This window comes from Melospiza georgiana, chromosome Z, assembly GCF_028018845.1.
Source record: "Melospiza georgiana isolate bMelGeo1 chromosome Z, bMelGeo1.pri, whole genome shotgun sequence".
NCBI lineage: Eukaryota > Metazoa > Chordata > Aves > Passeriformes > Passerellidae > Melospiza > Melospiza georgiana.
Window position 1 is genome coordinate 78,690,604 of NC_080465.1, and position 275,854 is coordinate 78,966,457.

Consider the following 275,854-nt stretch of genomic DNA (forward strand, 5'->3'; position numbering starts at 1 on the left):
GTTTGTTTGGGGTTTTTTAATTTTTTTTTTTTTTGTTATCAGTCTGCTGTACATCCAGCCAGGGAGTTAAAAAACAAAGGTAAAAATCTGCAAAATGTTAGAAACATGAATTTGGAAGATCTGCATGAAATAGCACAGCATTAGACATGCTGATTATTCCTGTTCCATGAGTGGGGGCGTTTAATCAAGTAAGAGGGTTTCACCAAGGTTTCACCCTAAGGAAAGCTGAAGTACCCCTCTGTTTCCCTCCTCTACAGGGCAGTTATCCCATGTAAAATAATTTTCAAGTCTACTCGTTAGAACTGGCAATTTTGGGAGAGCAAATCTGGCAACTGAGATGTGCAAAACTGTCTGATTTTAACCATAGGTTAAAATTTAAACAGCACTCAGAATACATTTCAAAAAATATGGTGAATGCCAGTGTCAATTTTTTTATGTGCCAGCTGCCTGCCAGATGTGATCATCTTTGTGTGTGTGAACACCAGAACAGGACAAGGGGTGCAGGAGGGGATGGCACTGATGGTTCCCTGTTTTCTTGTTGTGGGGTTTTTCTGGTCACTTTGCAGGTATTTTCCCCCAAAACAAAGGCTTTTGCTGCTCTATGTTGTGTTTTGATGGCATTTGTAGTCTTTGTTCTGTGCTGGCTGAAAGTGTCACACCGAAAGATTGATCAGTGTGTTGTGACAGAGATGTAACCTAATGAGGAAGAGTTTTGCTTTCATGATGAGAGTGTGATGCTCTTTATGTCCCCAGGGAGCACACAAGGCACTTCCTCAGCTTCATGGAGCTCTGAAGGAGACACTGCAGCCAGGAGGAATTCTGATGATTGATAGTTTTACTTTTCTAATGGGTCAGATGGTTATTTAACATTTATAACTTCTCCTATGAATGCACAAAGGTGTATGGAAGCATAAAGTTGTCGTGTGTCTTCATGAGAATTTAGTCCTGCATGTAACCTGGAGTTTGGACTTTTAGGTGATGATGTAGTTGCTACAAAATGGCAATATTAACTTAAGCACAGGAATGGTATTTATACTAATAAAACCCAGGCTTCTGTTTTCCCTGTCTCTGTCTGATAAGAGGAAATTACCTGAAGGTGTGTCAGGGGAGCTTTAATTATGATATTAGGGGGGAAAAAGATATTAATGGAGAAGATTGTCTAGCATTGGAACAGGCTGCCCTAAGTAATGGTGAAGTCACATCCCTGGAGGAATTTAAAGATATGGATGTGGCACCTAGGGATGGTGAACACAGTGATGCTGAGTTAATGGCTGGGCTTGATGAACTTAGAGAACTTTGGTCCTCTAGGACCAAAGGTTTGCCAGAGAAACCTGACCACTGATTGGTTTGGCTATAACTTCCCAAAAAATTCACTTCCTTGTCAACCTATGACACTAGCCTAAACAATTCTGTGATCCTTCTGTGCCTTCATCTTCACTTGTAGTGAGTAGTTGCTATCAGGCAGTTTCAGGAAAGTCTTTGTCACAGTCCCTCTTAGGATATAACTTATCTTCTATGCCTAGAATTTTCTCTGCAAAACTCTCTGGGAGCCCAACTTTCCTGTTACTTAAGTTCATGCCCTTATTTTTTAAGCACTTTACTGCTTAAATTCTTTTTGTTGGATTTGCATACACTAGCACTAGCACTAGTGTTCCCAGCTCTCCTTCTAGATGAGCCAAGGCCCAAAAATAATTAAATCTGGCCAAGGCTGTCAAGGATAACTCAAAAGGGTTTCTAAATACATCAAAAACAAAAACAAAACAAGGTGTAATGTGGGACCATTAGTAAATGGAGAGGGTACCCTGGTAAGAGAGGGGACAGAGAAAGCAGAGATTGGTCTTCACTGACAAGAGCAGGCCCCAGGGATCTCTGGCACAGGAGACCAGGGCAAAGGAATCTTGGGAGGAAGATCTTCCCTAGGTCAAGGAGGACAGGATCAGGGAGCACCCAGGCAAACACAACACCCACAAGTCCATTTTCCCTTATGAGATGCATCCAGGAGTGCTGAGGGAGCTGGGGCTGCTCAGCCTGGAGAGGATCCCCAGCTGAGAGGGAACCCATCCCTGGGTGTCCCTGTGTGCAGGGAGGGGCAGAGCAGGGCCCAGGCTCTGCTCTGGGGCCCAGCAATGGCTCCAGAGCCACGGGCAGGGCCTGAGCCCAGGAAATTCCCCCTGGACATGAGGGAGAACTTCTGTCCTGGGCAGTGACCGAGCACTGGGACAGTTTGTGCAGAGAGGGGATGGAGAATCCCTCACTGGGGATATTCCAGACCCCTCTGGACACAATCCTGTGCTCTGGGATGGTCCTGCTGGAGCAGGGAGGTGGGAACAAGTGAACCCAATGTGGTCCCTTCTAACAAACCTTAAATGATTCTTAAATTTCTTTTGTAAAAAACCTCAAACAAACAAACACGTGTGTCATAGACACCTTTTCATTAAAATCCTTCCGTTAGGATTTTTCCTGCTGAAGCTGAGAAGTTTCAGCAACAAAGTGTAAACAATGGTTATCTGCTGCTGTGGAATGCAACAGGTGGATGCATGATTGGTCTCCTGTGGATGTTTGGATTTACTGACCACTCATGGGAGAGCTGGGACTCGGTCTCTACCAAGAGACAGATCTTTGTTATTTATTCTTTTCTATTCTTAGCTTAGCTAGCCTTCTGAGAACTTTTCCTTCTATTTCTTTTTAGTATAGTTATAATGCAGTATATATATCATAAAATAATAAATCAAGCCTTCTGAACATGAGATCAACATTCTCGCCTCTCTCTTCACCTGCAACCCTTGTGACCACCGTCACACATGTGCAATGAGATTATCTAGGAAACTGATACAATTTCTTTATCAAAACTAATAATTGTTTCCCATATGCATCATAATTCTTCCTGGATTAGGAATGGAAATGTGTTACTTTTGTTTTGCTTGAGTAAAATTCAACATTTTTATTTTCATGTACTGACCATCTGCCAGGCTCCTTGTACTGCAGCCCTGAAGTTCTGGGCAATATAAGTAACACATGGGAGCATTGAGATAAGTTTTAAACTTTTTGTTCTGGCTTTACAGAGTGCTGGAAGTACAAGATATCTCCAATGGACCTAAATTTTTACATCTCTCTAAACAGATTGCTGTTAACAGTCACTCTTTGAAAATCTATTTGATCTGTTCAAGACAGCCCTGAGTTGATCATTGCTAGTGATTGGGATGCTAACAGATGGGATCAATTATTCCAGTCCTTCCCCTTGAGTTCTAATGCTGTCCCTGTTGGAACTGGTTTTGGTGTCTGCTGACAAGATAATACTATGAGTTTGGATACTATAAATCAATCCTTACACATCTGATTCCTTTTTTTTCAAGTCTGGGCCCTGTAAATCTTACCTCTCTCTTTACTCAGTTTCAAAGGTAATTTTGCCCTAATAAGACTGCTAAAACAAGGCTCTTATTTTGTGTATTCCCAAGGAGTATACTCCAGTCAGTCTGAAATAAGATATAAAATGTCATGTACTAACTCTGTCAGGCCTTCAGAGTTGACACAGCTGCTTTCATTTTGCTTTCAGGCTGATACTGCTGGATATTCATTTCTCTCTGTTCCTTAATTTATTTTTTTTTAATAAGGGACATTTTTATGCTGACTAATAACACTCCAAAAGGAATTCCTCTTCTGCAGTTACAGCATGAAAAAGAGGAGGGAAATATTGTTTTCATAGTTCCATGTGAATTCACATTGAATACCTTGAATCTTTTGTATGTTTAATGGCACATGAATATTTACTTTCAGCCAATTTGTCCTTTTCCCAGCACTTAAAATAGCAGAAAAAAATGTTCAACACTGAAATTGTAGTCAGGATGAAAATTAAACATTCATTTTTTTTCTCCTACTTGTTTTTTGTTCCCCTTCAAAACAATAATTCCAGCAGAAAAATGTTTAGACATCTGTGAATCAAACCTGAAGAAAAGGTTTGGCTAAAACTTTGTGGTTTTGAAGCCAGGGCAGTAAATGATAGAGTTTTATACTAAGAAAAACAAAGCAGGAATTATTGAGACATTACATGGTAAAGAATGGAGTTCTTACATCAAATGTTGTCAAACCTCTAAAATCAGACAGAGATCATGGACTGTTTGCTTTACATCTGTTTTTCTGCCAGCAAATGTTTGCATTTTCAAGACTATTTCAATCTTATCATTTAAACTATGGCTCTTAATCCTTTTTTCCCCAGTATGCTTGACAGGAAGACAATGATTTTTCTTTGCTACCTGACTATAAGATGAAGTGCCAGTGCTTAATATTAAAGCCTTCATTGCTAAGGCCAAATTACTGGTACCTCAGTGAGAACAAGACCTAACTGTGAGAAGAGAATCTGACTGCTCAGCACCTATTGCAGAATAATGCAATTAATCCCACTTTTTATTTTTCCCCCATGTTTTTCAAGCTCTTATCTTAGTTTTCTTGCTTATCATCATCTAAAGTCTTTATATTCTGTAAGTTTTGCATTTTCTCTGTTGTGAATGAAACAAAAGTGGCTTCTTTGTCCTACACTCAAAGCAGATTTCCTCAAAACTGTGATAATAAACTCAGTGCATTGTACTGAAATTGTCACATCATCGCTTATGTATTTACCTTCTTCTAACTGACAATGAAGCACATCAGAAACTAACAGGAAAAAGATAAGGAGGCTGAGGTTTATAGAGAAATTCCATTAAATCTCATATCTAAACCAGGACATTTTAATGAATGGACTTCTGCAGCAAAATGTGACATTTAATGAGTTTCATTGTGTATATAGTGCATCACCTCCTGCAGTACCTTGGGAAAATTTCTTTGGTAAAATTTTTTTGGTAGAATAAGGCATTTCCAACATGTCCCACAGTATTCATGCTGCAAATTTTAGAAACTTATAATTAACCATGAAAAGAATTAATTGCTCTTTCCTTTTCCTTGGATGAGACATGAGGACTGCAAAAGTGAAAACTGAATAAATGTTATTTATATTTCATATAAATAATATTTCCAATGAAAATGTTGGTCTATAAGCAAGTGTGAACAGCACAACTGTCTTGATACATCAAGCTAGATACATCAAGCTTGATACATCAAGCTGTCTTGATACCCAGCTAGATTTTCATGGTCCTTGTCAAATGCAAAATCATTATGAACATAATTCTCTCCTTATTGTGAGAAGGGACAAAAAGCATGAATCAACCACAGTGCACCTTGATGAACTGCAGACGTGGAGGTCTCATACTAATTAAAAATAGGAAAGGTAGTCTTATAACCAAGGCAGATAAATGTGTTTGTTTTTCAGCTACATCTCTTCCACTCCTTGTGTGGACTAATGATGCTGTCTGGAAGCAGCATTCATTGTATGCAATAGTTATTTAAGACTAATCCTGATTTTGCTCAGACATATTTTTCATCTTCCCTTGAGTTGGAGCTAAGCAAGCATTGTTCTCTGACCTTGGTACAATGGGCCACAGTTGTAATCAGCTTCAAAGGTGGCTGAAAACAGGGCAAGATTTGGGGGAAGAGTTCTCTCCTAAGGAATCCAGCAGTATTCCAGCTGGTCAATGAGAAACAACATCTCTGGAGAAGAGAAAAGTTAAGGAAATGGAACAAACCAAATCAGGATCCCAATGGGATTTCAAGATGACTTAAATACACAGCAGTCATCTTAGTTACATTGTAACTGAAATAGATAATTAGAGTGAAGTAACATGAATAATTAATCACCATAAATTCAGAACATGAGCTTTGAACTGAAGCAGACTTATATATAAGCACCTACATAGTAACTAAATATACACATACATCAATATAAGAATTTAAACCTGAAATAAGGTTTAAAATGGAAGACTCCATGCCTGACAACAGTCACAGGAAAGGAAACACTACCTACTTTTGGTCCCATGTTCGTGGATTGACATCTAAACACTATAGGTAAAACTAGGACAAAGGCAAAGGTTAGAATTTACTTACTAATGGTAATGTCAGGTATTTTGCCACAAGGCATTTCACGAAACATTCAACAATTTAATTTTTCTTTTCCTTTGTGTGGAAGAGAATTCATTGCTATTTTTGTTAGAGTCTGTCCTGTTTTTTTTTTATTTGAAATGTACTTTTTTTTTTTTTTCATGATCTACGATGAATTGTAGGGCTATTGAAAGCATATTTTTCAAAAGCTCCTGATGCAGCAGTAAAATTAAACCCACAGATAATGCCTTCCACTGGATCCCAGCTAGGCTATTCTAAAAGGTGGGATGCTGGTGACTGGGGATTTACTCTAAATACCCATGGCCAGCTACACGACTTATTTGATCAATGGCGTTACACTTTGTCTGTCCACATCCTGGAGATTCAAACTGTGTCTTTGTTCCTTAATCCTAAATGAGAGTTTGATTCTCCTGTCTTTCCTTCTATAAGTTTATTATTTGTAAAAGTTAAATCTGGCCGTGTTCCGTGTTCCTCTCTTTCTTTCCTCATAATCTATGAGCAACAATATCTGGTTTCCCAATGTATCTCTATCTCAGGCAACCTTATAGTTATTGTTACTGGAATTGCCTGTCGCAGAACTCAAATGTTTGGAGTAAGATTTATCCCAACAAGCTTTATGCACATAAAAGTCTGGTGTGTAGTCTAATTTCTAATTGGCAAAGAGATGAAAGTGCCTCCAAAAGCGATTTATCCCCTCTCGCCCGCCTTTCTCTGGGTGGGTTGAGGCATCCTCGGGAAATGACTATTCCTTTCAATTTCTTTTAACTACATGGCTGAGGTGGAATATTACAACGACAGCGCTTACTGGGAAGAAAAAGTCTTCCACAGGAAAATTACCTGCCAGCTGGTGATGGCACTGGGCTATAACAGATTGTCACACAGGGAAGGGGAGCGTTTCAGGACAGTGCAGAACTCTGCAAGCTCCAAGGGTTAACTGCTTACCATGAGCTGATCCTTGCAAACAAAGTCTGTGTTGACTTCTGGGCTGAGCACGGCTGGAGGAATTAAGTTTATTAAACAACCTTAAATTTTCCTGCTGTCAATTAAACCAGGATGTCTATTCACAGAAGAGCTTTTGGGAGTCACTTCTTTTGGGATTTTTCTGTGATTTTTGACCATATTTGTATTTTTTAAATACAATAATTTGTATTTTTTGAAGTTACCTTTTGAGTTTTTTTTCCGTGGAGAATGCACTAAATTGTACTTTTTAAGGTTACCTTTGAAGATTTTTTTCCATGGAGAATGCAAGCAGTGTCCTCAAAGTACTTAAGAGCAGACACCAGGAAATGAAGAAAAATGTTTACATTACAATGATCTAACACTAGAATTGTTGAGATAGAACTGGAAAAATGCAGATGCAGATAAAAGGACTACTGACTTCTGGAGTGAATTTCTGAAAATCTTGCATGGATAATGAGGATTCCACCATTTCATAAGGGATAAATTGGTAATTGAACGTGCAGAGAGAGCTTGAAATTATGAAACAATGCTAAAAATGTAGAAGATATCTCACAGACAAGAAAAAATATGGGCTATTTCCAGAAAGGGAACTCAGTGGTTTTACAGGAGCTCTGAGATTCCTGCTGACAGTAAGCTGAACATCTCACCACAGTGGCGCTGTGGAAAATGCACAGTATAGGATCCTGCAAAACTGCAGTATGGAAATCTGATTAGTAGTTCATTCTCTGTCTGATGCAAAAGTGAAATCACTTCTTGAATCCTGTGTTCAGTTTTGGGCCACTCACTTCACAAAAGGCATGGAGTTCCTGGAGCATGTCCAGAGAAGGGCATGGGACACAGGTCTGATGAGGAGCAGTTTAAGGAACTGGGATTGTTCATCCTGGAGAAAAAGAGGATCAGGGGGACCTTCTGGCTCTGCACAACTCCCTGACAGGAGGGTGCAGTCAGGTGGGGGTCAGGTTCGGATCCCAGGGAACAGGAACAGGACAAGAGGAAATGGCCTCAAGCTGCATCAGGATAGATTTGATTGCATACCTGTAAAATTTTTCTCACTGAAAAGTTTGTCAAGCGTTGGAGGAGGTTACCCAGGGCAGTTGTGGAATCACTATCCTTGGAGGTATTTAAAAGTCCTGTGGATGTGTAGGGTCCCCTAGTCAAGATATGGCAAAAACTACAGCCGGGGATAGCATTAACATTCCCAGTTTCCTCCATCCTCACAGACACAGAGATATATTGATGTGGGCCCTGGAAAAGATGGATGTAGCTCTTGGGAAATGGTTTAGTGGTGGCCTTGGCAGTGCTGGGTTAATGGTTGTACTCAATGATATTACAGAACTTTTCCAACCTTAATGAGTCCATGACTGCCTCAGGCAGTGTTGTCATTCTGTGACATGGAAGTGGGATAAGCAAGGATTACCCTTTTGAGGCCTAGCAGGGGAGTTGTTCTTCACAGTGGCTAATCTGGAGTTTGTGTAACTACAGGTCTGCCCTGAAGAAATATTTCTAAACTGTCTGCCATAAATTGTAATTAGCTGTTTCTTCAGTACAACTACACAAAGGACTAGGACCACATGGATTAGGGTGTGTGAAAAAAACGCAAAACAAACATGGTTTAAATGACTACTCTTTATGTGCTTGCCAGGAGTCCTTTTACTGTGCTGCTGGATTGTAGATTGGATATTCAACTTTCCATGAATTATGGGATTAGAAATCTCCAGGGAGAAAGAAGCTTTCTGTCAATACAGAATCCCAGAATCATTTAGGTAGGAAAAGAACTCTGAGACCATCGAGTCCGACCTGTGACTGCTCCCCACCTTGTCACTTTGCCCACAGCACTGAGTGCCACGTGCAGTCATTCCTTGGACACCTCCAAGGATGTGGAATCCAGCACCTGGGCAGCCTCCTGCAGTGTTCAACCACCCTTTCCATGAAGAAATTCCTCCTGATTTCCAGCCTGAATCTTCCCTGGTGCAGCTTGAGGCTGTTTCCCCTTGTTCTCTGCTTTGCTCCCAGGGAGCACAGCCTGATGGGGGCTGTCCCTTCCTGTCAGGAGCTGTGCAGAGCCACAAGGTCCCCCCTGAGCCTCCTTTGCTCCAGGCTGAGCCCCTTCCCAGCTCCCTCAGCTGCAGATCATAGGATTTACTCTCTAGGCCCTTCCCCACCTCCATGGCCTATGAAGCCCTGGTCTCTGACAGCACCTCTCTTCCTTCGCTTGAATGCGCCTAAAGTGCAAGTGCTCGTGTAGACACATGAGATGTCAATTAATCTCTAAACATCTCAGAGAAATAATGATTTTATAGAATATGTAGCTTGTAGGGGCATGCTCAGTTACCTTTAAATATTTTTTTTTAGACATTGAAATTGTGGGTTTCATATGCTGACATCTGGGGGGCCTACAGGGCAATTTAAAAGCTGACAGGGCTCCCCTAGTCAAGATATGGCAAAAAAACCAGCCAGGGATAGCATTAACATCCCCAGTTTCCTCTATCCTCCCAGACACAGAGATATATTGATGTGGGCCCTGAAAAAGAAATATGTTGCAGCCTATGGAAACAATCAACGACCATATATTTTGCAAGTATTTTATAACATATATTATACAACATTTGTCACAAGTCCCTTGCACTGTAGTCAGAACACACAGTAAAGGAAAAGGAAAATATATTAACTTTCAAGGAGTTATTTTCCTGTAATTGTCTAGTCTCAGACCAAGTCTCAATCAGATAAAACCAACCAAATGCTCCATTGATCAAAGTCTCTCCAAGAGGCAGTGCTATATTCAACATTGATCTCTCATTGATTTAGTGCTATTTAAACAAGGCTAAATTTAAGCTAGCATTTTCAGAGAGATAATCAAGAACAGAACCAAGTTTATTGGGACTCTTAATAAATTATGGTGAATTGAAAAACTCTGTTAACCAAAGCCAGCTTGTTAAAATAAGCCCAGAAATTGTGCCAGACTAGACACTGACCAGACTAGACAGACCAAACATATTTTAAACAATTTAACTTATATTCAGTGTTGAAAATTTGGTTATATTTCCATGAAGAAGTTTAGTTTTTTAGTTTTGGGGTTTTTTTTTCCCCCATTGGAAACATGAGAGAACAAAAATATATGTAGTGTATTATACACAGAAAAATGGTGGAGTTAGACATCTGTTCTGCTTTCCCTCCTCCATAAATATAAAACATCAGATAACAGAAACCAATTCATGTGATGTACTGTAAGTCAGGTGCTATTAGAGTCAAAGTTTACTATCTGCCCTAGTAAATAGTTGCAATAATCTACAGCCTGATACAAGGTAAACCATGGTAATAGATAAGAGAAAAGCCATGATTGCCTCTTACAAGTTGTCTCCACTATTTATTTGAATTTTCCTATGCCATCACAATCCAAGGAATGTTTTACACTTTGTACAACCTGTACAAATTCAGCAAAATTAATAACTATTAGAAAAATAGATGGAGAAGTAATGGTTTGGAGAAGCCAGAACTTCTCAGAAGTATTTCCCTAAAAACTCATCCTCTGTAATATTAATGAACCAAAAACAAGAGGGAAAGGAACAAAACAAGTTTGAAGAAAAACATATTTAGACTCAGTTTCTAAACCATAAAGACCAACAACAGCAGCTGCCAAATATTGGAATTGGGTCTTTATGGTTCAGTAGCCTTGAGGAGTCCGCTCCTGACCTGGCACTGGCACTTCAGGAATTCACCCTTCATTCCCAATAACACTCACAGGTGAACAAAGCACTAACAAGACAGTAAAGCTGCTGGTGCAGCACACTCCAACTGACTCTGAATTTTACAGACAAAGCTTTCCAATGTAGTCTGAACTGTTTCCATTTATTGGAAGATGGAGATCTATTTTTCTAGATCTTTGTACAAAACCCACAACAGTGCCAGATATAGAAAACATTTAATGATGTGTCTGATTGTATCAGATGCAAACTAGCAATACTAAAAAGTTTCAGATTTTCTAAAAAAAAAGCAGTCTTCAAGAAAAAAAATGCAGCTAACTAAAGTGCAACTCTCTCAATTTAATTTACACTTTGTTTTAACTACCCTTCTTTTTCCCCCACCTTCATTTCTTTTTGTTTGGTCTAAATTTACATATTTTCATTTCAGATCTTCTATGTGAAAACTGTGGAAACTTGTAGTAAGTGCTTTCCTGAAATTTAGGGAATTTTCTGCAACCTTTTCTTGCTTGTACCGATTTGAAGATTAATGTATTGAACAATTCTAGTACATTTCTCAGCTGTGGACTCAATTTTATCAGCCCACTTTGATTATCTTCAGATATTTCTGAATTGTTGGTCCTATTTTGTCTTACTGGTGATTGTTATATCTTTCATATAGCTGCAGTTAGGATCACAAGCCAGATATTTCCTCCGTTCTTCATCAGTCTCTTTGGAATATCCCTCACAGACATTCAACATGAGCAAAATAGGAAAAGGTTAATATATATAAAGTGTGGCGGAACTGATTTGGCAGCTACAGCAAGAAAAAGGCTATGTTTTTATTCAATTCAGTGAAAAGAAAGGATAAAACAACCAGGGGATTATTTTCTTCCCTTTGGTCTGTAAATCCAAATGACAGAAAACAGCATTCTCAATACAATTCTCTTCCATGAGACTTCACAGAATTATAAAGGCTCTGGGATGCAGAATTTTTCTTTCCTATGGCATATTTCATCCTAACTTTACCCAGGATAGGAAGCAGATTCTTCTGTAGTCTTGACATATTCACATCACTTTTCACAATTTAAAAAAATCACACTCTTAAATATCCATTTAATTAGGTCCTTTTCTTTTTTTTTCCCTCTACAAAAGGGGACATGTGGCTGACAAGAAAAGCCAGAATACAATAAAAAATTTCAGTCAAAACACTTCCTGTTATGAACTGGGGAAATACCATCAGTGTTTCTATGTGGGGTTCCAACTCAAATTTACAAATTAAAAAAAAAAAAAAATTAAAAAATCAGACAATTCAGCTGAAAATACAGACATATGTGAGGATTCTTCCTTGCTAATTGCTCATTGATTCTGTTGACCATTCACACATGGTTTTGGATTGTGATCTTAACTTCTTTTGATGGACAATCTCATGAAATCACATTTGGACTAGCTCTGCTGGGTACTGCAATAGAATTTCTCAGCAGGTGTGACTATATTTAATTCTCTAGAAGACATTTTTTCTTAAGTTAAACCAGTAAATGAAGAGAATACTTTAAGTGTGATAGTATGATTTTTATATCACAGTTTCAAAGGTTTTAAACTGATAGCTGTTTATTTTTGGTTACATTTCGTTTTGATAATAGTTGTTTAAATGGTGTTGCTGTTAAGCAAAGGGAAGAAGTTGTGTCTTTGTGTTACAAAAGCATCCCAAAACTTTGTGAAGTGCAATGAAGCATGGCCAGAACACCATGCTATAGAAAGGCTTGGCTCTGATCATGGTTCTGATTTTCCATTACTTCTAAAATAACACCAAAACACAAGAAAATAACCCCAAACAAACAACTCGCTCTGCTCTCCACTGTTCAGTAACCACAAACTACCTGGGGGCATTTATAACACCCACAACAAGATGCAGAACTAGTAACTCAAGATATTTAACCAAAATGACAAATTCAAATTATTTAATCTTCAAAAAACAGAGAGTGGGTTCCTATGCAATTTTTCTATTACCATATCATAAAAATTTGAAACCTTTGATATCACTTTTCCCTATCCAGCCTGGCCTATTTTCCCCCTTCATCTTTTTGGAATAGAGGGTGTTATATTTTTTTCTCTTTACTTTTTATTTTATTTGGTTTTAAGCTGAAATTCCTCCAACAGAGTCCCTGTAGAGAGACAGCACAGATTTTTTTATGGCAGCAGTGCTCTGGTCTGGTTGGCAGCCTGGAGATTGGTGAAAGGCGGGACTTGATAGGATGGTGAATCTCCCACAGAGGTCCTGCAAGGCAACTAATCTTGTCAAAAGCTTCTTTGCAATTATTATGTCTGCATTTGACTGCGAATTTTGCTGATGACATTCACCCTGCATTATTGAAACAGGGAGGCCAACATAAACACTGAGCCAAAATCTGCATATAATCCCCTAAATAACCACAATTTGAATCTCAGAATCTTTAAGGGGGATCAATTCATGGGTTTGAGGGGATTAAGTCTTTGTTGGGTTGTTCACTGTGGGCTGCTGTGTTTTGCTCTGGCTATTTCCACAACTTTTTGTGAGGATTCTTGGTGCCCACCTTTGCCTTGGTTGTTTGCACATGTTTAACAAATTCTGATTCACTTATGAATTCTTACTGAAGTTTATTAACTTTGTCAGGAAGATGAAAAGGCAAGGCAAATTAAGCACCAAGCTCATGCACATTTTTTTTTTAGAGAAAATGTCTGTTTCTTCTTTCCCTCTCCCACTTGTCAATACCCACAGATTTTAGTGAATTTTTGAGAAATAAAATAAAATATATAAAAATAAGTTAGGATAATTGGTTTATCTGTAGATAACTAGAAAACTGTCCATATTCCTTTTACTGCATAACCTGGAATACCTTTACCATGACAACAATTTCAAATTAAACAAAAATATAACCTTAGCAGGCAACAGAATATGCAAAAATGGAGATGGAGATTTCTAAGTATTTTTTATTTTTTTAATGCTGCTAGATTGATTTTATCTTTTTTGCTTAAGACTCCAACCATATTTTTTCATACGAAATGTGTATATTAAAAAGAATGAGTAGCTCTTCTGAAAAAAGTCTTAAAATAATTTGCTGTTGTTAGTGACCTCCTCAGTTTTCCTATTTCTAATTTTGATTTTAGAGGTGAAATGCAGAATTTTTAAATGTTTATTCTTGCCTTCATTATCATCTGCTGTGTGGCTATAGTGTTTCAGCTGCTTTTGAGGAAGGCTTGGCACACATGACCTTGCTTGCAAAACTTGTGAATTTGATAGCCAAAACAAACAGCTGATGTGGGAACACAAAGATAATATGGAAGTTAAAGGAGTTACAGATTGGTAGCTTCTCCCTATTTTTATTTTAAGGAGAGAAAAACAGGGCTTATCTTACAGTTTCTAGACCCTTTTTAGGTGAAATCAATGAATAAAGCAAAATAGGTGGCCATCTAGCTAGAATAGCCTGAGACTCCACAGAATAAAGTTTAAATTTATTGTCCCAGATGAGGTCATACCATATTCATAGAATTAACACAGGTGATCTTAGCAGGGTATTTATCTCACCACCCTGAATAATCTGCTTTCTTCCCAGTAGTATTATTGATCCTGTGTCTTGGAAAAAGCCTCAAAAGCTAAAAACCGGGGAAAAAAAGGAAAAAAAAAGCTGCTTTGGACTTGACATAGAGTAATTACTTTTAATAACCAATGTAAATCATCATAGATTCTTGATTCGATATAGCGACTTCTGATTTACTTTGTCTGATTGATGGGAGAATCAGACCAATTGCATTTGCACTTTAAAAGGCTAGTGGTTTCATTTTCATAAGTAAAATAGAGGGATTCTTATGAGGCAGCTGTATTTCTTTATTTGTGGGTGTTTGTGAGGAGACACCAGAAACTACACAGATGTTGCATTGCAAGCCAGTCTGATGGATGGGTGGCGTAGAGTGCCCTTAATGTGAGATATTCAGCTTTGCATCTTCCCCCCCGCATATGTTACCACTAACTTGGTTTTATGCTTCATTATTAATCTGTAAACTGTCTGAAGAACAACAGGAGATGAATGTCCAGGCTGAAATGGGCGGGGGCAGTCATTGATCAAACCACTCAAGACAGCTCCCATCGATTTCTTGGAGATATGCATCCCTACTTGTCTGCAGTAATATAGGAATGTGCTGTGCAACACAAAGAAAAAAGGAAAAAAAAAAAAAAAAAGGGAAGAGGAAATAAAATCCCATGTATTTAGATTTCGCTTAGGAGGTAAAAGATTTTATAACATTACACTTTTGTGTTGTGGTTTGTTTTATTGGTCGTGTTGACATCGCTAAGTTCTGGTGACTGGGCTGCTAAGAGCTTTTTAATTGTGGATAAAAAAGCACTGAACAGAATTGTGGCCATAGGTTCTGTAGGTGGGGAGTTTATAAGATTGGTTTTATGCCTCTGAGACAAGCTTCCAAAGGCCAGCCTGTTATTGTAATGGTGCAAGGCTGAGCTGAATTGGGCAAACAGGCTTTAAAGCTTTCCTTTTGCATTATCAGAGATGGAAAAATCTCAAAAATCACAAAAAACCCAGAAATTAACCCCAAACAAACAAAGAAAACAAAGAAACAGAAAAAAAAAATAGAGCCTGTGCAATTTGGCTGAAAACCTTTGTGGGGAAATAACTTCTTTCTGGTCCAGATGCGTTTCCTCTTCAGGAATTAGACTGAAATTTCTTGTAGGATATTGGCTGAAATATGGGAATAAAAATAAAACAAACAAACAAATAAATAAATAAATAACAGAAGGAATTGAAAACTTGTATACAATGAATTTAAAAGGTACTGGATTGGGCCTAAAAGCTGCACAGGTTGGCTTCAATAAAGAAGGATGTATGTGTACATATGCACACACACATACCGGTAGCCAAAATATGATGAATTGTTGAGAGGTAAAACTAGGGACTAATTTTGGTAATAAAGAGAATTGAATGAGATTAATTAATTTTGTGATACATTTCATTTCTGTCCCTTGATTAATTAATTTTGTGATACATTTAATTTCTGTCCCTTGACAATATCTAATTGGGATTTTATACAAAGCTGGGATAGGAAAAGTTAAATATTTCTCAACAAACATTTATGCCTTGCCTTGTTATATGCCACACCTTGAAATTCTGAAGAATGAGGAATGTTAAAAAGGTGGCAATGGTGATAACTGATGCCTCTGCAAAGCCCCCCCTGCACACTCCTGGTCAAACATGAACATATTATACTGTGTTTTAGGGGAATCCACATTTACACTTTTTCATAATTTCCAACATCTGAAAGAAAATTAATCTGGGTATATGAATACGGAGAGTTATGTAATAATTTCCTAGCCTGGGAGAAAATGTGCATCTTTTCTATACAATGACTAATTTTCATGAATCACATAAACAATAGAGAGGAATATTGTTGGTGTTATGATGTCACTTCCATATTCCATTTATTCCTCTTCAGTAGCTCTCTTGACTCAAAGATTTCAGCTTTGCCTTGCAGCATGGATCTGAAGCACAGCTGAACCAGTTATTAAAACACAGAGTGTTCCGAGCCAAGGAAATAATCAAAATTCCAATTAATGCTGCTGCAGCATAACACCATTGTCATAGTAACAGTGCCATGTAAGTTTACATCAAAAGCCTTGTTAGGAAGTGCCAGTCTAAAAGCAATCAAATCCCTGGGAAAGCATTCAGAAGTTCAAAAGAAACTAATGAAAGAGGCCTTGAGGATGTAATTTCATCAACAGTTATTCTTAGTTAATAGAGGCAACACGACCAGGATCTTCTGTTGCAGGGAGGTTCTGTGGTAAAAACAAATGTATTAGAGCGATTGTGCTGGGATTAACAGAAACAAAGGGGCTCTGTGCAGGAACCAAAGCACAGATTTGTGTTTGGAAAAGCTAAATCCAAACAACAGCAGCGGCATTAGGAAGGTTCTGGAAACGAAGCTGTATGGACTGGAAAAAAAAACGAGTAGGGAGCTTGGTTTGGAGTGCCTAGAAAAGAGGAGTTTCAGGGTTTTTCAGAATGAGCAAGTGCTTTAAATGCTGAGCTGAGTGGTCCTTGGGTGTGCCCTGTGGATAATATGCTGCCTAAAAGACTGACTGGTCTATCTAGGAGGCAGGGAGAGAGGAAAATAGCAGGAGAAAGTGAAATAAACTGGGAGAGCACATGCTGATGTTAGGCAGCATGAGAGATTTTATATTATTTCCATCATGAATTTAAGGAATATGCACCACATGCTTTTTCCTATTGTGTGTTTTATGTGGGTTTTTGATGGGGGAAGTGGGTTGTTGTTGATTACAGTTTGAAAGAAGCTGAAATCCCACAAGAAAAATCATTCTTTAACAGTGTTACAGGAAGAGATAGAGACATTGTCATAAAGATGGATATTCTCATGGGAGTTCTGCTGCTTGCACAAAGGGAAGAAAAAACCCACACAGGATCAAAAAGTCATTCCAATATCTCCTAGGCTCACGAGGCTGCCAGATTCAAACTGAGATAGAGGTCTTGAATTGCAATCTAACAGAAAACTTGGTCCTCGTTTTGAATGAAATTTAGACTTGCTGGTCAAATTTTGCAAGCTTGGATAGCTAAAATCAAGTGAACGTGTCACACTGAAATAATCACTGGTTCACATCCCCAATATGTTCAGTGCAGTCCTGTCAAACCAAAAGGAGACAAAAAAGAATAACAGATGTGAAATAGCATCTGAAATCAGAAGAGAGATGAGAAGTGTTGTCTTGGGAGGAAAGGGAGGATATAAGAGATTCATGCACATTCAGGTAATATTCTTTTGATCTGCTCTCACTCCTGTATTTCATGCTCATCATTAATGCCTGCACAGAGGGGAGGAAGGATGTAAAACTAGGTAATTAGTTACACATGTACTTTGATCAGTATTGCGTTTTTCTTTATCAAGTTGTTTGCCAACGTGCTAAGAGAAGAAAGAGAGGGTTTTATTTATAGCAATTGTTCAGCCCAGTACGTTCTCATGAGTGTTTCCATAATCTCTAAATTTAATCCTGTACTTCTTTAATGATAGATTAAAGTTGATTTGGACTTGATTTTATTTCCATTTCATCAAAGCTTTCTTCCTGCTAAATTTTCTTTATTTTCACGTCCTTGGTCTCAAGCTGCTGGCAACCAGCATGCTTTTGGAGATTACAAGCACTGGGAGAGATAAGTAAATGGCGAGTAACAGAAAAGTTAGGATTAGATTTAGAAATTTCCTGCGTAGTGCTTAGATGTTGACTGTTGGTGGCAGTACACTGTCCCCTGTGATGTAGTGCCTGTCACAAGGTAGGTTCCCTGTCCTCAGCTTATCATATCCTCCTTTTGCCATTCAAGATCAAAGAGAGCGAAAAAGGAAGTGAGAAAATTCTTCTGTGACAGAGACAGGGTCTTTTGTTCTGCCGGGTGAGCCGTTTTCAGGCTAGAATTGACATGGAAATGAGGATATAAAGAGGGGCACGTCTGCACCCACTCAGTTCCTGCCTAGAAGGGAAAGGGGAGCAATACACTGACACATCCCAGTAGCTCTGGGTTTGTCCTCCACTGCCACTGCAGGGAGCTGCTCAGCCTGTGAGATGCAGCACAGGTCATTCCCCTTCACATCTTGGCTGGGGGCAGCCTTCGGAGCAGGGATTGCGTGTTAACTGTGGCAATTATATATGGGAACTTTCATGGAACTTTAAAAATGTGCCCTGCAATAGCCTTGGACAGCAGTCAGCATGGGTCTGGCTTTGTGACCCCTCTCCTCTCCATCACAGAGTTCCAGGACACCTGTCCATAGAGCTCCCCACAGCCACCATAACTAATGAGGTTGTGGAGCAAAGCAGAACAGCATAGGTCACTCACTTCCAACAGTATGACATGTGTTGGTTCTGTATAAATTACCTTGTAGGCATGTTTTGCAGAATATTTCATTATTTTGTGTGGCAGCTTCGATAGCAGCAGTATGGGACACATCTCCCATTAGTAGTGTACAATATATTTTCTTGTCAGTTAATCTTGAAAGCTGGCTACCGTTCCTCAAAAAGCCTGAATCTTTCATTTCCTTCTAATAAATACTTCACACTAAATGCATTATTGCTAGAGAGAAGTCAGTAATCAAATGCTTATCATCACATTTTCCTGTGGCCTATGACAAAAGTATTTTCTGTAGTCGATGCTAAAGGAGGGCAAGGGAGTAAAATAAGGAAAGGACATCAAAACAAGTGTTAGATTAATAGACCTCTGAACAGTCTGATCTCCTGTAGACAGCAGAAAGACTGGAAGGCTCTGAGAACAGTAAGGAAATAGAGAGTATGATTCAGTAGGAAAAAACCCCAAACCACACAAGCCCAACCAAACAACAAGAAGAAAAGTCTGAAGAGCATAAATAGGTAAACTTTCAAAGTATCTATTTGAATATTTTGTATATTTTCTCTGTTCTATGTTCTTTACAGTGAGCAAAATGCAAATCTTTAATCCTGGCCCACTTATGCAATTTAAAAGACAGTCATTGGGGACTTCCCTCCACCAAAATTGTTGTTATCAATATTTTGGTACCATAAATGTGTAGGCCAGGGCAATCACCCACTATTTCTTTGACATCATTATCTTTTGTAGCTCCTTACAAAGGATTAGCTACTATAGGTGTCTCGTACATGTTCCAGTTTTATATGGCATGCAAGAAAACAGCACAGCAGCAGCTTGCATTATATTTATTCCAAACAATTATGGTGCAGCTGCCATGTGACTGTGAGAACACAGACTTGTCAAAGGTTGAAGTAAATGAAGAAAAATAGAAAGAAAACCACAAAGGACTCCTCTAAAAATGTCTGTGAGGAGGTGGTGAGTGGAGGCACGTGAAGGGACAGGCTTAGGATATTTGTTTGCTTTTAGCCTAAAGCATTTTGAAGAATAAAGTTTCATGTAGATTTCTAGAGAAATGAGTCTGCAGATCATTTACCCTTCAAAGCAAGGTTTCAGCTGATAACTTCTTATTGACTGAATCCCATCTTTCTGCTTGCCCTCCAGGAAGGAGTGGGTTTGCAACCTTGGCCTCAAACTCTCAAAGGTTCCAGAGATCCACCTCCCTCTCAGCATGGAAAAACAACAAAAATAATCAACTTAACTCTTTCACAAACCAAGATCTTCCAGATGTCTAGTGTGCCTGTCCCTGTCAGAGCATATCTCCTTCCCTTCCATGTCACAGAGGGAAGACATTGAGGTGTTTTGGTCTCAATGCTTCTACAGGTTGAGAAAATAATTTTCTGTGCCTCCCTTCCCCTATTGATAGAAATTAGATCTGTCATTACTCCCACACTTTTTGTTGCCCATATCATGTATATATATATATATACATATATATATATATATATATATATATATATATATATATATATATGCTCTTAAACTGTGCTTCTTATCAAGGGTAAAATGGTATTTTGTAAATTGGGCCAATTCCAGTGTCAGAGGTAGCTGGTGAACTGTAGTACATTTATTAATGAAGAGTGAGGTGGGAAAGCTGCCTAACTGGAGAGTTTTTTCCTATTTTTTGACTTCTTAAAGCCCACTAATATATTTAAGGAAAATAAGAGTGAAAAAATCAATGTGTTCTAATGTATCTGCCTGTTCATCTGTGTAGGTTTTTTTTACATTACCATCCTATCACAATATCTGAACAGTTTTCACACAAAAAAAAATCAATAACAGTGGTGTTATCTCTCCCTGCCCTTGCTGGCTTTTCTCCTTTTCACTTCTTCTCTCATGTAGGCTTCAAGTTCATCTCCTCCATGCTGTGAGCATTAGCACTGCCCCTAATTTGGCTTGGCTGAGGAAGGGAACCCATTTCACCTGGCAACAAGGTGCCCACAGAGTGAGATTTCCCCCTTTTACAGCAGCTACCGTGTACCCTGATGAGATGTTGTTATGTTAAGAGCATAGAAATTTGGGAAAAAATAAACCCCTTTGCTTTCCAGATGATTCTCAGAGATTAGAAGGCTTGGGTGTGGCTGGGTTTCATTTCTGATTAGAGCCAATTCTGTACTTTAAGTCTGGTTATGTGCAATAAATCCTAGATGCAGTAATAGCGTGGCTTACACTGTTATTCTGGTCACAGTCATGATCACAAATTCCCAATTAATACAGTTTTCCAATTTGACAGTCTAAGTCTGGCCAAGTTCAATAGGAACTTTTATGAACACAGATTCACAAATTCACAAATAGTGCAGCTTGTTGAAGCAGCAAGTTTTAGATCCTTGTTAGAATGTTGAGGGAAAAAATTTACTAGACTTGCAAAATGTAAGTGAATAGTGTTATGTACAAGTGTCCCTGGGTATGTTATGATACACACAATTCTTATACCAAAATGCCATCCCTGCTTTGGGAAGCAGAGAGGAGGAAGCCCTCCAACTAGACTGTAAGGTGATTGTGTTCTCAGCCTCTGCCATGAAGCATTTAAAATGTCAAATTCATGCTTATGGGAGAAGTGGAGGTGAGCCTGTAGTCAAATATCCTGTTACTGCTGCCATAAAACAGAGGTGGAGGGGCAGGCAGACACTTGGTGTGTAAATGGTTTGCATTGGATTGGAAAGGATCTTAAAGATCATCTAGTTCCAACCCTGCTGGGTTTATCTGCTCCACTGGACTTCAATCACCTGCTGAACTGAAACAGTCTGAAGTTTTCTTGTTATTTTCCTTTGTAGCTTTTGTATCTTTTTTCTTTTATTTTTTTTTTGCCCTTAGTTTGCCAAACTCTCCTGACTTTTGCATTCTCTCTGTGTGCGACGAGGGCGGCTGTGTGAGCTGCTCAGAGAATAATTATCCTTGCTGAGACCCGAGGAGGCAATTCATCATGTCAGACTAACAATGGATGCAGATAGCACAAGGAAGACTACATAACTAAGCATTGAAAATTAAGCACAGAGTGCACTGAATTTCCCTGGTGAATATAGAATTTGGGGTCGTTATCTCACATTTTTGCTGAATATCAGTGGACTTATTTTGAGGCTAACTGATGCATCACTTTAGCTTTATTTCCATCTGCCAGGAAAACAGAGGATTTATGGCTCTTCCAAAGAGCCCATCAAGCAATGCTATGAATAGTATCAAACAGTCTTTTTGCTAAATTCTGCTTGCCTTGGGGGTATGTGTAATTATCTCTTCTGATATATTGCATATTGAATAGTATTTATTTTTATTGTGCTGTGCAATAGTATGTTCCTGTTCCATTTATTGGCATCTTGCAGATAGATGGCAATTTAATATAAATTTGTTATTTATTCCAGTGGAAGATTTCTCTGAGTGCTTGGATCTGGGTAAATAAACTTCATTTACAGCTCCCATACTGATGGGCTCTTTCCTCCTTTCAGACCTGGCGTGCAGCAGAAACACCCACACCAGGTCTGTGCCTACTCCTGTGAATTCCCAGGCCCCAAATTCAGAATCTGCTTAATTCCATGGCAGGGAGAGATGCAGTTTATATAAAATAAGACAGTTTTTTTAGGGTTGCATGGAAGAGATCGTGTTAATCAGTTCAGTACATCTGATGTCAGTGTAAAGAAAGGAAACAAAACCTGGGATAGATATAATTTTTTAACGTTGTTAAAGCACTTTAGGTTTTTAAGGGGATGTCATAGATACATATGTGCATACATACATTCGTACATACATACCTATATACATGTGTATTTTTATATATGTATATGTATATGTATATGTATATGTATATGTTGATGTTGATGTTGATGTTGATGTATGTGTATGTATGTTTGTGACTACATTATATTTTTATCCTTCTTTTAAAGCTTTGATAACTTTGCAGATAAGGTGTTTTGAAGATATTTTCAGCTAGCTTTTCTTGAGTAAATTCTCCTCTATCATTAAGAAGGATGGGCGGGGGATTCAGCTTGGTAATATTAAAAGATAAACTGTTGTGACAGAAATTTTGCTTCTATGTAATATGAAGGGTATTTTGATATTAAAAAAATCCATGAATAAAAGTAATTTGTGGTTTTTGACTATTAATTTGAGATTGGATCTTTAAAATAGTGATCTTAGCTCACAAAACTCTTATTTCAGATGTCTTCATAAGCTAATGGTAGAAGTCAGGTCTCTTCTGTCTGTCTTTTTTTCAGGGCATTTTTTCTCTTATTTCACAGAAGATGGAGAAAAGCAAAATAATTTTTTCAGAACTTTAGGGTGAAAAAATCTAAGACCCAGATACTGAGCAAAACTATTTTCTCACTTTTTACAAATACAGCTAGAAATAAAGCCAGTTTCAAAAATGTGCCACAATGGGCTGGTGAAGTTCACTAGGGGAACGCCACAACACAAAGTGAGCTTGTGATTGAAAGAGCAATGCCTGTGCACTCAGGAGGGGTCTGCATGTGAATAATTCTGCCAGAGCAATACCCTCAGAAAAATGTAATGGCAGGAGAGAGAATTTCTGCAAGCAGCCTCCGTGTGTATCAGTACTCTCACCTGGGTGAATCATCCTTTAAGGGCTGAGCTGTTGCACAGATTTCCTGCCCCTGGAAAAGGGAAGAGATGTGTCACATCACTCTCACACTCCTCTGAGGGTGCGAGGGGAAAGGTGAGGCCTTGGCTCTGTCCTCCCTCCCTGCTGCCTCATGCAGGGCGCTGCCCAGGCTGTAAATCACTACAGCACAGAGAGAAAAGAGAACGATACCTAGAGAGGGACCTCAAGAGTGGAGCCTTGTGTTTGCACCTTGTTTTAAGCTGACAATAAGCCCCTTACCCCGGGGTTTCTCGCTGTTGTCACAAACAGAGTTTGTCAGGATGTCCTTGTGCCAGGGAGGAGGCAGTGAGACAGCCTCCCTTCAGCTTGGTGAAACCGGGAGCATCAAACCCCTGTAATGTCCCAGTGCTTCATCTGGAGATTCACACAGTTTAGCAGCTCTTTTGCTTTTCACTGAACTGAAGGTCTTCCGTGCCTGCTGGCAAGAAATCATTTATCTGGAATTCATGCAGGTTTTCATCTTTCGCGAGAGTTTTCTATTAAATTCCATGGTGAGTCTGTGAGACTGGACTGTGAGACTTCATGAAGTAAAATCAGACCCAGTCCACACTAGAATCCTTCGACTTTGGAAATTTGAAAGGCATGTGAAAAGTTAAATTAGGCTTAACACAACAAGTGATGCATTCCTCATGAAATTCAGCAACTGTGCTTAGCACAGGAATGTTGTGGTGATATTCCTTATTGAGGTGTTAAGAACTGTATGAGGCTGGATTAGTTTCAGGAATAATGCTCTGTGGAAAGCTGCAAGCCTTGTAGGCCTGTGTAACTTGCAGGGCAGCTCCTGATTTCCACACCTGCATGAGAGTTACTGATGGGCCAAGAAGACCTTCATAATTTTTGCTGAAATAATTTCTGATTGAGTAAGAGAGTCACCTTTTTACACAGAAGAGTGGATTCTGAACTGGAAAACCAGTGAATAGTCTCAGCTGTAGGCTAGGATATAGAGTTATGTGTATCACAATATCAGGGCCTGCTGTGAAGTAACAGTGTTTGCTCAGTGGAGCAGCAGCTCTGAAACACATGATTTGGGGTTTTGATTCCAGGAAAAGAGGGAGAAAAGAAGCTGCAAAATACATACAACTTGATGCTAACCTGGAATGAGATTCTAAGAAAATTACATTTTTGTAGTTTTGAAGTAAAATGAAGTGCATGGCTAAAATGCTTCAACATACAACTTCACTCTGTGACTTCTGTAATTGCCAGTGTGATGTAGAAGCAGTGATGGGTTTTGTGGTGTTTTATTCTTAGCTGTGATGCTGAAAATACAGCTTCAGTCCTGCTTTCCAGTTTTCACATTCCCAATTCAGAGAAGTTAAGGTCTTTTAAAATCAGTTATGGACTGGGATGAATCTGAGGCCCTGGAACAGCTTTCTCAGGGATGGCTGCCCCATCCCTAGAAGTGTCCAAGGCCAGGTAGGACAGGGCTTGGAACTTGGGATGCTGGAAGGTGTCCCTGCCCCTGGCAGGGGGTTGGAGCTGGCAGAGATTTAAGGTGCTGTCTAAATCATCCTGTGGGTTTTTGAATTACCACAGATTCAAAATTCCAAAGAATGGGCTACATTTTAAGTTTCCCCTTACAGATGGTAATTTTGGATAGCCAGGCTGATGACCAACTGGCCTATTAAAAACAGACTTGAAGCACTTATTTCCCAATTTATGCTTCAAAGTCCTGGTTATAGTCTAGTCTTTATCAATATTCTATATCGGAACAAAGGCTGGGTGTTTTTGATGCATAAAATAATTTTTTGTAGTTGAGGCTTTCTTAGCTTCAGCAGAAAACACTCCCTCCCTTCCCAGCCCACAGAATTACAGGAATCCCCCAACAGTCTTTGCAGTCATAATGAATTTTATAGCTCAGTGTATAGAGGATTTACTGCTAGACTGTTAAAACATTGTAGTTTACCAAGGTGCTTTGGAGTAGTTTATGATTTTGGGAATATTTCGTTAGCATTTCCACTTTGGTGAAGATTGTTCTAATTTTAGAGTAAAGAAATAAATCTGCCTCAGCAAAACAGCCTTCCATCCCATGTTGTCATCTACATCTAGGTTGGATATTAAGAGGGTAGTTGAGCATTGGAACAGGCTCTCCAGGGATGTGGTCACAGCAGCAGCCTGAAGTGCTTTAGCAACATCCTCAGGCAAACAGTTTGATTTCAGGGCTGTCCTGTGCAGGAGCTGGAGTGATCCTTGCGTGTCCATTCCAGCCCAGAATATTCTATCATCGTGTGATTCTGAGATCTCGGTAATGGCTCAACCAACTTTCAGGTTCCAGAAGCTGACTTGAAACACAAAGAACTCAAACAAAGTTTTGAGCTTTTCCCGGTGAGCACTTCACCCAGCACCTGGCAGCTAGCATAATCCAGGGCTGTATGCATCATCCAAGTGCAATTTTGTCCTGAAATCCTGAGTGCAGTTGCCTCTTGTTCGCATTTTATTCACTTTGAAGTCCTCCAAGCAGGGAACATTGCTCTACATTTCACGCTCTGTGCTTGTTTGTGTCCTGTCCCCACCACTTCTCCGATGTGTCATCGTTTCCTGCTTGTTCCAAACACTGAAAATTAATGCAGTAAGTGATGTGCACTCAGAATGTATTATATAAATGGACAGACAAAATGTGATTATTCCTGTTTAACAGCTGGGGAAATTGGGATGGAAAAAGTTCAGGAATTAATCTAAAGATGCAGAGGTAGTGGCAGAAAAAAAAGAAATGTCAGAATCGCAGTTTCAAGCTGTGCAGGCCTTCTTCAAGATTGTAGAGTCATATTTAATTGATGAGCTGATATAGGACGAAGCAGAGTTTGCCATCAATTACAGACCAACATTATTGTGTCTAACTTTGCTAGGACCCGGAATGAACCAAAGGTCTGTCAGGGCTGAAAGGGCCCCAGTCAATTCTGCTGGCTTTGTAATTCTCAAACAGAGAATTCTTCTAAACTGTATTTATGCTAAATTTCATGGCACCTGATGACCTCAATTAAAACCTCTCAGAGGAAATCAGAAGTGCCAGCCAGGTCCTGCAAGATGAATGCCTATGGCTTTCTCCTACTAACTGCTGATAGGAACTTGATGATTTTAAAGAAGATTTTATAGTGATGTGGCTGCTGTTTTTTATCGAAGGTGTCAGAATGCCAGTAGTGATAATGTCTCCCTGAATGAGCAGCTTGCTTTCTCTGGTCACTTTCCTAGAGCACATAATAGACATCATTAGCATCCAGATAAATCTCCCTTTATGGTGCATTTGGGCACGGAGGAGAATAAAGTTGTGTTTTCTTGAAGCTCCCAAGATTATTTCTGTTACGATCTTGGACAAAGGCACAAGATTTTGTAACTTTATTGGTGTTTATTCAACAAGCCAGTAATTTCCAGGAATGAAATAATTTCTTAAGAATGGATGTAGCTTGACAAAGAGGTATAAAACCTGCCTGCAATTGGCTTAAAAGTATATATATATATATATATATATATATGTGTGTGTGTGTGTGTGTGTGTGTGTGTGTGTGTGTGTGTGTGTGTGTATATATATATACACCATAACTTTTAGGATACAGAAAACTGTACAGTCAAAATCAAGTGCAAGAAAACGCATCAAACCCACATATAATTCTTATGTTACTGAATAAAGGTACATAGAAGAGCTAGAAAATAAAATTATTCTTTGCACTTTATGTTGCTCAATGTCATCTTCTTGAAAATATGAAGAAATTAGTCTGTTTTTCTTTTGGTGACTTGGCAATTCTAAGCTTGCGAAGGAGTCTAGATATTTCTTAAAAAGAAAAATAAAACAAAAACAAAACCACCAAACCTGATTAGTTAAAATGATGGTAGAAGAAGTTATTTCATTTGCTTAGAATTAAAGCCAAGAATTATTGAAGACTCCATAAATGTTTTCATTATTTTAATTGCAAAGAATGTTTGAACATGTCTTGATTTTGCTTGTGATAAGCAAAAGTCTAGTAGAAAAACCACTGTGACAGGAAGGATGTGTCTTCAGACAGACAGTCTGTCAGACAGACAGACAGTCACAGACCACTGTGACTTTTCAGCAAGGATGGAATTTAAAAAATATGATTCAGGGGGGAAAGTATTTTTAATTGCATGTCTGTTATGATGCTTAGGACTTGAAATTTTTTTGTCTAATTAGGATGAAGTTTAGGCATATTTTAACTCCATTGACCCACAACATAAACATTTTTTGGTTAAACACAGAGTTTGCTTGAAAAATCTCAAATCCCCACAATCATAAGTATGCAGCAACCACAGTCTTAAACTGTTCATTTAATGTTAATCAGAGCCACTGCAATGTGGAGTCAACCAGCTCTAAGGGACATGACCTTATCACAGTGGACAGATGGCAAAAAAATTTCAAGCCGTGTTAAACCTTTTTCTTCAACACTTTTTTGTTCTTAACATATTTATTGCTGACACCGTATATCAATGTTATAGCTTCTGTTCAGGTGAATACGATCAGTTGGCAGTAATGGGTTCAGCTCTGGGAACCTTCCAGCCATTGCTTTTTGAGCTGTTCCTGTAAATTCAGTGTCTGGAAAAAAACAAGGAGAAAAAGACAAGTTAGCGAGGGAGAGAGGCTGTTGGAAACCCTTCAGCTTGGCTTAATTCTCATGCAGAGATGAGAATAAATTAATGCAGATACCATGTTTCCCTGGCTTGGATGTCATATTTTCTTGTGATTGGGAAGATCAGCAGCGGCGAAGGATGTGTGGAAGAGAGAGGGGGAAAAGCAGAAAACAGGGAAAAAAAATACTTGAAAATGTCAAACTGGACTCTGGCAGTACCTGTTAAATGTCTTCTGCATTTGTAGCAGAGCAATGTTTCCCTGCATTAGCACGGAGCCTCCACTGCTCCTTTGATGTCTGTCCGTCCAGTTAAAGACTGTGGTATGAAGGCACAGTGGGAAACATGCCTTAATAAATGCAATTGCAACTGGGTGGTGGGAATTTATGGATGCTCTGTGTAACTGTGCTAGCTACAGATGTATTTCACGTGTGTCGAAATTTCCCTTCCATTTCTTTTTGCCACATTTTTCCTCTGTTCTTGAAGAGAGAATATGCTGGCATCCCTGTCATTGTATTTCTGGGATGAAGAATTGTCACTTCCTAACTCCAATTCAGCAAGTCCAGGAAAGAATTTTCAGGTGCAATAGCACTTTTCTCTTTCATAGGCAGATATCTTCATGATACATCAAAAGATTTTTTAAAGGGACTACATTTTCTCTGTGCCAAAAACAAGGTCAGCTGCAACTACTCTTACTTCCTACTTGGTAAATATCTTGGCTGATATTTTTCTAGTATAAATTTGGCATATGTTCTGCATGAGAATTGTGAATATCTGTAGGAAAAAAATAAGAGCATCCCACCCAGAAAATCATAACTGAGAGGTCCTAAGAGCAGATTTACTGGGAGAAGATGGAAGGAGGTGTGAGAATTGCCTGTCTCGGCAGACAGGAGCACTCGCCCCTGAGCAGCAGCATCCCTGCAAAGTTGTGTGGTTGCAGATGTATCAGACTTCAAGTGCACAGCATGTGTTCTGGTCTGAGAGGCTCACAGTAATTAAGCTGTTCATTCAATTAAACTTAATGCGCCAATAACTTTTTAAAATACAAAGGGCCCATACCTTCAAGAAGGAAAAAAAATACTCAGGCTCCCTTTACAGGCCAATAAACCTACAATAAATGCTCATGACTGGAGGCCCAGATCTTTATTTATGGCCACAAAGCAGCATTTCCATTAGTTTTAGCACAGTCATGCTGATTTCTGTTGGCTGAGGACTAGATCATGAAAACTCTGGATTGTACTCCTGTGCCACTTGGAGAAGGAGGCAGAGGACCGTTGCTCTTCGTCATGTTTTGGGAGTCAGAGATCTACTTTTAGTCTTAGTTTTAAATTTAAGGCCTTTCAAAGGAAGAAAAGAAAAAGTCTTAAGGCGTTTCAAAACAAGAAAATGTTAAACAAACAAACAAAAAAAGTCAAAATTGATCCAATATGCTCCATATTGAAAGAACCTTCATCCAGCTCTCTCACTAAGGACTCCTGAAGAATTAATCAGGCTGATTCTCTAAAACAGGTGAAGGTTTTCTCACTTAACTTTAGTCCTCTAAAAATCAAGAGAATTGACAGCATGGCTGACTACAGAGAAAAATCAAAGCACCTGCTTCAAACTAAGTTAATAATTAAGTAGGTGCGCCTACTGGATTCAGTATTTGCACAGAGAGGCTCACCTAAAGAACTTATATCAACTAAAGATATTTATATTTAACAGAGTTTAACCACCCTCAAATTGAAATAAAAAGTATTTTCGTCCTTCTGGAAAGCAATTCCACCTCCTCTCTTCCTTGCCTCAAACCTTGGGTTTGTAGAACCATAGAATGGTTTAGGTTGGAAGGATGTTTAAAGAACATCTGGATCCATCCCCAGTGTTGTGGGGGATTGTGAGCTTTGTCAGTTCTTCACAAAGTGACCCAACAACTGGTAATAGCTCTGGTGATATAGGAGTACAGAGATATTTTCATTATCTCTTGTTCATTGTTTTTTCATGCTGTATCCTGTCTGGGTTTTTTTTTTTTTTTTTTTTTTTCCTCTTTGTGTCTCTTGTGTAAGGTTTAGAAGGCAGATTGTAAGAAACTGGGCTGTCTTTATACTTTGCTAGCAAAGAATTCCAGGAAACCTGATCCTACCTTTGAATACAGACTCAAGTTCTGCTGTATTTATTACTGCTCCTGTTGGTTTTCCTCAGATTAATAATCCTTGGGTACGATAGGAAGGAATCATTCATCATCCCCAGTAAAACAGAGCGATTGAATGGAAATAACAGACAGACAGCGGGCCAAAGCAGGCCAAACCCAGAGCCTTTGCAGAGAGTTTTCCTTCCAGATGATAAATCAGTGACCTGGGACACGGAGGAGCACGGCAGGACTGAGGGGAGGAAGGAGCTGCTCCTCACTACAGGCTTTTGGGACATGGTGTGACAGTGATTACCCAGAAAACAGAGCTGAGTGCAAGGTGGACAGGGATGTGGGCAGGCTGGGGAGCCGTGGTGCTGCTGAACCAAACTGAAGGAAAAGGTGCTGGTGAGTGATCTGGAAAGATGAAATGTGTGTTTGGCTGGAATCTATAATAAAGCACTGTGTTGTGTTTGGCAGCAGAAATCAAGGGCTTGTAAAAAACAATGTATTCCCATGTAGTGGAAGGCAGGGCAGTCACAGCATGATTGTGAAGCAGGATATGTACAAATGTAAAAACCTTATTCATTGTACCTAAATCAGTAGGAGACAGATATCCCCCTGGATCCACAGGAAGAGACTGATAGAGTCATCCTGGCTTACACAGAGTAGTGCACATGGCAAATGGGAATTTCACAGGAAAGCTTTTTATCTTCCATTTTAAAGAGATTTTGACAGCTAAGTGCAAACTGTTTTGTAAAGTGTCAACTGTCCAAATAGTTTTCCTCTTCCTAAAAGAATAAAATTATTAAAGGACTACATAAATTAAAGAACAAAATTTTTACATTGTCTTTTAAATGAATAAATAATTTCAATACGTGGATTCTTCTTCAGGATTCCATGGGTAAAAACTTTTAGTGGAGGAAAAAGTTTCCTAGCCTCTTTTTAATTGGCGTGACCATCCATAATTGTTGCGGTGCGCTGTAATGTGCCTGTTTTAAACTTCCGGGTCCCTTCCCAGGTGTGCCTGTCCCTCTCTCCCTTCCCCCTCGCCCCCTTGCTGAGTGAGTCCTGTCAATCAGGCTGAACATTCCAGCAAGGTCGTCATGTGGTTGGTCACGTTCAAAGGATGCCCCTCAGGCCCAGGGGTCATTGGCCTGTCTGGGTGTCATCTTCCCCTGAGACCCTGCCCCTCTCACCTGGTTGGTGCTCACCTGTACCTCCCCTCCCCCGGGAGATTAAAAGGTGATCAGACCACGTGCTCTCGATTCTGTTGTAGCTGTTGCCTCCCTTCAGACCTCTGTAACCATGGAATAAAGCTCTGGATATAAACCCTCTGGCAAAATCCACCTCCTTTTCCTCTTCACCATCGCCTGAAGCCTTCTCTCCTGAGGTAACTGAGTTCCTAACAAGCCTGGACTTTTTTCAGTGCCCAGCTGCAATCTCCAGCAAGCTAAAGGTATCTCTGGGGTGATTACACAACAGTTGCTGCCTTTGGCCCAGCAGCAAGGGTCAGACTGGCCCAGGCACAATCTAACTGGTAATATTGGGATTCCTATTCCAATACATAATAATTTAAAGGTCCTGAATAAAAGCACAGTAACCACAACTTCTCTATCTGCATATGATCCATAGCTTCTATATTTTGTCTTAAACTATTGTTAAGGTTACAGAACAGTTACGCACTTTGATTTCATAGATGTAAATAAAACTACAAATAAAAAAAATCTTTTTTTCCTGGTGGAAACTCTTTCTTAAGAAGTGCAAAGCAACTTTAGATTTGGTAACAAAAAAAAAAAATTGTTTATAGCCATTAGTGTTGGAAAAAAGCAAAATATTCAAGGACCAGGGAGAACTTCGAGCCCCTTCCAGTGTCTAAAGAAATTCTCCCCTGGCACAGGGTGTTCAGAGAAGCTGTGGCTGCCCCATCCCTTGAAGTGTCCAAGTCCATGTGGGATGGGAGTTTGGATAAGCCTGGGATAGTGGAAGCTGTCCCTGTCCATGGATAGGCTGGAAGTGGATGATCTTTACAGTACCTTGCAACCCAAACAACCCAAATCTTTTCTATAATTTTATGTACAAGTGGCATAACCAAATAGGCACAATTTACTCACTCAGCCTCCCCACACTAGGAGTTCCTTACTATGTCCACTGACCCTCTAATACAGAGCAGCACTAATTACCAAGTAGTGATTGTCTGTGGTTTTATGACATGATTAATGAGCCTGATTTTCCACTGTATGATTATGGATTGGAATTGCATCCAGTAGTTTTGCATGGATTTACTACTCCAACTGCTCAAACTTTGCCTAAAATACATGTGAAATATGGAAAAACTGTGACACATTTTAGTCAATGTATCAGAGTTCAGCTAACATGCAAGAAATTTCAGGGCTGGTGTTGAGCACAGCAGAGAATTTGCTGCCATAGTGTAGCTGCAAGATCTGGTGACTGCTGAGCACTTCCAAAAGGAAAGAAAGATCCTTCAAATCCTTCAAGCCTGCTATGCAGTCACTGAAGATTTACAGGATATATTTTCCATCTTTTGAAAAACAAGGTTTTGCAATAGGAATAAAATTGGATTGGACCGGCAGCTGGTTCCATCAGGCATACAAGCTGAATTAAAAAACAAAAGGAAAAAGAAAAAATTGTTCTCTGTAAGCTAAGCCAGATGGTTGGCAATCCAGACTCATGTCAGAGTAGAAATATATATAGCTGATTTGTCCACGCATTTTTTGATTTATTAACTAAAATTGCCAGTGGAATAAAGACAAGTGAGAAATGGTGATGCAAACCCACAAATTATATAAATACACAGAAAAGGACCATATCAGAGCAGATAGTTCACTTGTACTGGTGCCACACACAGCCCAGAGGAAAAGATGCTGTAAATTGTCAAGAAAAATTTGTTAAAAATGGATATACAGCTGACTTTAAAAAAAAAATAAAGTCATAACAATGCCTCAAAAAGACAGAGAAGCCAAGCTAGTGAGATTTCTACAGGAAGAGAGAAGCAGAAAAAGAAGTGGCAAAGAGATTTAAAGTGCTGCAGATGTTGTAAACAGGGAACTGGGTAGAAAGAGACAAGAGAAGGCCATCACAGTATTGAATGCAGGTGTAGAGGAAAGAAACATTAGGAAAGCATTATGTTCTGTGTGTCATTAGAGGTTTGATCAGATCTCAGGAAACAGCTGCTTCAATGCAGCCCACACCACTGCTTGTATTATGGGTAAAAGAAGTGGGGAAAAAAGAGTTGTTCAATCAGTAAGAGCTCCATAAAAAAGTACTGGATTTGAGTAGATGGTAAGTGGGAAGAGGAGGTGTCTGAGCTGTTAGAAAGGAGGATTTTTACAGAAAGAACCTGCATTTTGCTAGTCAACAGGGACTGGTTCATAGCCCAAGGGAGGCATTTCAAACTGACAATGATTGAAACCATGTGATTTCCCAGCAAAAGAATAACACTGAGGAGTAGAAAAGACAAGTTATGCACGTTTTAACGTCTCTGTGAAGGATATGATACAATAAACAGCAGAAGCAACTGAGGACAGGAGACCAGAACATGACAATAATATTGAACTAATCATTGCAAAAAACATGTCCGTGTAGCACTGCCCTTCCATAATGATCCAGAATCCAGAGAAAAATGGCTTTTTTATGACAGTGACTATTTCTCATGTGGGGAATCCTAAGAAGAAAAAGAATGGTGTGAATGGTTTTCCAACAGTTGCGAAAAGTTTTGGAAAAGGAAAATTTAAATAAACCAAAAACCTAAAAGAAGAAGTTACCATTGCCAAATGCTCCTTAGGTTTCTCCAACTGATTTACTGATTTGATCTGGACTCTAGTGAAGAACACAGCAGCATTATTCTACTTCTGACACCTTCTCATTTTAAGTATGAAAGCAAAGAACACATCCTGGTAGGTAAAAGCAATGTTTTTCCAAGTCTGTAACCTAAAGCTCCACATCCACCTTGGTAAAACTATCCCCTACATTTAATATTGCACTAACTCAACCTCCCTACCAAGGATAATCATGTTTCATTTTATTTGTTTTTAATTATAACAGTAAAAATCCAATACAAAATATGTATTTGCAAATAAAATACTTCACCTCAAGAACTCTACTCAGCACAAGGAAAAATTCTTGACTCAATAAATAATGAAGATGGGTGGACCATAGGTACAGGAGTAAACTCTCTCATCCAGTGATCTTTTCTCACTTAAACAAATTAATTTTTAGCATACCATTATTTATATTGCTTGTTTACATCTAGGTGGGTGTTTACATTTTTCCACATATTTTTAACTTGGGCATTTTTCTCTTTTGCTTCAATATTTCTTCTTCCTGTCAGCCCTTCTTCCATCTTCAAGTTAAATTGCATACTTATGCCATGATTTGTCATGGTAGAAAAAGAGAAACTTGCAATAAGCCAGAAATGCTTATTATCAAACAGGTACGACAAAAATTAGAAGTTGATTTGTGAGTTAAGAATGTAATGAAAGTACCTAGTGTTTTTTATGTCATTCATCTCCTTGGCCACTTTTCTGGCAAAAACCCTGAGCCCTTTCCCTGTTTCCAGTGATTCCCAGTTTTCCATTTCCGTCAGTACTCCTAAGCTTATTCATAAACAAGTACTATACATAACTCTGCCTAATTGCTCCTCCCAATACCTAAACTCTTCCCTTCTTCTCTGGCCATAGATTTTTTTTGTCTTATACCTGGGAAAGATTTGCAAGCAATCAGCAAATATGCAGATTTTGATCTGCCATTAACACCCGAATTTAAGTGGATGAGGGCTGAGGGTTTTCTACCTTTTCTCAAATAGTAGCAATCCAATATTTTCTTCACCCAGATGTGTAGGAACTTGATGCCTTTCAGAATTCTGTCTTTCTCTCAAATTTCATTGAATCTGACAAGAGCATTAAAGGGTATTAGAGGAAGTTAAATTTACTGACAGTTGGACAGGCAGAATGAGACTATGACTGCAGGAAACCTTTCCCTTCAGGAAACCAGGCTAAAATCTGTCACTTCAGAAATGCAAGGTCTGGTTCTTCGGGGCAGCTGAAGAATTCTTCTAGAGATGAAATGCATGGGCACGATGGTGCAGTGCTGGCAGGAGTGGCTGACACATAAAATGATTGCATTTCCCTTTGGAGAGGCCTCGGAAACCTGGAAAAATTCACCTGTGGGAATCTTGTGATGTTCAGCAAAGGGAAATGCAAAGTCCTGAGACTGGGAATTACTTTTCTCTGTAGTGAAAGACTTCAGGGTTCTAGTGAGCAGCAAGTTGAATAAGAACCATCAGTTTCCTCTCTGTGAAGTTGCCATAGAAAACGAGCAATACAAAAGTCCTCCTCACTGAAAGTATCAGTTAAAGAGAGCTAGGGAATATGCTTTATGTTCACAGTTTTATGATAGTGTATTTCTAAAGAATTCTGATCCTAGAGAGGAAAATAATAAGGAAATAATTTCAGCTTTCAATAAAATTTTCCTTTCCATTATACATTTTTACTCTCAGATGTTTTAAATAAGCTACTTTGAGGTTGGACATTTTTCTCACGCTGCCTTGCACACACATAGGAAAATCTCAATATAATGAATATTTGCTGAGACACTTCATTAACCTCCTTGAAGCCATCTTAAAACCCCTGCTGATGCAGAGAACTGAGATTTCAGCAGCTGTAAGCTGAGCTGACGGAGGCAATTGTCTTGATCAGTCCCAGGTAACCCCTTCAAGTGGTGTCTTTTTGCTCAATATATGTCATTTAAAATTCTGGTGTCAACTACCCTCTCTTTTTCTGCAGTTTAGGCAAAGCTAATTATAATAATCATAATAGTAAGAAACATAGTAATAGATTTTCTGCAGTTCTGCACTGTATAATTTCAAGTATACTATTTGAAGCCACTCCCATTAATTTTTAAGAAGGTTACAGTCAAGAAATGCAAAATTTGTTATGAGTGAGCCCCTCTAATTGCTCTCCATAATTTTCTTCCCCAGACCTATTTTTCTGCTCACATTTGAGTTACTGGGCTCTTTCCTCTTCCTCAGTGCCTGGCAGTGACAGATTTGCTACTCAGTTTTCTTTCTGGCACTTGGTTTCTCCTCTATGAGCTTCTAGTGGTTTCTGCAATTGTCAGAGACACAATATAAGAGTTTTTTTCATGGAATCACGTAATGGTTTGAATTGGATGGGACCTTAATGATCATCTACTTCCAATCCCTCCCATGGGGCCACACCTACTGATCTGTCAGGTTGAAGCAACACCCTAAGGTCAAAAGTTTTAAAAGAATTTTTGGACTGTAACACGAGGGAAAAAAGGTCCTGTTTACCCTGATGTGTTTTGTTTAATAAGAGGTTCTTGGGAAACCCCAATGTGTGTCATTCCATATCTGGGGGCTAGAAAAGAAAGAGCTCCTTGGTCTTAACACAAAGGCTCTGACTCTTGATGTCTATATGGACCAAACCAGAGGAAAGGTTGGCAGTGACGTCTGTCCACACAGATCAGTCAGACTGACACAGTCTGAGAGCAAGACAACCCCAACTTTTACATTTTCATGTATTCAGATGAGGTCACAGTGAGGCTGTAAATGCCTTCATGACCTGAGGGTAGAATAGGGAAACTTGGAAATCCTGTAAGAGATTGTTAAAGCCCTGTGCCTCCAAAGCTGGGGAGGCAGAAGAGCTTGCTTGTCACAGACATCTTTTATGAAAAATCCTTTCCTTAGGATTTTTCCTCGTGAGAAGCTGAGAGGCCTCAGGAACAAAATGTAAACATTGATTATCTGCTGCTGTGGAATGCAACAGGTGCATCTGTGATTGGCCCATGTTGGATGTTTCTAATTAATGGCCAATCACAGCCCAGCTGGCTCAGACAGAGAGTCTGAGACAGAGCCCTTGTTATCATTCCTTCCTATTCTATTCTTAGCTAGCTTCTGATGAAATCCTTTCTTCTATTCTTTTACTATAGATTTATGTAATATATATGATAAAATAATAAATCTAGCCTTTGGAAACATGGAATCAGATCCTCATCTCTTCCCTCGACCTGAGACCCCTGTGAACACCGTCACACTTGCTGTTTTCATGTAAGGAATTTGTGCACTTTGTGTAAGCAGAAGAGCTTTTTGTCCCCTCTTTCATTAGAAGATGCAGGTATACTACCCTCTTTCCAAACATTATTCTCTCTTCCTTACTTTTTGTGAGGCTGAGTGGTCATAAGTCCTTGCTGGAAAGGGACAGAAGTAGAGGGATCAGAAGCAATGAGCACAATTTAGGCTTTTTCTGTTTCCCTGTGGAATTCTTCAGTTTGAGGGAGATGCAATGAAAGAATGCAGCAGTCCCTGCTCTTATAAATATTTAGGAACTTGTTCTCCTGATTGAAGAGCTTTGATACAGCCTTGCTGAGAGAAGTTGTGGCTCCTCTGTCACTTCAGGGAGCAAAATCATGAGACTGAACTCCTGAGAAACTGGCAGGGAGGGAAGAAACATTCCCTGAGGTCAATTGAGTGACATTATGAGTCCAGAAATCATAAATTTTAGCTCCTGCTGTTTTATGGCATGTGATGATTGTTTTTTTTTTTTGTTTCCATCACAACCCTCACTATAAGAAACTTTTCCTTGCTATCCCCTTTAGGAGGTAGATACCACCTATCAGCTTCATGGAGAGCCATTCCAGTGAGACCTGGGATGAGAACACAACTGGCTGATAAAACAGATTTGCTGCTCAGCAATTTCACCACTTGGGTTTTGGCTGGCTTGGTGCAAATTGGATGCTTCAGGCCACGTGGCAGAGGGATTCCTATAATTAGCTTCTTGTGCATATGCTTAGATTAAAAAGGTCTGAAATAACAAGTTCTTCTTCCACAAATAGTGTTTTGGATGTTGGGGGTGTGAGGGAGGTTTTGGCTTTATTTTTTCCTTTTGTTGTTTGTAGTTTTGAGTTTTGCTTGTTTTGTTGTTTGTTGTTTTGTTTTGGGGTTTGTTTAGTCAATTGGTTTTTGTGGGTTTTGTTTGTTTTGGGGTTTTGGGTTTTGGGGGGTTTTTTGGCCCGGAAATAATGCTTTATCCCAGCTTTCTTCTAAATTTAGGAAATACAGGAAAAGGGTGTGAAGGAAAAAAGAAGACAATCAATATTATCACACTGGTCTCCATTCAACAGGGGTCCGTTCAGAACAGTAGTCCTTTATATGGGCTTTGACCTTCCTGATGATGCAGGGCTAAGAATAATGACTGGAAATTGTGTTACCATGACATTTTAAATCTAAAGACCATGAAGTTTATCACCAAGTTCTTAAAAAAGAAAAAAACAACAAAATCAAAACTTCAATCAAAGAAACAAAAGAAAAAAATTCAAAAACAGACAAATAACTAAACTCCAACCCCAAAACCCAACCAGCTTTGAATATCCAAAGATATTCTGGATGTCTATCTTTAAATGTCCTCAAACAACATTGGATGTCTCTGTTGAATTCTGATGCAGCAAAACCTTAACAGTCACAGAAAAAACTAAAATGCCAGGTTTACAAGATATAGATACAGAAAATTACAGCCATCTGCACACCTCCATATTAACAAGGACTGCAGATTTTCAATTAGTTGACTCCTGTGTGAAACAGACTTTAATTTTTAGGGTGAAAATATAAAAACTATAACTGGATCAAATCTCCATTAAAATTGTTGGTGGTAGGGTCTGAAATACTAAATCAACGTGCAAATGAGCCTAGCAGTAAAAAAGGTCAATCTTTTGGATATATATCTAAGTTTAAGAAAGAAAAATGCAGTGCCCTACTAATGTACAGATGGCAGAGTATGCCTTGCCCAGAATACACAGCACAATATCTCAGAAAAAGGAAGAAGTTCCAATTTTTTGCAGTGGACCACAGGCCTGAGATCTTGCCCTCAGAGATTTAACAAATAAGGGTATAGAAGAAGCTTTGCCATAATAGTTAACATCAGATTTGAACCAAGCTGAACTAGTGGAGTACCTTTCTGTGAGAAGATAATTGATTTTGTCTGGGGAATATATTAGATCTCATTTGTTTAGACTTCAGTGAAACATTTGATATGGTATGCATGGGAAATAGTAGAGATATTTAGGAAGAAAGGGATGAATATTATAATTGCACGATGGATAAGATGCTGGCTACCTAGACACCCATTATCTTTCTCAAAGCTGAACTGTATGACTAGAGAAGATTTATTAATGGTTTTTCTCCAAGACTATTCCAAACAGGCATTGACGGTGCCTTCAATTTATTGGGTTTTTTTTTATTCTTTATAATAAAATTTGATATAAAGTCAAATTAACAGTATATGATGAAGACTCTGCACAGTGTCTTTCTAGTAGCCCGTAAGTGCAAAGTCTGGATTGGATCTCCTTTTAATTTTTTTCCTAATTAATAAGTTAATTAATAACAATTAATTCTTTAACAAAATATTTTTTTTTTTTAATTCCAAAATATGTCAATTACAGCCTTTACCACCTGTGGGTCCTGGGTCATAAAAATATACCTGTGAACAAATGAGGAAAGGCAATGAAAGGTTTAGGCAAAAATGAGAATGATAACTTGAATATAAATAATAATAAATGAACTTATCTAGACTGAAAATTACAATGTTTCTAGCAATAGAACAAGGGAGATTCAGGAAAGAGTTGTATGGTTAGGATATCAAGAAGATAAATATACCCCATTTAAAGAGGTGATTTGTTTGTGAAAGGGATTATATGAGATGGCTGTTGGAAAACCGGTTTTGAGGCAATCCTTGCTTCTTATTATTTTTAATGTCTCTGTGTCTTACAATTACAGAGTTCTAAAATGTGCCTAAAGAGGCTTGTTTTAGAAGACTTTTACTTACTGAATTACACCATGAGAAGTTTTACTGGTAATTAACATGCTCCCCACACTGCCGGAAATTAATTTCCACAGAGGCATCCTATGGCTGATGGGATCTCTGCTCATTTGCTGTGTCTGGTCAGCCTTTGGCAAGACATCAACTTTGGATACTTTCAGTGGAGGCAGGAAAAAAGGCACGTGTTTTTATTTTCTTTTGAGATTAATAAGGTTTAGAGATCATAGATGAGTTTCACTTTCAATCAAGGCAGATTTACCACCTCTGAAAAATGGTTAAATTATTCAGATTCTTGGCTTAAACAAATGCCAGCTTTAGGCTTGATGCTAATATACATTTTATTATCTGCTTATTTCCTTACTGCTTGTTTGCAGCTGTAAGTCAAATTAGTATAGTCAAAATTATTTCAATAACTCTAACAAATTATGGATGTAATTATTACGGCATGCATCTCAGAATGCAGCTTTATTTACAAAGGACACAGCGTTGATTAAAACAGCTTGAATTATGCTAACTGCAACGCTGAGCTCTCTTTGCAAAGCCATCTGAGGAGCACAGTAATTTGAGTTCAAGGGAGAGGCAGTATTACAAGAAGGCTAATGATAATCGTGTTTAAGGTCATTGGCAACTAAAGTACTTACTGTACAGGAGCCTTCTGTCAGAGACAATTATAGTGAAGGGCCTTTGAATGGGGTCGAAACACTCCAAGTGTGTTTCTGTGACAGCTTTGTTCTTACAATATTTATTCTGGTTTATCTGTAGAGCAGTATTAAATTTAGAGTGTCACGAGCCAAGGGGCTCATGCAAAGCTGAATTGACAGTATGCAACGACGTGGTGGTTACACCGCAGCCTTCCTAATAATGGCACTGCCTTGCTAGATCAAAAGCATCCCCCAGGACCCAGGAGGCAGCACCAGCAGTCCTGTTCACGTCGATTAGGAAGGCACTGTTGACTGCACAAAGCTGTCAAGAATAAAGAAAAATCTGCTAGGATCACCTTCTTTTCTATCTGGTCACCAGCCCACAACAGGTGCTTTTGAGTGGTGTCCCGTTTTCGCTTATTGTGCCTCTATTTTGTTTCATTTCACTTTTGTTTGTGGGGAAGCGTCACAGACATCTTTTGTGAAAAATCCTTTCTTTAGTATTTTTCCCCTTTCTGAGAAGATGTGGCCTCAGCAACAAATGTAAACAATGGTTATCTGCAGCTGTGGAATGCAACAGGTGCATCCATGATTGGTCTTGGGTGAATGTTTGGATTTACTGACCACTCACGGCAGAGCTGTTCTTGCTTTCTGCCTGGACACAGAACTTTGTTATTGACTCCTTTTCTATTCTTAGCATAGTAAGCTTCTGAGAACTTTTCTCTCTATTCCTATTAGCATAGTAATAATGTAATATATAGCATAAAATAATAAATCAAGCCTTCTGAACATGAGGTCAACATTCTCATCTATCTCTTCACACCTGAAAAACCCTTGCAAGCCCTGTAACAGGAAAGGAGGCAGTGGGTGGGCTACTTTATCTTCTTGTGTTCTGGTGTATCTAAATGCCTCACAGCCTTCAGTTAGTTTAATCTCACCACAAATTCTGTGAATATTTCAGATTCTTTCACAAGCTCTGAACTTTGGAGATTGTTGTTTATATCACCTGCTATCAAATAATGACAACAGTGCTTGTTGGAACCAAAGTACACTATCAATATACTATTATATTAATTTTTGTCTTTGAAAATAAGTATATTATTATATTATTGCTTGTTTGTTAAAATCAAACACAGAACCAAGAGAGGGTTTTCATGGGAACCTCATTTGAAGTGAGCTTGCCTATTCTGTAATTTTACAGCAGCCATTTTGCAAACTTCAGTCTGCAATTTTCATGAGAAAAATTAACTCACCTGGGTCCTGTCCTCTAGGAGGATTAGTCAGAATTGAAAGGAAAGATTAAAAACATAGTCTATCATTTTGAAAACAGCTTTTTAATTAATATCTGGGTGCACGGATTTAAAAGAACCTTAGTATTTTAATGAAAAAATGAGGAAACTCATAATAATGTTGATTCATCTTCAAACAGGTTTAGGATTAATTTTGAAAAATTGAGATAGCATTTGCAAATGTCTGACCAACTCCATTATTTGTTTAAAAGTCTTTTGTGCAACCTGATGTAATTTGAAGTCTTATGCTTATATCACAATTATGAACCAGACTGTCTTATCAAATAATTTCCATTATTTTACCCCTTTAGAGAAGTGAGGAAAATAAGGATAGATTAGACAATGTATTTCCTTGAGCATGCACTTCTCAACAGACAGTACACTCAGAAGACATGGAAGACAAGAAGCAAGAAAACTATTTCCATAATGCAATGCAATTTTTTTTTTAATACATTTGCCACCTTCAGTCTTCAGCCAGTTTACTGGGGCTTTATTTAAAACAAAACAGGCTGGGATAGCAAAATGAAACTTTGCATCATGGATATTTGAAATTGAAAAATAAAATTAATAAAAAAGTAATTTTCCATCCAAAAACCATAGTGACAAGCATTTGTATTTTCTTTTTTAAGAAATCTAGTATGAAGACATATTACTTTACAGAAAACTTTGACCCACTTAAGCATATGAATATTCTACTTATTTAATTTTAAGCAACAACCAAGAAAAGCAATATCTAAAGCACATATATACAGTGTGCATTAGCCACAGACATAAAAAAAATCAACCACTGCTACTTTAGCAAATTAATACAGAATACCAGGCAAAAAGATGTATTTTTTTCCTAGTGTGTATAGGAAAAAAATGTTAACTACACTTGCTGTTCCCTGGTGAATGAACATAATTTCCCTGTATTTAAGCCTGAATACTTTTTTATATTTTTTATGCATTAACACAGTCCCATTTACACGGTTTTGAACAGATGTCAGGCTCAAAAATAATACACACGGCCAGGGGTTTATTTTTTCATTAAGTGATCCATTTCCTTCTCCAGTGGGGGGAAAAACACCGGGAAAAGGAGAAAAGGGAAAATAAGGAAAACTCTATCCTTTACTGCTTGGTCATAAAGGCTGAGCTGGGAGGGAAGAGCCATTTGAGGAGGCCTTGCTGGAAGGTTTTGGGCAGCTCTGGGATGCACACACAGCGCCTGGCATTTGGTTCCATCCTTAATGGTGCCATCTCCTCAGCACTGACTGAGAGGCATTAAATATTCATGAGTTTCTTAAAGGCTTTTGGGAAGAAAGTGCTAGGAAGGAGCATTAACATGCTGATCTTTTTTTTTCACTAGCCTGTGTCAACGAAGGTGTAATAAATAATTAAGTCAATCTAAGCCATTTTTTTGCACAGAAGGAGGTTGAGATTAGCAGCCCCTGTGTGCTGGGAGATGCCACCTTTTCCACTGCCGGTGCTTTTGGGCTAAAGAAAACAAACACAGAATGAAGGGGACAGGTTGAGTCTCAAATAAACAAGGCATTAAAGCACCATTTGTTCCATTTTGTGAGCCCCTGTGTTAGATTAGGAGCGCCTTTTTATGGCTCCAGATGGAAATGTGACCTCGTAAAAATCTCTCCGCAGACAATACGTTCTCAGACCTCCACCTATGAAAAGGCTCATGCAAAAATTAATCACCCTGAAATGGCTTGGTTTGCTTGTGAAAATACTGATTCTCAAAGGGCTGTCCTCCTAACTCCTGCCTCCTGACACCTTGTGTGATATTTTCCTTTTCTGTGCTGAGCCTCAGAGAGTTGAAGGCAGATGGCTCTCAGATCCTGAACATCAGAGATGCTGAATCTCCTGGAGGGTGCTTCAAATGCCTTGGGGCATCTGAATCAACAGGACAAGGATAATTTTAACTGAGTCAAAAAGGGGCAAAGCGTGCGTATCTGTCATGCAAACACATTTTGGGGAGGTCTACTCCTACAGACACTGACACACACAGTGAAAAGGTCAGAACTACAGTCTCTAAACCATCAGGCACCCATAGGAATTATATTTTATGGTTTGAAATTTTATGTCCTCAATGGAATTGGGCTACAAAATGCAAAAAATTACCTTGGAATAATTTTTTAACCTTCTTTCATGTAGACATCTGGCTTAATTTCTGTCTTTAAACAGTATTTAACTGCTTGGACAAAATGGGAATATTTCGTGTAGGAGGGTTAGAAACCTCTTTGTGTTGTAGTTCATATTTAGAGGTTGATACCACACATCAGAAGGTTCAAGGCTTTGATCTGTAAAAAGGAGAAAAGAAATGTAAAATATCTCTCTGACATGGCAGGTGAATGGTTAGGCTATTAGCTGTTATGGATAGATTCAGGTCTCTAACCCTCATTCCTCATAGCAAATTTGGCAGCTTCTACAACAGTCCTGAGACAGATTGGAGGAGGGGAGAAATATTAAATGGGAATTGGTTTCCTCACAATTCTTCCAAATGGTTCTGTTGCAGAACAGAAAGCATTTGAAGTCTATCAACACATATTTTCCTCTCAAATATATTTTTAATACTTGCTTTATTTATATCCAACTTGTTAATTTCCACATATTTAACTGAGAACGCAACAGAAAAGCATGACTTAAAGGGACTGATTCTAACTGGATTTAAACCATATTGGATAGAGAAAACAAAACAAAAAATAATACTGTATTATTACTATATTAAATGCAAAATTAGGTGTGAAAACTAAAATCGCTGTTTTAAGGATGATCTAAGAAAACGAAAGTCAGGATTGTTATGTGGCTATCAAATCAACCATTTTGTAACCAGGCTGCTGGATGGAGAGCTTGCTTCTATGGGTGTTATTTTAACATTTTCTAAACATGGGATTATTTCTATACCAGCCACAGGAGCACAGGTGCATGTTAATAAAGAGTCCCTTTTACTCAGCTTGTGATTTCTATGCAGCATTGTTACCTTCAGCTTTCTTTTTCATTAATATTTAAGGAGCAAGTCACTTCACTATGATATTCACATTTCAGTGAGATCATTCCTGAAATATTTAAAGTGAATAATGCAAGTTTCCAGAAATAGTGATAAATATAGCCTCGGTCTCCTGACCCCATAATACCTGCAGGTGGGGAAATATACTGGAGGCATTTTAAGATCCACATGCCAGATTGACCCCATTTTTTATATCAAGAAAGAGAGACAAACAAGGACAAAGCCATCAGAAGGTTGTCTGATGTATTCTGGCCACAGTGAAGGTCTTTGCAATCGTTTTCTGAGAGAGGATTTGCAAAGAAAGAAATCTTCACTGTGACATTGGGCTAGAATTATAATCTCTCTGTGCTTTAGTTTTGCATCAGAAGTTGGTGATAATAACTACATCATGTTGGGAAATGTGGATTTAGTATTTTTCATAGGATGAGAAGAAAATAATGAACTTTTTTGAGAGATGATCTGTTCTGGTTGATCTTCAAATACACCTTGAAATACAGCTTTTCTTTATTGGAAAACTTCATTTTCCTGTTTCTTCCCCTAGAGAGAGAGAAAATAAAATAAAAATATATTTTATGTGCCAGAGGTTTTTTTTTTGTACTCCCTTCCCTACCTTTGTCTCATGGGCTTTTTACTGCAGTGTTTGCAGTTTGCTACATATCTTTTACCTGATTGTGGTTAAATTCCAGGCATTAAGGTAAGAAGTAAAAGTTTAAGAGATGGGTCATCATCTGTCCAAGAGGGTCTAAACTTATGGTGCAGAGCTCAATTTGTCTGGAGTTGAAATGAAAACTGAAAATGACATCCTGAAATCTGAATTTCCCAAACTGACCTAACAGGGAATGTGAATCTTCTCCTCACATTCCTTCTGTTCTGTGAGAGAAAAATCCATAGAAGCTGACCGGGAAAACTGCACAGAGGGCACAGAGCTGGGTGGGGAAGTCACACGCTGGAGGGCAGGGATGCCATCCAGAGGGATCTGGGCAGGCTGGAGAGGTGGGACCATGTGAAACTCCTCAAGTTCAACAGAGCAAAGTACCAGGTCCCAAACCTGGGGTGAAGCAATCCCAGGCACACCCCCGGGATGGGTGGAAAGTGATTGGGAGCAGGAGCTGTGAGTGGAAAACCCAGTGTGAGTTGGCAGTGTGCACTGGCTGCCCGGAAAGCCAGGTGAGTCCCGAGCTCCATCCTGAGGTGCCTGGCCAGCAGGTTAAGGAGAGGGATTCTCCTCCTCTTCTCCAGTGATGCCTCCAGCTCTGGGGCTCCCAACATGGGGACATGGAACTGTTGGGCAAGTCCAGAGGAGGCCACAAAGATGAAAAAGGGACTGACCTACCTCCTGTGTGAAAGACAGGCTGGGAAATTTGGGGCTGTTGAGCCTGGAGAAAGGAAGGCTCCAGGGGAGCACTGCAGCAATATTTCAGTATCTGAAGGGGGTTACAGGAAAGCTGGAGAGGGACCCTTCACAAGGAGCTGCATTGACTGGACAAGGAGGAATATATTCAAAGCAGTGAGGGGAAATTAAGGTTATACATACACAAGAAATTCTTGGCTGTGAGGGCGTTGGGGTCGTGGCAGAGGTTGCCCAGAGAAGCTGTGGCTGCCTCATCCCTGGCACAGGCTGGACAGGGCTTGGAGCAACCTGGGATAGTGGAAGGTGTCCCTGCCCATGGCAGGGGGTTGGAACCTGATGGTCTTTGGGGTCCCTTCCAACCCAAACCATTCTAAGATTCTATTCTAAACAACTTGCTTTAAAATTACCTTTATGATCAAAATAGCAAATAACATATTTTAAGATTTTTTGGTTTCCTGGTGGCTAACCAAAAAGTGTTTGACTGAAACTTTAGTGCTTAAGTATGCTCAGGGAATCAAGCGGTTAAAGACAAGAAATTCTTGTCCTTACTGCAGTTCTGATCCTGGATTTTTCTGGTTTCTGGGCTCTGACTCAGTTTTAGCAGCTGCAGGTGTGAGACAGTGTGAAGCCTTTAAGGAACATGTCTTTTGGTCATGGCTGTATGAAGCATTTTGCACTCAGCAACATCTCATTTGGCTGAATAAATAAAAAATTCTAAACAAACATCCTTTGAAAAGGCAAAAAGCTGTGTATTTTTGTTTGTGTTTTGGACTCAGCACTTACTAAATGCATAAATATGCATCAGCATAGCTTGTGGTATATGTGATTAGATGCTACATGGGGAGTTTGGTTGTTTTATAGTTACTGCAGCAGCAGCAGTGGAGCACAGAGTACATGAAATTTGGATAATTGTGGATAGGATACAAGTAGTATTAGTTACAGATACTGCCTTATCCATAAGTTAATCTAGTTTTTTGTTGTACTGTTTGCAACAAGGACTTTAAGAAGAGCATGGCTGGAACCCAGTGATATTTTCTGCCTCTCCTCCTGTTTGAACATGCAAGTATGACCCATTGATACAAAAATATGGGTAGTTGTTTCATGTAATATGAAGCTGACAAACGACCAGATACTTACATAAATCCTTTAAATGACTCAGGGAAGCTTATTTAATGCTCTCAACTGACATCCTCATTACTGCTACTCAACAGCACTAGGCTTTTCATGTAATCTGGCCCACATGCCATTGTTTGGAAACCATAAAAACCACAGACAGCCACACGCTGAGATACAATAATTGTCAAGTCTATAGCGCATATTTTCTAGAATTGTTTAATGCTGGCACAGTGTGTGTGCCAAAAAATGCATAATCGAACAGGCAGCTATTTTCATTGTGGCCATTCCATTGGGGTTTGAAAATTGCCCAAATTTGACCCAGCAGCAGAAAATGACAAAGGGGAGACACATTAGGACTTTGGATAGAAGCTACCTAGGAGAAATGACAAGTGTACCATTATGTCAGAAGGTTTTTGATCCATCAGTGCAAAATTTCACTGTCATGTGTGGACAAAATCAACTGCTAGTAAGCAAGGGTGAAGAAAAGTCTTTCAAATTTTGAGTTTAAAGGAACAGATGGAGGTCAGCCAAAAATATCAATTATTGTCACAAGTCCCCCGAGGTGCCTTGGCCCAGATTTTGTGGATCATTTCAATGATTAATACCCACCAGCAGCTGGTATTACTGGATGATATGAGCAGATCTATTTGGGCTTTGCAGACAGTTTGGCACCTCTTGTTCATTTGTCCAGGATGTATTAATGATTAGTCCCAGGACATCTCAGCTCATCCACATCTGGGATAAAGGACAGAGTGACATTCATTGCACTTCTCTTCTTTTTAGAACTGTCCTTTTTTGTGACATATTACAGCAAAAACTGAAAAATAAGGCAGTTCACGGTATCTGTGCTAAATATAAGCCAGAAGATAAAGACACACAGGAGCACACTGCCCTGAACAGCAATATTGACCAATGAGCTCCAGAAGGGTTTTAGGCTATCTTGAAGATGAGGAACAAAAAAGTCAGCAAAGATGTGAATTTTCCAGCAGCCCATTTTTATGTTTGGTCTTTTTTTTTTTTTCTTCCTCTACCTGAAAAAGCTGACTGGCATAAATAGAGATTCTATTGTTCGACTGGATGCTTTTTCTCTGTGAGAAAAAATTTATTCAATGCGGCTGCCAGATATGTAGGAATCTGGGACATATGCCCAACATGTGTGGAAAAGAGCTCTACACGTTCACAGCTAGCCTGACACATCTGGGAGATGTCAGACTTGCAGAATGAATGATCTGTGAGTCATGGATGTCTCGGGTTGGCTGAGCACAAACAGAGGAGGCTGGAAGCAAATGTCCTGCAGCTGTACACCACTGGGCTCACTGAGCATCCCAAGAATGAGCACACATTTGGTTTTGGGGCTAAAAGTGGTGCATGTGGGTCAGGAGATATTTGGAGACACCATGTGCAGTCCCTTGACAGGACATACCTGACCAAGACCCTGACAAAGCACAAATACAGCTCCTTTCTGATCTTCCTGGCTTTCATTCAGGCAGATTTGAGTGTCAGAAGCTTCCACTGAAATTTCTGTTGGCATTCAGCCTCCAAGGTTTTGCTGTTTTGAACCCTTTATCTATTACCATAGCACAGTGACCTCAAAGATTTTGTCCCAGGCTCGCTGTGACAGTGATATCACATATGCATAGGACTGAAAATGGAGAAGTTAAGGTTAATATAAACCAGCAGACAATGAACAAAGGATAGGCTCCTTTCAGTAGATTTATTTTTGTAGTGAAAAAAACCAAAACCCTAACTTGCCCCCTCAAAAATGTTCAGAAAATTGAAATAATAAGAATTAAATTTACTTTTTCTGGGTTACTTATGCAGATGGAAGTAGGTTAGAAACTAGAATGTCTTCACCACTATTTCTCAGACTTTTAAAGCTAAAAGCTTTAGATTTCTCAAGAATTAAAAAACTCAACAAATCTCTCTGGTAACAATACCAAACTGTTTTTTCCAGTGGAGCAGAAGTGTTGTGGTAATCTTTTTCTTGAAATTATGTTATTTTCTTTCATTTTCTCCCGCATGTTTTACTTCATCCCTTCCTTAAAAAAAAATATAAAGGCTATTACAAGTATTCTACAGAGCATTTTCTTTTTTACAAAGTTAGTCCACAGGGAGAGACAGACAACCACAGCTGTGGTAAAATTCTATCAGAGAATCAGAGACACGTAACTGAATGCCTTGAAAAAGCAGAATTTGCATGCAAAACTTTGAAAAACAGTAAACCAATTTCTAAACTGCAGACATGATGGAAAGGGAGGAGGAGTGGGGGTGTACTGAAAAAAAAAAAACCAATATGCAACAAAAACCAATAAAAAAAGAAAGCACCAAAAAAATACCAATACCAAACCAAAAGGAGTGAGAGCACTCTTGTAGCGGTTTGAAGCCTTCCAGATAATTCAGAATATACTGGAACACAAGCATGATTTGCCACAGAGGAGAGAAATTAAAGTGAAGTGCCTCTTTACCCGTGTGTAAACCTTAGGTTAATAATTCATACTCCGCAGAATTGTTCAAGCAAGATGTGATTAATTAATGTTTATAAAATACTTTATAAAAATCCTTGAGTTTCTATTCTTGCTATATATAAATCCATGTGATGGTGGAGATTACTCATGAATTTATTTCTGCTGCTCTTTATATCTGATCTCATGAAACTTCTGAAATTTTATGTTCAAGTTGAAATGTTAGCTGTCATTTGATTTTGGCGTCTTCCCCTATGGTTTCACCAGCTAGGAGGGCACCAGAAAAGCAGATGTAATTTCAAAAAGCTGAAATGACTCTTGTTAACACTGCTGTCCCAGATCAAGACAAATCTTTTAAAAGATAGGATGTGAACAGTGAACAGTGTGTTAGAATATTGAAGTTATTTATATACTATAATATATTCTACATCTCTAAGCTTCAGAGAATCTATCCAGAATAGAAGGTGAAGGTGTTTGTGAGATTTATTTATGGACCTCCATAGAAAAATATGTAACAGGATAAGGTTTTTTGACTACTTTTTGATTTTTTTAATTTTAATTTTTTTTCCATATGAACCATAAGATAAAAAATGCCATTTCAATTGACTGGTAATAGGTTATTTATTTTTTTTTAACAGCTAATGAAATCTCTGGTGTTATTGTCCTGGAATAAAAGACTCTGAATAAGTTAGATAATAAAACCTGTAAGAGGATTTGTCATTTGCTAGATTTTCTAATTAAAACATTTTTTGTGTGGCCCAGCTCTGCACGACTGCATGTGTCTATGTCTTTGTTGATTTACCTGCATCTTTAATAACTTATAAATCAATTTGCCAAATTGCAGCCATATTTGACAAAAGAATGGGTACCTTTGATACAGAAATTTTAACAAGGTTCATCAAATTAAGTTGGCAGGGAGAAGAGAGAAAGCCTGCCAGTATGCTAGCTGAGGTTTAGCTACACTTTAAGCTCTGCTTTTCATTGACACCTGACACTGCACACAAGGAACAGCCCAAAAATATTATCTGTATGCAATGAAATTTTTCATTCATTCATTTTTGCCCTAGAAGAAGAAATTAAGAGATTAATTACCAACGCCAAAAAGTGGCAGAAAGTAAACTGACAAGGCAGCAAGTCTCCTTGCTTCAGAGACTGACATGTTGTTTTGCTTTGTAAGTGGATGTGAAGAACTAAAATCAAGGAGGATCCAGAATAAGAGAATTTCAGGTCAATCCAATACCACGTATTGAGTGTGCCTGAGAATACTCTAGGACGTGGAGGTCAACACGAACCAAATACCCCATCCCTATGCCAGGAAATTCATCAGACTTTGAAAGCTGGGAGGCAGCATGTTAATTGTTTACAGAGAAAGGACTCCTCAACTCTTCTAATTACCAAATGATGTCTGAGAGTTACTCAGGGAAGGTGTTTGGAATAAAGCAAGTTGGTAAGTATTTTGTCAGATCAGTAGCATAGAAAGCCACATTTCAGTGCCCATGAATATTTCCCATCTCATCTCAGTTTCTATTATAGACACAGACAATGCATATTAAAATATTTTAACTTAATCTAACATTTACTTATCTTGATGGCATTTTGCTTGCTTATGATGGGTTTTGTTAGCTGTAATGAAAAGGGGTAAAATAGGATGATAGGGAGAAAAAAACCCGCCCAAAACAGGTGTTAAGAAAACAAGAAAGATTTGACATTCCTGCCACCACCATGACAATCCTTCATGGACAAGGAGATTGCATTTCCTTCCCCTCCTTTGAAGCCTGTGTGTGCTGATGGGAAAAAAATAACTGTAATGGATTGTGACCAGACATACTCAGAATATAAACTCTGTGTCAATGGAACTAAACAGCTGCCCTGAAAATAAAATGCAAATCAGAAACTTTTGCACATTCTCCACAATCCTAGGGATCCAGTTTTGGAAATATGCTAGTGGAGTGGTCTTAGCAAAGCTGTCGAAATCACTGAACAGCAATAGTTTAAAACATTCCCAAAGGTGGTGCAAAGTGAGCCAGGATTGCAAGAACTAATATTTGACTCAGCTTTATTATGTGATGTCTCAGACTCAGATCCCTTGCTGGCATTTAATCAAGGTTATTGAACATTTTGGACTCAACAAAATGAGGCTGAAATTTGGAAGTCCTAAGAGATCTGACTCCATATAATTATTTTTATCAGCATTGAAGATAATAAAATACGTATTAGAGTGGTTTTGGATTATAGAACCATAGTATGCTTGGCTAAGGTGATGAGAAAGCTGAATTTTCTCTGCATTTTTCGATTTATTGTTAATTACAATGAAGTTTTGCTCTATAAATTGTATACTGACACTCAGAATTTCGAAATGGACGCCGATTTTCTGTAATAATTTATTAAAAAATGTGCAGAAGTGCTTCACAGAGGAAAATAATAAAACTATTTAGGAAAGACTTATTGCACTTCACATGGTGGAGAATCTATGGCCTAAGATCATTATTATTTTGCCTTTCTGCTCCCTCATCTGACAATGCATGAGGGCAGATTTACCAGTGGATTTTCAACAGCTAAGGCTTATAAAGCACATAGATCACTTGTGAAAGATTGTTTGCAATGACAAAAAGCATGCTGAGACTCATCTCTTTTCCTCCCAAAACTCTCTTTCATGTTCTCACATTTAAACGCTCTCCAGAGCAGAGGTGCACAGACGCATATGGGTGCACAACTGAACCCCATCCTGCAAAATCCCATAATGAAACTGTTCCTCAGTCATCAGGTACAGCTGGAGGCAGGAAAAGAAATAATTATAAACTCACGAAGAATTTAAGGAAATAATTATAATAATGTCATTGTTAACAAAGAAGTACTGATGCTCTTGATCAGGGTTCACCTGTTTTAGTCCAAAGAGGAAAATTAACAAGAAAGACTTGGAGGCAGAACTGGCAAATTTAGAATAAAGGTTGAACTTGCAGTAAAGATTTTAGGCTGAAATAGACAAGAAATGAATGGGCTTATATGAAGAGCTCTTTGCACAGGTTTCTGACCTTTTCAGACACAAAGCTTCCCACGTTGCAACAGGATGTGAATATTTGCCAACATCCTTAAGTGAACCTTCCTCACTTAATTTTTCCCAGTTCCTAATTTTCTTAACATAGTCCTTATTTTCTCTGGCCCATAAATAAAATCTAGGATTCTTTTAAGCTTTTTTTTTTTTAACTCTTTTAAAGCTGTGTTAGCCCTGTCCAGTGTCCACTTTTGGTTGCTCTCCTCTCCTTCAAAGGGAAGTGATGAATAAAAAACAACCTCAAGATAAACCCAGTCAAAGGAAGCTTCATAACTTGCAGTTGCATAAAGTACCTGCCTTGATTCCTTTCATACAAATGTCAAGATGAAATCACCTATTTAGTTTTGTGACAACAGAGTTAAATCACTTATCAAACCCTTGTTATAGGAGCACAAAATATTTAGACAACATCACCTACTACCAAGTGCTTGGTTTAGCATGTTGGATGAGCTGCAGGAAGTATACTAATGAAATTACTGTCATTTGGGAAACAGCCCACTCTCTGGAAGCTTGCCTGGATGATTTGATCTGAATCCAACATAACTTGGAATTTTTATCTTTTTTTTAACGGAAACATACAGTAATGCAAATATGTTAATGAAAGCTATCTTCATAAAAACCTGCTGCTGTACAAAGATATTCCAGGTTGTTCAAGAATTTTAATTTTAAGTCTGCAGGAAAATAAACTATTTTTGGCCCTCTTACCTGGAATTATCATAGTAATGAAAGTCCCAGTTTCTCAGTTGAGAGTTGAAATGAAGCCTTTGTGCCCAGCAAGATTTAAGCCTTTGTATTACAGTGTTTTTGTCTCACCATATGTTTAGAATATCACAAAAACCAGAATCACCTTGGCAACATTATTTCTACTGCTCCAGTGAGATAGTGGTTTTATGTAACTGCTAGTACTGGTCAGTCCCTTAATTACAGCAGAGGCCCGATAAAAATGAAACACATTTTTATAACAGGGAGCAACATCCTTAAAAAATGCTTCTAATCTTCATTTTCAGATCTAACTGTTCATGGTTTTCTCTTTAGGAGGATGCTCAGACAGGTAATGTCTTTTGAAACTTTGACAGAAGGTGCAGAATGGAACTACCATGCTCCAAATCAAGGTATGTGAACTGGAGGGTAGCAAATATTCCACTTCTCCTTTGGAATTTAGAAATATAAATTCACACATCAAAATGCTAGCCCAACTCCTTTGTTTGCATTGTGCTTTAACAACTTTCACAGTTGTCTTAGTTTGGTGTATGCCCAGGCTTTGAGTACAGCAGAGGTCTGGAGCCATCTCAGATGCATCTCAGAGTCTGAGCCTGTGGTTGGATGAATTCTCTGTCTCAGAGCCCCAGAATCAAGAGTGATCTCCATTCGCTCTTCTCAGTCCATTTCAAGAAAGAATAAACACCTTTAGGTGGTTAAATAGAGCAGAAGGCACAAGCCTAATACAGGTGCTTCACTCAGAGTTGTAAACAATCCACTAAAATACGGAATGAGCAGGATCTCATACACTCTCATTGAGCTGTTTTCTGTGGACTTACTAAATCATTTTTCAGGGCTTTAAATCCCGTGGTTCATCTCCCAGCTCTTTTAATGCTTTGATTAAAGTTTAGAAACCCACCTTGGACAACAGATTTAGCAGACTGGGAGTAAAACTGGAATAGCCTCAAGCTGAGAGAGAAAGGTTTACATTGGACATAAAGAAGAAATTCTTACCTACCAGGGTGATGAGGCCCTGGCATAGGGTACTCAGATAAGATGTGGCTGCCCCATCCCTGTGAATGTTCTAGAATGTTCTACTTTCAATAGAACACTAAAACTAAAATTCTTCAGTGTTTACTAGATAAAAATTGAACTGGATGCAAGAAAAACATGCAAAGCATTTCTTATAATTAAAAAAAACCCCCAAATTTGATATTTAATGTCAAAAAGTAACAGATTTCTACTTGATATATTGATTTCATGCATATATAATTTCACATTTTTAATTTTTATATCTGATCTGCAAAAATTATGTTCTTAAAATCATATATGTCAGAATGCAAAATTAATGTGCTCTATATTAAAACAAAGGAAAATTCTCACTGAACAGGATATTGTAACAGAAAATCTTCAATAAACCAATACTGAAATTAATTTTAGTATTCTCCCTCATTTTTCATAAAGGGTTTCCTATTGAAGTGGTTCCAAAATCAAGAACTGATTAAACCTGAATATTCTAGCTTCATCCCTATTTTGTAAAAAAAACCCCAAAAAACAAAAAACCCAAAACTTCTTGCTATTTTATGACTCTGATGTAAATTTATTTTGTTTGAGGTACTTTGGGGATAAATAGCAGAATACATTTTTATTTTATTGGACTCTGAGAAAAGGACATCTTCCAGTAACAATGTGGTCTTCTGGGAGATGTCCCTGCTTATGGAAAGGGGTTGGAACTTCATGCTCTTTAAGGCTCCTCCCAACCCAAAAAAAGTCTGAAATTCCTCAATTCTATAAAAAGTGACCATTACAATGAATTTCCTGATAATTTTATACCTGACTTTGAAAAAGCCCTAGAAAGCAGACTTTGGAGAGAATTTCTGAAATACCCCTGAAGTTTGGATTATACAACCCACACAGGTAATGCTACATTTTTGATTTCAATGCTTAGATGAGGCAATTAGAACTAAGGTAAAATAAACCTTAGTTTTAAATAATCTAAGTTTATAAGTTAATAAAAGTTTAAAAATAACTGGAGAACAACATGAAGAGTGATCCAAAGCCAGTGTGGAGCAGGACCTCAAGATTAATTCAAGCAAACAAGTAGCTGCTTTAAATGTTTTTCCCCATTGGAGAAGGCCTTTTTTTTGTTTGTTTGTTTGTTTGTTTGTTTGTTTGTTTGTTTGTTTGTTTTTTAATTCTTTTGCTCAATGCAGTGCTTCTTCTAGGCTCTGTAGTGTTCATTTTCAAATTGCAAACACAAAGGCTTCTCATATTTCTTCCTGATGGTCTATAGAAGCTGAACTTCTATCACATCTCAGAGCAGATGCCACAATTCTCTCAAATTTATTTTGTATTTACAAGGCAACGAAAGACATATAAACATCTTTGCCATGGTATAGTGACTTGGAAATATGTCAGTAATGACTTTGTGGCTGCACTGGTTCTGCACACATCTCACATAAGCACTCAAAGTTTATTCAAGAAACTGCTGTGAGAAATGTGAGATAACTTATTCCCTTTGCAGCGGGAAAAGCAACAGTTTGGGGGTTTTTGATACTGATTGTTTTAGAGGGTTAGAGTATATGGCCCGTGGCACAGAGTGGGTGGATATATATGGCTCTGTCTGTGAGGATCATGAGGTTCTGGCACAGTTGCCCAGAGAAGCTGTGGCTACCCCATCCCTGAAAACATTCCAGGCCAGCTTGGGTGTGGGTCTGAGCAACCTGGTGTAGGGGATTGTTAATCTCCCTTCCAACCCAAACCACTCCAGGAGTCTGTGATCTAACTCCTCTCAGGGTTTAGAAGGTAACACCTTCTCAGTTGGGTTTGGCACTGGCATGGGTCAGGAACCATCCCATGCAAGCAGGACACAAAGAAACACCTTCATATGCTGGGGTTTTGTTTGTCTCCTGCGTTCTCACATGTACCTACCTGCCCAAGAATCCCATTGGGATGCCCCAGGGTGCTGTGCAGAGCTTCTGGCTTCTTCTATGGAAAGACTTCTGTCCCTCAAGAAACAAGAAAAGTTATGGAAATCAAGCTCTAGAGGTCCAAATGCTGTTATCTGTAGAGAAATTTGTGAACTTATATGACACTTGTGTCTATTCTGCAATCGGATAAAAAGAGGGAAATAATTTGTGTTTCTCAAGGTTTCTCAGGAGGGTGTTGTGCAAAACTTAACTGGATACAAAAGGTTTAGCCTTTTGCTTGGATGCCAAAAACAAGTTCCAGAACAATTTTTTGAATGAGTCTCAATTGAGGATCACTGATTTCTCAGATATTACTTCTGACTCAGGTGGTTTCTACTGAACAGTGTTTGAAGGACAATAGACAACGTGCCTGAATGTTTTCATTTCATGCCTGAATGTCTTTTCATCTGCTTTCTGGGAATTCTGCTTTGGCTTAGGCATTTAGTTGGATGCAGTATGAAGAATAAGTTTTGCTGTATTGTAAACCTTTAATTAAGGTAAGAGATTGTGAAATATTCCAAAATGAAGATCTACAGAAAGTCTCATCCTTTAAGAGGAAAACCCATGGTAAATGATACTGGTATTACCTAATCATTACAAGTGCTTAAACCCAGAAACTAAACAAAAAAAATTACACCACAAAATATACTGTGAGTTGGTCGCAGTAAACCCCTATCCTTTTCAACTTATAATTTTCTAAAGATAAATGCAATTTATTTTTTGGTAAAATCATACTCAAACTTATTTCAAATCCAGGCATTGTTTTGTAGGCAGCAGCACAGCAGTCCTCTGCAGAAATGTGAAAGCTGGGGAGAGAAATGATCTATTAATCTGGGACAGTTCTTAGTAGGACAGGACATAGTGCTTTATCTTGTCTAAATATAGGTGACCTAAATGTAAAGGCCTTTACCAGTTCCCTTGCAAACCTTGCCTACCATTTAATGTGTCTCAACTGTTGGAAGTTAGCCAAATATTGAACCTCTATTTACTTTTTTGTGCTAGTGCTGATTAATGTACATAACCAAAGTCATCCCAGCAGACTCTGCTCTCTCATTGGCATAAATTTTTTACAGAGTTTAAAAATACCTAAAATAAGTCACATGAAAGTATTCCACTAAGTGCCAATATCTTGCTCATCTTCACCATGAATTATCACAACCCAAATTTGATGCACTTGAACAAATTTAGTACTTATTTTAGGCAAATATGGTCGCATTAAAATGATACATTTAATTTAAGCAACTTTTTCTGGATTTCTTTGCAGTAAAAAGAAGAGAAATATGATTTCTATGTTTAGGAAAATAGTGACTGAAAGATACCCAATGGGTCTCATAGAAAATAGATGGTGTGGGTGTTATCAGTGAAATTATGAAGCATATGATCCATTTTTTTTTTCCTTCTGGTAATACAAAGATGAGAAAAAAATTCTCCCTTATTTTACTATTTTATTTCAGGTGCAGGCTTCATGACAAATGGGCATAGATAAAATTCTGGGGTTGGAATACAGTGTGTATTTGTATATGTTTGTGTCTCTGAGAATATTTGGGGTGTATAGGGTGCATATTCTCCAGTGACAAAGCAGTCACATAGTGCCTGACCTGCCCTGCAAGATAAAAAGTTCTAAAGTGGTAAGAAAATGGTAAATTTTATTTAACTCTACCATTCTAAGACTTTCTGAAGGGGAAGAAAATAAGTCAAGAAGAGCTGTTGCTGCCTGTTAGATCAGCACAGCTGATGGCTGGAAAGGGCATCTGCCTTCAGGCTCCTCCCCAGGGGTGATGGTTCTCCGACTCCAGCTCACACCCACCCCAGGGGAAAGGACCTGCTGCAGCCCAGAGTGTTGTGATGGATGAGATTCCTCCTCCAGGCTCTGCACTGCTGAGACCCACAGGTGGCCAACAGCAGGTTTGTGAGGCAGAGGTTCAGCATCACCCACTGCTGGTGAACCATTTGGCAACATGACCTGGGTTGACTATATGATGCTTTTATCCCCAGTCGTCTCATTCTGTTTATGTTGAATAATAATAAGTTTGGTACCTTTAAGAGTGTTCCAGAGAGTGAAGGGGGGAGAGAAGAAGCACACAGTTTGTTTTCAGACACTGCACTCACTCGTCCACATTCCTGCTCCTGACTGTGTTGTCTGCGGATGGACAGACAGCGGGACAGAGCTCTTTCGCTTTTTAGTTAGTGTTAGCTAGCTGAGGCAAAGAAGTTCCCTGGACTGTTTTTCTCCCTTTTCTTCGGACCTCTTGAAACTGCTCTGGCCTGAACACCCAGGAGAGCACCGGCAGCTGCAGCTGTGGCCCACCGGGCCGGGCCGGGCCTGCGACAGTTCCAGCGCTGAGGGACTGATCAGAGACTGAGTGAGCTGCAACCCGAGGACGGGGTTTTCTCAGTTTGAAATCTCTTTTAGAGTGGCAAGGGGTCTCATTGTTTGATATTGTTTTGGTTTTATTGTTTAATAAACAGATTTTTTCCACCTTTCTCCAAGGAGGTATTTTTTTCCTCCCGGACCAGTTGTGGGGAGGGGCCGATTGGATCTGCTTTTCCCACCGGAGCTTCTTTGGGGAATTCTTCCCCAACTTTGCTCTAAACCTGGACACAACAGAAAAAAATACGTGGGGCTGCAGGTTCTATGCAGTGTCCGGAAGATGCTGGCCAAGGAGGACAGGCTGCTCCAGAGCCAGGCTGACAAACAGCACAGTCACTCATATATCAGTGAAATAATCGACACTGATTTATGTCCAGGGTGAACTGAGGGCTTCTAACAGTGCTCTTCAAGCTTGCTCCTAATTTACAAATCTAACTCATGGTGGGCAATCTTCAAACTACTCAGACCTCCTCATCCACTAAAAGTGAAGATCTTTTTGTAACACAATATAGCTTCTCCTGTCCCATCTCTTTGGACCACTGTGATTCCCTGTAAGGATTTTTATTACTCAGTTACAAGTGGATTGAAAAATCTGTCAGGTGGAAGAGAAGAGATGGTAATGAGTGTTCTCAAATTTCTCTGCAGTCCCTGAAGGTCTATGCTTGCTCAGAACTTTTATCACAGCAGTATTTTACAGCTTCTATAACTTAAGTCTTTCTGAAGTTTTTTGTTGGCAGGTATAGCATATTCTCTTAGGCTTCGTGGTTTTATCTATTTTTCTTCTCATCTTTCATCCACATCATGGTAATCAACTCCTCACAGGTCAAAAAACTCTTCAAAGTACTCCTTTGAACATCTGCCTCCTTAAAGACATCCCTGCTGTATTCTCTGATAACTTGGATTTCATCCAGCTTTGCTAGATAAAGACTTAGGAGTATTCAGTGAACACCCTATTAACTAAACAGGAGAGCAGAGAAGGGTTCCTACATTTTTCACTAACATCTGGTCTGAGCACAGTGGGAGGGAAAAAGCCAGCAGCGAAAGATCTGCATGCACTGGTTGCAAACTGGTAGCTGCTCTCCCAGATGAAACTATATATTTGAAGTATCATTTAAAATCTTCAGCAGGGAGCTATCATGCCATCTTTTTTATTAGTTATGAGGCATACAAATGAGGGTTTTGCTGCTATCCTTCCAGAAGTACAAAGCTGAGCATCCTACTTCTCCCCCAACTGTTCTGTTGAAAAGGTTGCTTTTAGTTCCTGAAGCAAGGGGACACAGCAAAGACCACAGAGAGATTTGTTTTCTAAGTGTCTAAAGAAGTTTCAGTGAAGGACCAACTTATTCCATAGTCAGGTTCAAGCAGATTGTCATTAGAAACCTGATGAGAGAGGAAATACAAACTTCCCATTCACTTTACTGAGTTTTGGTATTGTTCCCTCTTGCTCAATTTTCCATTCTATGCTATGTTCTTTTTATTTGATTTACATTAAAAAGTTCCTAAACCATCTTGCATACTCATAGCAGTTGTAACCTCCCCTTCATTTTCTAAGCCAACCAAATTTCATGATCCACATGAAGGATGAAGTGAATTATCAATTTCTGTTCTCTTAGTAGCACTCATCTCATCTTAATCCTCCACCAAACTCCTATGGTGGGTGCACTTGAAGCAAATCTCTGGAGCTTGTCTTATATCTTTTTTTCATTTTATCTGCTCTTGATCCCATTCTAAAAGGTGTTAAGGCTCACCTAGAGTGGAGAATGCTGCAAGGCTTTCAAAGTTCAGTAGAGGCACATGTTGCTCACTGAGGTGGTAGATAGACAAATTCAAGGTCAGGTTGGACAGAACTCTGTGAAAAGTAATCTGGTTGAAGTGATTCCTTTTTACAGCAGGGAGGGCTGAACTAGATGACCTTTAATAGTCCCTTCCAACCCAAACCATTCCATGATTTTACGATTTTCATACATTTACCTATGCTTTATTCTCCTCTCCTCCTTCTGCCTATCCTTGTCATTACTAATAGTCTGTTTATTCTGTCTGCCTTAAATTGGCTTGCTTTGTGTTATGGATTTTGTAAGTTTTCAGTGACAGAAACCTCATCTTCCTCTGTGTGATTGAAGTATATTCATTATCATGGTGTAATGTGCAGTTTTGTTCTGGAGACAGATGTGAATCAACCATCAGATTTTCCACTGCCTTCAGAGGCGCTACCCACTTATGCTAGCTGAATGCTTTATGTGCTCAAGCTTATTCAGTCAATGTCCTACATAAAGAGGCATCTGTGATTAGTCAGCAGTGTCTAGCAGTAGAGGCAAATTCAGTTTTTATTCAGAAAGCTGAGTGATGTTGCAAAAGTTTACCAGGGAAAACATTGCTCTTTCTCCTCAGTGTGAGCATTAATTAGAAATTTATGAAGAAGGCAAAAGGCTCTGTGTGTTTGGTTTGTCAAAAACATTTGAGGCTGCCTTTTAAATAGCTGGGGTTGATGCAAGAGAACAAAAGAAATACAATTATAGGACTATAAAATGGTTTGGGTTGGAAGGGACCTTAAAGCTCATCTCATTCCAAACACCTGCCATGGGCAGGGACAACACCTTCCACTAGACCAGCTTGCTCCAAGACCCATCCAAGGTAGCCTTGGACATTTCCAGGGATGGGGCAGCCACAGCTTTGCTTGGGAGCCTATTCCAGAACCTCAACACCTTTGTGGTAAAGAAAAGAATTTCTTCCTGTACCTAAATCTATTATAAACCTACTCTCTTTAATTTAAATACATTTCCTCTTGTTCTGTCACTTTCATACACGTGTAAAATGAAAAAGAGTGAGCTTATCTTGGTAGAGCTGAAAACAGATTGATTACTTTCAGTGTTTTGGAATTGCAGAGAGACAAATGGAAGGAGATGCATAATAAACTTTTGGAATGGGCTAAATGGAGTCACCACCATGGTTTACAGTACTTTGTCATGCATCAGTTTTTAAAAATTATTTTATCTATTAGTTATTTAATCTGTTAGTTCTATCCTGATTTCCTCTTTCCAGGAAAAATAATTTCAAACTATTGTTTGAATACAGGAAGAGCATAAATATATTAGATTTTTCTCTGGTGAATTTCACAGATGTGAGATAGACCGCCTTTCTCTTCTATTGATTTTACCTAATCTATAAGGTAAAAAGATATCAGGCTTTTTTTATACAACAAAGGCAATATAATATAATTATAGGATCTGATTTACTTTACCCTCCTAAAATTATATTTTTACTAGACTTCTGCTCCAGGAGCACCATGAAAAATGATGGCTTTCTAGATTGTTCATGCAGTTTTTGAAATAGTTACAAGTCCAAAAGTGCTGTAAAAAAATGATACATGATAAAGTACGAGAATGGGAAAATCTAATTGTCACATTAATTATCTATTGACAGAGGATATACAGCAGGTGATGCAATGGCTTTGGATGTTCTTGTCTTTATTATCTCTTGGGGAAAGAGTTCAGATCATGAAATGAGTTTGGTGCTCTTGAGTGGACATTTGTCCTCATCACAAAACAACCCCATAATTCAGCACGATGTAACGAAATTGGAGAGCTCAAATTGAGGAGGTTTAAAACCAAGAGCATCAGGGAGTGATAAATCAGGCTAGAGGTGCAGGGCAATGCCTCTTGGGGTGACTTTCACAGTGTCTGTGAGACAATGCCATCCCCATTACAAATCATTGTGCCAGGCAGACATCCTAACTCCACGTTCTTGCAGGGACAGATCAAGCTAGAAATAGCACTATGAGGGATCTTGATCTGGTCTAAGTCACTATTCCATTCAACTGCTATTAAAAGTTATGAGAACAGTAATTTTCATATTTCATTAAAGATTTTACCATTCCTCTGGTAATTTTCAGGGATTTTTTTCAGAGCCATAAGCAATGTTTGATGCAGAGCAGTGTTTGATGCACACTTGCATAAATAAGAGTCCCTAAAGGGAATGTCTAAATATGGCTAACTGCTGTAAGTGTACTTAATTGAATTATATTAGCATAATTGTCCCGGTTAGACCCCCAGATTTTGATTTTTAGTACAAATTCAGGCCAACACTAGTGAATATAGTTAGCTCTAGGAGCTAACCACAAACTTTTTTGTGATTTATATGAAATACATGGACAGTTTTAAGTTTAATACTCACCATTATTTGAATGTCTCTATCTGAAGTGGCCGCAGCAGGTGCCTTTGGTTACTCTTTCTATAAGAAGACCCACTCACAGCTATTTTACTTATCATGAATTTCACACCTAGTCCACCAAGAGAAACGTTCAACGTGGGAGAAGAATTTGACACAATTGTGAAGTCTAAGTCTTCGCTATGAGACTAAGATTTGCTTTCTACATGTTTGGTTTTTTTTTGTTTTTTTTTTTTTTTTTTTTTTTTTTTTTTGTTGGTTTTCTTTTACTATTTATCATGATCAAGAGAGGGCTCAATATCTAAGCCCACAAATAAGAGACATTCAGAAACTATATACATTGTAGTGTATGCATGTATGTATGCTGCCTATAAAATTGCATGTATATTGTCTATATATTTATATATATATCATATATTTAGTGGACAAAATAAAATAAAGATACTTAGTTCTTTTCATTCTAGCTATGCATTCTTACATCTCAGTCTTAAAACCGACATTTTTGGATGTGTAAAGAACATATTTTCAATCATTTGTAAAGACATCAGATTGCTAACAAGTTAGGAACTGCCCATCTGAGGGAACAGAGGAGGCTACTGCAGAAAAGTTCTAAGGTGTGCAAGAGCCATGTATAAAGGAAAACCTAAGTTCTGCAATATTCCACCTTGACTTACAGCCTTCCCCAGATCACTTCTCAACTAGAGGCAACATGTGATCTGCCACAGCTGTGAAGAAGGGTAATTAACTGCCATATATTATGTATTTGTGAGAGACACCGAGGATACTTTTGCAAATTGTTATTACTTTATTTTATTTATTAGCTGGCTTTAATTATATTCCTGTAGGAACCTGAATTATGGTTCAATTGCAACATGGCCTGACGGTGGAATAAGTTATAGCTGCTACCTTCATGGGGCTGTAGGCAACACAGCAAAATAAAGTGATCTGTTTCCTTCTTCAAATCCTCCAGACACGATTAGATGAGAGAATAGTCAGACACAGAAAAGTCTTCAGACACAGAGCTGCTGGATTTTTTAATTCTCTCAGCCAGGTCTGACAGCTAAATACAATATTCTGTGATGGAATCAAAGTGATTAATTAGGTAAAGGAACTGCACCCAGCCTCTTGTGCAGTTATGACTTATGTTATCCTCGCTGACTCTAACCTCCATCAGCTCTGCTCAATTAACTGAGGTTAAGCATTATAGATTATTGAGGAATTGGGTCATGGTAAATCAGAATTACTTTCCCAATTTGGATGTAATGGATGGTGAGGTGTTTCAGAGACAAGGTTCAATGCCTAGCGTTTACAGAACTATTCTCTGCTGTTGATACAGAGTGGAAAAATCTTTACGGATGGGGTTTATCCCTCATGAATTTAGACATCAAAATGTTAGCTGGGAGACTGGACTGCTTTTTGTGGATGGATATAGAGTCATTGGAAAGAGACAGCCCCAGTTCAGGGGGGATTCACCAAAAGCACCAAATCATCCATGCCATATGGGAAAAGTCACCAACATCTCTCTCTGTATTAACCAAAGAGAGGATCTGAATGATTGAATGTTGTCCTCAAGTTCTACATGATCAAAGTGGAGTGAGATAAATACAGAATTTTCTGCCTAAGATGTATTCAATGCCTGATATTCTGATATTACTCATAGAAGATGTAACAGAATATCCTCAGAGGATATGAGGCCTCATTCTCCCTGAGAGATTAACCTGGTATCAAATACCTTTAAAAATGAGCTTTTCAGGGCTGGTTGTGAAGACACTCAGAACCTGGTCTTCTCATGGGCTTGCTAGACCTGAAAATATGATGATGCAACCTGTGTCTGTGCCACTAATTTGAACATATCCCAGAAGACACCTGAGTACATCCTTACTGCCAAAATGTTCGAATGATGCCTATCTTGGTTTCAGACCACAGAAGAACAGCACTTTTTTGGCCCCTTGATCAGCATAGTGCAGAACCTGGCACAGTCTAGGAGTCACTTCCAAGAGCAGGTTGTGCGTGGTAACCCTGCTGTGAAGGCTAAAATTTTTAACAATATGGAAAGATGTTGCTCTGTGCCAGATGACCTTAATGCCAGTGAATGCTTATATTTAATCAAATTAATCCATTTAAGACTTAATTGTAGACTGTATCTATGTTGTTTCCTGCAACTTTTCTTTGTCTTGCAAATTGACTTGAACCAAGGTTCCCCTAAAAATACAGACCCACGTTCATGTTGATGTTATATGTCCCTTAGTGGGGGGAGTGTGAAATGACATAACCAACACTAAATGATTTTCAATTGACTCAAAACTCAGGCATCTGCCTGAAAAAGACAAGGACCATCCCTCAAGATTTCTCAGGGTGGTAATTTCTATGCTCTCTTGCACAGGGAATGACTGCTTCGTTCCCCCCTATGCCATGTGCAGGATTGGAACAGACACAGATGTTTCCCCTTGTTATTTATTGTCTCAGAGCTGCCATCTGTCCAGTGCAGCCTCTTGTTGTCCCTCCACTAATACGTAGCTCATAAACTCTTTGGACAAGTGCATCTTTTTGTCTCTAGGACACTTGACCTAAAATCTCTGTGGCAATACAGATAAAATAATAATAGTAATTACAATGGTGTAAATGCAGACTTCAGCTTTCAGAGACAGGACACAGAAAATTCACCAAGAATGGGTACATGTATTTGTATTCCTCCAAAATAATCTTTCTCACATAGAAATATAGCCACATATATCTAAAAATGTACAACAAACCATTACTTTTGATGAAGGATTTTTGACAAGTCACAAAATATCTCCGGATTCCCTTGAAAGGAAGGGAGAGAGGAAAACAAAGCATTAGATTTTAATGAACTAAAGTTATTCACAATACCATAACCCTTGCAAATTTTACAGAGGGAAAAAAAAAACCTGCTCCCACACAGAGTATGCAAAATATAATTGGTTGAAACTCTGCAAAATAATTACAGAAGAAAAGTGAAAAAGTAAAATTTAATAAAGATACATATTTTTTGTTATACCAATTACCACTCCAGGACAGACACAAATGACACTGACTACTAGTATGGCTCCATGGAAATCACAATCTTTATTTTTGACAAAACTTATTCATATTCTATCTATAAAATTTATAAATAGCAACAACATTAAAGGAACTCCAGGGGGAAAAAATGTTTAGGAGCATATACTCTACTTCATGCCAGCTTTAGAAAGGAATATTTAAAAAGACTTATCCAACTGCTTAATCAAGTGGTTCAGTTGGATGGTCAAGGACTGTGAGCAATGGTGATTTGAGCTGATGCAATTCTCTAGTAAGTCAAGGGCTGGATGCTACTTCACAGATGCTATTACATGCTGGGACAGAGCTGCACTGCTCCAGGGAGGGCTCTGGGACTCTTGTACAGACAGAGCACTTGTGAGCTCCTTGATGGGACAGGGGAGTGTGGCTGGTGGTGAAGCACTGGCACAGGATGCCCAGATTGGTGGTGGATGCTCCATCCCTGGAAACATCCAAGGTCAGGCTGAACAGGACTCAGAGAAACCTGATCAAGTTGAAAGTCTCCCCATCCATTGCAGGTGTTTGGCCCAGGTGGCCTTTAAAAGTTCCTTTCCAACACAAACTCTTGTATGACTCTAATGCACAGCATGTCTGCGGAACATGGCACCTCTGCCAGCCAGCCCTTGCAAGAGGAGACAGAGCAGAGCCCCTGCAGCTTCTGCAGAGCTGGTGCACGACTTGTACCCTGCTTGTAAATCTGCCTGCTGTCTGGGCAGGGCACAGTGGGGATGGGGCAGCAAGGGGTGAGGACTGGAGTGCCCAAGGGTCCCTTTGGGCCTGGCTCACAGACACGGTCACACACAGACACGGGCGTGCAGGCCGAGACACGCTAACCCTAAACCTATGAACGCAAAGCTGAAGGTCCCACCCCAAAAGTCCTTAAACAGTCAAAATGTCCATTGCCATCAATGTAATTCATTCTTGGGATGGTGAAATGACCTGTGCATGCAGAGGAGGAGGTAATAAGTGTATCCATAGTCCTAGAGCTGGTGGAAGCTGGTTCAGCCTTGGATGCTGGCGTAACTCATAGCATTTGAAGACCAGCCATGGAGCACACGTTAAAAAACACAGTATTTTCTCCACTCAGAGTTGCAGAAAAGGTATGAGAGGGTATGCTAAATGACACTACAGAACAGAAGAGTCACAGGGAAACCATTATTTAGGCCCTCAAGGAACAACTTCTGCATGAGAGCTGAAGGGAAGGAGCTCCAGGCCCTGGCCTGGAAGATGCTGTGTCAATGCTGCCTTTTTGAATTATTACAGGTTACTGTGGTCAGCTCCTGATGAGCGGCTCAGAAAGAATTGCCATCAGGTTGTACTTTCCTTTTTTTTCTTCAGGGATCCCTTCAGTTTCCGCCACAGACTATCCTTCCTCTTCATCTTCTTCTCTATCATGGACAGTGAGGATTCTTTCCTTCGAATCTCCCTCACTAGTCCATGAAAGACATCATCAATGTAGAAGCGGAGCGCAGCTGAAGTCTCATAAAAGGAGCAGGAATATTCTCTGGCTAAGCTCATTCCTTCTTCAGTTGAGACCTGCAAAGAAAAGAAAATTCCATAAATATTGACTAATGTCAATATATATATAGCCTGACTTCTTAGATCCTGCAAATCACTGACCAGGAACATAATCTGACAGCATCCAACAGAAGAGATTCAGGGGTGAAAGGATCAGGCTGAATTCATGAGGTGTTTGAACAGAGCAGACTGGCAGTATTCATTTGCTCAGATATATTATGTCCCTAATTCTGATGCATCAATTTTTTCCATGTATTTCCTCCCTTTAGTACAGTAATCCTTGGTTTGACAGTGCTGGTAATTTTATTCTATAGGCTGGAATGGATGACTAGAAAGACTTACACAGAATTAAGGCCCTAGAAAATCCTTGTTGAGTATTAACCTAATCCTGGAAGCAACTTGACTCTTTAAGCTCACCAGCTTTCATACCCTAATATTTTTCAGTCACATTAATTTCTGAGCATGCCTTGGAGTGGTTTGGTCTTTGCAGGCCTGTAATCCTATCACTGAGCTCATACCTGAGCTGTATGAAGATCCAAAATCTATTTGTTTTTCAGCTCATCTTCCCTAAGTGGCTTTGTGTACTTACTGCTCTTATAGAATGTGTGGGAAATGTGTCTGTATTTTGTGGAACTGACGAGCCTAGAGGAAAACAACACAGCTCTTTTCACTGAGTTCAATGAGCAGGGATCATTTTTTCTGAAATTTCCATATTGGCTATCCCTTGGCATTTGTCCTGCCAGCCTGCTAAATGGAAGGGTGCTCAGCATCCTGATTAATGTGCGCATCAAATAGAGCTTAAATTCTTATTGTAAGGGCTGAACTGCCTGACAATTAAGGTACTTTTTATACTTTGAAAGTTCATCCAATAACATGTAGGAGGTCCATAGAAAAACAAAGAACAAACCCTGTGAGCTTCTAAATGTTAACCCAGCTTCCCACCCAACAGACTGTCCTTTCTTTTCAGTATTTGGACATAAATCTGAATAAATGAATTATATGAATTGCATGTATGGTGTATATTCAAATTCTAGGTCAGAAATCCCAGGCTTTGTTTTTATTTACATTTGCATTTCATGATTTATTCAAGTAACTTTCCAAACATCCTTATGAAAAGTCAAAGAAACATTTTGAGATGGCCTTGTGAAAGGCTACATAATAGGCTATGGGAAGTCTCAATTGCTACTGTCTACCGCAAGACTTTTCTGGGTGTTTTCTTTTAGTTGGGTTTGTTGTTTTGTTTTTTTTTCTGATTTCTAGCTTCATGCACCCAAAATGCCATTTATCCTTATAAGGGAAATAAAGCTTTGTGGCTCAAGATACAAGCACACTCTCTCATACCTGCCATGAAGAAAATGCCCTTTATGATTAAATTATGACTCCACCTCATTGCATTCATTCCACTTATTTATTGCATTTATTCCTCTGTAAGGCTGGAGATGGTAAGAAACAGGATTTGGGATGAAACAGAAAATTCGTTCATTCCAGCCTGGAGGTAAATCTGCACGAAGCATGCACCTGCATAACACACACCTCAGAATTTCTCACCACCCCCTTTGCATCGAGTCACAAACTTTGTAGCATTTGCAAGGATCTATGTTCCAGGTACAATCTTAATTTAATTAAGATTTTTGTGAGGGTAAGCAGGGAGGTTGTAGGCCAACCTGGATAATACTGCCTGACAAAATAAAAGATGGTTACCACTTTCCAAGTGCTATAATTGCCAACCTTTTGCAAAAAGAGATGGGTAGCAATATGGTCCTTGTTTTTCTCTGGGCAGCTGTGTAAGCAAAATGCATGATTCAATATGTCTATTGGACACCATTGAGAAATTGATTGTCTGGCTAGAAGACTATTTTGGTTTATTTTGGACCTTATTATGAAGGTTTTTTTCCTTGCTATGCCTTATTTGAGCTGAAGGAGGAATTTTTTTTTTTATTTTGTTAAAGATGCTGCGGTTCTAAGCAAATGATTGCACAGAGATGCATTTCAATGAAGATTTCATACATTCATTACCTAAAAGGAAGTAAAAAACCACATGAAACAACATATCCTTATGTTAAATAATGGCAAGCTTGTAAATAAAATTAGAGTGTCAGCACAATAATACTCCAATATAAAAATTGCCCATTATTTTTCTATGTGAATTTCTAGTCTTTACCCCACTTTGCTCCTCCTTTGTTTGACTTTTTCTTTCTTTTTTCTTTTCTAGGACTAAAAATATGTTTTCTCCATCCTACAAGGAAGAATAACTGCAGGGAAGACATTCTCTGCTCTGCAATGAAACAAGATTGCTAAGAGCTGTGAGAAATGGATAATACTCAGGAGAATTAAATCATGCAGAAAAACTTTCTCCCCATATCTTTGTGGCTGGAGGTTAGCAACTTGGCCAAACTTAGCTAACTTTCTTCAAAAAGCAAGAAAAGTTTGGTTTTGGACTCCAGTCGCCTGCCAAATTACAGAGGGAACATTAAAGTTATTAATGGTGATAGTTCATTTCAAAGCATGGCATTTTTCTTAAGTCTTGCCCTCAGGAACTGATTAACTGCTTTGGCGAAATTTTAAGAGCTAATTCAGCAGGAGGAGGACACCTGGCACAAACAATTTCAGGATGATTAGCTGATGTTTTTCAGCTGCAAGGCTGAAAACATAATTTTTTAAAATATAACATTGTAATAATTATCATTACTGCGTTCAGCACCAATGAATACAACTATAGTAATTTAACTAATATGTTTGCTAAAGAATCTGTAAATATAAAGAGATATCTAGAGAAAAAAATACACATTTTTCTCTTGGTTCATCATTCGGTCAAGAGGCTAGACACCAATGGAATGAGAAACAAGGGATAAAGCTTGATGAGGTGACTGAGGCCCACATAATTCCAAGGATTTAGCCTGTCCCCATCTTATTGCCAGAAGAGAAACTATATTGTAGAAATCCATTCCAGATCTGCAGAGCCCAGGGACTTGTTGACAAATTGCAGCTTTCATGGGTGTGTATCAGTGGAAGATATGATCTGTCAGCATGGCACGAACAGACAGGTCAGGGAGAGAGGTCATTCCATTGAATATATATCTGGGAAGCAGAGCTTTATATCTCATCCTTAGAGTAACCCCACTTGATTGAATCTGGCATTGTTTGCAAGAGTATAATTCTGGTCATATTGATTCCAACTTAGCTCATTTCTGTGCTGCTAAACCTCAAGAAGGGAATGAAGGTGGAAGATAGGTGTAGTGAACATAATGAAAAATGAAAATTTCAGAGCTGACAGAAGCTTCCTGAGTATTGTTCAAACTTTTAAAAACTGTGATTGGGTGTGGTTTTGATCAGCATTTACAGAAGGGCTTGAAGCTTGCAGCTTCAAGTCAATGAGCAAGACCTCCCAAATCCATAAAAAGGGAATGAAGCCTCATGGATATGATGTGTTAGAGGCTGAAAAATTCTTCTTTTCTAATGTGCAGGATTCTTAGTGCCCTTTTCTGACAGTGCATGTGAGTTGAGAAGGAAGATATACCAGTGACAACATATAACTGAATCTTGTCTAGACAAGATATACCCATTCCAACAGCACGTGAACAGCACACAGGACTGTAGGGAATTGGGAATCTCCTATCTCTGCATAGCTGAGGGCAGCCAGAACACAGCCCAGCTTCCTCCTGAGGGCAAGCACCGGCTGCAAACCTCATTATATACATTAGGATTCTGTTTGTGGCTTTTGCAAACCTCCCCTGGAAAATTACAAGTGCGATTAAATGCAATGCTGACAGGCTGAGAAAGCTGTGATGGATGAGCTGCCATCTTTATGACAGCCAGCTCCCCACTAAGGTCAGCTCCTGCACAAAACCACCTGGGCTGGGGGGTGGGTGGGGAGGCACTGGCAATCATCGGCCCCCATGGGCACACAAAAATACCTGAATACTTGTGTCTGAGATGGAAAATGCACAGAAATTAAACAGATCAATAGTCTTCCTCTGCCCTTGGACTGTCATGTGCTGGAAAATCTCCATCAGAATCAGATTATTTTGTGTTCAGCTTTGTTGCCTCCTTTGGTCATGGCAGCACGAGAAGGATCCCAAAGTGGATTTCGCTGATGGAGATTTTGCTATCAGAGTCAGCAGCTTGACTCTGGGTGAGTAAATGGGGGATTTCAGGCAGGGAAGCAATGCATTTCCACTTGTGCATTTCATCCCTGCATCCATGAAGCAGCACTGTCTACTTCAGATGGCTTTTGTAGTTTTCCCCTCATAACTGGGACCTCTGGATTGCCGTGGAGAAATCTGGGAGCTGCAGGTGGAGTGCTAAGCATTGCAAGGATTCGCCTAAATTTTTGCTACAGACTTCTACCCTGGTTGTCATCATATAACTCAGTTATATAATTCTGGATAATTTTATATCCAAAAAACTTTTTCTATGAATATTTTTTTTTTCACTGAAGGCACATGGTCTCAATCAGAGATGAAGGGTACACGTGTTGCTCAACAGAATGCTCATCCAAATCCCGCTGAGGGAAATAGGAGGAATTTCTGTTGGTTTTGATCAAGATTTGCATTTTTGACAGTCCATAATTTATGAGAGTTGTAAGGAAAAATTGTAAGGATGGCAGAGGCATATTGAGCAACCTGGCTTGCACCAGTAAACAGTAAATAATAAAAGGAATAGGAAAAGTCATGAACTGGAGAAGAAAAAATTCTGACTAATGTCCCAGAAAGATCGACATCCTTCCCCTTCATGTCTGGTGAATTTTTTTCCTGTTTCTCAATAAGTCCCATCTTAGAAAAGAAGAACCAGGTGCAAAGCTCTTTATTAGCACATGGATATCAGTTTAGAGATAGGCAGGCAACCAGAAAGAGTCCACACACATGTTTGGGTCCCTCCCCATCACATCCCATTCCATTGGCATATCAGAACAAATACAATACAATAAGCTTTTGGTACAGGTGTAAACCCATAACATATTAGAGGAAAGAGCTGCGGAGATCAAAAATGTTCTCATTTTTCCTCAGTCTCTAATAAGTAACTTTGACAAAAGAAAAAGAGAATATCAATCTTATGGGTCTTGAAAAAGAGTGCTATCCTGGACAACAAAATGGGAAAGAATGGATGTTGACTGAGCAGCGATTTTTTTTTAATCCTAGCACAGACCACCAATTTTATGCCTTGAACAGAATACAGAAAAATGGTGTTTTCTCATTAAGCAATGTAATCACAAAGCCATTTAGGTTGAAAAAAAATCTCTAACATCAAATTCACTTGTTAATACAATAGTGTGAAACCCACCACTAAGCCACGATCTGAAGGGCCACATCTACCCTGCCTTCTGAACATCTACAGGAGCAGTGAGTCCACCACTGTCCTGGGAAGCCTGTTCCAATGCCTGAAAACCCTTTCAATGAAGATATTTTTACTAACATCCAATCCAAGCCTTCTCTGGTCAACTTGAAGCCTTTTCCTCCCATACTACTGCTTGTTGCCTGGAACAGGGAAAAGCTCCTTATTTCTATGGATAGGAATGTGTCCAGCAAAGGCTGAGCTGGCTGCCTCTATATTGCCACCTGCCTTTCTTACCAAAGGCATTCACAGTAAATATTTGAATTGTGTCTTGAGAAATGTGGTGCAAACCACTAACCAAAGAGCAGGTTCATTATACCTACGTCAGTTTTGACAGTTATTATTTTTCTCCTTTGGACAAGTATCAAGAGCCATGGTGGCAGAGACTTCCTACAGGCTGGAATAGGGATCTTTCCAAGTGTGAAATGCTATTGTTCAGGTCAAAGCTCAAACACTTGGCTATTACAGCAGTGTCTGGGGTTTAAAACATGAGCAGAAACTTAAAAAAACCCAAGAAAAATCAATCTTTTTGTCTTCTTAAGACAAGCAGCACTGTTGTTATTTGTTCACATAATGCATGTCATTTAAAAGAAAATAAAAGAATTATTCCAAGGCATTTTACCCTTCTTCAGATCTTTGCACTTATAAACTGCCTATCATACTCTCACCATTGAGCAATGACGTTTCTGAAAGAAGGGGAAAAACCAAGATCAATTCAAAATCAATTTAGTCTGAAAAAAATGTTGAAGACTAGAGTTTGTGTGGAACCAGCGTGACCTTTTGTGGCCAGACATTCAATATGACTATGTTTCAGATCTAAATATGTGCACAGAAAATTCAAAAGTTAAATTGAAATAATACTTGTCATTAAAATCTCTCGTTTCTATCTCCCTCAACGTCAAACGTTTTGCTTTCTTGAAGAATTTTAACTTTTAAATTGAATTACTGCTTAGAAGTATAACGCTGAAACTTTTTCTTCTGAAAATATAGACATTTTAACTTTCATGCATCTTCCCCTTCCCAAATGCAAGCACTGCAGTTAACCATTTGATTTGGCCATGAATCCCCTGCAGTTCACAACTAGCTTCTGCTGTCACAAACCAGCATTTTTCATTAAACCAAGCAAGTGCACCTTACTTTTCCCCCTCAGTCCCTGGGTAAGCAATTCTCTTTTCAGGAGCCTGCACAGTTAATGCGTAACACGGTAGAGAAACTTTAAAGGGGAATTTCATATCAAAGCTTTAATGAGAAAACTCTCTCTGACTTCATGGAGGCAATTCTGCAAGCTCAGCTTTGCCAGCATTCTAGACTGAGTTAATTATTATCATGAAGAATTATTGATTATCATGAAGGTGTTGCAATTAGTTCTGTTCTTCCTTCTCCCTCCCTAGAGTGATGTGTCATGCAAGAGTTTTCCTTTTGGCCTTGTCTCTCTACAATGCTTTCTTTCTGGCTTCACACTAGGACATGTTTGGTGACCAGAATGGGGTCTTTGAATGGCCATGGGTGGAGGCAAGATTAGCAAACTGGGCCAAGGAGAAGATGAAGTTTTGTGTATACTTGTGCCCTGAAGAGGGAGGCACAAGTTATTATTATTATTATGGAAATAGCACATGGCCCAGCAATGCACATCTCATCCTCAGCTGCTCTAGCCTCTGAAGAAATTCACATTAAAAAGGCTCAGATAGTCCTTCCCTTCCTGTAACTTGGGCTCTGCTTTAGGGAGGAAGGAAAGGACAGGAAGTAAAATGCAGCTTTAGCAATGCAGAAAATAATAGAATTGTCAAGCTCTTCTGTAATGATCTTTGTGCATTATTTTTAGTGGATGAAGGGTGGAAAGTGTGGGATGGTAAAATTAATTGGTCATTTTTCTAAAGGAAAGCCATTTAATAGTCTTGACAAAAAATAAATTTTTAGACAAAACCAGAGAGATCATCTGTTCTAGATGATGTACTTCTCACCTGGTTAGTCACAAATGTGGGACAAGAAACACCACTTGAAGTCTATTCTGAGCATGGAAAAAACATGTTTCTATTTGATCCAAGGGAACAGCAAATTGTTAAGGGGTTTTGAAAGAAATCTGATGAAGCATCACTGAACAATTGTTCTTATGCAATTTACTATTGACCTCTGTTAGATTAGACTGATACTTTCTCTGTTTTGTAATTTCTACACACTTGCAAGAAAACTCTAAGCTAACACTCCCTATTTTATTTATCTCTTGAGCATTTTCATACATAAAAAATTCTAGATTCCATTTACACTTGAATAATTTCTGCTAATTTTTAGCATCTTTTGTGATGAAGATTACTAGTATCTGTCTAGCCTTTCTCTTATTTTTGGAATTTTATTATTTTCCCACCATTTGGATCCAGGATATTGTTGTGACATAGGAGCTACTTCTCCAGGTAATTTCATTCCTGCTTTGGGTAAAATTTTGAAATAAGGATAAACATACTCAATGCAGTTGCTTAGCTACAAATCTAGCAAAGCACAAGTTTTCATCTATTGTTTCCAACTTATGACAATGTTGTTTCATTATTTCACAGATACAATGCTAAATAACTGAATCAACATCTCATTTCATGCAAGAACCACTGCAGAATCAGGGTGCTGTCTGCAGGTTAGACTTTGACAATATTCTTGTCTACTACAGACTGTTCCCTTTTGACTTTATCTTGTCAAAATCATGATTGATGAGTGGTTAAAGCATCTTTACATCAGGAAGTGTTTCTAAAGAGATGGCCTCAGGATCTGACTGAATTGGATACTCAGAGCCACATGATCCTGCATAAGTCAGCAATAGCTCTGGGCCTAATTTGAAGAGAATGTGGAAGTGTTAAATCCTCAGCATCTGTCTTGAAGATGAATAAGTTCAGGTCAATTGCTCAAAGCATTTTTCAGAGATCTGACAATTTTCTAAATTGTCCATCATCTTTAAAGGTTTTTTGATTGCAACGCTCAGCTGAAGACATAGATGGCCATAAGATGGTTGCAAAAAGATTTCTGCATCAGTTTCACATGGACATCTGCTGGTTTTAGGAAGGGAAAATATCTAGGATTACAGTGCTATTTTCACAAGAAAGGATTTTTTTTCAATTTTTTTAAACAACAAGAAATCAATTATCATCTGCTACCAGCAGACGGTTGTTTAAAAAAAGTACATATAAAAGGAGGTGCAAATGTACATGTTGGACTTCTTTTCAGACAAATAGAAAATTAGTGGCATTAAACTCCTATTTTAACAGTGGTTTCTATTGCTTTGTGAGCACAAGTTGACTATCAGTCCAGTAGAGACAGCCTCCATATCTTTTATCTATGTGTAAACACATGTAAGTTATTTTCATTTATGTGCAAGGCATTAAATTTCCACTCCAGTTCTTCATCAGGACTCAAGCACTAAGCACACTGCAGACTGAGTAAATAAACCTAATTCCTGGTAACCTTGACAAATCTCTCAGGTATTATATAACTTTGTCTCAAACAGCAATATTTTGTCCTGAAAGCCCTCAATTGACATGAAAAGATGAAACAATAAAGAAGGAGTCAGTAAGGAGGGAAGATCAGGGGTCTGCTTTCAGTGTTCTATTTTCCTCAGTCTGCTGAAGACTGAGAAATGTGATTCAAGAAATTTTAAGGGAACCAGAAAGGAATCTGGACACCTAAATGCAAATCAAGGAAGAGGCAGAAAGAGGTGTATGTTTATTTGTGCATGTTTATATATAAGGCTGCAAACAAGAACTTTAAATTAAGGAGAAAAAAAACAACAAAAAACACCCCACAACCAAAGTATTAATGATTCACAGAAGTAGAATAATCTTTTCAACCAAAGTAACCAAAGCTTGTGTTTAGCTAAATGTCTCATTTTTAGACATATGGACAAACTACTGGAATTAAGTTCTGAACATTTTGTCTGAGCTGGATATGAGTTTTCAAAACTGGAATAAAAGGGTCACAAAAATATGCAGTAAAGTGTTTTGTTTGTCTTAACAGCACACACTGCTTCCCATCACTTTTGAATGCTGATATACAGTTTTCACATCTGAACAAACTCTCAGATCCGGACTGCAGGCAGACAGGGAACACCATCTTAAGTTTCTGGCATTGAAAAGAAAATTGCAAGAAACTCTCCTTCCTCCTTTCACTTCCACACAGTTGTGGTCTGCTGGGATTCAGGGATTCTGTCCGGGCTGTTGAAGCTTTTGACAGGAGGGAGGCAAAGGAAGAATTTATAATAGATTTATAAATATTTGAACTGAAATAGATTTTTTTTTAAGAAATCATTTACTGAAGCAAACATGTGCTAAAATATATGAGGTATCAAAGTGTCTTATGCATGGCCTACAGAATAATGCTTCCCTCTTCCATGCTTTACTTGAGTTGCTTTTTAAAGAAAAAAGGTTAATCAATCTAATGAGATGAAGATTTACTTGGGTTTCTTTTAAAAGAAAAAGTTACTGGATGCAGTGAGATGGGGTTGAGCTGTCAGAAAATGGGAATGGTGAATCATTGTGTTTGTTTGTCCTGGAATGTGTAATTAATTTTGAGGGTTTAGTAATTTTGAGGTTTATTAGGAAGGTCTGTCAAACAATCTCATTACAGGAAATATTGCAGAGTACCTTTATTAAACTAATGGCATTGATCTTCCACATGTCAATACTAATTCAGGGAAAATTTTACACTTTTGCAGAATATGAATTGATTGAAAAATTATGGGAGCCTTATTGAGGCTTTCTTTTTCCTATCCTTTCCTGTATGATGAAAGGAGAGCTTCATGGAAGAGAACAGTGGTTTTTTGTGGTCAGGGGAACATTTGAAGAGAGAGACCCATGATACAGGAATGTCAAACCAGGAGTGACAGCTGAATAAGGAGCATTAAGCTCCATCATGTGATGAGACCTGCCATGTGGACAATGCATAACAAAAACTTGAGTCTGGGGAACTGCACATAAAGGGGATAAAAACGAGAAATGAATGTGCAGAGAGAGAAAAATTAAAAATCTTAAATGGTGGGTAGGAAGAGCTGTAAGGACACATTTAGCTAATTAGACATAACAAGCTCTCTTATTGCTAACTTTGCTTAAATTACCTCGCTTTTGCAGCAGGTTAAGATCATGGAGTTGGATGGTGTCCATGGTAACTTGTTCATGTATCTGTGGTTAACCTGTCCTGTTGGCAAGCTCCTTTTTCAGGGGAAACTTTCTTTGGATAACCCTTCCATGGTTCCTGTCCATGAGTTTTGACACATAATAAAAGAACTCTAAAGTAACCAAAGTGGCAGCTGGCAGCTGGCAGAATCTTAACTTTGCGCAATATAGCACCAAAATTTCTTGCTTACATCCCCAAGAGGTGTTGGATTCTTTACTAACAGGAACTTGAGCAATGGTGATGCTTGAGGGTTAATGAGTAGAGTTTTTCCTATATTTTTTCTTTTTTTCTGAAGCCAAACTAAGAATTCTTCTCCTTACTTATTGCCTCAAAGAAAGGATATAAAGCAAAGAGAGAATCAGAAGAGTGAAGGTGGAAGGATGGTGGCAGGGAGGAAGACAGATTACATCTTTATTATGCTAGCTTGAGGGTAGAATAAGAAAATAGAGTCTTAACAAACAAAATGGAAGAAATTCCTTGCTAGAAGCATCTGTTTAACCTCTTCTATCTGTGATGCATCCTTCCAATTATGCAGATACTCTTGATATATAAAAACTACTATTCTAATACACCCTGTGAGCCCAAATCATGATTATAACTGATAAACTCATATTCTTACCCAGAGCAATAGACTTTTCAGCCCACCACTGATAAAGCTGTAGCTCAGTTTACCCAGCAGCACTCGTGAATATGCATCTGCACACACAAACACAAACAGACCACAAATGCTGCTGGGATCAGGTTGAACCTTTCCATTAAACCTGGCAGAAAAGGTTGGCCTTACAGCAAAACCTCATTTTGTGCATTCTGACAAAACACCATTCTAAAGAGTCCCTTCAGCACTGGGAGGCATTCAGGATTAGCTCCGCTGCAGATTAGAAATGGTTTCTGACATTTATTTATTTCCCATGTTTCATGCAACTGATTCATTTCAAGCTTTCAGTCTGGAAAGGCTCTGGAAATGGCTGTGAAAAGGTGAAAAACACCTTTCAGAATGTGGAGAAAAACATTTCAGAAAGTGTATATGCTGCAAGCCAGGATGCCCTTTTCTAAAGGTTTTTTGGAATTTTTTGTAAAGGAAAAAATGGTGGGCTGAAACCAGCCAAGTGAATGACTTCTTCTGCATCCCTCCATAAACAAAAAAGTGAAAATGAGAAAAAAAATATTGAAAATGAAAGACAGGAAACAGATAACACAGAAGATATGATAAATAATACTATGAAAATAATACATTAGGTTGCGCATTCAAATAATACACTAAACAATAGTATTAAAAGTGGGGGGAAGAAAGATATAGTTTCTCAGGAGTATCTGGCTTATTAAATATTATCAGTATTTAATCACTGATAATCCCAGTGGCTCTTACATAAATTTGGAACCTGTGCAGGTTTACTTGAATGCCTGAATGAGCAACACCACAGCTCAGGCTATGGAGTGGAAATCACAGAATCATCATAGAATGGTCTGGGTTGGAAGGGACTGAAAAAAAAAATCATCTTGTTCCAGTCCCCTGGGCAAGAAGGGCAGGAAATCTTCCACTAGACCAAGTGTCTCCAAGACTCTCACGCTTTTTGATGCAGCCCAGGACACATTTGGGACTTTCTGGGCTGCCAGTGCATGTGGCTGGGTCATATTTAGCTTCTCACCCACCATCACCCCCAAGTCCTTCTCCCCAGGGCTGCTCTCAAACCATTCTCTGCTTTGCCTGTATTTCTGTGTTGGATTACCCCTGGCACTCGGCTCTGTTGAACTCCATGAGGTTCACATGGTCCCACCTCTGCAGCCTGTCCAGATCCCTCTGGGTGACATCCCTTCTCTCCAGCGTGTGACCGCACTGCTCAGCTCGGTGCCAATCAGCAAACTTGTGACAGCGACAAAGACAGATAACAACACATTTGCTGTTTTGTTGTTTTTTTGTTTTTTTTTTTTTTTTTTAACAAGCTTGCTTACTTCTCCCTAATGACTCCTTTTCTCTAATTTTCTTAAATGCATAAGTAAGAGTAGATTTGGGGGAACAAAATAGCTGGTGCTAAAAGCAACAGCTGGTGAAAAACACTAAGCGCTTCAAGCCTTAACAGTTACTGACTGTCACCAGCAATTCAGGACATGCTATCACCCCACTATTTTTCTACCTGTAGAAATGAGATGAATGTTATTAAATGGATTGGAAAATGACAATGGCCTGGTAAAGTTTTGTTTTATGTGGTGAAATGGATATTATTAGGAGGACAGATATAATGTCCTTGAGAAACAGATGTGGAAAAGTAAACGTAGACCCTGTTTCAGAAAGAAGACACAATTGTTATGGGTGATATATATTTTTCAAGATGTAATTAAATATTTTGTGCTGAAAGATGTATAGAAATCAGCATTACGGAATAGTTTCATATGGAACTGAACTCTGTAGGTCACCTGATGCAAATTCTTGCCTATAGTGGCCCACCTGGGACAAATCACTCGTAATAGTCAACCAAGTTTTGAGCTTCTATTTCTAAGGAAGGAAATCTCACAGACAATTTGGAGGTTTGTTTCACTAGCTGACCACTCCTGTGAAAAAAAAAGCCCACAAAAAACCCCAAAAATCAAATCTTTTAATTAATAATATATTTTTGTTCTGAAATTTTTTTTTTTTCTTTTCTTGTCATTTCAATGCCCATCTCCATTGGTTTTGTCTTCATTCTAAAATGAATGATATTCCCTTCAATCTGCAAGCTCAGATGTCTCGGACTTTTCTGTTTCTCTTTTAAGCTCTACCCCAAGACCATCTTGGGGATTTCTGCTGAACTCACTTCACTATGTCAAGTTATGTCTGGTACTGTAAACCCCTAAGCAGGCACAGTACTACAGATACACTTCTTTGGCTACAATAACACTGTGTGTGACTGATTTGAAAGCCTTTTTAGATTGAAGGGAAATATAATTCATTTATTTCATCTGCACAGTCAGTTGTGTGATCATGAAGACCATCGCAGAACACAGGTTCTCAGACAAGATTTTCCTTTTTTAAATCCATGTTTTAGATATTCCCAGGCACTTTCTTATCCATATCCGCCTGGACGTGGTGTTTTGGAAGGGTTTGTTCATAAACACAGCATTCATTTATCTGGAGGCAAAAGATACTGAAAACCAGAATAATTTCTTTAGCTCTAGCAGGTAAACTGAGTCTAGACTCTCCAGCTGAGATCCTTCACTTCAACCTCACTGAAGCTTCTTTCCAGGATGCTCAAAAAATGTACATGAAAATGTAACTGATGAGTCAAGATGAGCATAACAAGGGATACCTCTGTCCAATGTAAGTAAATACAAGAAAAAGTTTGTACAAATTAAAGATTTTGGAACACAATCTGACTTTTTGTGCCTGCTGGATTTCTGCTTTAGCCCTTTATGGATTTTTTTGGTTTGTTTTGTTTTTTGTTTTGTTCTGTTTTGCTTTGCTTTGTTTTTCTAACTATATATCGCACTTTAAAAACTTGATTAGGTACTTCAAACCTTTTTTTCTTAATAGATTTTTTAATCAAAAAGAGTGCAAATCCAAAGTAGATTGCATATTGTCAAGGAAGGCATGAGAAAGAAGGCCTCATAACGTGGACACAGAAAATAGAGTAGAAGTACTCAATTCTCCTTCCATATGGACATGAACAAATAAAGCATAATTACTGAAGCAAATGGAAAACAAATGCTGTTTCACCTTAATTCAGACCTTAAAGAAGCAGTCTGGTAACAAGCAGTGACCCATCTCTGAGGAGATGCTCTGCCTGTCCATAACAAATAAAAAAAGGTAGGAGCAGGGGCACAGTGAAAGAAAGGAAGAGCTTTGAGCTCTTTGAGATGGTATAAGATGATTCAAGAGAAAATTTGTTTTATATCCAGAATGACTGCACCTTTTCATCATATTCAGCTCTGGACACTGCGCTTTACCCATGTTAAAAGGGCTGGTTTGCCCTTGTTTTCCTATGTACATCTGACATTTATGTGGTTGTTTATCGCTGATGGTTGTTTTTGTCTGATGTCTCTAGTGAAATATGAATGATTTTGGTCTATATCCACTTTGCAATACCATTTTTATTCTGGAACATACACTAAACTTTGGGCTCCATTATGTGATGGTGGGACACACTGCTTACAGCAGAAAATCTTTATCTATGGGATGAGTAAATAGCTTAAATGAAAATTACACTACAGCTCATGCACAACAAGATTTAACAGTTTTCAATTTCTTTGGTCTTCTAGGGATTAGGTGTCTGATGTTGCCTCACATCGTTTTCAGTTGCTGGTGTTCTCTGCATTTGTAAGCCATGCAGTGCCGTGAAATCAATGAGGTTACCCATAGAAAATACAAATGTTTAACTCTGCCCATCAGTTGTACGAGTTTTCTTGTATTGGATAAGGATCTTTTGAGCTGTCTTAAGTACAGACTAAAAAAGAATTTCTGAGCTGGTTCAGAATTTCTGACCTGATCAGCAAGTCAAATACACTGATAACAGGAGAGTGAGAGATGAATATCAAGGAGAGGAGAGGAGAGGAGAGGAGAGGAGAGGAGAGGAGAGGAGAGGAGAGGAGAGGAGAGGAGAGGAGAGGAGAGGAGAGGAGAGGAGAGGAGAGGAGAGGAGAGGAGAGGAGAGGAGAGGAGAGGAGAGGAGAGGAGAGGAGAGGAGAGGAGAGGAGAGGAGAGGAGAGGAGAGGAGAGGAGAGGAGAGGAGAGGAGAGGAGAGGAGAGGAGAGGAGAGGAGAGGAGAGGAGAGGAGAGGGCTTTGTGCTCCATATATTTCTCAGGGAGCAAGTGTTCTGGAGCTTCTGTAATGTCATGAATCAGTCAGTAATCCTCACCTAACTTCTAGGCAGAATGTGTTCCTTGCCAGTAAGCTGCCACTAGATATTGTTCCATCATTGTCCTTTGTTTTAAATGGTTCTTCCTTACAATTCTTTATGTTCCTTCACTTCTTATCAGCATATGCGTGTACTTTTATCACACTTCTACTTTCATTTACCTACTAAAGAAATTAAACTCTCTGTATTTTCTCTGATAGGACCTGCCTGATACACGTTCTGCATCTGTTCCAATTTGAATTTGCCATCATCATCATCAATAAACAACTACACTTAATCTTAACTGAGTTTTCACTTGTATATTTTATAATACCTTCAGTGCTTCCATGGCCCTGATAAACAAATCACTCCAAATGCCTCTTCTGAAGCAGCATTTATTTTATGCAGGATTTCATGATGTTTGTAGTTTATAATCACCCAGCATGTGGCTGATATATCCAAGATTTCTCTCCTGCCTCCAAACTGATGTGTTATAGTAAACAGCCTTGCTATTAGTCCTTAAGGACATGGCCTTGCACTTTTTACAATTGCATTTAATTCCACTTCTATCACTCCTCTGGGTCACACAGCTTTTCCTCTTCAATAATCCTGTCTCTTCTAGATAGAAAATGTTCCCACTTTGTGTTATCAGCAAATTGTGTCAGAACCTCCTGCATTTTTATGCCTAGGTCATTAATGAAAAAGTTAAAGATCAGCAAATTGAAGGGTAATGCCTAATATCCTTAGGGCTAGATCCAGTTCCAACTAGTGGGGTCAGAACCAAATCCTCTCCTTCTCAAGCGTTACTTAAATTTAAGAGTGTGTGTGGTTTTTATATGAGTGCAATCCAGCTGTCATAATTTTTTTGCCAGTAAATCACCCATTTCTGTTGGCCCATCTCAATTACCCATCTGTTACGGTTGTGCAGAACATAGTGGAGAAAAAGCTGATTTATGAAATGCTGGATGACTCTCCCTATTTTTATTAATGTGTGATTATAACTTCCCAGCTACATTGAGTGAAAATAGTCCAATGGCATTGCTTTCCATGTGAAAATACCGAGCTGACAGAGACTAAATGCTCCTTGGCAAGGAGCCACAAAGCTGTGTTGCTCCAGACACCCCACTCTGAGAATAGCCCTCCATTTGGCTCCCAGCACTATGGGGGGCCTGGTTCAAGACCCAGGCTGGTCGGCAGCGAGCTTTAATTCCTATAATCCAACGCCTTCAGGCTTCTCTGAGAATTAACTGCACAGGCTTGCCATTTTTTGGAGATGGGGATGGAGCAGATGGGGAGACGGAGAGGCCAAACTGTTGAAAGTCAGCGATAAGGCAAGGGTGGGGGGGAAAAAAGAAAAAAAAAAGGATTTAGAAAAAAAATAAAAGCCATGAAAGACAACCCTGTGGTTTGTGCGCTCTGCATTGCCACCTGCCAACCCCAGGCCTTCTGATCTCCTCTCAGTGAACCGTAGAGGCAGCAGTTGGAAAGATCAGATATACGCTCAGGGCAATCTGTCAGAAACAACTCTGTCACATTCCCCGGCACTAAAACCCACGGAAATAAAATATATGTGTTTAAAGCTGTGACTACCCCATATATGTGAGAAGCACTCTTTTAACATAGAAAGAAAATCCTTGAACATTGCTCCTCTCCTGCCGTTTTTTAATTTTTTAAAAATATTATTAAAATATTAGCATTTTCTTTATCTCTCTTAAGCATCTCTACCATGTTTGTTTGCCTCTGGCAACACAGTTGCAATGTTCTAATGACACGACACTGAATTCCATTATACAATAAATGAAGTAAAAAGTACCAACAAATAAATCCAACAATTATGGCTAAGTTATTTAAATATATGATTTTTCCACTTTTTGACAAGTTATCAGCCATATTTGGGCCAGTATTTGGCTGTACTTCTTTTTTGCTAAGACATAGGACAGATAAATAATGTGTACGTTTGTTTTCTGAAACTAAGTGCTGCGTTGTTTTTTTTTTTTTTTTAAGGTATATTTAAGAATGTACAGGCTGTTCTTGAAGTGACAAAAATTGTGAGCAAATTCCTAGTGTGTTTTTTTTTGTTCTAGAACACTTCCATACACCACACAGAATATGTAGTATGGCACACCTCCTTTCAAGTTCGGAGCACTCTGTAGTTTTATATCAACCTGTTGCATGAGATAGTCTTATAATGCCTGTCAAATCTAATTATGAGTAACCAAAGCATATTTGGATAACGAGCATTAGATAGAAGGAAATAAAATAATTATTGATCTATACAGCAGTCCTTAAAAACAAAAAAATTAGCTGTATTAAATTGAGCATTCCAGCTGCAGTGGTGACCACCAGAGTGAAGCAGAGTACAATGTCACACTTGTTTACCTGCAGAGTTAATGGAATCCCCATCTTTATATTTATCCCTTGGGTTGGATATCCTATCTACCCTTCCATGTACCAAGTGGGGCATTGGAGTATTTCCTTTTCCTTCAAACCTTGCTTTGCCTGGGTCACCCAAGGGAATAAACTTGGCACTTCATCTGGGCTGAAAACAAAGCCACCTTGAGCTGGCAGAATTTGCCAAAGCTGGGTGGTTTTTGTTGGAGGGAATACAGGAATTATAATGAGGTCAGGGCTGGAATGTACAAGGCTCTACACCAGGATGTTTCCACAGCATTTCTACAAGCTATGCTGGGGTAAGCTTGGGATGGTTCAGTGAGTTCCAGTGCTTCTGTGATGCCTAAATAGAATCACATCTTTTGAAAGGTGAATTTAAAAGTCATCACCCAAGTAGTGTAACCTGTGTAACCTCCTTGGCAGTCCTTGCTACACAGTGTTGTTCCATGGTGCCCAGAGATCCATAAATCTACTGATGGACCACACTATCTAATATAGTCTCAGTAACACAATTCCTTTTATTTTGCACTAGAAAGTAGTATCTTGCTAAAATAATTGTCAAGCCTAGCCATTCTTCAGAATACCATGGCTTCTGAATAATGTACCTTCCCTGAAATTCACACAAGGTGAGTTCAGCTCTGTGAGAATATAACTGCAATTCCTTCTCATTACTGAAGAAAAATTTAACAGGCATTTTCAGAGTATTATATTGTTTTTAAAATTTTTTCCCAATGTCTTGGTCAGTACTATCAAAATTTACTATTTTGAGTATCTCAAATTGTTATACTGGTGAACCTCTGACTAGTATTAATTTTCAAAGGTCAGGTTCAACTGCCTATTCTGGATAGAAGGTGGTTTCTAAGTATTCCCTGAAAAAAGATTCTCAGAATCTATTGTGCATGGATTTTTTCCCCTCATTTACTCATCAGTGACTTAACTTTACTCCCACTACAATTGTGTTATTGACCTGTAGTACTTAAAACCGAGGCCAACAAGAGGAGTTTTTGAAAATCAAACCACATATCACACATACACCATCATCAGAATCACTTTAAAATCAATGACAGCCATCAGTCACGGACAGAAAACCTAACTAGCTAAAGGTCAAAAAAGACAGTTGAATTTATTTGGCTGTGTGGTGTCATGCATACTGTTGAAAAAAAGTAATACAATGAAATTATTAAGTAGCAATTTTAAGTCTTTTATTAGAAAAGGTTTAACCTTTACCATATTTTCTCTCTCTTTTATGTGGTCTTTGTGATGCATTAAGCTAAATTATTTAAAAAAACTTTTAGTTGTTACAGGCTTGTTGTCCTCCCCACCCCTTTTCAGATATTTGGCAGCATGCAGCACTAGAAAAAAAAAAAGAGAAGTAGAGTATTTTAGAGGTAATGTAGATCATATCTGGCTCTGCTTAGTTGTCCTTACATATAAACATGTCACACTCCATTTCCCATTGCCAGTAATTGTGGTTATCAGACAAAGCAGTCATCAAAAGGTGTTTTATGAACCATTGTGCTTATAGAAAGTAAGCAGCTGCTTTCTTGCTGAAAAAAAAAATCAGAATTGTCCATTTTATATAGCCTGTCAGAGTAAGTTTCTTAACAGTCTGTAGATCTGCTTTCTAAGACATGCAGAAATCACCCTCAAAGCAAAAGCCTCTCTCCCACAAAGAAAAATGTGGTAAATTTTGACCTCTATGACTGTGCTTACAGCAATAACAATAATGATCCCAGTAAGTAGCCCTTTCCACTGAGACACTTTTCTCTTTTGGACTCATTAAGCCTCAGATTGAACCTATTTATTTACTATGGGTTCCTGTAGTCAAGTATTAAATAGGGGTGCCAACAAATTTATAATCCGCTTCAGTGTTTTTCTCATTACCAGAGTCTCAAATGCACATTGTATCATAATATATAATATTTTCAGGATTTAAAGCACAATTAACTAATTAGATCTCCTTCAGAGTAACACAAAAGTTCTACACTTCAGTTTCTACAGTTTGATCTCATCACTTTAAAAAGAAGGAAGAATATTTGAAGTTTCTGGGGTGTCACGCTGCAGTGGTCAAGCACAGCAGAAAAGGCTGAGCCTCTTCTCAAGTTTGAATGGGCTTCAGCTGCAATTTAATTCAGCTTCCAGGCATTGCTGCTTGCTTCAATGCTGGATGTAGCAAAGACTTTGCCCACATCTCCATTTCCCCTGGGGGATTTAAACTCAGAAAGCAAGCTACCCCCCAAGCTTCTGCTTAATAAGGCAAACAGACTGAGCTCTTTTAAGTGTCTCATGGTAATGTGTGTCCTGAAGGCCTCGTCCCTGGGATGATGATATATATTTTAAGAAATGGAAAAAGAACTTTTTCTTTTTTTTTTTGACCCATTCTAGTTCAATACAGTGTGATGTAGAAACAGTTCTAGAAGTCAAAAAAATACTTCTTCCAGTACTACTTTCCAGAGTAGTACTGGAAAACTGAAATAAGGACAACTCAATTCCAAATCAAAGCACAGGTAGATCTCTTACTGCTGTGGTGTCTGGAGACTTATCAGTGTTAGGATTTCATACTCCATAACAAGACACAGCCTTGAGATTGGACAATTTGGTCTTCAGAGGTGAAGAGAAAAGAAAAATGAGCAAGAACAAGACACAAAGAGAAAAACCTGTCCACTTAATTCACAGAAAAAGGTCTATATGAAGGCAGAAAATTAAAAAAATGTTCTCCTGACTCCTCGTGGAGTGCTGCACCAGCTTCCATATTGCTTTAAATTAATTTGTGACTGTGTTCTATAAACAGTGTTGCCGGAGATTAAGATCTCTTTATCTGAGTTGCTGTGCTGGCATATGGCCCTTTGGGTTTTTCTAGTGTGCGTGTCTGATTTTTCTCTCTGAGCTGCTGCCTTTGGTCTTGGCCATATTCCCTGCATTTCTCTGGAGCACGAGTGAGGAAATCACAGAAGGAGCAGTGGTGATCGACTATCCTCTTTCACCAAGGCCAGTATCTTCTCTGCAGTAGTAGCCAGCTGACACCAGAAGAGGACAATAAATACACTGGCTGCATTACAGCACAATTTGTAAGCTGAGGTTTTTCTTCATTTTTCTATATAATGTGCTATATACACATTGCTCCTGATGTGTATACTGGAGATTTTCTTCCTTTAGTCTCCTGCCCAAATCCTTTCCAACCACTGAGGTGTGGGAAAACAGCTTTCGGGTAAAAAATGAATTCATTTTTTCCCAGCAGTAATAACTGTTCTGTAAAATATCTGCCAACTCCAGCTGCTTGGTGAGCTGGTGCAGGGCACTTCATGAAATTGCTTGTAGTGGGCAGTATTCCCATTATCAAAATCTTTCAAATGACAAGAATGGCAACATTTTATTGCTAATGTGTGGCCACAAAAGTTACATCCCGTGACTACTTCAGGCAGCCCCTGAGAGAGGGAACAAACTATGTTGGCCATTTTTTTGTCCCATCCAGGCTGTCAGCTAGCGATTTTTGTTTGAGAAATTACTTATCTCATCTAAATCTATCTCAATAAATAAAAATAGACCAGAGACTATTCTCTAACCCTAGATTTATGTAGATAAACTTCCCCTGTACCCCAAAGATATCCCAATTATTTTCTACAATACCTCTCTGAGGTAGCCTGCTGCCTTGCACTCCTTCAAATATCTCATGGACATCCTTTTGAGAATGGTTTTCCTGTGCATGATTGTTTCTGTGTGCCATGGAAAGCCTTGGATTTTTGTGGAATGTGTTTGGGTGGATTTACTGTAATTTGTTGTTTTATTGCTGCTCAGGGCTGTTTTGGGGAAGAGGGGAAGGAGGAGAGCTGCAGGCACTGGGATGACTCATGGTGATGTGCAGACTCACTAATCAATCCAGGCAAGATCCCTGAGAAGTTCACGAGTGTCTTCCACTCAGGAGACCTTGTACTAGTATGATTGCTTTAATTTATTATTATTGCTATTGCTGTTGTTATTATTATCGCTCATTTATTTAGTTAAAAGCAGAGGCAGCCCCTTTTGTGGAACTAACTGTGGACACTACTATAGACTTTATTTCTGCCAGGGAAAACAAAGTCTATACCAGTGCCTGGTATCTGCAATTATGAAGTACATCCTTACTTTAAGTCTCTGGCACTTTTCCTCACTCTTGGTATGCATAATCAGCTGTTTCCCCTGCCTTCTTAAAGTATTTTTGTCTTATCCCTACGTTTACTATAAAAACAGGTGCTGAAAGCTTAGGAATGTGCATTTTACAGCTATACTAGATTTGATAGTTGCTGCACCAGATCCATTTAACATATGAGACTGAACAACCAATATCCAATAAAACTGATAGAATTATTATTTGTTGCACTTTTACTATGGCAAAATGTTTCACAATGTGCAATATACCCTGATTCATATCCTGTCATTTATCAAGAGACATCTTCTTCTAAGACCCTGTTAACCAGAAAATAAACTCTTTTTTTCCAGTTTATGAGGAGTGAAGCATGATAAATAATAATGGGAGAAATAACAGTCAAGCAATTTACAAATGATATGTTGTGAAAATATGGCACCTTGACGATTTCTCCTAGGAAGACATATGCTGCAGCAATACCATGATGCAGAAGTTCCTTTGCTTATTGGGAGTAAAATGATATGGGTGGACAAATACCAGCTTAAAGCTCAAGCTCAAGCTCACAGAAACACCGAGTCATTTGGGTTGGAAGGAATAACAGTAGGATCATTCTGATCCCACCTCCCTTCTCAAGCAGAGTCATCCTAAAGCACAGGATTGTGTCCAGAGGGTCTGGAATATCCCCAGTGAGGGATTCTCCATCCCCTCTCTGCACAAACTGTCCCAGTGCTCGGTCACTGCCCAGGACAGAAGTTCTCCCTCATGTCCAGGGGGAATTTCCTGGGCTCAGGCCCTGCCCGTGGCTCTGGAGCCATTGCTGGGCCCCAGAGCAGAGCCTGGGCCCTGCTCTGCCCCTCCCTGCTCACAGGGACACCCAGGGATGGGTTCCCTCTCAGCTGGGGCTCCTCTCCAGCTCCCTCAGCCTTTCCCCAGCAGGGAGATGCTCCAGGCCCTTCCTCACCTCTGTAGCCCTCTGGGCCCACTGCAGGAGCTCCATCTCTCTCTTGTCCTCACGAGACAGGCCTGGACACAGCACTGCATGAGTCTAATGCCGAAAAAAATCTTAAAATCATAGCATTTAATATACCTGCTTGTGTTAGGTAGCCAAGAAAAGTTATGCAGAGATGAGTTAGGAGGTGGCTGTGTAAAATTTTTGAAGGCTTCAATAGGCAGAAGCTACACCAGATCCTGCTGAGTGCCATGAAACCGCCTCTCCTCTCAATGCATTCACACTTACAAGTCCCTTAGAGTTTGCACGGTGCTTGGGAAGGGCTTTTCCTCTACATCAGAAAAAAAAAAAAAAGAAAACAAAACAAACCAAACAAACTAACAAACACACTAACCCAAAACCAAACCAAACCAAATCAATCCAAACAAAAAAACCCAAACCAAACCAAACCAAACCAAACCAAACTAAACCAAACCAAACCAAACCAAACCAACAAAAAAAAAAAAAAAAAAAACAAACCACCAAAACAAGGAACTCAAAACCAGCAACAACAACAACAAAAGAAAAACAAAATAAAGAAAAAAAAAGGTTTACTTCACAGATTACAGGGATTTGAATGTGTCCACCCCTATTTTTGTCTAAAAGAAATACAGGAAACCCAAGTGAGAACCTTATTCTGGATGTCTAATCAAATTATGCATGACTTTTTAGTACCTAAATAATAAAAAAACTCTTTCACTTATTCATGTTCATATTCAAATGAGTAAAATTCTTAAACAAATGAAACATGAAGCACATCAATTAAAATGTACATTTAGAATCTGATTTGGAGTGTCTGGAAAACATTCAGATATTGGTAGTCTTAAACAGGCAATTTGACTATAGCCTAATATGAAATTCACTCTAAGAACTTTTACAACCTCTTTATTGCAAATATGCAATATTATATAATTTTTCAAATGTGCGTACATGCACACACACACTTTTAGGAGTAGGGAGGAAGGGAGAGAAAATTAAGCTGAAAAGCAAGGCAATGGAAAAGTAACTAAACAGAAAGCAATTTGGGTCTTCCTGAAGTGTTGGAAGTTGTGATTTGTATCTGCTGATTGCTTCCACAGTATCCAAACAGAGCGCAAGAATTAGCTTCCTGTACCTTGTTTAGTGGTAATTTTCAAATCATACTGAAGATAACTTGAGTTCCCCAAAGCACAAGATGATCCTGACAATTTACTCCTACAAAAAAAGCTCTATGACCTGAAAGCACAGAAACAACATTAGAATCTTATTACAGGCTTGGGACCACTTTGGGTTGTAATGCTATTATACAGATTCTTTTCTCTGCAGGATAACAGAGAACTAAAACAATATTATCTATTGTCTTCAAGAATGCAGTACAGCAGAAAGGAGGAAAAAAAAACTCAGCAAAAATGTACCTATATCTTTGTAAGAAAGTAAGAGTTCATGAAGGTTTCATTACCTTTAATTCAATATATTGAATAAAAAAGACTTGGATAATGAAGGAAAAAACAATTACAATTTCTGGATCCTTAGCCTGGTATTTAAGTACTTAAATTTTAATGTGCTTCATTATTTCATTTTCCTCTGTCTTTCAGAAGATGTCATTTAACATTTTTCACTTAAACTTCCATATTTCTGCCTTATGCATGCAAGGTTATTTCTGTACTTTAGACCTGACCATGAATTGAGCCACAGAGGCCTTCTGAGATATAGAATACTTAGATTATTTCAGCTGGGGTCCCTATATTGAGAATATCCTTGGTCCAGAACACATAAGGAATGCAAATATTTTTTTTGATCCCATGACCTTTCAGGACTTAAGTAATTTAATGGCATAATCAGTTCTGGCTCCCTGTATCTGTTAAGAACAGAACAGTGAATTCACCTTACACCTGAATTGCTCCTTTAAGGACCCAGGCTACCCTTGTACAGGTTTGTAAGCCGCAGTGACTTCATTCTTAATTGCATATAATATTTTAATTATCTAAGAAATTATCTAATCTAGGCTGGAGTTCATCTCTATTTATATCTTTATGAACACTCATGAAAATAACAACTGTCATGTTGTTGTATCCTGAAATATCAAATCAAATTTCTTCATCTAGGTGCAAATAAGTGGATTTGCATTTCTCAGGTTATTGTATCTAAAAATGGGGTGCTTTGCTCACATTGCTAGAATATATCTAATTAAGTAGATGGGGAGAATGGAAGGGAAAGGGAAAGGGAAGGAAGGGAGGGAAGGGAAGGGCAAAAGGGAAAAAGAGGAAAAATGAAAGAAAGAAGAAAGAAAAAAGGAAAAGAAAAAGATAGGAGAAAATAGATTATTTTTAAAGATAGCTTAGGGGGGTTTATTCACCATTTCTATTGTATGTATTTTTAATGTCCTTATGTCTACTCAGAAATTCATATTGAAAACCAAGCATATGACTTTCTTTATTTTTATAGTTCCAATCTTCCCTTTTCTTTTATAATTAGCACTTAATATGCTTCATCCAACATCCAGCCCTAGGAAAAAGGGAATAGATCTTGTAATATTTGAGAAAAAAGAAACACAAATACACTTCTGGGGCTATTTAAATGATAGAAAAAGTTAAAATAATATATGCAAGAATCTTGACCTGTATCAGAATACATTAGACTAGAAGTTTACTAGAAATGCACTTTGCAGTTTTATTGGAGATTCTTTTTCCAAATAAAACAGGTTTTAAATTTATTCTACTGATCTTCTGGGATGAACTTTTATGGTGGGGCTGTTCTACATCCATAAAAGAGCACAAATACATTTTTCTTGCCCCTTTGAAGTTAGATTTCTATTCATCTGCTCATATTTATGCTTCTGCCACACACAATCATAGTTTTCTCATATATTGGAACTGTTGCTAACTTTCAAGTTCTTTCTGACATGGTTGTCACCCAAAGCAAATACAGAACCTAAACTTGATTGAATTTCCACCTGGTTTTTACAGTAAGGATTTTGCATGGGTTTTACATAAAGAATTAATATGGATTTCTTATCCTATCACCTTTGCAATATCATTCTAGAACAAATTGAAATTACAGCACGGAGCGATGAAAGAAAAAAATTATCAAAGTTGCTACCTCTAAAAACCTGACTGCTGAAAAAACTAGATTTCTTATACTTTTGGCTGCACTTGAGCACATTATTTATTTATCTGAATCTGAAGAACTTCTAGTTAAGGGAGGATGAAATGGACTAGATGATGTTGCAGATCTTTTTCAACCCTTGTGTTTCTATGCTGCTTTACTCTGAGGGTGGTCAGACAATGGGAAAAATCGCCCAGAAAAGTTGTGTATTCTCTGTCTTTGGAGGTATCCAAAACTGGACACAACCCTGAGCAGTCTGCTGCAGCTGAATCTGCTTTGAATGTGGATACTGGTCTTGATGATCATGAGAGGTCCCTAGAAGCCCTAAGTAGTGACTCTGTGACTCTATGAATAAAATAAAATTTATTTTAATTAAATTAGTCACCTGTTCAGAAAGAAACATCTTTTATTATACCTCTTCATGGTGTTTAGAACAATTCCATATACCTGAAGTAGTAGGTCACTGCAAGGATAACTGACCAAAGATGAAGCTTCATATTTTATTTTTTATTCCAGCTGAAAACAATGTGCTCCAATTGTATCTGGACACAAAAAGCCAATGATTTTTCCACAGTGACAACAATATTCAAGCCTCCTGTGCTATGATGATTCCCATGTTCTGTGTTTCATTTATATGGAGATGCTTTTGCAAAGTAAATATGTCATGAATCTGAAGACACAGGATAAATATGTGCAGAATAAGAGACCAATATGTATTTGATGAAAATAACTTTTCAAGTCTCAGGGTACGTTTGAAATCAAAATCCCAGAGAGCATCCTGCTCAAGTGCTGTACTGGAAATTTACAGTCTGTAATTATTCATTATCTTTGAAGAATGTAAAATTAGGGATGGGCCACTTGCAAAGAGTAAAACTAATCTAGTGTGAACAAAGAGATGGATTTTTGGGTTCACAAGGTAAGAGGAAATCTCCCATTAATTTTGTTAATTTACTGCACTAGCAAGTGTCGTGCATCTTGGTTCATTTCTACAGGGAATACAGGGATGTATGGCTTTGGCAGATCCAGTTTAATTTGCTTGTATAAAAGAAAATCATGGCTCAGATAGGAACAGTGACTTAAACACAGCAGTGACACATGTGCACAAGTTATAGAAGATAATCTGCTTTTCAGCAACATATGTGCAAAAATCCTGGAGAAAATCCCAGGGACCTCAATCCAAATAGGATAGGCACGTGTCAAAAGATGTATTCTCTGAAATTAAAATGTGTTTGTTTCATGATTACTGAGGAAGAGTTAACAGCAATGTTCAGCTGCACAATTTGCCTGAGTTTTCCACCCAGTGCTGGCCAGGCTAGAGACAAACCAATGTCTGTTCCCTTGGGAATTAACACACAGTGATTTTCCAAGGAGTCAAACAGAAAGTGGATGAAGAAAACACTTAAGTAACTGTACACAAGGCCCTGACATTTCCAAAGGCCTGTTGCACAGGCTTTCCTGTTCTTTTTCACTGTTATCATTGACAGAGAAAATATTGAGATGTACAAAAAAATGTTTATTCAATAAGAATATATTTGTTATTGCTTTTATCTTAGGTAATCCACTTCCCTCTCTGCATTCTGTGAGTAATGACACCCTTTACCTCAATCAATTCTGAAACCTTTTTTCTATTATGTATGACTTTTGAGTACACTCTCTAAAACTGTCTTCATCCTTTATTTTTCATAAATGAGGGATATAGATTAGTCCTATTCTCTAGCAATGACATTTTTCTTGTAATTTATTTTCCATGAAGCAACGCAAAACTTTCAGGGTATTACAAAAATAGATTAACATATAATTTTGTAAAATTACAATTGTTTAATGTTTTTTAAGTACTTATGAAGTACCTGCTACCATATAAGCTACATATTAAAAAAAAAAAAAAAACAAAACCAAGAAGTTATAAATTATTTTTAGAATTCTGTGTTTAGTGTATTCAGTTGTCGAATTAAGCAAGAGAGGATATGTTCTTTTCATAAAAAACAAAAGAGAAAAGAAAGAAAAAAAAGACAAGAAAAAAGGAAAAAAAGAAAGAAAAGAAAAAAAAAGGAAAATAAAAGGAAAAGGAAAGAAAAGAAAAGAAAAAGGGAAAGAAAACGAAAGAAAAGGAAGGAAAAGGAAAGGAAAGGAAAGGAAAGGAAAGGAAAGGAAAGGAAAGGAAAGGAAAGGAAAGGAAAGGAAAGGAAAGGAAAGGAAAGGAAAGGGAAAGGAAAGGAAAGGAAAGGAAAGGAAAGGAAAGGAAAGGAAAGGAAAGGAAAGGAAAGGAAAGGAAAGGAAAGGAAAGGAAAGGAAAGGAAAGGAAAGGAAAGGAAAGGAAAGGAAAGGAAAGGAAAGGAAAGGAAAGGAAAGGAAAGGAAAGGAAAGGAAAGGAAAGGAAAGGAAAGGAAAAGAAAAGAAAAGAAAAGAAAAGAAAAGAAAAGAAAAGAAAAGAAAAGAAAAGAAAAGAAAAGAAAAGAAAAGAAAAGAAAAGAAAAGAAAAGAAAAGAAAAGAAAAGAAAAGAAAAGAAAAGAAAAGAAAAAAGAAAAGAAAAAGATTTAAATGTGTCTTGGTCAGTATCCAAATACATGAATGTTTAGCTGTTAAAACTATATTTTTTTTCTTAATATTCCCCTCCCTCCCTTTATATTTTCTGTGTACCTAAGAGTTTTAATTTTCTGTGTTCAGTGCTCAGGCTGTTGCTTGAGGCTGTACGCTCACAGGTAGATATGCATGGTGATGGAAGGTACTGACCTAAGTTACATGGTTCCAAGAGTAAATTTCAAATCCAAATATGTGATTTCATTGAAAGATTTAGTTTTGTGGCACCAGATGTCTGCTAGGAAGATCCATTGACTGAACTTAAGTATTTTTATGCCATTCCAATGATCACCGCTTTGATGAAGACACAGACTGCATAACTTCTCATTACAATCCGTAGCTGTGACTCTCCTTCCACCTCCTGTGTTCTATCCCTCCTTGTATTCTTCTTGCTCCTTTGTGAATGTTTCAAACCTTTACCTCTGCAGAAACCTCCAAAACCTTACAGCCCTTCTGTCTCTCATAATGTGCCAGTTTTTCTACCCTGTGAAATCACTGTTTGTTTTCTGATGTTTTCCACTTACTATTGACTAGGAGCAGTCGCATTATTCAGTGTAATTTGTGTTTGATGCACGTAGCCCGTCCTCTACTTCTCTGCTTGCAAACACATCCCAAGCAGAGTCATCATTTGTCATTGTACACCGGCAATCTGCAGCCATCAATTTGCAAGGCAAGGTTTGTTCCTGAATTGTTTATCTCACCAATTACACACTTTGAATTCAAGGATTGTAATTTCTAACCTGCAGGAAAAAATCTGAATTCTAGGAGGAAAAGTTCTGAGGTCCTTGGGCTTGGAATCTGCATTTCTCTCTGGGATAACAGAACTTTTTGCTGTTACTATTCATATTTCTTCTTAGTCAAGATGACAGAACTGAACTAATAATTTTTCACTGAATCTTGCTTGACATAAATTATCAGTGATTTTTTTTTTAGCAGTGGCAAGAAAATTACCTAAAAATTAACAATACCTGTTTTTATTTGCTTTTCTATTGACTAAATGCTAGGAAAATAAAACTTCCTATTCTTTGAACATTTATTTTTCCTCTTTGATCTTAAGAGAATAAACATTTAAAATCAACACATTAAAAGCTTTTAAAGCCTGAAACTGGAATTGGAATTCCTGAACTGGAAAAGCATCCACCTGGAGTTCACCACATTGCTATTAATTTCCTACAAAGAAAATCTGTCTGGGAAGCATTTAGGTATGATTATTTAGAAATAATTATTTCCAAGTAGTGATATAACACTCCATTGTGCTTTCTCGTCTTTCTAGAAGGACACACTGTGAGAAGAAAATATCTACCAAAACAAGCAAACACATCAGTAAATAAAATCACCTAGGGAAAGAAATGCAAACAAACCATACACATCACCTTATCAAAATGTCTAAAAATTGAAATTGCTTTTAAACCCATTCCAGCAAAACAATTCACAGTATTATTTTGCTGCAGAACTCAAGGTCAATCTTGGACATCTGAAGTCATGATGTTCCTGCATACATTAATTACCCTTTAAAACACACTTGTCCCATAGCTTCAAAGAGGCCTTACTGCCATGAATATTTTTAAGTCACATTATTCAGGAATTATTTTTTGTGGTGGTGGATTCTTCTGTTCAAACATTTATCTAATAGGGAACTAAAGAGTAGAGTTAGTTTTAGAAGGTTCTATGTGCAAATAAGAGAGGGGAAGTCAGGCCTTTTAGGATGGGTTTAATCCCATCATAAAATACTCATCTAAATCACTTAAAGAAGTGAATTTTTAATACTATTTTTTTTTTTTTTTTTTTGCCAGGCAAATACTTAAAAAATTCCTCTATAACCTTTTATGTCTCCAAGTTACAAGTCAGATGATTTGCAACCCTTGGTAGTACAGCAATGTTGGTCATTCAGCTCAGTGAAAATGAGGGGATTGCTCATGCCTCTGCAAGCAGATTTAAACTATCACCCCAATTTTCCCTTCTTCATTGTACAGTGCCATCATTTATGGCACTGCTTTCAACTGCAGCTCATAACTTTGTTCCTGCCCTGCGATTTTTTAAATTTTTAATTTATTTTCTTAGAAATACTAAATAGCTAACATTTCCAAAATATTAGAAATATTCCTTCTGTACACTTTGGCATGAAACCTGCAGTGAAAATAAATACATTGGTGTACACATGTGATCAGAAAATACAGAAACAACTTTATTTTCTTCATTCTATATCATACTGTAGATAAAAACAACATGTATTTCATGGTCACACACATGTGCACAGACCTATATATATTTATTTTTGTCTCCATTGTTTTTATATAAAGGCACTTAGAAGAACAATCAGATGTGTCTTGACAAGGGGGAAAAAAAGGGAGATTTTAGTTTTACAATGCTATTAGCTTCTCTGATGAACTTCTAAAGTAATCTAGGAAAGACATGTTCATTAGAGTCTCATTACTTGGCTGGGTAATTGCTGTTCGTATCAGAAACACAAATCACAAGAAAGGCTTATTAAAACAACCTATTAAAAGTCAGACAGACAGACTGCTCTGCAGTATCTGCCACTAAGTCAGGTAAGTAGTCCCAAGGAAATTGCAAAATTGGAAAGTCTTGTTAAATGTATTTTGTTGCCTTTCTGCTTTCAAGAATAGAGCTTTCTCTTCCCCTACTATTGTCTGTTTATGAATAACTTATCCTATCTAGTGTGCAGTGAGTCAAAAAATAGGATATCTATCATTTCCTACAGCAGATAAATTCATACACTAATAGGCTTTGGTGCTAGGAACTTTATTCATGCTGCTTAATCTTTCTTTTTCTTGGTTTCATCCTCTCACTCATTAACTTTTTTGTCTATCTGCCTGCTTTAAGGGATCACCCATTGTCACAGCTGATCACTGCACATCACCTCCTCTCCTGCTGACCTAACCTTCTCTCTGTCCTTATCCTCTTAACAGGTTCATGTTTAACAAATATAGTTCTGATCCAGCAAAGCAGATAAACACTGATAAATGTTAAGGCACACTCTTTATATTCCTTAATATTAAGGTGATATTAAGTTTTCTGGTATTTTGTTCTATATATCTATAAATTAATTTTATTTCATTAATTAAAGGACATTTTTTTTCTGTCTCTCCTCATTAAAGAAATTAAATCACACAGTGCCAATGACCCTCTTATCCAGCATTCCCCAGCAACACCCCAACACTTTAGTGGGTGAAGAAGACACATGGCACATGTAAATTCAAATTTTTAACTCAAAAATCCACAATGTCTGCCCAGAAATTACCAGAGGGGCATTCTCTTGGGTTTTTTCTTCACAGATTTAGTGCATCATGGCAACATTTATAGGCAATGTAATGATTTTGCAGTCAAACTTATAAATATGCCACTGTTGACAGCTTTTAAATGTTTCATTAGTTACATACTAAGATGATGTGGAAGGACACATTTGGTAAATATTTGATGAATGTCATCAAGGGCAGAGTTACATTTCAAAGAGTTTTAAAATCAGTAAAAGAAAGTTGTAGGATTTTTTTTACCCAGCCACAAATCTTCTACTGTATAAAAGGTATTAAGAGGTACCCTAGGAAATGTTTACAAAAACAGTTGTACATTACTAGATTCATGCTCTTTCATCAGAAAGGAAAATGCTGTTATTTTAATCTCACTGGGAACTTTAATGACATTTAAAATGACTGAGGTAATAAATATTCTTCATAATCTCATGATAAGAGTTTTTTGTGGCATTAGTTTATCATAAGACTAGAGGCAGAATTTTACTAATAAACTGTTTCTGTCCTGATAAAAAAGTAGTAAAAATAAGAGAAATTGGAACTTTCTTTTTAATTTTAAAATGAACTTTTTTTCCCTGCAGGAAGGGAACAAGGGAAACAAGGCTCTGTTATTTACATAAGAGACCTTGTTACTTGTTAACAGTCATTTGTAGACAAAAATTATTTTAAAAATAATTATCACAGATTATAATCACATCAGTTTAAAAAAATGAGTGAATACAGTTAATGAAGAATAAGCTTAAAGATCTCAACAAGAGATCAATAAAATTTATTAAAATATAAAATATTTAATCCTTTCACAATGGCTCATATTCAGGTATTCCACTAAGGTTATGTTCCCTTTTTTCATGGTCTCATCAATTATGTTTGATTCTAGGAATGTAATATGAAGAATTTTACAATGCATATTCTTAAGTAAAATATTAATAAAATGCTAATTTCTCATATGTCCACTTTTGTATATAATTATATACGATATTTTCCCTGATGTCTTAATTCTGCCCATTTATCTGCCCATTCATCCTCATTATCCAGATCAGTAACACTTTCTCAGCTGAATTACTAATACTTTCTTACTGTCTAAAATTTTGTTAACGATACTTGACAAGGTTGTTGACCGGAGACTTCTCCCTTTTGGAGAGCCATCTCTACCAGTGAGGAGATGTAGCACCAAATTATTCTACCACAGTCCCAGGCTCTGCTGAGGATCTGAGGTTCTTTGTACTGCCAGCTGGGCTCAAAACTGGTATGGAAAGACACTTGAAAAGTGACACAGCAAAAGAGACCCAAAATGTTAAAAGGGAAGAATGCCCTGTGACACTCCAAGACCTATCCATGGATCTGCCTTTGTGCCTTATGAAAAAAGGTCATTTGGATTCTCTCTAACTCTGGCTGCCACGAAATTAAAAAAATGTTATCTGCAAGCTCTTGTTCAGTAGGTAGACATTAAATTTCACCACAAATGGCTTTTTGCAATAATTATTTGACTAACTCAAGCAGCTACTGTATATAGTGCCCATGGTTGAAATTAAAAAGAGACAAATTGAAATGAAAAGCTGAGTCTTAGCCAAAGCTGAAGGAATGCTGCTGATACCATCTGCTAGTACAGCCCACAGGAACCAGGAAACCACAGAATTAGCTTTATGTGAGGAATTATGTTTCATCTGCTTTTTAGAGAAGATTAACAGGAGCCTGTTGTCCAATTGCAATATCAGTACCCATTTAATATCACTTCTGATTTTCCTAGGAGTGATTTTTAAATCTCAGTTGAGAAGTATAAATGCTTTTTCCAAATGACATAACTCTTGCAGCATTGAAAACCTAGAGGAGAATAGTTGTCCTGTAAATTTTACAGAAGTGCTACTAATGATTCAGTCCTAGGAACTCAAAAATTATTAAAACCCTGAAAAGTGTTATATGTGAGAATGAAGGTGCTATAATTTTAGAGGGGTTTTTTGGTTGTTTTGTTTTGTTTATTTTTATTCAAGTCCAGATAATTTCTTCAGACATGAGGTTCATTGTTACAACATACAAAAGATGATTAAAATATTTTTGGTAGACTGTAGTGAAGTAGAAAAAAAATAGACTTTTATTTCTATAGTAAATCCATAGAAATAGATTCCTTATGATTGAAAAATACCTCTAAGATTATTGAATTCATCACTGCCAGGTACACTACCAACACCTGCTCCTAAGAGTCAAATCTACAGATCATCCAAATCTCCTGAAGAATGGAGACTGCACAACTGCTCTGGACAGCCTCTTCCAAAGACTGACAGCTCTTTCAGTGGAGAAACATTCCCTCAGATCCAATATAAACCTCCTTTGATGTGACTTTAACTACCGCTCCTCATCCTCCTGCACCTCCTCCTGTCCCTGTTCCCTGGAGCACAGCCCGACCCCCCGGCTGTCCCCTCCTGGCAGGAGCTGTGCAGAGCCACAAGGGCCCCCCTGAGCCTCCTTTGCTCCAGGCTCAGCCCCTTCCCAGCTCCCTCAGCCTCTCCTGGGGCTCCAGCCCTTTCCCAGCTCCGTTCCCTGCCCTGGACACGCTCCAGCCCCTCGGTGTCTCCCTTGTGCTGAGGGCCCAGAGCTGTCCCCAGCACTGGAGCTGCCTCAGCAGGGCCGGCACAGGGACAGGCCCTGCCCTGGGGCTGTGTCACAGCCTGGCTGGGACAGCCCAGGGGCCATTGGCCTCCTGTCCCCCTGGGCACCCTGGGCTCGTGTCCAGCCCCTGGCACCAGCACACCCAGGGCCTTTCCCAAAGGGCCTTTTCCAGCCCCTCTGCCCAGCCTGGAGCTGCAGGGAATGGTGAGACCCAAAGCAGGACCCAGCTCTTCTCCTCGGTGCCCCTCACACCACTGGCCTCAGGCCATGGATCCAGCCTGCCCAGACCCCTCTGCAGAGCCTTCCTGCCCCCAGCAGATCCACACTCCCACCCAGCCTGGTGTCATGTGCAAACTGAAGGTGCATTCACTGCCCTTGTCCAGATCGTAGACAAAGACATTAAACAGGACCATCTCCAGTACTGAGCCTTGGGTGACACCACAGTAACCAGCCACGAGCTGAATTAAATTCTGGTCACCACCACTCCTTGGCCTTGGCCATCCAGATAATTTTTCATGGCTCAGCTCTGAGACTTGGGAGCTCAGATGTGTCAGTCCAGGCCTGCTGCAGAGAGAGTAATGGTGTTCTGTGCAAGAATATAAAAATTCCTCCAGTGATTTCGGACACCAGGAGAACATTAATATGAAATGGGTATGATATAAAAAGGGTATGATATAAAAAGAATGGGAATAGCTCTAGCCATACGTATGAAATGAGCAGAGGGGGTGACTGGAAGAGATTTTTTTACTAGTTTTATTATGGAAGATGTAAAATGAACTGTACATGAGCAGAACATTTACAACTAAATGTCTAAGGTTGAACCTGAACCCCAAACTCATGGATTCTGTCTCTGATGGCTCTGTGATTTGAAATAGAACCTGAATTATGAGCAAATTTGGATATTTTCTGTAGCCTTAACAGCTACAGAAAACCTTCATAGTTTCAGCTCCAGAAATTCTCAGGGAGTAAGGGTGGTTGATAACATTTAACGTTGAGATTTATGTTTTCCTAGCTGTGCTAATATCATGTACTTACCCAAAAAAGCAACTGACACAAGGTAAAGTGTGAGCTAGTCTTTTTATATCAGTCGTTGCCAGATGCTGGTTTCTCAGCTAAATGAAAGTCCCTGCTAGCTCCACAGTCGGTTTTGCTAACTGCAGTATCTCTATGGGTGCACTTTTCTTCCAGAGAAAGGCCCTAAGGCTTGGTTTGTTATTCCCTTGTGTTGTGCTTTTTGTTTTGCTTTCTCTTCAAAATTAAAATTTTTCCTTAAAGGTAACTGTACTTCTTTTACTTAATTTTTATTTAAAGGTAACTGTACTCTGTATGTGTGGGGTGGGAAGACTTATAAAAATCATCTTTTGAATTGTTTCCCCTCAGGGAATGTCCCAAACCATTAGAGACTGTAGGATAAAGAAACCTTTGTGTTATTCATCTAGAACTGGATGTGGAAACCCCAGTGGTGCTGGTATGGGACAAAACAAATTTTCAGCAAAGAACAGTTCTGGTTTGCAGAATCACATTCTACTTTTCTAATAAATTTGCACATAGAAACCCATCAGGAGTTAATCCATTTTCTGCACAAGGTCTGCATTCCCATTGCTCTATATTTTTGAGAGAAACAGGACAGGTACTAAATGAGAAAACTTTCACCAAAGGAAATGAGATCTAAAATAAGGCATTGTGTCAAGAATAGGATAAATTCAGGGCTCCAATAAAGTCAGTTGCCAAATTTTGTAAATTATGAATTAACTAGCACAGCAGAGCTTTTTTTCTGCTTATTCTCAGTGCAAAAAGATCTCTGGCAGCAAGAGACAAATTCCTGACTTTTATGCTGTATAAAGAGGCCTACAACTTCAGCACTTACTAGCTCTGCAATTCATCACCTATGGAAAAAAGTTGCCAGTGACTTTTTTCTCACTGCTCAAGTCCGGTCAAGATATTGTTCTTACCCACAAAAGATTTTTACCTAATGTACAACCTGTAAGATTAATATCTTTGTGCTCTTTTGAGGACAATACACAGTTTTCAGTTTATTTATTACCAGAGTACTCACCACAATGACTAAGAATATTGCTGAAACAATATAACTGTACTGTAAATTATTTGTGAAGTACCCAGTTCCTAGATTTCCATTAAACAATGCAGCTGTTTACAATGCCAATTACTAACACTATGATATCTTATTTCAGATTATGTTAATCACAGAAAATTTAACTCTGAGTGCTATTCCCTTGTCTGGCAACCTAATTGACATTGTACCTAGAAAAATTCCTATTTCTCTTCCTTTTGAACATATTCTAGAAGTTGCATAAAATTATATAACAATGAAAGTCTTAAATAAGGAGATAATACCTGACATTTCAGCTCCACTAATGCATAGTTATAAATAATATAATTTTATATCTCGGCAGAATTATTAATCTGAAAAAAATAATTTGAAGCAGTGGGATTTTAATAATGATATTCATATTAAATTGCTTTCTGAGCCTGACCTCATCCTAACACCACTCTAAATATTTTTTAATTTTTTTAATAAGCCAGAAGACTACACGAGAAAAAGAAGAAAACCAAAAACCTGAAGAGCATCACATAACCGTAGGGCTGTAATTTTTACGAATAGGGTACATTGCTGTTTCAGCAGGCTGTCTGCGCTACTTTAAGCCCATTCAATACTTGGAACAGGAACTTCTCACCACACTGTGCAAATACCAGGTGTGGAAGATGGGTTCAGTGTAAGACAGTGGGACCCTTTTCACTGACTTCAGTGGCGTTGTGATTTCTCCCCATGAATTCAGCTTTTAGTGGCTTCTTGTTTTGACTTCACATTCAGCCCAGAGCAAGGGTTGATGTATGAATAGCATTTAGACAGCAGTAGCCTCTGGAAGTATCATTACACATCTAAATAATAACACCTTTCCTGTTTCTTCCTTGCTTTAAGGGGTTGTAATTTGCTGGTCATCTACAACAATATTAAATTTTTTAACCCATCCTGCATACACACTGAGCAACTCAAGTTCTTTACACTGAGTAGTGGAGATATAGGTTTGTTCCCAACTTATTTCCACACTGTTCCTCATATGAACCACTTTGCTCTCTGGCAAGCTCTACTTGCTTTATGTAATAGAGACTGAAAAGAAATTTCTATTATTTCTAGTGAATGCCATGATAGGAACTGTAACTTTATTCAGTCTCCTCCAACAAAAACTAAAAGTCAGTGCTTCCTTTACATCAAATGCTATGCCCAACTTAAAACTGAAAAACATTTCGTCTTTTCTTCTTTTTTCCCCCATTTCTAAGGACTTTCAGTGTTTCTCACAGGTTCTTTTAACCCCAGTTTTTCTTTTTCCTGGGTATTTTTCCCAGGAAAAGGGAAATTATGGGAGGTAATTATATTTCTAATCAAATTTTGAGCTTCAAGGATCATAACAAATTGCACGGTTTACATTTTTTTCAAAAGGTCTTGCTGAAACTGTAGGACCTGCAAAACTGCCTGGGTTTTGAGTTTTGCTGTATTTTCTGTCAATACATTTCTTGGCCAAATATTCAGTCTATAGATATTAGTTTTAAATACCTCTTTGCTTCACTTTGAATTCACCCAAAAATATATAGAACAAATACAGTAGCTTCAAAGATAAAGAAGGAATTGGGACAAAAAATTCCAGGACCAGTCTCTCTCCTACTGTAAAATAATTTCCAGAATTTGAAAAGCAATGTTTTTTCAACATTGGCTGCAGTAATATAATTTCAGGAAAAATAAAAACAAAAAAAAAACTAAAACAAAAGCAAAGTAAGAAAGCAAGCAGGACTGATCTTTCATTAGATATAGAAAAAATTTCCCAAGCATGAATTAAAAATATGTGAAAATTTTAAAATTATCATTATTTTTGTGTATTTAGCAGTATCTCTTGCTTTAATTGCAAATTAATGCAAAAGCTTTATATGATATGGAAATTGCTTCAAAGGGAATTGCAATTCTACTCCAAGTATCTTTTACTTGATTCTCTCTTTAAGAAGAAAAATTGCCAGTTTCAGCATACTGAGTTCCTAATTTAGAGACTGAATCTAAGGTAGGTAAATAGGATCAATAACACCTATCATGACTCACAAACACATGATGAAATCTGTCCTATTTTAATCCTTTTGCATCTGAAATATTTCCAGTCTCAAGGAATCATGACATCAGTAAATATATAATCTACATTCGTGTCTTCTCTTCAATACTGTAACAGCCAAAGCTGCTCTGAAGAGAAACATTTTATTCAATTTTGAAGTGAGGCATCTTCTCATAATATTATATTTATTGAATGCAGTGTCTTAAAAGGAGAAGAATGGAAGGTGTGATTTGAAGCCAGTGCTGGAGCTACCTGGACTGTGCTCAGCACAGAGGCAGACAGGAGAGCAGATGCTCTTGGAGAATGATGTGGGACTTCAAACACCGAATGTCTCCAGGGCAGTGCACTCCAAACTGACCTGATATTCCACAGGTCTTGTTTCAACAACATGGTTTTATTGCATGTTTTGGTATGTAGGACTACACTGACAGTCCGGTCTTTCAGTATTCTATGAAGGCATCAAAAGAGCTATAAATAAATAAATTTCCTTCTTTTCGTTTCCTGGGCACATTCTGAGGGTGTTACAGAAATGATCCTTCCATAGTGGATGAGAAAGGTCTCAACATGGATTAAGAACCTAACATGAACATTTATTTAAAAGAAAAAACAAACATACAACTTCAAGCTTGCATATATATTTCTAGTCATAGAAATAAATACCTACTATTTGAAAAACTCTCAGCTGGGAGTCAGTCTTGCTGGATGAAATTTTTTTAGAAATGCCTAAGCATTTAATGCTGAAGCATTTAGATAACTTTGACTTTCTTACAGATATTAACCACGGCCAAAAAACATGGCCACAGTCCAAGTGAAATAAATTACATCTTAGTCATAACTTTTCATTTGGATACAACACTGTACTCCATGGCAATGACAACAACATTGTCAATGCCATATGACAGCTATCTTATAAGCCTGCACACATTCTTTTCCTGATATATTAAAAATTCTTACTGGATTTTGTCCTCGTCCTGTCTGACTAGGACAAAAAGAATTGAAATTATTTGTTACTGTACTCTAAAAGAAAATTTTAAAAAAGGGTTCTCATAAACAAGAAATTACAGTAAGTTCTCAAGAAAATTTATTTGCATATTGAAATTCTGCCACATTTTTATTTCTAACATATCTAGCATCTTTTCTAAGTAGAAAAGATATATGTTTGATGCTTTGCTTGTTAAGGTATGCAGCTGTGTATTGAATGGCTGATAACTGATGCCATATTGGATGCAGTACTTCTGAAAAAACAATCTTGACATGTTTGACATAAATTAGTCATATAAAAGGCATCACTGCTAAACTGTCTGAACATAAAACAAAGTTCACTTAATATTGCTGAATGAGCTGATGAGGTGAAAGTCCTCTAGCTGACCTTATTCCATCATAAATGCAACTAGGGAGAGACCAGGCTAGATGCAGTATACCTTTCAGATCAACAGAGTTTAATGAACTCAAAAAAGGGTCTGGTGCTTCATTTTGGTGCAGTGGCTTTAAACTCAGAGGGGTTAGGTATAAATGATAAACAAGAAATTCTCCTTTCTGAGGGTGCTGAGGCCCTGGCATAGGTTGCCCAAAGCAACTGTGGCTGCCTCATCCCTGGGAGGTTGGACAGGGCTTGGAGCAACCTGGAATAGGGAAGGTGATCCTGCACATGGCAGGGAATGAGATGATCTTTAAGCTCTCTTCCTACCCAAACCATTCTATGATTCAATGATTCTTTTTTTTCCAAAAGTGCTTGTAAATCAATGGCAGTTCTTGAGTTCTAGGCATATGGGATTTTTCACACTCTTCAGTACTGAACAATATGAAACTTATAGTTAAGTTGGCATTGCTATATTTACTAAACAAAATCTATATCTTCATATGTGTGACCAGGATAATCGGATAAAATGTCCTAAAAGGAACAAGACTCAATTTCATACCTGCAGCAAGAGGCTGCATGAAAGGCTGTCTGAATAAGTTCAGGGTCATAGGTGTGAGTACTTTAAAAACACCTTGCAAATTGAATGATATCTTTTAAGTCTGTCCACCTGGAAATTCAGAACCAATTCTTGACTCCTTTTCTATGTTCCTTTTACACTTAGGAGAGGAGCTAGATGCAGCAGGGCCATGTGCACCACCTGTTGCTGCTTTTGGAATCTGTAATTTTGGAATGGTTGGGTTATTCTCTGAAAGTGTATCTATTGATTGCAGAAAGGATCTTCAAACAAAAGATTTGCTTAGAAAGTTATTTTTAACCTTCTTAAATGTAGCAGCATGAATTCCAATTTGGGTGTTTTAATATTGCTTTCCTGACAAGACAGAACTGTAAGATAATTTAAGATGCTGTAAAATAATGCAGTGAAAATCCATTTTCAAGGGTCCAAAGAATGGGCCATCTGATTTTTTTCCAAACCACTTAGAGACACATTTTTACTTTGTAGCTCTGCCCTAATCCTAAGAGAAGTTGCTATCTGCTGACCTCAGCCACATTGGCTCATACTCAGCTCCTTTCAAAAATTTCTGCAGCCAGGAAATCAGCTGGCATCATATTTAAGCAAAATAACTCAAAATAACTGGAGGATATTTTCAGAGCATTACAATCTTGTTTTATTTTATAGAAGATATTTCCTTCTCTTAAGTAGCTTTCTTAATGTGCGTATTAATTTATGTCCCCCTTCTATATTTTGTAGTCTACATTCAAAAATTTCTGCTTTCCTTTTATTTTTGTTTGTTTGGTTGGTTGGCTTTGTTTTGCCTTGTTTTTCCTTGTTTTGCTTTGTTTTGTTTTGTTCTGAGGGTTAATCACTGTAACTAGAGCTCATCGAGTCCTGAAACTAAATGTAAGTAACAGCAACTGACTGTTGGACAGAATAAAAAGCCTGATTTTACCACGCCACAGTGAACAATGTGTTACCTCTGGCCCATGTATTTAGCACCAGAAATCATTTTATTTTCTGCAAAATATCCCACAGGCATATTTGGTTTCCACAGGAGGCAGTTACGTAACAGCAGAGAAGGCATATTCAGATAGCTGATGAAAGGAGTCATGCATTAATTCTGCTCTTTCTTTGCAAAAGCAAGACTAGCATCAGTTCTGGTCCAGGAAACATGTAGCTGTGGGCAAAATTTCAAGTTAATGTGCTCTTCAAAGAGGAGTTGTGCTGTTTTGTACCAGCTAAAATTGTCTGTCCATGTCTGACTTTATAGCTGCCCTCCCAGGGGATCGGGGAAGTGGCTCCTCATGTGTAGCTGTTTCATGGAAAAACTTTCTTAAGACAGGCAACTCAAAAGGCAGAAGTTAAGATTAGGATAACCTAGTTATCCTAGAGACCTATGTGAATCTCTAATGCGTCTTGATATTTTCTTTTTTTTTTTTTAACTTCATTTTGTACACAGTAGGAGGAGTAAATGCTTGAAGGGTTTTTCGCAGTTTTTATAAGAAAGAGTATGACACTTTGCCCTTCCTCAAGAAACACATCCTCATATGATTTGTCAAGTCCAAAACATTCACAAAAAGCATGGCATGTCCTTAAAGGACAAATTAGAAAGGACTCAGTTTGACTGATAGGAGGAAAGCAGCTTTTGTTTGCCTGACCCATGTCAAGTATGGACAATGAGCCAATGTACAGGTCAGTGTGAACAACAGCCATGGGGAATTCCAGCCTTCCAAAGACAAAGCACTACGGCCAGTAGTTCTGATGTCTGGACAGCCTGAAATGAATGAAACGCTTTATGAAACCTGTTTTATACTTAGCAAAGATTCAAGAGACAAACATGTTTCAATGTATTTTCTGCAATTTTTTTTTTTTTGTTTGCATCACTTGTGGCACTTTAGGTCAAAATATCCTTAGTGATAAAACTATGTGCCTAATTCTTTTCTATGTGTAAGTCAGATATAGTCTACAATGATCCTAATTCACAGAGAAGGATTCAGTGTTCCCACAAGCATGTCCCAACTGCTTAGTCACTCTTTAAGCCACCAATAATACTGTTCTGAACTGTCTGGAGAAGGAGACAACTAGAAACCACTTTCTGTGGAATGTGTGAACATATTCATAGCATAGAGTTAGAAAAAAGACAATCCAGAGAATAATTTTTTTTATTGTTTCATGTGAAGAAAAAAACTTGTTTGGGGAAATTCAGGCAGTTTTAGTTATCTATATTCAGATCTGTGTGCCATGGAATGTAAATATCTTTTGTATGTAAGGTCACAAAAATTCACTTTAACACAGAAGTCTATAAAAAGCAAAATAATCTCTGATTAGCTTTTTTGCCTCCAAAATTGTCACAGAATCACAGAATGAACTAGGTCGGAAAAGACATTTTGAGACCAAGTCCAACTTACGACATAGCACCTCCTCATCGACTAAACCATGGCACTGAGTGCCACATTCCAGGCTTTTTGAAAAGCACATCCAGGGATGGTGACTCCACCACCTCCCTGGGCAGATGATTCCATTGCCCAGTCACTCTTTCAGTGAATAATTTTTTCCTGATGTCCAACCTAAACTTCCCTTGGTGCAGCTCAAGACCGTGTCCTCTGGTTCTGTCAGCTGCTGCCTGGTAAAAGAGACCAACCCCGCCTGACCACAGCCACATTTCAGGGAGTTGTAGAGTGATAAGGTCACCTCTGAGTCCCCTTTTCTCCAGGGTGAACACACTGAGCTCCTTCAGTTGTTCCTCACAGGACTTGTGTTCCAAGCCCCTCTCCAGCCTCGTTGTCCTCCTCTGGATGTGCCCAAACATCTCAATGTCCTTCCCAGACTGAGGGGCCAGAACTGGACGCAGCACTCCAGGTGTGCCCTCAGCAATGCTGAGTACAGGGGTAGAATGACCTCCTGGTACAACAGAATGACTGTTCCTGACACAGGCCAGGGTGCCATTGGCCTTCTTGGCCACCAGGGCACACTGAAAAAAACCAAAGAAACCGACAACCTCCCTCCCCTCCCCTAAAAAAGCACCCATAAAACCCCAACCTTTTTGCACCTAGCACCAAGTTTATTACACAAGCAGGATCCACAGTCCCCTCTCTCTCCCTGCAGCCCCTCATCCCAGGGCTGTATGTCACCCACTTTAGTTGCAATTCAATGGTTGAATAAACTCTATTACTGCTTATCATAACTTCTGTGGCTGTGTCATCTCAAAGACAAACTTGGTGATGATCAGGTCCCTCGTGCGTTTGGTTCATTGGAAAGTGAATTGGAACATATGACCTCTCCTTGGAAGTACTCAAGATTCAATTTCAGACATAGCAGACAAGTGTAACAAATAATATCCCCATCTCATGATTTTATCTCTAATTATTTGCTTGCAAAGTGCAATAATTCATTGTGGACTCACATTTCAGTAGTAAATTAATACTCCCACACCCTGTGCTGGCTCAGCTCTTGTGACTATGAGACCAGAATTAAAATTCTGACCCACATCTTCAAATGCAATCCCACCCTACTTGAACTTCAGTAGCTTCTTCAAGAAGGTGAATTCATTATGCATTCTTTTATGAGAGATGTAATCTGAGTGACAGCCTTGTCAGTTGTCCCAAAGAAGAGCAAATATAAAAACAATATTTTTGAGTTTCTCATATTTTTACAATAATTTTCTTTCTTTTCTTTTTTCACTTTAGATTTTACACAGAAAATGTATATTGGATTCTTGAAGTCCAGCATGTAGTAACAGTGGAAATAAATATTCCTGAAAGAACTTACATAGCTGAAGTTTCTTCGCAGGTTGTAAACAACTTAAATATTGCATGGCATGTAAAAAGGCACAAAAAAGGAAATCAATTCCAAAACTGAAAATGAGAAAAACAAAATCCCAATAAACTAAATTAACAAAAAATCAAGAAGGGCAAGTTGGTACTGGTGACCTCAGCTGACCTACATTAGAGGGTAATTACTGCCCAATCAATAGTCCTTATGCATAACTACGGACATAAATGGTCAATGGAAAGTGATAAAGGATGGTGATCAATAAACATTACAGTCTGGCAAGCAGTTGTCCAAGAAGTGGGGGAAAAGTTATTACTTTTATACTTTGGATTGCCAATATACCAATCAGGATTTGTCAAAGTTTGGGATTTGAGCTTTTTCCACAGTATACTACATCATCATTCTCTTTTAAATCCATCCCATAAAACCGACTTAAGTGATCTTATTAAGGCATGGCTGCTTAGTGACCAGCTCCAGTGCAGTTCCAGGTTATTGGCCTCTGAACTGCCAACATTCCTGAAGAACATCTACAAATATTGTCTTGGTGCTTGTGAAAATAGACATGCTCCTGTCAGCAGTTTTGAGATCAGAGTCAGATCAAAATGTTTCTTTGCCAGGACAATAGAAAAGAAAGAAGCAAGTCCTTGAGACTGAGAGCCTTTGTTGAGATGCCAAAACTCCTGTTGATGGGTGATATACAATTTCAGATGTCTGAAACAAACTGCAGTAAAATACCTTATGAAGGAACTTTTTTTAATGGAATCCAAACAATCTTGAATCTGGCCCTTGATGAAGACCCAGGGGTGCAAAATAAGTTAATATTTCTCCCTGATCACTTCTAGTGAATCAGTCATGAGCAGTCATTTGGAGTTGCACATGATATTTCAGAAAGTATTCCTGATTTTTAATTTTTGCAGTCTAATTTAGATTCACTGAGAGACAGCAGTCAGTCAGCTATGTAATATGAAGCATAATTTACCACAGCTTTACACATATGCAGTCCTCCTCCTACAGTCTAAGAAGACTGATAAAAATTATCCCCAGAACGTGTTTTTTATAGACAGTACACAAACTTTTGCACAGGCAGTATTTAGCTATTCCTTGTGATCCTGGCTAGGATCCACTCCTAAATCTATGGTTCATCCGAATGAAAAACACATACCAAAAGTATTCACATAGAAGGATTATGATTTTGGAAATTTAGAGCTGGATTAAGAAGCTTTTCCCACAGAAATGACAGACGTACTGTTTTAGAAATAAGACAATCTGGGCAATGGACCTTTTGGAAACCTCATGTACATTGTCTCAAAAGTATCTTAGGTGATTCAAAGCAGATACGCTACTTTAAGTCACAAGAATATAAACTCTTTTCATCCCTCAAAAATTAATTTTTAGAATAATTTAACCTATTCAAATAGCCAAATCACCACAAAAAATACTATAAATAAAATTACAATGCTATTGCTAATACTGATTTTAGATTCTATCCCTTTGGATGCCCAGAACATATTACCCTAATTCTTTAGTTATATTGATAACATGTTCCATATTCAAACTAGTGAAGGTTGATTCACCGGTGTGGTTCCAAGAACTTCAGCTGGACAAGTTGCCTGCTATGGAATAAGAGTTACAATGTTTCAATGTCAAACAAAACTAAATAAATTTACCTTTTTCCTCCCACCTGGTCGGAACAGATGTACTTGGATTTCAGAATATGACAACTTTGGTTGCACTTGGATTTCAAATATGACAACAACTTTCATGATCACCCCCCTTCCTTTGGCTTTCCCATGATAAATTTGATATTATGAATAGTCAGTTTACATCTGTGAAGCTCAGACTGACACCAGCCTCTGAATCATTTTACCCTGGGGTAGTGCTGTGGTCTCTTCCACCATGACGCACATTGTCCAAACTGCTTAAAGATGTTTATGCACAGCTAATGCATTGTGTTTTAAGGAATAATGTTTTGGCTACACATAAATCTGCCTTTATACCTGAGTCCATGATAAATATGTTAGTGGCTTTGGCACATGATTTGTTTGTACCTCAACACAGTGCACAATTGGCAGGCAGAATTGTCGGTGACTGATAGCATCATCCTTGGATGATTGTGGCCTTTCATTAAAACACATTAAATTTTCTGTGTGTGCTATTACCTGTCTTGGGATTGATTAAAGAGATTATGGTGTGCTTTCTTGGGTATGGATATAAGCTTAATTACAGCTGGTTCTCTTGGGAACAACCATATGAATGAAACTGTGTGACCACAATTTACAAACATCAGTTCTGTGACTTTTACTCAGTGTAACAGAACTTAGTCCTGAAAAGCCAAGAGGACTTCCATGAGCAGCCTCAGACAGGCTTCCATGATCATTCTCACACTGCTTCCATGAGCAGCCTCAGACAGGCTAGCAACTGAGTTTACTCTCTCCGGAAAAAAAATAGCAGAGATTTGTGTGAGAGAAACACACACATTGATGGTAGCTCTAAAAAGAACATGTTTGCTTGAACCATGGCAATTTTCCTTGGAACAGACCATGGGGTGCTTTCTTTCCTGGTCTATCCTCATTCTTCTTCCCTCACTGTAAAAGTTCATGCTTCCAGCACTGAAATGCCCTGTTCATTCCACAGCATTACATTACAGTGTGGCCTCAACTATTCTATTACCTAAAATTTAATTTTATATATCCGTATATGCAGGTATCTCTCTGTATATATACTACATGTGTATGTGTGTGTTTTGTGTTTAAATAGTATCTTGCAGATCCTCAGACAAAAAGGTTCTGCATGTTTTTTATGTAGACTTGCCAAGTCAGATAAAGATGATCTTATCATCCTCCAAGCATTGGCAGAGTCTTCAATAAAACCAATAACAAAGTTCCAGGTGTGGGTTTGCTGAAGGGCCAAGGCTGTGATCTCCTCTGTTGGCACAGACTGCTGTAGCGTGCTTCCATTGTTCTTCTGTGACTCTGCAATTTCAGTGTGTCTTTATTTTTACCAGGATAACATTCCTCCCATCTGTCCACTAACTTAGTTATTAGAAACAGGTAGTGGATATTTATAACTTAGATTAAATTGAGATCTTCAGTGTAAAGGGCATTATGATAAAATGTGACAGTACCATGAGAGGGCATTATCTGATAATGTCTGTAATGTGTGACATAAGGAAATGTGTGTTCCTTGAGCATTTATGAAGTAAAATCAACCCTCCCTTCCCTTCTTTCCACGGATCAAATAAATGTGCCTAGCTGCAGATGAGTGATAGGGGAAAGCCAAAGTATACAGACTATTAAAATGTTCTATCTCCTTTCTTCTGTTGCTCTTCCTAATTACTGTAATTGGATAATGTTCTGGGAAGAATCCTGGTAATAGAAGAAAAAAGGGAGGTGATAGCCCTCACAACACATGACATTATCTGAAAACTGTCAAATGACAGTGTTTCTCTCAAGGACTAATACTCCCTTTATTTGTTAACATTTTCAATGCAAGGACCAAATGTTTTGTACAGAAAAATTAGCCTGGAGGTCAGAACTCGGGCAAAGTAAAAGCAAACACTTTTACAGGCCAAATGTTTTAATTGTGTTAAACACTTCTGTAAGCATGACTTGCAGCATTAGTTTTTTCCTTAATTTTTCAAGATTACTGCTTAGGGGTAGCATTGCCTGATCACAATGTGCACTTACACATGTTCTAACTTTGTTCTTTGCTTCATTGAAAAGAGTCATATTTGTTTTTGTATGCAAGGAAATATCACACTGAATTCCTGTGTACTTCTTTGCATCCCAGGAACAGTCAAACAAGTCACACACTATTGAAAGAGGTTAAATGTCCTCTGCACAGTCATAATTCACCAAATATATCAGGCAATAAAGTCCTGTGATAACTCACTTTTCATGACAAACCCTGTAATGAGAAGTGAAAATGGGAAAAATTCATCTATTCACTTGACATAGATTGTAACTAGAAAGAGAAAAACTAGACCAGAATTAACTCATTCTTACAATGACTATACAGCGGCAAACAGACATTTCTCCTTGGTTGCCTTCTTGACTTTTTGATTTATTTACTTTTTTAAAAAAAAAAAATATTCTTGAATAGCTTTCCAGCAGCATTACTAGACAACAGTAACTAAAAATGAATAAAAAGAAAAATCTCAAATTGTCCACCCAGCTACTGTCTATTTCCACTGAGCAGAAGAGCAATGCAGAATTCCATTGAATTTAAATGCATAATTGAACCACTGCCTAACAGTTATTTCCCCTTTAAAGAAACCTGATTTATTTTAGAGTTTATAACTCACTAAACCCACATATGCTCAGCTGTCATAAACAGATAACTTCTCCCCATTTTATGTAGATACTGTAGGTACAGAGCACATGATATATTGAATAATGGACTGCAAGGTAATAAGAAAATGAGGGAATTAGTCACACTCATTTTTAAAAAAGTACTGTGCCATGATCCAAATGCCTATAGCCAGATCCTAATACTGGGTAGATGATGGAAATAAATATGCTGGAAATCAACAGATATGAATAATGCAAATTCTTCATATATTTGCAAGAAGCCATACAAAATGCTGTTGAAATGAGGCTGTTTCTGACAGCTTTGCTGCATACAGCATTAAAAGACTCTCATGGGAGCTCCCAAAGGACTAGAGGGGCTTTTGCACCTTTTTGCTCTGTAAACAAGAAGGCCTAAATGCCTGACACACCTTGGCAGAACAGAGCAAAATAGTACAGAGCTTTTCACAAAGGTTTGGGGATGAAGAGGTGGCTCAGCTACATAAAATTATATGGCAGCAGAAAGCTTAAAAATTATTAAGACTATGGCATTTCTGGCACATTTCTGGAAAGCTACATGATGTAGTATCAAAGTGACCTCTGCCCATCCTGTCAAACCACATCAGCTTGTCTTTTGTCACTATGCCTATTGACAGCATGTTCTGTGATGAAGCATGACATAATATGTAGGACAATAAGAAATGAAAAGCTAACCTTCTGTGCATTAAAACACCAATAATACATTTCGATCTCCTCGGAGGATCAGAATGAATGCTTCCCATTGTGGCATGGGAACACATGTTTACAGATTTTAGTTAAAATAGGCTTTCAAAGAAACGGCCCAGCATCCTGTTATTTTGAATGAAAGTGAGATCCTCTTACACCGAGGATTATTTTCTCTCACAATATATGTCATTCTGTTCTCTTGTATGGTGTCAGTAGTGAGATCTGTTCCCTGGCTTGTCCCTTTTCAGGAAAGAATAGAAGTGATTTGGTATCTACTGTGCTATGTGCAGGAAACTTCTGAATGGAAACCACAGGAAAAGGTCTCCCACTCTCTGCAGAGATGGTGTGCTCAGAGGAGGTGAGCAGTCTCCCAAACTGCCTTTCGCATCCAGTTAAACAGGTGTCTTTATCTGGGAGGATGTATGGATATGAGTAAAAAAAAGGCACAAAAAAAAGGTAGAGGAAGCAATACAAAAGAAATGGCAGGAGAAGATTGGTGGCAAAGCAGCAATAAGGAGAATGAAAAAATTCTCCTTATTGGAAAAAGAGTAGCAAAGAAGAATATGATGGAAGTTGGAAACCATGGAAAAATGTGTTTGGAAGCAGGCAGTACAAAAAAAAAAAAAAAAAAAAAAAAAAAAAAAGCTGATGTGAAAAATAAGGCTGTAAAAACAAGAGGAAAAATAAAGCTGGAAAAAATAAAGCTGGAAAAACAAGCGGGATCAGAAAGACTGAAATATGCAGAAAAGAAAAAGGATTCCAGTAGCCTGCAGCCCAGAGCTTCATATTTCAACTGCTACTTACACTTCATCACGTCTCTGTAACAGCAAGTAATACATTGTAATATATTCTTTTTAATTTCTCTATTTCTCAACTATGAAACAGAACAGTGGGAAAAAGTATTCTATCATGAAATACTTCATTTATTGCTAGATGAATTTTTTTCTAGATTTTCCTGACACAGTCTACAAGAAGCTGGTTGTGATTTCTTCTTTTCTCATACATGACTAACCTTCAATGATATCCTTGCAGTGCATAGCTTATTATTTAGTATACCATGAACATTATATATTTTTTGCTTGTTTCTGAGAAATATGGAACCTACAATTTTTTCATAAATCATAAGTGGCCCTAAAGAAGACATTTCTGAAAAGCCTGATCATTTGCAAAGGCAATGATACAGCTTTTATTATCTGAACCCTTTGCATTTGTTATATGAACACTTAAGTTTATTTAATGCTATCACAGACAGAAATTTATACAAATATGAGTGGTAGGAAGAACAAGATGAAACAAGAACAACTTCTCACTTTCAAAAGACAAATAGAAAACAACAAATTAAACCAGGATAATTATTATGTAAGAGCATCGCTTTAACCTAGAAAGAGTTTGAAAGAGAAAAATTAATTGAGGACTGGTACATGCAGAAAAGCTAACTTCTGACCAGAAGCTGCTTGAGGACTAGATTTGTCCTGAAAGCAAGGTCATTATCTGTTTTGCTGATGCCCCTGGGCTGTGCTGGTGGGCACTGCAGGACCCTGCAAGATCACATCGCCCAGGCTGTGCCAGAGGGAGAAGTGGCTGCCAATGTCTGACATAAAGACTTGTGTCTTGCAACGCAGAAACAACCATCCTAAATTGGTAGTTTCCTCCAAAGCTGGAAAGAATATGGCTCTATCAACACAGTTCTGGGCACAGTGTGGTTAAGCAAGACTAATTAGTGCTTCGAGCAGTGTCTTACAGAGGAGACTAAACAGTTTCTGGACTACAAATGATCCTCATACTTCTCATCTGCACAATTTCTGTGATTTTATGTGAGGTCTGGGATCTCTTTAGTATACCATGGAGAGATTCATACAGTATCCTTGCTATGATATTTTTCTTTTTTTTTTTTCTACCAATACTTAAAATAAATGAAGAAGGAATTAATTCAAAATTGTTTATCTATATATTTTACAATATATGTACACTTAGCATTTTCTTGTGTATATCCTTCTTCAGGCAAGTTTCCAAGCTGCATTAACTAAAACTGTCATCTTATATATAAAACATTTTTCAGATGTGCTTTCATATTTGCAGCATGAGTCAAATTATTCATCCAACCAAAAATGGATCCCTTTCATTTCAACAGAATTGGCATTCATTTATTTTTAATGGACTGGCTGAATAACCCATATCATCATTTTTGGGGAATGGATTTTTTAAAAATGTTTTCTACTAAGGTTTGTGTTCTGGTGATATATTTATTCATAATATATATTTTTTTTCTGAAAGATTTTTTTTCATTAATTTATTAGTATTTAATGATTAATTAGTATGACTAAGGCTGATATGAGATAAAAATTGTTGCTTCTCCAATTATGGAATTAGTTATAATTCAGCATTATATTCATTACTTTCTTGACTCTGTAATTCCTCATAAAGGAAACAAAGACATCCTGTTAAACAGCAATAAATTCAGTCATGTATTTTGCCAAGCCATAACTTGAGTTCCATAATTTTATTTTTTGTTTTGTGAATCAATCTTCTCTATGTGAACAAGAAATGGTGGCAAAAAATAAATATCAGTCACTGAAAAAAAATTTACCATTGAGTAAGAGTGCATACTTTTGGTTTCATTTTCCCTTAGAGCAAGGCTCTTTTACTTTGCATTTCAAAGAAGGATGATGTGGACTATTACAATCACTCACTTTGAAGACAAAAAAAATAGTTCTCAACAGAAGAAGAAAGAAGAATGCATTTATTCTGTATGAGTTCAAATCCCCTTACCACCATCACTTCTAAAAGGTATCCTGAGTTCTGAGGTAGATCACCACCACATTTTCCCTAAAAAATCAGCCCCTCTTGCAGCTTTGCTTTTCAAACTGAAGAATTATGGTTTTATTAATGCTGTCTTCAGTGGCTTGAATGTAATGGATTGAAACTGACGTGGGGCAGGGGTAGTGTGGCCCCTCACAGGGGATGCCCTCTGAAGGTGGTGATGCCCTGGCACAGATTGCCCAGAGCAGCTTCCCCATCCCTGGAAGTGTCCAGGGCCCGGCTGGACAGGGCTTGGAGCAGCCTGGGATGGTGGAAGGTGTCCCTGCCCATGGCAAGGTGGTGGCGTGAGATGATCTTGGAGGTCCCTTCCAACCCAAGCCATTACAGGGTTCTGTGTGAATTGGTAGCTCCTTCTCGGCATGAGCAAAACCACTCCAGTGAGTATTATATTTTCACAAAATACACTGAGTTAAAAACATCCAGAAGGAAATAAACCCTCAATGAATGAAGGAACTGGGCAACTGCCAATATCTGAAACTTTTAATAATTAAACCTAGCTGCAAGTGCTTTTTCTGGCCCTAGCCCAAGCCCAGCCTTTTTATTACCTTGGGTTCTCTAAGCACATCTAATATGCTCCGCGTGTTATTTCAATCTTTATTAAGTTATTTAACATGTGGAGAAATAAATAATTGTTATGAATTTGAAGTTGTGAGAGAGGGGTGGGGGGGAAAAAAGTCCTGGGTCTGCTGAGCAGGTGAGAAAGTAGAAATGAGACTATAACTGCTCTAAATAATTAACCAAAGTACCACAGTTTCTCTGAACAGTATTTTTTTTTCCATTAATATTTATCTCCACTTCTTTTCTTCAAAATCCCTTTACAATCTTTTCCTTTAAATACAGTGGGAATAATTCCCTCTGTTTTTCCACTCCTTTTTACTCCATTTTGAGATAAAAAAACAACACGATTGCCTCAAGCTGCAAAAGCTGGGACTGACAGGGTGTAGAGGCACAGTAATTTTTGAAAACACAATTTAGTCCTGAGGCTCACGTTTTGCATCATTAAGAACTGGTGCTTGGGTGGCATTATCTAATCAATGTCCCTGTCTAAAATGTAATTAGTCTTTAGGACTGAAAGAAGCAAACTCAAGTCATCATAAAAGTCAATCATCCAGGATATAATTTCTGTGAAACTATGAAATAGATGATTGTTTTCACTCCATATGAAGGTTTTTGATAAACCTTGCCAAGAGACTTTAGGTGCTTTCAGTAGCTCATTGTATTCTTTTTAAAAGAGCTGTTTCTCTTTTGTGTATTTTAACAATAAAGTAATGATGAAAGCTGGAAGCTGATTTTCTTCTTTCCATAATAATCTCCCATTAGCTTTTGTTCCACCAAAGTCTGTGGATGGGTTCCCAAGAATTCCTGAGAAAAGGATCGAGCCCTTCAATTTTTGTGCCAGTATATTATATCCAGTGGAATTTTCACCCTATCTTTAAGTTTTTCAGTGCTGCAAGTCAGTGAATATTTGCTGAATAACTTTGCTCTTTATCTCTCTCTTTGTTTTCAAGTCTCTGGTCCCTTAGATTCTCAGGACACATGAACTTGGAAGGGTAACTTCTCTACAGCTCTTTCCAAAAAAAATATATTACTTATTATAAAATAAAATAGTAAACTATTTAAATATATTACTAAATGTTTTATTTAAACCATACTACAGGATATATACCTTTGGTTTCCAAATAAATTTCCAAAGCAATGTTTTTTTCTAGTAAAATCTGTTCATAGAAAAATCAATTCCTCAAAAAACTATGAACAGAATTATTTTCACTTTTATCATCCTGTTTCATGTTGTTTAATGAAGCAGTGTTAGATTATTTCCTGTGGTATTACAGATTTCCATGATCTCAAAGTGCCCTTTGAAAGGACATTATAGATTTCAGTCTAAACCCGAGATGGTGGAAAAAGCATCTCATCACAATAGGCTCCATAGATCATGGCATAATTAACTGATTGTTATAACATACTTGGCTTGACTCTGAAGCTTTTTACTGCCAGACACAGGGTGTGATGAAAGTCACTCGAATTCCTTTCATTTACTTTGATGAGCTTTCTGTCAAGTTCATAATATTTACATTGTTCGAAATGGCATGACTCAGTCATAAGTATAGCTATATAGTATATATATATATATTATATATAAATACTATATACATATAATACTATATATATAGTATAATATATAATTATATATAAATATATATAATATAATTATATATTATATATAATAATTATATATATAATATATAATTAATTATATATTAAATATATAGAATATATTTAATTTCCAAACAAATTACCAAAGCAATGTTTTTGGTAAATGCTATTGAAAATCCAATTTCCCCAAGTACTATAAATAGAACTATTTTCACTTTCTGATGGAAACTTTTGTGTTAATATTGTGAAAGGAGGGGAAGAGTCTTTAAAAAAAAAAAAAATGCAAATCTTACTTGTTGTAAAAAAAATCCAGCTGAAGTAGAAAAATTCCAACCATAGCTACCCATTCCAATAGGCAGCAAAATATAAAATAAATATATTGGCAGGATATGGTCACAGGTGAACTTTTAATAGCTGAGGAACATTAGTTGTAGGGTTAGATAGCTTCTACAGTGATCCCTGAGCTTTTTACTAATTGCTAGGCCTATTTCACATGAACAGACCACAGTGTTTTTCGGGCAGTCACTCTCTACAGATGTCCTTTTGTCTCAGAACCTCTGCAGCTGCAAAGGAATCCAGTCATGTGCCTGTGTAGGTGCAACGATAGCAGGAGTGGTTAATGGGATTTTCAATTTGCTTTTCAATTTTTGCTTTTTCCACCTTAAGAATTTGAATAATTGAAAAAAAGTTTTGTGACTTACAAGTCCCATTGAAAACCCCGTATACAATAATCATTTAATTATTTGAGTCTTTCTACTGTTATCACGAATGCAGTAATTGGAATTTCTTTTGCTCCCTGTATGCTGATTACATTTCTAAGAGAAGGAAAGCCTCTTTATTTAGCATTTCTTTTCTGTTCTTTCCCATTATTCTTTTTTATTCAAACAGAAGAATGGTTGGAATCTGCCTGAACATTTCAGAACAGCTAACCCATATCATTACCCATAGGGCTAAATGTCCAGGCTATTCATGCAAACAGCAGCTATTCACAAATATGGAAAAATAAGGAAGAAGAAATGCTGCTATTTGCTGATTTCTGAGGACCAGGGAATTCTGTGTCACAAAGTTTTGTTTTGGTTTGGTTTGCTTTGGTTTTTTTGGGGGGTTTTATTTGGGGTTTTTTTGGTGGTTTTTGAGGGTTTTTTTTGTTTGTTTGGGTTTTTTTGGTTTTTTTGGGGGGGGGGGTTGTTTGGGTTTTTTTTGTTTGTTTGTTTGTTTTGGGTTTTTTTGTTTTGTTTTGTTTTGTTTTGTTTTTTTTGTAGCACTGATATGCTTTTTAGTTGCCTAAGGTTGTACATGTATGGTAAAGAGCAAAAACAAGTGAGATTATATCCTTTGATATCCTTTGGGCTAAAGGACAGAGGCTGACAGTAAATGTTGGTACTTCTCAGAAGAAAGTGCTTTCACATCTTTGCAAAAATGCACTGCACCTTACACCTTGTTCCACAGCAGGTCTGAAACAAATAAACAACTACAGGTGAAAAAGGTGTTAAAAAACCCCTTTAACCATGAGTTATTCTATAAAACACTGGGTGCATATCACCCTACTGAAATGGCATCCCTGTCATGCATGGCCATCTTCCATTAATTTTAGAGTCCTGGCTTGAGCACAAAGGAAAAGTTGGTTTTAAAATGAGACAGAAAGGAAAGATAGATAAGATAGACAAATAGATAGATAGATAGATAGATAGATAGATAGATAGATAGATAGATAGATAGATAGATAGATAGAATGAACAGAGCTGGAGAGGGACTTTGTACACGGACCTGGAGTGACAGAAGCAGAGGTTTGGATAAGATGTTAGGAAAAAAGTCTTGTCTGTGAGGGTGGTAAGGCATGGTAGATGTTATCCAGAGGAATTGTGGCTGCCCCATCCCTAGAAGTGCTCAAAGCCAGGCTGGATGGGAGCTTGGAACTTGGTCTAGAGGGAGGTATCCCTGCCCATGGTGGGAGGGAGGAATGAGATGATCTGCAAAGTCCTTCCAACTCAAACCATCCCATGATTATATGATAAGAGAGAGATGAAAGAGGTGCTATTCTGATTGCTGTTGCAGAGTAACATCAGCAACACTGCTCATGAAATAGCATGGAAACCTCTGCCATGTGCAATGAGCATCTGAGTGTCACTACCATCACAAAAAGCAAGAAAGAGTGGAGTTGCATCCCCATTTTTTTACAGTTTACAGTTGTCTTATTCTTTGCTACCCAATAAACCTGTCTTGGAAAATCAAGGTGTCCATGGCCCAGTGTTGGACCAAATCCCTGGCTGTGCCACATGGAATTCCTGCACTGAGACTGTTGTCTGGTGTCTCAGCACACAGTGAGCAGTGCCAGTGTGTCCATTAAAAATTGCTATATGTTTAGAAAAATAATATTCACAGCAGCCACATAAAGTAAATAGTGCTGTTAAGATTAGCAAAGTGAACATGAGTGACTATTTTGAAAACTGTTCACCAGCTGATTGAGGGAGGGGAAAAGCTCTAAAATGAAACCCTCTCTATAGGGCTGACTAATAAAAAGATGAAACTATACTTGACATTCAAAAACAGTAAGAGTACCCAGATGAGGGTCGAATATATTAGCTTAAAATAGAATGAGATGATATTTATTAGTGAAAATGAAAACCCTACTTAAAAAAAAAAAAAGAAAATCACATTTACAAAATTATAAGATATGGTCTTGACATCCCAGTGGCTCTCCCTTTTTGTGGAAATTATGATACAAATTGTGATACAAAACCAAAACCTGCCTAGAGGTTTATATCATTAATTTTGATACGAGAGAAATAAGAATAGTGAGATAGCATCTACCAGACATCGGCATAGAACTTTGTTCAAGTAATAAAAATAAATAATAAATAATAAATAATAATGAATCAATATAAATAATATATAATATATAACATATAAGATTAAATATATAATATATAACATATAACATATAACATATAACATATAACATATAACATATAACATATATTATATAATATATAATATATAATATATAATATATAATATATAATATATAATATATAATATATAATATATAATATATCATATATCATATATCATATATAATATATTATATATCATATATAATATATAATATATAATATATTATATATTATATACTATATATTATATATTATATACTATATATATTATCTAATATATTATATATATTATATTATATATAATATATAAAATATAATATATATTATATAATAGATAATATATGTTAAATAATATATAATATGATAAATAATAAAATATAAATAATAAGTATAACTATAGCTATAATTATTACTATAAATATAAATATATAACTCTAAATATTTCCTGCTCTGTAAGCTTTTATCTCAATTCACAGATTTTATGTTTTTAAATTATCATTTTTGAATATTTGTGGATATATTTTTCACAATTTTTAAATTTTTGATTCAGATTTGTTGAACTCTTAAAACTTAACTACTCTTGGAAAAAACTCATGAGATTATGGTGAACCTTAATTACAGATTATCTTTTTCCCACATCCAGATCTGCCCAAAAATGCCTTAAGCAAAGAAATGTATACCAATATCTTCAGCTATAAAAATTCAGTTAGAAACACCTCGAATAACAGCAACAACAAAAATGCTAACTATGAAATGTTGTAATGTGAAACTGCTGCACAAGTTTGCAAAATTGAGATCCTGAAATTATCAGAAGGATGAAAAAAAACCCCCTATTTATTTGATTTGAGCAGAAAACTCATCTGTGCTTGCAGCATGGGTCAGTTTGGGAGATTAGTTATAACTTTTATTTCAAGATTTAAGTATGAAAAACATTAATAAAAAACAACAAAAAAACCCCACAATCCCCCTCCACAAAGCAACCAACCTCCACAAAGCAATAAACCAAAACAAAAAAATAACCCCCCCGCAAAAAGGCAAATAAAAAAAACAATCAACAACAAAACCAAACAAAAAACCATTAAATGAGTCCAGACACAGTACTGCAGCTTCCTCTGTCTGGGGCAGACTGCTGGTAATAAATGATAAATCAACAAAACCCCACTCTCATCTCTGAATTATTGAGCCCAGAACAAAAATCTTAGACAATCTTTAACAATATACCATTTTCCTTAGAAAATTATTTCATGATGTGTAATGATCTTGCCTATATATTTTAATTATTTTTAACTTTTTAAATAGACTTTTGAGTAATAACTTCTTAACAGTCACCACGGAAGGTAACTAAATCTTTAATGGACTCCTGGTGTAACCAGTTTAATGTTGCAATTCAATTGAGGTTTATGCAAATAAAGGAAAAAAGAAAATCAGAAAAGGTATTTTCTTCTATGATATACAATTTTTTTTTCTGTATTTTCACGAGATTTGCAGAATCACAGAATATTCTGAGTTAAAAGCAACCCATCAGAATTACTGAGTCCAAATCCTGGCACTTTCCAAGAGAGAAGGTGTCCAAGAATGTACGTTAAAAACAACTTTTTCCCCATCCACCCAATTTATTTCTGGTCAGCTTCATCTCCAATTGCACATTCGCCACAGAGATTTTCTGCCTGCAGTGCCAAGAGGCATTTCTGTGTTTCTCCCACATCACCTGACTTTGCTTATTTAGAGCACACACTTTGCCTTGGCTCCAAAAATAAATTTCTGCTCATCCAAGCTAGCCTACTGCCTTGTCTGATTGACTTCCAGCATTTGGGAATTGCTTGCTCCTGTGCCATTTTGAGGTCATCACATCACCTTCAGAAGCATTTTCCCAGGAAATTTTACTCATTAGTCCCTTGTGCAGCCTGAAGTTATCACAAAACTGAAAAAAGAAATTTTGTTAACTTTGTTTTCTAGATTGTCAAATAATGTAGCTTTAGTCATTCTAATTTTGAGAATGCAAAAATATTTTGTTTTACTTTATATACATACTATGATTGTTCAAGCAGAAGCTTCTCCCTAGTCTCTTTTCCTTAAGTAGAGACAACATGTTTGATATCTGTTTAAAGATGTTTGCTAAAAAACACTTTATGCCAGCTATTCCGTCTTCCACTTAATTTTGAATTCTATGATATAAATTGTCCAACTTGTCTGATAGGCTGTTTTACTTTGGAGATTTAGTTCTGAGCTTGACTATGGCAACTTTCATTTCCACTCCATCAACTCCTACACATTTCTCATGTTCAACACAAATTCCTTTAAAACATGAGCAAAGTAAATTTTCTCTTTGGGACCACAATTTGGCAACATGCCACCCAGTCTCTCAGAATGATGGATCCCAGTTCATCCTTTCATCTTTTTTTCTCAGTTATCTTAGATTATTATTTTTGTACTGTTTATGTTGATTTATTTTTTTAAGAGAGACAAAAATATGGATTTTGTCAGTTGTTCCTCTATTTGCTTCTTGACAACAGATCCTCATTATAAATTAATTTTTAAATAGGATTATCTCTTTTTCTTCCCCAGCCCCAGGTGATCTCTGCCACTTCTTTTTTGAACATGAACGAATACCAAGCTTTCCCCACCTCTTTCAGCCAGCTACATTTCTGGTTTCACTCTGTGAGAATCGAGACATTTCTGAGGAGCCAGTTAACCCATGTGTCAGATGGCAAAGCCTGGCAGAGACTCTCAGACCACAAATGCTCATTTAGCCTCTCACTGGTGAAGGCAAGAACGCCTTTTCCTAGCAGCTAATTCCATTTTTCAAGCCACTGCAGCTGCGGCTGAGTCTCAGGGATTTTTCTGCCCAGGACAGAATTGGTGACCCACCACTTCTGGGCTGTGATCATCTGTGACACTTTCAAAGGCTTCACAGCCCATCTCCTGTGCTGCATTTAGAAGATTAACCTACTTGTTAAACAAACTTTTGCAATTTCTGATGGGCCATGCACAGGCCTTATTGGGGAAGTCAGGGACAGGCTTTTAGAGCCAGAACTCATGTTCCCATTTCATGCTTATGATGCAGTAAACTTTAGCATGAAGCCCTCAAATGTCATGCTCTGATGTGTGAGAGTTTTGCTTCTGGCAGAGATGGTGCTGGACCTGCCTCCTAGCCCATGACATCACTTTCTCAGATATCCTCAACCTCTGACATTGTACCCAACTACATTTATGCCACTTATGGATAGAGATTAATAATTTCTGAAATATCATAAGTCTGAATAACAACTGTAGTTGATAATTTTAACTCTTAAATGCAGTAAGGATTTTTAAACCACCCCTTTGTTTCTCTCCAGGTGCAACAAACCTTATCCAAAAAATCCCCTTTTTGGAGCTCCTCAGAAATAACCTTTTTGAGGATCTAAAAGTGAAATCTCCTGTTACATCCCAAGACTAAGATTATTTCTCCTTAAACTACTTTTTCTACGATAAAAATAAAACAGAATCTATTTAAAAAAGAAAAGAAAAGTGAGCATTGACAAAAAAAAGCATTTAACTGATCATGTATTGCTCCTCTTATGCTGAGAATGAGCCACATGAGGCAGATCGTGAACATTTTGCTTATTGTACTACAGGAAACCACTCAGACAATGCAGGAGTGAGAGTTGCATTAAATAACTTAATAAATTAAATAAGTAAATTCTAATGGAAAAACCCCATTTCCTATTCGTACTGAAAGGCATGTAAATCTTCAAATTCCTAAAATAGTTGTTATGAGGCTTATCACGAGGCTCAGGATATGTCTTGGTAAAAGATCAAAGCCTGTAACCTTTTTCCTCCGTGAAAATGTTGAAATTTTGAGGATGTCTTCTGATTTAAGGAAAAAACAAAACAAAAAAATCCCAAAAACCAACCAACCAAAAAAACAAAAACCAAAAAAACCCCTTCATACAGATCATCCATGTTTTGTACAGTGATCTGATGACTACCAGCAACAAAGTAGGTAAGTGGGAGTTTGATACAACACTGATGTCTTCACAGCTTGTACAGTTTTGGGAGTGCTATAAAAAAGTTTTCACTTTGGTTAGATTGTATCTTTAATATACAGTTTTTGTTGAATTTGATCTTGAAGCAATGCATTGGTTTGAAGTCACTCTGAATAATTTATTCACCTTCAATCTGGGCACTGAATTTAAAAAAGTATTGTTTCTTGCACAGCATCACAAACAGTTCAGAGAAGAGCAAACTCTTCTTCAGAATGGAGGATTTTTTCTGGTTAAAACCTTTAAATTAGAAGCCCATGCAAACCACAGACTGTTCAGGAGTCACTTTAAATATTAAGATAAAAACCTGATGTTGTTTTCTCTTTGGCACATAAGACTTGCTAGTTCTATTATATAACTTCCTCATTGTAGTTTTAAATTTTTTCAATCTATTTACAAAGTTCTTGTGATTCCCAAATGTTAGACTTGATATAAGTATGCGCTGTTATTATTGCCATTATTCATATTTGTGGAACTTTTTCTAAAACCTAATTCTGTCTCCAGGTGGTGATTGATTCTGCAAGGAGGTTTTGCAGGAAGCAATTAATGAATAGCATTTTCATCACTGTCCTTCTCAAACCATAAGTGCACCTGAAATCAGCCACAGAGGATTTCCACTGTATTGTTTTATTATTTCTGATCCTGTTTAACAGATGGTTTCTGAGACTCATTCAGAGCCTCCCTAATTTTTCTCTGTCTATTACAGATGCTCTTGAGTACACACCTATTGTGCTGTGCTCTTACAGTTGTTTAATTTAAGCACGCCACACATACCATACTAAATTACAAACACAAAACCTCAGGAGGAATAATGCAGTAGTTTCTACCTGTAGGCTCTGACAGATGGGCGGCTGTAAATTTAATTTTCACTGGGATTTGATACGGTTTTATCCTAGTTTTTAAGACTAGTTAGGGCACACAAGTTTTTCAGTACTTGAAGGGGTCCAGTGAGAAAGGTGGGGACAAACTTATTATGGGCACCTGTGGCAATAGGGCAAGAGGTAATGGCGTAAAGCTGAAGGAGGATCCACTTTTATTTTAAGATAGTAAAATGCAAGAAAGAAGTTTTTAACAAAAAGGGTGGTAAAAGCCCAGAACAGGCTGCCCTGAGACGTGGTAGATGACCCAAGATATGAAAGATTCAGGGTCAGGTTGAATGCAACTCTGAGCAACTGGATCTGTTTGAAGATGTCCCTGATTACTCTAGAGGGAGTTAACTAGATGGCTTTTAAAGGTCCCTTCTAGCCCAAAGTATTCTGTGATTCTGTGAGTTTCCAAGAAAATAAAACATAATAACCTTCCATCTGAGCTAGTCATCTTGACCCCATTTTCTCTTTATCAGTGAAAGGAAATCAGCATTCCCACATATGGCTCACCCAGAGATACTCTTTAGAGTGCCACTCATCCTGCTGTAGAGCTCCACATTTTAGATTTCCAAGCATAGCAGAGATTTTTCCCAACCCTAATGATGTTAAGGGTTGTGAATTTAAGATCTGACCCTGTGAGCAGAGTATAAGGGCTATGTCTGATCAGGCAGACACCAGCTTTCTTCTCTATACTGCCAGACACAGATATTCAGGGAGGAATAAAGATTCTTCTGAAATCTAAATGCAGATGTGAACAGACCAGGGCACGGCATTGTATAAATGTAATTATGCAAAACTCAGACAAGAGCTTTTGTCTGGATATCTTGCAACCAGCCAAAGTCAGCTCTGTTGGTTTGAAATCACAGTTTTCTATGGTATCTTAATTTGTTAGCATTCAAAATGAGAGAGGGGGAATCCTTGCTAATCATAATTTAGAAAATGGTAGAAATTCCATTGCTTGATGCATACATAAATAAATACATTACTCTAACTGAATACATTACTCTAGCCTTACACATTTTCAATTCTCTTGAATATGTATAAAACAGAGGTTGGTGAGAGAGAGAAGCCAGAGCTAGACCTCTTTTGTTGAAAAAGTGAAGATCTTTTGTGCTGTGATAAAACCAAATGGCTCTTTCCTACCAATTTCCTGATGTAATCTCTCAAATATTAATATCACTAACTTGAATTGAGTTTTATGTGACAAACTGCTGGTTTTACTGAGATGAAAAGCCTTTAATCTGCAATATAGACTGCAGGATTTTCTTTATACTTTTCTTTTGTTTTCATTCTTAAATGATTTGAAAATTGACTATCCTTCTGGAGAAGGGCTATATTCCTCTGAGCCTTTGTTAAACAGGATGTACCTACAGGTCTAATGGAGTCTCTTCTGAGGTAATTGCAAAGCAATGAAACTGTGTAGCCAATGTTATTAGTTATTAATAATCACTTTCTAAATTCTATTTCTGCTGTCCTAAAAAGAATAGTCCCTCAGAATCTGCATATTACTGAGCCAGAGACACATAGATCTCAATAGCTGTCCTTAAAGTATGAATATTGATGCTGTCTGCTCTGTGTTAATCAACAGTCATAACTGTGAAGGAAACTTGGAAAGAGGGAAGTAAAGACAGAGGTGAAAATCCTTTCTGCAAGTTTTTTTCATCATTTTATTTAGGTTACCAGTCTGTGATAGAGAATGAAAATAAAATTACTACATGCAACAGAAATTACATCTTCTTTACAAATATTTTGATACACACATAGTTTAATTACTGCTAAAAAAGGGAAGCTTTCAGAACCACTAAAAGTATGCAAAGTATAGGCATAGACCTGCTTAGTATTCAATGCAGTGTCCCAAAGCACACAGTGATTACTATAGTTTACTAGAGATTACTGTTTACTACTCTTTAGTGTAACAACGTGGATCTTTACCATTCCAGGGTGTTAAGCTTGAAAACAGAGGATGGAAAGATGAGTTGACATCAGAATTCTGAGATCCTGTTGTCAGCTTCACTAGCCTTTTTGAAACATAACCACAATCATTCTGGTTAAGAAGTGCTCTGAGAAGCTTCCTCATGGTACCACCTGCACACCGAAAATCTGAAAATGAAGTGGATGCAAGCAGACTCCGATGCTAAAATCTAACACTGATTATATACTATTTACAGAGCTTGAGAACTTAAAAAACTGATGACAACACTGGGGTTGCTACATTCCTCTTTAGAATATTGTTTTATCTGTAAGATACCCTCGACATCCTGACACGAGGTGTTCTTTTTTTCACAAATGAAATAGTACCAGCTCTGTGGCCTTGCTTGATGATCTGTGGGCAGTGGTTGATGCTGGTTGTTGTCAGACATGATCCAGAGCTTGTTTTCAGAGATCTTACTTCTGTCTTCTTCTTGGATATGCCTCTTCAGCACAGACTTATCTGCGGATCTGGACCCTACTCACCAGAGCTGCATGGTGCAGGACTACCTATTGCTGGTCTACTGGATTTGGCTGGGGTAGAGTTAAATTTTTTCCAGGAGCTGTGTTTTGGGTTTGTGCTGAGCACAGGGTGGATGACACAGAGCTGTTTCTGTCATTGCTGAGCAGGGCCTGCACAGAGCCAAGGCCTTTGCTGCTTTTTGCACTGCCAGCCTGGGGAGGGGATGGGGCTGATCGAGAGTTTGGGAGGTGACACGGCCAGGACAGGTGACCCCAAGTGACCAAAGGGATGCTCCAGACCGTGTGACATCGTGCTCAATTTATAAGCTGGGAGGGAAGGAGGAGGAAGGGGGAATATTTGAAGTGATGGTGATTATTTTGCCAAGCCACATGTGTTACATGTGGTGGGTTCTGGCTCTCTGGAAGTGACTGAACTCCCACCTGCCCATGGCAAGCAGGGAATTAATTCCCCTCTTTGCTCTGCTGGTGTGCAAGGCTTTTTCTTTTGCTATTAAACTGTCTTTGTCTCAACCCATGTGTTTTCCATCTTTTACCCTTCCAATTTTCTCCCTACTCCTGCTGGTTGGGCAGGAGCAAGAGGTTGTGGGAGGCTTGGGGTTTGGATGGGGTTAAACCACAAGAGTTGCCTAAGCCCCAGCCTTGTGATAAAGTGCAGCTCCTCACTACTGATTCCTGGTGTTCCTGCCTTTACAGAGCATCCAGCCCTTGCAGCTGTCTAGCAGTAACTAGCCCAGTGCTGATTTTTACACTGAAGTCACTGATGTATGTAATGATCTTTCATTTACTTCAATAACAAGAATTCGTTCATGGGTGAATACTTTCCTTGCATGTAGAAAACTTATTACCTGAATTCTCATCAGCTTAGAAAATGAGGGGAATTGGCTCATAATCTCCAATGTGAGGCTTCTCAAAATGAGAAAGGAGTCTAGCAGGACAACATCTCCCCAGGTCCCAGCAGTGGGGACATGCCTGTCTGCTCCTGCTTCGGCTCCTGCTTACGGGCCTGTTACTGGGGAAATAAAGAGAAGCAGAACCAGAAGCTTGTGTGTGATGCAATCCATTAAGCAGCAAGAATTGTAAATTATGATGAGCCAGTGTTCTTTGCAGTAGTCTATTGGAGCAAATTGATGAATAATCTCTAAAATAAAGTGTATTCTTATCTTGCGAATGATAAAAAGATGCATGCAAGGAAAAGCATGGTCCATGGTCAATCACAATGAGAAACAGGGATAAATTTGCTGAAAATTATACTGTTGATAAAAACTGTTATGAGAGAATATTATTTGTTATGAAAGTTCTATGTAAGGTAAATTTGCATACTGTTGAAGCAACAATTAAAATAGAAAGACAAGCTCTGTTAATTGCTGGGGGTAGGGCTGGGATCTTTGCAGAATTCTTCTTTTAGGAACCCTTTCCTTTGGGCCAAAATTCACCAAGCCAAACTATTTTGTTAGCTAAACCCATATACTTTGTAGAACATACTTTTTTCCCCAAATATCAGTCCCCCTTCACAGCTAATAACACCAAAAAGAGAGAGTCAGTGCAGACAGATATTCACTACATAGCAAGGAATTATCTTTACCTAGGACAGATGATTATATGATTGCACAGAACAGAACAGAATTCGTTGCTCCCCTTGAACAGTGATGGATTGGGTGAAAAGACCAAATTAAGACAACCGAATCACAGATTTTTTAGGTTTGGCAGATGAGGGGAGTCCTACCCAGTGAGGATATACTTCTAACAGGACCTTTTATGTTAATATTGATGTACTACTGTAGCAAACTCCAACTCTTTCCCCCCCATTTTTCTGTATGAATGGAGATTTTCCTGCACTTCTCAATTAAGAATAAGATTGAATTCAAGCAGCTTGTGCATGAAGTGAATTTTCACTCAGGACTAGTGTCCAATTTGTGCTCAGAATATAACTATATCCATCTACTGCTTCTCTCTGGTAATTAGTAGTTTTATAGACATCATTTTTACAGTCATGTTCTTGCATTATGAGATACGTGGAATACAAATTTGCTTAACATTACTTACACCATAAAAACCAGAATAAATGCAGGGAGCTAGTGTCACTGCTCCTCACAATCTAGCACATTTTACATTTCCATTTAGAAGAAAATTCTAACTGCTTCTTCAAGGGATATTTTATTATGGAAAAACAAATGGCAATATCACTTCAATGACAATGCATCAGCTAATATTCATCTATACTAAAACAACTCCAGCCCAAATAATTTTGGTTTCAGACAATCGACTCTGTACTATTAGCCATAGCATAATTAGAATACAACCAATCTTAGTATTATAATTACTTGCAGTTTAATTCTCACATTGACCTGATATTGCACACCACTATGGCTCATTACACTTGTTTTATTAACGCAGTGTACCAAAAATTATGTTAACATTCTTGCTAGCTACAACATAATCTTCTGGTTCACCCACACACAAAATAGCCTCTATTAAAGGTGAAATAATAATAATAAAAATATTGCAGTAAAACGTAAATGCTTAGTTACATTCTGATTTCCAACAGTCATAACAATTTACATAATTGCTCAGATATTTTTTGCTGAATATTCCTACCCATTCTATTTTGCTTAGAAAATTATATCTATATATGCTTCTCCAACATTCAAAGACACTTTTTTGTATGAAAGCAGGAATTGAAATAAAATGAGTTCATAAAATCAGTGATGCCAATGTATTAGCAGTTTGCCCTCAATATTTTGCTATAATGGTTATCAAAACTGCATTAATCTCTCTTATTGCAAACTATTTATACACCCCTAATCATCATTAAAATGTTATTTTGTATTCAGAACAACAAATTAATCTTCTTTTCTATTAAAAATAAATAATCTGATTTTTTTCACAGGGTTTGCCCCTTAATGATGCTTCTGTGAAGAAAAACAAGACAAAGCTTAAAGATAAAGAATTAGCAGAAGAAATGAAAGGGAGAAACTAGAAACTGTTAATAGAAATTGCAGACAAGGTTTATCAGTCTCCACATTAATGGTCTATTGTTGCTGAAGGCTCTTTTAGAATATCTTTTTCAGTGAAGGACACAGAGATTCTCAGAATTAATTAGCAGGCAGGCCGCAAAAGCAAAACCTGCAGATCTGTCATGGAAAAAAGCCACACTACCCACAAGTCTGAGTAAAACAAGAGTGAGGCAACAGCTGTATTAAATTCAAAAGCTATTAAAATTCAAAGTTATTAGATTAGACTGATTTTTTTAGGCTCAAGTCATTAATCTTGGTCAAGAGTTCCAGTCTTTACTTCAAGAATCTGAGCAAAGAATAATGAGACATGGTATATTATAATACATGACAGTGCATCCTGTGAATACCTGAAGTTGTTTAGTATGACTGGCAACTTCAGAAATTCATATGGGATTTAAAAAAAACACTGATTGATATATATATATATTTGGAATTTTCCTCATAAAAAGTTTACAAGATGGCAAATATTAGGAAAATAAACTGCATAAAGAAAGAGACAGTTAGAGTAGAACACGAATCTCAAATTTGCCTGAAATATTAATGTTGATCCAGTAGAAGTAGTCTGCTTTTACAGATGAAGCATTTTATACCAAGATAATGACTACATTCATACAGACTCTTCCTGAACAATTGAATGTAAAGGTGGTGTTTACAGCTTTGGGAAATGAGAACAAAGTGGCAATTCCCAACCATCTCTAATGTGTGTCTGCAGTCAAAAGTTCAGCTCAAAGACAACCAAACATTTGAGTCTTAATTTGGCAGCTTTAATTTGCCCTCATCCAATGTGTGTTATGATGCTGAAAATTAAGTTCTAGTGATCTTTTCACCATTCTTCCTGACTGAAGGAGCAACAAAGTTGTAGCAAACAAGTTGAATAACTTCTGCCTTAAAGATGTCAGGGACTGAAAGGTAAATTTCATTCTGAGCCCCTACCATGGGCAGGGACACTTTTCACTATCCCAGGTTGCTCCAAGCCCTGTCCCACCTGGCCTGAGACACTTCCAGGGATGGGGCAGCCACAGCTCCTCTGGGCTACCTGTGCCAGGTCTTTACCACCCTCACAGGGAAAAATTTCTTCCTTATACCTATTCTGAGCTTCCCCTTTTGTCACTTTAAAGCCACTCCCGTTTGTCATGCCATTCCAGGCCCGTGCCCAAAGTTCCTCTCCAGTGATTCCCTTCAGGCACTCGTTGGGGCTCTAAGGTCTCTCTGGATCCTTCTCCTCTCCAGGCTGAACATCCCCAGCTCCTCCAGGCTCTCTCCAGAGGAGAGGTCCCTCAGCCCTGAAAGCATCTCTGTGGCCTCCTTGGGACTTCCTCCAGGAGCTCCTCAACCTTCCCCAGAGCAGGATGCAGGCCTGCAGGTCCATGTGCTCCTTGTGGACCCAGAGCAGGATGCAGCCCTGCAGGTCCATGTGGTCCCTGGGGACCCAGAGCAGGATGCAGCCCTGCAGGTCCATGTGCTCCCTGGGGACCCAGAGCAGGATGCAGCCCTGCTGGTGGGGCCTCACAGGGAGGAGCAGAGGGGCAGAATCCCTCCCCACCTGGTGGGACCTGGTGGCCACACTTCTTCTGGACACAGCTGGGGCTTTCTGGGCTGCCACTGCCATGGCTGGGCCACGTGGAGCTTCTCAGCAATACCCCCAAGTCCCTCTCCCCAGGTTTGCTCCCAAGCCATTCTCTGCCCAGGCTCTGCTTGTGATTGGCGTGGCCCTGACTCACTGCAGGACCTGGAACTTTACAATTTTCAGAGAGTCCCACCTCTCCAGCCTCTCCAGGTCCCTCTGGGTGGCATCCCTTGCCTCCAGCATGTGACTGCAACACAGCTTGGTGTCATCACCAAGATTACTGAGGGTGCTTTTGATTGCACTGCCCATGTCACTGACAAAGAACTTATCCAGACTCCTCATCCTAGGACAAAATTTAATGTAACACAAACACGTTAGGAAATAAGTTTGATTTTTTTATTCCCAGCATGTCAGATAACTGGGATAATAGCTCTGTCCATACACCTAGAGTTTTCCCCACACGGCTGTAAAGATCTCAGCTCTGTGTTACACAAAGCAAACACTTTAATGTTGCTCTATATTGGCCCTTAGATTCCAATTTGTCCCTCACTATCTCAGACAAATGGGATCAACACAGATCCTTTGCTTTCTATTTGACTAGTCTTAATTATGTATTTTCTGTCATTCAGCTTTATGGCTGTGTAATAAAAGACAGGTTTAATGGGCCAGTAGTCCAGGATGGGAAATCATCCAGCTAGTGAAGCATTGAGGACATCAAATTAGTGGCACTGCTGATCAGTTTTTTCCCCAGCCTGACATCTGTTTGTAAGCACTCATAGCCAAAATTGTTTTGAAAGGCAATGTCAGCCTTAGGCTTTGGAGCTTGCATCAGTGAATCTCTCCACCCCTTACTACTGGTTATTTTCTGCTTTGAAATTAGACAATGCATATAATCATGCATGAGGGAGACAACGTTATCTGATGTTTGATCTGAGGAGCAGAGGTCAGGTTCCTGGGATGTCTCTAAAACCGTTCCTGATTCTTGTCTTATGTGTGTATTTAAAATGTACTTTAGCTTAGAGAACACAGATTTAAGAAAGGTTTCTGGAAATCTTTACTTTTAATTGAATTGGCTTTGTTATCTAATGACTTTTTTATTTTCCTTGCCAGAAATTATTCTAATAAGTATGACTACTGCTAACAATCTCCCTGATCTTAGAAAAGTGAAAGAGTATTAAAAGATTCATAGACTTTTGAAAAGGGAGAACTCTTGGGACCAGTGTTCTGGACTGTTTTATAGTGCAGACTGAACATCTGCTCCCAAGCTAACATTTGCTTGGAAAATAGAGTACCTCAGAAATAGAGACAAGGAAAATAACCAGAAAGAATCCCAGAGGAAACCCATACCAACCATCGTTAGCAGCAATTATCATATAATATCAATGATTATATAATGATCATACGATCATAATATAACTACTGTGATTACTCTATATTAACACTGTGTTAATACTGCTGTACACATTAATGTATTATATATGAGCACATGGAAATGTAAATACTTATGTAAATGAATGTTTTCATGAGACTTCTGTGTGTTTGCCCTCTCAAATTCAGTTGGTATGGTTCATTTTATATACGTGTTGTAGCAGAACAGCCGTGACACTGAATAAATTAGACCACAGCTCTGTCTTGTCCCTCCATGCTATCATCAACAGCAGCAACTTGCTCAGAGACAGGACATGAAAGCAGGTGAAACATATAAAATACTACTGCTGTCTCCTTGCACTTTTGGGGAATCTAAGGATCAGGCACTTCCTGAATTAGGAATGTCATGTTTCCCTTAAAAATTCCTCACATAAATGGTTGAATTGCTTTTTAAACCCATTAAAAAAGATTCCTACAGCAATTTGTGATTCCTACAGCAATTAGTTACATAGTTTAGTTGTGCACTCTGTAGCAAAGCATTTTCATTTTTTAACATATAATATGCTTAATCAATTAATTCTCCCCCAATCTTGTATTCTTAAGAACAATGTATACTCTTTTTATTAAAAATATTGAGAATTAATCTTAAACTTCTAAATATATTGAGAATTTTTCTTAAACTTCATCATGTTTAACTGTAATTTTTACCACCCAAAATAGAGTTAAATACCAACCAAAGGAGTTAAACAGAAAGTCTAACACCTTTTTCTACAGACATTGATGGTTCTATTTCAAAAAGGAATATTTCTATCCACCTGGACTTAAAAAGGTGATAACTTTTCATTTTTTACCATTTATTCCTATCTTTGTTAGTTCTTCTTTTCGATATTTAGTAACATTTATATTTTTTCCTTCAATTTTGGGGTTTTTTCAATTCATATAAAACTCTTTAGAAGTTTATGAAACCTATGGCCATAATCTTGTTCCTTGTATACTTATTGACTTAATTTGTCAGGCACAAGTTGCCTTTTTGAAAACCACTACAAGTTCTGCCTGTAAAATTATATTTTTTCACATATTTGTTATTCCTATTTATTCATGTTTATTGATATATTTGTTATTGCCACTCTTTCTTGTAGTAGGTATGGATTTGCTCAGTAGAACTCAGATTTACTGGTCTGCAGCTCCCTGGACTCTTCTGCACGTGCCGTCTTCCATTTCCCTGTTGCTGATTCCATTTTAAGCACAGTTAATAGTTCAGCAATTTTATACTTGAACTCTTTTGGAACTCTTGGGTGAATACCATCTGTTCCTGATGATTTGTTAGCAGATATATCATCAGTTAGTTGTAAAATCTCTCCTTTCTAGCATTTTTATAAGCTGCCCAAGTATTGAATTTAGAAAGCCTACTAAAGAACCCTCAAACCTAAAGTCCTAATTCCAAATTTTGGGTAGCTTATGTTCTGGCTGCAGACCTTTATACCAATTACTTCTACCTTGATATAAATAATGAACTAAACTTTATTTCATTACACCATTTTTTAGTATCAAGTTCCCACATTTCTGTCGTTCGAAGTCACCTCAGCATTCTCTGTCTTTCCTGTGATTGTTCAAATAAAATACCACAAAATCCTGTCATTTAGGTGCATTATTCATCAAGATAAAACCACAGATATTGAAGCAGGTAAAGGCAGAACGTTAAGGTCTGACTTTGCTCAGACTGTAGAATTTCAATGAGAAGCAGACACAGGAGGGAAAGGGATATAATATAGGCACTTTTGATACTTCCATCACTATAGAAAAGTGGAGATAACCTAAATTATCTATTTTCAATCACTACCTAGACAAATAAAACCGTGCATTGAAGAAGCTGAAGGCTTAATACATTTAAGTGGATAATGGCCGTATGGGGTTTCTGAGTAACAGCTCAGTACTTAATTTCAGGTAGTAGGGTGGGTTTTTATCATTACATTGTATTCATTGCATTGTGTTAATTTTCCGTGTAAATACCACATTTTTTTACAGAAATATTTTCTGCTGGAGATTTCAATACTATGAAAGTTTGCTGTTTCTTTATATTTTTAATTTTTGAAGGAAAACAGCCATTTCAATCCTATCTTGCTTTGGTGAGGAACATTTCTGAAGAAGAGCAGACTATCTAGTCACAAGGTTAAGGAATTTGCTGATTATAAAAAATAAGATTTCTGCACCACTGTGTAATTTTGGCATAGCAACAAGCCTTTAACTTTATTGCACAAGTAGAATGAAACAGATTCCCATTGGAACTATTCCACTGTTTTTATGAGGGTTTTTTTTCATTAATTGTCTTCAGTTTCCCACATGGCCTTTTTACCTGTGCTCCACAAAAACCAATTTCTCTTTTACAGACGTTCCATATTGAAAATGTCAGGCAATAGGGACAAATATAAAGTTATTTTTATATTATAGGGACTTAAAATTAGTCAAAGCAGTATTTTGTGTGTGTGTGAGTCAAATTTAAATGAAATAAAAGTTGCCAGTTTGACAGCAGTGGAAAGTAATTCAGTCTCTCTGTTCACAGAACAATGGTGCAAACAGTGGGAGATTCTCCAGCAAGTTCTGAAAAATTAATTGTGCCTTAGATAGACATATTTTGGCATAAAGAAAAATTCAGCTATTATTAACGTGGATTTCTTCACTCCTGTTACTAAGAATGTCAGGAAAGATTTTCAGAATAGAGTAAAAAGGCACTTTTACCATTATGCCCCATCTAGCCATGGCTTTGTGCTCCAGATTCCACAGTGAGTGAGGAACAAGTAACACTGAATACAAGAAAGTTCTTCCCCAGAAATTTAGTAAGCTCAATGGAAATTTTTAGTCTAGGAATTATCCTTACACAAAATTATCTTACACAAAAATTCCCTCCTAACAAAACAAAGGACTGAGGTGTATGCTTTAAACAAAGAAAAGCAATAATTAATGAACTGCTACATATAAACCTATAAAATATTCTTTCTCTTCACAAATAATTATCAAATAAGGTTAAAACCCCAGCAAGAACAAAGATATCTGACAGTGACATACTCTCTGTCTCAAAATACAGGAATATATTAACATGAAATTTTTTAAATTGTTATATTACACTTGGGCACTCCAGAATTTTTTGCAGATGTCATCATGTCTGAAGTGGTGATTGTTTCCCAAAGGACTTCCAGGCTTCAGTGTCACTGATCACCAAGGGTTACTGATTCATCTATGATCTTTTTAACTCTACCATTTTTTTGTTTCTTTGTTTTGGATTTCATTTTTATTTCATTCTGGTTTTGTTTCAGTGTTTTGTTTTGGTGGGTTTTTTTGGTGTTTTGGTGGGGGCTTGTTTGTTTCCTGGCAGATCTCAGGGATTCTCAGCATTGCAGATCCTCCAAATAAAATCAAACAATTCTCAAGGTCTAACTCCCTCTGATTTTGAGAGCATTATAATCTTGAAAAGGTTACCTGCCATTGTCAGTCATCTTGTAGTCACAGGCAATCATCAGTGAAAACATCTGACTCACTTCAGATGGGATAGAAAATAGGGTATAAAGGGAATACAGCTTCTCCATGAGCAGCATTTTTCCCGTGGATGGCACTGGGAAATGTACATGGGTCTGTACTCCAGTTCAAGCCAGAGGCCACAGGTCTGGAGAGTGCTCAAAGTGCTCCTTTCACTCCAATGAAAACATAAATCATCTCCACTTTTACCCTCCTCTTCTTCTATTTCCTTCTTTGACCACACAAAACACACAAACACCTTCAATCTCCCCCTGACCTCTATCAAATAACTGATTCATAAAAACAATTAGGGAAAAAGATCTGTATTTTTTTTTTAATTTAGTGGAGCTAATCCACACAGTTTTCTTCATACAGGAAGAAAGAGAGAAAGAGAGCAAAACAGATCGGAGGGAAGCCACCTGACTCCCACATTCCTGCATAAATTCAGAATGAAGTGAAAATGCCTGGATTGCTCTGAGGATTTGAGCACTCCTCTCAGTCTGACCACCTGCACTCAGAATAATCCTGGGGTCTGGCTTCAGTGGAAAATACTCCAGGTCTTGGTGACTGTAGCTGGTGTGGGGTTTAAATTAGTTGCTAGGAAGGTTTCAAACGATGACAGGAAGGTCACAAGGTTTAGTCTGCTGTTTAGGTAGCCCCAGACACAGCACATCTGACATAATATAACTCTGATTTTGGAACAGACTGGGTGGAAAGCCCAACAAAACCACACCTCATGCTTCCTCAGGTTATAAAATCCAAGAAACTGTAAGATGCAGAAATAAATGGAATCTAGAGAACCAAGGCAAATTTTACTTTTTTTAACCAAGACATTATATTAGTCACATCATTATGTTACTCCCCACCACCATCAGAGAAAATGTAAAGTGAATTCAAAATTTCAGTGTTGAACTATTTATGACAGAAATACCCCAGGGGTGGCCCGTGGTGCTGATGAATATCCTGTACTGAGCACAATGTTGGTGTTAATTTACAGTGTTAAAACACACAGACAGACATAGGCACACAGAAAACTGCATATGTGTGTCAGGGCTTCTACCAGATGACTAAAATAATTGGCAAAACATATTTTTCTCCTTATTGACATTTTTAATTGTATTCAGTGGGAAAAATGACATAGATAGAAACAGAGAGAAAGACTATTTCCTGAGTGACAGAGGAAATAAATACAGTAATGATAGAAGGGAGGTTCATCCTTTTCTTGTTTTAGAAGCAATACTCATCAGGAGAAGGTGGATGAAGAAGCTGAGCTGTATCAAACCCAATAGAGATTAATTTCAAATAAAAAAGGCACCATACCCAAATACCCAGTCAGTCTCTGGGGTTCTGATCCACAAAAATATCTGATTAGTAATGTAAATGACTAACAGTGAATCCTAAATTTTGATGTTTTGTAGACATTTAACATCTTGAGTTTCAAGTGCAATAATGTGCTTTAATGTCATTTTAAAATTGGCGATTTCCTGGATCTTCTTTAAATAACTGTGTTATATCAAACAATTTACTCAGAGGTTTTGAAGCTGCCATTTTTCCATAGATTTTATATAGTAAAATTTGGATATAATGGATGAGGTATTAACACATGTTTTACCCTTAATTTGTTTTTTTATACTGTGTTTTTGGGAGGTGAGAGGGATAAGGGACATTTTTAATTTTTGTTTTTATGACTGCAACTTAAACAATGTCACACTGTGTTAAACTAAAGTTACTGTTCTTAGGCAAGTTGTTAGATATGATTAAAAACAGATCTCTCTAACTTCCTAACTCATCTGGGAAAAAAAAAAAAAAAAGTGAGTCATTAAGACGATAATACAAGCAAATCTTAAAAAATCAAAGATGATTAAACTGATTAATCTTCATTTCTTTAAATGCTAGGTCATGCTCTTATTATTATTAATACCTTAATGAGCTGTAATTAAATTCTGGCAAAGTTTCTACTTTCAAGTGTTTTGACCTCCTACTGCAAAAAACACATAGGAAGCTATCCTCGTTCCCAGAAATTCACATTTTTGTACAAAAACCCTACTTTTTGCCTGTCTATATTAATATGCAACTTTGGAGGGGTACTTTTATTTTTACAAAGTTGTTTTTTACTGTCTCACTTTCAGGACGCCTTCAATCAAGTGCAGATAAAATTGAAAAAAAATTGCATTACTTCCACCCTAATTAAGCATATGCTCAAACAGTTTCTTGAAATGGAACTGTGCTAAACATGTAAGGGTTGGGCTGAAACCTTGATTTTGCTGCTGTAAAAACAGCAACAAGTATGCAAAGACTGCACCCTTTACATGTGTGCCCCAGTGGGGAAAATGGTAGGATAAATTCTGAGGTTGTGTTGCTTCCAGCCTGAAGGGTGGAGGGGCAGAATTGTGCCCTAGTCTGCTCTGCCTGCTGTGGTGTGGTCCTAGGACTTTGTTTATTCAAAATCAAAGAAAAGATGAGTGCATGGTTCAGAAGTTCAGTCCGTAGTCAGCAGCAGCAGTAACAGAATGAATCAGCAAGTTTGGACTGACTCTTCCTCCTCTGTGCTAACAACAGGTTGATGCCTGGCTTGTATACACTGCTCAAGAGCAAGATTCACAGGGAAATGAAGGCTTTGGCAAATACATGGAAGGTTATTAAAATGTCATTTTGCACTCAGCCCTGGAGCAGGGAAAGAAGTGGAATGTGAGCCACCTGCAGCTCTTTCCTTACACCTTCCTATGCTGGTGAAAAATGAGCTATGGGAATCCTCCAGGGATGATGAGCTTTCTCAAAGTTTTCTTTTGTCCTTGTTTCATCTAGGGTAGAGATAATTTTCTTTTTAGTAGCAGGTACAGTGCTGTGTTTTGGATCTAGAATGAGAATAATGTTGACAACACAGTGAAATTTAGTTGTTGCTCTGCAACGCTCACTGCAGGCAAGGGCTTTTTAATGTACAATGTTCTGCCCATGAGCAGGTGCACAAAAAGTAAAGGGAAAGCATGGCCAGGAGAGCTGCCCCAAACAGGCCAAAGGGGTACTCCATACCGTGGAATGTCCTGCCCAGGACATAAACTGAGGGGATTTGGCCAGAAGCTGCCTATTTCTGTTTGGGGACACACTGAACATCAATCAGTGGGTGGTGAGCATCACTTGTTTCTCTTGATCTTTGTTCCTCCCTCTCTCTCCTTTTCATTATTATTATAATCGTTAATATAATTTTTAAAGCTTGTTTTTTTTTTTTTTTTTAATTATTAAAGTGTCTACTTTTTTTGTTTGCTTTCAAATTTTCCTCCCCACCAGCAGCAGAGGGGAATGAGTGAGTGGCTGAATGTTGGAATTAAACCACAACAAATATCCAGCACAGGCATCTGTACAGGCTCCTGATTGAACACCAGCCACCCAACAAATGATGCCACTGTGTTTTCCCTTGCAAGCTGCACTTCTCTGTGTGGTCACTGTGTAACAAACATCTTTCCCTCTGAGGGATTCTAAGGAAAGCTGCAGCATTCTGAATTTTCTTGCAATGAAGCCCAACCCTCCTCCAGCCCCGCAGGAGTTTTGTGTGGAGGTTTTATAACACGATTTGCTTGCTTTAGTTACAAAGAAAGGTCCTGCTGGCATGAATACACATGAAAACCTTCACAAGAGTCAATCTGGTTAATTTGTAGGACAAGCAGACAAATCCCAGCCCAAGTTCACCTTGAGGGGCAGCCTCTGTCAGTAAGGCAGGAGGTGGGAGAGGCTCCCTGTACCTTCACACCTCTCCCCCAGGGTGCTCACTGGAGTCACACGTGGTCATGCCAAGTCAGGATTCAGCACATGGGGAGAACAAAAATCTCTGAGGTGGATGGTGAAGTCAAAGCAGGTAGAGATAAGAAGTATTGTGATACTTTCAAAACAATATAAATTGTGCTGCTGTTTAATATCCCTAGCAGTGAAGTGACCTTGCAACACCTTCCCCTGTGTGTACCTCTGGCTACACATCCTGCTTTGTCCTGCTTCACCTGCAAGCAATTAGCTGTCTTTGGTTTTATCTCTGAATATCCAGGTTTTGCATTATAAACATTTTATTATCTGCAGTGCAGCTATTGTTTTGCTGTTGTTTCTTCTCCTACAGAGCAGCTTGTTATCTGCATCTTAGTCCCCTTCAAATGTCTTCTGCTCCATGGTGAAGGAATTACAGGACTTACTGAGTGGTTCACTAGAGGTTAACACAATTATAAATTGAGAAATGAGCCAACAGTTTCATTACAATTGTCTGTGTGTCTGATGGCATTTACTGCAGCCTGGGTAATGTGAAGCTGTGGTTTGTGGGAGGTTGTGGAAACATGAAAGCATTGTAATGACAGGAGGTAGGTAAACTCTGTACAAATTAATATTTGCTAAGGACTCTTGATAATGATAGAATTTCCTTACAAAAGATTACAGCTGCCAAATTTTCTGCTACAACTGCATTGACGTGAAAAACCACATATTCTTTTTCTCTTTTTCTTATTTTTCTTTTTCTCTTTCTCTTTCTTTCTTTCTTTCTTTCTTTCTTTCTTTCTTTCTTTCTTTCTTTCTTTCTTTCTTTCTTTCTTTCTTTCTTTCTTTCTTTCTTTCTTTCTTTCTTTCTTTCTTTCTTTCTTTCTTTCTTTCTTTCTTTCTTTCTTTCTTTCTTTCTTTCTTTCTTTCTTTCTTTCTTTCTTTCTTTCTCTCTCTTTCTCTCTTTCTCAGAAAGAAAAATGCTATAAAGATTCTTTTTTAAAATCTGTATGAGAAAGACTACTTAGGACAATGACCAGCGTAAAAGAAATGCTGAAAAATCAAAACCAATTAAAAGTAAATAGAAGTTAGAGTCGTAGAAGAACTTTACAGATTCCAGATAGGCATTTTGATACTGCAAGAAAGTGATTATTCAAAGGTCTGACAGTTTTCTAGGATTATAAAACACCATGACAACTTCGGTAGTTTTAATTCCAAATATTCAGACAACTGTCATAGCTCCATCAAAACAGAAAAAATTGCTTATATTGTACAGACTTTGAAGCTCAAACAAAGAATATGATGTGATATCATGTGAGAAGGAAAGATGTAGGCAAGTGCATGTAACTGATGACGGCAGCTCCTTACAAATGCAATTGATTTTCATCAGACACTGATGGAAAATGGAACTACATGAATATCCATGGGAAATGAACAATCAAATGGAATAAAAATGGATGAAAGAATGAATTAAAAATGCAATAAAAAATTCAAAAAAAGAGATCCCTAGAATCACTGAGGCTGGAAAAGCCCTCTAAGGCCATTGATCCAACCATTCCCCCAGCCCTGCCAAGGCCACTGCTGCCCCATGTCCCAAGTGCCACATCCACAGAGGTTTGAAATCCCTCCAGGGACATTCACCTCAGGATTTTTCCTACTAAACTTCCATTATGGTTTTGTAGTTGTTGTCTAGGATTTTGTTTATTCAAAAATCAAAGAAAAAATGAGGGCATGGTTCAGAAGTACAGTCTGTAGTTAGCAGCAGCAATAACAGAATGAATCAGTAGGTTTGGATTCTAAACTGAAAATGTGTCAGAAAGAATTTTATAAGTTTTCATCTCACTGAAACACCACCACAAAAAGGCAAAGAAGATGGCTGTCTGAGCCTCCCTCTTCTTTCAGCAGCAAGACAGACTTCTTCCCAGGCAGATACATCTCATTTTATGGGACACTTCTATGATATGTGATAAATCCTGGTTTTCTGCATGAATTTTATAGAGAGTCTAGCCAAATCATTTAATCTCACAATTTACAATGTCTGTAATTAACACAAATGTATACTATTCATTGTTAATAAGCAGCAAAAAATGCATTTTCCTTGACTTGCAGTTCAAGTTCAGAAGGAAAATTGAAACCATTCATTCTTGGTGTAGGACATTGGTCAGAATAATGGGAAACAAGAATCTTTCTTCAGTACAGATACTTCTACCCACCTTACATTTAATGTTTTCAAGAGAAAGTGGAACTGCTGGTGTTGAAGTACAGTTACAAATTTCAAAGGAGTTTTAATCCTAAAAGAAAGAGAATTCAGCCTGATGCTAAGGTAAGAAATTCGTAATACTACAGATTCATGATTCATAATATGAGTAAGGGAGCATCTAGTAAACAGTGCTTCATAGTCATGCACTGAATAATAATAAAAAAAGAAAATATAATATCATATTCTTGAAGTATTTTCAGTGTCTCAACCAGGCACCAGAAGGTACAAACTGACAATTTTTTGATATATATACCAAAAAGTTAGTCACGCAGAAGAAACCAAACCAAAACAAGTTTTTAAGAAAATAAAGCTAAACAAAAGCAAAGCAAAGCAAAGCAAAACAAAACAAAACAAAACAAAAACTTTTGTCTGTCTCAGACTCAAATGATATTTCAAGGTTTGAGAAGCGTAAAAATAGAGCAACTGTCAAAATGAAAACCTAAAAGTTGACATTCACATTGTCTGCTAATAGGTCGCCCTGTCTTGAGCAAAACACAGAGTAAAATCTCATTGAAGTGAGAATATTCAGCTGGTTCTGATCACAAAAACTCACTGTAATCCTGGTTTGAAAATTATTTTCTGGGTATAATAAAACTTCAGGGGAAAAAATTACAATGAAAGCTCTGTAATACATTTGCACTCCGAGTAATACATTGCTCTATGTTAAATCACAGAGCCACAGAACCACAGAATGGTTTGGGTTGGAGGGGACCTTAAAGACCCCCATTTTCCCATTTCCCATTGGGCAGGGACACCTTCCAGTGCTCCAGGGTGCTCCAAGCCATGTCCAGCCTGGCCCTAAATACTCCCAAGGATGGGACAACCTGTGCCAGGACCTCACCACCCTCACAGGGAAGAATTTCCCCCTAACATCTGATCTAAACCTACTCTTTTTAACTTTGAACACACTCCCCTTGTTCCACCGCTACACTTCTGGATGGAAAAGGCAGATCTCATGTTGATTTTTTATTTCCTACTGAAGGAGGGGGTTGCAGAGGGAAATGCTTTCAAAGGCACTGTTGCTCTCAGATTTTTGCTTGAAACCAGTAAGACAACTTATGGGTGGAAAGGTAAACAACTGCATAATTCTTTTCAGGAGAAAAACCATACTGGAAAAACTAACAGCTTTGATGACAGGCTTCCCAGAGAGGGCAGGAGCTGGCAGAAACATGAGCTGCCCTCCTAACTTCGGAGGAAATGGACATCAGCATATTATCCATGGACTCAACTGAGCCCACAGCCAATTCCTCTGGGGTCAAAAAAAAAACAAATATAGGAAAAACTGCTCCATGAAGGCTGTGATATTTCTTCATGGATAGAATTTCCACAGGGGTTTTAACATCTACATTAAAAGTTCAAAACAGCTTATAGAAATAATGTTTTTCAGCTCAGACTTACAGCACATTATTAAAAGGAGCTGGAGTAGTTAGTTCCCCTCTAAATTTCTCAATATAATTAATATTTTGGAGTGATTAGTAGGTTAACATTTTTGCATATTTTCTAAACAACATTTCAGTAATGCCACAAGTCCTACCTATTAATTTTTTTATATAAAGCTGCAATTTAACATTAGTATGGCATGGGCTTGAATTGCTTCAACGTATTTTTTAAAGATGAATACATTCTAATTAGATATTTATCTGTTACACATGTTTTAAACAGTGTGAATCAGGTGTTCATCTGGAGTAAAGAGACAAGGTGAAAGTATCATCATTACCCAAAGTGAAAGTATCAGCATTTTTGAACAGCTGGTCCTACATGTTTCTGAAAACCTGATGATAATTAAAGACATGCAAGCATACATTTACTGATCTAATGACTTTGTTGTTTGAAAACACTGAAATGAAAATGTTACCTAATAATTTAGTTCTGTATTTTTCTGTATTTATTAGCTATGGAATAGAATGCATGTAATAATTAAGCGTTTCTTCAAGCAATGGCTGAAAAATCAGGGAATGGACATGGATAAATGTTCCAGACCAGGCTGGATGAGACTTGGACCAACCTGGCCTGGTGAAAGGTGCTCTCAGCCATGGTAGAGGGGTTGGGATGACATGAGCTTTGAAATCCCTTCCAATACAAACTATTCCATGATTCTGTGAATGCCTAAGCAATTCATGCCTGTTCGGAGGGGGATGGAGGACGCCTTGTCACCACATAAACATCAAGATAATGATTTACTCTCCTTCCTATCCAGTTTTTGCCCAATTTTTCCCATCTTGTTCAGAGAAAATTGAAAGTGTTTATTCTTTAGGCTGGTTAATATAACTAAAACTTGCTTTAAGAAGGAGCACAGAAAAAGCCATTTCTTAGAACGTTAGAAATCACAAGCACAGATAAAAACTATAATTTCACTGAAGCCATCATAAAGTGAAAATATAATTTAAAAATAATAAACTCATTGGGTTTTGGCTTTCAGCAGTGTTTCTCTTAAATTGCAATTTTAATTGCAGAATAATTTTTTTTTCTAGTAGTCCTGTTGATAGATTTGAAGAAAGCAGCATACATCATTAACTGCGCAGTGTGGGGATTCACATTTCAGACAACAGCTCTGTCTGGCCAAGCCACTACAGACCATCTAATTGTTGCAGAATTGTCATTAAATGCAAATGTTGCTCACGAATGTTGAACTTAGTGTTATGTCCTGAAATAACATTAATAACATTACAGTTGTTTTAATGAAAATCATAGAAGAAAAATGTCATTAAACAAAGCAACAATATTAGCCCTGGTGCCCTGGTCAAATTCTAACCTGGCTGATTGCATTCTGACACCTACTATTTTTCAGCTCTTTGAATTTGATGTGCTTGTGTACCTCCCTGTTTGTTCATTGATATGTTAATGCTCTACATCACCAGCTCATTGCTGCCTGTCACTCCAGAGTTAGCTGGCTGTCACTCTCCACCATCCAAATGCTTTTAATGAAGCTGTAACCACAGTGCACGACCTTGAAGAGAACCCTTTCAATCTGCCTCCCCAGAGCTCGTCCAGTTCCTTAGATATTGCTTAACCTTACCAGGGAGCACAGATAAAACTTATTTCAGTGTTTGTTAAACATAGAGCACAGCCTCATGTCCCAGTTCTGAAATAATGAAACACTGGAAAGCATTAATATGTGCCTAAAGCCGGGCACAGAAGTGTCATCCCACGCAGTTTAGGTCAGGAAGGTTCTCAGAGCTTCAGTTTAGGTCAGGAAGGTTCTCAGAGCAGTATCTGCTCTTCACCCACACTTAACAAGGATTTGCTTTGAACTGTGGAGTGAAATCTAAAATGGATGAAATTAAAGTGAAGATAAATTCTAGGAGCACGACTTATACACCTCAGCACCAACTAAATATGCAGACAACAGCCATGGAGTAGAGATAGTAAAAATTTAAAAACAATGTCCCAAAATATGGACTCCATAAAAAGTTGTTTTTCTCTACTGTTTGTTCATAATACTTGCTAATGGACACATAGTTGTATTCAAAGTCTTTATTTAAAGGAGGAGATCTACTTTACACTACCTTACTAGTCTTTGACTTAAGGGTCACTGTCTGGATTGCAGTACTTGAGAAAACCCTTCTGACACTGCCAAATGTGTTGGCATTAGTAGAAGGCTTGCGGAGGAAAACATTCTGAAGGCCTAAATTCTGTTTCATTGAAAACTTTTAAAAATTTAGGGGCACAATTTGAATTTTCCTTGTTCACATATTCAGGCAGGATCATCAGTGGTGACTTCATAGAACACTATTGAGTGTGTTTATCACATCCCATGGCTTAGTTTATAATATAATTCCCAAAAGCCCCCTCATACCCCTTTAGCTAAAATGCTGCAGGTGAAATCCAATCCAGACATTCATGAGCAGTAATTTTCCTGTTTGTGAGACCAGACAAGATCACAAAGGAGCATGTAAAGGTATTTAAACCAGGCATATATTTTTATATATGTTGACAGGGATTAAAATATAAAAGTTCAACAAAATTTGAGACCAGAAAGAGATCGTGCCAAAGACTGGTGAAAGAGTCTTTGTACCAATTAGGAAATAGACCACTGCTGAAACCTCATCTAGGGGTAGCTGTAGGTAATCAATTATATCCTGCTTTGGGATCAAGTGAATGTCCAGTTCTCTCAGCAAAACAACTGAACCCACATCCTTCCCCAAACCCTCATCTCTCCCCTTCTGTTCTGGCACCAGTGTTTGTAGCCCCTGTTAAACTGCAGCTGGATTGTCACCACCAGGGTTTTGTCACAGCCTGATCTGGGGAGGAAGCCAATGATCTGGAAAACACATGTGACGTTTTAAATGTACATAATCAGATCTTTGAGACTAATTTCAAGCTCACTGCTGTCTTGGATTTTCTTCAGGTACAATAAGAAGACAACAAAATGGGGAGAAGAGTGACAGTATAAGTGGAAAAGAGTAGATAGGATTGGTGAGCACAGATGCTAATGAACCAAAAGAACACCATTTTATTTAAGTGTTATATATGCCTGCACAGAAGTCAGATATTTTAAAGCAGTTCTAGTCATAGATATTTTCTGTTCAGTACACCAAGACATTCTAATGTGATCTCTGTCTAGCTCACCAGCACAAACAATAAAGAAGAAGTAGAAAGAAAGAAGAAACAATAAAGAGGAAGCAAAAGGAAAAAAGTGAGCAAAGATTATCAAAGACATTGAGAGAGCCACAGTCATGGACCTTGTAGTTGAAAAAATTCTGTTGCTCTTTAGGTGGTGGTAGCTGAAATCTTGTAAAAGAATCAAAGTGAATTCAAGTCTTGAATGTCCCCTTTTTACCTGAACACTCTGATAGCATAGTCACTGGATCTTCAGGCAAATGTAGTCTCTCATATATTTCTTTTTTTACCTTTTTTTTTTTTCAGTCTGAGGTTGAAAAGCATTTAATCAAATCTAGCATGTTTGGGGAAAAAAACAAAGCTTCGTTTAATGGGTGGCAATGTCAAAGAAACCAAAGGTATTTTTCCACAGAGGCTCTTTCTATGTTTTATATATATATTCAACATATTTGTATATATTTATATTCATTAGCATATATAAATCTTTTGACAACAGTATTCAAAGTTTTTTCGAGTGAAACCAGAAATTTTAGATGTGATTTGCCAAGGCTGCTTCAAGTTCCCCGACATATGAATGAAAGGCACCACAAAGACTTTAATTCCTTACAAATTTGTTGTTCTTTGATTAAACCTCTCCTTGCACTGATAATTCTCAGCAGCCCTGCACAACATATGCTGCAGAAACCCCTGAGGCAGCCAAGCAAAGCCAAGCCAGAACCAGCAGAGAAGCCTCTTACCTGTCTGAACTCCTCCAGGTCTATTTTGTTTCCCACCAGCACCACGGGGATGTCGTAGGTGTGCCGGACACGATAAATGAGCTCCTTAAACTCAGCTGCCTCCTGAAAGGATTGGCGGTCTGTGATGGAATAGCAGATAATGAAGCCTTCTCCACCTCGCATGTACTGGTCCCTCATGGCTGTGAATTCTGCCTGCAGAGCAGGAAGAACACGCTCAGTAATTTGGCAAAGAAAATTATCCATCTGTAAATTACAAACTTGCAGAAAACTTCCCTACATGAATTCACATTGTTGTATTACCCTTGTAAACACTCCTAGCTGGAATTTGTGCATCCTTCCGGGTTCATCAACCTCAATAATAATGATTTCTCTCAGGACTTTTTCTCTTCTTTTACCATCAAAGGAGCTCTGTCCTCTAAAAATATGAACTTGCAAGTGCCTGCATACAGAAAATACTATTTCATGTATTATCAGAAACTTCTTCAGCGCTCCCAGTGCAAATAGGTGACTTGCCACAGAATGAATATTAACGGGTGTAGAAGAAACTATATTACTACCTAGGAATTGGAAACAGGTACAAATTCCTTATTATGCACTCAATTCAAAAGCTCAGTAACATCAAAAAGACAACAGGGATCCGATCTGTAAAAAGTTCTACTTTTTTAAAGGGTCTCAGAAAAGACGGAGGTTTCATTTCAGTGTGCGGTAATGTCATTAAATGAGAATGAACAATTTTAAACAGTGTAAGAATTGGCCCTATTTCCTCCTCCTGCATTTTTATCATGTTATGTTTATTGTCACAGCAGTGCTTCTTGTTACTGGTATGTTTTTTTTTCAGAAGCTTTTAATTACTGCCACATTGTACAAAATTCAAGATTTAGTTTTCAAAAACTCATCTTAGGCACTGTGGCTTGAGAATATGTTTTAAAGCCAGTATCTTTCTCAAGTTTGTTTGTTTTTCTTGATCACAGCCCAGAATAACCCAATACCATGGCAACAGTCGGTCAGGATCAGAATCCTCCTGACAGAATCAGTTCTCCAGAGATATTAAGATGCAGGAAGGTCTGATAAAAAAGGAATGCACATATCAACATTGGACCATTTCTATGAGCAGCAGCATGCAGCATAAAATCCTGTATTTTTTACTCTATTGAGAATTTAGGATTTTTTAAGACAGCTTAGTTTACATATATATATCCTCAGCCTTTGCTGAAAATTGAAGGGAAATGGATTTCTTATGCTCTTTTAAAAGTCTCAACCTTAAATCGCTCTCAATACTTGCTCATGTTGGTTGACAATACTTGCTGTGAATAGACTTTCATGTTGATCATTATCATTTATTTATGATGTATCTTTTACCCAAGGGCTTTATATATCATCCAAAACATTTCACCTGCTGCAGGAATAAGTTCATCCAACTAAGCTTCAAAATGGCAGACTAATAGGCAATTTAAGGGTAGGATTCTGCTTTGAGAATTACTCAGAATTTGAAAATCTCTGAATTATCACCCCATAGCACACCAGGAGAGTTTATTAACTACAAAGCTACAAGCCAGAGTAGGCCAGGTCATAACGTACCCTATCCTCTGGAAAGTGGATATGCAAGCACTGGGGCAGCTGAGCACTGAAGATATCAAACAGAAAGGATTCCACACTCTATGGTTTGGACAAGACATTGAACAGAGCTGTGTCTCTGTTCCCAGGTCTCTTCCAGACATCTACATTAGATAGCTACTAGATTAATAAAAGATGCAATAAAAAACTATGCATAACATTCAAAGCCTCCATGTTGAGAGAAGGGAGTGCTAATAATTAAACACAGTCATTAAATCCATTATCTGCCCTCAGACCCCAGGCTTTCACACCAGAACAAAGATCTCACTGCAGCCCCCATCCCATGCGACCCTGATTTTCTCCTCTTTGCATCAGTGCCTTGGTGTGACAGTATTCACCGGGCTCCGAGGAAGAGACGAAGATGTGACTCCATGTTTCAGAAGGCTTGATTTATGATTTTATGATATATATTATATTAAAACTATACTAAAAAGAATAGAAGAAGAAGGAATGAATAACAAAGGTTTGTGTCTCAGACAGAGTCTGAGCCAGCTGATGGTGATTGGCCATTAATTACAAACAACCACATCAGACCAATCACAGATGCACCCATTGCGTTCCACAGCAGCAGATAATCATTGTTTAGATTTTATTCCTGAGGCCTCTCAGCTTCTCAGGAGAAAAAATCCTAAGGAAAGGATTTTTCATAAAATATCATAGCTACACCTTAGAACTCTTCTATACCATTTTTAGGAGGGTAGTCTCCTTTATAGGAAGAACAGAACTAGTCCAGATTCCTTCAGGCTGAGGAGACAATGGAACCCTTCAGAGAAGTTAAATTTGTGGATTAGGCTTCTGAATTTAGCTGGCTGTGCAGCTGTTGTCCACTGTCTAAGCTGTCCTTGTAAAAGCTGCTAAACAATTCAATGCCATTAACGGATTACAGGCTGCTTTTAATGCTGTAAAATAGTTATACCATTAGTTATCTGATTAGCTATTTTTTGCAACTAATATTTATTTTTAGAGGGTTTGTACAACTGAGTGGAGCTGATAGCTAAAAGTACATGTTTTCACATGGGACCCAACGCCCAGGCCAGATGACCTGTCTCCTTGAGTTAGAAATTCCATAAATCAACTACTGTACCACTGCATGACAGCCCTGCACAACCTTTTACAAAGAATGAGCTCTGTTTAAGTGAGGTGATCCACCTCTAGGAAGTGCTCAGAGCTTTGTACACTCATTTATAGCCATTTATGGCAAACCAAGAAGGAATTAGGTCACGCATCCCTGTTTAAGTTACTCACAGTAAGTGATGTTCTGGAGCAGGAGTACTCCCAGAATCACTCCCCAGGGATGCTTAATGGCTTTCCCTGACTGGCAGGAGGCCCTGGGTTCCTAATTTCACACACTGAATCATTCCAAAGGGACAAAGTTCTCAGCTTTTAGGACTGACACTTTTGAGTCAGAATCATCTACCTACACATTCTGGTTCATGCCAGGGCATAGTTAAAACTTTCAGGATAGGAATGAATTGACCAATGCAAATTTTTATTATGACACATTATTACCACTGATAAATTAGACTAAACAGGCAAAATACTTTAGTGTCATTTTTGAAATGATCCGTTTTCAGAGGCATTAAATATTCTGTGCAAACTGGATTGAGGACATAGAATTGGCTTTCTGTTGTAAACTCAGCTAGTAATTTCCATTGCAATTTTTTGATGTTGACATTCATTTCTCAGTTTTTTTCCCTTGGCACGATTGCTCAGTACAAAGTCAAGGACTCCAAGATCAAACATAAATAAGCCTGTTTTTTGATTTCAAAAGAAGTTGTTTTTTCTTTTTACCTTTTCACTAGGAACCTCAACATAATTATATATACTAAGAGAAAGAATAAATTTATTTACCAATAAATACACTAAAATCTTTGCAAATCTGTATGCATATTATACAAAAAAGACAAAGGACTAAGAAGAAATTACATCTTTTTGTTAATTTTTAAGTTCAAGTCTTACTTCAGATTCCACTTTTTTCATGTTTATCTACTGCAAACAGAACTGAAACTCAAGTTGACCCGGGTTTTTTGAATGTTCAGATGTAGAGACAAAACCCAAGGTTTTACAGATTTTTAAGTAGTTTTATTATTATATTTTATCCCTTATAAAATAGGCTGTGCACCTGTCACACGAAAATCTTCTTTAATTTTTTCCTGCTGTAAAAAGGACCTCTTAAAAATCAGTCAGGAATAGTACTGGATACAAATTTCTACTCAATAAAGGGAAAATACAAAACATTCCCAAGTCAGTAAATGCCAAGGGGAAAAGACAGAAGGAAATCACACCCCCTCAAAAGGAAATCAATTCTGAAAATTAAAGTGAAGATTTGTCATGCTTACAGCACTTTGCAGCTTGACATCAATCTTGAATACTCTCCTGTGTATTATGACTAAGGCTTAACTGAAAAGTGTGGTAAAAACTCTTTTGAAACCAAATCATCATTCTTCTTAGATGTGATACTTGAGAACAAGCATCAAGTTTGGGCAGAAACAAAACAAATTTTTCTAAAAGTTGAAAGAAAGGAGCATAACTTTTTCCTTTTCTTTTTCCAGTATAATTGAATGCAGAAAAAAAAAAAAAATAAATCCACTAATCCTCTTAAGACTATATATTTCTACCTGTTGTTGAAGAATGCTGACAGAAAAGTCTCTTGATGGTTAGGTTGCTCCTAGAGAGATGTCACATTTGCCTTTCTTCAGTGATCAGGCATCTGACATGATTTTTCATAGGTGTCAGAACAGCCTCACAATGATGTTGCGCAGCTTCCTCAACGTGCTTGGATAGGTCTTATCCAAGCATGGATCCATGCCTGCACCCACCTTGCTTCCCTTCTCCCTTATTTATCTCCCTCTAATCTCTCTTCTTCTAACTTTCCTGAGCAGAGCTTGTTTTTGAAGATGGGGAAAGAGGAAGCCTTGAGTGTATTTGTACATTTTTCCTCATCATGAGGACACTCACTTGTTCCAGCAGCAGCCCCACATTTCTCCTGACCTATGTGCAATTGCCAGTGTACCTGTAAAAACCTATTTCATGGCCTTTTAATCTTTCAAAGGCCTCAATTCTACCAACACTTTGTCTTTCATAATCCAATCCATTCACACTGAAGAAATACTTCCATACCTACACTTGGGAGAGTGCTCCTATTTCCACATTTTGTTGTCCTGCATAGTCTTGCTTTTTCCAGCGGCTTTTAAGAAAAAACTTAACAAAAAGAATATGCCTAACCTCTGTTTTCTCTCCTTCATCTTGATTGATACTCTTTTATCTCACATTTCACAATGAGCAAGAGAAATTTTTTCACGGAAAGCAGTATTTTTTATTAATTTTAAAATTCATACTGTTATCATGGAAATAGAACTTATATGTTGGGGTTTTTTTTCATTAGAAATCAGAATCTTTTCCAAATAAGAACAGTATCTCAATGTATCTAGAAGAGGAAGCAAAGTGATTGAGCAGTAAAGTCACACTACACTTAGATCCCAGACCTTTAGGAAGGGTTGGTCTATGTGTTATTACCAAACATTAGTCTGGGTGTCATGTTCAGCTCAGGACAGCCCTGCCTTGCTGAGTAAAAGAGTCTAGAATGATGTAAAATAAAGGTCAGCAAAGCCAGTTTATTTCTTTGCTGTTTCCTAAGTATTTCCTCCTGAACAATGCTGGAGAATGAGTGCTGGGTTAGAAAAGCTTTTATGAAGCTCAGAACAGAAGTTGTTTAGAGGCAGCATCTCCCACATCACCACTTTACACCAGCAGAACTCCAAAGTGAAGCCATTTCTCCCAGATCCCCATCTTGCCCATAGCTAAGAGATGGCCTTGCCAGCCCCAAAAAGGATAAAAGAAGAGCAACAGCAACAAAAAAAATGGACAAGGCAATGAGCAGAGGGTCACCATTCCTGCCCCTCTTTTTCATTGTGTGGTGATGTGTTTGAGCAGTAAACACAGCTTGCAAGTGCAGTCCTTCCCCACACTCCTCAGAAGTGTGGTGCTTAGAAATTTAGAGATGCGGCACCTCCGAAGCAAAGGTGTCATGTTTTTCAAACTACACACACACTCCACACATCTTGATGTCTGTTCTGGTTTTTTTTATGATCTTGGCTTGTGTCCCTGGAAGAGGTCAGAGCCTCCCCAGGGAGGCCAGCCTCACAGTTTGAAGAATGTCACTTTCTATATCTTCTTGTCTTGTGTTCTGCTTGACTTTAGAACCAGGAATATGCTAACAGATGTTCTTAATCAAAACTGTCTCCCTGATTACCACAGGGGTCATTCTTATTATAAACTGGATTTTTTTTCATATTTATAGTGAACACTTGAGGGGTGGGATATATTCTTGCAAACAGGCAGGATATTATTCATCTATGGCAAAAAAAAAAAAAAAAAAAAAAGGAGAGAGGATAAGGGGAAAAATCTTCAAATACTGAGAGAAGAAAAATCTAAAACAATAAAAAATATGTGAAACTTCATTGTTCACTCAGAATTTTCCTATTAAAAGTAAGTTGAAAATTTCTGCGGTCTCCAGAAATATTTCTGCCATTATGGTACAATATTACTTTTTAACAGCAAATCTTTTTTAAAGCCAAAATGCAAATCTTCCATATCTCTCTGTAACTAAGTTCTCCTACTCACATAAGCACCACAGTTGACTTTGTCAGGATTACATATCATCCACCTGGCACTGCTTGTCATAAAGTGTGCTTTTCTTTTACCTCTTGAAATAGATTTACCTAATGAAAGTACACTGGTGAGAAGTGCTGTGATAATTATCTGGTTTTCATGAACTTTTTTAGTGTGTTTTTTTGTGAGCAGAGGAAGGGAAAAACAAATATTTCTTTAAAAACTTACCTGCAATATCAAGCCGCAAGAAACCTGCAGCAGTTACATTTCAAATAAGAAAATATCCAGGTAAGATGTTGGCTGGATATTGTATAATATAAACATCATAATACCAGTATTAATCTAGATGCAAAAGGCTTTATTAAGTGTGGTTTCTGCCTCCTGAAGAGGTAGTCAGGTATTCCAAATTTAGAATCATCTCTTTATTTAATTTTTAACTCCCTCTCTCTATAGTCATTACAGAGATATGACTGACTCCAGAGAGTAACTCTACTCATCCTCAGGGAAGTGTTTAAGATGCCAGGGGTGCTTTCCTTTTGTGCCTCTCTCACTGCCTTGACAGAGACCAAATGGAGAGCCCTGCCTCTGATGTCCACAATTTCTGCCAGGCCCTGCCCAGTCATATCCTTCATGCATTTGAATGATAAGGCTACTCCTCCTCTCCATTTTAGACTTTTCATTTAGCTTCTGCAAGGCTGTTTCATTTCCAGTGGAGTGAAAAGATCAAGAGAATGTAGCATCTAATGCCTAAAGCCAATAGAGGATTTTTCCCTTCACAATGCTCAGCAGTGGGAAATGTTGCTCCTCAGCATGGGTTGGGTGACATTATGAGATAATAAAGGTACACTTTTTCCACCACAGAAGCCAAAGTTCCCAGCCTGCTGCTTTTGCTTGCAGGAGCCCTGCCTGCACCAGCTACAGGTTCCCAGCAATGACGCAGCAGAAAAAAAGGAAGCACAGAATCATTATCAACAGCACTTCACACTTTCTTCTTGCCTCCCTCTTATTTCCAGCCACCCTTCGCAAATGACAACAACAACAACAACAACAACAACAACAAAAGGAGTTACATGGAAAAAGAGAGTGAAAAATTTGCAGCAGGTGGTACTCAGCAACCTGTGCCAGCCCAAACCATCTGCCACATCACTGGGAGGAAGGAAGGGAGCTGAGTAACAGCTCAGAGACAGACCAAAGAAAATGCAGGGGCTCTGGCTTAAACACTAGAGAGCAGAGATGGATTCTTTTCCTCTTCAAGTCTCTACACTGCTCTGGTTGAGCATCAAACCCATCTCTTACAACCCCTTTGGCCCATTCTAGTAATGATTCAGGAGCAGTTCAAAGTGGGATTAGTATAAATGAGAATTAGCCCATGAGCTTGCAGTGGATTATTATAATAATCAGTCCCTTGATTAATGATCAGTCAGTGTCTCACGCCTTGTAATTACAGGAAAGAATTCTTGCTTCTGCTGTAAAACAGCAATATTCCTTTTCTTCTGTGAATTTGTACTGGGGACGAAATGCATATCACTGATGGTGGGAGAAGTATGAAGATAAAAAAGATTCAGTCCAAACTCTTCAAGACTAATGACTTTCTGAGCTTTATCTGACTGCCTTCCAGGGCAATATTAAAAACTCCCCATTGTACAAAATCAGTAGCCTTTTCTTAACTCTGGGAATGTATGAGGATAAAGCTCAGACAGGCACTGAAATTAATCTGTACCTAAGAAGACAACTGGCAACTCCCTGTTTAAGATGATTTATTTACCTGGAAAGGAAAACAGAAGAAGAAGAGTATTCAAGACAGGTGGTCTTTCTGGAAGACACAGGTATGATATCCATTTCTGTGACAAACAGCAGCATTACTTTTAGCTGCTGATTCTTAGGGGTTTTCCAGGTTTACTCACCTGGGCAGAGTGATTGACAGCACCTCAAGACCTTGTCTATGGGCAAGAAGATTGTCCAAGCTTAGAGAGTCAACCTAATGGATGATCAGCAACTTAAGAAACACAATTAGGCATGCACTGATTATGAAATTCAAGCATAGATTTGCATTCATGATTTTCACAAAATTTGGCTGAAAACTTTCTAAAATTATTTTAGCCTCCTGAGTTCCCCTATACTTGTGTTCTTCAGCAGAAACCTGCTTACTACAGAAATGGATCTTCAGTCCCAGAAAGGAGATGATGCTGCATTATACCTCAGTTCAGGATTCTTTCTAAAAACTAATGTATTCTCATGAAAGAGATGGATTCCTTCCCACTGGTTAATACATTGCTTATCTCTGAATACAGAAGAGACTTTATGCACAACTAATGTTCTGAATGTAAAGAGAAATTAATTAAAAATAAAGATAGCAGTTTCTTAATATGGATTACTCAATCAGGGTAATTCATGATGACATTGCTCTCATCTTCATCCAAATGAGTCTGAGGCTCTGAACTGGTATGTTAAGCTTTCACCCTGTCTGAAAATAATGGATTTGTGACGTTATTTTTTTATTGACTTTAAATCATTGTTAGACACGATCTATTTTCACCATCAGTGAAACCATGTTGTTTCCCGCAAGTGGGCTTATAGATTCAGGTTCCCCTTCTCTTTTCAGCTGTGATGCTGCTTCCCGTGCTATCTGGCACTGCTCTCAGTCACAGACTATGCAGAACTAAGCCTTGTGAAAAACAGGTGTCAGGATTCCTTTGCATCCTGAGCACTGATGGGTGACAATTTCACTGCCCCTTCCCTAACTGCAGAGCACTTTATATGCACTCACTATTCTGTATTCACCTCTCCTGCACCATGATTTATGCAAAAAGACTGAGCCACACCAGCCTGATGGGAAAAAAAATTACGTAAAGGGAAATAAATAAGGCAGAGAAAAAGACATATTTGAGCAACTTCCAACAAAATAACTCAGGACTACAACATATAACATCACTGAGTGACCATTCTTTCTTACTGAGGAAATAGTAAATAACCTGCACAGGCACTCATACTCTCCCTCCAGAAACAGCTCCTTTTCACTAAGATTCCCAATGTTCCCACTCTAATTGCCCTCCTGCTTCCACATGATAATATATTTGCCAGTTTTCTGCAACTGTGCTTTTGTTAACTTTATTAATCCTGCTCTTCCCAAGATGGTTTGTCATGTGCAATAATGAAACGATGCAGTCCATCACCTACCTGGGAGATGATATCTACTTTTTATTCACCCCTAAATATGGATGAAATCACTGTATCAATTCTCCACAATGCCAGTAAAAATTCCTCAGTGCTACACTCCCTAACTCAGAGAACTGCCTTTTTCTTTCATATTCATGCTAATGGTCTCTCTCTGAGGGATAAACACCTTAGCAATTTTCTTCTAAATGCAGGCACTGAAGCAATCTTCATTGTTAACTACCTCTAAAACCCCCATATGCATTTGGTTTATCATGCACCACATAATACTTTCTCCCCCATTCTCATTGATATGCAAAAAAGAGCCAGTTTTCACCTTTTATCACAAATGCATCATAACTGGTTAAAGGGAAAAAATTAATACCTTGGTAATTACATTTTAGTGAACAGCAGAGATTAAAAGAAAAAAAAAAAAAAAAGACAACAACCCACTAGTGAAGAGGCAATGCCTGCAGCTGCAAGCAAGGGCTTTGCAGGGATTCAGACATGCTCTTGTCAACTTCTGTGGTCATCACAGGCTTGCCACCATCCCCAGAGAGGCCTTGTGCAGCCTTGCAGGAGAAAACCAGGAGGCTGTGGAGTCAGACACCTCATTGCTCTGATAAATGACTGCAAATTATATCCTGGCTTGCATATATGCTCTCTCACGATGACTTCCCTAACAAGTGTGCTGACCTTAAAAATTCCACCATACAGGTTTTTTCTCTTCCCTCCCCTGTGCCCTGCTCATCAGCAGAGATATAATTTAATCTGAGAACCTGAAAAGGGGGAAAGGAAAAAAGCAAGCAATCTGCAGAGTGGCTATTTTAGATTTTTGCAACATTTAATCAATAGCGCACTCATTTCTGCAACTGAAATTTAGCTCAGTGTTTATCTGAGGGGTGTGTTCCCTGGGGACTACATAAATCACCACCAAAGTGAATGCAAAATACCTGTGATACAATCCTGCATGGATTTTGTATTGCTTACAAATTGAACTTGTGATATGAAAGGACTGAGTTGCCATGTCCCTGTGACTTCCCAACACGCTTTTTCATTTCCATGTGCAAAAATATTTCTGAATAATTTTTATTGCATTAGGAAAAAAACAAAAAAAAACCAAAAAAACCAACCAACAACAACAACAGCAACAACAAAGCAAACAAACAAAAAACCCAAACAAAAACAAAAACAAAAACAAAAACAAAAACAAAAACAAAAACAAAAACAAAAACAAAAACAAAAAACCAAAACCAAAACACATAAGCACAAAAACCGGAGCTCTAAAAAAATAAGTCATGGGGTATCTTGGTTGGACCAGCAGATCCAACAGAGAAAGTGGAGGATTCAGGTAGACCTTGGAGCACTTTCCAGGAGTGGCTACAAAAGCACTGGAGAGGGACTTGGGAACAGGGCATGGAGTGACAGGAGGAGGAGGAATGGCTTTAAATTGATGGAAGGCGGGGTTGGATGGGATATTTGGAAGAAATTCATCCCTGTGAGGGGGGTAAGGCCTTGTCGCAGTGTCCAGGTTTAGAGCGAATTTGGGGAAGAATTCCCCAAAGAAGCTCCGCTGGGAAAAGCAGATCTAATTGGCCCCTCCCCACAATTGGGTCTGGGAGGGAAAAAATACCTCCTTGGAGAAAGGTGAAAAAAATCTGTTTATTAAACAATAAAACCAAAACAATATCAAACAATGAGACCCCTTGCCACTCTAAAAGAGATGACAAACTGAGAAAACCCCGTCCTCGGGTTGCAGCTCACTCAGTCTCTGATCAGTCCCTCAGCGCTGGAATTGTCGCAGGCCCGGCCCGGCCCGGTGGGCCACAGCTGCAGCTGCCGGTGCTCTCCTGGGTGTTCAGGCCACAGCAGTTTCAAGAGGTCCAAAGAAAAGGGAGAAAAACAGTCAGGGAACTTCTTTGCCTCAGCTAGCTCACACTAACTAAAAAGCAAAAGAAGAGCTCTGTCCCTGTCTAGCCATCCGCAGACAACACAGTAAGGAGCAGGAATGTGGAGTAGGAGTGCAGTGTCTGAAAACAAACTGTGTGCTTCTTCTCTCCCCCCCTTCACTCTCTGGAACACTCTTAAAGGTACAAAACTTATTATTCAACATAAACAGAATGAGACGATTGGGGATAAAAGCATCATATAGTCAACCCAGGACACACAGGTTGCCCAGAGAAGCTGTGACTGCCCCATCCATGGAAGTGTCTAATGCCAGGTTGGATGGGGCTTGGAGCAACCTGGGATAGTAGAAGGTGTCCCTCTCCACAGCAGGGCTTTTACAGTCACTTCCAGTTGAAAGCCTTCCATGATTTTATGATCCTGAGAGACACTGAGTAGCTTCTGAGATATGCCAATACTTTCCTCCAAAGGGCCAAAGCTCATCTGCACGTCCAAAAGTTGGAGGAGTCTGTCTCTTTTAGCTTTGCCCAAGGTGTAAGTCAGGTACCACACTGATTTCTGACATAATCACTGCAACCACTGCTAAGCTTTTGAGTTTTTCTCTTATTAAAAGATAAGATTCTTCCCTGGCATGGTTTGTCTCACATCATCCCACAGCTCTGATAATAACATGGAACACCCATGAACAAAATTTATTCTCCTCATCCAACAGGCATAAATTAAAAACAGGCACAAAAATCTAGGCAAGCTGTGCAAGCTTTCATCTATGGAAGTGAGAAAAATATATATCCAAAAATATAGCTTGCTAGGAAAATAAAAACAAGAAAATATTTCGTATTTTCACTAATTATTTTATTGAGTTTCTACTTTGCTTCTCATCCCCACTTTGAAGAATCTGGATTTATGGAATAACATTTCTCAAATTATAAAGGTAACAAGCAATGGAGGTCAAAACTTGCTGAAGTTTACTTTTCTGGTTTTTGTTTCTTTGTTTATTAGGAGTTTTTGTTTGCTCGGTGGGAGGGAATTTCACCTCCAGGTCTGGGAACAAAACTCTTGAAACTCCAACTTAAAAGATATTACTTGGCTTTAGGTTTTCCCATTCCCCTTCCTGCTAGCAGGAAATAAAAATTACATTTTTAGAAAATTTTTACAGCTTTTTCCTTCTTATGTGGTTTAGCAAGTGAAATGCTTGGATGATTCTGATAGCACTACATAATTTTTTCCTTTTACTTTCTTTGTCTGGAGACACTGCCATTTAAAGCTTCAGAATTACATAAAAGACACTTAATTTTGAAAATCTCATTTTTTGGGGACAACCTACTTCTCCTATGAAGCATTAAAGCCCTGCTCTGCAAAAAAACCATTTCTTGGTCATTTGTTCAGGGAAAATGGGCACCATGTGGTGCTGTAATATGTGCTTGCTTTCTCAGCATTGAAGCCAATTTTTTTAGTCCTGGAAATATCATTATGATGTGAGCTTTGTGAAAAGTGGTAGAGGTAGAATTCAGTTTTCTGCTCGCTGGCGTCCCTGGTTTGTGTACAGCTGCTTGGTAACAAGCAGATTTTGATAGAAAACCTCTGTAAAATAGAATTCCTAGTGAGATTATCTAGGACAATCACACATATATATAAAGAAATCAGGACACACTTAGAATAGGTTCAGTGTCTACTGGAACTTCAAAGTACTTCAGTACCATTCACTAGTGTAAAGAAAAAGTGCAGAATATTTTCCAGTGATGGGAGAAAAGAAAAAAATTACATTATCATAATCTTGTGGAAGACCTGGATGAAGTTTTCTCATATGGAATGTGTTTATATAGGTGTTTTCCATACAATGTACACTAGAACGAAACCAAACAACCAACCATTAATGCCAAATTCAATAAAATAATAAAAAAAAGAAACCGCCCCAACAACAACAAAACCAAACACCCACAAGAAAATGCTACAAAAAAGGCTTGGAGAGGAAAACAAAAGATTTTCCAATTATTTTTTCGAAAATTGTAACAATATATTTTCTTCTATGTCCTTATTTTATTAAAAAGAGAAAAAATCTTTCAGCAGCATCACTCTGTATTTATCTGGTTTTTAAATTTGCAAGTTAGAGAAAGATGAAGAACAGTGAGAGGGAAAGCATTTCAAGTGAAAAAAAAAATAAAATTGTTGAACGAGAAGAGAAAACACTGGAAAGTTTTCCACCACCTGCAGTATGGAACCACTAACACTGACTTTGCTGAAGAGGAATGGTAGCAATGGGCAGGCAATCGGGGTTGTCAGACTCAATAAATGCTGATGCTCGCCCTAAGTGCTTGTTCCCTGCAACATTTTATTGCACCTGTTTGACAGGAAGATAAATGCAGGCCTAGAAATACAAACTGATCCACCCTTTATTGCATCATGATTCACTCATGGACAGGGGTGAAAAAGGAAGTTGGGAATCTTGGCTGCCAGTTCCCTGCTCTTCCTTTGGTTATATACTCATTTTTATCAGCATATGCCTAGATCTTTTCCTACTGAAGTCAAGGAATATTTTGCCAGTGATCTGAAGGAAACTGGTGTCAGGTCCACAATTTCATCTGTGATTTACTGCAACTGTTTTTTCCACTCTGTATCTGTGCCAAATAAGTGTTTCTCCACAATCTGTCCATTGGCAAATAAAACTACTAGGTCAAGGGAGACATTTTAGCTCTTCCCAGAAAGTACAGAACTACTTGTCTCAAGACCCCAGCAAAATTTCTGTGTTATGATTTTATACTTTCTAAGTATGCTTTCAACAGCCTGTGGGACAATGTACAAAGAAAAAAAAACTAATGTTCTTCTCACTTAATACACTGTGTTAATAGTTGCTACTTGTTTCAATATCCCTGTGCTTTAAAAATAAAATGGGTTTCATTTATGCACTAGAGTACCTAGCAGAAAGTGCAATAAAATTATTTTCCCCTTATAAGAACATGCTGTAGAGGCCCATTAAGACATAATTACTGCCAAAAAGGCATTTTACATTTCCTTGAGATAAGCTGCACTAGTGTACTTTGAGATTTCACTTCCATTGATTCAGGATTAGAGCAGCATGTTTAGATAATAAGCAGAGGGGTCTCAGATAACAGCCTGAGTGAATCATCAGGCTATAGTGTTTAGTCTGAGAAAGCGTGTTTATCTGAAGGGCTCTTGGGACTAATATGGTTCCTCTTCAAAGCTTGAAGCAGGGGGCAAGAATCACAGTCCTGCAGGTTGGCAGGATAAACATGTCCTGTGATTTGCTGGCAATTTGAGAGATGGATTTCGGTACAGAGCGCACTGCTGTTGTCAGGTTGAAAAGTGTCTGCCTGGAAATGAATTCATGTGCACACAACTCCAGACAAAGGAAAATCTCCCTGAAATGGCATGCCATCACATTTTAGGGCCCATTTTTCAAGTCTCTGACTCACACCTGGGAAATATACTGGTGCACTAAGTTTATCATAAAAAGCTCACGTTTTAGCAAACAAAAATTGGTGCAATAATCTCGGAATGTATTGTCTCACTGACAGGTACAGAAACCCATTTTTCCCCATACTTGCCTGCTTTGTATCTGAAAACAATCTCTGCCTCTTTTACATGTCAGATCAGATTGTTTTCCCGTGAAGGAAACTCTGCTGCTCTTTTAGCGTTCGGCGTGAGGTCTGCACGGAGAGATTGGGTAATGTGTCATGCAGGGGAAAGCTGTGGCAGGAATAAAAGCTCCTGTGTCAGTCAACAGTCTATAAATACAGCAGGAGAGATAACTGCTGTGTGTGCTCCATGAGGAGCATACTTCTGGGCTCCAGAAGTAGCAACATATTTTTAAGCTAGAAGAGAAGGTGAGAAAGCGCAAATGAGCGAACAGAAGGTTTCTATAACTCCGTGTGGAGGCTTTTTGTGCGCGGTTTGAGCAGTTGGGGGTTGTCACTCTCCGAGAATAATTGAGAGGGGAGCTGAATGCAGAACAGAGTGCTTGAGGGCTGAATGTCCTTTTGTTTGCACCTGCAAGTTTGCTGGAAACCAAAGGGTTTGTGTCAATTTGGATTAAATGCATGTAAAAGCACATTATTTTTATGGCGCGTTGGTTAAGACAAGGGAAATCCCAGAATCACCTCCAGCAATGCCAGTTCCAAACTCAGAGGACATGGGTGAATTTCAAGGGAAAGTCACTCAAAAAATGTCCCATATGGATGAACAAGGAATCTATCTTTATGGATACTAATTTGCATTTTCAGATTTCCATGAAGTTTGTCCTATATACTCCACATGCCATATTGTAGCTAGCCTTGGGAGTTAAAAGCTAAAAAAATAAACTTCCTCAGTTTTATAAATATGACCTCAATCTCACATTTAATGTGTTTGGCTTTATTTCCTTCTCTTTTTTTTTTTTTTTTTTTTTTTTGTTTTTTGTTATTTTTGTTTTAATTGAAGTGTAGGTGCAAAATGAAAAGTTTTGGGATGAGAATAATACTTCTAGTTAAAGACCCAAAGGCATCATTGATAAATAACCAAAGGATTTACTGGCAGCTTCTTCTAGATTCAGATGAGCCACTGAAAAAGAATACCAGCATCATTTTTTTGTTGTTGTTCATTTCCTTGCAGTACACCATATTTTCAAGCTTTTTTTGGTAGGATTAGCTCATGTTAGGTCTGTTTATGACAATCCAGCTACCAGGAGCTACATCAATGCCTTCTTCTGATCTGAAACTCTCTAAGGCAAACATGTTCTGTCTGAAGCTAAATGGGGTGAGCAAACGCAGGCTGCCCAGCTGGCAGGTGTAGAGGGCGGTGAAAAGAAGGTGTAGTGAGTTCAGTGTCGCATAACTACTTGCACCAGCCCTTACACTCTTTAAGAAAATGCCTCTTGTTGTGCTTTCAGTGGAAAAACAATGTTGGAAGAGCACCAAAGGATAAATGATGGTGTATAAAATATGTATCCAGAGTCCAGTGAACATCAGTTTATTTCCTGAGATGAGCAATTGGTCTATGATATAGTGTTGATGTACATGCACATGATAAAAATCAGTAGCTAGATGGGCAAGTTAATCAATGTTTCTTGTTTTCCCATTGTTTGAACGTTGGGTTGTTTTTTTTCTTTTAACTTCAGAAAACTGAGAACATAAATGTATTTTTGAAGTACACTTTATGTCTTGCAGGCATCAAACTGGATCTACCAGTTAAAGTATTGAAGATTTTTTTTGCAATGCAGGTATGAAATCACACGTGGGTTTTTAAGTCTAGATTTGACTATTAAAAACTGTGTTAATTATTAGTAGCTCATTTGGTCGGTGTTGAAATTCTTAATTAGTTCATAGGTACAGAAGGGAAAGGAGAAACATATTTGTTGAAACATGTCCTCCAGCGCAACAACAAAATACATTAAATTTAGTTGGTTTCACTATTGATTTTTTGTACTTCCTAAATAAGGATGAATCATAATTTTGGCTCCTTGATCTCCTGAAGTGATTAAAGTCATTATTCAAAGTTGATGATGAAGTATTTATGACTGTGAGGACACCCAGACAAATGAGTTTTCCATTTTCCACTTCCTGATTTAGAAGCTGTAACACCATCTCCAATTTGACATAAAACCAAGGGAAATAAAAACAACTAGGCACCACCAAGGCACACATCGGCAGCACAAATGGGTGCTTTGAATCTTTACCCTGAGTCACCAAAGTCAGAGCAGAATTTGCTCTCACTGAGCTTCAGTGAGAGCATCATTAAGAGCTCTGTGAAGAAAGAGCCTATTTCAGCTGCTGACTTCAATGGGAGTTGGATTAGGTCTTGATTTATTCTGGAGCTGTGTAGTGAAGATAGAGAGGCAGCAAATCCAAGGACATCTACAGAGACAAGCAGCTAAATCCAGGACACTTAGAACGGACAGCTCCTGAAAAATCGTGGGAGGGAAAGTGGGAAGAACTTCCTAGTTATCCTGGGAATGTGTTTCAGTGATGACAATCAGGGGAATTTAAAACAGAGATTTGCTCATATCAAATCAACTTGGTTGATTCATTTCAACATTTCAGCAGAAGTACAATGGCTATGCCCAGGTTGTAAAATGGCCTGGGATGATAAATCTGCGGAGTGTGGTGCTTCTGCACACGCCTCTGCTTGCTGCAAAGAGGAAAGGATGAGGAAAAAGGGGACGTTTAGATTGGAAATGAGCAAAAAATTCTTTCCTGGAAGGATTATTAAGCCCTGCCCCAGGATGTTTGGACAGTGGTGGCGTCAACATTCCTTAAGGGATTTAAAGAGCACATGTCTGTGGCACCTGGAGACGTGGTTCAGTGGTGGCCTTGGAAGTGCTGGGTTAATGGCTGGACTCGATCTTAAAGATATTTCCAACTTTTAAAATTCTGTCATTCTATGAAATATCTGCACCATGTTTCATTACTTGGTCACTATATACCATGGACATCGAATACTGTGGAATTTTTGCTTCCTAATAGAGATATAACTTAGAGACAAAACTCCAGCTTTTTTGTACTATTGTTTTCACCACCTTTCATTGAGTGAGTTATTCTGATTTCTTTTCTTACCTTACAACTGTTTCTTCTGACAAAATTCATAACCTTGGTAATCATATCCTCCTCCCATAAATTAAGGATGAAGTATAGTTCTAACCTTTTCATAAGATCAAAAATTTTTTAAATCATTAAAAAATTGTATATATGTGGAAATTACTGACAATAGCTGAACTTTCTTTGAATTTCTGGAAGCAGACTGCATTCCCCACCATTTGGAGTGCCTAGCTTAGGTGCATTCAGACCTCTAGGAAGTTGAGAACAAGGTTACCAGGTTTTTCTTCCCAAATACTTCCTTGTTTATTTAAGTGTTATATTAGATATAATATTTAAGATATTATATCTAATATCTAAATAAGATATTTAGATATAATGGGGGGAGAAGACAAAATGTAACAAAATACTTAGTCTACAAGTAGACCAGAAAATTCCTGAAATACATATAGAGGGGGAGGAATGAGAAAAATGTAAGACAAACAACACAGTATTTATTAATTTCATTATTGTGATAGATGTTCCTGCATACAAGAGGAAAAGAAACAAACATCTTTTTATCTATTGTTCATTTCAGCCTGTCTGTCTCCTCTGATGAGATTTGGAAGTTATACTGTTCTATGCTGCAGCACTTTAATCTTCCCCTTTGTTAATTCCTCTGTATAATTCTGCCACTGCTTCCTTTATGCTTGACTAGGGAACTTTAAGCACCGTGATCCACATCTCTGAGGCTAAAATCTTTGAGTTTATCTCTGATTGAGTGACTCTCATTGGAAAATTACTCACCTGTCCAGCAGTGTCTAGAATGTCCAAATAGGCTGGTTCATCATCAATTCGGACTTGAGTTTTATAGGCATCCTCTGAAAAACACAGTGCAGTTTTCTTAAGTATGTGATTTGCTCAGAGAATGGAAAATGAAGCAGCTTTGCTAGTTTTTAGTAGGCTTTTCATAAGTTCTCCAATCCGACCTAACATTATTTTATTTCAAAAATTCCTTTTTGAAATCCTTTTGTCACTACAAAGTATTAGCAAAAGAGTGTCTCTTCCATCACACTGCCTGAAAATACAAAAATTAAATTTTCCTTTCTTTAAAAGGGAAACATTTCCTTTTCTTTAAGCACACTCCCCAGATGTCACTTAGGCCACAATATTCAGAGCTGTTGTGCTGGTGCTGTGTAACAGAATGATTTTTTATCTACCACAATGACATGTTCAAAGAGATTGTCTAGCAAATAGTTTCATTTTAAAGATTGTATAAATTATTAGGATAGATTCCCTGTGGCTGAACAGGATCCTGGATCAGAGCTACTATTTAAACTTCTGTATATTTTCAGAAACGGTGAGCATAAACTTTTTAAAAATGAATTCTGTAATCTGTCTTTACACTCATCAGTGATGCAGGCAGAAGAGGAGAAACTCTGCTTTGTGGACTCTTTTCTTAGTTCATAATTTTGTCAACTAAATTTAGAGCAACAAGAACAAAGAAAGGGTGAACTACTATTTGCACAAGCTATTTTCCTCACATTATAATTTCATTCCCCTCTCAACATTTGTATTTTCTTCGTTAGATTAAAAGGCACTTAGAGACTGGCCCGTGTTTATACTTGAAATAGTCTTGGAAATTATCTGTGCTCTTTAATTGCACAATCATGCAGAGCAGCCTGAGTGGCTTTTGTGGCTGACACTGGAAGTGCACTGAGGCATGAAGACAAGAAAGGTGCATTTGTTGAACCTGAGGAATGTCATTAACCAAGTGAGCAGGCTGGGCCTGTCCTAGCAGACGCCCTCCAGCTCTACTGAAATAATACTGAGATTATAATATGGGATAATATGGCAGGTAGTTGGAATGCTTGGGACCTTCCAGTTTGTGCCATAATATATATGTTGCATTGTACAACGCTTTATAAAAGTGTGGGAAAATCTGCTTTCTGTCGGCAGAGGGAAAAAATGAAAGCATTTGGATACATGTCTGTATATCCTTAACTCAGGTCCCTCCTGTCCAGCTGGAGGATTGCTGTCTTTTATGACATAATCACACACAGTATTTCCCCCTTAATTTTAGGCCTCAATTCAGCAAATAGGCACATGACTTTCTTTAAACAAATACTTAGTCCCATTGATATCAAGATGGCCCAGAGGCTCAATTAATTGTATGATATATTGTCTTGCTGAGAAAACCAGAGCACTTCAACCACCATATGTTTTGGGTAATAGATCTTTTTGGAGGGATTGCTAAACAAGAAACTGTGTGGCAAAGTGGGGCTATATAAAAGGCATTGGACTATTTGCAATTTTAGTAATTTGTTATTACATGACAATGTAATCTACCTGCAGTAGATTGTCCTTTTCTTCCTTCTTTTTTGTTTAAGAAAAATTAAAAACAAAATGGCAAAATATTTAAAAATCAAGCATGGTATTTCCTTCATATAAATTCTATTGATACTATCAAGCATTATTAATATACTTCCATGCAGGTGAGTGTCCACTTGCATTACATTATTGCACACATAATTAACATATGACTTCCACAAATTTAGCTCCTATTCTTGGCTCTGCATTTGGATTCTCTAAACCCAGCAGTCCTACTTCCCTTTTCACTTAGACCAACATGAATCTTTATACAGGAGATTTAAAACAGTTAATGTTGAAAAAATTATTCCTACTTAAATTTTACTTGGATAAAAATGAAACTAAATCCTGTCTTGGTTTTTCTTTCTTTCTTTCTTTCTTTTTTTTTTTTTTTCCTAGAAAAAGATTTACAAGTTAAAAGTTAAAAGTTTACATGTTATAAATAAAAGACCAACTTGCCTCTGAATATAAGTCACTGCTTTTAGATATCTACCCTGCTGAGCTGCTCCAGGTGTACCCTGATATATTGTCACTGTCATCAGTAAAGTTTCAGCTGTTAAAAGCTGGATCCAGACTATCTTTATAATATTTTTACTTTGTAGACATAACACTGATTGTATAAAGGTATTTTGTCATTTTAATTTATTTTTGCTTTCCCTAATGCTGACCTTAAAACATTTCACAAAGGAATGTTAGCATCACTGTCCCATTTTCCTTCTTGATGTATGCTGATGTCTTCTGTTGGTGGTAGAGAAACATGTTTTGGTATGCTTTGACCAGGTACATGAATCTAAACAGTTTTCTAGGCAAATGCTTTTCTCATGTAAGATTTTATTTTGCCCCAAGAAATGTAGAGATGAAATAGGAAGGGATATGAGTTTCCTTTGTAATATTCTCTCTGCCTACGTGCAAAAAGCACAGATAGTACAGACAGTAAAGAGAAAAGCCTAAAAATGTCCTCCGTTGGGATGTGATAAGCAGGGGGATTTTCAACCTGCATGTAGATGGAAAATAGGTGGGAGTTTTAACCCTTAATTTTCTTCAGGCACACACTTAAGAGCAAGTCCTTTAGTGCACACCTGCCAAAGAAATCATTGTCTTGAGCCAACACACCCTCACACCAGAGAGCAAATCATAGCACCACTTATGAGCTTCACCTTCTTAATCAACTCCCTAATGCTCAAACACATTCAGTCTTATGAGGGGCACTGCCTCTCCATTTTCCTGTGGATTCACTGATATCCTGGGCATATTACGCCTTGCAAGGCAGCAGGCAGAAGCCAGATGCATAAATTGGTACCTCTGTTTCCCATATCACGTCATAAAGACCAAGAAGAAGAGCTATACCACTTAGTTCTGCTCTACAATTAATACTTTTAAACTGGGATTTTGTCTTAGAAAGTAATGTAAATAGAGTTTTAATTCTATCTTCTGTCCATTACATGGGTAAACATCTTTATTTTATTTAAAACTGTAATGCAGAGCCATTAACCTGGAAAGAAAACTCTTCCTAGATATCAAAAGGTGGAAAAAATCTGTATCTTGGACCTATATTTTTTGGTTCATGGTTGGTTGTGAGGTTAAGCAGGAATCCTGGTATTTTTATATGTTTCCCAAAGGATTTCAGAAGGGACTACTGTGTGTTCCAAGCAGCATGGCACAATTTATGGTAAGTGTAAGGGAAGTTCTGAAACCTTGCTGTAAAGAGCAGGAACAAGCTGCTCACATGTGGACAGAGGACAGAAATGAAAATGCTCCTCTGAAACTGCACCTAAATGTAAATGAAACAAAGTGGGAAAATCTTCATCAGGAACACCAACAAACTCACACTCCAATATCCCTGCTTTAAAAATTATCTGCATTACAAATGGTGTCTGCTGTATTTACAGCAGAGAATGCTAAACTTTCTTTCACCTAATTAATTTATAATATGAATATAATTTTCCCTATAAAACTAATTTGGGGGCTGCTAAACCACATGTATTAATGCTTTACACCCTACAGCTCTAAGGAGTGGTATTTAATAAAAGGCCAAAATCCAGCTTCTATTTCAGTCAAGCATTAAAAGAACATACAGAATAGGCATGAATGATGATCAGACATCAGGCAATAAATCAGACAATAACTATATTGTTCAGATTAAGATCAGGATTAATTTTTTTTTCTGCGAGGTTAATCATAAAGTCTCAGCTTTTGGTTTGGGTCAAATTCTCAGAAGAGGGGGTCATTGCATGAAAAAATCTGTGGATGGAATTTTCTGACATTGCTAATTGTATTTCAAACACTGACTGTAAGAATGAGCACTTTTTAGAGTACCAAAAAGAAAAGAAAGCAAAACTCCCACATCCTTGTAATCTGAACAATGCGTGGATACATGAATTGTAGTGTGAAAAAAAAATTTTCCTACATATAATGTTTTTTTAGAATCTTATTTCCTACAAAGATTAAAAATAAAAATTAAAATGGATATAAAAATATTCTCAGAGGATTATATCACATGGCTTAAATGAAAACTGACTGTTTATTGTATTGCAGGGTGGAACAAAAAAAAAGATTCAACTGTTTTCTAAATGGTAACTATTTCTTTTTAATTTTAAATTATTTCCTCCTTTTTGAATATCTAAGTGTTTTGGTTTTTTTTTTTAATTCTCTTCTCATTTTTAATTGTTCTTTGCAGTGTTAGAAAATTAAAGAAAAAAATTGCTTAAGTTTATGTTTTCTGGCTTTGTGGGGTTTTTTTTGGCATGTGTGCTAGAAATTAATGCATGATCATTTTTTTGGATTTCTTTTTTATAGGACATAATTCTGGAGACAGAAATACAGTAATTAATGCATAGTGTTATGACCAGTTATCTTGGACAATCTGAACTCATAAAAAATTATACATATATATGTATGTTTTTAGTTTTGAGCAGGTAACTGCTTCATGATAAATAGATTTGAATGGTGTACAGATTAAAGGGGAGTTGTATTGGACTTTTTGTCTGCATTCCAGATATGTTCCAGTCCCTGAAATTTAGGTCAGATGCTTCTTTCTTCCATTTGTTAATTCTGTTTCTATGCCTTCTAAATAAAGCCTGTCTTCTCTTTCTTGTACAATACCAATTGCAGTCAAAAATTATCAGATTCACATATATAGGTGAGCCAAAAGACATTTTACTTGACTGAGGAGGTGTCAAGCCAGCAGAAGGGATCCAAGCTCAGTCAGCCACACCTGGAATTCTGCCTCTTGTTCTCCCTGTGTGCCAAAGCAATGGCAGGAGACACAGCTCTTGGTGTGCTTAGATTATCTGCCACAAATGCATTTTAATTTAGCAATGCTCCTGAATGCAGGGTGGTCATGAGTCTTTGCCTGCATGAGTGTTGTTTCTATTTACAGCAAGGAATTTTTAAATGAAAAGACTGGATGAACAGAGACATAAACCACTGTACCAAATACTACACATAAACTCCTCCCCTTTGAGATAAGAATACGCATGTCGTAGGAATTACCCATCAAAATACATTGCTATTAAAACCTCCCTCAGCAAATAATTATTTTCCTGGGCTATGAGTGTTTTACAATTTGGGTGAGCGTTGCTATCAGCGCTCTGCAGACAAGGACACCAAGTCACAGAGGTTGCCTTCCTATAAGCTCTGCACGCATGATAAGCAATGGGTGGCTTAGAGGAGCAGGACTGACAGATTTGATTGCCTTGTATTTTGTAAATACTCACATGGATAGCAGTATCCTTTAATATAATGCAAATAGGGATATTAGTACTGGGCTATTAACTAGGTTATTTAAATATTCCAGTTCCAGCTCTGTTGCATCATTATGTGTGGTGTCCTGTGCAGGACCAAGAGTGGGACTTAAACCAGCTTGATCCTCGTAGGTCCCTCCCACCTCAGTTTATTCTGTGATTCTATTTTCTGCAATCAACTTTTATATCTGCAATCGCACTTTTCTTCCCAGCGATGATGATTTTTTGTTTCTCAGCATTGAGCTGTATTTGCCATTTGTCATTTGTTCAGCTTTGTCATGTCTTTGTCAGATCCTTCAGGTTTCAATCAGTTTCATGTTAACAGCACACGTTGCCTGTTACCAGCCCACAAAAGTGATGGTAACAGACAATATTATTCCAGGCTGAAGAATCTTGATGATGGTTTGCAGAAGGGAGAAAAAAAATACCTTTTCCTTTCTAAATCCACAGCCAGAAACACTTCCTTCAGTAACCACATGTTCTGAACACCTCAGCTTCTTCTATTAAAGAGATGTTTGTAAGTAATGCAGCATTTAATGTAGATATTACTTCTCTGCTAGCCCATAAAAAAACCTATAGTGTAGGACCTGAGAAAATTAAAATAATCTGAGAAAAAATAAAGCATTATTCATGTTAAGTGCTTATCATAAAAGGAATTCATTAATTTATTCATTGTACATTTAGTTTCATGATAATAAATACCAAAATCTTTATATCCCTGTTTTCATTTTAGCATTCAAATTGCCATAAACATATTTACAGATAAGATACTGAACCAAAGTTTTGGCCATGTACAGAAAATCCTCTGTAATGTTTTCAAATGGCCTTGCTGAATTCAAATGCATATCACTACTGTAGATTCCATCTCTCCCTAGTTTCAATTGAAAACCCAGTATTTCCTTTACTTAGCCCTTGTTCAGTGTCATAACATGCTTTTAACTAATTTCTGTGTTCTGTTTTAGAGGCTTCTGTTCCTTCAATGGTACATAAATATTGTCCCTGAGTTCTAAATGGCACAGATTCCCCAGAGGAGATGCGGCTGCTCCATCCCTGAGGGTGTTCAAGGGCAAGTTGGACAGGGTTTGGAGAAACCTGGTCCGGTGGAAGGCACCCTTACACCTTCCCGTATTCATACCCATGACAGTAAAATTTGAAGGAATGATATTTGGAGTACATTCCAATGAAAATTTTTCTGTGATTATGCAGTTTATAAGATAATTCATAATTTCAAGGAGTGAAGACACAAATAAAACCAATTAAAAACAAACAAAAAAATATAATGATTCTATTATCTATGTTTGAAAACAAAGGAGCAGAACATCTTGTAGTTGATTTTGTCCTCCTAATATAGGAACTGCTAATAACTTCAATGGAAAGCAGAAGCTACAAGTAGATTACATCCGGATCCTCAAACAAACCTCTTCATTTAATCCTAATCAATGAAAAGTGGTGTCTAAATGCTTAGACGGGCACAGTGCACAGAACCATACAATCACAGAACTGCTTGATTTGGGAGGGACCTAAAGAATCTTACTTTAAGTCCCCTTGCCATGGGAGGGGACACCTTCCACCAGACTAAAGTTGCTCAAAGCCCTGCCCAACCTGCCCTTGAATACTTTCAGGGATGTTCACATCCGTTGAACACCTCTGGCAACCATATGAACATCCAGAACCATGGGAGCAGAATAAAAACTTAAATTTAGGTCCAGTAAGTCTCATGAAGCCTCACTATTCATAATTAGTAATTTTTAGCATCCACCTTCATCATACTCTTGTCTGACTCCTTTACCTCAGGCTCTGGCTGCATCTGCTTCCAATAATTCACCTAAAAGCTTCCTCAGCCTAATGGGCATTTCTGTTCAGCTCTCACCTCACCACAGTGCTCCTCTCCTAATGCCATTATGTATCTGTCTTAAAACAGCTGCTCTCAAATTAACTTTCTCCCTCTTGTTGGGCTGCCTAATGTTTCAGAGCTGTGCTCTGCAGGGCAGGACTGATAACACTGAGCTGCTGAAGCAGCCTGATTGATTTTCAGTTTTGGATAAGTACACGCCAGTTTTCTTGGTGACCTGAAATGCACTCAGTGCCTTTTAAATTGGGAAATGGGTTATCCATTGCACAATCCATCTTCTATTTTTTTTTTTCTTTCTTTTTCAGTTTTACCTATGGATGTGTATAAGAACCTCTTCTTGAATGTCAGCTTGCTGTTTCATTACTGTGGTGCCCTTTCATTCTTTGCTGAAAAACACTGGAAGCAAAAGCAGCTTAATCTCACTTAGCCTATGGTAAGTAAAAAAAAAAAAATACAAAAAACAACAGCGTTACCTGTGCTCTAAAATGTTTCATGTGATCAGAAATCTGATCTGAACTTTGAGCCAGTTAAACTTCCCTTCTCCCTTTGGGTTCTCATGATTATGAGGTTTATTAACAAAGCAGCTGGAAAAGGAGGCAATGTCCTGCTTAGCTTTCAAGAACAACTAAAATTGAGAATGATTGTGCTGAACAGTTTTGCATGGGAGTGAATTTCTTCTATATAGAGTAATCAACAAAGATACAAAGCACAATGTACAATAGAAAATTCAAGGTAAGACACCGATTTCCAGACAAAGAAGGTAAAAATATGCACCTTGGTGGCCTGCAAGGCAAATCCCTTGCTGCCTTTTCTGGCCTTGCAGCACCTTGCACTCAGTCAGATCTCTGTCATCAGGGCCCAAAGTTTATGAATTACAGCAGGATATGTGAGCATTATAGTACATATGACTATCCAGTCCAGGGAAAAATATTAGGGCCATTAGCAGATTGAAAATTAAGCACAAAAAACACCAATGCAAATATCTCCTTCTACAGAAAGAGTATTTTTATAATCCTGTACTATGTATTATTATTTTACTGTTTGCAACATTTTATTTTCTAGTTGCAGATGAGACTTTTCCCCTCCAAAATAAAATTATTATTAATTAAAGCAAAATGCTTTTTCAGAAGGTCACAGCGGTTACAAGTTCTGATCAAGGTCAAATTTATTTTACAATTTTTTTAACCAAGATGAAGTCTCGAAAACAACCCTCTGCACCCCTCTTCCTTCATTTCCCCAAGCACATGGATGGAGAAACTTATTCCATTCTTACATAGCAACACATTGTGAAACACAGAATTCTTCTAGGTTTAGCCACCTCTTTTAAATGATAACTTTCTGCTGAGACACAGCATGGATTTAAGTAAAAGATGACACAGCTGATCTGAGTAATTTGGTCCAGTGAAGCAGCTTTCAGTTATGATGCAAATGCTGCTATCAGCAAAGCCACCATTTATGATTTTAACCTGCAAATATGCACATATATGACCAATTTTGTGTTAATCATTGTGTAGGACAAAGTTTGTTGCCTAAAAAACTTGCTTAGGTCTTCATCAGAACTTGCAGTGTAGTCCTCCAAACAGACTGTTTTAATTGTTGTGTCCCCCACCTGAGTGAATAAAACTATTACAAATTAAAATTTCTCTGCAAAAGTTAGCAATTTTGCAAGTTAAGGTTAAAGATAACTCAGGGAAACTATTGCACTGACTGTTAGGAACTGCTTGCAATGTAGATAATGCTACTAATATTTAATAAAAGCATATCATTATTTCCTCTGCTTCCAGAAAAATTTCATTTCATTCAAAGGTGTGCATGAACAAAGTGAACAAAGTACTCCTGTTTAATCAAAACATGATAATTAACAGGAGTCCAAGTACCCTTATCTTGGGGAACAAGAATAGCAGGTAGCAATTTCCCCACTCTTTCAAGTCCGTGCTTGTGCCACTGAGTGGGAGAATCTGAGAGCTAGGAATTCACTTCTTGTCATTTCAGGGGAAGTAATTAGCAAGTTGGCTACATCTGCATGGTTATTAGCATGGATGGTGCCTTGGATTTAGAAAGGTGTAGATGGCTGGTGGCTTCCATGAAAGAAAGGTTAATGGAAACATTTGTCCTGCGATGAGGAATTTTGAATTGAGCGTGATAAATCATCCGCCTCTAGAAAACCGTGGCGTGGGCGTCTCTTTCAATTTCAGAAATCATTTGCGGGATAATTTTGCTAATCACAATGTACAGGACACAGGTAAGCAAGTTTTCCCTATTCATAGCCTGCAACTCTCGCTTCAGGTCCTTCTAAGTTCATGACCCTAGTGGTAATTACAGGCAATTAATGGTAATTGCAATCACCAAATGAGGGTTGTGATGCCCACAGCAGAACCATGGGGCTAAGGCCACAGAGTGAGTTTGGTGTTCACTCCGGCTTCAGCCATGTAATTCTGAGGACATTGGACATCCTCATCTGCCACAAAAAATGACATTCCACCCCACTTTAGCCCCAAGAACCTAGGCTTTCTTTATTGTATTTCATATTTCAAAGAATTCTTCATCTAACTAACACGAGACGCAGAGGCTAGGGTGAGATAATCATGTTCTATCACTTTGCATGCTTACACTGCTAATCAGAAACTACAATATGTGTGTGACTTCACTGTGGATAGCAGTTCTGGGTAAAAATATAAACTCTCATGTTTTTGATGTCACCATCCAGATGCAGATCTTTTCTGCAGCCAAAATCAGTCAGGATCTAAAGGTTCAGAGCTGAATTCCACAGATCATATGAGGGGCTCACCCCAATGAAAGTGTGCCAGAGAGAATCTACTACAAGGGAGCAGAGAAGAACCTAAGGAGGAAACATTGCCCCAGTTTACTTTATTGGGTTAATATTAGGGTATAATTGTAGGTTTGAGAAGAGACCTGAAGATCTCAGCTCTGAAAATATTCTCTTCCGTTAGGAGAACCATTTAATCTCTTTTTCTGCTTCAAACTACTAAATTTATCAATCAGAGACTTGGTGGATCAAAACAGGGGAAGCAAAGATTTTTTGATGGAGTAAAACCAAAACCACCCATTGCTGAATTGGAGGTCTTCTGCCCTGTACAAAGCTGGCATGAAGAAAAAAATTGACTGTTTTGTGTAGAATTGTATGTTTTGTGTAGAACATACAAAAAAAAAGTTAATAAGGGTTTCTATTCCTGACTGACTCTTTCTACACTCTGAATAGAGAAGATACTATAAAATAATTTTAATAAAAATATTTCATTATTATAATTATTCTTACTATTGCTATTATCATAAAAATATACCACAGAAATGCTTTTGTATTGTATTTATAAGAAAGGGCTTTTTTCTTCCTCCCTCAGTTTTAATCTGACTAATCAATGCTTAAGAAGAACAACCACCAAGTCACACTTCTATAAAGTTTTTTGGTTATTCATATATTCTTTTTGTATTTAGCAGATACACAATTAATCTCAGGTTTCCAGAAGAAATAGAAGGGTAATATACCATGCTTTGATCCTCCACTGACCCTTTTCAGTGAAGAGAAGATGGCCAAGGCAGGAATATATTCTACTTCCAGCACAAAGAAAATTAATGGAGTATGGGAAATAATAAATATGAACCATTATCAGCCAAGGGGTATTGTGCTTTTTTGCATGTGAACATGAGGCAAGCATAGATCTCTCCTGACAGCACACAAGGTAAACACTTTTCTGTCCTCTTCCAGCCATAGTAAGCATTCGTTGAGCACGGATTTTGGATAAATAAAATAATAAAATCACAGCACCCCTCATAGCTTTCTACCAATGGATTTAACTCTGCTGACCACCACTCACCACCTGCCAGGTTTTGCTCATAACAGAGTCATTTGTTCATTTTCTTAATTTCTAAAACAATGGAGAAAGGGAGGTCATATCACCAGCCAGATTATCATTTTAGGTAATTCTGATTAGATAAATGCTCCAACTGAGGATGTATAGAGCCATGAAAGGTCACAGGGCCATTTAACCAGTTTTCCTCCTTTGGAGATGTTCAATAGCCCAAGGAATCTCACACCATGGCACAGGTAATTGCCACTGCTATTTTTGACAGCAGAGATCAACTTGTGAAGGAATTTTGGCTCATGGAATGGTGTCTGAGAGTGAATGCATGCGACGCTTGACTGGGTTTTCACACCTCACCTGTCCCAGAAATAAAACCATTTCTGATCTCTTTCATCCCCACTTATACCACCTTTTCCACATATTTGTTTCTACATGATCCCTTTTGACTATTTGAGGTTTGAGAACTATTTTTTTAATCAAAAATTTTAACTCAGTAACCTTTCAGGCAGCTATTCCATGTTGGAGTGGCTTAATTTTCTTTTGGAATACTACTGAATCAGCTTGAAAAACTGTTCAATGAATGCCAGAGAGCCAGTGAGGCTGGGAAAAGGGCAGCGATGGAGAGTGGGATTTCCTCTTTTTCTTCACAAATGAGTTTTATTTATAAGATTTGGCTTATTTCATGTCACAAAAGTACAGAATGTTTCAGAGTCTCCAGCGTCTGCTCCTAGCAGGCGACAGCTCATGCATCAATCCTTGCTCATGCTTTAGGGTAAAGAATAGCTCCAGGTACTAATATCTACACGGAGATACTAATAGCTCCGGGTATTAATATCTGCACGGAGAGACTAATATCTTTGTATATTAATACATTATAATATTAATAGCTCTAGATAGATGGCTCTACACTTGATCTCTACACTATTTCCTCCTCTTCACAGCGTGGTGAAGCAGGGGCCCACAGCTGCGGCTGCTGCCTGGCGCTGCTGTGCCTGAAGTGAATCTGCCAGCAGAGCTGCAGTGTTCAGTTTTCTAAGGGCATGTGAGACAGACCCACACCACTGCACTGCCAAGGCTGAAGTGCAGGCCAAAATTCTCTTCAAGGTGTTCTGACCAACATTCCAAATTTTGAGGAGTTGTTTGGTGACTTCAGAGGGGAGATGATGACTGGAGAATCAGATCCCTGGGGTTCCTACTCTCTAAAAAGACACTGAATGCATTTGCTGCTCTGATATTGCTTGTATCAGAGATGTTACCAAAAGAAAATTATTAGATTAATCAACGTTTCCCTGGTGTTTGAAAATGTTAATCGAAAAAGAGCTGTCACCTGATTTAAACAGCCCTAAAAATAATTCCATGTGTAGTTTGTGTAAGAAAACCTGAATGCTGGACATTAAAATTATGACCAGGATTTCAGGGGTGATTCCCCTTTAGTACAGGCAGAAAAATGCAACTTCTTGTTTGATACTTTTTGTATCAAGTCTGAAAACAATTTAGGACTGGACAGCTGCCTCATGAAATCAAAATACAAAGAAGGAAAGTTTAACATTAGAGCAGGAAATCATACAGCAGTATATGATATACACATATATACAGTATATATACTGCATATATACAGTATATATACAGTAACACAGCATGTTTAGAATTGGACCAGACTAGTCCTTTAACAAGAAAAATACTGAAGTTCTCAACAGAAGGAATCAAATTTCATCATGATCTGAGACTTCGTCTAAGACAAACATGTCTCATACTGAAATGTTGAGAGATTATCCCACTATCACTAATGTGCACTTTAAAGAAAAAATACCGCATTTTAAAAAGAAATATCTCAAAGAGAAATAGGATTATTTTTGGCTTTCAAATCAAATTGTTCCTATCAGAGAGAGAAAAATCTGCTGTGATTTTCCAGTCTCCCCTCTCTGTGCCTTCAAATAATTTGTATTTCCTTTCATAGTGGGATGGAATAGTAACACTAAGCAGAAGGCGTGTTATTGCCTCCTTGAAATCTAAACTAACTGAGCATTTTGGGCACTTTTTCCATTCTTAATTTCTTGATGCTACTCCCTGTTTTCCTATGCATGGCTTATTTTTCTCTTGCTGTGGAAGAACGTACACTGCCAGACACATGACAGTGTTCTCCTTTCTTTTGCCACCTTAGCAAGGATGGTGCACAGCACACCTCGCTCTTCATTTTCCTCTATCCAGACACTCTGAGAGGTATCACAATGATTTGTGAAGGTCCTTGTTCTGTTAGAGCCATCAGAGAATGCACCACAATTCATCTTCAGGCATCTAGATTTAGAAACCTACGGAGTATTTGTCTATATGCAAGGTAGGTAGCTAAAATATCCTTACCCTGAAGTGTGGATGCTATCTAGTTGTCCATACTGGAGTCTGGACGCTTGTTATACTCTTGGGAATGTTTCTGGTTTTCATTCACTGGACTAGAAGGGCTCTGGTGATCCATAGATCCCATGTCACACTCACAGGGGGACAGACATCAGCCACACAGGACCTCTGGAAGATCTACAGCCTTCTGGGTGGGGATCCTGAACCAAAGCAGGACTGCAGGGCACAGGATCCTTCACTGAACACTTTAGGTTGGAAAAGAGCCCTGAGATCACTGAGTCCAGCTGTTAACCCAGCACTGTCAAACCCACCACTAACCTATGTCTCCAGGTGCCACACCTACAGGGACCGTCGCTGCCCTGGCAGCCTGTGCCACTGCTTAATACCCTTTCAGGGGGAAAAAAAATATATTTATCCAATGTAAACCTTCTCTGGAGCAAGTTGCGGCCTTTTCCTTTTGTTCTGTCCTGGTTTCCTGGGAACAGAGCTCAACCCTCCCCCCGGCTGTCCCCTCCTGTCAGGAGCTGTGCAGAGCCACAAGGGCCCCCCTGAGCCTCCTTTGCTCCAGGCTGAGCCCCCGCATCTCCCCAGGTCACTTCTCATCAGACTTGTGCTCCAGACCCTTTCTCAGCTCTGTTCCCTTCTCTGGACATGCTCCCGAGGATCTCAAATGGCTCCCAAAAACTGTGATAAAGGAAGAGAGCAAAGAACTGAATCTCCGCTCCTAAACCTCCCTGAATCTCACCAAGATACAAGATTCATGCGCAGAATTTATAATTTGGATGTCTAAAGGTGAGCCTTATTCAGAGTATCCATAATCTCTGTTCTTTTTGATATACCTAAGTCTAAATGGCTTGCATCAAAAGTGATTATCAATCTCTTAATAACGCAGATAACACCAATAGACAACAAAATGAAAAATAAAAGCACAAATTTAAGAATATGGTTCAAAGGCATGCACCAGTATTCTTGTACATTCTTCATTTCTTGTTTTGAACAATGATGAATATGGAAAATAGAGGCAATATTGCTACATCTACATAATCAGTGTGAATACCCTTGGAAGACAGTCCTTGGAGACAAATTGATCATTTTATATGAATTTTTTATGCCACCTCAGATAGGGCCAATAAATATATGGAGAATGATGAATGAAAGAAAAAAAAGAAAATAAAAAAGAAAACAAATAATTTTGGGGCTCAAATCTAGTTGTGATGTGCTCAGTCCAATCTAAATATTTATTTTCTATATAAAGAAAGGGAATGAGAATTAATTTAGGGATGATCTACACATGCATTCACATTTTATATAAGAGCAGAAATGTTCTGGAAACTATTTGTACCCTAAATATAAATGTGAATAAAACTTTTAGAATAGATCTAGCAGATGTGTCCCACATTTGTCCTCTTTTATTTTTAACGAGTTTGTATTTCCCTTGCTTTATACATTTTCATTATTGCCCCTTCAAAACCAACACAATCTTTATATCACAGACATTTTTTGGTGCTCATGATATAAACCTAGAATATTTCCAGCCCCATTTTCTTTTTTTTTTTTTTGTCTGAAATTCACCCCCGCGCTTCCAGCATCTTATTAAAGATGAGTAAATGCATTTTATTTGATGCATTGGTGAACGCAGCACTTCATTAGGGAACCTCATGGAAATTCATGTGCTTAATGCTGGAGTGCTTTCCATCCCACACCCATTTCAATTAGAGTTTGACATTGACACAGCCTTAATGCCCTCAACTGCTCATTTGACACAATCTCATGCAGTGATATCTCACCAAAACAGGAAGCTGCTCTCGCATCTCGTTTGCATTATGTATTCATTTTAAGATTAGTCACATGGTTAATGAGCACCTTGGAGCCTGTCCAGTTTGCTGCTCTGTGTCGTGCTTCCTTTCCTGACAGTCCACTTGCATTAACTCTCTGTGATGTTGCCAAAGACGGTGCAGACTGTAAATTGCTCTTAGCCATTTGTTCCAGAAAATTATCACATCCACCGCCACTTGGAATTTATGCCCATTGTTGACTACAATTAAATATTAAATGCGCTCTAAAATAAATTAATTTTCACAAAATGCTAAGCTCTGATTTTTTTCTTATATACAGTCTAATACAAATTTTACCCTTCCTCTCCCCCTTTACTTACAAAAGTAATATGTTTCTGTCTCAAAATTTTGAGCTGCAATGCTTGTAGCAAATCTAAAATATGGCCGCTATACACATTTGATCTTGAAGTGGCATTAAACTCAAAGTGACAGCATTAAAATTAGCAATTCAGGTAGCATTAAACTTTTTAATCAATGTTTACTCTATATTTTAAATGAATACTGACACATCTAGTTCTGTATTTATGTGTATGCACAAAACATCCGTTAAATTCTTCAAAAGTCTACATAAATCATAAACATAGAGAGAAAAGACATGTAAATAATTCTAAACCTATTTGCATAGCCCTTTCAAGATCAAAATTAACACATTTGAAGTATATGTATGTATAACAAACTATTTCACAGGAATCCACGGAAATTAAAACCAGCTGAAATTATTATTCTACTTCCATGTCAATGCCTAAAATGGGCACTGAAAAGTTTTAAATTATAAAGTGATTGTCAATATTTTGGTAGCCCCAGGGTCATCAACAACTTGCCCTTAAAACTGAAAGTGATAGATTTCTGGAATTTCAGGGACAATGATGCTGTTTAGAACGGCGCCTCTATTTCACTACCATCTATTTGTTATAGGACAATTAATTAAAAAAAGTTCCATCAGGAGCAAGGAGGGACAACATCAATTTGGTTAGCACTACATCTTTAAATTTTGGCTAAATTTGCACAGTTAAGCATCATGGTCACTGCCACCACAATGTCATATAATAGAAAATAAAGAGAACGTAATAGGTAGTGCAAGAGCATCAGAAAAAATTAGGTGGGTATTTATTAGAGTCTTTTGTACATGTCAAGCAAATGAGACAATCCATCTTATCTTAATGCTCAGCTGAAGAGCGGTAGTCTCAATAGTTTGATTAACACTGGAAATCTGTGGATTATCATTTAAACACACTATAGAATTTTTTTTCTGGACAGGATCACCCCTTCAGTGACCTCGATAGGAACCTCTCTTCCTTAAAAATGCCCAGAAAAATAAAATTGCAGGTACACAGAACTATTTATCTCCAAAGAAATATCCCTAAAAAAAGTGAGGCCAGGTGCTTATGAAAGTTCAGGACAGCACATAGGTTCCATAAACAAGATAAAAATTGCTGAGGAATGGAAGGGGCCTGGAATGTATGGTACAAGGCAAAGGCTAAAAATTGATATCCAGAGAGAGAAGAAAAATTGTATTTAATTTTTTGCTTTGTCACTCAGCCAGCTTGAATATAGATTTCATATATGGCCCGTTTTGTAATTTCTGCATCATCTGCTGGGTTACAATGAGAAACAAAACTCTGGCGGGAGATATCACTGCCCTGATCTTTGATGGTAACTTCCCCATGACACAAAGCATCTGTGTCTATCTCCTCATGACTTTAGAGGAATAACCTTTTCCCCTGAAATCAGGATAGTTTTGGTCCTGGAAGTGCTCATTTTGGATTCCCTTACTTTCTTTAGGCTGATGGGCTAAATAGTAAAAATATCCTACTACTGGATCTGTAACCAGTAGTAAATTATGTGTTTGTTATTATAGATGTGGCAGCAAGTGATTCCTTCTACTTGTTCTTTTTGTTTTAAGTACAATTTTAAGGGGTCATACACAAATTTACCTAAGGAAAAACATAAATATTTAGACAAGATCATTCTCTTCTATTTAGTATGTGTTTTAGAGCCCAGATAGTAATAAGAATTTTTCAGGATGTCCTCATCATGCGAGAAGTGCTGAAGAGAAAAACTTGTACTTCCACTCTGTGTCTAGCCAGCTGGGTGAGATGGAATTCAATAATTCCCTGTTCACTTTTAGCCTCTCTCCTCCTCTTTAGTGTTGGTTTTACTGAGTAGAAACACTTTCTCACCCAAGGAGACCTTCATCCTGATCTAGTCCTCAAGGCATTCCTGCAGTATGTATTTTGAATGAACCATAAGCTTTCCTTCTCTTCATGATTATCTATTATTCATATTGTGGTGGTGTCTAGAGACCAATAAGTTAAGATTATGATGAGATACAATATTGGAATAAATACTGATGGCAGGTGAATAGCTAACAATAAAGATGGATGTAGGGACCTAAGTTAGTGATGTCGATAACTAATAATGTTCCTCTTTTCCAATTAGATTTATTGATTTCATTTTTTTTCTGAGAAGAACAAAAGAATTTGTAGAAATTCCACGGTAGTTTTGCCTTCTTTAGAGATGACACATCCCATTGGTGTTTCGCAATTTTTTAACAGCTATAAAATTACTAATGACATGAAGAATTTACATATTTTTTCATTATTTAAGTTACAACCATTTACCAAGACCTAAAATCCAGAAAATGTGGAATACTATAGAAATAACAAATAAAAATTAAAACTGTCATTGTCTGCTCTGTAGAGCGATACAATAGTTTTATAGAAGTTAAAGATGAGTTTGAAATACTTGAAAATTTCAAAGAAAACAAAAATTTTTTTGTCTGAAAGGAATTGCTTTCTCTTTTTTTACCCCAAAGTCTTTGGAAATACAGATGATTTTAGTGCAGTTTCCAATTATTGGACCCAGTTCTGTCATAATTCTCTTGTTATAATTAAATATTGCACACAGATAGTGTGTATAAATGTAAGCATAAGTAAATTTAAGTAATAAAGACACTCTTAAATGAATAAACATGCAGTTCTGACAGTCACACAGCGTTTAAAGATTATTTCAGATAAAAACATGTATTGTCATAAAGTGTGAAATAGATATGTGTAAATTTCTATATTCACAAGTTTATAAAGTAGGTAAACCCAACAAAGTTAGCAGAGTGTAGAGTCCCAGAGCACAACTCTATTTGATTGAGTCATCATTTGATGTTTTTAGAGGAGGTCAGCTAAGATTTTAACACATGAAATAGCACTAAAATAACAAAATGTAAAAAAGCAGACAAACATATCTGACTCCAGATTAGATTTTTCATATTCTTTAGCAATTTTGTTCCATATTCTGTAGTTATAAATGCACAACATTAATAGTTAAAATGCATGAATGGCAGAAACCTGTTTTTGAAAGAGATTTTGCATAAAGAGCATCAGGAAGAAATATCTATGGAAAGGCCATGACACAATTCAGTCGTCATCACAAAATTAAGGTGTAATCTAAAGTTTGCAAATCTTGCTTCTATCCAAGGGCCTTTTAGAAGCAGCTTCTCATTGTCTCACTGTAGCATTCACATTTTCTGAAAAAATCTCTTTGCCCAGGATTTTTCTCCTGGGAAGCTGAGAGGCTTCAGAGAAAAGGAAAACAATATTTACCTCATTTGCTTCTCTTGTGCTGTGCTCACATGTGGAATGTGTTTGGAGATTGTTTACTTACAAGTGATTGTTTTATTGGATTCTGGTGTGGATTATTTTGACTCTTTGGCCAATCAGGGCCAAGCTGTGTTGTGACTCTGGAAAGACCCATGAGTTTTTAGCATTCAGTAAGTGTTTTCTGCATTCTTCAGTATAATATAGTATTCTTTAATATAATATAGTATTGTAAAGTAATAAATTAATCTTCTGAGAGCAGCGAGTCAAATTCATCATTCCTGCCTTCGTCGAGACATTCCCAGCAAATACAATATCTCAGTCTCACACAGGCAGAGAAACTGAAAGGGATGAAGGGGGGAAAAGCCTGTACTCACCTATAGTTGGGTCATGGTAGTCAGGGAATCGATGACTAATGAACTGCATTGTCATTGCTGCAGAGGAAGGAGAGGGAAGAAAAAATAATTATATTACCACCATTAAGAAAAAACAATTATATTACCACCATTAAATAGAAACAGCCAGAAGAACACATGGATAAGTCACTCATGCAAGTATCAGTTCAGATTGTGAGCACAATTTTGTTCTATGTCTACTTCTGCAACAATGCATTGGCTCTACATTGATAACTCAGAGCTGATAAATGAAGAAAAATACGTATTAAACCTCTTTAATTGTCTTAATTTCCAGTCTTCTTTGTACCACTCCTGTGTACCAAGTTTTTAACACTTGGAAAATACTGTTAATCTGATATTGCATTCAGATTAAAATTGTCATGACAAAAACATAAAACAAGACTTAGAAGACTGATTCATTAAGGTTTTCACAGTGCTACAAAGTGCCAGTTACTGGAGTGCCTAGCTTGATTTCTGGTGTATTTAGCAATACCTAATTCATTAAAATTGATGCAACAGATGAAGTCTCCTCTTAACCACCCAGAGAACCTTTCTTCTGAAGAGACTGGTTCATGACTGAATATTAACTGCTTTTAGGAAAGTTACATGAGACTTCAGGAAAACTGCATTCTGCCATTTGGAATAGGTGGCAAACTATGAAAGTGGAAAGTGAAATAGGTGAAAAGTTTTGAATTGGAAGTGAAATTCCAATTTATGTAGAAACACATCAACTTTCATGTCCTGTCTAACATGACATGTGAAGTTCATTGACCTTGAAAAGCCATGAAAGTAAATTTGGGTATTCAGTGACTACAATAACATCATAGCCATTAGATGAACTTGGGAAGTTACATTTCCTTTGTTTTTTTTCCTCATAAGTTTGAATTTCAAGTAAGTTGAATCTCCCAAAACATGACAGTTGTAAATAAAAACTTTCAAAACTTAAATATGTGAATTCTAATAAAATAGAAGGGGGGAAAAGGGTAAAAGAAATTTTTTAAAATAATGCTTGATTTTTAAAACATTTTCTTTCTATTTTTTCTCGCATTAAAATTCATCTACAGCTACTATATAGGTAGTTTTTTAAAAAGGTACCCTACCTGAAACATAACTATCAGTCACAAAACAAGAAATCCAACATGAGATTTTCCCTCGTGTCTTGAACATCTCAGCTGTTTGCAACAACATGCACAACAGAGGTTATGAGCAAGATGAGAGACATTTTAAAAATCTGCATATAAATATATCGACTTCTCAAACAGCATTGTTTTAGTTTCATGCTTGTCCTTCTCATATTTTCAAGGAACAGAGGCTAGGGAGAAAGTTTTATAAAATGATAAAGAGGAGAAGTATTAAACATTTATTAGCATGTTAATAAATTATTGCATCTTTAGTGCATCTTAGACAAATATAAATGCTAAGAAGCAGCATTATAAATTCATAGATACCCAGAGAGGGTAACTGTGTAAAAAAAAAGCTCATTCAGTCCACATATATTATAGAGCAATAAATCTATCTACAGTCACACTCATGTCTTCTGTATTATATGTTTTCAGATGCATTACTTTTAAGCACTATACATGTTTGACACTTTTATTTCCAGGTTAGACGCCTGTTTTGTTTTTTGGGTTTTTTTTAAATCGTGACAGAGTTTTAGCCACCTCTGTTCTGAATGCTGTTAGTGGTTTATGAAGAACAAATTCATGTCTGATGTGATCTGCCTACTTTGCTCTTAGGAGCTGAGGCAGCTAGCAGAGATGCTGCTCATATGGTTTATGCCTACAGATTTCCAGCTTCCTGAGGCCCTATACCACAAATTAATTCAATTTTCTTCACTACCTGCTACTTTTTCTTGCCAAGCTTTTTTATTTTTTCTTTAAAAAACACCCCAAACTATTCTGCATCTGATCTCATTCTGTTTCCTTCTGGAGCTATGCCTGCGTCACAAAATCTGTAGTTATAATTGAAATAAAGATTCTCAGAGGACAGGCAGAACTCATGGTAAATGTTTTTCCTCTTGCCTGAGACAGTCACGAGTCAATACATCATTTATATCCTCATCAAATTCACAAGATTCAAGAGGACTGAAATAATAATGACTGAAAGAATCATGTTGTATTAAATATCAAATTTTCTGTTGCGGCATGCAAAAGTGGAAGTGTTCCAAAGGAATGTGAATGTGAGGACATGGTTTAGTTCAAGCCTTTGCAGTGCCGGGTTAATGGCTGGACTTGAGGATCCCAGACATCTCCTCCAATCTGAATGGTTCTATGTTTCTATGATTGGATATAAAATGAATCTGGAGAGGTACAGAACTTGAGAAAGGTGTCAAGAGAAACCCTCGAAGTAATGAAGTGAAAATGCCTTAAGTTAATCTCCTCAGGAAAATGATGAATAAAAGCTCCCTTCTTTATACATTTTGTCCCACAGTTTCTTCCCTGACAGGCTCCTCCTGTCACCAGGGGAAGAAACTTCTTTGGCATCTTTAGTCTTTGTCACTTCTCACCTGAGGATTTAGCACTCTCTCTCAGGAAGAGGGTACAGAAGGAATTGAGGTACACTTTTTTTTAATCACTGCATTACAATGCAAGATAAGGAAATTGGTGTACAGGTAGTGGGAATTGCAACCCATCTTCCTCTGTGCGTTCCTAAAGAGAAGAATTTGCATTTTCTGCTCTATCCAACAGCAGAAAGTATTTTCAGAGCAGCCATAGCTGGTCACTTCATGTAATGGAAAGCCACAACTGATTTGTAGCTACAAAAAAATAAGTTCTTTATATCAGGAGAACAAAGGACAAAGTCTCCAAACATTTGATGCATAACAACAGCTTTGTCCGGTTCTACCAGGCACTCCACAGACCTGGCTGCTGGATGTGCAGAAATTAGCTCTGAATGATGGCTGACGGTTGGTGGAGTGCCTCCCAAAGGAAAAGGACCTTCAATCACCACTGGCATAAAACCAAGAAGCTCAGCTGGAGCCTCGGGAATTAGACCTGCCCTATCTGGGCTTCCCAGCAGGACACCTGCCTCAGCTGGAATATTTCAGCTTCTTCATTGCTACTAACATCAGCCCCAAACTCATTTTCCAGAGTGAATTAATTTTGAAAACTAACAGAAAAATGGTATTGGTATTTCATGCTGTGTGTTGAAAATATTCTCCTTGGTCCCATGGTTTTCCACATCCATTATTTTTTTTTTTTTTCTCCCCATATAAATTAACACTCATACCTAAAAAATTCAAGCTGTCATTGAATATTTTGTGAATTTCTCCTTTGGAAATCCAAATTATACTACACCAAATTTTTGCAGGTCTATTACATAGGGACCCTTGATTCTGATTTATGCCACAAACAAAGCACAAAATGTGTCTTTAAAGCAGGATTTGAAAATAGAACAAATGCCTAGGACTGATTCTTGAATAAATACATATACATATAAAAACAATATTGGTTAAGAAATGGTTAAGAAACCAAATCAAACCAAGCAAAACCCTTTTAATCCATAGCCGATATTGTGAAACATTTTGAATTGCAAGTTGCCTGAAAATTTTTAATGAATATTTTATGACACTGTGGAGATCATTTCATTTAAATGGGACATGTACATCACACAGAAGGTATGATAAGTAAAAGGATCATTGTTTCAGATGAATAGCATCTTCTTTATATCCATCAGTGGCTAAGCAAATGCAGGTTGCCCCAGCTGAGCAAATGTAAGCCTGACATGCATGTGTAACTATGCAGCTTTAAAGTTTTCCTGTCTTCTTAAAACAAGAAAGGGGTTCAGATCCTTCAGATCAAATCGTTTACATTTTTTTTCTTTTTTTTTTTTTTTTTTGCAAACATGCTCATACCATGTTCATTAACTATTTAAAAGGTTGTAAATTACACCTGTGCTGGCATAGAAATATATATGTTTTCTTTAAATAATAAACTTAGTCCTGTCTTCTACTTTCAATATAATTTTAAATCCCTCCTAAAATTATTTTATTTTCCACTGAATAAAAAAAAATCCCATGCTTACAAAAAGACTGAGGTCACATATTTACTATGAAGCATCCTTTCAACCAGTACAGCAAAAATAAAATTCATCTAAAGAAAGAATTAATCTTAAAATATATATATGTGTGAGTGGGCTCACAAGCCAATAGGAAAAATGTTTTGATACCCCTACAGCTGTGAAAGCAGATAGAATAGAATCCCACTCTTCTCCTAATTTTTTTCTAAATTTTATTTATACCAAAAACTTTGAAAGCAGTCCTAAACTTATTTTTCAAGGTTGGAGAGTACGTTGCAAGCTTACACAATATTTGTTATGCTAATAGTATCCCTGATGTGAATATTTCATTCTTCCTGTCTCTCTTTATTCACCCAAGAGCTTCCACATATTGACATTCTCCTGGGTGATGGAGTGATTCTATAATAAATCTGTTTCCAACAGAATCTTTACCCTCATCACAAATCCCACATTTTAAACACTCTAACAAAATTACCACAGTAGTTGCATCTCAGAGACCAGTGATTCCACAGGGTAGATCACAGATAATTTTAATTTAGATCCACCCTTCCAGTGGATCCTTAACTCATGTTTTCTATAAACATTGAGGTTTCAATGAGACCAGTGTAGAAGATGGACATTAAAAAAAATATAATATGGTAAAGTGAGTGGATTTGAGAATTACTTCATGATGTTCATGAAAAAAGAAGAGAGCACATAGGTATCATTACAATAGAGAAGGTGTCAAAGAAACTACAGAGTCCAAAAACAGTGCAGCATGACAAGAGACATTGTCATGGAAAAAGAATAAATAAATATGTTTTATTTAAAAATTTAACATGCAACCTTGGCCCTGTCTATATGGAACATTAAAAACTTTCTAAAACATGGTCAGGGCAAGCTGGACATACCTTATTTTATTATTTAATAAAGAATTTGATTATTAGTAAATATATACAAATTATATTTTATGAAAATTAGACTATTTCAATAACTAGGCAAGAACTTTATTGCTACTGCTTTATTTCTGAAATAGTAAAGAGTTTGAACAGTTCTGGTCTGGTGGTTTCATATCCACAAGGCCTTAGGAATCATCTTCTAAAATGTATTGCCTTTTCAAAAGTTCATGCCTGAAGACTGCAATGTTTACTTCTATTTTGTTAGCTTGGAAAAGATACAAACATCCCTATAACTAAATATGAATTTTTAAATTGGCATGTTAGATAAATTATCATTTGCAATTATTCCTCTCACCACTGAATTTTAACCAACAGACGCCATCCAAGTGAAGTTCAACAAGGGCAAGTGCTGGATTCTGCACCTGGGTTGGGGCAGCCCTGGGTGTGCAGGCAGAGTGGGGAATGGATCCTGGAAAGCAGAGCCATGGAAAGGGACCTGGGTTCCTGGTCAGTGGCAAGTGGAACCTGAGTCAGCAGTGCCCTGGCAGCCAGGAGGGACATCCCTGCCCTGGGGACATCAGGCCCAGCATCACCAGCAGGGCAAGGGAGGGGATTGTCCCACCCTGCTCTGGGCCGGGGCTGCCTCACCCTGAACACTGTGAGCAGATCTGGGTGCCTTTCTCTACGTAAGAAATAATCAAACTATGAGGAGGATCCAAGGGAGGCCATGAGGGTGGTGAAGAGCCCTGGGGGGAAGGAGGGGCTGAGGGCCCTGGGTCTGTGCAGCTGCAGAGGAGGAGGCTGAGGGGAGAGCCCAGGGCAGCCCCAGCTCCCTGTGAGGGCAGAGGAGGGGCAGGATCTGATCCCTGCTCTGTGACAGGGACAGGACCCCAGGGAACGGCCTGAAGCTGTGTCAGGGGAGGTTTGGGTTGGGTATCAGGAAAGGTTCCTCACCCAGAGGGTGTTTGGGCACTGGAACAGCTCCCCAGGCCATGGGCACAGCACCAATCCTGATGGAGCTCCAGAAATGTTTGGACAATTCTCTCAGGGACAAGGTGGGATTGCTGGGCATGGTCTTGTGCAGGACCAGGAGTTGAACTCAGAGATCCTTACAGCTTCCCTTCCAACTCAGAACACATTTTCATTCCTTTATTCTGTGAATAGTAGGAGGTGAAGATATTATTTTTTTTCAATAATCTAATAAGCTCTATAAATGGCATTAACACTCACAGCAACTTTGAGTTGCTGGAGATACCAATAATTATGAAGTATACTAGGAAGAGAAAAAAAATTTCAACATTCTCTAAATGCAACCTGAGAAAGATTTCATCTGTGTTCAGTTTCTGAAAGTTTTATGACTCAAGGTCAGAAAGACTGAGAAAAGCAAAAAGTATTAAACAAAAATTTTGCTATGAAACAAATGAGAAATATCTATGAACTAATTTAGACTATGGAACAGGAAATATTTTTCGACATCACACGAGGGATCTTCTGGAACAAGGTTCAAACACGGAAAATGGAAAATAACCTTTTTGATTTTAAAGAATTTTTTAAGTGAAAGGATTGAATCAGTGAAAAACTGCATTCTTTTGGAGATTTTTTCACCCCTTTATTTTCAGTTTCAGGTAGGGAAAATGCTATTTAATGTATAGCATTTTAATAAGGATGACATCTAGAATCAGATACACAACTAATATAATTTCTGGAAATGAAGGTTTGGTTTCCTAGAATATTGCATGCTTTAGTTTTCAAAAACTTTACAAAACTTTTCGCTTTCCAGAAAGAAACTTTCATACAGAAAGCATTGTTTTGTAAAACACAAGGATAATTTAAATGGCCCTAGATTTATTATCTTCTTGGGGTGGGAGGCTTAGCAGAAGAACCTGAAGGGGTTTCATATACAATTAATGAAGTCACAGCCAGCCCATCTGCAGCCTTTATGGTTTTGAACAAATTATGTTGCATTCCTGAGTTTGTTTTCCTGCAATTTCCTAAGAACACCTTCCTCTATTGGCTGGGTGAAGGTTTTTCAAAGGACTTTGTGATTGGAGTATGCAAGATATTTCCTTTTGTTTTATTTGCATTTATTTTATCAACACCTGCTGCATACATATTACAGTATGTTTATGAATAAAAAACTGATATGTTTAGTTCCCTGAACAAAACAAAGGGAGTGGTGGGGTCTGAGGAGGTTTCATTTGAGTGAAAAAGATATGTGAGAAGAAGAGTGATGTCTAATACATGGTATTTTTCATTGTACTTCATGAAATTTAAAGAGTACAGGGGGGCAGGTACCTAGAGATACAGAGCAAATTGTCTAGCAATCAGGTATTTTTGTAGGTTGATTATAGCTATTTGTATGATTGCCCCATGACATGGTAAATGGTAAAGTGTACAACTAGAGAAAAACTCTGATTTCTTTAAAACTGGTTACAATAAACTCAAAGATTTGACCCCACAAAAATGCACCTTTATCTTCATAGTGCCAGAGGATGTGAGGATTTCTCAGCACAAGTTTTAATGTCCTTTACTCTGTTCTTCCCCAAACTCCACTACAGACTAGATGCACTGAGAGAACAGTCTCAAGACACCTTTATTGTGGCCCAATACACCCATTTTTATATTGTCAAACCCTTTGAGGAACTGGCCAAAAGCTTTACCACTTGTTTCAGGAGCGAATGCTGCAAGATCTGCAGGCTGAAATTATTAATCTTTTAGGTGTTACAATGTATTATTTATTGAGAATTAGCTCTGAAATGAAGGTAAGCGGAATTTTATTTCTGTGTTAAGCACATTCTGGTGTACTAGAAAAATACAGAAGATTTTTGTAATAAAATCTCCTGCCTAGGCTGGGATGCTGCTATAGCACTGGATTCTTATACCTTTTTTTTTTTTTTTTTTTGCTAAATTGGTGGGTGTTTTTTTCACCTATATAAGCAGAAGTCCACTGAAAAGAATATCAGGCAGCAAAAAGGAATGGTCTTAAAATCAAAAGTCTTTAAAATTTAGTTTGTATTATTAGAATTAAAATATTATTAAACATACAAAACTCCATGCAAATTTTAAACAGAAAATCAAGTTACTGGGGCAGCTGGAGCAGAAACAAAGAACTCTTCCTAATTCACTGTAACTTGCCACTGTAAAGTAAGAGCAGACTGTAATCAAAATATGTTGAGGTGGAGCTGGTGGTAACAGAGAAAGGCAGATGCTTTCTTTGGAAGATATTCAGTCTTTAATTGCTCCTCTTGCATCAGAATGAAATAAAGGACTCAATGCAGAAAACTGTATGTTGAGACAATGAGTAAAAATAAATAATTAGGAACAAGGTGAGTGAAAAAAAAAGATAGAAAAGCATCTTTTGTTTTTGATGATCTTGAATGAATAGATAAAAATCACTACCCAGAGAGCAGTTCTCACACTGATCTTTTCTATAATCATTAGATGTAGAGATATGAATTCTCGTTATTTTCCTTTAAGGTAGAAAAATGATAAATGCTGGGCAGTGGTTACAGTTTTCCAGCATCGACTGAAGGATGAACAGAGAAAATGTGCAAAATTTTCATCCTAAACATGAGAAACTTGTAGGAAAACACCATTCAGGAAAAGTGTCCTCATGTCAGAAAAGTTTCATGTCTTCTGAATCAGCAGTCTAGTGAAAAATGGCTGGACTGAAGACTTCTAACTCCCAATTAATATCTACATCCAGACTCAGTTCCAGGTCAGAAGGCAGAACACACTGCGTTGTAAAATTTGTGTTCAAAATTTCATTTAGTGGTTAAGGAAACAAGGAAGTAGATGAAAGTTGCATTTATTGCCCGCATAAGAGGCATCATCATAATGTGATACAAATTAACGATAATGATAAGGTAGATTGCTACCACTTACAAACCATTTCCCCCACAGTGTATCCCTGATCCCTTCCCAGAAATTCTCCCACAAAAATACTGAACATTCCCTACCCTGCTTAGCTTATGTGACTTGACAAGATGCCTTAATAAACAGAAATTACTGCTGGTAAATGCTACCATTAGCACGTTTTCCCACCGTGTTTCTTCCATCAAGTTAAAATCAGAGAGAAAACTTAATGTGTCTTCTACTGTTCTTCAGTTAGCAAATCCATTGGCAACTTAAGCCTTCCATTAGTGAGCAATCCAAAACATAATGACATAAATAGGTTTTAAAGCAGGCTCCCGTATAATGTGATTTTTAAAGCGAAATACATTAAATAAAGCTAGAAAGATTCAATTTTCACATATTATTTCGGAAAAGAATAGAACTGATCTTGAACCGTTGCAGATAGACACGTTTCAATTAAAGTCTATGGATAATACTAATTTTTACAAAGGGAATACAGCAAACAAGAGAAATATAGGGTCACTCTTCATACAATGGGACTCTGGCTTGCTGCTACCAGCCTCAAGTATCTTAACTTCACTGAGAAAAACACTTTCAAAAAGGGATAAAGCCATTTCATTCAATGGAAAAAAAAAAAAAAAAAACAACCTCTCAGCAACCCCATTTATTTCTCTCCCATTCTTTTTTTAACTGTGGACACGTTTCCCTGTAACAACAACTTGAGATGCCCAGGCTTGCTTTGCTCCTGTTTCAGGTAGTGCCAAATTGAGGTTGTTTGCAGCTCTGCTAACATAAACCAGTGGTTAGCTCCTGTGCTTCCTTCCACGCGAAATTACACCCGATGCATCAGGCAGTGAGGAATTGGCAGTGACAGCAGCTGTATTTTCCTGTGAGTGGGAGAGAGTAGCTGCTGTTCTCTAACGTGGTACCAACTTTTCTGAGCATCAAACCTACGGTTTGGAAAATTGATGGCACGTCAAAGAGGAAGACACAGCCCTCCCATTTAAATCCTCTCAGAAATCTTATGCAGGGTTAAAGTGGAGTTGAGGTTTTTATTCATTCTTTTTCTTTCCAATGCTGGGTTTTCTCAATGTATCAGTTATGAGGAATTGAGGATAAGATCCAGATTCACAGATACAGCTGGGAGCTAATTCTCTTTTACTAAACAGGCTTTAAGTGTTTGTCTGCCCATGGTGATCTGAACCATAACCTTTGTGCCTCTCTCAGACACTCAGGTGCTCTTTTGAAAGTTTATAGAAGCAGGGAATCCTTTAGGTTGGAAAGGACTTCCAGGCCCAACCATTTGCCCAGCACTGCCCAGGCCACCACCAGCCTTTGTCCCCAAGTGCCACATGCTCATGGCTTTTATATCCTCCAGGGACGAGGACTCCAACCCTGCCTTGGGCAGCCTGTTTGTAAAGCCCAAAAATGCTTTACAAACCTTTCAGTAAAGAAATTTTTTCCTAATATTCGATCTAAGCCTTTGGCTCAACTCCAGTCCATTTCTTCTTGTTAACTGGGAGAAGATATTGACCTCCACCAGGTTCCAACCTCCTCTCAAGGCAGTTGTAGGGAGTGATGAGTAGTTTTGATGATTAAAATTATGATCTTGTTTCCTGCTGCTGATATAACTTCCATTGAAATTAAAATACCTTGAGAAAATTGGTTTATGATGAAATTTGAGACAGGAAACTGTACCAAATATAGGAAAATTTACTGGTTTGGATTGATAACATCAATATTTTTTAAGTTTGAAACTGATTTAATAACACTACTGTTATATATTTTACAATAAATTACATATATTTACCCTTCTAATATAAATTAACATGATTTATAGATAATTATTTCTCATTTCATAGTTATTTTTTCATTTCTGTTTATTAATGTAGCTTAATATGCTGGCTTTCCTTTTCAATAAAAATATAAGCAAAATCTAAAACATTGTATTTTTATCAGAAATTCTCTCATCCTTTCTTTCAATATCTGACACGTTTTTCCTTTAATAAGCATGGTAGTTAAATCATATGTAAAGGAAGTAGACTAACAAAGAAGGAAGCATTTCTGAAGATACATCTTAAGTCAGAAAACTGACTACAGAATAATAATAAAATCCCAACAAGTATTTTAATTCCTCAAAAACATTTGATTCTTCCCAGAATGTTGTCCTCTATAATTTATTTCCTACACATACATTTAAATTTATATTTCTCTTAGTGGAGTTATTTATCTCAGTGGAGCTAAATCGGCATTATATGAGTGGAGAGGTGTTCCTCACTGCTGAGGTGACTTTGCACTCAACGTATTTTACTTGTCATATCTCAGATGTTTTCTCTCTTAGCTAATTAGGCAACACTTCACAACAAAGTCAAACCTGCTACATTAACTCTTGCACCAACACGAGTTCTTAACGTCTTTTCTACTGTGCTGAAAATGTTTCTGTAAGATCAGGGAAAGGTGAGGTTCCTCAGTTTATTCCCCCTGCATCCACACATGAACACATCCAAATCTAAAAGCTTGGTAATTATGAACTGTTACCCAAAAAATGAATCAAACTATTGAGAAAGCCAGGAAATGAGGATAATGAGACCTTCCTGATGGAGGAGAACTTCTCTGTTGTAACTTAGAATGTGGCTATGCAGGGAAAATAAAAATCACAAAGATAACAACAATATTTAGAGAGTTTGGAGAAAAAAATTGGCTTCAAAGACCAACCCCCTGCTCTGAGCAGGGACATCTCCCATTAGGTCAGGTATCTCAAAGTCCCATCCAAGCTGGCCCTGGAATTTTAGACTTGCTGTAATAGACATCCTACCGTTCTAACAGTAGCTTTAACATTTTAAGGACTTGGAAAGCAATATAATATCTTAACATCTAAATACTTCAGAGGCTGAAGTTAATCGGGAAGAAGAGAGTTTCTAGACGCAGAAAACAGCAGGTAATTTGGAGACAAACCAATGGGAAATAATGAGCTATCTCAGAGGACAATACCGACCCTTGTGCTTTCTGTTACTTCCACTTTATGTAGTAATCACTGAAAAACTCCTGAGGAAGTTTTATGTGATTGTGTGAAACATCAGGTGGAGAGGTGTTTTGAGCTTTTGACACTGCTACTATCTTTCTGTGCCTTGGTTATCACCAGCATCTTTTCTGCTTCAGTTTCCAAACCTTCAAGACAACCAAGGCAACACCAACATGGACAGAAAGATCTGAGATTTATGAGATTGCCACATAAGATTTGGCTGTGAATTCATTCCTTAACTGTTCATCTAAAACCAAGTTAGTAAAACCAAGAAATTTTTAAGAACAAACTTAAGCAATCATTTCAGCATGAAATTATGTGGAGGAAAGGAGGCAGGAGGCATGAGAGGAAGCATTTTTCCCAAGACATTCAAGTCAGTGACGGAGATCAAAAGACTACAAAGAAAAACTACAAAAAAAGTGAAATGAGGCCTCTCATCCTCTTCCTGCTCTCTCAGTACAAACTTGGCTGGAAGTTGACATCTGCCAAAAGCACATTCATATGGCTTGACACATGTACACGCTACATTTTATGGTGATATATTAAAGCAGGCACAGTTGCCAGACAAGTTGGGGGTGAAACGTAACACTTCAGGCACTAAAAGAGGTGATTTATTACAGCATTAGTGAGCCACTGAAAAGGTCAGAAAGCAGCAAAACACATACAAAAAGTTTTAGAGGGTTCATTGTAATTTCACATAGAAAACATAGATTATCCTATTCAGTCTTGTATCTTCAGCGTGAATAAGAAATGTTAAAGCTCTCAATATGAACAACATGGAAAGGCTTGACAAGGTTGGGGTTTTTTTCCTGGAGCTGGAAGGAGATGACTCATGACCCAGGAGCACTTAGGCCCCAGAATAGGCTGAGTCTCAGTCTTTCACTCTCCTGGGCTAAACTCACTTTTGTGTATTTCGTAATGCGCTCTCTGCCCTTGGTATCATTTATTCTGGTGTGAACCCGCTGTCTCAGGGGTTTATGGTGCTATACATCACCTTCACTTGATGGCTGACAGAAGCCCTGTTTGTGACCCTGGACCTTTCCATGAAAAACCAGCAGCAGGTAAAAAACCCCAACCATACCACTGAGTGACCAAGCCAAACTGAAACAACCTTCCAAATCTTCCCACTCTCCCCAAACAAACATGGTGTCTTTACATAAGTCTTGAAATTTACATTAGAGACAAAATTCTACTCAGGATTTCTGAAATTTGATTTGGAACACAAAACGTATTGGGGTGAGATAGATGAATAAAAACATTTTTGAACTTTGAAAAAAAATATCCTTAGAATCAAAATTAACTTCTTGTTCATAAAACACCATAAAAGACAGATATATGTAGCCGTTTATGGATTTTCCTAATTACTGTGGAAAATTGTTCTATAATCAGATCATCTTAATAAAAATAATTTTGCCCCATGGTCAGGAGATTTACTTCATCTGCTCCATTGTAGGACTAGGTTTTATGTTTTCCCATTCTCTACAGTAATTATAACACTGAAATTTTGTACTGGTGGTGCTGAGGCATCATAACTCATCTCCCTAAAAATCATAACTTGGCAGCTGAAAACCATAGAGAAACTTTTTTAAGACCTTGATAAGCTTATGACTACCTTAAGCACAAAAACCCCACACATCTTCAGGTTGCAACAACTGAAATGTTCCCTTAAGTGTTTATATATATATATATGTATTAAAAAAAAAAGCATTTAGGGGCCCAGTGAGTAAGATGATATTGAAGTACTCTGCATGCTCACAGCATGAGGACATTGTGCTATGCTGATTCAGAAATGACTCAGCTCAGTTACCAGAAAAGAGGAGAATCAGGTCTTTTTCAAAGGTACAGTGATATAGATGTGACAGAATGACTCATCTGTCATCAGTGTTTGAGTCAGCAAAGTCTTTGGCTGAATGGCAAGTATTTATAACTGGAAAATAAAGACACTCAATCAAAAGGAAGTAAGCAAAAAAGATCTGGATATTAAGCCTGGTTTTTAACATCTGACTATGAGGTCACTGCATTCCACAACCTGAACACCATTTAGTGTCAAATCAAATCTATTGAACAATCTGCTTTTTGCATTTCTCTCTGTCTCTGATTCAGAAAATATATATTCTGCAACACTCATCTAAGCACAGAATGAATAATATTTGTCCATTTTCTTGTGAAAATATATTTTTTCTTTTGCAGTTTGTCTTTCACTAGAGGTTTTACTTCAGTTTTACATGCATGCATCGTAGGGCTTGGAACCTCTTCCTTTGGGAAATCCTTGCCTAAAAGTATCTTAAAACAAGACACAGAAATTACTGTGACTTTCTCCATGGATATTAGCTGGCATTTTGTGTAAGTTTTTTACTTGTGCAATGCTCTTTGCACAATGTCCTTCAGCAGGAGTATTTAAATATCTTCAAAATAAACCATAATGAGTGAAATTGTGACTCTGACATCAGTGGCAAACCTTTCTATTTAGGCTGAAATTTCTCTTTTACCTACATATAACTGTGGTTATTTGCCTTTATGTTTTGCAAATAAATACACTTTTCACATATAACTTTCCTTTGGTGCATGTATGATTTTATAGCTCAAAATATTGATGTTTTAATAAAGGGGGGAAGAAGAGATATTAAATACAGCTTTCTGTTTGATTTTTTTAGTAAAAAAAAAAATCACTCCTGATTATTTTATAAATCAAAAAATATCTTTTTTTTTGCAAAGAAAGACTTTTTTTTAACACTCAGATCTAGAACTCATCTAATTCTTTTAACCAAGGCATAAAAAAAGAGCTACAATTGTACAGGATCTTCAAATCTGTGCATAGAACTCAAGCAAATATAGGGTGTATGGACTATATTCAAATGATTTCCTGCCAATTGCAAATTGACTGATTTCACTTAATGACCGAACAGCAAGAGCTGCCAGTGGTATTTGAGAGGTCTTTATTCTCAGATATGCTATTTCATTCAGTAGATTTGGTTTTTCCTCAGAAATTTTCTAACAAATATATATATAGAGAGGTAGATAAATAGATACAGAGAGAGGGGAGGATGAGATAGAGAGAAAGAAAGAGAAAGATGCACCAGTATTTTCTGGGGGAAAAAAGAAAAGATAACTACAAAATGGTTTCATATTCCATCTTCTCATCAGAGGGATGTAACTCACCCTGTAGGTGCTGAGGAGAGTGGTCACAGCACCAGTGGCAGCTCATGTGAATTTGCCTTATTTTCTGTGTGATAAATTTACCTCTCCAAAAGCATTTTGCAAATTATCCTCCTGATACAACTTTTGAAAAATAACTTCATGTGAGATCTTTAAGCACTTTTTAAATTGTCAAAGAGGTCCGTAAAACAGGCACAAAAAGTTAAGAAAGCAGAAATAATGCAAAAAGAGCAAATAATAGAAGTGAATTAAACAAAATTTTAATTACCATTTGAACATCAAAATGTATAATTTCTTAGGGAATGTTCTACCTCTAATAATATATGCTTTTGAAGTCAAAACTGGAGCACTTACTTTACTTAAAAGGCAATGAGGCTATTTGTAAGTTTAAAGACAAAATTATGCTCATGTGAATTACCAAAATTGGGTATAATCTGCTAATTTGCAAAATTTAGCAATCCTCAGTGAATTCTCTTAGTATAATTTTAAGTTAGCAGAAAAGTGTAAGATTGAAAATCAAATCAAGCCAAACCAAAAACTATTCTGGAGAGATTTAGATATTTAGAGACACTGTTATTAAAATTACCAATTTAAAGAATAAATGGTGAAATCTGTGAAAAAAAAAAAAAAAAAAGATGTGACTTCTAAAATATTTATATATATGAAATAAATAAATATTTTGAGAAACAAAACTCTTGAAGAAACTGAATACGCTACAAGACTTGCATGTCATCTTGGTAATTGGCTAATATGTTGTAGAGTTGACACTCTCACTTTTTTAACTTTTTTTATTGATGTTGAAACAATATGGGTAAAATACATCATAAAAGAAAACAGAACTTTGTAAAACCCCCTGACAACTTACAGCTCTGTGATGGTCTCTGAACTATGTGCAGACGAGTGATCCCTCAGGGCACTTTTTGAAGGGCTAAATCCAGGATGGTAGAAGGAAAAGATAAATTTACCTCCCACATATGGGTTTCCTTTTCACCTAGGTCAAAAACAAGTGCTTATGCAGCTGTACAGAGGATGGTTTTGCCTCCTTGGCAGTTTCAACACTCTCAACTAAACAACTCCTTGTTTTCTAACCATAGCAGAGGTCAGACAAACATAAGGTCTGACAAAACAGAGAGATAAATAACCCAGGGAGTGGGATGAGGAGGGAATCTTTATTATTACCTTAAAGACTTGTGTCTCACGGTTTATAGGGAAGCCAAGTAACAAGTAGCAAAGAACATGAAATGTTTATGCATGTCGGTGGAATCCAGTTATTCTCCTCTGTCTTCCTGCCTTCCCCGAATTTACTGTTCTAATCAACAGACCTACTTTCTGCCCCCTTGCATACCCCCATCCCCTGACAGGGTTGGCGTAAATAACAAACAGCCCCAGCCCTTGGCTTCGCCAATATGAAACACAGGATACAAAATGAGTTACTGTAAATAACACAGGGGCCGGCGCCGTAAAGCTGTCACCTTTCCCTCCAGGATTTTCCTTCCTAATAGACCTGCACGCTTCCCTGCTATCATCCACAGTAATTTTTTTTTTTTTTTTTTTTTCTAAAAAAGCTGAAGCTGCTATTAGTCACATGGAAAATCATTTAGGGGCAGCAAGCAAAAGCACGTTTCCTTCATAAACAGCAGGGTCAGCAATAGCCATTAGGAATTTTGAAGTCATTTCTCTGAAAGGGAGGTTCTGATTCTGCACTCCCTGGCTTTGATGATAAAACTCCCGAGTCTTGGGGAGGTGGGAAGGATGTGACCAAACTCCTTAATAAAGACTTGTAGGACACTGAAATGCTGAAGTAATGATATTCCAAGCTACAGCAGGGGATTTATTTATTTTAGGTGGGTGTATCTCTGCTGCCACCCTACCTGTAATTTTAAATTACAGCTTGAGTCTAATTTCCCAGCTATAAATAAAAGCAAAATTAGGCAAACCATGTATACAGTACATTCCAAATATGTACAGCATAGCAGTTTGAGGCTGACATTTGGCTTACTAAGAGGGAAATCTGATTATTTTTGAGGTCTGTTTGCATAAAACAGTCAAAAGTTCAAAATGTCATGATGTAGTGTAATATTATGAATCTATTACGTACAAATGCAACTGTTTCAATGGGTGAGTTGGTACAGCTTTGTGAGTTCTTTATGGCCCTTTTTTCATATTTTTTTCAAAAATATTTATTGTCACACTGAAATTCATGCTTACACTAGGGAGAGACCCTGCAATTCTAGTTTTTGCCTACATAGAGACATCTGTGTTCAGTTCTAGAGTTGAATGACTTTCAAATTTGTGCTCTGTCTTCTGGTCTCCATCTGATGTTCACTGAAGCCACTTTAAAGTGGTCCTTGGGTCACAGCCCTAAAGTGAAAATTCATTTCAGCAGCTCGGGTGCAGATGTTTGATAAGGCAAATGTTTGTTCAAAAGTTAGGAAGAATGAACATCCCAAATGTCACAGGTGTCTGCAAGTGCAAGGTTTTGACAGGACAATCTGCAGCAGGTAACTTCACCTTTAGAACAGGTGCAGCAGCTTACACACAATATTTAGAATTTAGTTGCAGGAGCCATCCGAGCACAGCAAACATTACAGCAACACCCTGAAGCTCAGAGCTCTGCCAAAAACTGAGAATCACCATCTGGCCCAGCACCAATGGCTGGGTCATTTCTGGGAAGAGACAATTTACAGATTGAGCTCAGGCAATAAAATTCACGTCTCTCATTATAATAGACTTGTGATGATCGTGCACTGACTCAGGGGTTACAAAAACATTAAACCACTAATCCTGCACTGATCCTCACCTTTACCCAAACTAATTGCTCGAAAGTCTACTCAAACTTCTTCTGTGGATAAGATTTAAATCAGAATTTTGTCACTCATTTTATCTGATGATTTCATCACACTTCCCTTTCTTTTTAACCACATCCTCTTGTGATTTTTTTAATGCCTTGAAAAAATCACAAAGGAACTGCATCCTGCACACCAGCAAGGAGCTGAATTTCCACTGCTTACCTAGGAATTAATGCCATCTCATAGTTCTTCAGAAGAGCTGTTTTTTCCCCCCAGTTTTACCAATGTAATTCTCAGGGCACATAAAATGCAAATTTAGACAAAAGAGGAAGACTGCAAGTGGGAGACAGCTTATTTCTTACCCCTTACCACAATTCCATGCTTCCTAAAAGTTGTCATGGAACTTTGGGTGACAACAGCTTGAGTTTCTCACAGAATCAAATGAAAAAAACTTCACTTATTTTAACTTCTTTTAACATAACTATTGCTAAAATAACTATGTGAGAGGAACATTGCATAAAAATGACTGAAAGAAAAGGAGTTTATCTTTTCTCTATAGTTTTTTTTTTTTAGCATTTGAGAAATGTAGACAAAACCAAGCATTCCATTAATTATCTGAAGTTTTCCCTTAGCATAAATCTTGTGGTTGAATTTGCACTGTATGCAATGATGAATACTGAATAAGCAGCTAGTGGCATCATCCAACAATAAATCATGGTTTTACCTGCCTAATTTTGCATTTCGTACAGAAATGTTAAACACAGGGTGAAAATGATGATTATATACACAGTCATGCACATAATTGTTTGTAGAGACACACATGAACATATAAACACACACACATGTACATTTCTATTCATAGATGCAGATCATTTATTTCTGCACTGCCATAATGCCCTATTTGAACCTCTATCTCTCAACATCATTTAAAGTGCGATATTCAGGTTGGATCAAAAGGACACAACGAAAATCTGTTCATGCACAACTTAAAAAAACACAAACTTGTCTTTGTTTAGTGACACTACTGCTACAAAAATCTATACTGTGCCTAAAAGAAATAATAAAAATATATTTATTAAGGCACCACAGGTAAACAAACACATCTTCCTTTAGGATTCTGTAGAACATACAAATTGTACACTGAATGCCGCCAGAAGTCTTTTATAATTTGTGTGACACACTGTTTTTCTGTTAAGTAGGCAGCGTGTCCATCACATGCAATCAGTTTAATTTACTTATTATATTTCCTGATTAAAAAATACAGGGTTTGAGGAAAAATATTAGGAAAAAGTCAAAGATTATGAAATTACATTTCAAGTTAAATCAAGTAGAAATGTTTTATTTTTTTTTCCTGATTAACTGGGAAAGTGTAAAATTAACATTTTAGCTTCTGGCAATATTTATATTGGAAATATGTTGATTACTGTGAAGAATAGTATGTAACCTGAAAATGTGGTGAATTAGATCAAATTAAAGACTCTTGTATTTGAAATATTCACAGAGGTTTGGGTAGAATATATTAATTAATCCCAAAATTTCGCCTAATACACAAGGATGTAAATCTGATAATCAAATACCATCTACTGACATGAAATATCCTCTACATAATCCACAGACTGCCATTTGTTCATATTCATACAAGGGGTGCTCTGAAATCTTTTTTCATGAGTCCTTTGTGGAACTAATTAAAAGGTTTCAGGACAGTAATGTTCGTATTTAAAGTATATGTATTTTTAGTACTTTAGGCCTTGAAAAGTGACATATCACTTTTATTTCAGCCCCAGGCACAGTGCAGGTGAGTTGTTTGTAATTCTGCTTTGTTTTACTGGTGACACCGATATAGCTGTATATGTCAGCAGCCAAAGAATAAAGGAAATTTCTTAAATCTGAAATTACAGGGCTTGCCAGGGTGGCTTGCTACTAGCAAATAATAAAAGCCTCTAAGTCAACATGATTTATTTTCTTTGAGTGGTGTTTCATGGCAGTAATCTCTATGAACAGCGGCAGTTGTGATTTCACAGCTTGTGCACCATTAAGTTTCGTAGAATCAAAGCACCATAGAATGGTTTTGGTGGGAAGGGACCTTAAAGCTCAAGGAGTTCCACATCCTGGCACTGCCTTCCACTATCCCAGGTTGCTCCAAGCCCTGTTCAACCTGGCCTTGGCCACTTCCAGGGATGGCACAGCCACAGCTGCTCTGGGCACCCTGTGCAAGTGCCCCAGCGTATCCAACGTAAAAATAATTATTTGAAAGTACTGCTCAGAATTAACTCTTTCTGTTAAAACTGGTAGTCCTCATCCTTTAGCTGCAGGCTGCTCAGTGAAAATTCTCTCTCTGTCTTTTCCTATAAATCTCCTTTAAGAAAAGCCTCAAAAATGTCTTCCCAGAGTCTTCAACTCTTGAAGATGAAGGACCCCAACTCTCAGCCTCTCTCCATAGAAGCGCTCCAAACTTTTGGTTTATTCACCAACGACCAGAAAGCATTCTGGAAATCTTTGCTGAATTTATAGTACAAGACAGATGTGCAGAAGACATTTTCCTAAACTTGTAGGAGACTGCTGCTGCAGTGACATATATAAACATATTAAAAATATTTCATATATAAACATATTAAAATATATATATTAAAAATAATTGACAACAATCTTTACATCTGTCACAAAATAAAAGATGCCATAGTTACATTATTCAACAATTGCTGAATCATGTCTTGGAGTTTCTACTCTCTTCAGTGGGTGTAAAGGCCTTTAGATTACACTAGCTATAAACAACTATGTTTTACGTGTTTAAGTTGGGTGAATTTCACATAGGAAAAATTCTGTTCAAAAAGCCATATATCCTGTTTATTTAAATTCTTAACATTTTCAATATTCCCATATTGTCAGCCCAAAAAATTACCTAAGTGCAACAGACAAATGCCTGTTGGAATATCGCCACTGTTTATTAAGCTTAGCCCTAAATTCTCCTTTTTGTCTTATTCCTTCTTCATTCATTTGCTAAGCCTTCTCCATTATTTAGGAAGACTTGTCCTAGACACAATTTGCTATAAATATTTATCTTTAGAGAGGCTTTTTATCATCTGAGGAAATTGGAAAAGGAGAAACAAACCAAAAGAAACCCCAGACCCCAAAGAAACAAACGAAGGAAATGTTCATATATGTATTATGGCATATGTAACCACCAATATTAATTTAAAATAATTATAAATTCTACACTATGATGGAAGTTTTAGAGCTAATAGTAGTGAAATGAGACAGAATTTTAACTCTATCAAATTGTTTTCTGCAAAATAGAGTTACAGCTGTTGCCAGCACTAATGGATGTGTTTAAGATGAAAAGGACAAAAACTGTTAAAAGTGAGGAGAACCTTAATGGAAAAAATTAGTTAGAAGCTGTCAACACAAAACTGAAGCTTTGAGAAAAAATACATTTTAGATATTTGTCACTCTTATTCTTGCTGAAGTAATTAAATGATTTTTCCTCAGACCTAAGCAAGTTTGGCATGAACCTGTGGAATAAACTGATTCAATTTTGGATCAATTCTGTATGTTGGCAAGACCTAATCCTACTAAGACTCTCTAGTACAGATGTTATTCAGTTAAACTGCAAAAAAATTTATTTATGGAAGTGTTCAAGCGTATATTTAAGAATTTTTTTTCAGTAGAATTTTAGCATACAGTTATAGTTGAATGTGTTTGGAGTATCTGCTCTGACTTGTGGAGAATTCATCCCATAAGAAAATTTACAAGACTGTTTTGAATCACTGAGAAATGATCATAGGAAACTTTATTTTAAGGTCTTAATTTTCAAGTATTAAATACTGAACTGGAGAAGATTTGAAGATGTGTACAGTGAAGGGTGAACTTTGTATTTAAAATGTTTTTTCATGGGAACATTTTACTCTTTTTTCATTGCTGCAGAATTTTGAAGAAACATGCACTAATTTTCTAGATAAATCTTTTCTTAGCTTCCATTATTAAATTATGCCATTTTACTCAGCATGACATATGAATTAAATAACAAGATATAATTTCAGATAGAATACTTGGCATCATCACATCTGATAGCGCTGTGCCTCTTGAAGCATTTATAGAAAATAAGTGTGTGATCCTGAGAGTGATTGCTTTTCCTACTTCAGTTATTCATGCTCTCATCAACACTGAAACACATTTTAAAATAAAGAACTCACTGAATTAAGAAATTATATCTCTGCATGCTATTTTGTTCTTATTTCTAAAGTAATCATTACGTGGATGTTTGCAAGGCTATTGTTTCACATGTGTACAATGATTTTCATGGTAAAACCACTTCAGAAATGCTGGATATCATGATGTACAAATTCACAGGTAAAGAAGAATGCAGACATATTATTGGTTTATTGGCCACTTGATCAGGTGGTGAACTTGGAGGGGTGACTTAATATTGGTAGGAAATACAAATACTCCAGAGTACACGGATCTCTGCAATGTTGTGATTTACCTGTTTAATGCCATGCAGCACTTCATCATTTCGGTAGAATGGCTGGACCAGTGGTTTCTGACAATTCAAGGAACACATGGGAATTTTTAAATGCTGTGAGGTAAGTGAATGGTGTCTCATGCAGAACATACATTGGAATGTGTTCATCCACATACCAGGAATGGCTTTCCAGTGGGCTTCATGACGAGTATAGTGAAATACACATATTTACTGCTTGCTGATTTCATGATTGTGCAAATGTGTATATTGTTTATATGATCCTTCTTCATTAAAAGCATTTTCTGTCCAGGAAAAGGATTAGATAACTCTAAAACTGTCAGATGACCTCTCTTAACCAGAGTTTTAAAATCAAACCTGCTTCCTTCTTCAGGAAGCCTACTACCACAAAATACAAAAGCACAGAGAGAATTTCAACTAACAGACTGGATTTTAGATGGAAACCATGAGGAAATAACATATTTTTAAGGCAAACCATATTGTATCATGCATCATAAATCCAGGATATCCTTGAGTTTTATGTATCAAAGTTCATATGCAAGATCTTGTGGCCATAAACCTCATTGTGAAAATTATGTTCCGATTTGAAATTTGCCTTTAAGATCATCAGTGATAAATAAATGACAAAATCTGTGATAACAAGGCATGTCTTTTGACAGATATCCTCAATACTCAAAATAGCAATGCAAGATGACATATGCCAATGAAAATTCGCTTTACCCTCCATCATTACTCTCCCATGATGTAGCACACCAGTCGATGGAAAATTAAAAAAAAAAAAGATTTATAGAACCATTTCACATTGATCCAATTGATTGGCATATTCAGAATCGTTGACCATGTTGTGTTTGATGGGTCAACATTTTTCTGCCTGTCGGTTTTATTGTGTGTGCTATCAGTGTGATTGCACCCCAGGGCTGTCTGAATTACAGTGAACATGGTGCGCCGTACTGGGAGGACAATACCAAACTGGAAAATAAAGCAATTCACAAACAAACCAAGGGAATGGTTTCCCTCTGTAATAGCAGCTCAGCATATGCAAAGATAGATGGCATGTGTCTTGGGTAAGTGCCCAAGCTGGAAATATGCCACTCTAGATTTCTCACAGCATAAACAGCGAAGTGCAAGAAGTAAATGAAGAAATAAGAGTTATGGCGTGCAAATGCACTGCAGCACAAATAATGGTTACTGTTCCTAATGATCTGTTTGGGGAAGCTTGCAAGACCAGGCTGTTGGCTGCTAGATCAGGCAAAGCAGGATCTGGGCTAGGGAATATCAGCCCTGTTCAGTGTGCGGCACACAGCTGAGATTCCTTTACTCCCTCTTCCTCAAGAATGGATGAATTTCCCCTTTCTGAGTGGACAAAACAGACACATCCCTTCCATGCTCAGCAAAGAACACTACTCCCTGTAAGCTGATTCACTTTTCATTTTCTGCCCAGGTATTCCTCACTGTGTAATTATAGTCTGTCCCTGTCTTAGCATGTTATTAGTCTGCGCTGGTGATGCTCCTTCACAATTCCTCAGAAGGAAGAAAATAGTGTGAAAGATTCATGAGATTACAGAGAGACAATTTTACAAAACTCCCTTCTCCTTCTAGGTTTTGATCTGATTTTTGCAAAGCGCAATGCAATTAGAAACTGCATGACCATTTTTATTACAAGGCAAGCTATGCAACATCAAAGTGAAATCTTCAGTCCCACTGAGCTACACAAGCTGAGGATAATTCCAGTTTTAGTGGCCAAGACTTGAAAATGTGAGCAAATACCTCCATACACATCACAAGAAGCTAAAACCATAATAGCATACCAAAAAAATGCCAGTTTCTGCAATACAAGGACTTTACTGATTATGAGGATGAGAGGTTAAATGACTCAAAATGGAGATTTTGACTCATCTGCAGTATCATATAGTTTTAACAATGTGCATATCTTTCAAAAATTAGTCTGCAAAGAACATTTGCAAAAGGCACATTTTATTTTAAATAAATATATAAATTTGCTATTTAGTGCACAAGTGAGAGTTAAAAGATCACTTAAAGACTATTGTAAGATTTTTCCCAGTTCCTTCCTAAAAGTCTACTGTGAAGAACATTTCTCTTGAGAGCTGCAAAATCAAGAGACAAGTTTTCCTTAATATACCTTCATTTTGCTTTCTCTCCCATAAGAAAATGAGGAGCATTTTTCTAATTCTTAATGTGGGTTAAGAATCTTCACTGTAAGAAGTAAATCCAAGGAGAGCACCCTGGTCTAGTGGAAGGAGTAGGACCTATATGATCTTTAAGTTCTCTTCCAACCCAGGCCATTCTGTGATTCTGTGGTTTTATGATCACAGATGATTTTACAGCAACAAACCTGCTGACTAAGACAACCTCAACTCCTGAAGATTCCTTGGAAGTTTTTGGATATGATATAGCAGATATCTGAATCTGTATAGCTTATTCAGGAAATATTTAGAATTGTGCATTCATTATTCTCTTTGGAAAATGCGTCAGAAGAATTCAAGATCAGAATACTGCTCAAAACAGTTTCATTTTGTAATTATACTTATTTTATGGACATCCGATTACAAATCACACAGTCTAGTTCCCAAGTATTGCTCTAGACTCTTGTAGGTGTGTCCCTTTAACAAATATTGTGATAATTCCTGTTACAAATGACTTGCAGTTACACAGGGTATAGCTGACAAACAAAGTTGGAGAAATAACGACTCTGGGAAAGTTAAAACCACAGTTAATTGTTGCCAGCTAAAGGTACTCACTTCTACATCACATATAAAGACAAGACATTTCAAAAGAAAAGCGTAATTAACAAGACACATAAATAATTTAGGAGCCTGAAGACAACAGATGCTGCTCAGGCACTGTTTCAACAGATCTGCACGCTGGAAAAAAGCATCACTGAAGTCTTCAGCAGCAAAGAGCAGGATCTGCAGAGCTGCTCTCAGGCACCAGGAGCTTGCAGCTGTCCACAGCCAGGGCCAAAGGGTGCCAGGTACCAGCCACCAGGTTAATGAGCTCTGTGCCACTTACTCCTGCCAGAAGGCAATGCATTCCTGTCAGCAAGCTAAATTATCAACGAGGAGACAAAATAGCGAGTGGGAAGTGCAATGTCACCCTCTTTGCGCCTAAAAAACAAAGCAAGAAATGGTTTCATGTCCCCAGTGAAAAATCTAAGTTTTACAGTGGGTCTGAGCTTCTGCCACATTGTTAAAATAAAAAAAAGATAATGCATCGTGGAAAGGCAATTAGCAAATTCTTGATTTTTACAGGAGTCATTTGCATCTTTGATAAGGCTGAATCAAAGGATGAGAATGAGACCATGGCATGTTTGACTAGGAAGAAAAGCTTGAGTAAATCATAAGAAAAGAAATTACTGTTTTCCCTATATTTCAAAGGTTGCTCACTGTCAATTAATGTAGTTTCAGTTTAACTGTAGGTTTTTTTGTTAATTAAAGCCTTTTCTTCTGCAATGTCTCTATGGAGTGTTAAAAGTGCTCTCTCTCCAGCAGAGGCTTGAAATCAGCAGAAAATAATGATTGCTCTTGGCTCACAAAGAGCAGATTCATTTTTGAGAAAGACAGGCTGGTCCTGAGAGCACCCTAATAGCTATCACTGACCATTTCATTTGTAAAATATTATTCCATTTTTTAAAATAATTTCTTGTTAAATGTGGCTTTGATTAGCTTATGCTTATCCCTTACCTTGCAACACAAAGGCAAAGTATTAATGTAAAAATCAGCTGTCAAGCATTCCTCTGTAGAATATTCTGTAAAAGAGGTTATCATCCAGCAAAGCTAAAGTTTATCTTGCTTGATTTTATTTCCATTTATTGTGTTGAAGTATGGGAAGTACCTTTTTGCTTTCTGTCATATGCATTAGCCCAGTTATCATTTTATTTAAATGAAGAGTTTTATTTAAATGAAGAGTTTTATTTTTCCTCAGTTTATATGCTGAGCTGTCTAACAAAGAAGTTTTCACCAATCCCATCATTTTTAATGATGGCTGCCCTGTCTGAAGCCTTTCCCCAGCATAAGATCTACTCCATATTCATTTAAGTCTATGGAATCACCTCAGTTTATTACATTGAGCGTCAGATCAAAGTGCTATAAATTATTTATTATTTCAGTTGTTGGTTTTTTTGAGTTCTTGGCCTGATTATTAATTCTCAGTATATGTACAAGCTGTGCAGGAACATGTTTTCCTATGGAGATAATGTTTCTAAAACAGCCTGAAGGCTCATACATTTTTTCCATAAAGCAGTGTTTCAGTGTAAACTTAAACAGGAGTACCCACCGTGATTTTCAGAGAATCTAGGTCTATCCCTTTTGCTGTGCCCCAAATTATAACTCTCCAAACCCTCACCTCCCTGGGGAAACATCCATTACCAACATGTGAAGATTTTTCCATTCAGTTTTCCTTGTAATATATCTGCTTAAACATCTGTTTCTGGACCTTCTCTGAAGTAACTGGATCTGAAATTTACTATAATTTAAATTCTTGCTGATTCATAAACTCAGCATGCCTCAGCAAAAGAGCTGTTCAGGAATGATTTTAGAAGCCTTATTTGTCAACTCTGAAAATGCAGAAGAAGAATGTAGCAGTGCAGCAGTTCTTTTTTAAAAAATTACAAAATCTCTTGAAAATAAAAGAATTTTTTTGTCTGATTTCAAGTTCTTAGATTCAGACCTCTCAAGTGGAGGATTCAACAGTAGGTACTGTTTCTACCTGAGAAAAATGTCTCTTGAGATTCTTCATTTTTGTGCAGCTCCATTGCTCCAAATGGGTCAGAGCCACAATTTACACTCAGTGTACACTGAAGAACCACTCAAGAAACATTCAGGAAATGAAATCCTTAAAATTTACTCAACCTAAATCTCTTCACCTAGGACAGCCTTGACATTCCCCAATAACTCAAGATTCCTCAGGTGTTTGCATTCTAACTTAGTACATTTTTTTGGTCAGGATAAAGTCACTTGAAACTGTCTTCCAAAGAACAGTTTTACACAGAGAGAAGCAGGTTAGGACTTAGGAGAACTATGAGAAGCTGCTTCTTGTCAGCAGAAACCTTAAGAGTGTTAGTCCTTTTCTTTCTCATACTTTATTTGGCTTAGCTATGTATGAAAAACACAGGGGTCAGTTGAGAGTATTGCAAATAAATACATGTAAATGTACCTGGAATATAAATGGCAGTGAGCTCTCCATGTGCTATTCCTTATTGCTTCCATTTAGTTCAGTCTTTCCTCCCTCTGCCTCTTTTTTTTTTTGTTTTGGTTTTTTTTGTTGTTTTTGTTTTTGTTTTTGTTTTTTGTGTTCTATTTTTTGTTTTATGGAAATTATTAGAAGTGTATGTTCGTACAAAAGAAGACCAGAGCATTTAGAACAATGGTCTGTTTTTGCTTCCTCTAAATAATTTAGGCATTTTATTCTTTTAAATACTCACTGTGGTTTAACTTTTTATTTTACTGTATGATAAATAACCAAGTGCCGAAATCAGATTAAAATAGATGGAATCATATATGATCTGCTGTCTTTATATGCTGCTTGAGACATTTTCCCAGCACTTTGGTAAATAACCTTATTCTCCATTAAATAAATCTGCATTTTAAGATGAAGGAGAAAAAAAAATTAATATCAAATAACCTCTCAGTGTGGGAGGTCATTAAACTATTCTTTAGCTGAGCTCTTTAATTGCTCTTTTGAACACACGAGGCTCGTTAGTTTATACAAAGGTTAAAAAAAAAGCAGATATTAGAATGTAATTCAATTTATCCATTGACATATTGTTTAAATACCTATTTAATTTCTTTTTCTCCATGGAATTGCTGGCCTTGGTTATATTCTGCAAATAAAGAGGGCTTTCCAGGGCTTTTTGCTGATACAAGGACAACCACTGATTTAGGAACTGGACAAGGATCATCTGTTTTTTCCCGAGACAGTAACTGCACAACTACACCCTTAAGCACTTCCTTCAAGTGAACTGCATATTTTTGTACCCAAATCTAGGAGCAAGATCTTGCATGTATGAAATGTAGGACTTGCTCTGTCCTCCCCACCCTCTAAATATCACAAGCGAGAAGTTTGTTTGATGTATGAATGCTAAGATTGAGATCTCTCCTTTTCTAAGTAGGAAAAGACTTCTGTACCTGAGCCTAAAACTTTTTGAAAGTATTAAGTGGGTTTCCATCACATAAGACATCAAAATTAATTCTCTGTGACTGAATTGGCATTTTGCTGTGCTTGTGTATTCTCAAACTGGACAAATTTTAGTCTCCCTGCTTCAAAGTACTTATAACAATCTGAGATTCTTCAACATTTTTGTACAACCAAAAAAAAAATAGCATTTCGAAGAACACTGAATTTCACATAAAACTGAAACTCAACTCCTATCTGATGTCAGTGTAGAAAAAAATCTGTAAAATTTCTGTTCTGCATTTATTACTACACAGGAAAATCTCTGGGAATTGAGGGAAGATTAGGGGTAGTTATGTATAAGAATGTAGAGTAAAACTTTTGGTGCAGTTAAATACAGAGAGGTGATTACACCTCTGTTCACAGCACAATGAAGTCAGCATAAACCTTGTCATGATCTTCACCTGGCTTTGGAGGACCATGTTAACCACAACCTTATGCACCAGAAAGAAAAATCAACCACAAGTTCAGTCAGACTGATCCAGCCACTCACAGAATATCCAGAAGAAGTGAGTCACCTTTTCCATTTATTTTTTAACATGTTGTATTATATCATTGGTTCCTTAGATTATTGCTGAATAAAATTACTCCCAGAATTTGTTTCTTTTTACCTTCCTTTGGCAGCCTGTTATCCTCAAGTGGATAATGAAAAGGCAGGTGCACAGCATGCTTTTTACTATTTTGCAATTACTGAATCGATTTTTGTAAAGAGCTGTTTTTGGAGTAACTGCACATCAGTTTTGAAAAGTACAATATTTAACAGAAATTGGGCTTTAGCTTATTTTTATATATTTCAAGACCCTTGACAGTAGTAATTTCTCTCATAAAGGTACGTTGTTTTCTGTAATCTTCTCCACGAGACTTGTAGCTGTATTGATGTGCTATTAAATGGGAATTGAGACAGATTCCATCCCTTTTGAATCTGGCAAGGGCTGGGTGGTTTGCATTTCTCTCCTCTGGAGCCTTCTGGAAAGCCATATATGGAAGCTGTTGAACACCTGACCTACTTCCAGGGATATTTTCTGCTAAATAGCTTTGTGTGGTGACAAGGGTCAAAAAGAAATGCTGATGTTTTTCCCAATGCTACTTTCATTCCAGAGGGCCTCAGCTTTCCCTTGTTTACTCCTGAGGTCTGGCTGTGCACTGAATGTTCTGATACAGTTGGCCAGAAAGAGATACAGAAAAAAGTCAGGGAAATCCATGGAGTTTGTCCAATAGCTGCTGGAGAGCAAGATATTCAGCAAATTGTTACTAAAATCTATTTAAATGTTATGAATGACTTGCAAAATGGGGTCTAGAGGAGCAATAGAAACTGAATTCTTAGAAGATCCCTCTTGGCTGACTTTCTTAAGGGGTGAGAGCCCTTTGCAGGGGGTTCTACATAGACAGGAGCATTGGGCAAACATCACTTCTGTGGAATTCAGCAAGAGCAAATGAAAGATTCTGCATCTGGGACAGAGTAATGCTGGACACAAGCATAAGCTTCGGGATGAGTGACCAAGCAGCAGCCCTGGGAAGGGGAACTTGGGGTGCTGGTGAAAAAGCAAGTCAAGCATGAGCCAGCAGTGAGCTCTGGCAGCCAAGAGGACAAACCATGTCCTGCACTGCATGAAAAACAGTCTGAAAATTAATTTACTCAATCAAATAATGAACTGACAGAAACAGAATTCAAACAAAGAATATCATCAGACACAGGCAAACTTTCCAATACACATCATCTGATATGAACATCTATCTATAAGACCTATTTTAATGGTATGGCAAAGGAAATTCCTTTCATGGAGGCTACCACATATAAGAGAGTGAAATAATATCATTCTGCTTTTGGAAAAGTAGTCACCTGAAGAATTACCCAGCTAGATCTGAATATGTGTTCCTGCTCAATGTCTTTTGACATTTTAATGAAATGCAGCTCATTACAACCACAGCACTGGTCAGGGGCGACTGGAATTGACCTGCAGTGTTCACTAATGGAGCTGCTGCATCTCTGAACACACACAAAGCAACTGTAAAGTCGTTTTCCAATAAATTGCTCTCATCAGACTTATGTCAGTTCTCAGGAAATATTAGAGATTTAGTATTAGGAAAAATAAAAAAGAAGAGATGCCCTATATTGCAATGACACAGGAATTGTAATATGACACAGCATTTGAAATGTTAAGAGAAAATACCTATTTTTTCCAAAAGAGAAAAAAAGAAATTGACTATACACGTAGAAAAGATATAAACTAGATATCTTTTTAAACAGAATATATTGTGACAGAGAGAAGCACAAGCAAAGGGGTGAGGTGCTGGGAGCCTAGGCACCAGCAGGTGCATGGTTTGGGCCCCCTCACCTCAGTTATGCCCAGCCCCACCCCATGTTCAAGAGCTGTTTACACATATTACACCAGAAAACTCCACTGCTTGTGGAGGAGAGCAATTTATTCAACTCAATTACTGTAGTCAGCCACTAGATAGCTTAAATTACATATCATCTGTCTCTTATGCAAAGTTCCCTCTTCATTTGTCTCTTTGATTGTTTCAGAGGCCACTTTGTCTTACAGGAAACAACCTAAAAGGCATCAGAAAGCATTTATCAAATATCACATTTTCTAGGTCTAATGATTTGTAAATTTGACTCCTATTCTAAAAGAGGAAAGTTAATCTCAGGAATAAGACTTTGGTCTGTGACTTAAGAACTCTCTATTCACCTCTTGGACCTAATAACGTCTGATTTCATAGTTTTCATTTCAGATTTTCCATAGTATCTAGAGGCAGAATATTATCCCAGCTCTTTTAGTTGGAAAAGCTTTTTGTGGTGAAAAAGCTGATGTCAACTGCAAGTTTAGAGAGAAGTGCACTTTACAGGACTATTATGTGAGAGATTATTATTTGTGAGAGACTGAATTTGACCCAGACAAGTCGGCATTTTACAAGTAAAGGTATATCAACATCAAGACATATTGGAATTTATTTATCTAATAAGATATGTCGTTTAAAAAAGGAACTCTCTTTACAAAAACATTGCTGCTGATATAGATCTATACAATTTTCTGGAAATTTAGTACACAGTATTAAGTAGTACTTAGCATAAAGGAGGAAATAAATTCCTTTGCACGCCCACTCAGTTGAATTACTTGTTGATTATTGAGAGGATTCACCTTTGTAGCACGATATCTTTATTCTTTTGTGAGGGAATGGAGACACACAATTGCTCTTTCTCTCACCACAGAAATGCCAGAATTGCTATTATCCCTAAGTTTTCTGCTCTCTGGAGGAATTAATTGTCTTGAAACCCAAGGGAAGGAAATATCATAGGCTACGGAGTATTTGTTGTCTCGGGATGAATTTTTCATGCCCGTGGATGGCTGACCGTGATGAATCAAGTGGTGCAGAACAAGAGATCAATCAGGAACAAGTGCCGGCGAGAGCGCGAGGCGCGGCAGACAAAGTGATATCGATGTCAGGAGAGATGTCTGCTCCACAAAGCTCTGACTCATCGTTCACCACCAAACTCTCAAAATATGGGTGATACCGTTTGGAAACTGTTGACTTAACTTGCTTCAGTGAAACTATGAATATCAAGTGACTGTCTAGGAGGAATTGTCTGCCTGAGTGCAAGCAAAGCAAAGTCTTGCGAGCTGTCAGCTGCCTTCAATCCTGCATTTCTGGGAAACCTAGCTACTCTAAGATTAAAAATGTTCTTTGCAGAGATGTACTTTGTGATGTTGCTTCTTTCTTAAGAGATCCCTAAATCTATTCACGGTAACACACATTTTGTGAAATATCTACAAAAATCTAGGGTACTTGAGGCAAACAAAATTAAGACTGTCTAAATAAGTGATTCCCCCTTTCGTCTATATGTAAAAGCTAAATTGTTTCCCTTGCAAAATATATGAAGAGAAAATTGCAGTAGGACAGCCAGTGCTTACTTCTTGCCTTGCTGAAAATAAAAAATTCATAAATCTAACTTGCTTTAATAAAAGTGGAATGTAACTGGGATCTTTGCCTGTGGGCATGTTGAAGGTTTCTGTGTTAGGGAACTCCAAAGTTAAATTCATCAGTCTGCAGGAGCTAAAAGAAACTAGCTCTTTAGGCTAGGGACTGAAAAATCTTACATTTTAATGGATTAAGGTCCAAGGAGGATACACATCACACTGATGGGTACACTATATATTTTCTATTTAAACAAGGCCATTCTTTTCACCATAGCTATGGATGATTTTAATAGAGGAAAGATATATTAAAAATAAAAAAAAATAGTTATTCCATCAGATACTCCCTATATAAATAAGAGGAAATACTGTTAAACTTTGCATTAATAGGAACTGCTACTGAATGCTACAATTCATCATTTTCAAAAACTCTTGGCATCAATTACACTAATCACCCCTGCCCAGAGCTGAATTATGGCTATTCCTACCTGCCCTTTAACAGTTTTACATCCCAGTTGCTCACTAACCCAGGTGTGTCTCAAGCAATAGAAAGCATTGAGTGTCTAACACTGCCCTCCTCAACCCATGAACTTCAGAGAGCCCAGACATCTGGATTCAGAATATTATCTGGATTAATTAGCTTTAGTATCCAAATTACTCCCCATAGAATTCATCAAATGCCTTTCTGGCAAATCCCACATCTGCCTGAGTCTTGAAGTCCTAAAGAGATGTGCCACATTTAAGTCCATCACAGTTTGAAATAAACTATTATTTTGCCTCCTGGAGTTTCTGTTTGGGAGCAAATCTCAGGGAAGTGGAACAAAGCTGGATCCTGCCCAAAACCTGGACAAGAAGGAGCTGGTTGTGCCTCAAAATCTGATCAATAATTCAGTACTTTCAGCAACAAAGTATTACAGAATTATAGAACAGTTTGGGTTGGAAGAGACCTTGAAGTTCCACCCCCTGCCATGGACTGGGACCTTCCAGTATCCCAGGTTGGTCCCAAACATGGTCTTGGACGCTTCCAGGGATGGGACAATCACAACTGATCTGTGCCAGTGCCTGACCACCCTCACAGCCAGGAATGTCTGCCTAACATCTCATCCAAACCTGTGTTTTGTCTGCAATGCTCTCTTTGGAGAGATACATGCTGATTTTACAGATTGTTTAATTTACCAGAGAGTATTGTAGATTCTCTGAGAATCTACGATACACCTTGAGCCACTATGCCTAGTTGTATCACCTTTACAGAATTTATCTTATGTTTAGGGTTATCTCTTAGTTTGATTATTGAGGTGGCATTTCTGGAGAGATTTCAAAGAACTTGTCACCTGGTACCAGTTACGGAAATATGCTGAGCATGATGGCAGCTTGTGGCTGAAACATCTGCAAAGATGTAACACTTAACAGCTTTAAAAAGGTATTTTGCATTTGAAGTTCAGAGAGCTTCTTGCATACAAAGGAGGGCAAATCTGGTGATGAGAAACAGGAGCAGATGAGAAACAGACACTAGACCACAAAACAGGATAAAATATATAAATGACAGAAAAGGTAAAGATTCTGTCTTTCAATACAAGTTTTGCCATCAGATAACCAGAGCAGAGTGGCCCCAAGCTGCAGTGTCAGGATTATGGGAAGCTTAGACCAGAAAGATATTTACATTTACTCATTAATTATCTTTGCAATAGCTTTCTCAATTCAACCAACATATACACCAGCTGCTGCAATACCAGTGATTTAATTGCTACACATGATGCAACTTAAATTTCTTTTTATTTATAAGTCAATGATGAGTTTATTAATCAGGCACATTTATGAATTGAAAAACTGAAAATTAGAATCTAAGCAAAGATTTATGGCAGTCTAGGGATTATTAGACAGGACTTCACTTGAATTTTCTGCATCTTTTTAATGTCCAAAAACTAACAAATACATATGCATTTTTCAAAAATAAGTATGGCCCAAGATAGCAACAGGGGAAACAATACAGAAATATACATCCACAAACCAGTTTTAAGAACTATATTAGATCAGATGAAATAGGGAAGAAAGTAAGGAGGGGTTATTTTTATACATATTTTTTGTGTCATTTATATTAAATTATTTTAATTGAATGAAAGAGGGAATAAACTGTCACAGACATTTTTCATAAAAAATCCTTTCCTGAGGATTTTTCCTCCTGAGAAGCTGAGTGGTCTCAGGAACAAAATGTAAACAATGGTTATCTGCTGCTGTGGAATGCAACAGGTGCATCTGTGATTGGCCCATGTTGGATGTTTGTAATTAATGGCCAATCACAGTCAGCTGGCTTGCACAGAGAGCCGAGCCACAAGCTTTTGTTATCATTCTTTGCTATTCTATTCTTAGCTAGTCTTCTGATGAAATCCTTTCTTCTATTCTTTTAGTATAGTTTTAATGTAATATATATAATAAAATAATAAATCAAGCCTTCTGAAACACGGAGTCAGATCCTCATCTCTTCCCTCATCCAAGAACCCCGGTGAACACGGTCACACAAAACCTCATTTGTCTTTAATAACTGCCATTATTGTCCATTGCATTCTTCAGCAGTGACTGCTGTGGTTTTTAATCATCATTCCCTGACACTGTGCAGATCTAAGAATTTGCCAAAAATGCTGACAAGGCCAAGAAATGACCAGGCCTTGAAGAAAAAATCCAAAAAACAAAAAAAAAATACTTGGACAATGTCCATCCAGTGTCACAGAGATGATGAGAGCAACAGCACTGCTGCTGCAGGGGGAACGCTGCTGGCCCATTCCTCTGGCCCCACTGCTTCGTGTCTGGCTCCTGCACATGGTTGATGCTGGCCCAGACCCCCTCATCTGCTACAGAACAGCTTGATTGAACATTCCCCAGCTTCAAAAGCATCTTGGCCTCTCAGACTGACCTGGGAATACTGTGCTGTACAGAGAAACTGAAATTAAAGGACTGCTGTGGAGGATGACTGCAATACTGTTTGCTTTGGGAGATTCCTTTCAGAATCTAACAGATTTAACTTTCTTTGGAATTATAGGTACTTTAGAATTGGCAAAAAAATGTTGGTGTTGCTGACCCACTGCTTGGCAATGATGATTTAATTATGCTCAAATAATTATGCTAACCTCATTTCTGCTGCAGAAAAAGTGCTGTGCCATAAACTTCTTCCTGTGTGGAAAAAAATTCAAGCACTAATTTAAATACCTCATCACCTGACCAAAATACTCAGCTGGCTTCAGTGGTGGTGTTCCCCAGAAACACAGCTGGACAGAGAATATTTTAGATGGCCTTCAGGAAAACCATACACTGTAAAGTGCACAGCACAAATACCTCCATGCCAACAGCAGTCAGTTTCAAACTATCATGTTTCTACAAAAAAAAATGTGAGGGAAAAAATAAAAGAAACCAGTCAGGTTGCAAACAAGGAGAGAAAAGAAGGAAAATAATGCTGGTTCCCACAGGATTTGTGGCCTCCAACTTTTCAACAAAACAGAAGAGCATGTCAGTACTAATATACAGTTAGTTATGATGTTATAGAAACAAACAACAAAAATGTCCCACATTTCTTTCACTCCTTTCATATAACTTGCTATGCACTGGAGGAAAGGCTGTGGTGAAGTTAATTTCTTCACAGCAGCCCATATGGTGGCAGGTTTTGGTTCTGTGACTTAACCAGTGTTGATAATTCACCAACGTTTTGGTCATTGATGAACTGTTCTGCACCACATCAAGGCTCTCCCTTTTTCCCAGTGTGCCTCCAGGTGGAATAGTCAAGGACCTGTGGGGACACACAGCTGAGACAGCTGCTCTGAACTGGTTAGAGAGATATTCATATCAAACAGCATTGTACTCAGGAACAAAAGATCAAGGAAAGCAGGAAGCAGCAGAATCATTCATGGTTATGGCATGTGTGTTCCTAAACGGACATTAGCCATTATGTGAGCCAAGGCCCTGCTTTTCAGAAATTGGCTAAAAATCTGCCTGTAGTGAGAATTAGTAAATAAAATCTTAAATTCACTTGTATTCACAGCTTTTGCTTCAGTTGTTAAACTGTTATCTCAAGGCGCAAGCCTGCCCTTCCTTCCTTCCTTCCTTCCTTCCTTCCTTCCTTCCTTCCTTCCTTCCTTCCTTCCTTCCTTCCTTCCTTCCTTCCTTCCTTCCTTCCTTCCTTCCTTCCTTCCTTCCTTCCTTCCTTCCTTCCTTCCTTCCTTCCTTCCTTCCTTCCTTCCTTCCTTCCTTCCTTCCTTCCTTCCTTCCTTCCTTCCTTCCTTCCTTCCTTCCTTCCTTCCTTCCTTCCTTCCTTCCTTCCTTCCTTCCTTCCTTCCTTCCTTCCTTCCTTCCTTCCTTCCTTCCTTCCTTCCTTCCTTCCTTCCTTCCTCCCTCCCTCCCTCCCTCCCTCCCTCCTTCCCTCTCTTCCCTCTCTTCCTGTTTCTTTCTTTTCTGTAGGACCGGGAAGTGAGCAAGTAGCTACATCAATCCATCGTAATTGCTTTTGATTGTAATCAATCCATTGTAATTCTTTAACCAAAAGCTTAGTTTTAAACTTTAGAAGCTCTCCCGTAGCCCAGAAATATTAATCCTGTTAGCAGTTGTCTTCCACAATGTATCAAACACAAAACACTCCTGAGGCTTATTGCTTTTTCAATGCTCTTATAAACTGTGTTCTAATATTAGCTGGACACAATACTCTCTGATGCTTCTCTCCAATCCTACAGAAATTACAAGGGCAATTCCTTCATCTTTCCCTCTCTCTGCTCCATCCCACTTAACCACGCACTGCTTTAACCACTTTAATTCAGATATTTCAGAGGGTAGGGCAGATATAGGGGTCAAGGCATTCCATGATAATTTCAAAGAGAGAGTCAGGAACAAACACTGTGGTTTTTTTCTTCAGATGCACAATATTTCCCTGTTTCCCTCCCCTCCCCGCCTGCTCTGGCATGAGTGACTTCCCCATTAAGATGCATTCATTTGGCTGGAACTCTCAGTGTACAAAAAAAAAAAAAAAAAAGAGTTGTATTCTTTCTACTCTGCTGCTAAGGTCAAGCTGCCAGTTTTCTTTGTGATGTGTGAAGCAGCACAGAACACAAATCGCATTTCCACTCTCTTCAGGTCTTCTTTTAAATGCCACAATACTGACAGTAATCACTGAGCTGAACAGATATGACACACAAGACACTGACAGAACAAATAAGGCCCATCCTATCTTGGTTTTCCACCAAGTAAACAAATATGTATTTGGTTGTCAGTTTAGCTAGAGAGGGTTCTGAAGATAGGTAACTTTTAAACACTGTGCCATTGTGAGAAATTCATCGTATGTTAAACATCCTGAGATTAACACAAATACAGAAATAAACTAGACATATAAATAAAATAAAATGGGAACAGAAAAACCTGTTCCAAATAGATGTAAATCTAAGCTCTTCCAGGTTGCTATTTTCCTGGTGAAATATTTTATTGGTAGGAAATACACCTACAGTAACTTTATGGAGAAAAAAAGAATTTTGAAAGATAGCATGGGCTCTACACAATTGACTAACACAAACAGGTGGTATTTTACATTTCCTACTTCTCTCATAAATTCTGTCATATACTTAAAGGGAAACTCTGCAAGAAAGAAGAAAAGAGATAAAAGTGGGTGGGAGGAATTAATACTCAGAAGCAAGTAATTCTATCACCAACATCTTAATGATTTTTTTAGCAGCTTGTTATGCACTAAACCTGAAAAGAATTATTCATGGTATTTGTCTATGGCATTGAACTTTGACTGTGAGCCAGGGAATTATTTGATTCCCTCAGAAACTTTCATCACAGTACAAACTGGTATTGTGTCTGCCTAGGTCATTTTCTGAGCAATCATGTCTACTACAGCGTATCTCATCTGTTTCCACTCCACATCCTTCTTTTTGTTGTGACTAAATTAACATCAGTGGTGCTAAAGATATTCCCAAGTGATAAAGATATTCCCAAGTGTTCCAACCCTGTAAAATACTCACTGTCTATGATTTTTACTAACTTTATTTGCGATGCTTGAGGTCAGAAATGGAACAACTAACAATTTACTGGAATAAAAATTTCAATTTTTCCACATTTTTCCTACTTGCAGCCAATCAGAAATGCATTTTATTCACAGGCTTGAAAATGTATTTGAATTACACCATCCTAAAGTATCCCAACACACAAAATTGGTTTAAGCATTGCTAAAACCTTATTGTACTAAAACTCATTGAGTATGTACAGTGATGCTTTAGAAACATAAAACATAGCTTTGGAAAACAATTTGATCCATAGTTATTTTTAAGTAAATGAAAATAAAGAAAATAAACCTTCAATCACCAAGTAATCCTATTCTTGAAATATGCTGTCATTGTCAATCAGCCCAAATTGTTATCTCACTGGGTTTTGCAGAGCTTCCTATAAATACTTTGAATAACACATTGGCACTAACAACTATTTTCCTTAAAGAGTGAAAATGCGTGTTACTTTACAGTAAATAAACCTTTCATGAGCATGTTTCAGGGATATGTGCATTTAAATCTGTTTATAGTCACTGGCATTTTGTTTAGATTTTTCCTCCTACTGCCACTTGTTCAAAATTTATTATAGTGAAGTAGCTGTTTGTTTATATTGTTATGAGCAGTAAAAGCTGAGGAGTGAGAGCAAGGGTAAGAGCTGGGCCACGAAGAATAAAAGAAAACATATATTTGTTTTGCATCTTGCCCCTTTTTTCCCAGATTGGGGGAAAACAGAATTTTATTTCTGGGTACCAATGGAGATATCCCTCTAGCATCACTGTGATTCATAATTCTGCTGAAGATTTTTGTGTGAGGAGGAATCTAGCTCTTGAAAGAACACAGAAGAGCCTGATAAATGCTGTGCCTCCCACTGATTTCACAGGGTGTTACATACTGCTGAGGCTGGGACCCACAGACTCCTCTCCATTCTGGATGGCTGTCAGAACACCAGACACGAGAAGCATCGCTTTGCCTAGCACCCCATAAATTTATATTAATGTTGGATTTACACAGCTCTGTACATGGCTGAGGAGAGAAAAAAAAGACCTGTGCTCAGAAGACTTGGAATCACAGAATCACAGAAAAATTAAGGTTGGAAAAGTGCCCTAAGATCATCAAGCTCAGCATAGACAGGATCACCACAAAACCACATCCCTAAGCTCCACATGCACAAGTTCTGTTAACACTTCAAGAAATGGTGAATCCACCAGTATCCTGGATAGCCTTTTGCAATGCCTGAGCATCCTTTCTTTGAAGAAATATTTCCTAGTTTTCAACCTAAACCTCCTCTGGCACAACTTGAAGCCATTTTCTCTTTTCCTATAGGTTGTTACCTGGCAGAAGACCCATGCCAATCTACAGCTGAGATGATGCCTCTCCAGCTCCAGAGAGCCACTGAGTGAGGAACAGGGGTTAAGAAGTTCAGAGCCAGGAGAATGATTCCCTAGCATGACCTCTGTGTCCATTTTGGCTACCAGTATGTGCAGCATATATGGGATATGACCATGGACTATTAGCGCCTCGTAGGATAACTGCAGTGCAAAGACAGCATCTGAAACCAATGCTCTTTGAAGTACAAATTTCTGCATTTTCCTTCTATCCCTTTACTCCTTTATAATTCCTTAACTCATCTGTTTCTAATTTTTTTTCTGAATCTTTTTCTAAGTTTCTATTTTTTTACTATTTTTCTATTCTTAATTTTTGATGCCTGTTAACATTTCCCTTTGCAACCTGCTCGGATTGCTTCTTTTATATCTTCTATTTTGACTTTTTTCTAACCCCTTCCTCATCATCGAATATCAGAGGCCAATTCAGAGGCCAATTGTCATTTTGAGCATATTACCTGGGGGAAAAAAGAAAAAAAAATAAAATAGGAAACTTATGTGATGCACTCCTTGTTATGTCAGGCATTTAATAACTTTTAAGCATCTTGGGAAAGAGTTGAAAAATGGGGCTTTTGAAGTCCACTTTTATAGGAACGGACTAGTAAACAGAGTATGCACTTAGAGAGAGATTGTGTTGCAAATTTTCTTTTTTTTCACTCTGGGAAATCCATTGAAACTGCTCTAAGTGGAAGAAAGACACAAGAACCTGGCTTCTGGAGCTCATGGGTTTCTGGAGCTCATATATTATACATCTTATACTTGTATGAGTTATTAGATTGTTCTTTTTCTCCTCGATTCCCAGGACAGAAATAATATGTTTCTAGAGCTTATCTACAAACATGTGGAACCCTCATGAAGCCCAGGAACTCATCCTTGGGCTGTGCCCAGTGTCAGATACTGCACAGAGCAGAGCTCGGGCATGCTGTGCGTGATGAGTGATCAAATGATCATGCCACCAGACAGCCCAAGCAAGATTATTCACTGTGAAGAAAACGTCTAATGACTGCTTTTAATCAAATTGAGAACATAATTTTTATGTTAGAAAGTCTAGAAAAAATTTAGAGAAGGGGGATTTTTAAAGCTTGCCAGGCATTCTGGATGACTTAAGAAGTTGCTGGTTTTGAAACAACTGAGAATTTGACAACACTTGGGCTTAGTTTTGAATATCTGGAATAAAAATCTAAAATAGCTGTACACATTTTGCAAGCTGCAAAGAGACATTTCTGTGAAGACACTGCAGATCCTGTTCAACAGAGAAAAGTTCAGTGTAACACAGCAAGCTGTCCTGCAGGTAGTCAGCCAGGAAAGCCACTGAAGGAATCACATAATCTGGCAGAGCAATCAAGTTAGTAAGGGAATCAGGATTTGAAAGAGAATATGAGTTTCAGCTAGGACTCATTTATTTTGGGCATGTGAAAATGGACAAGAATTACAGAATTACATTAACACTTCAAGGAGATTGCATGGAAAGAAATTACACAACAGCTCCTTTCATAACTGTAGTCAGTGTAAACTAAGAAGAACTACGTGCATCAGTCTCTCAGCTGATTACAGCTCTTACTTTGCCAAAGCTCATGAAATTAATTTTTAAAACTTAAAAGCATTTGTGAGGCCACCTTTGGGGCCCCTGAAATAGCTAGCTTAGGGTTTAGTCTAGGGTTTTAATGAAAAGATAAAATACTGATTATGTGTGTTGAAAACATAACTTTTTTGGAGACTTTGGCAACAATACACAGCTTGGCATCTCCTGAGATAGTCTGTTATGCACAAATTGACACCCTCATCTTTTAGATTTTCCCCACCTATATCGAAACAAAGTGATTTTATTTTAGCCAGTGTCTCCACTGCTTAGTGGGCAGGTAATGCTTTAGCAGATTTCTAGGGCTTGAAGAACAATGTCTTCCCAACACAATTCCTCTGAAACTGGGACCCTGCACAACACTCTGCTAACATTCAATTCCTGTCACTGGAGTTGTGTGAGCATGATGAGACTTCCAGCTTCTAGGAAAGAAAATTAGACAGGCTTGCAGGCATAAAGGGAGACTAATTAAAGTCAAAGAACAAATTAAAAGTGGAAAAGGATTACCAGAGGAATGGAAGGGAATAAAATGGAAAGTACAGAAAGAGAAGGGATGAAAGCAGCAGCCCAAGAAGAAGAAGAAAAAAACTTTCTTAATTGCGCTTTCAAGAGTGTCCCTAATGGAATTAATCTCATCCAAATTCTAGCAGATAGCTCATGCCAAAAATGGTGCAGATGGCTGGGCTCAGCAGCAGGGACGGCTTGGAAGGGAAGCGGTTCCTGTGGCTGCCTCAACAGATTGTTTACAGCAAAGATACCGACAGTGCCCAGCCATTGTCATGAAACAGTGCTTGTTCCCTTGTTTGAGACTTCAGTCTGGGCATTTCAAATGGCAGATTTGTGTGCGGCTGAAACTAGGAGAGTCCTTGATAGTCCAATTCCTGTTGCTGTGGAATAGCCTGGAAGGTTTTCTGTCTCTTTATGGCAAGCAACGTGAATGGGAAAAGCTGAGCAGGGCTGAAGTCACTGAAATCCTCACTCTTAGTGAAGCTCTGCTTTAACGAAACACCATGAAAAGCAAATTCATTAATATAACCTTCTGTGAGTACCAATCACTTAGAATGATAGAATACCCTGGCTTGGAAGGGGCTTACAAGGATCATCAAATCCATCTCTTGGCCCTCAGCAGGGCCATCCCCAGGAATCCCACCCCATGCCTGAGAGCATTGCTCAAATGTTTCTTGGTCTGTGTCAGTCTGGTGCTGTGATCATTCCCTGGGGAACCTGTTATTGCCCAAACACCCACTTTGGGGGAGAACTTTCTCCTGATATCCAAACTAAACTTCCCCCAGCTCAGCTTCAGGCCATTCCCTTGGATCCTTCACATAATTGTTCACATAGAAGCAGTGTAGGTGAAGAGTCTGAATCATTAAATTCCATTTTTCACCCATGGAACAGAGAACAGCAGGAGGTGATCTAACAAATCTGTATGCCTTCCATCCATGCACCACAACCCAACACACACATGAGGTGGCCCATACTTTCAGGGTGCTATCTCAGCATGCTTCCAGTTTTACCAGAGCCTTTATAGTCAGGACACATTTTAGTTCTGTTTAAAGCAACATAAATGACTTATTTTTTGTACAGAACAAAGAAATCAATCTCGAGACTAGCCTAAGCATCTCTGTTTAGCAGTCTGAACACAAAGAAATCTGCTGGTTATCTCCATTATTAGTGCCACATCAGGCAAAAGTCCTGATGCCTATTAACACATAATTTTGAGGATGATAGCAGTCCTTCTCTTGTGTAAGACAATTAAGCAACTCTAAATTTTCTGGTATATTTGCTCTGTAAAGTTCAAAAGAACTTTATTGATCAAAAGAAGTTTGTCTTGAAGACCTTGTACGCCTCTAATAATGCATGCTCTAACTGCAATTTCATCACTTGTTACTCTCCACGAAGCAATTCTGGCTGCTTTCCTCCTCAAATTTTGGAATATATGTGTTCTTCTCTTGATAATAATTATTTTAAATATTGTGAATTCTCCATCCCCTGTTCCAAGGGAGCATGGAAGTGACCAGCTTGTTTGCCTTATCCAGGTGGATATTTATCATCTAGGTGTTATGATGGGAGAAGATGGATAAATCAACCCATTCACATCACAGCTGGACCCATTTACATTGAATCTCTGTATACATATGCAAGTTGCACAATAAAAAATCATGAATTACTGTCTACAGCAGCTATTTTAATATAGTCATAGTCGTTTGTCAACATAAATCGAAATGTGTCGCTCCTTCTATCATCTTTGTTGGTTTTCTTTGAACGCTGTCCTATTTATCAGGCATCTTCTAGTGCTGAAGAATCCAGGATTCCAGTTAGATTTCTCAGCACTGAGTTGGTATCTCGCATGCAGAAATCCCCCACATTAAATACAGAGGGCATAATTGAATCCTCCAACCCTATAACCACTGAACTATGTGAACTGCCAAAAAAATGAAAACATCTTTGACTCATTTCCCTGAGGCATACAATTCTGTCCACAAGGTCTACCCATAGGCAAAAGAAATTGATTAATAAATAATATATTTAATCCTTTTAAGTGGATAACATACACACTAAAGATAAATGAAGAATATCAGAAAAGGGCCCAGAATAATTTGAATTCTTGGATTTAATGGTCTCAAATAAGATAACACACAGGAAAATGCAGAATTTAGGTCATCATGAGAGATGTGATAGCACAGGTGACTGCACTGGGGGAAAGAAAAAATAGCTTCAAGTTACTACAGATATTTCTCTGTATGTGACCTCTCAGAACTCTACCTGAATAAAAGAATTCATTATTCTCTGAGGAGCAAAAATAACTCCACAGAGGAAACTAGCAGGCAATCTTTTTTCTAATAAGGCCACTAATAGAAGAGCATGTCAATTATTTGGAATTCATACTCAGAAAGTTGATGTGGAAATATTAGGGCTCTATAATTAAAGCATACAAGATGCTCTGAGCAGGAAAATAAGGTCCTACAAGTGAAGTTTCACATATTCAGTGTATTGCAGTGAAAGATCAAGGTGTGAACTCATGATTGTCTACAAGTACTGACAGAAAACACAGATTTTCTCAAAGTTGTAAACAAAGAGATAGGAGAATATGTTTAAAAGTTGTAATTACTCAAAATCAGGCTTGAAGAAAAATGAATTATTTACCTGTGAATGAAACTAAAACACAAGGACAGTTTTGTTATCAAAGACCACAAACCTACCAAGAGCTCTGCTTTTTTACAATCTCTAGAGTTTAATCTGGTTCATGAGAAAACTGGAAGCTACCCATACCTGGGGATGTCATTGTCTGGCATTGGTGCCTCTTCTCCACAAGGTGTTTTTTTCCTTTTTCATGGCAAAAAAATACAACGTGCACCACCATTATTTTGCATGTGTGGTGGTTTGACAGGAAATATGTTTTCTGGGATGCTGTGGTCAGGCCAGAGGGTGCTCAGATTTTTATATTGGCACCTGGTTTGGCCACTGGGGCGTTGGATCTGCCTCTGAGAACATGGGGTTAAAAGCAGGGCTCTCCCTTAGGAGGCTCTTTTTGTATTTCTGGTGGGAAAAGGGTTTGGAGCTCTGCCCCGGCCCAGCTGCTGGCTGGGCCAGGGGAGGGGAAAGCCATGAGGCCTGGGAGAGGTAGGCCTGGCCCTGAGGGTGGAAGGGTGGAAGAGAGAGGTACCCAGAGGCACTGGGCAGCCTTCTCTGGGAGAGACAGACAGAGAGAGGGAGACAGAGAGAGAGCCAGGGACTGTTATCTTGGGATTTGATATCATGCGCTGCCGGCACAGCACGGCCTGCAGCGAAGGGGGGGGTGCACTGAGAAAGAGCCCAGCTGCTTGTAGACAATGAAAACCTTACGGAACATTGGCCCTTCCTAGAAGAGAGATAAGAGTAGAGGATGAATAAGGAAATGGGCAAGTGATGAAGGTCTGGGCAAGTGAGAGAGATGTTAGAGGAATGGAGAAGATGGAGGGGCATGTTTGCTGGGCTCTTTTTTTTGTATAGCCATGGACTGTTTCCTTGTGATACAGAGGCTGCAGTCCAGGGGGAGGCAAGGCCTCAGAACCAGGAGGATTCAGTGTCGGTACCCCTTGGCCCCAGGGAGTGAAAAAATGTGGGGGATACAGGTGTCCTGAAGAAGAGACTGTGCCTTTTTTTGGAATGAGACAAGGCATCCTTAAAGATGACCCTAGAAGCAGCCCTGGTCCATGCACAGTGGTGAGAGCACTGGACATGAAGGAAGAGGCCACCATGGCACAAGAATGACTCCTTCTCCTCTTCATGAACTGAGGATTGATTGTTTGAAATGTGGTGCCGGACCGAGAGTTGGTGATTTTGGGGAATGTATTGTATTGGGAATTTGGTGGGGAGGAGGAGGAGGAGATGTATTTGTGAAGTTTTCATTTTCCTTGTGTGTTTCTTTTTACTTGTAGTTTAGTTAATAAATTTTTCCCTAAGTGAAGGCCTGCTTTGCTTGTTCCTGGTCACATCTCACAGCAGACACCAGGGAGAGGGTATTCTCATGGGGGCACTGACTCTGTGCCAGTGTCAAACCATGACAGCATGAATCGCCTGCAATTCTGCATTAGAACTGTGCAGACAGCACCGTGAAGTGACCAGAGGAATTTATATGTCATTTTGAATGGTCAGTACCCTTACCCTTTCAGAACTGTTACCAAGAAGGAAGATTGCATCTAGTAAAAAAAAATATTTTTTCATCCTTCCTTTTCTATTTCTTTTTAAATCTGAGTAAGTTGAATAATTTCCCTGAAACACCTGAGGAAATAAAAATCTGGATTACTTTTTTTGTTTGTTTGTTTGCTTTTCAGACAGAGAATGATAAGGGAACAATCAGTTATATTCAGATGGCATGCAGATCTGTGTCTTTGTTAATAAATATTTCCATTTTTTCTCCACTTAAATGAAAATTGTAATTTTTTGCAGTTAGAAGGGAAGAAGGAAAAATCAAAACAGCAAAAACTACACTTGTGTTGACTTTGAGGGGTAAAAAAGGGACTTAGCTTGCCTTAACTCTAATGCACAGCATGCCCAAGCACTTGAAAGGGAACTTTTTTCACCTGGACTCATACTGAGAAGTAACTAAACCCAGCACCTTCATCCTGGCGATTGGCTTGCCTCAGGACATGAGAGAAGGCCAGACCCTTTCCTTTGATTCATTTACCAGGCATTTAGGGAAGCACAGCTATACCTGAGAATATTCCTGGGGAAAATGAGAAACTGAATCAAAACCAACACCCTAAAAAAAAAAAAAAAAAAAAAAAAAAAAAAAAAAAAAAAAAAAAAAAAGAATTAAAAAATAAAAGGCTGCTGAGGTGTTTGATCAATGTCTGGAGAGTGCTCTGTGACACCAAGCCCAGTGGTGGGGTAAGAACAGCATCAGCAGGCCCAAGTGGTGCTTTTCAAGCTCAGCACTTTTAATACCAGTGGAACCTCTTCCCTTGCCCTCCATCCTTTTCAGTGTAACCTTGATCGTACATTAATTTACCTCCAGGGAGTTTGCAAACAGCTGCAGTGGGCCAGCTTAACAGCAAACACTCCATGGTGCTCTATTTACTGGGGACTCTCGTTATGAGGACGTGCTTGAAAATAATAGGCGCATAATTTGCTTTATCAAGGCAGAATAAGAGGCAAAGCCAGTCCAGAGAAAAAAGGCAGTTGAGCACATAAATGAAAGAAAATTGCAGATTTAATCTAATTCCTCATACTAAAGTTCCCACATCACAGAGAACATAATTGTTTTCACACATTTTGGAACTTATTGTGTACACATGATCTTGAAATTAATTGGATGAGTCACCTGCATCTGTAGAAACACAGCCTTTATGCCTCACTGGAAAAAAACAAGCAAAACAAAACAAAACAAAAATCAGGGAAATCAATGGGTAGGAATGCCTCCTTTAGACAGCCCAGTCTGAGAATACATTTCCTCACACTATTCCTCCAATATCCTTGAGAGAATCTTTTCTCAATTTCTTCTCTTCCATTTTTTTATTCTTTTTGAGATTGAAGCCTGAAAATACATTTCTAATTACTTTCCCATATACAATTAAACAGGAAACATATTAGTTTTACAAAAGTCTTTAAGCAATTATTTAAAAATATCTTCAAATATTGTATGGTGGCAACAGATCATCTGGCAATCTGTGTGAGAAATAAACTTCCATAAGACGGCTAAATAGAAATTAAATTTACACCTATGATAAGCCTATGCTATGTATAAACGTCTAATTTTATTTGCCTGGAATAACTGTAGATCATGTTCAGCCTTAAATAAATCATTTTTAACCAGAGTTAGGGAAAAAACAATCAAACAAAAAACCAAGAAAACACTAAAACAATATTTTTATTCAGCCAAGAAGATGCACATAAAGGTGGGTTACAGTGCAACCTGATCATTGTTTGGAGATTGCTTAGGTAATAATTTTTCATCAGAGGGAGGTTTTTTATTTTATTCAGTTGCAAAGGAACATCAATTTATTCATTTTAGCAGTCACTTAGCAAGCCCTGGGTTAATCATCACTAATGTTTTGCAGAATGTGCTGCAGTTAAGTATTGTTATCAGTGTAACAGGTTTGCTAAATATAAAGCAGCAATGGGATTGAAGGGCTCTTTTGTGCATGTTTTTCATTTGTAACACTGAAAAACAGAGCTAACCCCAGAGGTCTGATCTGCATCAGGCAAGGACCATGACAGCACCTTGTTTACTGCTCTCTAAAGGTATTTGTGAGCAAAATGGGTTTCAGAATCTCCAAGGTTCTCAGGGTTTGAGGTCTATGTCAGGTAACATTATGTAAGTTTGAGTGGCACTGAGGTGGCCTGATATTTGTCAACAGAGCAGAGAACAGATGCCAAATTCACATTCTTAATTGAAATATAACTAAAATTAGATGTACATAATTTTGATATGGACTGTAATTGAATGACAGTCAATACAAAATTTATGTTATTCACTTCAGTTTAATTTCAATTTAATTATTGGTTCTAGCATATTTTTGGTCTGAACTTGCATCAGCTTGTACTGGATGTTCTTGATGATGAGCATCACTTAGACAACACAAGAAATCAACACGTTGCTCTGAAAACAAAAAAAAATCTGTTTTCATATGTCTTAGCAGGAACAACTCATTCTAGGGAATCTATATCCCATAATTACAGTACAGAAATCAACTCCTATAAAAGTTTACAGCTAGCTTCGTACATTTTCATTAGACATTACTATTACCTGTTTCTTCCAGAGCTGGGTTTTGAGGTGGTGTTTTTTCCCCTCCTATAAATTAATGTCAGATTTGATTTTTTTTTAAATTAATATTCGTTTTCCAGAATTGATTTTGAAATGTGAGAACCCTTAAGTAACAACTCTCAGACCATTTGCTGTTTACACATTATTGCTCTGCATGTGATGGGTGTCAGACTGGGATACACAGAGTTCATCTTTTACCAACTCCTGTGAAATTTACTCAACACTGAACAGGAAAAATAAAAGGATGTTGGCTGTCCTCCTGAACTGTCTGCCATCTTTGAGCAGGCCTGATTAATCCAATGACAGAAGAACAACCATTTTTGGTCTCCTCCTCCTCATTCCCATGCACAAGTGTCACAGGTAGAGAGCAGGGGAGGGTTGGAACAACAATACCAAAATGCCCACGGGACATCTGGAAGTGAACTACATCCAGGGTAAAAAGAAATCTAACATTTTTGCAGCTTCGTTCCTATGGAAAATTCATTCCAAACCTGAATTATTTAATGTTTTGAGGGATGGAAAGGCTTTCATCCGAGAGAGGTTTCCCACTCAGTAATTTAACCCCAGCTGTTACTGTTTTTATCAAGACTTCAAAGAAGGAAGGACAAGATGGGAAAAAGAAGGCAGGATGTTATCAATATATTAAACCACGTATCACTGATTTCTCAAAATCAAAATTGGAAGTGAACTTTTTTTTTTTTTTCATCCTTATTCTACTCTGATTTGCTTTTATGGCTAAATTCATAATTTTCTGGACACATTGAATCTAGATCACTAGGGGAAAGCAGAGCTCATCTCGTACAATGAAAGTAGTCATTAAGGCCTTTTTCTGTTTTTAATCCAGTGTAAATTAATCCTGTTTATGTAACTGTCAGAATGAATTAATGATTTATAGGATGACATCTATTTTTACTTTTTATCTCTCTCTGAATTCTATCAGTTGGACTATCTTTCAGCATTCTACTGAAATATTTCAGGTCCATTACACATCAGAAGTTCATAGCCAGTAAGTGTTGAACTGCCCACCTCCTTTCTTATGAACTCTTAATAATATTCAGTTCCTGGAGTATTTTTTTTCTTGCAGGAGTTTCACTTTCATGATAACAAGAGAAAGTTTTCAATAATCCTATCAAATTTCATAAATTTGCACTTAATCCATCTTAGTTTCTTTAGACCACACAATTCTACTTGTTAATTATGTGTTTCTCAGCTTTGGAGAGGTATCATATCTTGTTCAATCTACAGATATAAAGGCTTTGTTCTAATTAAACTAACAGCTAACATTTTCTGACCACAGAAATTTGAAGTAACTAAATTTGTAATTTCAACTCTTATCTAATAGTAAATGGAAACTCAGAAATTCCTCTGCTTATGTGTAAAGTTTGATTGTTATGATTCAGTCATGCTATGAATGTTGTATAGTTTGTAATACTTTGTGGTGAACAAGTTTTCAAAATTGCATTATTCCTACAAACATATGTTTGAGGGTGGGGGAAATTGCTGCCATCTTTTGGATACACTCAGGGAAAAAAAGAAAAAAGAAAAAAGAAACTAAAGATACATAAATAAGGAAAAAAAATTACTGAAAGTTCCAGCTGGCACATCCTGGATACCTGCTTTCCTATGGAAAAGATAATCTGAATTTGCAGAAATTTACCCCGAGATCACCAATATGTTGTTCTTTCCCATTTTATATGGTGATTATATAGTAACATCTGTGCAAGAACTGTTTGCTTGGTTAAGTAATACTGGTGGGAAATAGCTTTCACTGAAAGATGTGCCACTGAAGTTGAAGCCAAGTATAACAAAACCACAAAGATTATGGATACAGAAAGAAAATTATGTTCACTCACAATTTTTAACTTTTTGCACCTATACTTCATCTTATTGCTTGAATATAAATAAAACTTTTTTGATACACACAGTAATTACAGTTTTGTGTCACAACTATTTATCCTGAAAATTCCTTAGAATCTAGCTGGGATGCATTATATTATATTATCCTGCTTTTTGCAATTTTGTTTCTGTTGTTCTTTTGAATTTCCAGGAGATGTAATCAAATTCTTGTTGTGTGGCCAGCTCAATATACTGACTTCTGAGACAAACTCTGCGTGTTCAGCAAAGTCTTTGTAAGAACAGAGAATGCTGGTTTCAGCGAGAATAAATCAAAGCTGATAATATCTGGGAAAAAGAAAACACTGTCCAGGGAAAATAATGACTCCTGTGAAGAGATATCATTGTCAGACACTAGCATATCTTGCCAGCTATACACAGGGATATTAAAATATGCTGCAAATCTGCCTCATAGCCTGGAGTGAGACTCAGGCAGGCATGCTGTACCTGTCCAGAGCAGAGAGGAGACTAAACTCAGCTGAGCCACAATGACACTCAGAAAAAAAAAAAAATTAAAAAAAAATTAAAAAATACAGAGAAAAGAGCCACTGCAGGCATCCCCCACACTCTGCAGTCTACAGCTGACTTTGCAGCTAGTTTTATTTCTGCCTGAGCACCAGGACCCTCAGGCCAACAAGTTACATCCACGCTGTCCAGCAAACCAGCAGCCCTCAGCAAGTGGGAGAGTGACTCGGGCACTTGCTAAAGTCACAGCAGCAGCCTGGCTGCTCCCTCCTCACACACTGCACACCCAAGGTCAGCCCTACACAAATAACCAATTAAAACGGCTCGCAGCGTTCCAGCCCGAAACAAATCAAGCTGACTCATTGCCCCAGCCACGAACTATAGTCTTTTATCCAAGCCATGTGCAGGAGAAAGAGGGACGAAAGCCCTCGTTAAAGCATGTCCTCCTCCGGTGAACTTTACGCTCCCAATTCACCCCTTCTCTCCCAAAATATTGTTGCTGAAACTTACCGCTTTTGCCAACTCCCCCTGCTCCCAGCATCACCACCTTGTACTCTCTGGAGCCTGCTGAAGAGCTGCTCGAGGAGCTGATCATTGCATTTTCTAGCTCCATCTTGCACGAAGCAGCAGAAGGGACTGAAACTGAAGAAAAAGCAACTGGCAGGTGTTTTCTCTGATCTTAAACAACTATAAAAGCTGCGTTAGGGAAGAAAAAAAAAAAAGGGCAGGAAAGGAAGGTATAATGCAAGAGCTATGATTTAACAGCCTCACACACTGCTGTGCCTGTGTTAGCTGGAGAAGGTCTCATAGCAACCACTTTAACAGCTTCCAATAAAAATCTCTCTCTGCCCCCTCCCAGCTCCGTATCGTTCTCTGCTTCTCTTCCTGGACAGCAGCAGTTTTGTGAGGCTTAAGAGGTCTGGTACCTCTGGGGCTGCAGCGTCACTGAACAAATGGATCAGATACTTCAGCAAAATTAAATGGATCAAATTTCTTAATTATGAAGCTTGTTATTCTGTGTAGTGCTTGCTTGAATCTTAAAACAAACCAGACAACCTTCTTCTCACCTTGGAGTTAAATATGCATCCTATAATCATCTAGTCTACTGGTTTTACACTTGATACTATTAGAAGTGAAACAAGTAACAACTTTTAACAGCCTTTTTTTTTCATGTTTTGCTGCAAACACAGAAGTTTTCTAGGGCTTGATTTTTCCCCAGATCAATACTCATTTTAGTTCATTTGCATCAATTATTTGCATAAATAAACCAGATACTGTGGGGGAAGAAACCAACAACTTTACTTGTTGTTTCCCTCCTTTTTCCATACAATTTCTCAAGGAGACAGGGACTGAAGGCAGGGGGATATATTTGTTTATTCAGAAAAGGCGTAAAGAAAACCAACTTTTAAAATTTATTTCATACTAATCTCAAGTGACTTATCTTACCAAGCTGGTGAATGACATTCAGTGTGAAAATCTCTCACTGAAATTATTCAGTGAAAACTTACAACAAAACACAACAGCTTTTCATTGATTTATGGCTTTGTTCTTAGAACATCTAGTCTATTTAAAGAACATGATAAATAATAAGATACTTGCCCAGCTTTAACTGTTATTTGATATTTTTAGGGACCAAAAAGCATCTACTGCAAAATGAGTGCAAAGCAAAGCTTGTATTCCTTTGGAAGTGCTGGGCTTTCATGACAGAGGTAACTGTTAGGGAGACATGGAAATGGAAGCAGGAGAAGCAGCTAATGAAGTATTTTGGAAGTCAGACACCTTCATCTAGCCACTCTTCCAATGATTTCACAGAGAGTAAACATACGGTATTACTTAGAATTAAAAATGGAAAGAGAAACGATAAAAAGAACATAGACTGATGGAGGGCATGATTTAAAGAAAATTAAGGAGAGAAAAAAGTGTTGAAGGGCACATATAGTTTAGAAAGGTAACTTAATGGGCTAAGAAAATACTTTATTAAAAAAGAACAGAGGTAAGGTGATAATAATAATTAGAATGGAGAAGGTGAACAGAACATGAATACTTGTTTTTCTTCCTAATAAAAACTTAGGAGACCATGGATGGAACAGAAAGCAGCCCAGTTAAAAAAACAAAAAAAACAAAAAAACAAAAAAAACCAAAAAAAAACCAAAAAAAAACCCAAACAAACAAAAAAAAAAAAAAAAAAAAAAACAAAAAAAAAAACCCCACAAACCTCAGAAAAGTAACGACTTAGGTAGGAAAATTTCTGATGCTTGAAACATGGGCAGTATAACTGATCTTGTAATGAAAAAAAAAATTTAAATACAGAGCAATATTAACTCTGTAGTGGACTTTTTAAATCACCATCTCTTGCTTATGGAATACTCACATGAGCAGATCCTGGAAAAACAGAGAGAAATCCAGGTGTGATGGTCTACTTTCAGCCAGGCAGCAAAGGGGGGCAGGGACAGAATCACTGTGCTCTGAGGAACCCTCCAGAGCCAGGAGCCGCTCCTGTCCTGAGGAGCCAGCCCTGTGAGCCAGCCCTGCTGCGAGTGACTCTGTGGGGCCAGGGCAGGGTGCCTGTATTTGTGTCTGGATGGCAACCCCAGAACTCAGACGGGTTTTCTCACCAGCCCATAAAGTAGGACATAAACAGGAAGTGCTGCGTATGATATTATGGTATCTAAATATTGAATTTCAGCGGGAGCAGACAGGTAGGTCAGTTAAACACCGTTGCGATTAGAATTTAATTTTCATTAAAACCATTCTTGTGTGGTCATTATTGATACAGTGGATGAAACTAGTAATGATGTCAAAACCACTGCTTAGAACAGCTGGGTTTTTCTGGTAAACTCCCATCAACACAGCAACCTTCTCCTGAGGAGCTTTTGTTCCCATACCTGGCAGGAACATTTGGCTGATATTAAAATGTCAGGAAAGTAAGTGGCTGTGGGCATGGCATAAAAGGCAACCTAAACAAAATATATTTATGTATAAAAATATTAGTGAACATAATAGACAAAAACTAGTCTGATTTTTTTTCCAGCTGTTGCAGCTGCTTGCCATAGAAAAGTGTCAAGTTCATTTTTTCTTTTGTTTAGAGATGGAACATGGGGGAGGAATTTGTAAAATGGAAGAGGCTACAAAATGGAATTATGTTAAAGTGTAAAGATGAGTAAGGCAACCAAATGGAAAGCCACATCCTCGTCTTTTAAAAAAGAACAAGAAAAAATTGACAGCACTTTCTTGTCTGAAAGAACAGAATTAAGTATTTGTTGATGAGAATTAAACTCTAAAAATATTTTTTTTATAGATACATACATATTTATTTAACTTTAGCAGTATAATAATTGTTATTATATTATATAAACAAACATATTTTACAGACATATCCTCCTAAATTCCAGAGATTTGTCCATAGATTGAAAAGGTGATACTGCATTCCTATTTATAACACAGGAATTGTTCTAATTGGTTTTCATCATAACTTGCTATTGACAAACAGCTGCCACTGCCCTAATTTCATTCAATTCAGCAGCAGAGAAGTATTTAGCTTTATTTCCATTTACAATAACATCAATTAGGCTTCCTTCTCCCACCAGAGCACTAAAGTACAAGGGTTTACTTTCAGTCTGCTGCCAATAAAAATTAATACTGAGATGATTTGAAAATACCTGGCCTGAAACATTTATTAATAAAGGGGGGAAATCAGCAACATAAATATTTTACAGATAACAGGAATAAACTGTACTAAATCTTTTTTGCACTAAATCTGTACAACTATTTAACCTGAGGTACTGGAGTTTTTACAGTGTGTGACATTTCACAGCAAATTCCAACCATCTATTTTATCTCTGCTTCACTGCTTTAAAGACACATTTATCATAATGCAAATTCATAGAAAGCTGTCCTTAGGCAAAAAAAAAAAAAAAAAAAAAAAAAAAAAAGAGTAAGTGCAAAGGTGGGAAAAAAAGCTTGGAGTACTAGCTTGTAATGAATCATTTATTCAATAAATTTAGTTATATTCCTGTTTACATATTGTTTATGACTTTATGGCAATTCTGCTGATTTTTCTCTTTCTTTTTATTAAAACTCACTATAATATACAGCAAGCAATCAAACCATTCAGTATTCAAACTCTAGCAACTGCTTTGTTTGAATTCATGTTTTTTTAGTTAAGGCTGAAAAGATCTTAAGGACACTTGGATCTTAAGAAAAGAGTATACAGATATCTTAAAAGATATGAGCTTTTTTCTAGAGAAAATGCCATTAGGAAAAACACATCATTCATCCTACATCCCCCCCTTGCTCTGGGGTTGTTGAATAAAATAATGAGATGTTAATACAACATGTAAGTGTTCTGAAATTGTTTCCTAGAGCACTTTATGTTGAGGAGATTTTATCAATTAACCTGGATAAATATTCCTGTCGTTAGGCAGGGAGCTCACGAGTTTGAAAACTTGAATAGCAAGCAAAATGCAAATCTTGACTGATTTGTGCTCCATTAAGCGATGGGTTAAATGCATATGAACCGTCTAATAATAGTGAATATACATGAGCCCATGGAGGTCCATGCCATTATGGAAACACTGACCAATCTTTTGTCCCTCATGTTTGCACATTAGGTACAGCAGAGGGAGAAAATGTAAAAAAACCCCATCCTTCATAAAAAGGCATATAAGGCCAACCTGCTGAGTTGCTGAAGTGCTGCTATGACAAGAAAGAGTGCTAATGCAGAAATCATTGCACAGAACTGGAGAACTGATTCAACCTGCTCCTGAAAAAAAAAAAATTGGCTCACCAGCTTAACTTGATCAATTCTGAGAAAAGCAAGCGTAATAAAGTAATTTCTGGGGGACCTAAAAGAAAAATTCTAAACCTAAATTTTACATTAGTATGTTTAATATATTCAGTCTCAAATATGCTGAACACCTCTGAATTGTGTTGCTAAGGGGCCTCCAACTGACTACAGAAGCATCTCTGTGGTTTTGGAATTCAGATTCCTACTGGAAATACCCAGTGGTTCAATCACTCACCCGCCACAGGCACCCTGACTTCCTCCAATAATCCCCATCCCTTTTCCATTCTGCAAATTACTCATCTGTGGGATGATTCCTTGTGTCACACGTGTTGTAGTTGAGGGGACACTTGTCAACCTCACACCTTGAAGGTGGGTCCTCAGCTGTTAAATAGATGCCTTTTGTTCTGAAATTCTTGTTGCTGTCCCTCCTGTCAGGCACATTTCAGCCCTGCCCCTGCTGAAATGTATTTTAATCTAGGATTTATCAGAGTGTCATGAAGAAAAAGCAAATGGTAGGAGGAAAGATGCAAGGCTGACTGTTAGCTGAAAATTTGAAACTACTTCAGAGTCCAGAGAATAAAGCAGCATTTTGGTTTTGATCTTGTCAAAGCAAAGTTTGTCACCGAAAACAGCCCCCCTTTGGTTATCCCAGGGCAAACAACACAACTAAAGCTGTGCCTGCTGTAAAAAGTTTTGAGAAATAGGGGCAGTTTGTCACATTCTTGAGAGCACTCATACAATATTAACTTTAAAATTCCTACAAGTGATTACTCTAACTCCATACAGAACAGAAACATTGAAGGTCATGTCTTAGACTATTTCAAAGGGAAAAGCTTTTTTCTCTGGGTTTCCAATAAAGTTTCACAAATGATTTATGATCCTAACTGTCTAGAAATACTAATGATTCTGGGCCATTTATGGATTTCTGTTGAATTTTAATTACACCCACAGATAAGGCTTCTACACTTTAAAATGCAAGACTGATATTCAGAATGTGAGAATCTTAGAGATCTTAAAGCCTTGCTCCATATGAACATGTTTCCTGTGAGAATGAATGTAGGCTTATCTTAAATTCATACACCTTCTAGTACTTTTGTTAGGAAGGAAAACGATAAGCATGACTATAATATGAAATACCATACAAATAGCATTAGAAGAGCTTTGAAGAGGTTCATCTTTTTCATCCCTTCCCCACGCCACAAATCCATGCAAGTAAATTGAACAATATTTGCTTAGCCTTACATTAAAGTCTTCCAGAATGAGAAATTACTCAGTTTCTGAAATAAATTGCCTTGCTATCCCATTAGAAACATCTCTGAAACCCAAATGTCTTCATTACACAATAAGATTATCACTTTTCATCCTATTTGCTGCTGGTACTATGAAAAGGCATAGCGAATGTGCTAAGCACATACTCAAATATCTGGCTAGTGAATCAAACAAACTTTGTAAGTGTGGAGAATGTTGTTCTTCTCAGCATTCCTATCTCTTCTTTTCCTCCCTGGTTTCCTATTTTTCACCAGAAAAGTTACTCTATGACTTCTTCTCCACAGGTCATTTATTGACCTTTAATGCTACTTGTGCTCCCAGAGACAATCCGCTGCTTGTCTTGAAGTGTTGGTCCCAAATCTGTCCATATTAGTGTTTCAAGACTTCACACAATTTGGATTTACACCTACTACCAGTGCCTGTCAAGCCTGATAGAGTCACAGTAAACACAGGCAGTCAACAATAACAATAACAGACACATTTTTTTCTTTTATTTTCTGATTTTATTTCAATTCCCCCAGGGACAGATCCCAATCTACTGGGATTGTCAGAATTTCTGACTTTTAATGTTCTGCCAAGCTGTTCCTTTTCAATCATCCCTGTAATATTGGTCTCTAGGGAAAAAAATGGTGATTCTTTCAATTTCAATTTAGACTGCAAAAAAAAAAAAAAAACAACCCATAAAAACATTCTTGCATTTCAGTTGTTACCTCAAAAAAGTTTATGGATGATGATAATGCCTGCATCCCCTAAGTTCTTCGACTTGAAAATCACTTCCTGAACTTCACTTTAACGATGCTGATTTTTCACTCTGAACCATGTAATGGTTTATCAGTTAAACAAAACAAAACAAAACAAAAGGAAAATGAGAAAAGAGAAAAAGAGAAAAGGGAAAAAGATAAAAAGAGTAGATAGGCTCTTGAATTTCATCTGTGATCAGTCATTCATATGCTTTCCACTTCACTGTGTATACAGTGTAAATTAAGCTCTTACTTATTGCGTAAGATTAGCTCTAGCTTCACCAGGGAAACACCAAACACAATAAATTTCAATTTCTGTGACTTAAACATTTTTTAATGTCATGGATTATTTTCCATTGCGATTTTTTTTTTCTAGAAATTGAGTTGTTTATTGGTATTCTGTAAGTTGAACAGAAGGGAGTACATTAGTTCCTAAATCTATTGTGATTAAAAATAATCAGAACTAAGTGCATAATTTTGCTAAACAATGGTAAGAAACACAAAGCCAGTTCCTTTAAAATCATTAGTGAAATGCTTTTTTGAGAAAATTCTGGGATTTGACTGGCTAAATCTCCAACTGGACATGTTGTTTCCCATGTTTAAAAGAGGAGCAAACTTTGGAGCAACAGACTAATCAACATAATGGCCTGAGAAATGCTTTACAAGAAACAGGACTAAAAAAAAAAAAAATATATGCTGCTGTTGTCATACCAGCAGTGCAATCACCTCTTGACTAAAAGTTTCTGTTGCTATTCTGTGTATATCTGTGCTTGATTTCTGATCAAACAACTTATTTTGATGGCATTCAATCTATTTAAAATAACCAGTATCATATGGAAAAATAAAAACTGGAAACACTGGGAAATCTGAATGAAAGACATCACTACGTTTTACAAATCTGAAATAAACTCTCATTTAAACACTGCCAAGTGGATTACGAGCTAGACAAGTATGCAAGTGCATTTATTTGGAATGTTCCTACAGAGCTGTGTTGTAAAAAATTTACAAATATCCCACTCGTCACTCCCACTGCAATTGATTTGAGATCTGCTTCTACCAAAGACACCAGACACTGCAGTCTGTCTCTAGTTAGTCTGTTAATCAGTTTAAAGATGCTATTCTTACAAAATACTGTAAGATCAATAAGCTTACGTGTTAGGAAAAGTGCTAATCTAACCTCTGTATCGCATGAAAAGCAAAGCAGTGCAGTAATTTTATAAGGTTGTTAATTAACCATGATTGAAAAAATCTATCACTGTAGACTTTATTGTATCACTAATTGTTTGACCATAACAAGCTCAGCTTTAGCATTAAAAAAAAAAAAAAAGAGATTCAAAATCAGAATCCTGGTTGTTTGTATTGAAATGCCTTAGATTTCTTACTGAAGTCAAATCTCTCAAAGAACCCCACGAGAAAATGTTTTGTATTAGATTAATCTAGTACTCCATGCTTTAGTATCAGTTTTCATATCAGGTGTAGTTTTCATTGTTCTTAAAAGAAATTAATTTTCAAAATTCTTTAAAGCTCAGAGTTTTGGGATAGAGAGCCATATTTCTCTGCACATAATAAATGTATATTATAAACTAATCTTGATGCCAACTGCAATTAAAATGCTAAAAAATACACCCACCTTCCAAATTTCACTCTATTGTGTCCACAAATCTCTGCTAAGATATTTTACTTCAATTATTATTATATCTGGAATAAAATGCATATACATACATATAAACTCACATATAATAACATATATATGGACAATATAACTCAAACAGCACTCTTTAGGACTTAAAATGCTACCCTGAAACATCATTTCCAAACCCTCATTCCACTGATGAAAAGTTTCACTATTTTCCTAGTGGCTATGATGTTCTGGGGCTCTGGGAGGTGAGAATTATATTATTTAGCTTTAATTTGTTGTCTGTAAGAGGCAAAGGCCGTGAAAACAATTTTTTTATTAAAATATTATTATTTTCCTGTGACAAACAAACAAATTTGAGCGGTAGGCACATCTGCTCAGCTCTTAAGTCCAAGACACATTTTCCTTCCATAGGATCACGTTCAGAGTTCTGCCACAAAAAACCCTGAGGATCAGAACACCTGTGTTAGATTCAAGTTTGCAAAGCAATATAATTCTGTATGTGGCTCTAAGAGAGTTTTTGTTACTTTTTGCAGCCTCTGGACACTGATGTACCTGCAAAGCATGAGCACATGATGAGGGGTAGGCTGCAGAATTTATTCTCCTTACTTTTGCTGTTGCTGTTTGCTGTGGACGGAGCTTGACAATATAACAAAAGCCAAAGGCTGAGACAATAATGGATCTTTAATAGGAAGGAGCACACAAATACCATGTTAGACAGAGGCCAACAAAGAGATCAAATGAATTATGTTCCTCCTATTAACTATAAACAGTAAAGAATTCTTGAATAGTGGCAACCAGCCAAGCCCCTGATGCACACCAGATGAAAGACACAGCTCTTCCAGGACCTTAAGTTGATTTCAGGAATCCTTTATTAGCTGAGCACCATCTTAGGACAGCCGCTGTAATATCTTTATTTTACAAATATTGAGTCTGCACTGTGTTTCTATTTTCTATATTTATCCTCCAAGCTTTGGGGCAAGAAGGATAAACAATTTAATTTTGAAAATCAAAGCAAGTCTAATTCTTCCTTTGACTGTTTTCTGTGCTATCCTTTACTTCCATGTGAATTTAATTAGAATTTTGGCCATATTTGATATGAATCTAAAAGGGTTTTTTCCCCCTGTGGGAAGATCTTTCAGGTCCTCAAGTGTGAATGAAAAGGAACACTTTTTATTCACACTTAAGTGACTTTAGAATGTACACCTTCTAATAGTATTAGAATTAACTGTTCCTCTCTACCACCATACCTGGAAAGATCCTTCTCTTTCTGCATTGCAACATTCTTTTTTTTTTTTTTTTTCTGAAAGTTCCTCAAAAACACACTAAGATAATTCTTTTTCCTTGAACAACGGCTTTTAATTGTATTGCTTCAGGTTTTAGTGGAGCATTTTAGTGGGTTGGCCTTGTCTGGCCTGACACTCCTCTTCTCAACTGGATGGAGGAAAGAATATCAGAAAAGATTAATGAGCTGAGATAGGACAGGGAGAGATCAAAAGTTGATTACCATGATGAACAGAACTGACTCAGCTTGGGGATGTGAGCTCAAGATATTACTAACAAAATCAGAACAGGATAATGAGCAGCAAAATAAATCATAAATCTTAACATAGATCTTCCCACCACCTCTCCCTCCTTGCCAGGCTCTCCCTCCTCCCACAGCAGCACGAGACAAGGAGTGGGAATTATGGTCAGTGTATGACATGTTCCTGCTGCTGCTTAGGGAGAAGGGGCAGAGCCTGTCCGTCCTTCCCCAGCTCCAGTGAGGGGGAATTCTCCATTAACTTCTCCAGTGTGAGTCCATCCCAAGGGCAGCAGTTGTCCACAAGCTGCTCCAATGTGGGACCCTTCTCCACAGGGTGAGTTCTTCAGGAGCCGCCTGCTGCAGTGTCCTCTATGGGGCCACAAGTCCTAACAGCAAACCTGCTCCAGCCTGGGCTCCTCTCTCTGCAGGTTCCTGTCAGGATCCTGATCCTTTTTTTTACTTTTCAGAGCCCTCCTCTGGGCATCCCCTTGCTCTGGTGTGGGTCTCCCCCAGGGCTGAGTTGGATCTCTGCTCCCCCGTGCCCTCCCTGGGCTGCAGGGACACAGCTGCCTCAGCCTGGGCTGCTCCAGGGGCTGCAGGGCAATCTGAGCTCCCGAGCCTGGAGCAGCTCCTGCCCCTCCTGCTGCACTGCCCTGCCGGCCTGCACGGATGCTCCTCTCACACATGGTCTCACTCCACTCTTCTCTGTCTGCAATTAAATCTGTGCAATAATTTTTAATTTTTCCTTCTCATATCTGTTATCCTAGAGGCATTGTCACCATCACTGAGGGGCTCAGCCTTCGCCAGGGAGGGCCCATCCTGGATCCAGCTGGTCCTGGCTCTGCTGGACAAGGGGAAACTTCCAGCAGCTTCTCACAGAAGCCTCCCCTGTAACACCCCCGCTACCAAAACCTGCACATGCAAACACAAAGCAAGCCTTTACACCTCAATAACAGTACAGTAACCCTTTTGCTCCTCTGGAATGCCTGGTTTTGGAGAAGTATTGCCAAAAAATCTCTCTCAGCATCCTAGCTATGCAAGATGAGCATCAGACAATGGTTTTGACATAACCGGTGCCTGACAGTTGTCAATAGCCTTCACAGCTATTTAAACCTCTCCTGCTCCAGAAAAATTAAGAAGTGCATTTTCTTTGAAAGGAAAATATGCACAATTGCATAAATTTTAAATGAGAAGGACAGTTCTCTTTCTTTTTTTTTTTTTGTTCTTTTTTTAACAGAGAAGGGAAAAAGGCAACTTCTCTAATGCCACAACACTCCATTTGATTATCCTGAAAACAGATTTTCCTTAGCCCTGAAGAGAATATTCTCACATTCTTTATTAAATCAGCTCCTCTTTTGAGATTAAGACCATAGCTACCATAGCTAAAAAAAGTCTCACTTTTTTTTACAGAAAGGAATAGATGTTCTGTTCTTTCAGCATGCAGCTTAGTTCCAAGTTTGCCTGAAGTAAATGGTGTCTAGATTTATCATGCACCTCATGAAATACAGTTAATTCTTCCATGTATTAAGTGATATTTCATTGTGAAATACTGACTTGGAAAAATGCTGCAAGTTAGCAAAAACTGAAAAGAAAAGGAAAGCAAAAGACCATGATAAGGATTCATTGACTGTAAAGGTGGATTTGAGAGACTCTAAATATGGTTACAGGTAAGTAAGAAAGATTATTTCTTTACAGTTTTGATTATGGTAATAGCTATATAACAAGTGACATAGCTTAGCAATTTTTAAATTAACTTTAAACATTTCTTTTAATTTGCCTATTAGTAACATTTATGTGGTCATGTAGAACATGACCCTGGCAATGGGTGTGTTATCAAACAATAATGACTCAAAGTATGTTTGATGACTTTTTAAAATCATATTAATTTTGACTCACAGTAATGAATAAGCATCTGAAAAAAGTATCACCACAAATTTGGCCTTGATTTTTAAAATATCTTTGCTCTCCCAAATTTTTAGTGAAAAATGTGACTTCTCTGACCCATTTCTTAGAATCTCCAGTGGAACTTTCTCTAACACTTAATTCTGCAGAATGCCACTGCTGCTTAAGTGCTGAATGTTCACCAGCTTTTTTTTATTATTATTTTTTATTATTTGTGTTCCATGTCAGCATTCATTTATCTTAAAAAATATGACAGGATCATCTCATTTAAATCTTCCTGTAAATCCTATTCCAACAGGTGTTACACAACTTCATTCTAAAACAAAAGAAGTTTTAATGGCTAGGTTTGCATAGAGTTGAGAAAGGCCTTCAGTGCAAGTTCTTGCCCTAAGCCCTCAGAATCCTGGAGAAAACATTCCCAAAGCAAATCTGGAATACTGATTTTGCCAGCCTGAGTTTCTTTCTCTCCTCATGTATATGCAATAGCAATTCATCTGGCAGGTATGGGCCATGAACCATGCTAAAGAATCTTCCAATTGCAGCAGAAATGCTCTATAATGAGTCCCATAAAAATCACTAAGTCTGACATTGGAAGGACATTGGGAATATTAAAATTGAGATTCAGGTGTCTGGAGAGCATGGGTGCACATTACCATACATTTCCCTAAGCCTGTAAACTATTCTTGTCCTGCTGCAATTTGCACAGTGCAGCAATTAATTGTGGATTATTTTTATAGGATAATGGTGAGCATAATCAGTCAAATTTAATTGACAGCCTACTGGCACTTAAGGAGATTTGATTTTTTAGAGTTTTGAATTTTGGAAACCTCAAATTAAAGGCAGACAATTAAGATGGATACTGTCAAAGGCTGTCCAATTAATCACAATTTGCTTATCAATGCACACATCCTGTTGTACCAAATACAATAATGCCAAATAGATATTTTCTTACCACATTTTTTTTTTAAGGTGGGCTTTCATTTTCTTTTCTGTTCCTCTGGCAATATTCACAATATTATTATATGTCATGTTTTGTCATTCATGTATAATTCTGCAGCTACACATATTTTCTTTTTCTTTATTGTACTTTATGTGGGTAACATACATAATAATTATAGATTTCTATGAGAAATATTTCTAATGTTTCATGAACAGAATCCTATTCAGCTCATGACTGAAATTGCATCTTTATTTCACCTACTACCCTGTTATTTATTTGCACATAAGTCACAGAAACATGTAGCAGAAGAATACATGATAATTTGCCTGTTCCTTATTGCTTCCCCAAATCTTTGTCAGGATTAGTCAGTCACATAGATTGCAGTTATAAAGGTGCAGATTTTTTTGGGGGGTTTGTTTTTTTTTTTCCCCTGGACTTTGTATTTCGTTCATGTGAAGTAAGAATAATCATAAACTGGGAAAAATGAAATGAAGTCTGAATTGTGCATTTTTCAAACCACGCGGGCTTCTCCCATCTACCTACTCATGCTCAAATTGATGAATAGTAAAAGATAACAAAAGTCTGATGATTTAATTGGCTCCAGAACATTCACTGGCATCACACTGCTTCCTTAAAATCATTCATAATCACAGGAGACTTTTGCACTGATGTTATGCCACTCTCCTCTTTGACAGCATTACTATGTGAGGGGTGTGTCTGTCTGTGCCTCTGTGTTCATGCACATATCCCCAGCATGCAAAAAGATGAGAGTGGTTCCTCAAGGAATTTGCTTATCTAGACAGAGCTTTACTGAAAACGCACCTTAGTTTTAAGAATGATAATTTCCTGAATGTTTATTTTTACCCAAACTGAAGTTGTCCTATACTTACAAAGGTCTGATTTGAATGGTACCTTTTTTGGCACCAGCATCACACTGCTTTGAATTTCTTTTATTTTGCCCTTTGCCGCTTTGGCTGGAGCAAAGAGAAGGAGAAGGGCAGCAAAACTGATGAAAGGGCTGGGAGGAATATCTGTGCTGGGTGGCTGAGGACTCTGGGCTTGACTAGATTGGAGAAAAGGGTGAAGGGTGATCTCATTGCTCCTTGCAGCTTCCTGAGGAGGGGAAGCAGAGAGGGAGATGCTGTGCTCTCCTTCCTGCGAGATGGCATGTGGGAACAGGTTAAAGCTGGACCAAGGAGATTTAGATCAGGAGAATTTTCTTCACCAAGGTGGTGGTCAAACACTGGGCCAGCCTGCCCAGAGAAGTGGTCAATGTGCCAAATCTGTCAATGTTTAAGGGGATTTGGACTGTACACTTTAACATTTGGTCAGCACTGAATTGGTCAGACAGCTGGACTGAATGACTACTGTAGGTTCCTTACGACTCAAATAATCTATTTTATTCTAAAGTCTTTACAGGTGAATCCAGACTAACATGCCAGTTGGGACCAGAAATGTGTTTTTGAATAAAATTTCCTGGCTGGCCTCAGTGACGCATTTAGCAAAGATGTTTGGAATGATTCACTCTGAAGATCCATTCTTTTGGTATACATGCTCATTAGCAATGTTACTGCCTAGTGTCACTGCTGGCAGCTGAGAAACAAGAGGTAGGAAAGGTCAGGGAAGTGCGGTGGGTTTTCTGAAGGTAAAATATAATTGGTAGTTTGGGGGTTTTTTGTTTATTTTTCTCACTGCAACTTTTGCGTTATCTCACTTCATAAATTTCTAAGAATTAGCAAACTCAAATATTGAACAAAACAGGAAAAAGTGTTAAGATATAACTGACCCTATGTGAAGGAATGTCAGTCTCAGGGTACAAGAGTTTCACTGGGGCCTTGAAAAGTGTTGATAAAGGAAAAGTTCCATCTCCAGAAAAAGAAGACTTTATTTTCTACCACAAAAAAAAAAAAAAAAAAAAAAAAAAAAGAAAAAGAAAAATATAGAAATAGCAAGAATACTTTCTGTAATATTTGCTTAAAACCTGGAGTATCAAAAGAATTCTTCCTGAAAGAAGAGAGACAGAGAACTGCAAGGTGACTGATGATAGCAAACACAAAATTTTTTAAAAGAAGCTTACTTTTTGCTTCCCTTCAAGATTTTAACACCTAGTTTCCCATGTTCCTTGTTGAGTATAAAAGGAAAGACCCTTTCTACTTCACAAAAATGTCACAAGGCCTATTTGAGTAACAGCATTTTCCATGTGCTTTGAGGCTAAACCTGTAATGTAGTTTTAATATCTGTATACCTCATCTAAAGTGGTCCAAATCCAAAAATAAACTCCAGTGGAATATCTTTTACCAATAAAATTTTACCAAAAAATAGGTTGTGAGTCTGCTAGTAATATCAATGGTTTTTTTTGTCTCAAGGAGAGTAAAAACCATGTAGGTTTTTCTTGACTCTTGCCTTGATCCATGGGTGCCTGACCTTGTGTCAGAAGACTTTAAGAAGTATTGTATTTTACTAAAACCCTCAGAGTGCAGAAATCTACTTCAGAAAAGCAGTCAGAAAAGCTCAGAGAAATCTGGACAGACCTTAAGCTAGCATAAAACCACTTTTACCCTTTAATCTTGTTTTGGAATAAGACCAGAAAAAACAATACAAGCCACTATTACAGGAGGAAATTATAAACACTTTGCATATCTGTCTTCTGAAACTACCTCACACTTTCCACACACACACTTAGTTCCAAACTTATACCATGTGTACAATATATAATTAAAAACTTCTAATAAAGACAAGAGTCAGACAAGTCCATAAATCATATGCCCATGTAGTGCTTTCAAAAAACTGCTGAGCAGTTTTTAAGAATTTCTAGCCAACAGGTGTCTCTGGAATTACCTGAAGTGCTCAGGGACCCAAAAAATATGAGAACATGACAGGTATAGATTTCAAACAGGAGTTTCATTTTGCATCTGACACTGGAGGCTATGCACCAGTGCTGAGCAGAGCCCACAGAGCAGCCAGAGCATATGGGCCTAACATAATGTATGATAAGCCCTGATTTTAAATAACATTCCTCCAGGGCCTAGAAGAAAGCCCTATAGCAACACTCCTATAATGTTTCACTGTTTGGTTGGGCATAGGAGCCTGTGTTTATGTCTATTAATCAACACAACTGTAGTAGTGATAATAACTAGAATTTGCAATGGAATGTGGGAGCTCCTTGTGGAAGAAACATAGTAAAAGATATTAGAGTTACTACTGTGCTTCCTAGCCTGCTGCAAGGTGAATGGCAACAGATCCTCCAAGTATCTCAGAAGTGGCAGAAGAAATCTCACAATTCCGACTTTACCTGACAGAATGAGTGTGTAGGTTTATTAAGGAAAAGATGAGGAAAGTAATTTCTGCCATGGCCTGTTCAGATGTTTCCCCAAGCACTTATCATGCCCATAAATGCTATGGCAGGGACAACAAGGTAATCTGAAACACCACATTTTTGCTTCACCAGGTATTTCTCTTCAGTTTCTCGATTCAATCAGTCTGCTTAAAATCGGCCTATAACACACAAGAAAGTGTGAAAAAATGTCATTATAGCTACAACTCATTTCATATAAAGAATGTTTTTTTCCACTATGATTTCAAACTTTTGTGAAATCACATTTCCTGTACCACAGAAGAAACACTTCACTCTCAGTCCATTTCCCAGAAAAGAGAGGGACTTCCACCTATTTTGCCAGCACTCTATACCACCCAAAAATGCAGGAGAAGAGCCAGCAGTGCTATTCCTGCTCCATAAGGCTCTTTAAAGAATTGAGGAACATAATTATGTAACTCATATCTTGCAGTGGAAGACATTAAAATACTGATTATTGGCTGCCAAGACAGGTTATGTTTGTCTTATTGTGACTTGACCACTGTGCAGACAAATGGCACTCTTAGGACAGTATTCTGGAGAACACACTTTCATCCTGTTTGTTAGGACCTTAAGCTAACGATGAGCCCTGGGTTCCAGCAAATGTTTTCTAAAGAATTCACATTAGTGAATATTGAAGCTACAGAATCTTACCAGGAACTGGCAGAATGAGAAAGAGAATGTCTACCAAAATGGGGTAATACTTCAGCCATCTGCCATCTAACCTTGTCAGCATGTAAATTCATTCTCATTTCAGCAAAACTCCAAAATCTTCACCCAGTAATCATACTGCATGCACATGGAATTTTTCTGTAACTTCTGTAGAAATAATTACCACTCCAGATACACTATTATACTGGGTCTACATAGCTCTAGTTACAGATTCATGCTTTTCTACCTGCACTGCATCAAAAAACACATTTACACTCACTATAAGCATTTCAGATAAGCATAAAGATACTGAACTTCCTAAATCTTCTGTGTACTCGTCTCCAGCTTCTCATCCCTTATTTTCCTGAGATAACATACATTTGTCAGGAAGTTTAGATTTTTATTATCATGAGTAGCATGGATATGAGTGATACAGATGTGATAAGCTGGACATCATGTTCAGCATCATTTCCTTGAGGGGATAACATACATTAAATAACATGATGATAGAAGGCACAAAATGCAATGTGCAATTGTGGCAAAAATGGTTCAGTGATTGGCATTCCAGCAAAATAAATGGATTACACTTAACCAGCTGAGAGAGACTGAGAGAGAGAACATTCTTACAGCCATGAAGGAAACAGGCTCTTCTATGATTACTGAATCACTGTAGTTGTTTTAGAAAATAAAATTCTTTCTTAACAAATTATGTTCCAGGACAGGTTGAATGGGGCTCTGAGCAGCCTGGTCGAGTGGAAGATGTCCCTCACCATGGCAGGGGGGTGGAAATAGGTGAGCTTTAAGGTCCCTTCCAACCCAAACCATTCTATGATTTTATGAAATATAAAGTGAATATTCAGCATGTTACTATCCCTCATCAAATGGTTTGTGATTTGATACAAAAACCTTTTCAAAAATTCAGGTCTCAGTTCAGGCTTAAAATATCAAAAATCATGAGATCCCAGATTGTGGGTATCCACTGATGCCTGGGTCAGCATTCATTCCTGTGACTTCCAGCTCTCCCTATGTATCATTTTCAGTAACATCAAGCTAAAACAACAAGCCAAAACAACAACATGCACTTCAGCAGATACTTAGGCAATAAATTCTGACTGCAGCTCTGAGCAAATAACAGAATCAATAACATGATGGGCTCTTCTCCCATCTCCTACTCTTCTCCAAATTTACTCTCTAAGTGAATTGGTATTTCAGCACATTCTTGCCTGTTCACACAAGACAGCCACCACAATATCAACTAGACACTACAAAAAGGATGGATAATTCCTGCCTTTGTCTTCCCAGTTCTACTTGCATGTTCTTACTGTGCCCTTTCATGCTTGCTCTGGGGATGTTCATTCCATTGTGTCTTAAACTAAGCCTGTAAAACTCTTTTTAGGATACAGATATATAAATGTGCTCCCATTTTCTGCCCCAATCCTCCCAAGCACAGATCTCTTTTTACTGTGCCTTTGTGTTTAAAGAATTGGAAATGGTAGAGAATGCACATAGGGAAATGATCACTGCAAAATTCTCAGTTCAGTGCCACAGGTATTCTAGCATCCTTAGATTATCTACCCCAAAGATCTAAACAACAGAAATGAAACACAAAATGCTTTACAAGAACTTTAAGTGGTTGCTCACTGTTGCTGTTGCATTTAATACACTTGGAAAATTATCTATACAAGAAACATGAGTCGTATAAAGGATCCAGCTGCTTAAAAGATAAGAATAAAATACTGCTCCATGTATAGGTGGAGAGCTGATGGATAACCATGGGAATTGTAGACAGAATTAGCTTCAAAGTGTACAAATGAAGAAAAATGTCCCATAGCAAAGCACAACAATATGCACATAAAGCAAGTAATGACTGTTATTGCCCAAGAGACATGACTGGTACTAAATGTTAGTGGAAGTGGATCTTTACTTTCTCCTGTAAATCTGAATCCCTAATTAATACGAACCAAAAGCCCAGCAGAATCTTGAGTCCGTGCTTGTAAACCATCATGGCAGCATCTTTCAGTGCCTGACAAACACACTTATTTTCTGTGCAGCAGATTCCACTATAAACAATAACTGCAGAGATTTAGAGGCCTAATTTCATTTAGAGGTGAGAGAGTTTCACGGCCTTTCCTTCCAGAAGAGACTAAGCAGGCAAAGCAAAGCTGGAAGTAACAGAGGACATGCATTTGCTCACACTTTGGTGCTGTTTTCATAACGAAATTTAGAGATGATTCCCACATGGACAGCAGTGCTCTGAAACACTACCTTACGAAGAAGCCTCCTGATTCCTCTTTCCCAATTTTAGATTATAAAAGGAGATCAAGGGACAAACTCCTTTAGGTATTTACACAGTAAAAGAAACATCCCCCTATGCCTTATTTTAAGATTCATAGCATTTTTTTTTCCCTGTGACTTCAAATGCAACTTTGCCAAATGGATCCTAATGCAATTCTAGTGGTGAATACTTAATCTTATTTGAGAATTTATTCACTGTTAGCAATAAGCACTCACTGAGAGTGTCCCTAACTTTCAAATTGCTTCTTGCTATTTTTGCTGTACCTGTTTCAGTTAGAAGGAATAAATCTACAATGGTTCCAAATGCTGGTGGAGAAAACTGTAACCTATATATTGATGATGTTGCGTGCAATTTATTGAACAATCCTAGCGATGCTTAGTAGGGCAATAATTGATCTATGAAAAATAAATCAAGGTTCACTAAATTACATGCTCAGGTCTTTAATGGTTGGGCAGCTGATTTTGATTTTTTATTTTTGAACACCAACTTAGGAATTGCAAATCTACAGAACTGGGGTTGGTTGTAATCATGATATATGTAGGACAAGCACAGAAGCATGGCAAACCTTTTGTCATGTCAGCTTCCCTGAATAATGTTTACAGAGACATCCTTCACACCCACTACCTTCCTGCCAACTCTACCAAGGAATAATCCAATGAGCTACGAAAAATCTGCCATTCTCTAAATGGAATCAAAACCCATTAAACACCTGTAAGAATGAAGTATTTTCATGTAAATTTAGGGGGGAGGGTGTTAATTTGTGTGTTTTGGGGATCTCTTCAGTTTTGTTTTGGTTTATAGGGTTTTTTTTTAACAAGAAATTCAAGTTATAGAAAAATAAATAAATAAATAAATAAATATTGTGGGTGTTTTGCTGTTTTGGTTTTTTTTTCACTAGAAAAACAAAGAAGAAAACACCAAAACCAAACCCAAACAAACAAACCACACTAGCAGAATTCAATTTGCCAAAACAGAGATTTCCTTTCATAAGGGAATTTAACATTGTTATAAATTGAAATAATTGGTTCTTTTTCTTGATATCTAATAATAAAAAGAAGCTTTAAAAAATATAGCAATTATTATATTATCATTAAGTTGCCTTATATATTGTACTTGTTACTGGTAAATGCCCATTACAACTTTCGCATTGGTTGAGCAAACACATTTTAATCTGCAAAACTCTTCCTGTCAAGGAGAAGCACCCATCTCTTTACTTTTAAACTCTCTAATCCTTCTTTCCTTATGCCTATGTAGCAAATGCCTGTGTCCTAAATGGATTTTTCAGGGGTGCTGCCTGGAAAAGATATGCTCTTCACAAATGACCTGTTCACTGCATGGTGAAATCAAGAGGAATTTTTTTTCTCCCATCAGCTTCAGACTCCTGGGTAAGAACTGCATTCTCAAAGCACAGTTTGGAGATATATGGAAATCTTATTGACTGCTAGGATTCATGTGACTAATACCCATACACACTGACTTGAACACTTCGGACTAAGTCATTGATTTTTTGCAGCACGCTTGGATTATAAACTGCTGTAGGATTTCAGCACCCCATGTCAAGCCTTATGCCTTAGTATTAGCATATTTTTCTGTCCTTTGTTAAATCAAATAGATTTTTTTTTTTCTTTCTGGCTATCCAGCTGCCTCAAATTAAAGCTATGGTTCCCTCATGGACTTCGGTTTGCTATAGATTTTCTTAAAAATGTCAACAACCTCTTTTCCCTGAAAAGATGAGCTTAAGCAAGATAACCTTTGCACAGACAAAGCACCTGTATTTGCTGAACCTCAGTCCAGAATCATCTGTAAACTGCACTTAGGAAACCCCATGTTTTTCTTTTGTTCTAGACAAAATTAAAAGAAAAACCTCCAAACCAGAAAATGCTACATTTTATTTAAACTGCATAGGAATTTTTGGAGTTTCAAATGATCAATCATTTCCTCTTTTTTTCCTTTTATTTTTCTCTGTTTCTCTATGTAAGTAAATTATTATGAAAACAACCCAAATTTCACCCAAGTGCAGTTTGTTAAATCTCTGAAACCAGGAAGATTTTTAATGAGTAACAGTTGGCATACTTAAATCTGATAATCAGTCAATGGATCCCTATTGCCCAGGTATGTTCCTCACAGAGAGGGTAATAATGATATAAACCATGAGGAGAATGATCTCATACATTAATAAACACAGAAGCAAGTCTGAAGTCTAGCAGCAGTGGATGCTGCAGAAAAAACATCCCTAACATTAGGGATGTTGCAGCCCAATCATCCCTAACATTACAACAGAGAAAGCTGTGGCACTGAAGGAAGGCTGTGTTCAACTATTCTAAATAAAAAACTGTCATTTACAGAAAAATAAACGTGGAAAATACTATCCACAGTTACAGTGCTTCCTTAGCTTACAACATTTACCTCTCAGCAGTGTCAAAAAACGTGTCTGCATGAATAGCTTGGGTTTTTTAGTTTGGTGGCCAAATCTACAAATCACAGGAACAGTGCAATTTTTAACAGTACTCATATAAGAATAGTTGAATTCTGTAAACACCTTCAGACTGTCCAAAACTAATATTTTTTCCATGACAAATGACACAATCACAAACATTTTTAGCGTACTAGAAGCAATGTGTGTTCCAAACTCTTGCATTCAGCCTTAGTTTACATCTTTATGATAACCTTATATGACTTCATCCCATTATCAGTGCATCTGATGTTAGGGATTTACTCTTTTTTGTTTGATTAGCTTCTCGTTAGGGAGATTATCAGTTAGCTCTGCTTTAAAATACCTTTTTGACAAAGCTGAAGTATGGATTGCTTTTGGTTTCTGCTGGATATGGAAAGAAAACCTTTACAGAATGCTGACATGCATCTCTGATAGCATTGACAAACACAATTTATGTATAAAGATATTCTAAGCAAAACAGAGGGTATAAATCACAGGTCATGAATTCTTTTTTTTTTCTTTAAAAAGTATACAAAAATACAAATTAAAAGAAAGGCTCTGGAAGGAGTAAGTGCCCAATCAGTGATTTTTGCCTTCTATCACTTACCTTGTGTTAATTTATATTCCCTCAGGCCGCTATAAATAATTAAAATCTAACAAGTAAATATTAATTCCAGACTTTTTTGCTTTTTCAAGTTTAGCTGAGATTTTAAAATAAAAAAATGAGAATGTAAAACATCAGTTCAAGATAAACTGAGCATCAAACCTTGAATTTTAGTACTGGCTTAAATTGAGGGAGAAAAGAGTTGTATTTTACTATAGTGAATCACTAATAAATAAATTAAAAAAAAACCAAACAACTTAACTTCTAACTATAACAATATTGGTGGAAGTATCAAGCATTTTTGTGGAATGTTTTACAATTAGAAAATAATGCTGTACTTACTGAACTTTGATAATCAAACTCCTCCCCCTTTCTGAAAGAAAAATTCTGGTTCAGAAGTCAGATAGTATTTGCATACTGTTCTTAAAAATTATATAAAAATATGCCTTTTTGACAAGTGGAACATTTATAGTACATAATTTCTTCATGTCCTATGGAAATTACTTCTTGGAAGTACCCTGAAAGAGGTTTTTTAATAATAATATGCTATGTAAAACTGGATAGACAAAAAAAATCTCTGGACATAATTTTTTGCAAATAAGAGCCCTAGCCATAAGATAATTTGTCCTAGATTCAAAATCCACTTGTAACAAGATGACCTAAAGCCATTGGCATTACTTGTGCCCAAAAATAAAGTTATCATCCTCTGGTTAAAAAAAAATTATACAACTTGGATGTTGAAACGATCTTCGGTATTTTACATCACCAACAGAGAACTGTGTGTAAGGAATTCTGGCATAACATTGCTGAAAATAGATAGATACATGGATAGATGGATAGAGATAGATAGATAGATAGATAGATAGATAGATAGATAGATAGATAGATAGATAGATAGATAGATAAAAAAAATTCTGGGGAGAACAAGTCTAACTTGGTAATCATAGATCAGAATTCTGTATTTTTCAACCCATGAAAATTGCTGCCTTCTAATGAGCAAAGCCCCTTGATCTTCCATGGATCAAGGTTGAGAAACAGAGAAGGACAACTATAAACTTTGATCAATATTTCTATCCAGACATTTTGTTTATAATCTGTGACAACCCACCCTTAAGGGGAAGGGAACAGGCAAGACTCGTGGGTGATCATGGTTGAAAGGAATGACAGAAGTCAAGGGATTCGCAAAACCTTAAAAATCTTAAAAAGATTAAAAAAAAAAATCTTAAATAGATTTCATGAGTAAATTCCACACTTGACATGGAAATTGGTGTGGTAGTCCCTGACCTCCAGTATCAGTGCAGTGAGTTTGGATAAAGGGATAGGGTGAAAGGGGACAGGGAGCGGGATGGATTAAAGAGGGGGAGAGAGAGAGGCAGAAGAAAGGAAGAGGTCACCACTCCTTGCTCCAGCATCAGTCCAGCTGATGGGATACCCAGAGTCTTGGGAACATGCACCAGGGCTTGGTGGGACACCTTTCATGGAAATGTTTCCCTGTCCTGAAGATAATTTTCTTGACTTCTTGGCAAATCATTTATCCTGCACAGTCCTGCTCTAGACCTTTCTGGAAACGGGTCAGTGGAGTTGGGGTCTTTGGTGGCCTTGATCCCTACAGCCCATGCCTTCTTCTTGATCTCACTCCTGCACTGTCTCTGTACTGCATTGTGCTTATCTCCAGAAGCCAAAACAAGGATGTTTATATCAAAGAAATTACTTTCTTCTTCTGCATGGCTCCTTCTGCAGCCACGTCTTGTCCTTTCTCACAGCCTGCTGTTAGCAATCATCCGTAGCTGGCTCAACATCCATCTGGCTATTGCTGTTTGAGACACACAACAATCCCTTCACCCTTTCTAGGCTTCTATATAATTTTTCTACCTTGAAAGAGAGATGACAATAATGAATAATTTCTTATCAGCTTCAGTTGGCTCATGATCATAGTTGCCAAAACCAGATTTAGCTACGATACACTCTGTAGGTGGCAAATGACAAAAATACAGACCAAATTGTTACGTGCAAAACACAGAAATGAGAAGAATCAAAGCTTGACTTTTGTGAGGTATTTTTTGTTTTCTGTTTTCTGTTTAACTTTTGCAATCATTTGGAAATTGTTTCTCTGATAAGCGTATTTTTCGCATTTGTGTTTGCCAGCTCTATGGGAGCCTGCTGTTACCAAATTATCGAATTAAATTTACCTTTGGAAGAATCCCCCGCTCCCAGTCTACTTCTATGAGTTGGAAGTATCCCCACTAAATACTGATGGCCTTTAATTTGTAATTTAGGGTAGAAAGACTGTTGCTTCAAGCAACAGAAGCAGAACAGGCAAATTATTATCTATCATAAATACAGTAACCTTGGAAAGTTGTAGAGCCATCAAAAAGACAACTCTCAGGATGAAAAAAGACTTGGTATTAACGAGCAGCAGAGCACCATCAGTCTTCCTAAGAGAGAGACACAGATTATTCTGCTGTTCAGTGGTTCATAGCAAATCAGGGGATGTCTACCTTTCTTTACAATAAGAATGCTACTCCCTCTGCTTTTTAGTAAACACAGATTAACCTCTTCTTTCTTGAAGGGGTAAACTCAATCTACCCTTCCTAAACTCCAATTACTACCTTCTAATTTTATTCTACTGCATTTTGTTGTAAAAAAAAGTTCACTAAATATTATATTGGCTGAACGTTTTGCCATTTATTTTAAATAGATTAAGTTAATAAACAGGGACCTTATTGCATTTTGATAGGAAGAAATGGCAGTTAAATTTTTTAAAAAAATTCATAGAGCTTTGTTTATTAAAAAATTATCCTATTGAACTATTTCACTTATATCTTCCATGTATCACTTCAATCAGATCCCTGGTGAGCACTACTTAATAAATAACCACATAAAAGTTCATATAAAGTCCAGGAGCACAACTGAAACTTTCAAACTGTTCTTTATCAGTTTTATCTTAAGTTCTTACAACGTTGTCGGCTCAGAGTTGAATTTGAATTTGTCCAGAGGTTTCATCAATTTTCCACTGGAAAATAAACCTGGAGCCTTGAGGTGTTTCCACATTATTTCATTGTCATATAAACTTTGTGACATTTAAATTTCCTAAATTTTATTTGACTAATTTTATTTTTTTGTTCATTTCTACCTAAGTAGCCCAGCACTTTTGCTGGCCATTCTAACTGCATGCATGAACACAACTATTTTGCAGAGTTTTCTCAAAAAATGTGATAACACTGAAGAACTTGCTTTTCTAAGACGCAAGATGAAATTGAGCTCATGTTTTATTCCAGCAGTTATTGTTACCTATTGACACTCAGTTATTTTTTCCCATGGTTTCTTCCCTTCTGTGTATTTAATTCTGAGAATACTCTCTAAAACTTAAGTAAGTTTCATTTATCCAATTAATGCAATAAGAATACTCTGTCTGGGTTTTTTTTAAATATTTTTGCCTATGCAATAATTTGGAAATTATCATAAAAGAGATAAAAGAATAAAAAAAATAAAATTTGGGGTTTTTTTTTTTTGTTTTTTTTGGTTTTTATTGTGTTTTGTTTTGTTTTATTCTAGACTTGGGTTTTTTGCTGGTGCTGATGAGATTTTTGTAAGTAAAAATTGTCTTTCAGACAATTTTTTTTAAGGGGAAATATATCTCCCATCCAAATAGACTTAAATATTTAAAGAAAGTAGTTCAAAAATTTAACAGCTCTAAGGTGACAAATATATTCAATAAAAGAAGAAAAGGAATTTGGAGGTGTGATTTATTAAAATATAGCAGAAATCAATTTTTTATTCTGGTTTCTCAGTTTGTTAGTCAACATGTTAAAGACTTTTCATATTTTTCCTCTTTTTCCTTCTTTTCCCCGTTTTTCCTGTTTTTCCTTTATTTTCAAAGATAAAGTAGGGCTTCAATGATAATGTGGAAATTGATTAGCCATCTTGCAGGATTGCTTTTCCACCATAATTTTTTCCTGATTTAATCTACATCGGACATTTTTGAGAAAGCTCATTTTCTCTGTATAAGATCCTACTCTGCCTAGAAGATTTTGTCTTTTTTAACAATCTATGTCTTCCATTTTATACCATCTCTTGAAAGAGAACTACGATAAAATAATGTTGTATAATTTAGGCATAAAAAAAAAAACCAAATTGCCTTTAGAAGGATGTGTTTTGTACTTTAACAGTACCTGTAAATAAATATCCAGCTGAGGTTCAGAGACCTGTGAACCTTTGCTATCAGCACAACTGAACAGCATTTGTGGTACCCACAGAAGGATGTCTGAAGTACTGGCACTCAGAATGTGTGTTTCTGTCACAGACCTCCTGCATAGCATCTTAATATCCCTGCTGCTCTTCTCCAACACTAAATGTAGCATTGTTAGGTATCACACCCACAAAACAAAACTTTCAAATGTGTGTGTTTTTCAAATGTTTGACTTTAATCAAGACTATAATAATTTCATATTTGCTGCGTGACTACCTGAGGTCTTCAATCTCAGTACCAAATTTATATGATTTGGTCAACATGATAGTGTAACTAAACTCAGTTAAGTCATTTAAAGCTGTTGAATTGTCAAAATTTACCTATGTGATGTTATGAACTCCAACAGCTCCTGTAGGGCCCTTAGAGCCTTACAAATCCTTGCACATTATTTCTCTATACATAAAATTATAATAAACTTTCCTTTGTCGAGTAGCTCTACAGCAAGTCAGAGTGAAAAACTGTTTAAAGCTGCATTTTCACCTCTTAGAAAAGCTCTACCAAACTTTTATTGTTTCTTATTCTTGTGATTCAAAGCACTATGTATTATATTCAGTCTGATGGACTCCCCACGAGTTCACTTTAAACATTTCAATCAGCAATTTCTCCAGGCATAACAGAAATGCCTGTTAAAATATTTATATAACTTTACCACCTCAGTGATAGGGGCAAGAATCTGACTGTAACTGTTAATACAAGAGGAGATTTAACAGACCAGCGTTTCACATCCATGGAGTCTTGTAATGCTTTCTTACAATGGGCTAGAATTACGTCCTGTTTTATTTATAATCCGAAGTAAAACATGCTTCACACTGATAGCACAATTAAAGTTCTAACAGCCAAGGGCTCTTTCTAGTAATTTAACCCTATAAACAATCCTTTTCTAGGCTTTATTGCCAAAGAATGGGCTATTCTTTGCTTGCATGGATAACAATCCTGCTAAGAATCACAAAATTCTGACTGTAGTATTAAAATACTTCTGACAACAACCACTGGAGCAGCAAATAGCCTGAAATTTGCCAAACCCTCTAGACCTGAAAACTTTTTCAGGAATCACTTAGCCATCTACATGCTTGTGGATGACAAGTAATTATTCAGAAATGCATTGTATTTTTCCTTAGAAGTAGCTGAGAGTCAAGGATTTGAGGTGCCTGCCAATACTTTTCAGCCTTACAAATATCAGTAAATGCAAGAGAAATAAGCTTGTCTTTTTCTCTAAAAAATAGTCTCAGATGATGATCTTCTGTTTTGCTTTTTAAAAATTATTTTATTTTTATATTAGACAAAGATAGCTGTCTCTTCTTCCCTCCTCCTCACCTCATAACAAGAGCATCTTGTCAAAGTTATCACATCAAGGCATGAGGAGACGTGTGGCTGCTGTGTCATATTTCTGTAACCAGCACAGGACTTTTGATGTTGAAGTCTCTCAGTTTGGTATCAGCCCCCTCCTCCAGTCAGCCCAACTCCCTTCGAGCATCCTCCTGATCCTCTTCCCCTGAGGGATGTCCCTCACGCCCCATGGCCAGTTAAACTCAATCCGTGACCTACCCCTCTAGGCTCACTAGTCCTGCCAGTCCCCAGCCCAGCTCCTAACTCACCAGTCCAATTCCTGACATTCCAAGTAGAAAGATACTGTGCCAGACTGCCAAAAGCCTTGCTGGTGTCAAGGTGAGCCATTTTCTTCATCTATCTGCTGTCAATAGATCTAATAATTTCTACTACACTGGTCTAGAACAATTTAAGCCTGGTGAATCCATGGTAGATGCTCTCAGTTGCTTTCCTGTCTTTCATGTGCCTGGAAATTAGTTGAAACTAACAAACCTCTAGTTCCCTGACTAGGAACCAGACAAGGAATCATTCTTTGTCATTTTTGGGTCATGGCACAAGTCAAACTGGACAAATTGGTCAAACAAGACAAAATGGACAATTGCTGATATCTCATCCCTCCCACTTCAAGACTGAAGGACCAGGCAGATCAGATATCTCCTGTGCTCACTGACTGCAGTGTGAGCAAAATAATCACTATTCAGACTGCTCAGTTTGGTCTAGCTGGATTCCAGCTCTTACTCTAGAACATCACTTTCTGAGGTAGACTTTATAGCAGTCAAAACTTTTCCTAGTGCTTGACATATAAACAGAGTAGAACTTAAATTTCAGGGAAATTATGTATTTCAGGGGAAAAAAAATTTAGGAAAAAACCTTTTATACCTGTATCCAGAGTCTTCACCTGTCTTCAGTATTTCCTCACACTCACAGATGCTACCATTGTCATCACACAATTCCTGCACTATTTTCCCTGCTGTTTATTGAGATTTTTTTCTGTCTCACACAAACCCATTCAAAATGCCATCTAAATTTTTTTCTCCTGCAGTTCAAAATGTCTACAAATCGTCTTGGGCACACTAATTTGTTTAGAAGTTTATAAAACAGCAGTAGACATTTATAAGATGATAGCTCCTATTCATATAATGCCACAATTAACACCTTGGCTAACACTACAGTAGTCCTTTTCTACTGGCAAACTCAAAGAAATACCTTCAAGAATCAGAAGAAGAAAAACTCCAAGATTTTCCTTTGTTCATATTCTTTTTCTCTTTCCTGTGGTTTTGATAATGATCATATTTTATCTGTTTCATATCATGCCATTTGCTGTCATTTAAGTTGTACCAGTGACCTATCAGCACAGAAACTCGAGGAATTTAAATCCTTTTAAATTGATTTGTTCTGTGTTCTGTTTAAATATTGTATACAAAGAAGAAGTTTTTGTAGTCTAACCTTATTGGTAAGATACCCAAAAGCTCATTTTCTTCATTCATGACACTCTAAATTGTTTATGTGTCTAAGTTTAGGAATTTCCACCTAGAAGGTGTTGCTCCTTGGCAAAAGACACACATATTAATCCTGTCAGTGTCACTACTGCATTACAAGCCAGATGTTGGAAAAGAAAATGTGTCATGTGACAGGAGGAGTTAATAAGCCTCTGATAATAGTCAGGTAAGTCCTTAGAATTTGCCCATAATAACTAATGCAAAACAAAAATCTCTGAAAATATAGGTTGTAGTCTATTTTTTTTTTCAAAGCAGGGGATATGTCAAAGATTTTGGGGGATATGTTTTGGATTTTTTTTTTCTGACACATCACGTTGCAATATTTTTTGATGGTATTATTCACATCATTACTTCTCACATGTACAAGCATGTTTAATGTTTAACAAAAAAAAAAAATTGTATGTCCCAAATATTATATCGGCTGTAAAATAAGGTTTGATGGTGCTTTCTGATATCAGAAACACATCTTCTTCCTTTTGATTTGGAAAAATACCCAGCTGTATATTTTCCTCCCTAACACTCTTTTAAGTGAAATACAATTCTCTCTATGTATCCCTGATTACTCAGAATTGATCAAGGTAGGATAAAACAGTCACTTTATCAATGGCAATAAGGAAGAAAATTTTGTGAGAGGGGTAGAAACTAGGGTTTGTCTTCTTCCTTAATTTTGCATCACAACAGTTCTTTTTACCTTTTGAATGATCTTAGTATGAACTGGTTTTTTCCATCTTCAGACTTTAAAAAATTTTAAATGCAAATGAAAGCTGGGAATATTTGGTTTTACTACAACCTTTACTTGTTTTCTCCACTCAACAGAAGGTCCAAAATTTTTTTAAAAAAGGTATTTTTAGCCCTCTGATCATGCATAGCTGAAGTTAGAACCTACCTGGTGGTTAAGTCATAATACTGCTTGCAATAACACCAGTAGAAAGAAATCAGAATTAATCTACCTGCTAAGCAATGGTTGATCCTCTATTTAAAGTCTGTTTTTCAGATCAACTGAGCTCCACAATCAATGAGAACTGGTTAAATCTTGTTCAAAAATCATATACTAAGACTCATCAAAAGTCCAGAATTGGAAACACAGGGAAAATAGTTAATTGCTTGAATACTCTTTGTTTTATAAGGATAAAATGTGATAACTTCAACCCAAAAGCCATAAGGAATCTGAACCATACTCTGCAGAATGATTAATGTTTTCTTGCTAAAAGTAACACTTTCAAAACTTATCCAAACTCACAAATATTTCCTGCTGTGATACCATTTATGTGAAGATGCAAAACCAAATATACCCTTTGATATTAATGCAGAGTAAACACAATATTAATCTGTAAATTCGTATCTTCATTATAATAGATAATATTTAGCTTATTTAGGAAAGATAAATCCTTAATTTCAGAATAAAACTAAGAAAATTGTATCCTAGTGCAATACCTGATAACATGACTGTTGTTACTAGGTTTTCAAAGTTATTTTAAACAGGTATTTTGACAGAAAGTGCAGAAACAGATTTGCTGCTCTCCTAGATTATAATGCAAAAAATTATTATTTCCTGAATTGCCTTAACTTCAGAATTACACAGAAATGTAGAAGGCAGGAAAGAAAGAAAAATATCAGGGAGAAAGAAAGCCCTATGGCTCAAGGAAAAAATGCACAGAAATCTGAAAAGAGATAAGAATGTGTTCCCATTTTGCACCAGCTTTCTTCTGGTCATCCCTAAGGGTTTGATTTTAAAGTGGGATAAAAGAGCCTCATCTATTCCCCAAGGCTTGTAGGTGTCTTCGTGGGTGTAAGTGGACTTAAGAGGCACAAAGGCGCCAAGAAAATCTGTTCCTGTACTGCAAAGAGAGATTAATTCCTGTTGAGTAGAGCCTACTTCACTCAGCCTGATAACATTGTGTTCCTTGGTTGCTAGGGAAAGGGAGAAAAAGAGCTGTCATAAACAAGCAAGCAAGCACCTAGCTCGGTAAGTCAAGATATCTTCTCACTTTATGAAGTTACACTGACATCCTGTTCTGCAGTAAAGAAAAAACAATGTATTTTCCAAACCATGCAATAATACTGATTTCCCCCCCCTTTTTTTTTAATGAGGACTTGGCTCTTCCAAATGTAACAACACAGAATATCATTCATTTCAAACAGCAATAGAGTTTAATCACCTGGAATAGACCCAAATAGTTTGAAATAAATCCAGCTTATTTAACTCAACCAACAAGTTTTGGAATATTTTGAGGGAAAAAGATACAGAGTCATACTAACCAGATTCTTGAGTAATTATCTGTGCTATAGAATCTAAACAACTTCTAGCTTATCCTCCAAACTGTGCCTCTAGAAGGGCCTTTTTCTTCCTCTTTACTTCTGTCTTTAGGAAAAGACAAAAAAATCTTCAAATCCCATGTCAGACCCAGACACTTGTAAGCGCCCTGATAATTACAGTCACCTCTTTCTTCCTAGCAAGTTTTTCACAGATGGAGATGAGAGTTCAAAAAGCTCCACAGGACACTAAAAAAAAAGTCCTTAAAACACTTATGTAGTGTATATACATGGACTCAGTAATAAAAGAGTCAGTTGATGGAAAGTTTGCCAAATCTAGAGATTGGCTCTGCCAATCTTTGCCTCAGGCACACTGATTGCTTCAAATTTCATCAAATTTGTCAGCTGCAGAACAACCTTTCAATTGAGGACCTTCAAAGGTAGTTATTTTTTTAAATACAAGCCAAAGCCACAATTCCGTTTCATGAAGTATTCTGCTGGTCCTTGACGTGCTAGGTGTTCTTCCAAGCAATCCACTGAGAACCGTCCTCTGGTGATTCAACACCCTTTACATGCAGGATGACTTAAACAGTCCAGTCCAACAGCGCAGGGTAAATCCCACCAAAAAAAAAAATCACATCTTTCCTGGCAGGCTGGGCAGCTGTCCATGGTACCCCTGCTCCTGCATCTTGGTTAAACAGTCAGCAGCCAAGGGTGACAGATGACAGGAGCCAGCCACGCAGCAGGGAATGGGGCCACACACCACGGGCTAACAGGAAAGCCTGGCTTTCTGACTCTCTAATTGACTGGCAAGCTGTATAGAGCAACTCGTGGGAGTTATTGAGTTGTAAGAGTTGAAAGTGCAGTGGAGAAGGATTGGGCATTGCTGTCAGAAGAAAAAAATATGTCTTGGGCAGCAGGGAATACTGTATAGAAAAATAAAAAAGGGTGTTTTGGAGGTCTGCCAGTGTGGAGAGCACTGAGTTTAGAAGGCAGAGGAATATTGATATCAAAGAATCTGTAAAAGAGAGGTGCGTACCAAACTGGGTTCTTTCTACTGGTTCTCACCATTCTTTCACTGAAGTTATAGCACAAGAGTCCTACAACAATGGGTGGGTGAGATATTAATGCATGTCAGAAAAACAACCCACTTCAAAACAGCTGCTTAACTGTTGCTGCATTGGTTGCATTTGTTTGACTCATCTCTGAGGGATTCCTGCCACATGCAGCTGTGGAGGAATCTCAAAATTCAGTGACTGACACCTTGAAAATGTGCAATACACTGTGATTTTTGTTGAAGATAGTGGCTTTTTCGACAGGAAGAGGCTTCCATACTCCAGGGGGTGGGTGCAGACTTTATCCCTGTGATTCTCCCAACCCTTTTTGCATGGCCTCGATAATTTTCCTTGTTCACAAATCTCAGGGTGTCCATCCCTCACAGTAGATTGCTCTTTTTGAGTGAGAAAAGGAAGCTGAAATCATCAGTGACTCACCCTGACAACTTCAGCACTCAGTTAACCCTCCTGTTAAGGCTTATGTGTGATATTGCTGACTGCAAGGGGAATTCTTTTGCTTCGAGGCTTCTTTCTACCAAATAATCACCAAAAAACCCCATAAACCCAAAAAATAGCAGTTGACAAGAAAAAACGACAACCTCTGACTTTCTCAGTAGAATGGAAAAAGTGGAGAAAAACCCCTCCATAAAGTTAATTTTTCAGGTCCTTTCTTGATAATAGGATACTTCCACCACTTGGGCAGTCAGATCTGTTGACTGTCTGTACATGCTAAAAAGTTTTGTGACTTTTTAAATCTCACACTCTGAATGATGGTTGTTTCAAACCAAGGTATCCCACAAGATGGGTTTGAAGCATGCAGTATTTTCTAATAAATTTGCTGCTGCTGTGGTTGCAGCTGCTGAACATATCACATAATTTTACCCACCAACAGATGACTTTTTTATTTAGTTGCACTCATGCAAAAGTTTAAAAATATTAAGTGTACAACTTAAAGAAAACTAAACAAAACATTAAAGAAAACTAAACAAATCTCACCCTGATAACGTGAATCACAATAGGAGAGTGAAAAATCAAATCTTCCTCATTGTCCAGTGGATATCCACTTTGTTCAGGTTTTTGAGATATTTTTGCTCTATGAAAAAATAAAGGATGTGGAAGCCACAATTACAGGCTACTTGAAATCATTAGATAATTTAATTTCTACTTATTTTTCCCCCCACTGGCTGTTAATCATTAGAGTGTGCATTTCCAATAATTTTCTAGTTATTTTCTGCATGCTGAAAGGTGAAAAATATGTCCTGAGATAATAATACAAAAAAGAATGGTTTCATAGTCCAGATGAACACTTTTATCCTCAAGCTCAAGAGAATTCAGGAAGAAAAAAGTAGCATGAGATTGTTATAATTTTATACTATTTTTACTTTATGTTCTATTTCTCAAGATAGACAAATTGAAGATCTATATTCATGTGTTAAAACAAAAGACAAATATATCTATTTCTCATAATTGTTGACCATTCCTGGGCTGAAATGATGCATAATAGGCAGAGAATTATGAAAATCCCCACCCAACTTAATGTGAAATATTTCATATTTAATAGCTATTTCCTCTCTACTGTAATCTTAAAAAATCAACAACAATCAACATGTCTTGCATAATATTAGCTCTTATCCTGCATTTGCAAATAAATCTAGTTCTTTGTGGGTCTGTTGGTTGGTTAGTTAGTTAGTTAGTTAGTTAGTTAGTTAGCTAGGTTGTTTGTTTTTTGTTTGGTTTGGGTTGGGTTGGTTTTTTTGTTTGGCTGGCTGGTTGGTTGCTTGCTTGCTTTTTTTGGTTGGTTTGTTTTTTGGGGGGATTTTGTTTGTTTATTTTTTTTTCAGAAAAATAAAGAACTTCTGCAGTATTTCCTCTCCTTTAGTTTTGATAAGTAGGTTGTATATTTCCCATTAACAGGGTTTGTATTTGCATGTTATAAAAAGCAAATTACTTCTAAGTCTTACTTTGCAAGTATGAAGAGCAAATTACTCTGTTCTCCAATATTTATATGAAGGCCTTTCACTTAGGTGAACACAATTACATTATCAGTCCATAAGAGTATAAAAATTTTCCTTCTTAATAAGACCTTTGAAACTTCTGTGCCAATGCTTTGATGGGGATTTGTGCAGTATTCCTGGTAAATGAGACACAGATAACAGAGGTAAAGTACATACAGACCCTTTGATTTACCATGTATTTTTGGCAAAAATGAAGAGAAAATTATTTATAAACTGCTGTCATTTA

The 275,854-nt window shown here is 37.7% G+C and overlaps 1 protein-coding gene across 1 annotated transcript; it reads right to left on the reverse strand.

The window, feature by feature from the left end:
• Positions 1 to 65,461: 65,461 nt before the first annotated feature.
• RIT2 (Ras like without CAAX 2) lies at positions 65,462 to 241,929 on the reverse strand. The gene is made up of 5 exons (XM_058043736.1): positions 241,607 to 241,929; positions 190,197 to 190,253; positions 171,064 to 171,137; positions 152,471 to 152,662; positions 65,462 to 67,400 (listed from the first exon to the last, which is right to left on the reverse strand). The coding sequence occupies exons 1-5, from the start codon at positions 241,707 to 241,709 to the stop codon at positions 67,173 to 67,175; spliced, it is 654 nt and encodes a 217-aa protein (XP_057899719.1). The 5' UTR covers positions 241,710 to 241,929; the 3' UTR covers positions 65,462 to 67,172.
• Between the last annotated feature and the right edge of the window lie 33,925 nt (positions 241,930 to 275,854).

Coding starts and splice junctions, on each gene's coding strand:
- RIT2 (XM_058043736.1), bottom strand. CDS start 241,709: ATGGAGCTAGAAAATGCAATGATCAGCTCCTCGAGCAGCTCTTCAGCA. Junction 190,254..241,606: donor AGGGGGAGTTGGCAAAAGCG/GTAAGTTTCAGC, acceptor CTTCCTCTGCAG/CAATGACAATGCAGTTCATT. Junction 67,401..152,470: donor ACCTGGAGGAGTTCAGACAG/GTAAGAGGCTTC, acceptor TTTTCTTTGCAG/GTCTCAACTGAAGAAGGAAT.